Source organism: Equus przewalskii, chromosome 25 (genome assembly GCF_037783145.1).
Source record: "Equus przewalskii isolate Varuska chromosome 25, EquPr2, whole genome shotgun sequence".
Classification (NCBI taxonomy): domain Eukaryota; kingdom Metazoa; phylum Chordata; class Mammalia; order Perissodactyla; family Equidae; genus Equus; species Equus przewalskii.
In genome coordinates this window covers 21,289,571-21,577,928 of record NC_091855.1, presented here as the reverse complement: position 1 = coordinate 21,577,928, position 288,358 = coordinate 21,289,571, and the positions used below count along the sequence as shown (strand labels likewise).

Sequence of the window (288,358 nt, the reverse complement as noted above, 5' to 3'; positions counted from 1 at the left end):
TATTAAATCTCTCTGGTGTTCAGTTGACGTCTCCCTGCCCTTTGTGATCATCAGTCTCAAGGAGGGCCTTCAAACAGACATCTGGAGTTGTTTCTATGTATAGTTCCTTTATCTTTGATACTCTGCCCTTCAAATTCCAGCTACCTCAGCCTCCTTCAAATCCAATTCCAGTTTCCTCAATTCATCAAGATTCTTTTTCTCTGCTTAGGTTCTCCCCCTTTGAACTGTGGTCTGGAAAATACCTCCAGGCAGAAAACCAGACTGATTGTATCCTTTCTCCGTTCTGTGATACCTGTTATCTAAAGTCTGCAATCAGCTGTTTTCATATGTTTTTTAGTTTTTTAGCTGTTTTGAGCAAAGGACAAGTTGTATATAAGTAACTTCATTGTGGTCATTAAGGTAAATGAGCCTGCCTTTGCCATCTGCAAAATGGGTTTAATGATCTCAGAGAGTTGTTGTGAAGCTTAGGACGCCCTCTATGAAGAATCACAACATGAATGCTCCTTGTCTAACCTCCTAACTTCCTAAAGCTGTCCCCGTTCAGCTCTGCATCATTTTCAGCTTCACCTCTTGAAGGACTGGAAGTGAGAGACTGGCAATGTGGCAGAAATCACTGTAGTTTTCACGAGGACTCATGAAGACCGTAGCTTGAGGATATGATGCAGAGATGTCTGTCCAGCTTCTTCAGGGCCCACACCGCATTAGTTGACGAGAGACTGCATGGCCCCTCTGTCTACTCTCTCTGTATTTCCAGTTACTGCTAAAGGAGCTGAAAAGGAGAGATGCGAAGAAAGGCACTGCTTCTCATGAAGTGCCATGTTATCATCCATGCCAGAAACAGAAGTGTAGGTACCATCAGTTCATAGTCCTTGCTACTTCAGGGGCCTAGTCTATCCAGAAGACCCTCTTGGATCACTGGCAGCCCCCAAGACAGTATTGCTGTATAGGATATGTTCTGGAGCACAGGTCTAGTGCCTTCCTTCCCTCATAGTGCCTGACTCAAGTAAACGCTTAGAAAATGCATAGTGAATTATTTTCTACATCTCTCCCACAGCTCTTACTCTTGTGGAGTAATTCTTGCCTACTTTATCTTAAAGATGACTGTGTTCTAAAACTTTCTCCCAAATTATAGCCTTCTATAGATAGCATGGAAACTTCTCCACAGTTGGTGGGGAAGGGAAACCAGCATCAACACATGTTGAAGAGCCTGTGGAAGGATAGGGGAGAGGAAAGGAGCTGATGAAGTTTTCAGTGACTTCAGTAGTGTCAAGTTACGACATGTGACTAGGTGTTGCAGGCTGGTTTAACAGGTAGAAATAGGAACCAAGAGGAGAAGTGGTCCTGTTGCCATGGCTCATGATGCTCTCCACTTTTCCTGCACAGTGCTTCTCAGTGAATTTGCACAGTGTAATTGTAGCAGGATGGCATTCTCTACCTCTTTCACCGTCTTCATCCCGACCCATCCTCACCTGCCAGGATTAGTAGCAGAAAGTCTTTTCTTTATTGTAGCTGCTTCATACTGAAGACTAAAAGGAGAATTCATCTCCTTCTGTGAGGATCCACCTTGTCCTCCCAGAATGGAACCGGGAACTCCAGTGGGACGTGATGAGGTGAGGTGCGTAAGAGAAGAGAACAACAACACAAGCCAGGAAGAAGAGACCCCCAGGGGCCCGTCCAGGGCAGAGTTTGTGTGCGAGGAAAGGCAAGCTAGTGGAAATGTTTCGTAGCATCCTCTGGGTCCCGCGTGTGCTTGGGGTTGGCTAAATCAGTAGTTCTTGGCCCTGAGTATACATTAATTCACCTGGATTGCTTTTATTACATACGGATGCCCTTCTAGATATTCCAGTTTATTTGGTCTTGGATGGAACCTCAGCATCAATAGTTTATAAAGCACCTCAGGCCATGTAGCCACTGCTGAGAACCACTGCTCTAAATGGTAATGTGGTTTTCTTTTTGTCACTGTGGGTTCTGAAAATCAGCCACAACTGAACCCTAGTGACAAAATGTGGTTTCATGTGTGGAGCAGAGCGACTGGCAAATCAAGAATGAGTGGAAAGAAGGCATCTTTATGGCTGATCCTCCTTCAAGGACCTGATGCTCCTGGGTTTGCATTCTTACCAAGAGCTTAGCGTAAGGGGACCGGGTTGAAGTCTCAGCTTTTTCATGTGTCAGCTGTGTAGCCTGGTGAAGTCGTTGAATCTCTCAGGCCATATTTTCAGCATCAGACAGAGGATCATCGCAAATGTCTAGCCCAGTAAGTGAGAGTGTGCGTGGATCCTGGAGCCAGGTTGTTATGTCACTTACAAGCCATGTTACTCGGTAAGTCCCTTAACCACTCTGAGACTAGGTTTTCTCAGCTGTAAAATGAGGATAATAAAACTCGTAGCATGGTTATGAGGATTTCGTAGATTACTACAGATAAAGCACTTAGAATAAGAACCGACACATAGCAAATGTTAGCCCATCAGCCGCAATTCCCCTAATTCCTGCTAGAATTGCCTGGGTATGTCTCCCTCCCTCCATGCCCCAACACGCTCAAATAAAGAGCATTTCCTTGCTCTGCGCTCCAATCTTTTATTTGCCCAATTGTTCAAATAGGTAATAAATGTATGTTTATAAACAAAAATTTATGGATATGGAAATATTTGCTCAGTTGGCCTCGGAAGATCACATATGCTCGGAATATTGGTCTTTTTGCCTTGATAGTGGAGGTGCTGAATTAACAGCCTGCCAGCGGAGGCCTGAGTGCTGCCGATCCTGGAGGCGTTTTGTAGCTGTCCACCCCCAACACACATACCTTTTCATTTCCACTCTCATGGACGTGAAGCTGGAGAGGGTTCCAGTGGGGAAGAAAGCAGGGCTTACCTAAAAGATATGAGGGAGTTTGCTCTGGGAGCTCCGATGAACCCCGTGTTATAAAGGATGAGTACACAAAGGACAGAGAAGGGCGTTGTCATAGGATCCGTTGCATTTGACTTCTCTGCAAACTCCCTCCATTCTTCTGGTAAGAGCCCCCTGATTGTTCTCCGGGAAACCTCCCCTCCCTACCCCAGCTCCAGTGGAAGGAGAGGAGAATGACTTGCAAGTGGTACTGAGCACATTTCATCTTGCCAATCCAACCGACCAAGGTGACTGGGTCAAGGGTGGACACGTGACTTGAGTTCATCCAAGAGACTCATTTTTGTTTGGTTTGGTTTGGTTCGTAGGAACCTCTAAAAAAAAGAGCCTCTCTTGTCTTGTGCTCTGAATGTTATCTCCGTTAGTCCTCATAGCAATTTTGTGTTGCGTGATTATCCCAATTACATGGATTGTTGGTGTGAGATTTTTGTGTCTTTGAGGGTGGCTTTTGCATGAAGGAAAGAGTTAGGTTTTAACCATTAATGTGCAATAAACTAAAATTGTACAATAAAAACCTCAATTCCTTCATAGGCTTTTTCCCCCCATTTTTTAAATTGTGAAAAACACATAGCATAAAATTTACCGTCTTAACCATTTTTAAGCATACAGTTCATCAATATTAAGTATATTCGCGTTGTTGTAAACAGATCTCCAGACTTTCTCATCTTGCAAATCTGAAACTCTGCACCCATTAAACAACTCCCTTTTTCTCCTGCTCCCAGGCCCTGGTAACCACCAATCTACTTTCTGTTTTTTATGAATTTGACTACTCTAGATACCTCATATAAGTAGAATCATATAATTTTTGTCTTTTCTTGCGACTTGCTTCTTTCACTTAACATAATGTATTCAAGGTTCATGCATGTTGTAGCATGTGACAGGATTTCTTTGCATGTCTCTAAGATCAGCTTACATATCTCATTATTCTATTTATATCAGTTTACAAACTTTGTTATTCTTATTTTAGCAATCATTTTAAGAGGCACTTGAATTCTATTTTGCCCCATTTAAAAACCTAGTTCACTGGGGCTGGCCCCGTGGCCGAGTGGTTAACTTCGCGCGCTTCGCTGCAGGCGGCCCAGTGTTTCGTTGGTTCGAATCCTGGGCGCGGACATGGCACTGCTCATCAGACCACGCTGAGGCAGCGTCCCACATGGCACAACTAGAAGAACCCACAACGAAGAATATACAACTATGTACTGGGGGGCTTTGGGGAGAAAATGGAAAAAATAAAAAATCTTAAAAAAAAAAAATACAAAACCTAGTTCACTAAATACTTTCAAGTATTTCAATCTATATTTAGAGATGTAATATATTTTATTTCCTTCTTAAGTACTTCAATTTCCTGCCTCAACAAACAAAACCTTCCCAAGGACTCAAATAATCCTCAGAAATCTGTGAAATTAAATTAATAAGGTGAGAATGAAGTTCTCTTAAATGTTCCAACACTGTACGAAGTAGAGTCCCAAGTATTAAACCAATTACATAATTATACATTGTAAATTGGAGTTGAAAGTTGTCACTCTAAAGGCCAGAATCCCTTAAACTTTGCGAGTAGATAGAATATCAAATTTTTACAGATTCCTCAATGCAAAAATATTAAAATATAGTTTTGATTTCTTGAAATGTTTCTCTACTTAATCGTAAATTTTCCTGGAGTTGGATGGTGCATGTCCCTTGGGAAGCAATGACATCCCATTAGCTGAGGTTACTGATGACCAAGATTTTGCCAGGATTCTACCTGGATTCTGGTCCATGCCCCTTTTGGGATGCACTAAATCTTATTATGGTTGCTATAATGTCACAGCCTCCACAACCCAAGGGAATCGTGGTGAAGTCTGCTACCAGCGTATCCACACTGCATCCATTCCAGAAGGCCAGCAACTCCCAATTAGGAGTTACACGATTTGCATCTTCCTTTTTTTTTTCTTCTTTCAAGTTTCATATACGTCTTCTTTTTTAGGTAAGAACTTAATGAAAATCTGCATCTTTTTTATATCCTTCATATCTTTTTAATATTCATATAACTCTTACGTATGGTAATATAATATTAGATTGAAGTTTGGGTATTTTGGATTTCTCACTTGGTTTTGTCTGCTTTGCAGTTACGTTACATGAGGGCATTGCACTAACACAGATAAAGAAATTGAGGCACAGAAAGCTTAAATGAACTCCTCTACGTCTCTCTATGAATCTGGGACACGGTCAAGATTTGGTCTGTGCTTTAAGATGCTAGTGGTCTCTCTACTGCCACGTGGCAAATGACATAAGTTAAGCATCACAAGTTAGACTAGAGAGTTTATATAACTCCTTTTAAAATAACTGCTCCTCTATCAGTCAACCAGCAAATATTCATCAGGCTGGTGCTATGAGCTAGGCTCCTGCCACGGTAGAGCTTATAGCTTGGAGGAAACTCAGGCTTGCCCTTGGCAGAGAGTAGGGAAGGGCACCCTGGGGAGTCATAGCGAGGTGACTTAACCCACTCTGAGGGGTCAAGAGGGCTTCTCAGAGTGGACCTGAAGGAGGGTCATAATTCACTAAGCCAAAGTGTGGGGGTCAAAAGCATTGCCGGAATGGGGGCAGGGGGAGGTCTGTGGAAGCTTTGTTCTCAATGACTCTTTTCTGGTTTTTAGGTGATATGTTGATGTGACACTTAAGATCATGACGAAGACGTATTAGAAGAAAGAGCATGAAAACCAAAAACATAGGGAGAAGCTAGTCAAATGGTGAGACCTTTTTAACGTGCTCATTGCTGAAGACGGGCCAGGTCCTAGTGCCCCAGAACTCCAGCCTCAGGTTGACGCTCCCAGATGTTCAAATGTTGAAACTCATCTCCTGCCTCTGGTTGGCAGATAGAGAAAGATTTTGCTACAGAGGAAGAGCGAAATGGGCGTCCCTTCCTCCCTCCCTCCCTTCCTCCCTTCCTGTTTCCTTCCTTCCTTTTATCTTTCCTTCCTTCCTTCCTTCCCTCCTCCCTTCTTTCCTCCCTTCCATTCTTTGTCCTTCCTCTCTCTTTGGCATCACCTTTCTTGAGCTCCTACCAAGTGCCAGGCGCTCTGCTAGGGGCTAGGTTACAATGACGAGCTGAGATAAAAGTGATCCTTGTCCACCAGGAGCCATGGCCGGCCTTGATAAGCTGCAAATGATTCCAGTGCAAGGGCTTTTTGTTTGTTTTGTTATTGTTTTATTGCGTACTCTCCTAGTGAACTTAAATATCCATAAAACTTGAACTCATTTCCCACCTGAAATGTGATTCTTTGACCTCAAATACTCCTTAAGAAGTTTCTTCTTATAAAGTTCCCGTGTATCATACCTTCAGATTTTAAGGCCTCATTCATCAGATAGATAAACACACACACAAGAGCATGCATGTGTATTAAAAAGGCCACTGCATGGAAAATAAATGAGGAAGAAATGTCAAGAGAGCCTTATCACTTGGGGTATCTTAGTATCTTTGGAGAGAATCCCAAGCACTGACTGCAGACAGATAAGGGAGGAGAGAAGCAATGATAAATAGAAACGTTGTATGTTTTACTCTGTATAAAGCTGGGTGTTGAGTGTGGACTACAACAGTTTCTAGAGTGGAATTCGTTTATTCCATATACAAGCCCTCCCCACCCTGACACGTGTGTACACGCGTGTACCCAGCATTGCGTGTGGCTGTCCTTGGTCCCTGGCGCGCACATTGCCAGGCCTGTTGGCATGCAGCCTGCTGCCGATGTGGGCAGCATGTGCTATCTTCCGAGCCCATCCATATGCATGCGTGTCTGCATCCCAGCAGCGGTCGGCATCATTCATTTCCAAAACCAGCATGCATTCATTTTCATAACTTTTTGTTCCATTACAATATTAATGGGACTATCAATGGGAAAGGACAAGAGAAGCATTTTTAATGTTTATCTGACAGTTGCAAATTTCAGTTGAGGTTGTTTACTGGGATCTGATTGTTGGCAGAGAGGAGCCGCAGAGGCGGCAAGATTAATGGGATCACAGGAAGAGGAGATGTATTTATGGGCCTTCTGAACACCATCTAAGAGTAATAAAAAGTCCTGTCGCACCCTTCCCCAAGTGAGACTTAAGAAGTTTTAAACGCTGAGAAATGAGGGATTGTTTTAATTAACTTCCATCTAATCCAGGTGGCCTGTTCGAAGTGAATCATGTTGCATTTATGTCTCAGCCTATTAAGAATTAGATAGCCCTCTCCTCTCCCCGACTTCTCCTCCCTTCCTCTCTTTTTCTGCCCCCCATTCCCCCACCCCCTTCTGGCCCTGGATTGCTGTCACTCTGGTTTGTCATATTTTTTCCCTCTTTCTTAAACTCCCTTATAATCTTAAGAGAGAAGGGCTGGCAGAGACTTCGACCAGGAGGACAGGAGAGAGGAGGAGAGGATGCTAGAGGTTGCTAGGGGAACAGAGGTGGGTACTCAGCCTTGGACTGGAAAGAGGGGCTTCATGCTTCCCGCTGAGCTTGTCTCTCTGCTCCTGGCTGCTTAGGTCTGAAGCAACAAGGCAATGAGCCCCAAGATGCCCCAAGAACCTTGAGAAAGTAACTTCCATGCGACAAAAGGATTGAGATGCATAGGAAGACCCCTGCCTGAGCCTCCCAGCTGTGGGAAGAGACCCTCCCAGGAACAGGCGCCGGGGACCCTACCTTCTTCCAGAACCTTCTGTGACTGCCTGCCTGGCTGAGCTCTCCTTCTTCCCAGGGTCCTCAGTGGAATTGCCAGTTGAAATACAGAACATCCAGTTATATTTGAATTTCACGTAAACAACGAATAGTTTTTTTCATATGAGTATATCCCAAATATCTTGTGGAACATACTTACACGATGTTTATCTGAAATTCAGATTTAACTGGTGTCCTGTATTTTCGTTTGCTAAGTTTGGCAACCCTCTCAGGGAGAGAATCCCCACCCAGTGGAGCTGTTACGATCCCAGATTCTGGCACAGCATCGCCTACATTCAGAATTGAATTGCCAGCTATTTTCCCTCTCTGACCTCAGTTTTTTCATCTATTAAATGGAGACGGCAACATCACCTATTTCTAAGAATATGATGTGGATTAAATTAAATTAAATGAAGTGCACCAAATGTTTAGAACAGGGGTTGGCAACTTTTTATGTGAAGGGCTGGATCGTAAATATTTTAGGCTTTGCAGCCCCAGCCATCTCTATTGTAGCTACTCAGCTCTGCCAGTGGAGTGGGAAAGCAGCCACAGACGATACGTCAACAAATGACAGTGGCGGTGTTCCAATAAAGCTGGAGTTACAAAAGGAGGCGGTGGGCCCCACTGGCCCAGGGGCTGAAGTTGGCTGAGGCATATAGGAAATGTCTTGGCATATAGGAAATGCTTCTGAAGTGCTAACCATTGTTATTATGCATAGTTCTGAGTTTCCTGGCCGGGGTTGCTAAGTAGCATGAAGCCAGTGTCCCCAAAAATCTCTCCTTGCCTCTTACTAGCCTGCTTACTGATGCCTGAAATTCCACAGTTAGAGATTCAGTTTTTCGGTCAAATAGCTCTGGAAGAAGTCACTCCTTAGGCCTCGCTCCTTAGTGTGAGGGCTCTTACCAGCACTGATCTGCGTTTAGAGAGCACTTAGACTCTGCCAGCCCTGGGCAAGCAGGTGACGTTCTGTGTCACTTATCCTCACACTCACTTACGGAGGAAAGCGCTGGTATTATCCACATCGTATACCTAGCGAGCGGAAAATTGAGAGTGTGAGCAATTTGTCCTGCGCCACACAGCCAGCCAGGGCCAAAGCGGGACTCTGGCTCCTGCCTACAGGTCCTGGGCTGCAGCACAGCATGTCAGAGCCCGGCAGGGCCGGAACTGCCTCAGTTTACCAATCTGGACACGAACACTCATCATTTCCCAGGTCTGGGCTGAGATGGCTCGAGGGGGACAAACCTGAGGTTGGCAGGAAGGGATGAGAAAGATGAGGCCGGAGGAAGAAAATGGGCCTACAAATGGGGATAGAAAAATTGGAGGAAAATATTCAGAGAAGTCAGTTTTGCCCAGAACTGTGCCACCTCCCAGCCTCTGTCCTTGAGGTGAACGGCACCCACAGCGATGCTCTCATCCCTTCCCTTCCAGCCTCTAGGCACTGTCTGGAGGGCCTGGGCCCAGCAGACGGGCCACTGCCAGGTGTTTCTCAAGTCTACACCACTGGACTGGAGCACACGTATCCAGGTGTTATGCTTTCTCCTGCTCAGCCCTCCCCAAAGCACACGTGTCTAAAATTAAATGCACATGTGAGACAGGGAAAATAAACTGATGGTGCAGGTGTGTAAAAGACAGCTACGAGCTGACCACTCCCCCAGCCCCGCCTCCCACGCCAGGTCTGACTCTGCCCAAGAAGAAGCCCTGGTGTCACGGAGGACGCGGGCTCCAAAGTCAGACCCGCTGCAGTGCCCAAATGGGCTCTCTCTGCCTCGGGTTCTTCCTTTGTAAACAGAGGTGCGAATAGATAATTCTGGAACTATCGGACGTTTTAGATGAGAGATGTGCAGCCCAACTCTACCGCGGAGCACAGAGCCGGGGCTTTGGGGCTGAATCCTTGCCCTTCCCTCTCTTGCTATAGATGCTGGCAGGGCAATGACTTTGCACGAGGCATCTCCAAGCTTGCCGGCCAGATGCCCGAGTGCACCCCCACCCAGCAACCCAGTAGAACAGGGAAAGAGGAGTCGAAAATCTCCTGGGTGGTTCTCCCCTTTATGACTAACTGGCTGTGTGGGCATAAGCCAGTCACTGAGCTCGTGTCACAGCCTTTTCATCTATCAAATGGTTAACTGGAATATGTTCTCGTCTTACAAGGACCCTCTAGAGTGGTTATGGAGATTCCAACAAGAACAGAGCAGGGTGAGAGAGCAGGTTCTGGAGTCAGACCACGAGGTCACGGGCAGCTCCCCCGCCACCCACACTGTGTGCCTCAACAGCCTCCTCTGTGAAATGTGAACTCTCAGACCGTGGTGAGGGTGATGCGTGCAAAGGGCTGAGCCCGGTGTCTAAGAGTAAACGCTCACTGTACGTTAGCCATCATCATCGTTCCACTCATTCAGTAACTGCGTGTTCAGCACTGACCACATGCCAGGCGTCGGGCTGTGTCTATGGTTGTGAACAAAGCCGAGTTTGTATCCTGGAGAGGTCCCCTGTGTGGTGGCTCTCAGCTCTGCCACCTTCTCTCCATCCCAGCCACACCAGCTGCCCCTGCCGGCCCTGGTTGCAGTTTCTGTGCCTCCATCCTTCCCTACTCAGCTCCACCCTGTATTCGATGGCAAGGATTACCTTCCTCAAGACCCAGCCCCCTCTCTCGATATACTGCTTAGCAGACCGGAACCCTTGGAATCAAACTCCTGCTCAGGAGTGAGGGGCCCTCAGTCAGGGAGGTTCCTATTTTCTGAACACGGCACCGCTCCCATGATGGCAAACCTTCTTCATACGCTAATGTCAACAAGGAGACCCACATCCTGCTTTTCCTACAGGCTGCCTGCGTCCGCGGCGCTTCACAGACCTCTCTTGATAACCATCCCTCCACGTCCCCTCAAACCCTGCCGCCTCCAACAGGCTCTTCTCTGCCCAGTTGCTGATGTCAAGGCCAGAGTTCTGGTTTTGGCCAACATCCATCTCAGATGAGAACAGATGGGGGCATGCTGACCTCTCCTTACATTTCTGTACATTCAAAGTCATGCAAACAGGCATGCAGTTAGGTTGAGAATCAAACTATCAGCCTAGGTGTAAACAAAGAATTTGCTAAATATGTGTGTGGAGCATTTAGCCCTAATATATGTAGGATCGAAAAGTCTAGAGCTACAAGGGACATTAAGGGTAGCCTTTGTCCATTCGGTTCACTTGACAAATGAGGGAATTGGGGCCCAGGGAAATAAGAATACTGTCTATAGTGCCCATAGTCATGAGCCCAGGACTTCTTCCAACTTCCCGACCTGCAGTCCCTGTACACAGCTCCACTCCCCGTCCCCACCCTACTCCTACATACAAGCAGAGCACAATATGTTTGTCACTCGTTGGTGTTTTGACTGGTCACTTGTCCTGCCTCGTCAGTAGATGGTAACATGAGCTGGAGCAGGGCTGGACTGTCCCCAGGCACCTGGCTCAGGGATTTCCAGAGGGCAGGTGGTTACTGGTCCTCTGACTGACGTATAGACGGGCTGGAGGGCCTGTAGGATGAGGGTCATTTCCAAACCCCAGAGCCCTGCCTCTCAGCTGGAAATGAACCACAGTGTCCACTCGGTGTTTGATGTGGGTCCATTAAACTATTTCAATAAGCTAAGGAAGGGTGGATGTTTCCTAGGAAAGCAAAATAGGTCAAACTGGGCCACTTTCTTCGACAAACTTTGGGATAAGGAATAACATTTATAATGCGAGCTTTTGTGTGTAATGTTCCCTTCGTTTTCATTAGAAATTTTTTTCTTATGAAATATTTCATACCTATAAAAGTGTTTGAAGAAGAATAAAATGAACACCTATGTACCCATCTTAGGAAACAGAATCACTGTTATCTTTGAAACTCCCACTGTGTGTGAAATTCCCCATGCCATCTGAGCCCCCACTCTTAGTCCGTTCAGGCTAAACAAAATACCATAGGCTGGGTGGCTTATAAGCAATAGAAATTTATTTCTCACAGTTCTGGAGGCTGGAAGTCCAAGATCAAGGTGTCGGCAGATTCCATGTCTGGCGACAGCCTGTTTCCTGGCTCTCTGTGTCCTCACATAGCGGAAGGGGTGAGGGGTCACTCTGGGGTCCCTTTTATAAGGACACTAATCCCATTCAGGAGAGCCCTGTCCTCGTGACCTAATCACCTCCCAAAGGCCTCACCTCCTAATACCGTCACCATGGGGGTTAGGATTTTCGGGGGATGCAGACATTCAGTCCACAGCACCCACCTTGTGGAAGCTTGTTAATCATTCTTTGCCTTTATTTTCAGTTTTACCCACATAAAATGGGTCTGCATCCCAGAGCAATTTATCATTTAGTTGTGCACGTTTTTGAACTTTATATAAATAGAATTATATTCAATGTATTCTTCCCCAATTTGCTGTTTTCGCTCGACATTAGGCTTTTGAGTTTTATCCATGTCAATGTGTGTGGCTACTGTTCACCCGGTTTTCCATTGTGTGATTATCCCAACAGTATTTATCCATGTTGCGATAGGTGGACATTTGCATTGTTTCCCATGTTTGCTGTTCTGGTCCATGTCGCCATGAAGGTTCTTATACCCGCATCTCTGGGCCCATGTGCAATTTTCTTTCCAGTGGTACCAAGAGCAGAATGCGGGGTGGCAGAGTGTGCGTGTGGTCAGCCTCGTAGTTATCTCTGAATGGCTTCTCCAGAGTGGTTGTACCAATCACACACCCACGAGCATCAGCGTCCTCAGAAGACTCGATGTTGTCAGACTTAAGTTTTTGCCAATTTAGTGAATGTGAAATAGTATCTCCTTATGGTTATAATTTGCATTTTGCTGATTACAAATGATTTAAGTTTTTTTTCTCTTATGCTTGGGGACTGTTGTTTCTTTCCTTTAGTGTGTGCCTGCTTTTTACATCCTTTGCCCAATTGTTTATTGGGTTGGTTGTCTTTGTTTTCTCCTGTCGATTCATATGGCTTCTTTATGTATTCTGGATATGAATTCTCTATTCGTTACTTGTGCCACAAGTATCTTCTAGTTTGTGGCTTATCTTTTCTTTCTCACTCTGGTATTTTTTTGCTGAACAAAAGACCTTGATTTTCATTGTAGGCAAATATAACCAACACTTCCTATATGGTTTTCTCTCCTGTGTCTTCAGAAATCATTCCCTACATTGGGGGCATGCAGATATTCTCTCACTTCCTCTACTTTCTTCACTCGGGATGCCATCTTCTTATAGAAAGACGAGGCCCCAACCAGTGGGTCCTCTCCCACCTCACGCTGACCGTACCTCCTCACAGCTCTTTCTGTCCTCCATCGTAGCCATTAGTTCCTTGCATTCACCCCACTGGGCCATAAGCTGGGACCTTCTGTCATGAGTTCCAACTTTGCAACTCTTGCAATGCCTGGCACACAGTAGTCTCTCTTCCCTGTGACTTCTTCATTTCTTTCCTTCTTACAACCTCTTTTTTTTTTTTTTTTTTTTGACTCTGCAGCAATGGGTTCTCAGCCATACCTGCACACCTTGCCAGGCCCCTCCCCCAGGCTTTCTGAGTTAATCATTCTGGGAGGAGCCCTGGCAATAACGTGTTTTGAAAAGCTCTTCAGGAGATCTCGCGTGCTGTCAGGGCTGGGAACCACTGCTTCATAGTTTTGTGAAGAAGGCAGGCTCTAGGAGCATCTGCCCTCTGTGAAACAGACCCACTTCCCACTCTCATCTGGCCTCTTCCTCAGCCCCAGTTCCAAGCCAGGAATGAATGCTGGAACACTGAACCGCAGGCCTGAAAGTCCTAATAAGGTGGCCTGCCCAGAGCTCACCCAGTTGCCACCCATCAAGGCCGCCATATTGGTGGTATCAGTTGCCACTCATGGGAAATGGACGAATGGGAGGGTAGAAGGAGTCTTGGAAGGGGCGAGAGGATATACGCACCATCTGCGAGAAAGGCAGAGGAATAGACGGAGGAGAAAAGAAGCACATTTTGGAAAGCGCCGACGTTTTGACAGGAATCTGCCTCCTTCTGCCCTCCCTTTCCCATCTGTTTTGGAGAAATGTAAATGCGCCCGTGTTCCCAGGTGACTGGCCGGCGGGTAGCCTCTTTGGAATTCTGCGAACTGGCCATCTGTCGTCCTGTAATAAATGATAGCTATAAAAGAAAGCGATTATGGCGCCGATAGGGGGAGAGGCATTTGTTTATATTCTTATAATATGTATCAGATTGAATAGAAATTATCACTTAAAATTGACAAATGGAGAGCAGGGTTCCTTGAAGAGGGAGTCAGGGACACAGCAGCAGTGATGGGACCATAGGCAAACTTTATTTGGCCATGTGTCAGGGACCAGCTCAGCCCCAGGGGCTCCCCGAATTTACGAGGCCCCCCCGCCGAGGGTGGGGACCCAGCTTCCAACCTTGTCTGGAGGTCTTGGGTGTGCATTTGGTGAATGTGACTTGGCTGGCGCATAGGAGGGTCACTCGTCCCCTCCTGCTATGGAAGGAGCAGTGGTGTCTCTTTGAGATCAGCACAGAGCTAGGTCTGGCTCCTCTGTCCCTGTGGGGCTCCTTGACCTTGTGACTCCTATGTGTGCCTCCCAACAGATGACCACCTCCCTATTTGCTTTTTCCTCTTCCAGCCACGCTTTTCCAGCCTCTGGCGGGAAGCCTGCCAGCTGGGTCTCCAACTTTGCAACTTTGCCTTTCTCTTCTCGCCTCCTTGGCCCTCAGCTCGCCTTGTTTCCTTGGAGGTTCCTGGGGGCTCCCTTCCCTAACGTGTGACCTCACAATTCTGGGGCAGCTGGTTGTCTCCTGCTTCCCAGCCCAGCCTAAGGAGTGGCCAGAGAGAAGCAAAAGGCTTGCGTGGCTCGGCTGTGTCCCCATCTCCTCCCACTCACATACCCGGGCTAAAACTTCTAGTCTCTTCAGTTCTAAAATGGGGTATTTTTCCAGGTTCTGGAATAATACAATCTGATGCTTAAAGAGTGCCAACCACTTTTTCATACCCTATAGGATATAGTCAAGGAAGGTTTTATTCCGCCCATCTTCCCGCTGGGATAATCGAGCATCAGAGAGGAAGTTACATGGCCAAGGTCACATGTTACGTAGTTCAGAGGGACCCACTATTCATTCCTTGCAATAGCCTTTTGCTCCCGATTAATGCCTATAAGGCAATCGGAAAGCTTATTTTAGTTTTCAAATGCTCTTCACATTCTCCCCTCTTTTTTGATAATTTGACTGATTTGTACATATTTACATAAACATAAAAATATATTTATATATTAAGCATATGTTTATATATTAAATATATTTACATATATAATACTCATCTCCAGTCTTGGTTAATGTCACTCCAATCACTTTGGTCGTCTCAGTTCAGTTTTAGCAGAGTCAGTAGGAGGGGCTCATGGGGACAGTTTCTCTGCAGCCTTTATACCTGACCATCAGTTTGTACGGCAGTAACATCCTTCACTCACTTTTACTTTCCTGGAACAGCTTCAATTTGTTATCTATTTAAAAAAATTGAGGGGGCACAAAACATTGCTGTTGGAAAGTCTGATGACAGTTTGGTTTTCTTTCCCTTATAAGTGACTTGGCCTTTCGAGGGCATTGACGGCAACCCTTTGTCCTCACTCTGGTTTAAGGGAAATGTGTGTTCCTGGGCTGTTAGGAAGGGGGCACAGGCAGGTCAGCCTAGCTTTCTGCTCAAAACCTCGCTCGTTGTTTTGTTGAAGTGATCAAAAACAAGACCCCTTCTTTCTGAGACCTCTGCTTCCCTCCTCCGCGTTCACCTCCAGCGCAGTCCAACAGAACTCTCTACGAGGATGGAAATGGTCTGTCTGCACTGTCCAATACCGTAGCCGTACAATGGAAGCCACTAGCCACGTGTGGCTATAAGAATTTGGAATGTGACGAATGCAATGCAAGAATTAAATATTAAAATTTAATTTTAATTAGCTTAAATGTCAAAAGCCATATGTGGTAGTGGCCTCCACATTGGACAGTGCAGAATTGTCGATCTTCTCTCTCCTTTGCCCCTGCTGTCCCAGTCCTCCTCAGTTCGAAGTCCAACCAGTAGTCCTTCCCTTGAGGGGGCTTCTGTCCTCAAAGGGAGCCCTTGTTTGTTAGTTTCAACGGTGTCAGGTCTGGAGTGCTCCAGGTGCCCTCCCCTGGGAGTCGGGGCCAGCCGCCATCACTCCCAGCTTCATTGCCCTTTCCCCTTGGCCTGTCACGCCTTCCAGGCAGCACCTGCAGTGCTTTGGAAAGCCTCTAGTTCTCACGGCCATCAGAGAGGGTCGGCCTAGTCTCTGGCACAGTTGCTGAAACCACGCAGGCCTCATTGTTACTGGGGGGCTTGTCCCCCCCCATTCACATTTTGGGGCTCGTGGGATTTCTCCTAAGTGATTTGCTGTAGATGTTGCCTATGGATTTTTTGTTTTTCTATTTTGTTCCTCCATTATTTCCCTGGGAGGGTTCAGGGAGATTCCAACCCATGCTGACAGCAGTGCCATCATTCCGTTTTTATTTTGAAGACCTTGCCATGCGTGTATCTCAGAAGTACAGCCATTCTTGTGGATTTTCTGGTGCCTAAGTCCCAGCAAGAAAAGCTACATGCAGGGAAGTGCTTGGTACGTGGGAAGCAGTTAAAAAATACGTGCTTAAATGAACAAACGCTCTTAATAACATTGGGTCAACTTTAGACACTTGAGTAGATCCTAATAATATAGCACAAATTCTGGGACTCTGAGCAAAATCGGCAGAAATGGACCCTTTGTGCAGTGATAATTTAGTGGTCAGGACTGGGTGGCCTTGGTGACTTGGAAGCAAGGCAAGGGGGCTGACTCTGGCTAGCTCTGTGCTGCCCTTGGGCCTCCTGCTTGCAGGCCAACAAGCAGAAGAGCATTGATCCCCAGCAAGCTGAATAAGGGACCTGCAGCAATAGGAGAGAGGAGGGAATTTAGCATTGAGTACTGGAGGAAAGTGGAAGATATGATTTAGAGTGAATTATTCTGTGCATGACACAGCAAAGGTATTGTGGGCTGAATAAAGGAAGGACTAAATGAGTGAATGGAAGACTTGGGTAGCATCTCTTCGCAAGGAGGCCAACCTTGAATGTGCTGGACGTGGCTCTGGCCACCCGGGCTGCCTTTCTCAGGTTGCTCTCCTGTGTAGAAACGGCCTCACTCACGGGGCTCTTCTGGGTGTGGACATCCCCCCTCCTGCCCAATCCTATACATCTGAAGAAGTTTGGTCTACAGCTTCATCCTGAGCCTACTTGGGTTTGATCTCTCCTTGGCGCTCTCTGCAGAGATGATACCATCTTTGTTTTGCTTCCACCTGAGAAGCTCTTTATACCAAAGGCCCCAGGTTCCGTGAGGGTGGGGTTCCTCCTCTTCCCTTAGCTCCACCCAGCTCCTGAGTGAAGGTTCCCACTAGAGCATCAGATACTTGTTCTGCATTTGCAAACACCTCGACTCATTGTCCACTAAGAAATGCACTTACGAGGAAGTGTGCTCAAGTACCGCAGGTCCGCAGACCGCATGTGGGAGCGGGAGCCCCACAGTCTCCACGCACACTCACAGGAGCCCCGAACCTCCTGACCTGACCTCTGGAGGCCTTCCTGCTGCCCTCCACCTCCAGGCTTGCCTCTCCTTGCCCCTCGGCCACAGGCCCCGGCTCGTCACTAGGAAACCTCGGTGCTCTGTTCTTTCTAGCCTGGTGTCCTTCAAACACGCCAACACATGCAGCTACTCCTCAGCACGCCCTTGCAGGAGTCTTAGCAGAGGAAACCCTCTTGGTGCCTCTCCTGGACCCCTGCCTTTTCCTCTCCTCCATTTCCAAGAGCTGGGATTGGGGAAGCCGTGTGGGAAGCAGCCCACCTCTGTTCCCCTGAAAAGAAAATAGCCCTTCCTCATTTCCTGCAAGAGGGGCCACTATCCAACACAAGGACCAGAACAGGTGGAGCCAAGAGCGCTTGACCTCGCTCCGGGCTACGCTGGCAAGGCAGCACATATGGCATCGCGATTGTGAGATGTCCCAGACATGGAGCTCCTGCTGGGCATGGACTCAAAGGAGAACTGTAGAGATCTAGAGATGAGAGTCCTCCCAGGGCCCTCCTTCAGCCCCATTGCAACCCGACGGTGGCCATGTGAGGCTTCCTGAAGGGTTACTGTGTGGGCCAGGAACTCTTGTAATAACCTCAGGAGCAGGAATCGAGCCACGCAGATGGGTGACGTCAACATCTGCCCGTGTCACCTCATGCTGATAAACTGTCCTGTTTCTGGTGTCTTGTGGGGGCTTCCCTCCCTTCCTGACAACAGGGTTTTGATGTCCAGGAGCTTGCATCCTGCACTGGCTTCTAGAAGGCTTGGTTCTCATTGCTTTGTTGAGGACAACAATAAGACAACCAACCCCAACTTGGACTCACAGACAATGTAGTCCAGAGGACATGTTGGGGCACCTCTGAGGTTTCTTGGTGTCTCTCAAACATGCCCCCAATGCACCCCACCTTCCACGCGTCACCCATTTTGGATGTAGCACGTATAAATTTCTCTCATTCTGTGCCAGCTAGGATTAGTTTGGCAGCAATTAACAAAAAGTTGAAGCTACAGTAGTTTAAACAAGTTACGGGTTCATTTTTCTCTGAGGTAAAGGGCTCACAGAGATAGGGGGTCCTGGGCTGGTTTGGCAGCCCCACGACGTGGTCAGTGTCCCTCATTCCTTTACCTTTCTGCTCCACCACCCTTACTGTGCGGCTGCCATCCTTAAGGGGACCTATGGGTGCAAAATGGCTGCTGCAGCTCAGGCCCTCATCCTCACCTTTCTGGCATGAAAAAGGGGAAAGAAGATGAGCTTGCCAGAAGAGAAAGTCCCTTTTAAAGAGATTTCCTGGAAGTCCCACACAATGACTTCCTCTGACTTCTCATGGGCTGCCTCAACTTCAAGGGAGGCTGGGAAATGCCGTGTTTCAGCTGGGCACCCTGCCATCCTCAACAATATAGGGGTTTTGTTAGTAAAGAGTTATCTAAGGACATCTCCCCCTTATTGAGCATGTATTTGATGCTGGTTCTAAGTGCTTTACATGCATGGCCTCATTGAACCCTCACAACAACTCCATAAGGTGGAAACTATCATTACCCTTATTTTCCACAAGAGGAAACTGAGGCATGAGGATTTAAGTAATTTTCTCAAATGGCAGAGCCAGGATTTGGGCCCAGGTAGTCTGGCTCTGGAGCCAGAGCCCTTAACCTCTAGGCAAGGCCCCACCTCAAGGAGGCAGGGGAGGCGGCCCCGTTCTGCAGGGACGGCTGTTGCCACCATAAGGTCAGAGAGAGCCCACTGCGGGTGTCTGATCATGGGGCATCCCCAGTGCTGCCAGCACCAACTTTGTCTAGACTCAGGCTGTTCCCCACTTGGGCCCCTCGGCCCCAGCCGGTCAGTCTGACCCTGCTTCATTGGAGGTGCCCAGGACCCTGCTCTCCGACCCCCATCTCCCCGGTCTCAATCTGCGAGTCACGGCCTGCGGCTGTGGCAGAAGAGCTTGGCCTTTGGGGTCAGAGGCCGAGTTCAGAGCTGACCTTTGAGACCCGGGCTAGTTGCCCCACCTCTCAGCCTCGCTGGCCTCCTTCTCCCGTGCCCAGTCTTGTTGATGATTCCTGCGGCCCTACCCTGTCCCCTCCTGTCCTTCCTGTCCGTCTTCCTATTGTTCTGTTTTCCCCCTTTTCCATTCTTCCTCTCTATTTTTCTCAAACAGCATCCCTTAATCCTTTCTTTAAAATCAAAGAAACACGACTTTTCAGCCAGGGCTGTTTTATACACTCTCACTGTCCTGTTCCTTCCTTCCCCACCTGTCTCCTCCCTCTCTCTGCCCTCATTACCCTCAGGGATGCTGCCTCCCGCCCCGCCTGGCACACAGCCACCCCCTGAGCTCACGGAGGCCAAGCCAGGACCATAGACATAATGGAGCTGGCACGGCCCCCTCCCCAGGGCTCACCTGCATGGCAGTCACTCACCCGGCAGCCACGCACTGTGGCTAACAGGCCGTGTCCCCGGCTCCCTTCACGGTGCTTGGGGGCACAGCCCAGAGAGAAGGGGGCTCTGGCTTTCCTTGGAGGGAGCTGTGCCTTCCACGCTCCCTCCACAGCTCCTCCTGCCCGCTCCAGGCTCGCTGCAGCTTGAAAGAGTTTTGGACCCAAAAGGGTCTCTCTCCTTCACTCAGCAAACACTAGTTAATTAACAAGAATAATCAATAGTACCAAATAAAGAGCTCGCGAGGCTGGCTTGCGGGGTGGAGACGGCATTTGGGGAGTGGAGGGCTGCGCTTCTGTGATGGGGGTGCTGGAGGCCCCGTGCTGGGTCTGCTGTCCTCCCCCTGCACCTCCCCCGCCCCAGGCTGTGATTGCTGTGTAAATGTGAGTCGCTCTGCTACTAAACAAACTTACGGCGTTTATCTCATTCATCCTCAGAGCAACCGCTTCGCTGATGAGGCGGGGTCCACAGCAGTGAGCCGCGCTCCCGCCACAAGGCTGCCCTGATTTGTGAAGACGATCTGCTTGTCCCCGCAGGACCAGGGAAGAGAGAAGTGGCCGCCAGCCACGCGCAGGACGGCGCCCGGCTCCAGCTCTGCTATGTGAAGCTGTGTGCCCTTGTGTGGCGGACATTACAGCCTGGGTGCCCAAAGTCCCCTCTGTCTTGCCTGCCTCCCTCTACACAGGCTGGAAAGCCACCGACCCACTTTCCCAGTGTCTTTTGCAGCTAGAGATGGCCCTGTAACTCAGGTGCTACCAGTACATGCAGAGAGAAGTTTGTAGAAAGCTCCAAGGAAGGATTAAAAGGATTAAAGGGGAGAGTTTTTCTGCCTATCCTCTTACTTCCTGTTTGACGTGGTAGTATGAGGATATAATGTTGGGACCTGTGGCAGCCATCTTGTGAGCATGAGGTGGCAAGCTTAAGGACCAACACCAACATATCAGAGGACATCAGGAGTCTGAGTCATAGAGCTCTGCCCCCAACCCCAACTCCCACCTACAGACATCTTATTATGGGAGGAAAACAAACCTCTATTTGTTTAAGTTGTCATGAGCAGAATACTGCCTCCCCACCCCAAAGATGTTCATGTCTTATTCCCCAGAACCTGTGAATATGTTAGGTTATATGGCAATGGGGAATAAAGGTAGCAGATGCAATTAAGCTTGCTAATCAGCTGACTTTAAAAAAGGGAGATTATTGGGACTGGCCCCGTGGCATAGTGGTTAAGTTCGCATGCTCCACTTCGGCAGCCCAGGATTTGCAGGTCTGGATCCTGAGCACAGACCTAGCACTGCTCATAAAACCACACTGTGGCAGCATCCAACATAAAATGGAGGAAGATTGGCACAGATGTTAGCTCAGCAATAATCTTCCTCAAGAAAAAACAAGAAGATTGGCAACAGATATAGCTCATGGCCAATCTTCCTCACACGCACAAAAAGGAGGGAGATTATCTTGAATTATCTGGGTAGCCCCAATGTAATAGTATTAGTCAGGATTCCTCAGAGAATCAGAACCATATAGGATATTTATAAGGATGAATTGGCTTACAGGATTGTGGGGGCTGGCAAGTCTGAAATGTATAGAGTAGGCAAGCAGGCTGGAAATTCAGGGAAGAAGAGACGTTGCAGTCTGGACTCTGGAATCTGCAGGCTGGAAATTCAGGCAGGTCCCATGTCACAGTCTGGAGGCAGAACTGCTGCTTCTTTGGGAAATCCCACATCTTTGCTCTTAAGGCCTTCAACTGATTGGACGAGGCCCACCCACATTATGGAGGGTAATCTGCTTTACTCAAAGGCTACTGAGTCAAATGTTAATCACATCTAAAAAACACCTTCACAGCAACATTTAGACTGGTGTTTCACCAAAGAACTGGACGTATTCGCCTCGCCAAGCTGACGCCTAAAATGAACCATCACAGTAATCACGAGGTTCCTCAAACTGTGAAGAGGGAGGCAGAAGAAGGCATGACACAGTGACTCCGTGTGATAAAGCCTGGCCTGGCCATTGCTGGCTTTGAGGATGGAAGGGGCCACCAGCCTTCATGAGGAACGTGCCAAGGATGTGGCAGCCTCTGGAAGCGGAAAAAGGCACGGAAATGGGTTTTCCTCTAGAGAGCAATGTGGCCTGGCTGACACCTTCATTTTAGCCTCCTAAGACCCACTTGGGGCCTCTGACCTCTGGCGCTGTAAGAGGATGCATATGTGCTGTTTCGAGCCACTAAGCTTTTGCTGGTTTGTCAAGCAGCAGTGGGCTGGTTCAGCCACTGGTGGGTCAGGTTCTTTGAGATACGTGCAGCCAAAGGCACATCTGACACTCACGTGGGAAGTCACTTCACCCGCTGGCCGTCCGGCTCACCTCGTGGTGGTGGGCAGGGAGGCCAGTGGCAGACGGCCGCACTGTGGGCGTGGTCCAGTCCTGCCCGTCTTGGGTTCTACCCCACTCCGGGGAGGCCTCTCACTCCATTGCCAAGTTCCTCCTCTGAGGCCCGTACAGCTGGCACTCCAGGACGCTGGCCCTCTCTGCTGGCTGCTGCCTTTGGGCCTCCCCAGCCACATGCTAAGCTCTTCAAGGAAAAGGGCCATGTCTTCCCTTTTCCTTGTATCTTCCCACAGCACCCACTCATGAATCAGCTTTTCCAGCCTTCTCCTAGTACCAGCTGCATGGCCTCGGACAAGTTACTTAACCTCTCTGAGCCTTGGGCTATTTGTCTATAAAAAGCAGATAATAAAAGTACCTACTTCATAGGCTTATTCCAAGGCACAAATGAGATAGTGAGCATCGAGTGTTTAGCACCGTATCCGACATACAGCACATGCCCAGTAAATGCCAGCTACTGTGGGTGGCGGTATTATTATTCACCACAATAAACATATTGAATAGGTGTTACTCTCACCATTTTGCTGTTGAGAAAACAGATGCTCGAAGAGGTCAGTGAACTTGTCTGAGATTACGGAGCTTGGGGGGCATGGTTAGACTGGGAACCCAAATCTGTCTGGTTAAATCAAAGGAAATAACACACGTAAAGTGCCGAGAACAGTGCCTGGCACAGAACAGGCTCTCAGGAAATGGGAATTGTCATTGTTGTTATTTCTACTACACTGATGTGCGTCTGTTTATTCCATCGACATTTATTGAGTGCCAGCGCCGTATGTGTCAGCTCCTGGACCAAGCAAGAAGCACACAGTTCATCTGTCGCCCTGTGCTCAAATCCCCCTCCAGCCACCTGATGCTCAATTAATTGCAACAGTGCAGCCTATCCACAGAGGTAGGAATGGGGTGCAGAGCGCAGGGCTTCCCGCTCTCTTCCTCCATTGTAACTTATCCGGGCCCCTTTTCATCCCTGGCAAGGGCCTTTCCGTTTCCCACCTCCCGGCCTTGCTCGCCACATCCCCACCCCCCTCGGCCCCCACTCCCACTTCTCCCTTCGGAGATCCCATCCACCCTTCAAAACCCAAGTCAGCTCCACCGCTGAGCACAAGGGCTTCCTGGACAGCCCTACTGATCTTCCCTTGACCAGCCCAGGCTGCCGGACCCGGGCTGATGAGCTACATATTTGACACCCAGCGTGCCATGGGCACTGGTGGGTCAGGAGGCACCCCAGGTATAAGCAACCATAAGGCTCCCAGGGGCTCCTGAAGAGCAACCCTTGGAGGCCACTCAAATGGCACTTGCGTTGGCTTGTTGTCCTTGCTGCCCTTTCTCTGAGACTAAATCGTGGGCTTGTTTGAATTTCTCACAGCACCTGGCCTAGTGCCTTTACCACGTGTATCTATTAGGAACACTTTTTGATGCAAATAACAAAAAAACAACTATCAGTGTTTTAGACAAATAGAGGATTCTTTTCCCCCAAAACAAGGAGTCTGGGAGTAGAGGACTCTAGGGGTGGTTTGGTGACTCAGCAGCATCAGGACCAGCATCTCTGCACATCTCTTGGCTTTTCCCTCATGTTCAAAAAACAGCTGCCACGGCTCCAGACAGAAGGAAAGGACGAGTGTTCCCGGCAGCACCTGTTCCTTCCATCTGGCTCGTTCCTTAAATCTTATTGGCCACCGTGGTGTCACATGACCATCCTTAGCTGCAGAATTGGTTAGGTATCTAAGCATTTCCTCTTTCAGCCTCTGAGGTGGAGGCAGGCTGGGCGTGGAGGGGTGGGGATGGGCATGGTATTAGATAGTCAGCCAGCAGCATCCGGTACACCATACCAGAGTGAACGAACCAATGAATGAATCCAAGAGAGGGCTCCCGCCTCCACGAGTCTGGGGTAGAAAGGAAGCCAGGCATCTGGTTTTCAGAGCCCTGTGTGGTCACGGTCCTTTCTGATGAGTTTGCTCCCACCCTTCCCTCGGGCCCTCTTCCCTCCTGCCTCCACCTGGGCCCCTTGCGGGCTCCCGTCGATTGTGGACCCCAGTACAGCTCTCCATGGCCGGAAGACACGGGCAGGGGGGTCTGTCCCTCCTGCCGGCCCCTGCCCCCATCCTGTCCATACAAGATTGATAATGAAACCAATACCTTTCACCAGCGTAATTTTCATATTTAATGAGCGTGACTCAAAAACTATTACATTAATTAGTCAAATCCCACAAACCGTTAATGGTGCACGCGGTAATTAATATCGTATTCAATTTAAAAATGACCTGTTTCGGGGGCCTCTCCCAGGTTAGGGGTGTGGGGGGCTGGGGGTGTTTGCAGACTTGCTGGCAGAAAGCCCTGTGGTCGCGGCTGCTCCTTCTTTTCCTTTTTCTTTTCCCAGCGCTTTGTGGAGGCTCAGGGAGGAGGTGCTGAGAACGCGGTGCTCCTCGGGGTCCTCCCCCGCGGCCGCCTGCCGGCTCCTTCCCCGGGCTTCGCTGCTCTCCCCGGCGGCCCCTCCGCCTCCGCCAAGCCGACAGCCTCCTTGCTATGATTTATGGGAGGGCCTGGCACAGGGCTCACAGACTGGAAAATTTCCAGTTTACACAAGAATTCCCTGAAAAATGAGCTTGGTTAATTTATTTCTTTCATTAACGAGTTCGAACTGTGAGATAATCTTTCTGAGCGTCCCCGTGCCCACCCTGCACCGTTCACCCCTCCTGACACGCAGCGCCCTCCCTCCGCTCCGGCCCACGCAGGGCCCCAGAAGGGCCGAGTGTCTGGGGGGGATCTTCGCCCATTGGCCCATCCTCTGGGACCCGGGACCTGTGGCCAATCAGGGCTCCCCTTGCCTCCCACCTTGTCCGTGACCAGGATTGATGCTGGGGCTGAATCAAGGCGTCCCCTTGGCTTCCTGCTGGCTCAATGGCCTACAGAGGGCACAGCGCCCGAGGCCCTAGGCGCCAGCGGCCAAGGGTTTAAGTCAAAGTTGTCCTGGACCAGGAATTTAAGAGCAAAGTGTGGGGAGAGGACCGGCGTGCAGGACACAACTGGAGGGTGAGGCCTAAGACCAGGCCCACCCTCACCTTGTGGGCTCCGACAAGAGGGTATGGGGGGCCCCCAACTATGGCTCTCCCACTTCTCTCCCCACTGGCACTCCAGCCGCCATCCCAAGCTTTGACCCCCTGTGCCACACAGCTGCCTCCTGACCATCCATCGGGCTTGGGTGAGCATGTTGGTGGTTCAAGCCCGCTCCCAAGGGTGGACCTGGCAGGAGGTCTGCATGGACCCCGGAAACCACTCCTGCCAAGTGGACGGGGAATTCAGAGGATGCAGAATATGGTCTACCAGGGGCACAGCCTTGGCTCCAGGACTCCTTGTCCCATGAGGAGGAGCACAGCTAGAGAAGAGTGACAGTGGGGAGGCAGAGACCCCGTCCCCTGGGTGTAAGAGCAGATCTCATGAGATTATGGGGGAAACATAATTTGAAATCAGAGGGACTGGGTGAAGCCGAGGAGGCAGCACAGTATGTGGGTAGAGTATCTGGGCTTTGAAGCAGGACCACCTGCTTGGAATCCCGACACTGCCACTTTCCGGCTGTGCAACTGTGGGCAAGTTACTAAACCTCTCTGGTCTCCATGTCTTGGTTTTAGGATGAGGATATATACCATTTCTTCATAGGACTGTTGAGAGTTAGATAACCCATGTAATGCACAGAGCCTGCTCTCTGACACCTACTAGGGATTCAGTGAGTAGAAGTGATTCTTATTGTATTAAAGGCAGCATTATCAGGAGACCTAGTGACAGTGCTTTGGGAACATCCAGCCTTGTGGTTGATATTGCAGACTCGGGAGGCACCTGCCTCTACCCCTTCCTTGCTGTGGGATTGCAGGCAAACCACCCACGCTTCCTGTGCCTTGGTTTCCTCATTTGCAAAATAGAGATGACAAGAAGCACCTCATAGGGCGTTAGGCAAATTGAGCAGAGTAATGCCTGTTGAGGGTTTAGCACACGGCGAGCACTCAGACAGAGTCAGTGATTATATCATCTGCGAGGCTTCTATTACCCATCTCAATAGTTGGGACTCATTGTTATCATCGTCCTCCTAACACCGCTCCTTATGGGGTGGGTGTGTCGTGTACACCAATCCCCAGGGATCTTTCTCAAGTGAGTTTCTGACTCAGCAGCTCTGAGGAGGGGTCTGAGCTTCTTCGTCTCCATCCAGCTCCCAGGGGATGCTGATGCTGCTGGGCCACGGACCACACTTTGAGTAGCAGGGCATCATTCGACCTACATAACTGATGTGGAAATGGAATTTCCCCGGCTGACTGAGACTAAATGACAGGATTAGGATTCGAACGAGGGCATGTTGGCTCCAGGGGACCCTGAGGAAACCTGTTATTATTTGTCAATAAATAAAAACTTGACGGCGCTCCAGGTCACTCCCGAGGGCCTAGCCGTGCTTGCCCTTGTTTCAGCTGTTGGTGACACAGTGGAGGCCCCAGGCCTCGGACAGAGCCCCAATCCAGCCCCGCGGATGCAGCTGAGTCCTGGGAACCGTGAGCTAACAGGCATTAGTGCTCCCCACTTTATGTGCATGATCTCATGGATCCTATTTGCCTCTTCTCTCTTTGCCTCGGTTGCCCCTCTGTAAAATGGGTATGATGACAGTGCTTCTGTCTTAGGATCGTGTGAGGATGAATTGAGCACTTTCAAGCAAAGCACTTAGAACAGGGCTCCCTGCGAGGGACAACGTGGCACAGAGATTGGGCACATGTCCTCTGGAACGAGAGGGCCTGGGTTCAAATGCTGGGTATGCCATTTATTCGCTGTGTGACCTCTGACAATTCAAGTTAGTTCCTGTGTGCCTCGGTCTCCCATCTGTAAAAAGGCAATGATAACAGTTGTGAGGATTAAATCTCGTAGAATAGATCTTATTCAAATGAAATGCTATTTAAGTCGTATAATTATCATTCACCTTCATAAGAAACCTCCGAAATAGTTACTGCTGTCTCACCTGAGTTAGTGAAGTAGAAACTGAGGCTCAGAAATTGAAGTTTCTCGAAAGCCCAGGGTCACGGCATGAATGCAGATCTGGGATGTGAAAGCAGGCCTTCTGACTTTAAGCCACTCCTGCCGGCAAAGCTGTTTTTACTCCGAAGCTCCTTGAGTATTTGGGAGCACAGCTTGCATATTTTGGGAGGAAAGGGTCCGAGAGGAATTCTTCCTTCTTCTCCGTGCAGCAGAGGTGGCTCCAGCACGCGGGTGTCCAGGGCAGACTGTGTCAGCAGTGCCCACAGCAGGAGGGGGCCTCTGGTGTAGGATGTGTTGGCAATAGCAGTGATGGAAGCTCCTGGGGCAGGAAGGGTGCGGGGTGCTCTGGGAGGCCTGAGTGGTGCCCGCACCCAAGCCAGCCTCTGTAAAGGTGGGATCTGGCAAAGGCAGAACGTTGGTGGCTGTCCCCATGTAGCATCCTCCCAGCAGCCACGGGGCAATGGTGTTAAGGGTGAGTGCTCCCAGAGGTACCTGGGCTGACCCCAGCCGAGGAGGCAGAAAGGGGTTGCCACCTGCTGGCTTCAGGGTTTGTTAATGGACCACAGGACACATGGGTTGGGAACTCCCAGAAACCACCAGGATGGACTTTGGCCAATAATTGGTGGAGAAGAGAGCCAGAGAAGGACTGTTCCTTGCTGTTTATGCTACTGTATTTTCATCTCCAGATCCTGGGGATGGGAGGGAGAGGGTCTCTGAACACCCCAGCTGGCTGTGACTTCCTGGAGGACAGGAGTCATGCTTAATCATTTCTGTGCTCCCCCCAGGAAGGACCACACTGTCTTACAGTTTATGTGGCTTCTCTTTTTGTTGAATAAATTAATCTAAACCAGTGTACGTAAGTGCTATGGACTGAATGTCTGTGTCCCCTCCAAATTTACAGTATTAGGAGGCGGGGCCTTTGGGAGGTAATTCGGTTTAGATGAGGTCATGAGCGTGGAGTCCCCGTGGCTGGATTACGACCCTTGTAAGAAGAGGAGGAGACCAGAGCTGTCTCTCTCTGCCGTGTGAGGATACAGCAAGAAGGCAGCTGTGTACAAGCCAGGAAGAGGGCCCTCATCAGAACCCAGACTAGCACTCTGACCTTGGACTTCCAGCCTCCAGAACCGTGAGAAATAAACATCTGACACTTAGGCTCCCAGTCTCTGGTATTTGTTCTCGCCGCCTGAGCAGACTAAGACAGAAAGGGAGAGGCAAAGGCTGAAATGCTCCTGTGCAAAGATGGCTAACGCCCAGGCAGGGACCTCAACAGGGCACCCAGCAGAGGAAGCGAGAGGACAGGGGTGGTTAGGGGGCTGTGGTTGGCATTAACCCTCTCAGTCCTGCAACCCCACGCCTCTCCTCTACCAAATATTTTCCTGCTTCCTTTACCACTCTAAAATGAAATCCACAAATCGTATAACCTACCCAAGTGCCTAATTTAAAAATAATAAGTTATTATAAGGAAGAAATCAAATAAAAGTAATTTCTTTAAAAAACAATGTGACTTTTGGACCGGCCTGGTGGTGCATCGGTTAAGTTCTCACATTCTGCTTCAGTCACCAGAGGTTCACCTGTTCAGATCCCAGGTGTGGACATGGCACCGCTCATCAAGCCCTGCTGTGGCAGGCGTCCCACATAGGAAGTAGAGGAAGATGGGCACAGATGTTGGCTCAGGGCCAGTCTTCCTCAGCAAAAAAAGAGGAGAATTGGCAGCAGATGTTAGCTCAGGGCTAATATTCCTCAAAAAAAAAAAAAAGCGACTTCAAGTGTAATACATACAAAAAGTAAAATACAAGTTATGTCTAACAAAACCATTTGTATTTAATCTATTAAGGTGCAACGACACCAGATGACGTAAAGGAAGAGAGAGTTGGTGAAATCGGAGTAAGGTCTGCAGTCTACGTAATTGTATTGTGCCCATTGATTTTCTGATTTTGATAATGAACCACAGTTAGGTAAGATGTCTGCAATGGGGGCAGCTGGGTGAGGGTGCATGGCACCTCTCTGTACCTTGTACCTCTGTGGCTTCTTGTGAGTCTGTAATTGTTTCAAAACAGGAGTTAAAAGTTTTAAAAGGGAGCTGGAAGCTTGCACCTATTTGTAGATTCACTGTGAATTCAACAGCTACAAACACAGACGGACACATGCCGCCAGATGAGCCAAAGACTATGTGGTGTCCCCGTTTAGAGATTCCATTTTCTGAGACCGTGAACAATTCTTGGCAAGGTCCTGAACCTGAGACAGTCCAGTTTCGCCTTGATTTACGAGACTTGAATTGCTGGAAAATGTGGCGATATTAAAACTTTGCAGAAAGTTGCTTTGTGTCCATATGTAAAAAAGCGTTAGGTGCAGACTCAGATCACGCAAATCGGGTTTCGCACGGCCGTGAATGTCCAGTGGACTGTCCGAAATTCATGCGGGACAGGATACGATCTTTGTTGTGCAGGATTATCCTGTGTGCTTTTGGAAGCCTGTCTTCCCGACGTGCCCACTAACTGCCAAAGGGGAAACCCAGTCGTTGGCGTAGGCAGCCCCGCCCCCTCACACACTATGAGCCATTATCATGAGCTGGGCTCCTAACCCTGGGGGGAGGGGCGATTCATTTAATACTGATTGTCTTGAATTTGGACCTATAAGGCCAGGCTCCCCTTGTCCCTACCACTCCAGGAAATGGCTTGCATCCCCTCTCCCAGCATGTCCTTCCTCAGCTCTGTATTCCTTTAGCCTGGTCCATGTCAGCATCATCCTTGTGAACGAGCCTTCTGAAGCCAGAAGCCGGAGCTGAATTCCTGGATACAGCTGCACTCCTGAGGGAGGACCCATCCTCTTAGATGAGAGAGAGAGATGAGGCCTGTCCACAATCCCAAAGACCGTCCCCACCATGCAGCCTAGTCCCTGCCTGAGCCCAGGTCCTGCCCACATTGCTGCTCTCCAGTCAGCTCTCTGGAAGTTGGAACCTGGGTAGGCGCTCGTGCCATCCTACCCCTCACGTGCTAATACATCCTCAGAGAATGAACTGCCCACTCAGCCTTCACATTTTCTTGCCAATAACGGGAAAGCATGGAGCTGAGGAAGGAAGGAGACCTTTGGCAAAACTGGTCTCAAACAGAACCAAAAATGCTTATTAGCTGTGCAACTCTGAGCAAGTCACTTAACCTCTCTGAATCTTTATGTATTCAAATTATGTAAGGATCATACGAACGAGCTGTGTAAACTATAAAAAGTTATACTAATATGATAAATTGCTATCATGTTTATTGGTATTTGAGTCAGTCCCATGATCCACTTAAATATGCCAATGAATAAAAGAGCAGTGATGGGAGCACAGAACACACTCCTCGTCAAATCCATCATCTAGCCCAGGGGCTGACAAACTACGGGCTGTGGGAAAACCTGGCCCACAGCCTGCTCTTGTAAATAAAGTTTTATCGAAACAGCCACGCTTGTTCAGTCACACACCGTCTCGGGCTATTTTTGTGCTACAATGGTAGAGTTGAGCTGTTGGGACAGAGAGCGGATGGCCTGCAAAGCCCAAAATATTTTTTATCTGATCCTTTACAGAAAAAGCTTGCCAACCACTGGCCTATACAGTCAACAGAAAGATCTGTCTAAAGGGCACAACCATGTCCCTACCCACCCCTTCAATGGTTCCCGTTGGGGACAGAGTAAAATCTTTCACTTGGAAGGCAGGGCCCCTGCGGCCAGGCTTCGGCGCACCCAGCCGGCCCCACCCTTCTTCTCCAAACCTCACACGGTAGGAAACCAAGCTTCTCTCTTGCAGTTCCCTTGTTTAATGCTGTGTCTCACCCCACGTCCTTGGCAAGGACACGAGGCTGGCTTGGGATGGTTCTGGCACGTTGAGGCCCGAATGCTGTTCCCAGCTCACACTGGGATCTCTTAGTCCTATCTCTGGAGGCCTCAGCCCGTCTGTCCTTGACACAGGGATTTGGCACGCTCCCCTCTGCCTGGGAAGGCCCTGAAGGAGTGAGCATCACTCAGGAACCTGGCTCCGCCTGTCACCCAGGAAGTAGCAATGAGTAGCCACTATTATTATTTATCACCACCTGTGGGTCGTGCCAAGGCCCAGAACCTCTGACTTTCATGAGGCCCTGAGGGTTCAAGGGGAGGAGACTTCCCTCCCCCTCCCATCCACCGGCTGCTCCATCCTTCCTCTCCACTCTGGGAGATGGCAGGGATTTTCCAAGGCAGGTAACACTGTCATTTCAAGTGCTCTGGAATCACTTCTTAGGTACACAGACACTTAATAGAATTTTCTGAGAAAGAGGTTGAGTCCACAGTCACTCTACCTCCTGCTGGCTTGAGCGTAATTGCTGCTAATAGAGGTAATTACTGTGTGACCTGCGTTCTGGTTTCAGAGCAAACAGTCACACGTGCTGTGTGCTCTTGGGGGGATGTGAAGAGTGTCACTGTTGCGCCCAATTGTGCCCGCGTCTGCGCTGCTCGAGAAGACCTAACGAGCCAACCAACTGCAGGGCCACTGAATCTCTGACTGGGGAGGGACGTCGGGGTCCGTGGTAAGCAGACAACGGCCCCCAAAGATGTTCCTAATCTGCTGACCTGGGAGTATGTCACATTACACGGCAAAGGAATTAAAGTTGCAGGTGGAAATGCAAGTTGCTGATCAGCTGACCTTAATATAGGAAGATTCTCCTAGATTATCTGGATGGGCCCCATATAATCACAAGCGTCCTTAACGGTGGAAGAGGGTGGCAGATGAGGAGGTAGGACCGATGTGATGGGAGAAGGACTCAACCCACTAGTGCTGGCTTTGAAGACAGAGGAGGGAGACCACGTGCCAAGGAAAGGGGCGGCCTCTAGAAGCGGAAAAGGCAGAGGAACTGTTTCTTCCCTGAGCCTCCAGAAGGAACCCAGCCCTGCTGACACCTGGATTTTAGTCCAGTGAGATTCCTGTAGGATTTCTAACCTCCAGAACTGTCAAATCATGCATGTGTGTTGTTTTAAGCCACTAAATGTGTAGTAGTTTTTTTCAGCCGCCATAGAGAACAAATGCAGGTCCCTCATCTGTTCCAGCTTCTTATCTGCCACAGAAGCCTATCTGCAGCGAACTTCATCTCCGGTCATCCAGCCTCTGCTCTAGAGTTTCTGGTCACCAGGAGCTCCCTCCCGAGGATGTAGCCTGTCAGATACTGGTCAGCTATCATCGTTGGAAAAGGCTTCCTCTGGGGGCTCAAAAATCTGTCTCCCATGACTCTCAGCTTCTCCTTGGGAAATACCCTCCCTAGCTCTCCAATCCTCTAGGCTGACAAAGCGTTCCATCCCTGTCCACACCTCTGGCCACAGCGATGGTTCAGGATGGCACATGACTCAAGCCAGGAAAACGGGAACCAATGAGACCCCATTCTTGGATTTTGGTGGTGGACGACCACTGAGAAGGAGGCACTCTTCTCATGGGAGACCCAGGAATCTGAATTTTGAACAAGTGCCCCAGCTTACTGCATTGCATGTGCCACTGGTCGCACTTCGAGAAACTCTGTGTGGGTGTTGTTTATCTGGAATCTCAATCCGAACCCCTAACGTGGACTCAAAACCAGTCCTGAAGGTGGCTTTTAAGTCAAGATCTTATGATTATTTGAAAAGATCTGAAGCTACCTCAGAATAAACAGTGGGTAGTTTTGTTAAATATAAAAATATATAGTTAAATTAAAAATAATATGGAGTCACCCCAAGTTTTTCCAGTTTATTCTCTCACTTGAGGTCTTGTCAACTTGCTAGTCAGGCTCTCTCTCTCCGTCTCTGTCTCTCTCCATACCTTTCTCTTCGCTTCTCATGCAGACACCCCAGTTACGGAGAACAAAGTGGGGCACAGTCCAAAGAGCCCTCTCTTGCTCCCCCCGGCCCCCAGCCTCAGAACTACTGACGGTCTCATTGTTCCCATGGATGATCAGGGCCAAGCTGCTCTTGGCAGCCCCTCCAGGGGACAGGCACCTTGTCGTCACTGGGAAGCAATTAGGCCTTTGGACGTTCCCCAGGGTTCCATGCCTTTTGAAGTGGGCCCTCTCTGCCCTTTGGATGGAGGCCCAGTCCAGGTGTCAGCCATTCTCTCTCCTGCTCTGAAGGGCAAATAGGAAGTTGCCGCCAGAGGCTCGAGCAGTGTCTGTGGTTTGGGGCCCCCCTGTGATCTCCTGGGACCCCTAGCTGGGAGTTAGCAGGCCTGCCCAGGGCCCACACAGTTGGTCCTCAGAAATAGTTGTTGAATAAATGAACGGACGAGAACACAGAGAGAGGGAGGAAAAGGAGAAGAGGAGATGGAAAAGGGGTAAAGATCGAGAGAGAGACAGGTCTCTTTCTCATCGTTTCCCTTCCTACCTTTGGGAGAGAGGGAGTAAGATTTGGGGAAGTCTTTTATTCCATGTAATTTATTCCACACAATAACCACTGTAAATGTCCACTTGGAATACAAGCACAGTAACCACAGTAACTGTCCTTTCAACTTCCACTTGGCTAGAATAAACAGCTACTTTAACAAACTTCCTATCAAAACTACATTGCACGCACAATAACTAAAAGGTAGAAACAACTCAAATGTCCATCAATGAATGATGGATAAACAAAACATGGTACATCCACACGATGGAATATTATTTAGCCCTAAAAAGGAGTGAAGTGCTGATATATGTTACAACGTGGATGAACCACAAAATACTAAGTGAAAGAAGCCAGACACAAAAGGTCACCTACTGTGTGAAACACCCAGAATAGGCAAATCCATAGAGACAGAAAGCAGATTAGTGGCAGGCAGGGGAGTGGGGGTGGGGAGCAATGACAAGTGACTTCTTAATGGTATGGGGTCTCCTTTGGGAGTGATGAATATATTTGGAACTAGATAGATGGGATGGCTGCACAACATTGTGAATGTACTAAATGCCACCGAATTGTATACTTTCAATAGTTTTATGTTATGTGAATTTCACCTGAATTTTGTAAAAAAATTACATTGCATGATACACTAATCTCATCACAGTGCCATTTGGCAGGCTCTCTGCACCCATCCTTCATCGGTGAGGACTTTTACAGTCTCGAGGGCTGGCTTTGCAATTTGGGGTTATCCCCATCCGCACCGCACTTGACTTGCCCTCTGCTTCTCACCTGGCCTTAAGGTATTGCTGGAATTCTGCTTCCTGGGTTTTCCCTCATTAGGGCTTTCTCCTCCAGGTTCTCTCTAGTTCCTTCAGCGGCCGTCTCCTTCTCCTTGAGCTGGTCCCCATCCAGCACAGTTGCATATGAAGCCAAGGGGTTCAGGGGTTAGTCACCAATTCTGCGCATCTGGGGTTTTGGTGACATCCGCAGCTAGGAATGGCTGGCATTGTATTTGTTCTTGATTTCCCTGTCTGGCTCTCTATCATCGAATTCTACTTCAAGTGTGGGCCGTGGACGCTGCATCACTGGGTTCTCGTACCGTGGCTCATTTCCCACTCTAAGTACTCGGAACTCTCCTAAAAGAGCCCACCGCCCTGCCTCCGCGGCTCCCAGCCCCGGGTCTCTCAGACACAGCCTCCGCCTTTGTCTCTGGACTCTGTGAACTCCTTTTCCTGCACTCCGGCCCCTCCTCCTGCCTTCCGACAGGGCAGATGTGTGCTGCGCAAGTGTGCCTAGATGGGCAGGCGGGTGGGGGCTCCTGAGCATGCGCACGAGCTCCTCTGCAAGCCTTCGCGCGCAGCTGTGTGGGAGGGTTTGGTGACCTTGCTGCCTGGGGCAGGAGAGTGTGGTGTGGTCTGGAGGACTCTCCTCTCCTGACTCCAGAGATGCGGCGTCTGTCCCTAGGGCTGATGTGAAATACAAGCTTGTCTGATTTCAAAACACATGCTTTTCCATCACTGTACCTCTCTGTGGTAAGTTGAATCGTGTCCCCTAAAAAGATACATTGAAGTCCTAACCCCTGAACCTGAAAATGTGACTTTTTTTTTTTTACAGATGTAAACAAGTTAAGATGAGGTCATTAGGGTGGGACCTAAGTCCAATATGACTGATGTCCTTATAGAAGAGGGAAATGTGGACACAGACGCAGAGAGACGGCCATGAGAAGAGGGAGGCAGAGATTGGAGTTAGACCACGGCCAGCCAAGGACCGCCTGGGGCTCCTGGAAGCTGGGAGAGGCCGGAAGGACCCTCCCCCTGGGCCTCGGAAGCCCGGGGACGCTAATACCCTCCTCCACAATACACTTCCGCAAAGAGAAGTAATAGACATATTTTGAAACGGAAAAGCTCTCCACACACGTGAGAATGTGTTTTTAATTGCTTCACAGAGTTGTTGAGGATCAGGAAGTTTCCCTGTGAAAAAAAGTCGTTTGTTAAGTGTTAAGCACCCATCACATATATTATTATGAAACAATCATTCCAATTCTGATCACCTTGCCTCTCTTTTTCCTTGCACTCACATCTGATAATTTCTTAACTATTTACATTGCTCTTTCTGTCAGTTCCGGGCTCCTTTCTTCCCCTTTGTACCTCGCAAACACGCAGAAGCAGTGGTCCCTGACAGCCCAGTTAGGGACCCGGGATGGGTTAACCCACCTCCGAGGCGTGCCGCGCACAGTTAACTTTCCCGCGGGCGGCTGGGAACCCCTGTCTCCCCCCGGGGTGTGCGTGTGCACTCACGCGAGCCCCCGAAGCATAGGGAGAGAATCCAGTGATATTTCACACAAATGAGAAATGTTATTCTGCAGATTAAAGCCTCGCCGAGCCTGGTTTTGTCTTTATTTATGCTTTTCCATTTCCCTCCGCGCTGACATGGGTGCCCACGCCAGGGAGCACCGAAGGACGTAATTGGCGCAGTGAAGGATTGTTGAGCGGCCCGGACGCTCCCTCGCAGGGCTACCCCCGCCTATCCCCCATCTGTCACCATCTAATGTGACAAAGTTTTTATCGGGCGTTGAGGCACAGGAGATTAAAAGTAAATACTGCAATCAGGAGGCAGCTGGGGAGAAAATGCAACGCATTTCACAGTAAGCTGCACAGCTCATCAGGGTAGCCTTGTGGCTCCATGAGGCCAGAGTGTGGGGGATGGAGAACTCCAGGTGGGGGTGGCGGGCGAGGCAAGCTGGGGGGAACCCAGGCCCAGGCAGCTGCACTTTCACACTTTGGTCAGTAATAATAAAATAATAGCAGCCGCCATATATCAAATGCCTACGATGTGCCAGGCATTTAGACCAGGTAGGTGGTTTGGTCCTTTTCCAACGTAATCCTCAGGATGATCATGTAACGTTGGAGTAAGTCCTCCCTGAAAAGAACCCGAAGGCCGGAGAGGTTAAGGAACATGCTCAAGGTCACGCTGCTGCTCCCATCCCTTCCTGCCCCCTTCTTCAGTGAGCAAGTATTGGAGTTGGGGTTTGCAAGATAAGGAGAAATTTGGTTTTGTTGCATCTTTGTTACGATGTTGCACTAAACCACAAGCTTCCACCCCTAATTAGTTAATTCAATCATGTATTTTTTCGTTTAGAATGTAAAGCTCTATGTTCTGTTTTTTCCCATTCGGTATCTTACCATTTAGAACATTGTCTGGCACATAGTAGGTGCTCCGTAGATATTTGTGGAATAACAATGAATGAACTTTATCAGGTACTATAAATTTAAATATGTTTTTCTGACTTTACTATTTCCAAAATCAAAGTACAACTTACAATAGATAAATACATTTTATAGATTGCTTTATTAAAAAAAACTTTTATTGAATTGATGATGTGTGTTACAATTGATGGCATCTTAGAATTGAGGGAATATGGTATTAAGCCTCTAATAGAATGGGATACAGCACAGGTACATATTGATAAATGATAAGGAGCTTAGGAAATGTGGAAATGAGGATAAATTAATAATCACTGAATAGTCATAACTAATACTACTTATTGAGTGCTTATTTTACACCAGTTATACATTTTCTCTAATTCTCAAATAATCCCACAGGAAGATAATGGGACTTTTTAAGTCATTTTAAACATACATATATTATGATCTCCATCCTGTGGTCTTTATCTTTAGTAACAGTTTTATTGCCATATAATTCACATGCCATAAAATTCACCCTTTTAAAGAGTACAGTTCAGTAGATTTTAGTATATTCACAGAGTTGTGCCTATAATCTTTTTATCTGAATTTCTTAGGATCTGACCTTATTGTCTCTTATTTGTCCAGCTTTCGCTCATGGTGGATTATTTCCTCATGCATTTTGTAATTTTGGATTGTGAGCTCATCTTCAGTGAGGCTTTATGTGTGGAAATCCTGTATCAATTGGATGGAAGATGTGTCCTTCCAGAGGGGGATCTGACCCATGGGGTCCAGTGAGGGCATTGGTAGCCCCTCTGCCTGGGCCTCAGTGTCCTCCCCATGAAGTGGAGCAGCCTGCTATCTGGTTATTGAAGGTGCCCCAAAGACCATAAGGCCCTGTGCAGACGTACATATGTTTGCATTGTTGTTGGCAGGACCAACAGCACCCACACACTGGGGCACAAGCTCCCGGAGGGCGTGAGTTTATCCTCCTTTGCTCACTGCTGCTCCTCCTGATCCAGATCAGTGCCAGCCGTGGAGGGTGCTCAATGACTAGCTGTCCGAGGATTTCGGCATCTCCTGGGGATTAGGACATGAACGTCTTTGGAGTGCCATTATTCAGCCACAGGAGGGATCTTATAAATAATCTTTTCTAGATTTGTAAGATTATAGAAAAAGAAACAGAGGGCCAAAGAGGTCTCCTGCATACAGCCTCATGCCCTTTCTATCCTACTTACCACCCCCAATTGCTTAAGTGCTCAAGGTAGACTAGCAGATGAGTAACTGGAGTTCACCTGAGGCACCATCTTGAAAGAGGTGAGAGGTGTGTGGAGCCTGAAGGAGAGGGAGGGCAAGGCTTGGTGGGGGCGGAGCTCTAGCAAGAGGAGCAGTCGGCAGATGTCCATTCGCTCAGGAGTTCCTAATAGTCCTAGAGCCAGATACCTAAGCCAAGGATGGAAGCAGTGACAGTTCTCTTCAATTTGCAAGCATTTATTGAGTGCCTATGGTGTACCACGTGTTGTGCTGAGCTCAGCACCAAGAGGAGTAAGATTCACCACTCACCTAGAGGAGAGACTCACAGAAGGGGTATATTATACGATGGAAAAGAGGCACAAGCTTTGGCCTGAAGTTGAATCCAGTTCTTCTACTTACTAGCTATATGACTCTGGGAAAATGAATCTCTAGGACAATTTCTTCATTCATGAAATACTAATTGCCATTATTTCCCTACATTACATAATGAGCATCAAAAAATCTGCTTTAAATTTTCCCTACTCCTGGAACCAGCACCTAATTGTGTGACTTTGAAACGGACAGGCTTCCTGAATCTCAGTTGACTTACATTCGTAATGGGGGTAACAGTGCCCATTTGGGAGTCTAAAGGAATGCATGCTCGGTGCTTTTATGCTCAGCTCTGGACACTTTTGCAAGAGCCCAGGAGGAGACTGTAGGCCCCAGAGGCAAGTGGGCCCCGGGGCGCTCCCAGGCCCTGCCCGGCTGCCTCAAGGGTGAAGAGGAGCATCCATTGTGTGAACCCATTCGTGCCCCTGGCACCCGTGTTGGAGAGTTCTGCCTTGGAAGGTTGTCGGGAGGACTGAATGACATGATCTGGGCGGTGTTTCTCAACCGCCACACTGCTGACGTTTTAGGCTGGAGGATTCTTTCTTGTGTGTATTGTTCTGTCCTTTGTAGAATGTTAGCAGCCTCTCTGGCCTCTACCCACTAGAGACCAGTAGCAACTCCCACCTGTGACCACTAAAAATGTTTTTGGACATTGCCAAATGTCCTCTGGGGGACAAAGTCATCCCTGTGGTTATTGAAGGGGCTCCAAAGACCATAAGGCCCTGTGCAGACGTACATGCGTACGGGATAGCACATATGTACTTATGTACTGGGAAAGCACTCTGCAAGCCTAAATGTGTAAGATCCCATTCTTGTAGAGCATTATTATTATTATATCGCCAAATGCTGACAATACGCTACCTTTGAGGCAGTGTATGTCCGTTTTAACCAGAGCCCTGTGGAGACGATCTGAGATCCAGGTTAAAGGGGAATTTTGAGAAAGCCTAGCAAACGGGCGAGGAAGGGGCTTTGAACAGGAGGAAGGGGCTTTGAACAGCGTGGCGGCGCTTCGTACGCTGTCCGCACAGCCTGCCTCGCCTGCTCCTGAGTCTCACCCCTGCAGGCTGGGCTGGAAGAGGCAAGAGAGCCCGTTCCAGTCTCAGCTGCCTCTCCACCTGCTGGGTGACCCCAGGCAGGCCACTCTCCTCTCTGGACCTCTGTTTCCTCACTAGACGGAATCGGAGGTCCTTCAATATGTCCGTCAGCTCTGACCATCAAAATGGCCATGGGTGGGGGCGCGAGAGCCTCCAGCAGGGGCCGGGAAGATGGCCTACCTCTCTGGGGCAGCCACAACCAGGTGGGATTTTGAGCCAAGGCGGTGGGTCCACCTGGATAAAGAGTTACCAAATTAAAGGTCAATGGTGGCCCATACACCAGGGGCAGAAAACATGGCCTTTCCAGACTTGGTGATAAAAAATGGCTGCTTAAAACCAAAAGAGACCATGCCTACTTCTACTCCCTAAGGAGGAAATAATAATTCAAACCTTTCTTTCTCTAGCTAAGACCTGACAGAGAGGGAGAGAGAAAGACAGAGAGGTCCAAACACCTGCTGTGTTTTCTGTTGCTGAAGGACGAATCCTCTGGCGATGGTCTCTGCAGAGCGGGGCAGGGCGCTTTCGAGGGGCAGGGGAGCCCAGAGCAGAGGGCAATGCAGGGCCTGGATTGTTCTACACTATAAAGCGAGGAAGCAGAGTTTCTGGGAGAATGCAGAGGAAAGACAGACCGGAGAAGAAGGCTTCAGAGTGTCTCAAGGCTGCGAGTTGCTGCTGTGACCAATACAGTTCCTCCAAACTTTCAACAATGTTTGCTACACACACCAATGCCTGTGTCCCTGATGGTTGTTGGCTGTTTCGTGCCAGGGCGGATGGTAACCAGATGGAGTCATCTGGAACAAGGTCAGCCCGCGTATCAGGTTCTTAGGGCTGCCGTAACAAAATGCCACAAGCTGGTGGCTTAAACCACAGAAATGTATTCTCTCACAGTTCTGGAGGCTGGAGGTCCAAGATCAAGGTGTCAGCGGGGCCATGCTCTTTCTGCAGGCTCCAGGGAAAAGCCTTTCCTTGCCTCTTCCCAGCTTCTGGTGACTACCGGCAGCCCTTGGCTAGTAGATGCATCACTCCAGCCTCTGCTTCCGTTCTTGTAGGGCCCTCTTCCCTGTGTGTCTGTCTCTGTGTGTCCTCTCCTCTCCTTATGAGGACAACAGCGATATTGGATACCCCCTAATCCAGTATGACCTCGTCTTAACTAATTACATCCGGAAAGACCCTATTTCCAAATGAAGTCACATTCTGAGGTGCCAGGTGGACGTGCATTTTTGGGAGACACTATTTGATCCAGTACACCAAGTGAGAGGCACTAGGATCCATAAACAGAATCCTGGGGAGCGGAAGGACCCGGTGCTCTCCCTCCCCCAGCCCCCACCCCTACATCCCACACATGCAGGATGTGGCTTTGCATCTGTGCAGTGGGCGCTGGAGCAAGCGAGGCAGACCCAGCGCTCTGTTCAAATGGCTGCTGTAACTAAGTTCCATGGCCTTCCCTCCAAGGGTCCTGCTGGTCCCAGGCAAAGCATCTGCTTGTCCTGGGTGTGTATTAATAGTGGGGATTTGCTGTCTGTGGCCTCAGCCCTTGGCTTCCATTCCCCTTCTTTGAGTAAATGGCACTCAGGTTCCCTTTTGGGGACCCATCTCCCATACTCTTAGGCTATGTAGGGCCCCATCCAAGACTTCAGAGCCTGGTCAATCAGCATTCAATGTCCCTGGGTCCAAAAGGTTGGTTCAGAATGGCCATGTGTTCCAAATTAATGCAATCAGAGTGATTCACAGAAGTGGTAGAGGAAGGGAGAATTCTTTCTACTGGTTTTGAACTTGCAAAGCTATGGACTGGACCTCTGCCACCAATTCTGCCATTGTGAGGTCAGAACTTCTTCAAGAATGGAACTACTATAGAAAAAGTGGAATCAAGAGATGAACAGAGAGAAATTGGGTTCTGATGGTATCAATAGCTCCTAGATCAAACTGTGCCTGAAGCTCTACTACTGGCCTTTTTAGTTACCTGAGCCATTAAATCCACCACCACTCCTCCCCTTACTTTGCTTGAGCCAGTTTGAGTCGCATTTTCTATCACTAGTATGAAAAAGAAAAAGGATATTAATCACAATTCACTTAGAATGGATCCACCAGACTCATCATCTGGATCTTATAATTTATCTAGTAGGAATATGTTTCTTTCCATTTATCTTTGCTACAGTCCTGATTAAGAGGTGGATGGCATGCCCCTGGCAGCCCCACTGCAGCACCCCGGCAGAGTAGACAGTCCCACATGCCTTAGAAGTGCAGCCCAGCTGCATCCTGCCTTCGTCGGCAGGTGTCTGTTGAGTGCCTCTCCGGGTGCTTAGATTAGGGGGTGGCAGTGGAGGTAGAACAGACAGCAATGGGGGGTGAATATCTGGGAGATTCAAAAGCCAATGGAACTTGGTGTTGACTGGCCGTCAATGATGTGAGAAAGGAGATGTCAGGCCAAATCCTAGGCTTCGAGCTTGAGAAATGGAATGGCTGCCATGGCCCGGGAAGGGAAGCATTGAAGATGACCAGGTTTGTGGGGAGGAGGGGAGATGGTGAGTTTGGTTTTAACCGTGTGTAGAGTCTTGTGCCTTCACAATGTCCAAGTGGGCATTCCGGGTAGGGAGCTGGACCCACAACACTGGGGCTTTGCAGGAGAGGCTGGGCTAGAGTTATCTGAGTGGAGGCCACTTGCCTGCAGTGGCGGCTGAGGCTGTGGGTGCAGGCGAGTGGCTGAAGGAGACGGTACAGAGTGAGAAATAGAAGGCCCTGGATGGAGGCATGAGGAGCATCAGTGGTCTGGGAGCACAGCAGGAGGAGGAGCTCTCAGCAGAGCCGTCCCCTACCCTGCTCCACCGGATGCCAGAGCCTGGCCCTGAGCCACCGCTGCCCTGACTTGTGAACTTGGCTCTCTGGTCTTGTTCATCTGAAACAAGCTTCTTGCAGAAGGGGACTGGGTGTGTCTGTGCACCACTGAGGAAAAGGCTGCTGGTGCGGCACACTCCCTCTGTACTCACCTCCCCTCTGCACTCGCACGCTCTCTGCCCTCACTCCTCCCCTCTGCACCCCCTCCGCACTCACCCTGCAGGTCCCCACTGCAGCACCCGTGACTCTGAGGACTTGATGGTCTGGGGAAGCACGCTCGGCCTGCACAAGGATTAGGCCACAAGTACCAGGGAGCTCAGGCCCCTGCAAGCAGCCCTCAACCCTCACTGATGATCGCTGGGCGCTGAGGGTGAATACCCCGGCTCCTCTGCCTCCAGTCGGGGCAGGACAGCTCTGAGACCGGGTGTCCACACTCTCTCCGAGTCCCAGCATGACGGAGGCCTGGGCCCCTGTGGTGGTGACTTGCTCCTCGCCCTCCTGCATTGCCCACCTTCCCTTCCCAGCTTGACTCCAGCACTCTGCTGCTGGGGCTTCCTGGCCTCCTGCCCCTCCAAACCGCCTCACTCACATTCCATCTCAGGCTCTGCTTGTGGGGGCAGGGGGTGGGAGTCCAGCCTGAGGGCCCAGAATGGTGCCTGGCTCATAGCCAGATACGGACTGTTTGAAAGAGTTAGTGACTTCAGGCATCGGCGCTCTCTGCTCAAAGAGGCAGCCGGGTGGTGAACTTCGGTCGGAATGAGAACCCTTGATCCTGTCACTTATCCACCCAACCTGTGGACGCACACTCAGAGACTCTGCCGTGGTCACCACCCCGTCCCTCCCCTGGTCGAGGAAGTCAACTGAGGAATCCAGGTCCCCACAGCCCAGTGGAACGCCTGGGCACCAGGCAAGTAGCACGGGGTGGGGCCGGAGGAGCAGGGCTCTCGTGTTCTTGCCAGTGGCCTGCGGGCCCCTCCCCAGGGACCCACGTCCACAGGGGCCTCATCCTCTTCCAGGGCCTCCCAGGATCTGAGCAGCCCTGGCAGCATGATCTTCCAGTTGTTTCTGTGCTAACCAACCGGAGCTAATCAGCCGAGAGTGTGTGTGATTGTGCGCCTGAGGCTGGCGTGCAGGTGTGTGCGTGTTTAGATTCTGTGTGCGTGTGTGTGTGTATGTGTGTTCCTGTACTCACGCGTTTTTGCTTCTGTGTGTATTTGTGTGTGTGTGCTGGCTGCTGTCATTATGCAGCTAATGGAAATACTGCCACGGATCGCAACTCTCAATTAGCTCCCGGGGCGATCGCTGTGACAGCCAGTTACCGAATAGCGAGGCCTAAAGGAATGAATTAATTTGTAGTACACGGCAGTTAGAGTCACCGGGTTAGCAAGGGACTCGACAGCTGGAGGCCCTGATTAGAGGAGCTGGGACCATTGGGCACCAGCAGGGACCTGCCTCCCCTGTGGGCCTGACCTGGGAGGGGATCAGAGGAACATCGGGGACCTTCGCTAAGCTCAGGACGTGCAGCCCATCAACCACTCTCTAGGGCTGCACACCCGCCCCCGGGGAGGAGGGCCCTGGGGGGCACACAGCCAGACCGGAGGCCCAGGGTGCCAGGAGCTGGGGGAGGCTGCTGAGTCCTGGTTCTCTCTCCCTGCAAACAGGACCTCCTGTTGGCTCGTTTTAGCTCGAGTGGGTCCACCTCTCTTCCACAGGTGGTCCTTCCCCGTCAGCTAGGTGAAGCCCTCCAGCACCAGGGAAGGACAGAGCCCCTAAACTCCCTACATGCGTTCGCTAAGATTCTTTCTCTATTTTTAATTGAGGTGAAATTCACATAACGTACAATTGACCATTTTAAGGTATACAATCTAGTGGCACTTAGTGCATTCGCGATGTTGTGCAACCCCCGTCTCTCTCCAGTTTCAAACCTTTTTCATCAGCCCAGAACACCTCGTACCCTTTAAGTAGTCTTTCCTCAGCCTCCCCTTCCTCCAGCCCCTGGCAACCGCTAATCTACTTTCCGATTCTATGGATTTGCCTCTTCTGGATATTTCATGTAAATGGAATCATACAATATGTGACCTTTGATGTCTGGCTTCTTTGCCTTAGCATAATGTTTTCAAGGCTTATCCAAGCAGTCTCACAGAGGGAGTGATCCAGAAACCAAGAGTACAAGAGACAAGATGAGAGTCCAGCAGACGCTACGCCCCCTCCAGTCCTCTGTGCCCTTTCCCTGTTCAACGCTGTCCCCTCGACTCTCCTTCTCCATTGTACTTCCCCAACCCTCTATCTTCCCAAACTTTCACCTCCCTCCCCCCAACTCCTTCCAACCCTCCACCATCCCTACTGTCCCCTACTTTTTGACCAAGGATGTTCACACCTCCAGAGCTAAAGAAAATCTGCAGAGGACTGTGGGAAGTGCCACACACACACGACCCCCTGAGACACTTGTCTTTACTTGCGATGCACTCTGCCATTTTCCATTCTATTCCCTTTCATTAAAAAAGGTGTGGATCAACCACCCTCAATTGATTTCATGGTCCACATGGGGGTTGTGATCCACAGTTTGGAAAACACCGGTAATCCAAAGCAGAGCCCACCCTCAGAGACCCCAAGGGCTTGGCTCAGCAGAGCAGGACGTACGCCCTCTGCAAGGCCCTGATGGCCTCCAAGGCTTCTTTAATGCCGACTCACCATGCATTTGTCCATGAGCTAAGTTGTCTGTCCAGCCTGTCCGAGCGGCAGGTACCAAGTGCAGGATGACCCTCCCTGCTGTGTGCACAGGCTCCCGTGGCCGTGCAGTCGGAAGTAAATGACTTCAGGCTCCATGGGAAGCCCGGGGTTTGGTATTTGTGATGGGTTTTGATGTGTCAGCTTGGCCAGGCTGTAGTCCCCAGTTACTCAATCACACACTAACCTGGGTGTTTCTGTGAAGATATTCTGTAGGCGTGATTAAAGGCCATCAGTTGACTTTGAGGAAGATTAGCCTGAAGATCCAGGTGAGCCGATTCCATCAGTCAAAAGGTCGCAAAAGGAGAGCTGAGGGTCCTGTAAGGAGGAGGAAATTCTGCCTGCGGACGGGAGCTCTAGCCCACGCCCAGGAGTCCCCGCTGGCCCTTCCTGCTGGCCTCTCCCTGTGCCTCTTTCTCTCCCTCTCCCCTCCCCTCCTCTCTCTTTCTGCCTCTCTAGTTGAATGCTGGCTGATACAGCATCACAGCCAGAAGCCATGATCTATGACAAGGGAGACCTCTCCACGTCTGAGCTGGGAAATTAAAAGACCTGGGTGATGTTGGTAAAAGACTCTCAGAAATGTTGGGTTCAAGTATTCAAGTAGGGGCTGTGGTTGCTGGGGGCCCCAAGTCAGGGAGAGCTAGGAGAGAGGTTGGGTCCAGTCCTAGAACACCGTTCTGCGCTCTGACCACCCAGTGCACCCATCTCTGCAGCGGAGGCTTCATCGAAGGGCTGGGGACCAGGCTGGCCAGGCAGGAAAGAAAGATGCCGGGAGTTTCTGTTTCCTCTGTCTACACCTTCTGGCTTTGAAAGGAAGACAAAGTCCAGTGCCTTATATTCAAGAATCTTCCTTGAATCTTCCCCCCGCCCCCCCCACTATTGGGCCTTGGGAACAATTATAATCTCTCATTATGTAAAATAATTGCTAACAACCAGAAAACATTCGCAGTGGGCTGGGCACATCGCTAATATTTTTTTGGCACATTATCTCATCTTCAACAAGCCTGTAAAGTAGGTTCTGTTGTTATCATTCCCATTTCACAGATGGAGAAGCCGAGGCTTATAGACATTACGCATGCATGGAGCCCGCAGTCACATGACTAATAAGTAGGAAAACTTGAACCCAGGTTTGTGAGACTCCAGAACCTATGTTCTCCACCTCTACAGTGTGCTCCTTCGCACATTACAGAAGTCTTTTATGTCCACCTCGGTAGATCCAGGGACCTGCAGACAGAGCCAGGCTGGCCTTGTCGTATACTACCCAGGCACACAGCCCCGGCAAATATTTAGCTATCACTGTTATCGTTATTATCACAATTATGGAGTGAAATTTTTAAAGGAACATAGAATTCTAGACCAAGGAAAAGACATCCTTCACCAACAGAGTCCTGGGTGAGAAGATGGGAAAACTGAATTTGTTTCTTGTCACCACCTATGTATGATATGAGTTTGTCACTGTTTTTCTGCTTTCAGAGGACATGCCTGTGGCTTTCTTCTCTCATCTATGTCTTCGTGGAGAAGCATCATCTCTGTGCAGAATCCAGAGCTCTGGCAGTTTAAAGTGTCCCATATTGGTAACAAAATACAAGGAGGCATTGGCCATGCCATCAACACTGCTCCCTCATTCCCTCGGGAAGACGGAAACTGCTGTAGAGGCCAGACAGCAGGCTGGCTGTGCCGCCCAGGAGGCACCACTGACCCGGAGGAGGTATGGCTGTCCTCTGAGCATCTCGCAGAGCAGAAGGAAGGGGTCTGTTCCAGCCCCCAAAGAGAATGAAAACATCCCTCACCCCCATCGTCTTCAGGTTTTACTTTCTCCTCTCCCTCTTTCGTTACACCAGTTAACTTCTTTAAGGAGCAGGTTTCACCTGATACCTCCATTCCCTGCTTCTGGTCTGGCTTCCTCTCTCCTGCTCTGTTGAACCAGATTCTAAGGCATCAGAGAGAACACAGTCACCATATCCAAAAGCTGTACCCAGTTTCTCAGCAGCGCTCACGCCTGTTGGCCACCCCCTGCCCATTCTTTGCAACACTTGTCCCCGTAGGTCTCCACGACGTTGCCCCTCCTGGCTCGCCTCCTCCTTTCCTAATCACTCAGGTCTCCTCCCTGGGCTCCTCTCTCTCCTCCTGCCCCCTGGATGAACAGAGGCTGAGAACCCAGACCAATAAGAAGAGCTAATCAGGGGCCGCCCCATGGCCAAGTAGTTAAGTTCACGCGCTCCGCTTCAGCAACCCAGGGTTTCGCCGGTTCGGATCCTGGGCACGGACATGGCACCGCTCATCAGGCCATGTTGAGGCGGTGTCCCACATGCCACAACTAGAAGGACCTACAACTAAAATATACAACTATGCGCTTGGGGGGTTTGGGGAGTAAAAGCGAAAAAAAAAAAAAGAAAGAAACTCAGTGCCTATCAATTCTGGTTCCCACATGCAACTATCTGGAAAGGCCTTCCTTCTCACATGGGGGATAGCCTGTGAAGTCAACATGTAAAGCAAAAGTCACACACAGTCAGACTTACCCTGGAAAGTCTCTTGAAAGTTGCCGTGTTGGAGACTGATATGCAATTTCTCGCTAAGTCCAGCACAGCCAGTTTTACCAGCCTCTATAAATTCGTGCTGAGCATTTCGACAACGTATCCATGCAAGGTGCACGCAGCTACTGTAGGCAGTACCAGCCCCGAGACCAGTAGGCTCAAATCAGCAGTGTAACCAACTCCAATTCTGAAACCAAATCACATATGGGCTGGCAGTGTTTACAGGGAATAAATGATTAAAAACCCTAGAATAGCATTCCCCAGAAGCTCTCTCATTTGGAAAATTGCAAAAGGAAATTGAAGAGAAGTGGGAAATATTTTGCCAACATGAAAGCTAGGATAAAACCTCTTAAACATATGTTGAAAGAGATTTATGTTTTATTTCTATATCCTTGTAAATTATCTCAAATATTAGTGAGTGTAATAAACACCATCTAACTATGAGTGATTAAAATACCGATTTGAAGGACCGTTCCAAATATGTCTGAAATGCTATGCTGTGATTAACACAGCAATGCGACACTATTTCATACCCATTGGATTGCCAAAATATAAGTTGGATTACACCAAGCGATGACCAGGATATGGGGAGCTGAGGATGCGTAAATATTGCTGGTGGGAGTAAAGTTGATAAACCCACTTTGAAGAGCGATTTGGCAGTGACTAGCAAAGGGGAGATGTGCTCACTCAACCACACGGCAATGCTGCTTTTGCTTAGATACTGTAGAGCAGGGATTCTCAAAGTGGGATCCCAGACCCCTAGGGATTTTTTGAGGCACTTCCAGGGGTCCTACAAGGTCAAAACTGTTTTCAGAATGATACTAAGATGTTATTTGCCTTTTCCACTATGTTGACATTTGCAGTGATGGTGTAAAAGCAATGGCGGATGGGACTGCTGGTACCTTGGCACAAATCAAGGTGGTGGCCCCAAATGGTACCAGTCGTCATTTTATTCTGCCCTGCCATGCACTTTGTAGGGAGAAAAACAGTTTTACTGAAGAATATTGTTGAGGGAGCAGTAAAATTTTTAATTTTTAAAAATCTTGACCCCCAGAGTCCCTGTCTTTTTACTGTTCTGTGTAACGAAATAGGAATTGCACATAAACTCATTCTGCTGAATACCCTGTGCAATTATCTCCAGAGAAAGCACATATGAGACTTACTTGAAAGATGAACCAGCCAGTTTTTTCATGAAACGTTGTTTTCCTTGAGAGAACAACAGGCAGACTATGGTTATTTGGGTTTGGATATTTGGCAGATATTTTCTCAAAAATGAAGTACGCCTGTCCCATCAAGGAAAAAAACTGATAATATTTGGTGCCAATGATAAAATCTGAACTTTCAAATTTTAGGAAACATATCTGCCTCCGTGAATGTGACAGCTTCCTAATACCTAAGGACTTTTCTGATAAAAATCAGAGGTGATATTAACGCATGCAAATTTTTGTTATTGTATCATGAAGTGTGCTAACATCTGGAAGATCTAAAGGAGTTAGTGAACCAGTATTTCCCAAGTGATCAATGTGTGATGTTACAAAAGTCCTGAGTAGAAGATCCCTTCAAAGTACAAGCTAGACCAATGCATTTTAATGTAAGAATACAAAATGTTCACTGATATGGTTTCAGATTTCATATTGCAACTGATCTTTGAGAAGCTACCACCTGTTGAGTTTTGATGTATTACCAAACAATATCCACAATTATCTGAAAATTATTCCCCCCTTTTCCAACTGTGTATCTCTTAAGGCCAAGTTTTCTTCATAGACTTCAACCAAAACAATATAGCATAAAAGACACTAAAGAAGTTTGTAAAACTGAAAAAGAAAGTTACTTGACTTACTATATTTATTTTGGAAAACAGTTCTTTTCCATAGAAATATGTTATTTGTAGTAACGTATGGATATGTTAGTTTTTAATTAATTAATAAATAATTGTTTAAAAAATTCTAGGTTTTGATTTCTAAACTCATAACTATGATACCCATTGATAGATACAACCCCATAAACAAAAGTCCTTTGGGGTCCTCATAATTATTAAGAATGCAAAGGAGTCCTGAGACCAAAAAGTTGGAGAAGTGCTGCCCTAGAAGGCAAACCCTCCCACAAATGCATAAGGAAATCTGTATAAGAAAGTTCGTGCAGTGTTGTTTGAAGTAGTGGAAAAATTGGAAAGAAGCCAACTATCTTTTAGTGGGAGAATGGATTAAAAAAACTGTAGTTCAGTGATATAATGTCATATTAATAGCAGTTGAAATGAGTGAATTAAATCCGTATATATAAACACGGACAAGTTAAAAAAAACCTCAAGGTTTGAGTCAGCCCTGATGTCTAGTTAAGTTTGGCGTGTTCTGCTGCAGTGGCTGGGGTTCGATTCCCAGGTGCGGAACCACACCACTCGTCTGTCAGTAGCCATGCCGTGGTGGCTGCTCACATAGAAGAACCAGAAGGACTTACACCCAGAATAAAGAACTATGTACTGGGGCTTTGGGGAGGAAAAAAGAGAGAGAGAGAGAGGAAGATTGACAATAGATGTTAGCTCAGGGCAAACCTTTCTGAGCAAAAAAAAAAAAAAAAAAAAATTCACAAGGTTTAAGAAGCAAGTTGCAAAACACTCTCTAGCAAAGCAATTTGATACTATTTACATAATTTTTAGTTACAAGGCAAAATTATTTAGGGAGACATATATGTAGTAAATGTATTAAAAACACGCATGGGGGGCCAGCTGTTGGTATAGTGGTGAAGTTTGTGCCACTTGGGCAGCCTGGGGTTTGCCAGTTCGGATCCTGGGCACAGACCTAGCTCTGCTTGCCAGGCCGTGCTGAGGCAGCGTCCCACTTATAAAGAAAAAGGTAGAGGAAGATATGCACGGATATTAGCTCAGGGCTAATCTTCCTCAAAAAGAAAAACATGCATGGGGATGGTTTACATTACCTTCAAGATAGAGACTTCTTTGAGTAAAAGTAAGAGAGAAAAAGAAAAAAGAGCAAGTCTTATTCTATATCTGTAACATTACAGCATTTCTTAAAAACCGAAAGTTCTAAAGTAAGTAAGTTAACATAAGGTATATAGGAATTTGTTTGTATTGTTTTCTATAATTTTCTTATGTTTCCAATATTTTGTAAGTGAAAACAAAAATTCTTTCTTCATTTCAAGAAATGATTTATTTTGAAATAGAGGCATATGGTTATTTTGTTCAATGAGGATCAGTTGTTCCCCTCTCCGACTAAATCAATGTTGAATGTGTACTGAAGAATATCACCGTAGCCTGTGTTAATTCTTACTCTGCCTGGGGAGCCTTTACGCCTTTGTCTAGCCTAGTGATTGGGAAGTAGAATGTCTAGGGAGAGATTTCACTTTCTCTGTATTGTTTTAATTTATTACGACAATAATGCTTTGTCAGGAAAAAAATTAAATACATTTCCATTGTGAAATAGCACAAAAAGTTATGTCCTTTTGTTTTCACTTTTCCTTTTTTGTGTGTGTGTGAGGAAGATTGGCCCTGAGCTAACATCTGTTGCCAATCTTCCTCTTTGTGCTTGAGGAAGATTGTCGCTGAGGTAACATCTGTACCAGTCTTCCTCTATTTTCTGTGGGATGCTGCCATAGCATGGCTTGATGAGCCGTGTGTATGTCTGCGCCTGGGATCGGAACCTGTGAACCCCAGGCTGTAGAAGTGGAGCACATGAACTTAACCACTGTGCCACTGGGCCAGCCCTGTTTTCACTTTTAAAAATAATGTTGAGACCGTGCTCTTTATCCCACTGAATAAACTCATTTTTCTCATTTAACCTTTAATCATTTTTCTATGTCATTAGTTAATCCACAATATTGCTGTTTTCATGGCTGCCTAATATTCCACCTTACAAAGTGCCATAAGTTTTGAAAAATCATTCTCATATTTTTAATCATGTTGGCTGCTTCCAGTTTTTTGCCATTGTAAACAATATTGTGATGAATCCCTTTGTATATAATCTTCATCTTGATTTTTGATTATGAAGCAGTTCAGAACATACCACTCCAAAATATGTCACTCTGACATATTGACTATTTTGAGTTAAAGACACTTGAAAAATAGCCAGTACAAGAAAAACACTCCGGGCTTCCTTCTTTTTCTTTAAAGCTGGAGATGAAATCCCCATGTGAAAGATGTCTTCCCTATGCCAAAAGGAAAGTGTCTTCTTATCAAGGACAAAAAGTTGAAACCAAGAGAATTCTATACACACAGACCTTGTTAAAATAATTCTCATCTTCCTTTAGCCTCCCCACACAGCTGAGTCACTTTTCCACAAACGCCTCTTTGTTCAAACTAATATAAAAGCAAGTAGGTTTTGCCATTTCTTTGGGTCCTCATTTCTTATGAAGTCTCCCATGTCACATAAAACATGTATTAAAAAAATGTGTATGCTTTTCTCCTGTTGAACTGTCTTATGTCAATTTAATTCTCAGGCCCAGCCAAAAGAACCCTAGAGGGTAGAGGCAAAGTTTGCCTCCCCTGCAATGATTTCCTGAAACCCTAGCTGTGTTGCTTCCCTTGGGCAAATTAGCCTTTCTGAGCCCCAGGCAGGATTGGAATGGTTCCTAAGCAAGGGTGTTTTTGTCCCCCTGTGGACATTTGGCAATGTCTGGAGACATTTCGAGTTGTCACAAGTGGAGGAGGCAGAGATTGCTGCAGGCATCTGGCGGGTAGAGACCAAGGATGCTGCTGAGCATCCTACATCCACAGGACAGCCCCACGACAGAGAAACCCTGGAACAGAATGATCACTAATGTCCCTCCCCGTCCTAAAATTATTGGGGACTTCTGGAAGGACTCATTGTCTGGATAGGGCTGGAGGAGGGGTCCCCACCCCACACTGGGAGCCCTTGAGGAGGACAGCCAGAGCACAGGGGGTGTTTCCAAACTGCTCTGACGTCGCCAGTCACTGGGCGCTTGTTAAACCTCACTCTCCCTGGAGAGCCGGCTCTGTAGGTTCAGGGCGGGGCCCAGGAGTCTGCGCCTTTAACAAGTGCCCCAGGTGAGTCTAATGAAACCCGGCTTAGAGCAGCGCCTGCCCCCCCATGCCTGACCATCAGAATCCCCCGGGGGGCTTTCTAAGCAGGGTTTGGGGTGGGGTCCAGGAATCTGGGTGGTTTTGTTGTTTGTTTTAAGCTCCAAACGTGTTTCTGGTGAAACCAGCTTACAAGTTCACATAAGCTTTGGGGGATATCTGCGGGAGTTACCTGGGCACTCATTCATTCATTCCTTCATTCATTAGTATCCATGGTGCCAGAAGGAAAGAGATGCTCAGACACAGGGTCTGCCTTCAAGGACTTAAAATCTAATAAGGAAGCCAGATTCATTAGCAACTCAACAATTCAGCCGCCTGTGACAAAGGCAGGAACAAAATTCTTTGAGAGTACAGGGGAAGGAGGGACCTGCTGTGCCTGAGGGCTTCATGGAGGAGGCTGACTTTTGAAGTGGGTCTTAAAGGAGGAGAAGGGAACTGGAGGGAGGAAACCCTGCGTTCCTGACTGCAGAAAAGGTAGAAGGAGGTGCCTCGGCAGAGAGAAGAAGAGGAGGCAGGACCAAAAAGGAAGCGAGGGAACTTGACCCCTCTTGAGTCCGCGTTCGACGCAGCTGTGTTTTCAAGCAAATCTGAAACCGGGCAACACAAACGAGAAGAAGGAAGTCTCGCCTGTCCAAAATTTGAAATAATGCAGATCCTGCTTTACGTCTATTCCTGTGGGAAAACTAGTCTTGGATTTTGTTAGTCTCAAATTAGCAGAGGTTTTTGGGAATGCGTTCCTCACCTAAAAACTGGCCTGCCCGGAATTGAGCACCTGCTGCATGCACCTACCCGTGCCCTGGGTTCCAGAGACACAGAAGGCCCAGCCCCACCCTGGAGGAGCTCAGAGCCAGGTGCATCTCCCCTGTCCCCCTCCCCACTCTGTGCAACCTTTGATCTGAGTCCGGCCCCTGCAAGGGAAGCTGCGAGGAGACTAGAGACAGAGGCGGGCTGGGGCCAGGTGGGGAGAGCGGTGGATTGCCCAGGGAACTACATTGGCGTTTTTGAGAGGCCCCCAGGTCAGAGAACACACCGGGGCCAGGGATGGGAGTGGCCTGCCGCTGGAAACCACAGAGGTTCCTCCCCTCCCTACCCCTGTTCTTGTCCTTTGAGCACAACTCTTGGTTGCCTAACTCAGTCAATCAATATTTGTCGAGCATCTACTATGGGTTGAGCACTGTCCTATGCACAGGGCCATATCAGTAACAAAATAGACCAAGATTTTGCCCCGTGGAGCTCCCATTCTTGTAGGAGGAGACAGATCATAAGAAAAATCCACAGGCAATTTACACAAGGTAGCAGGAGGTGATTAGCACACTGGGGGACAATATAGCATAGAAGGAGACAGTGCAGGCCGGATAGGTGTGTGTATATCTGCCTGCTCAAGTGCAGAAATTTTAAAAGGTTGGCCTCACTGAGAATATGGCATTTGAGAGTGTCTTCGAAATCTCATGTAACTGTCTCAGGTCACGTTTACACGTGGGGGTTGGCAAGAGTGAGGATTTTGCCAGCAAGATTATAAACTCCTCTAGGGGCTAAAACTATCTTGCTTGTCTCTAACATTGCCCCAGCACAGAGTCGGGCCCCTCATGGGTGTTCAAAACTACTTTCTGGATGAATGAATGAGAAAGAAATGAATAAATAAACAAAAGTGGAATGAATGAATGAAAAGGAAAGAGTCCTGCCATCCTGCAGTCTTGAGATCCGCCGTCTAGTCCAGATGTTGTAGAATCTTTGCTGCCCTGGCCGGCCAGCCAGAGACGCTCCCTCTTCTGGAGGGAAGAAAGGAAGGATGTGTTTTGGGAAGGGGAAAGCCCACGGCGGGTGGGGAAGGGTGGGGCTGAGCAGGGAGGGGGGCTCGGATGGGGTGGAGTGAGGTGGAGGGGGTTGGAGAGGAGACAGAAGAGCAAGAAGAACAGGAGGGGAGAAAACAAAAGATCAATAAGAACAGGGGGGAGGTGACAGCAGCCAGCCCGGGAGCGCTCCTCCCCTGATTAGAATTCATGAACTCCCCTCTTCCATTAAGTCTTTATATGACACCTGGCCTTTAATGCAAAGCTGGCTGCGAACATTAAAAATTAAAAGCTGAAGGTAGGCTGCATCCATCTCTGATCGCGCGGCTCCCCTCCTATCTGAGGTCTGCACAGAGCTATTACACATTGATAAATTATTTGGGGTAATAGCCGAGATATTACATTGTTTCTGAGTGAAGGTAAAATCTCTCCCTGACACGGGCATTTATCAGGAGTGCCTTTCATCCTATTTATTATGGCCAGGTGAGCACAGGGCTGTGCCCGGCCGGCCAGCTTGGGTCTTGGGCTCGGCTCCCGTCTCCTCCCCCACCTCCCCTCTCTCTCCTTCTGTCATTCCCTTTTGATGGGTTTGTGACAAGTTAATTATTAAATAAAGGTTGCAATTCACCTTAAAGAGGGCAGGGGATCCTGGGGAAGAGGGAAATTTGGTTATTGAACAATCACAGCCTGGGTTCCTGACCTCACCTTGGTCCCGCCTGGTAAACCTGAACTGACTCTGCCATCCCCATCCCCATCCTGCCCATGGTCACACGGGAGGAAATGCTATAGCTAGTGCCCCAGCTCCAACTTGCCACAGCCCCATGCCCTCGCCACCCATTCCGCAATCAGAGGTGCTGAATGTTTGTTCTGCAAAGGGACGGAGGGCTTGAGGTCTTTACCATGTAGCCCCCTCTCAACAACACACACTCGGGAGGTGCAACTTGAGTCTGCTCTGGAAGCCACTGTGTCCTGCTGCCGAGGTCCCAAACTGGTAATACTGTCTCCTCCTGCCCTTTCTTCTCCTTTTCCAGCCTCCACGCCCTCACCCCAAACTCCTTGATAGTGTCCTCTGTGCTGACAGTTCAGGGAAAAGACAGCCTGGAATTTGGACTTGATTGTAGGCAAGTCACTGAAACTTTCTGAGTCTCGATTTCCTCAACTGTAATAATAATAATGCCAACCTCTTGGGGTCGCTGTTATAAAGGGTCACATCGGGGCTGGCTGGGCATCAGTGCAGCGCCTCGTGGTGGCGTGTGTGAGGGTGTGGACTGACACGCATGCATGGATGCGATGCCGTGGAGAATAACAGCCCAGTATCGGCTGTTTGGTTTGGGGTACTCCAGGGTCGTCTACCTACAACTCCTTTTGGAAGAAGCATTTCCTTCCAGAAATGTTCACCCAGTACCTTCTGTTTTCCAGGCTAAGTGCTGACTAGACGATAATGAACATAACAGCCCTGTTTCTGCTGTCCAGCTGCTCACATCTAGAGGAATTGGCTGCCTGTCCCCAGAGGGGAGAAGCAAGTGCTCTGGATGGTTTTTGTCCCCAAGGGTAGGTCAGCCCACTGGCCTTCCAGCCCTGGGCCTGAGTCAGCTCCAACTCCCATCAAGGGCTTGGCACATGATCAGTGCTCAATAACGATCTTTGTCATGAGCAAATGGATGACTGAAGTGGCGAACGTTGAGTTGCAGGTGGACAGGTGTAAGCTTGCTGAGTCCCACTGGGCTTTGCTTTCTAGGAAACAAAGGCTGCCAGCTCAGCCCCGGGGGACTGCTCATCTCCAAGCCCCAGGCGGGTAAGATGACCTCCAGCAAAAAGGAAATTGTCCATTGTCACTGGATGTAAGCTGGGCACTGAAGTCCCCACTATTGCGGACAGAGCCAGAGTGACCGTCCTTTTTCCGGAATTTCTGCCTAATGACCAGCCGTCCGTGGAACCCCACAACCAGCAGGAGGAGGAGGGGAGGGTCACCCCAGGGCAAACACTCCCTCTGGGCCCAGCTTCCCACTCAGCATGCAGGGCAGGTGGGTGCTGGTGGAGGCCCAGGTTGGGGTGTATGGCTGCCATCATGCTCCACAAGCCTGGCCACCACCTCTCTAGTCTCCACCTCTCTAGCCAGCCCTCTTGAACTTTGGGGGGACCATCGGACTGCCCCTCAGTTTTGGCTTCAGCCCTGCGTGCTTCTTTCCAGTCTTCCGATTCCATTCTCTGCCAAACAGGACCAGCCCAACCCCGCCCTGCGCCCAACCGTGCTTCTCAGAGCCCAGGAAGGACACTGGGACCTTGACGATGGATGAACGTGGGCATCTCCCAGAGGGCTGCACCTGATTGGCTATGCTGATGATTCAGTTGTCGGGCTGAACCAGCGCCTTCTTGATGGGCGTTTTCCTATTAGGAGAAGCACGAATCTAAAATGGTGATTCTCAGCCACTGCTGTGCTGTTCTCTCTTCTTCCCTGTGCAATTCTGACCCGCCCTGCTGGCTGGACTGAGAGTCACCGCTGTTTACTGCTGGGAGGGGGTCTCATTCGACAAGTGTGATGAGGCAGAACAAAGGCTGAGATGCTGCTCCAAAAAGTTGACTGTGTAAGCCCAAATGAAAGGGAAAGCCTTCTGAGATTAGCTCAATGATGGAGTGACGATAAATAACAATAATAATAACGTTAATAGCTAGCATGGAGAATTCGCGCTGTGCCAGGCACTGTGATAAGCATTTAGTCTCCAGTCTCTGATTTCATCCTCATAAAAACCCAGGAAGTTGCTTTTCCAGAGGCTCAGAGAGGTCAGCAGTGAAGGGCGGAAATGGGATTTGACCCTGAGCCTGACTGGAGACGCGAGTTCTTCACCCTACACGGGGAAGGATCCTCATGACTAGCCACTCCGTCTCTGTTTCTACAAGAGGAAACTTTCTTTCTTTGTTCCCCAGGGAGGAAAACCCATTGCCTGGAATCAGTGGCAGAGCCGGGACTGGATTCTAAGTGTCCCGATTCTAAATCCAAAGCTTTTCCTTCCTGCACCACGCTGTTCCCTAGGAACACTCCTTCCTGCTCCGCATGCCTCCAAGGCCGAGGAAGGCCACAAAGGCAGAGAGGGAACCCAGAGCCAGGAGAGCTGGGGTCTGGATTTGAAACAGAAGTGGGCAGAACCAGGGGTCTACTGAGGCAGGAAAGATCCCAAGAGGCCTGAGATGGAACCACCAAAGGAATACAAGAAAGGTGCCAGCAACAGCACAGGCAAAGATGCAAGGAGTGGCAAGGCCCAGGGGCGAGAAGGAGGTGAGTGACCTGATTACTAACAGGAGGAAAAATAGAACCAGCAAATTGGAGGGATGGGTGGCAATGACAAGAAGTGAGGAGCTGGGGCCTCTGCGTTGCGCGACCTGCTTGGGCGTACGCGGCACTGACCGAGAGTCACCGGGGTACGCTTGGCTGGCTTCTTGGTTTGGAGTTTATAGTCGGGGAAAAAAAAAGATGCCAAGAGCATCTTAGAAGTTTTTTTGGAGCATGAGGTAAATATTTTCCCTTTGTTATTTTCACAAGTAGCTATTATAAATATTTAAAATATTTAACTTGTTTTAATCACGTTTCTTGTCAGAGTTGTTTTTTTTAATGGAAATTTGTGTTGAGACTGGAGCACCCGGGAGCTTGAACTTTGGAGGGTTGTATTTTTAATCAAGAAAAAGAAAAATTAAATAATAAAAGAACACGATATGGATGCACCTACGTTTGTGCCTAGAACTGCTCCCTTTCTATACAAGATCAATTTAAAGCTGATATTTCAAAATGTTGGTAAGGAGGGGTGCACGGGATAGAACTTGGTTAATCTTGAATTTACCTCTCATTAGGGCTTGCCAGCATCCTCGGAGCTTTTCCATCTCCATGAGGGTGCTACACCCGCATAGGGAAGTGAATTCTCTACTTCACACCTTTAGGGATGGGTAGACAGGCCTGGAGAGTGACTTCCCACCTCAGCTCAGCAAAGGCATTGCAATCATTCAGGATGCACCAGCAGGCCAGTCTTGCCGCTAAAGTCTTGGCTGATCTTTGCCATATTTCAAGCGGCTGCCTTTGAGACTTGGCTATTTAATGTTGCTGTGAGGGTTGGGGTGGGGGGCGGTGAGGAGGAGGGGTGACGAGTTTCTACAAACCCAGTGCCTCTGCACCCAGAACCTGGTAAGGGGGCAGTGGTCAGAAGGAAACAGAGGGAGAGAAAGATATCAAGTGTAGTAATCAGAATGAAAAATGGAGCCGCGGTTACTTTAAACAAGAGCTAATTCATCACCAGAGCGAGTGGATAAGTAGCTGAGTTTCAGGCGTTCAGTAAGTTCCCCGTTCTGCTCCAAAAATTATTCCACCCCTGTCTGCATGCTCCCATAAATCATCCCTTCTTCACATCAGCTCCGATTACCAATTACTCCTGCCTGGAGCATGCTTTCCCTGCCCAACACCAGCTGATGGGGCCTTGCCTTTTAATTTTACAAACGCCTCTTTTCCCACTTTTCTTTCTTCCCTATCCTCCAGTCTCTAGCCTCCCCCAGCCTTCCAGTTGCTGGCACTGTCCTGTCTCTCTCCATGTCATCTCTTACTTGCACAAAACCCCTCCCCCTCCCCAGGCCCGGGCCAGCCTGGCCATCTGCAGGGGTCCCTCGGGAAGCAGAAGGAAAAGCCGCCTTCAGCGGTAGTGGCCCCAGAAGGCCTGGGGAAGGTGTGAGAAGGTGTATGTCTGATCCCTGAGGAACCTGTCCCCACAGGCCTCCAGCCCAGCTGCTTCGTGGTCTGCAGACCTGGGTGGTGTTTGGGTCGAGGGTTCTGACAATCTGTTGGAAAGGGCTATGGATTGTCCCTAAGAGGAGAGCTTCACATCCCCCTGGCACCTGGCTGGATGACAATGGTCACTGTCAATATTTACCACGATATTTATTGGCTGCTGGCAGCATTTGATGCACGGAGGGAGGGAGTCTCTACCAGGCTCGAAGAAGCCCTGCCTGCCGGGCCAGCTTCTGCTCCTGACACGGAATCGTCAAAGCTGTGCGTCCCGAACGTTTAGTTAGACTCTGCCACTTTCACCATTTTAGCCACATTTCAGTACCACAGGTCCCATATTTTCTTTAAGTCAACTTTAAATTCGTTTACCTTTCGAAACTTAACTTTGTCCTAAGCAAAAATTCATCAACTCACATCTTTGAAGTGATGGTTATATTTTTGCCAATACCTAGAAAAGTAAATGCTTAGCTCCTACACCAGTGAACTCAGCTTTATGCCAGGCAGGACCGGTCGTGTGCGTTCCACACTTCGGTTAAAGCGTCTCCCTCTCCTGGAGGCTCAGAGACGTGATGCGACCGCTGACCTGGGACCAAGACACGGAAGTCAGAGAAGTCTGGACCTCCGTGAACTTCGCTGCCCGTTCCAGCCCTGTCTCTGGAGACTGGATCAGGAGGTGTGGAGTACAGCCCAGGCCCAGAAGTCTGGAGCTAGACAAGTACCCCTTGGGGTCTCTGACCCTACAATAGAAATGCTGGTCTAGGCTGTACGTCAAACCTCATTTGCTTTGTGCCCTTGGGAAAATCGCTTATGTCTCCATCTCCTACTGGCTTAAACTGGGACAACGCTAGCTGCCCTTCTCACCTCATGGAGGTCAGAGAAGGTGCAATTTTGACAAGCTAAGTACAGAGATGCATTTTGAAAGGTGCTCCGCTCTGTCCAGGTGGGACAAGGAGGCGTGGTTTGCCTCCTTCAGCAACTGCACGGGGACAAGGATCTAGTCCCGCCCGCTCGTGGGCTTTTGCATGCTGGCCTTGCATCACCACTGGTCATCTGTTTTGACTCAATTTGAAAACTACAGATTGCTGTAGGTTTGAGAACCCCAGAAGTGGATTCCAAGCCAGTTTCATGATGGTCATTTAAATACAATTGTGCGTGGGGTCTGGAGATATAAAAAGTCACCCAGAAGCCCAGGCTGGGGATTAGGGTGCTGCAAGCAAAGTACGGAGGGAGCAACATTTAAGGAAGCACTTACTCTCAGGGGCAGACCCTGCTCTTGCATAATCCTGCGGATGAGGGCCTCCTTAAATGCTGGCCCTGGCTGGCCTGCATGCCTCCCCAGGCCTGACTCTGCAGAAGCCTCAGCGTGGCTGGATCTAAATGCTTGTGAGGCAGGTGAAGTCGAGAGAAAGAACCAAGAGTTAGCTGCACACCCAAAGGGAAGGGCACTATGCCAGGAGTATCCACATGTCACTTCCTCTAGTCTCACAGGACCGCAGTGGAGCCACCGTTAATGTCATTTTACACCTGAGGACGTCAAGGCTTAGCGAGTTAAGGAAACTGCCCATAAGAGGAAAGAAAGCAAGGGCCAGCTCTGGTGCCCTAGTGGTTAAGTTTGGCACGCTCTGCTTCAGCAGCCCGGGTTCAGTTCTTGGGTGCAGACCTACACAGCTTTGTTAGCAGCCATGCTGTGTGGCAGCCCACATAGTAAAAAATAGAGGAAGATTGGCACAGATGTTAGCTCAGGGCGAATCTTCTTCAGGGGAAAAAAAAAGAAACGAAGGAACTGGTAGATCTGGAATTTGAACTCAGGACTACCAATGTTCTTTTGGCTTCAATATTGACTTTTCTTTTTCTTGCTGAGTTTAGTTAAAATAGAATTGATTCCACCTCACCAATGAAGCCAATGAGACCCAGAGTTGTCATGTTTTCTTTTTTTTTTTTTTCCTGAGGAAGACTGGCCCTGAGCTAACATCTGTGCCAATCTTCCTCCACTTTATATGTGGGTCACTGCCACAGTGTGGCTGACGAGTGGTGTGGGTCCACGCCCGAGATCTGAATCTACACACCTGGGCTGCCGAAGCAGAGCATGCCGATCTAAACCACTACATCATGTTTTCTATGCATCTAATAATTTATCCTTTGAAAATCACTCATGGCCAAAAAGGATCTTAGATGACTCACGTTCATTTAGAGCTCTCACCCACACATCAAACATGACGGAGTAGGTATAGAGTCAGACGCAGCAGAGAATCGCAAAGCTTGTTTTTGGGGATCTTAGAAACCAGTGGAGAGACAAAATTAGCTAGTGGTAAGAAATGAGAGTGAGGTAAGTAAAGAAAGGAGTGTCTCATATATAATCAAGGGGAGAGAGACTTATACCAGGAAACTTAAGCAAAAGATGGTTGTCAAAACCTCACAGAATTTAGCCCTGAGCTTCCCTGGTAGATATATTAGCTGCTATTAACCAATAAAAAGCAGCCCTGCTAATCAGATGAGAGAAGCTTTCTCTACACTAAACTGTAAGTATAATTCACTGCTGAGCATCTTTACACAGGGGCACTGACAGCAGCAGAGCCAAGAATAATAATATAGAAGTAATAATAACAATAATGGCTACCATTTATTGAGCAGGCACTTTCAAACGTTACTTGATCTAATCCTTACAGCTCTTCCACGATGCAAGGATTATTATGACCCTCCCTTTTCAGAGTGAGAAACTGAGACATCAAGTAACGTGACCACCATCCTACAGTCAGAAGTGGCAGATCTGGGGCCAGCCCAGTGGCGCAGCGGTTAAGTGCACACGTTCCGCTTCGGCGGCCCGGGGTTCGCCAGTTCGGATCCTGGGTGTGGACATGGCACCGCTTGGTGCGCCATGCTGTGGTAGGCGTCCCACGTATAAAGTAGAGGAAGATGGGCACGGATGTTAGCTCAGGGCCAGTCTTCCTCAGCAAAAAGAGGAGGATTGGCAGCAGATGTTAGCTCAAGGCTAATCTTCCTCAAGAAAAAAAAAAGGAAGAAGTGGCAGATCTGATTGAGAGCAGGTTTTTCCAAAGTAGCCTGTATCCCTCGGTGGCTCCATCTTTAAGACCAAAGCTGCTGGCCACAGGATGACAATCACCTCTTACTGCTGAAGGGATATTTTAAATAAGTGACACAGACATTCAGGTTAATTGACTATTTTGCCCCCTGCCCTTTCACTCCATCATCAACCTGGTTGATCCTAGGCTGAATTTCCTAATGCCTCCTCTTTGATTAAAGTCCTCTCTTGCCACATGTATGGGATCCGTACAGAGCTCCAGCAAGGGAGGAGGGACTCAGCAGGCAGAGACACCGAGTCTGCGGGTGCCAAGGAGCGTCGGCATGGCTGGGTGAGACTTGAGTGAGGCTGTCTAGAGTGGCGGTTCTCAAAGTGTGGTCCAGCAGCCACACCTGGAAACTTATTATCTACTAAGTAATGATCTAATAATTACCAAATAAGGTAATTCTCCATCTCAGACCTACTGAATTAGAAACCCAAAATGAGCCCAGCAATTTGAGGTTTAACCAACCCCGCAGGTGATTCTGATGTAGGCCGAAGCTGGAGAACGACTGGTTTAAGTCTGTAGCTCTCATCTGTGGCCGCACACTGACATCACCTGGGAAGCTTCGCGACCCTCCCTCTGCGCCGTCCCCCATGCCTGGGTCTCCCGCAGAGATTCTGCGTGAATGGCCCTGGGACATGGCCTTGGCATCACGATTTTGTTCAGGTCCCCAGAAGATTCCAGAGTGCGGCCAAGGTTGAGAAGCCCTGGCTTAGAGTGAGAGGACTCTAGACTTCACTCTGGCTCGGTGCCCCTGAATGACGGGGTGTGTGGGCTCCCATGGGCTCGAGAGCTCAAAATTGTCACTTTGCCCTGGAATTCTTCTCAGTTTGAAGTCTGAGAATTAAGGCACCGGGAGCTGGAGGTAGTGTGCTATCAGGAAAAGAAACCAGACTTGGAAAGTCATGGAGCCTCATTCAAACCCTACATCCGCCGCTGATGAGCTGTGCGGCCTCTCCCAGCCTCAGTTTCTGACCTGTAAAATGGGACTGAACACCCGCTTCTACTGCTGCTGCTGAAGCACCAAGGACAGTGACTGGTGGTGGGCAATAACTTAGACTGAAGACATAGTTTTTAAAAAATGGAAAATGGGGGCCAGCCTGGTGGCACAGCAGTTAAGTTTACATGTTCTGCTTCCACAGCCCGGGGTTCTCTGGTTCGGATCCTGGATGTGCACCTACGTACCACTTGTCAAGCCATGCTGTGTTAGGCGTCCTGCATATAAAGTAGAGGAAGATGGGCATGGATGTTAGCTCAGGGCCAGTCTTCCTCAGCAAAAAAAAAAAAAAAAAAAAAAAGGAAGCTGGGCAGCAGATTTTAGCTCAGAGCTAATACTCCTTAGAAAAAAAGAAAACTTGCCAAAGGGAATCATGAATTTAGGGGGTTCCACTCTGACCCACAAAGTCAGGGAAATGGAGAAAACTAATCGAATGGTAATGAAGGCAGCCTTGCTCCTGTCCTGTGGTGGTAGAAGAGTTTAGATGAGAAGGGGTCCCCTGGAAGCTAAACTCACTCACTGGTGTGGTCCGGGATTAGGACAAAGCCAAGAAACAAGCAGTGTATAAAAGTGTACGCCTCGCAGAAAGAGGAGGATCCAGCAAAGAGGGACCACTGGGATGTCCCCGCTGGGGACGGGGATCCCAGGGGAAGGGAGCCCGGGTCTGTCTGCATCCTGAGACTCAGGAAGAGGGTGGTCAGCACCAGGAAGACATGATGACCGGGAAGGGGACCCCATAACTACCAAACTAGGGTTCTCCACCAGGCTACAGCCTGGCGGTGGGGATGAGACAAGACCTTAGTCCAGTGGAGTGGGGAGGCGGGCCGAGGCCCTGTGCCCTTGTGAGCACTCACAGTACAGGAATGCAATGTGTAAGCTCCGTTCAGTTTGCCGACCACTCTCATTAGGTTAGTTCTGGGTGAAGAGACACTTTCTTCACAGGCTGACCTTGAGCCTGGCTCAGCCCTGCTCTTACCTGCCCCCTCTCTCCTTTCCCTGGGAGTCCGGGGCTTCACCTCCCAGCTGGTGTTAGACTGAGGATCCAACTTTTCCCTCTTCTCTTTTTTTTTCTTTGAGGAAGATTAGTCCTGAGCTAACTGCTGCCAATCCTCCCCCTTTTTTTTTTGCTGAGGAAGACTGGCCCTGAGCTAACATCCATGCCCATCTTTCTCTACTTTATACGTGGGACGCCTGCCACAGCATGGCTTGCCAAGCAGTGCCATGTCCGCACCCAGGATCCAAACCAGCGAACTCCGGGCTGCCAAAGCAGAACGTGAGCACTTAACCGCTGTGCCACAGGGCCGGCCCTCTTTTCCTCTTCTTTAACACAACTGCTGCCTCTGTGAAGGGGTTCAGCCTCTCACGCCTAAAGTGTTCCATATCCAACAGCATCCTCAGCTTCCCCATCAGGGCTGGGGCCACTTAGCTGTGCCTTGGGCTCTGGGACCAAGATTGTCCTTGGGCAGGGCCAAGGTCAGGAGCCCACAGCTCAGATGGTGGGCTGCCACACAACAGACCATCCTGCTGCCCGCTGGCCCTCACCTGGGCTTCTGGCTCCGGGCGCCCCCTCCCCTCATCAGCCTTGGAAGTCACGCTCCAGCCCCCAAACTTCTCAGCCCCCGCCATGCTCTTTCCTGTCTATGGCTTTGTTCAGAGGTCACACCCAGATGCCACGCCTCCCCTCCTTGTTCGCTACTTCCTTCCCCTTCTTCCAGTCTATTCCCGCCCATTTTAAAGAGTCTGCTCAAACTTCACCTCCACCAGGAAGTTTTCCTGACTCCTCCACATTGGGCTAGGTCCTTGGTGTTTCCCAAAATTCCTTGCAAAACTTATCATAGTGTGTGGATCCTAATTGCCAAGTGAGTCATTACGCTTCATCGGAGTTGGTGAAAATTATTCCGAAACTGGCAGGTGTCAGCGCTGGCTGGGCAAGGAGGGAGGTGCCGGGTCTTGGGTGATCTGGGGGAGAGTTGTTCTCCCTCAGAGATGGGAGACCAAACAAAAACGGGGCAGGAAAGCCACAGAGGTCCCGTTGGCTCAGGGCGTGCCACAGCCACGGGGATTCAGGAGGCTGAGCCCTTCACACGGTGCCGCTCACACTCAGGGCAGTGGGACCTGGGGGCAGAAACAGGCCACTGACGGTTTCCAAGGGCTTGGAAGTGGGAGGGAACTATTCAGTGACCCTTGCTCACACACCCTCTTGCCCTCTTCCTTCCATTCCCATTTCCGACATCCAAATCCAGGCTCTCAGGTTTTCTTGAATGGTTTGTTCGATAGCTTCCATGAGTTCACTCCCTGTTAGATCTTTATGAGTTCACCACAGCCTGGTTCTGTTTTATTAGCTTTACACATACTGACTCACTTAATCCTTAGAAAACCCTTATGAGGGAGGTACTGTTGTTGCGTCCATTTCATAAATGAGGAAACTGAGGCAAAGAGAGATGGCGTGACCTCCCCAGGATTTCAAAGCTGGGTATAGCAGAGATTCAAGTTCAGACTGTCTGGCTTTGGAGCTTAATTTTTACCCACTCTACTAAAACTCCTTCGACCAGCCTTTCATTTCACCCAGAGGCGCCTCCCGCAGCGTGCTTGGAATAGGGTGTGGTGGACACTAACCATTGTCCACCTGGTATCTAGTCTCCATTTCTTCCCGCCTAATAGAACCCTGATTTCATTTAGGACTGCGACTTGTCTCATTAAAATACTCATTTCCCCAGACTCCTTTGCAGCTACAGTGGTCATGTGACCTGGTTCTGAGAAATAAACTACAGGATAGGGCTTCCAGGGAGACTATGTCTACCCAGGAAGATGTCCAGCAAAACTAAAGGGCAGGAGTCACCTGCCACAAGCCTTTCTCCCTTGCTCTTCCTTCATTCTTTCTGCCTGAACCATGGTAGAGACATCTGGAGGCACAGCAGCCATCTTGTAACCATGAGGACGAAAGTCACATGCTCAGGGAGTGAGAAAGAGCCTGGGTTTATGACTTCCTTGAGTTGCTGCAGTAGCTCTGGACTACCCACCTCTGGATCTCTTGTTCCAAGAGGAAAATAAGCCCTAATTGGTTAAGCAACTGCATTTGGGCCTCTGTTACATGTAGCCAAATGTCATACCTAATAAAAAAAAGGGGATCCTGCATCCTTAAAGGCTTGCCTTTAGGTCAGTCCTAATGGTTCACCATCACTACCAGCAGTGTCCTCAAACTTGAGCGTGCATCAGAATCACCTGGAGGGCTTATAAAAACACGATTTCTGGATCCACCCCCAGAGCTTCCGACTCAGTAAGACTGGCGTGGGGCCTGAGAAACTGCATTTACAGTCTAACAAGCTCCTAGGCGATGCTGATGCTGCTTGTGCAGGGACCACACTTTGAGAAACACTGCCCAGAGCGTGCGGCGCAAACTACCACTTCAGGGCCAGTGGCACGGCGACCCCAATAGCTGTTCCAGCCCTGCCCCTGACTCCCCACCTCCCTGTCCCCCAGCACCCTATTCTCCAGCCACGCCAGGCTGGAGAATTCCCCGGATACTACACACACGCGCCCGCCTCTGAGCCTTTGCCCAGGCCGGTCCCGCCTCTCGCACTGCCCTTTCTTCCAGTTCTCCTGCAACCCAAACCCCACGTGCCCTTTACAGCTCAGCCATCTTCTCCACAACACGTTCTCCAACTCATCCCAAGAATGGAATGTTCTTTCCACTGAGTCCCGCAGCTCTCTGCTTCCATCTGTTCTAGCATTTCCTTCATCCTGCCTGGAATTATAGGCGGTTGTTGGCTTGGCTGTCCCCTACCAGGGCAAGAGTTCCATGGCGGTGGGTGGGAGAGACCAAGCAATAGTGTTCAACACTGTAACCATCCCCTCTTCAACCTGCTCAATGCTGCAAACATTGAAGCTGCTCAGAAAATGATGACTCATCTGAGAACATTTAGATGGAAAAAAAAGTCTCTCTCAAAAAGCATAGTTAGTGTTTACTAGGCATAGCTAATGTTTTCTAAGTGCTTGCTATGCGCCAGGACCTGGTCTGTTTACCGGGTCTCACGGAGCCCGACCATGAGGTTCCACTGTCCTCCTTCTGCAGACGAGGAAACTACGACACAGGGCGTTGCAGTAGCATCGTGCAACTAAGAAGTGGCAGAGGCAGGATTTGAACCTGAGCCCGTGCATTCACCCAGGCATTTACCTGCCTCTCCAGGGCAGACTCCAGGCCTGTCAGGGCAGGGACAAAGAAATATGAGCGAGAAAGGCGATCCATTCCCAAATGACTAGGAGGTGAGGGAAATTAATCAGGGTCCCTAAGTGGCCGAGAAATGAACAACCTATTAAAACCTGTCTTTAATAAGAAAAATAAAGTTAGGAAATGGGTGCAATTAGTAAGTCATAATAAAGAACAGGTAAAGGGTCACTTAGAAAAATTAAACGCAGGGGAGCTTCATAAATCAGGGGGTCCTGTGGCACGCAAACGGAAAGGTCTGGCCAGAATTAGCTAATGAACTTAAGGAAGTCTTGACATCTACTTTCAAAAAGTGAGGGTGAACCACAGGAGACGGCGGAGAGAGGAAAACGTGCGCCCGGACTTGAAAAACAGGAAGAAAACCGATTCCAGCAATTTCCCCCCAGGGAAGCCATAAGTTCCGTTTGTAGGCAAGCCATAGAACAAATTTTATGATTAAAAATTTACGATAAATTTTATGGGTAGAAAATCCAGTAAGCAGCTGGAGGGCAACAGAGGCCTGAGCCATAAACTGAGCTGGCAGGTTTACTCAGAAGTCATGCCGGGAAACCATAACGCTTTTTAATTCTAACTAATTTGTGATATTAGTGGGAAGAGGGTCCCCTGAAGATTTAGGGCTTTTTGATTCTTAGAAAAAGCCTTGGACTCAGTGTCTCATGAAATCTGACTGGAGAATTAATTTAAATTGGCAAGGACAGGGACTGTCTCAGGGAAGGGGCTTGGCTGAGAGGCCATAAACAAAGGTGTGCTGGATGGGAGTCACAAACTGGAGGGGCGACGGGGCGGCCCCGGCCACGGCAGGCAGAGGTGACTCGAGCAGGAGCCGGTGCCCGATCACGCTGACAGCGTCTGTGAAGGTGAGGTTAATGGCTGATCAATTAAATCTGCGTGTACCATTTAGCCAGGGTGATATAAACAGGGGAGGGTAGGAAACCCGAGAGACGTAAAAAGGACAGAATTCTCTCCAGGAAACTGTGTGTGCTGTGCAGCAGACGCTGAGACCTGAAGAATCAAGGTCCACCTGGTGGGAGAAACCTGAGTCCAGGTGAGTGTCTAGCAAGATATCCAAGGGATGGGGACACACACACAGGTGGTCAAAGCTGGAAAAGGGCGCAAGTAACCAAAAACTGGCCTTGAACAACAAAGAAACTTATCTTACGTGTAGGCATTACAGAAGTAGGGTTAGCTTCAGGCTCAGATTGATCAGGGCTCTGGCTTAGTTTCTTTGGCACTTGTTGGCTCTGCCCTCTCCCACATGTTACTGTTGGCCTCGGGCTGGCTTTCCTCAACATTGCAAATGGTTCTAGTCGGGTGAAGGATGGCTCCCAAAAAGATATGTCCATGCTCCAGAAACTGTGAATATGACTTTATTTGGAAAAAGGGTCTTTTCAGACGTAATCAAGTTAAGGGTCTCAAGATGAGATCCTCCTGGGTTGGCCGAGTGGGCCCTAAATCCAATGACGTGTCCTTAGACAGAAGCAGAGGAGACGCGGGCGCAGAGAAGAAGGCCCTGTGAGGGCAGAGACTGGAGTGACACGGTGCAAACCGAGGAATGCCTGGAGCCGCCGGGAGCCGGGAGAGGCAGGAAAGATTCTCGCCACAAACCTTTGGAGGGAGCACAACCCTGCCAACGCCTGGATTTTGGACTTCTGGCCTCCGAACTGTCAGAGAACAAGTTTCTGTTCCTTGAAGGCAGCGATTTGTGGTATTTGTTCCAGAAGTCTCAGGAAATGCAGACGATGCTGGGGAGCCGTGTGCCTCCTTGCTCCTGGCAGACTGGCTCTGTGTCGCTCTTGCTGAGGGGGAAGGAGTGACGTTCCCATAAGCCCCTCACGAGCCCCTCTCCCCACCACACCGGCTGACGTCAGCCCACCCTCCTGTCCCCAAGCCTGCCAGGGGCAAGGGGGCTGAAAGCGTCTCCATGCCTCCACTTGTCACCTGGTGGCACCCGCAGACCACCCCTGCCGCCCCTCTAGACGGCGGAGCCTCACGACCTGTGTCCCCTGAGGGGCAGGGGCAGAGACCCCCAGCCTCCCTGATGAGGCCGCAGGGTGAGGGAGAGAGAGCCGTCTCCTGAGTGCCACTGAGAGCTGCGGGCTGCTGATCATGGACCTGCCTGCCTGAGACGGAGCGGAAGGTCCCCGGAGTCACCGGGAAGGATGGGCGGAACTTTGACAGGACGACACGCGAGAGAGTCCCGGCGGGCAGGGCTGCAGAGCGGGGGACACGGGGGCTGCGAACGAGGACACGAGTGCCAGGAAGGAAGGAGAGAGGGCCTGGCTGGGGAGGGGCAGCGGCTCCCCAGGACGGACTTCGGATGTGGGGAAGGGAATGCCGGTGACAAGGAAAGTTTAGGAAGCTGTCGCCAAAATCCAAGTCAGAGTGACGAGGACCTGACCCGAAGAGGGGCAGCGAAAAGAAGGGTGGTCGTAGCAGGAGCAGCAGTGATAATAGTAATAGTAATGGCAGTAGCAGTAGTAATAGTAATAGCTGTGGCAGTCGCAATACAATAGTAGTAGTAGTAGTAATAATGGTAGTAGTAGTAATAGCAATACTGATAGTAGCAGTAATAGTAGTACTAGCAATAGCAGTAATAGCAGTACCAGCAGCAATAGGAATAGTAGTAATAGCAATGGTAGTAGCAGTAGCAGTAATAGTAGTAAGAGCAGCAGCAGCAGTAGTAATAATGGTAGTAGTAGCAGTGGTAGTAACAGTAGTAATAACAGCAATGATAGTAGTAATAGCTACCATTTATTGCAGCCTCGTCCTGGGCTGGGGACTGTGCGGGGTGCCCTAGCTTCATATCCTAGAGGAGCGGAGGGTAGGGCTAAGGTGGAGGCGGCCAATGCGGTCACATGGCTGAGCACCGAACAAGGCAGGCCCGGGGCCCTGGTCCAGAGTGCCTCCACGTCACCTCACTGCCTCAGAGGAGAGGTGCCCTGAGTGCTGGTGAGCATGTTCCCCAGGCTGGTGACCTACAGGGAGGAGGCACGCCTGCGGAGGCAGCCAGCCCGGGGCCGCAGGCTCACAGCGCAGGCAGGTCCGCCTTCCTTAGTTCTGCTTGGAGATGGTCCGCCCAGAAGTGACGAGGAAGAGTGGGCTGCTCCCTCAGGGGCCTGGTGGGCCCATCACAGATTTTGTGCACTGGGCCTCCTTGGAAGAAGGAAACCTGGGGAGACGGCACAAAAACCTCTTGGGCATCCTTCAAAGAGCGTCGCTTCCCCGGGTGGGAACGTAGCTCCAGTGAGGCACGAAGTCGTAAGCAACCAGGGGCTTTACTGGCTCCCGTCCTTGAAAGGCCCATGAGTAAGCGTGGCTGCAGGCTGGCCCGGGACCTGGATGCTTTCGGGATGTCAGCATCCCTTCCTCCCACCCTCTCTCAGCCTTCCTGGCTTAGGCTTTCTCCACGTGGTGGTGAGGCTGACCCAGTAGCTCCAGGCCTTTATGGTCTTGGCAGCCCAGTGGTTTCGGCCAAAGTCCCCGGGATGAGCCTCATGGGCACAGCTTGGGTCAGGCGCCCACCTCAGGGCCTGGAGGTGGGGTCAGCTCCACCTAAGGTGCACTAACTAAGAGTGGCGCCGAGGTGGTCTCTCGGTGGGGTTCCCCTAAAGACAGACCCTGAGACAAGCGTTTGAGTGAAGGAATTTATTTGGTCCCAGAAAGCATCATGGGGGACATGGGGAAGTGAGACAGGGAAGGGAAGAATAGAGGGCGCATTAACGAGCAGGTTACATTGTGAGCAACCGAGGCTCCAGTCCACCGGGACTGAACAGAGATTGCAGAGAAGAGAGACTGGGAGACCGTGCAGGAGCAGCCTTGCACTGGTTCCACCCGAGGCTGCGGAACTGGGGCCTTTATGCACCAATGCACAGCTTATCTCTGGCTGAGGACTGCTCCTGGGGACATGAACTCCCCGGCATGTCTCACGTCCTCCGTGCGCGTGGGCTGAGCATGCTGCTGTGTCCAGAGAGAGCCCTCCGGCAGGGCTCACAGTCAGACGTCACCAGTGCGACTGCGAGTGCTGAGGGGCGGTGGGCAGGCCACTGACACCCTCTGCTGTAGATGGTCCCCAAGGCAAAATAAGAGGCTATTACCAAAAGCAGGGGACAGGAACGCAGGGCTGGCTTAGAGTCCTGCTGTGCCGTGAGTCCTGTCCCCAGCTCAGGGCAGCTTCCTCTCAACAGGCTCTTGGAGGTGGGGGAGCAGCCGGCCGTCGTCTTCTGTCTGATGACCTCCGCCGAACTAAAGGGGTCTCACGACTCAGGTCAGCTATTGGGTCAGGTGTGTTTTGAGGTCTCCTCCCCTGAGAAGGGGAGCACGGAGGCAGCCTGTTTGCACTGGGGACTGCCAGTTTTATTGCTGGGATCACCCTGCCTAACTCTACTCACCCTCCTGAATCTTGCTTGGCCAATTTTCTTTCAGGGCAGAAGAATCTCACTATTTTATTGGATCGTCACAATAACCTGCATGAGGTAGGTACTATTTTATCTCTGTCCTAGAGTTAAAGATATAGAAGCACAGAGAGGTTAATTAACTTCCCCAAGGTCACACAGCTATTAAATAGAAAAGTCAGGTTTCAAACCCACATCTGTGAATCTGATTCCAGAAGCCATGCTCCGAACTACTGCTAACCAGTAGTAGCAAAGAGAAGAGTGTCTGTAATTCCCTTGGTGGCCTTCAGTGATCTGCTGATGAGCAATCAGGACATGAGCTGCCTCACTTAGACCCCTAACTATTGGCTGCTCTGATCCTGCCCTTCTGTGGATTGCTACAAGGCCCCCAGGAGAGTAGGAGCTCCAAGGTTCCTGAGTTTTGTTAGTGGGAGAAGAGATGGAAGAGTTTCCCAAAACGCTCCAAGTTGGATGACCCAGAGATAGTGGTGATGCCATGTGGGGAGAGGCAAATGCAGAAAGGGGAAGCCAGTGGCGAGGAAAGCAAATTTCCCTCAAATTCTCAGTTTGCCCGAGGCTGGCTGTGCCTGGCACCTCCCTTCCTGGGCACCCTCCCCAGCCCCCCAGCCTCCCATCAGGATGCAGCATCACGATGGGCTGTTTTTAATCCTTGCGAGATCTCTTTTATTTTTTTCCCCCTTTGCTGGGCTTCCTGGGCTGTAATTTTTCCCTCTGTGTCATCCATCACAGACACAACGTCGCTTGTGCAAATTAAAATGCACCTCAGAATAATAAAAAAGGGGCCTTCTTTCCCCCCCCCTCCTTTTCCTTCCCAGCAGCAACTCCTCAGCACAAAACATTTGTCTCTGGGCAAGAGCAGGAGCATTAACCGTGTGTGTGCCATCGCCAGGCCCAGACAGTCCCTGCAGCCACGTGCAGCCAGTGATCGGGACCAGGGGCAGCTGGAGAAGGGCAGAGAAATGAGCCCGGTTCCCTCAGCTTCACTGTGCGCCCATCATGTGCCAGGTGCTGTTCATACATTGCCTCTTTAGTCCTCACTATAACCCAATAGGGTGAGAACTATTAGTGTCTTCATTTTACAAATGCAGAAACCAAGGAAGGTGAAGTGACTTGCCCACTTAGTTGGTGCCAGAGCGGGTATTTGAACATTGTCTGACTCCAAAGTCCGTACTCTATTCTTGCTACTCAAAGTATGGTCCACGGACTAGTAGCATCATGGGTATCACTTGGGAGCTTGTTAGAAACACAGAATCTAAGGTCCTATCCCAAACCTACCAAGTCAGCATCTTCATTTCAACAAGACACCAGGTGATTGACATGCATAGTCCCACAACTCTGATGTCCCTGCCCTGACCTGCCGAGAAAGAGCTCTTTCTGGGATGGCTCAGGAGCTCCAGTGGACTCAGCTCAAGCCTCTCCTCGTCCATGAAGCTGCCGCAGATGGATCTGACCAGATCTCTGTGCCTGGGCCTGTTTCCATCCCAGCAAGGGTAACAGGTACTGCGCTTATTTACCACGTGCCTGCTCCACCTCTCAGGGTTGGCTCCTTGAGACTGGACTTGTGCCTTGTTTTGTTTTGTTTTGTCCCTATGGTGCCAGTTCATATCCGGCACCTAACCAGAAGGCTAACAGTGAGCCTTGCTGGGCCTGTATGTTAGTGCTCCCAAAAACACACACACAACCACACTCAATTTTTACCAATTATAAAAGTTATACAGTAAGACTTCTGCTTCTGGGAAGATGGAATAAACATACTTTCCCCTATTACTTCTACTAACTGTAACTAGAAACCCAGGCTATTACATACAAAACAATCATAAAAAGACTCTGAAAGGTGGAGAGAAGAAAGGAAGACCAGTTAGGGATGTTGAGACCCAAATGATGACATGGTGGTGAGTTCTCCGTGTTTTCTTTTTGCCTCGTATACCCCAGACTTGAAGCTGAAGAAGCTGACAACCTGGAAACATCAATAGGCAGAGGTTTTTAAAAGCCTAAATAAAGCCTACTCTCTCCAGCCAAAGGATCAGGAAAGGCAAGCCTAGCAGAGCAGAAAGCTTTTATGTTATCACTGCTCAACTCCTGCCGAATGCCATAGAAAACACTGAGGCCACACCCCCTCCCCCAGCAGCAAAGACCAAGGTGGGGGTGGGGGGGGGCCTCGACTTCCACCCTTGCCAGGTTGTATGAGGCCCCTTAACTCCTCCACCACTCTGTGGTGTCAGTGGAGGCCACACAAAGAGCAGAAATGAGGCCCTTCCACCCCTCCCAGCAAGGGAGGTGTCTGTGGACACCTAATGGGGAGTCAGGGCTCCTACTCCCACCCCAGAGTGACAAGAAGCACTGTCTTCTATGCCCTCTGGCAGCGCAAGGCTGCACCCCCTCACCACCACCAGAGTAGTGTCAGAAAAAAGTAGCTAAAAGAGGAGGCTTGAATAAGATCCAGAGTTTCATAATATAACATCCACAATGTCCAGATTTCAATAACAAGTTATCAGACCAAGATCCAGGAAGATCTCAAACTAAATAGAAAAAAACAGCCAATAGATGCCAACACCAAGATGACAGAAATGTGAGAATTAGCTGACAAAGATTTTAAGGCAGCTATCGTAAAAATGCTGCAACAAGCGACAAGCATGCTTGGAACAAATGAAAAAAAGAAAGTCTCAGAAAAGTAATAGAAGACATAAAGAAAAACAAAATGGAATTTTTAGAAATGAAAAGACAATAACTGAAATTTTTTTAAAAATTCAACAGATGAGCTCAGTAGCTGAATGGAGAGGACAGAAGAATCAGTAAACTTGAAAATGGAACAACGATAGACTTTAGAAAAGAACAGAGTCTCAAGGATCTTTGAACTATAACAAAAGAGCTAACCTTTGATTGATCAGAGTTCTAGAAGGAGAGAAGAAGGAGGGTGGGGCTGAGAAAGTACACAAAGAAATAATGCCAAAAACTCCACAAATTTGGCTAAAGACAAAAACTTGCGGATTCAAAAGTTGAGTAAGCCACACATGGGATAAATCTAAAGAAATTCGCTTCAGCACACAACATAGTCAAACTTTAGAAAACTAAAGACAAAGAAAAAACCTTGAAAGAAACAATAGAGAAATGACACCTTACTTGTAGGAGAAAAACTATTTAAATGACAGCAATTTTCTAATCAGAAACCGTGGGGCCGAAAGGAGCTGTCACAACAGTTTTCAAGTGCTCAAAGAAAAGAGCCATCAACCAAGAATCCTATATCCAGCAAAAAATATCCTTCAGGAATAAAGGGGGAAATCAAGACATTCTAAGATGAATGAAAATTGAGATAACTTGTTGCCATTAAACCTAAACTAAGGGAAGTTGTCTAAACAGAAAGAATAAAAGAAGGAACTTTGAGCACTAGGAAGAAAGAAGGAATACAGTAAGCAAAAATTTTGGAAAATACAATAGACTTTCCTTTTCCTCTTGGGTTTTCTAAATTATGTTTGATAGTTAATTATAACACTATCTGATGTGGCTCTAAATGTGTGTGGAAGAAATACTTAGGACAATTATATAACAAACAGAGGAGGGTAAAGGAATATAAAGGCAGGTGAAGTTTCTGTGCTTCACTTGAACTGATAAAGTGATGACACCTGCAGACTGTAATAAGTTGTGTACATGTAACATAATACCGAGGGCAACCACTAGCAAAGCTATACAGAGAAATGCACTCAAAAAAACCATCGACGAATAAAAAGGAAATTCTAAAAAATGTTCAAGTAACCCAGAGGGAGTTGGGAAAGAGAAAATAGATCACACAGAAAACAAAGCCGTAATATATCAATACGAACATTAAATGCAAATGGCCTAAAGACACTACGTGAAAGAGAGTGGATGAAAGAACACGACCCGACTGTCTTAGTCAGCTCAGGCTCCTACAACAAAACACTGTAAATTGAGTGGCTTGAGTAAGCGAAGTTTATTTCTCACAGTCCTAGAAGCTGGAAGGCTGAGATCAGGGTGCCAGCATGGTTGAATTTTAATGGAAACCCTCTTCTGGGTTGCAGACATTATCCTCTCATAGTGGAAAGAGAACTAGCCAGCTCTCTGGCTGCTTCTTATAAGGGCCCTAATCCCATTCATAAGGGCTCCATCCTCTGACCTAATTACCGCCCACATGCCCCCCCTCCAAATACCCTCACACTGAGGTTAGCGTTTTGGCATATGAATTTGGTGGCAGAGATACAAACATTAAGTCCCCGACACGAGCTATATGCTATCTACAAGACATTCAGTTTATATATAACAATATAGGTAATTTGAAAATAAAAGGATGGAAAAGACGTGCCTTGCAAATACTAATTTGGAGAAAAAAGAAGTGTCTATATTGATATCAGAGAAAGTAAATTTCAGAGCAAATAAAATTACCTGAGACAAAGAGATGCATTACATAACGATAAAAGGGTCACTCGACCAAGAAGACATAGCAATCCTAAATATGTATGCAACAAACAACAGAGCAGGAAAATATATAAAGCAAAAGCTGATAAAACTGAAAGGAGTAATAGGGAAATCCATAATTATGGTTAGAGACTTTAATACCCTTCCCTTAACAATTGATAGAACTAAACAGAAAACCAGTGAGGGTACAAAAGAATTCAACAACACCATAAACCAAACAAATCTAATCAAAATTTATAGAATATTCCACTCCAGAAAGCAGAATACACATTCTTTTCAAGGGCACGTGGAATATATACAAGACAGATTATGTCCTGAGCCATAAAAAAATCTCAACAAATTGAAAAGAGTTGGAATCATTCAGAGTATGTAATCTGACCAAAATGGAATCAAACTAGAAATCAATAACAGAAATATAACAGGAAAATCTCCAACTATTTGGAAACTAAACAATACATTTCTACATAATCCATAGGTCAAAGAGGAAAGTCTCAAGGGAAATAAAATAAATCAAGCTGAATGAAAATGAAAGTACAGCATACTAAAATTCGTGGTTTTGTAGCTAAAGCCATCCTAAGAGAGACATTTACAGCATTAATTTTTATATCAGCAAAGAGGGAAAGTCCTAAATCAATAATCTAAGCTCCCACCTCAAGATCTTAGAAAACTAAGATAAAAATAAATGCAAAGCAAGCAGAAGGAAGGAAATAAGAAAGATAAGAACAGAAATCAGTGAAATTAGAAACAGAAAAAAAATTAAATGGGAAAAAAGCTAGTTCTTTGAAAATATTGATAAAATTGACAAACCTCTAGCAGGACTGACAAAGAAAAAAGAGAAAATGTGAATTATCAATATCAGAAATGAAACAAGATGAAATGAATGCAGTCTTCAAAAAACACCAACTACTAAAACTCCCCCAATATTAAATAGGTAATTTGAATAGTCCTACCACTTTTGAGGAAATTCCATTTGTAATTTAAAACTTTGAAAATAGAACTCTCCTGGCCCAGGTAATTTCACTGGAGAATTCTACCAAATGTCTAGAAAAGAATTAGCACCAATTCTACAGTAATCAAAACTGTGTGGAACTGGCAGACAGATAGACACATAGATCAATAGAACAGAATTTTAAAAACCCAGAAATAGAGCTCCCACAAACAAGTCCAACCTTAATTCCCCTTTCTTATGTAACCTAATATGTTCCAGGCTCCAGGAGTTAGGACCTGGACATCTTTGGGAGGCCGTTATTCTGTCTACCACAAATACATCTAAAGAAAAAAAGTTTAAAAATAAGAACAAAGAATGTAAGAGTGTAGAGAACAACTTAAGTAGATGGAAATAAAACAAATGGAACTTGTGGAAATGGGAAACATGATAATTAAACTTAAAGTCTCAGTGGAAGGATTAAACAGAAGATTAGACACAACTAAAGAGAAAAATACCAATAATGTGAAAGAAAGATTCAAACATTTTCCAGAGTTTAGTTCAAAGAGATAAAGACATGGAAAATATGAAAGCCATGTTAAAGAGGCTTTCATAAAGGGTAGGTTAGAGTAAGAAGGTCAAAGATAGGCCTTACTGCCAATAAATACATGAAAACATGTTCAACATCACTAGTCATGAGGGAAATGCAAATCAAAACCACACTAAGATACCACCTTATGCCTGTTAAAATGGCTATAATCACTAAGTCTAAAAATAACAAATGTTGGAGAGGTTGTGGAGAAAAAGGAACCCTCATACACTGCTGGTGGGAATGCACACTGGTGCAGCCACTGTGGAAAACAGTATGGAGATTCCTCAAAAAGCTAAAAATAGAAATACCATACGACCCAGCTATCCCACTACTGGGTATCTACCCAAAAAACTTGAAATCAACAATCCAAAGTAACATTGCACCCCTATGTTCACTGAAGCACTATTCACAATAGTCAAGACATGGAAGCAACCCAAGTGCCCATCGACTGATGACTGGGTGAAGAAGATGTGGTATATATATATACAATGGAATACTACTCTGCCATAAAAAAGACAAATTCATCCCATTTGCAACAACATGGATGGACCTAGAGGGAATTATTCTAAGTGAAATAAGCCAGACTGAGAAAGAAAAACACCTGTGATTTCACTCATATGTGGAATATGAACAAACACATGGACACAGAAAACAACTCAGTGGTTACCAGGGGAAGCGGGGTCAGGGGGTGGGCACAGGGGTGAAGGGGAGCACTTATGTGGTGACAGACAAGAAATAACGTACAACTGAAATTTCACAATGATGCAAACTATTATGAACTCAAATTGAAAAAAAAAAGATAGGCCTAACTGGAGTCCCAAAAGAAGAGAAGGAGAATGGAGGAGAGCCAACGTTTGAAGAGATAGTGCCTGAGGGTTTCCCAGAGTTGTTGAAAGACATCCGGGACGTCTGACAAACTCTAAGCATGAAAAATTAAAAGAAATTCATTCCAAATACTTCACAGTAAAATTGCAAAACATCAAAGAAAAAGAGATTTTTTTTAAACAGCCAGAGAGAAAAGACGGATCACTTACAAAAGAACGGCAATTGGATAATGGCTCATTATCAGCAGCAGTGACGGGAACTGGAAGCTAGTCATGATGTTACCTTCGACGTGCAAGCTAAAATCTATGCTCAGTGAAACTGTTCTTTAATATCTAAAGTTAAGTTCTACATTTTCACATGAATAAAGACTGAGTTTACCTCTAATTAATATTTTATGAAGCGCCTACTGTGTGCTAGGCATTCTATAGGAACTGTCAGTCTGGTGAGGTAAGCATGATTCTCATTTTGTATATGGGAAAACTCAGGCTCAACAAGGCTAAGAGACTTGCCCAGATCCTTCTGATTCAACGAGACGCATCTTTGGTTGACAGTGGCTCTTCCAGAATCCTTCTAATTCAGGGCTGGATTCAGGATGGGCATTTTGAAGACAGGAAGCTACTGTTTGGGGACAGAGAGCTTCAACCCCCCAGATCTCAAGAGTTTACCACTTACGCCCAGCAAATCTGGGCGAGTCTGTATACACAAGTGGTCAGGGCTTGGGAGGAAGAGCTTTCTACGCCCGGTGATGTCCTGTGTGATGCCGTAAAGGAAGGGTTCTGGGAAAAGCAGTCCAGTTCCATCCTCCTTCTCTCTTTTCTCTCCTCTGCTTTGCCCTCTCATACCCACCTTGCAGATCCAATGTTCTCCAGCTTGGACGGTCCTTCCATGACAGTCATAATATCGTTTACCCTGTACAGTTGCCATGAAAACTAAGTGAGCGAATGTCCAGGAGAGCACAGCCAGTGTGTACACCCCGTCAGGGTCCCTCTCCTCCTCTCTGTCCCGCCCCATTTCCATCAGCAACATCTGATGCCATGCTCTGGAACTGGCACTGAGAACTCAGCGACAAAATTGCCAGAACGGGATGACCATCATGGTCATTACCCAGCCAACATCCTTGATCCCCAGTGGAAGGAATGAAGTCAAGCAAAAGATCACAAGAAGCTTTTCTTCAGGAGAAGCCGAAAAAGGAGGTGGGAGGGTGGAGGGGAAGAGAAGTGGAAATCACCATTATTCTTAATCATTACATGGCGTATTAGAATAATATGATTATTCAGTGGTATTCTAATTAGGCTTAATGAAGAGTAATGGGTGTGAGAGAAGGCCTGGGACGTATACAGCTTTATGTGGTGTATGTACCCCCAGGCAGGGAAGCACCAGGACCCCACATCAGGACCCCAGGGCTCAGAGGCTAGAACGAGATGTTACCTGGGCCAGCTGTTGTCCACCCGTAACTCCTGACCCATGTGGCTGGTAGGACTGGTATCTGGGAACCATGTTTACTCAGGGTGAAGAACAGTCTTTAGCAGGGGACGGGTGGGGACTGGCAGAGGGACATTCTGTAAGCTGTGGGTGGTATGGACTCTCACTGTGGAAGGCAAGCTGGTAGGTGGCACAGATGTGATACTGTGTGAGGTGTGACCCCCCCCTCCCCCTGTGGGGTGTGTATTCCTACTCATATAGGATGTCAACTCACAGGATGAAGTCAACAGTCTACACAGTGGCAGACAAGGCCTTTTATGACCTGGCCTCTGCCTACCTCACCACCATCATCTTTTACCAGTTGCACTCCATACTCTACATGCCAGCCATATTTTATTCTTCCCTGAAAGCATCTTGCCTCTGGGCCTTTGCACATACCATTCCCTCTGCTTGAAATGCCCTTCCCTTTCTTCTTCTGTCTCACTCCTCAGTCCTCAGAATCCACTCAAGCCATCATCAGCTTAAGAAGCCAGCCCAGGCTTCTCCGTCTGGGTCTTACATTCCCATAGTGCCTGCAATGATTTATCACAGCACTTACAATGATGGGTCCCCATTGTTTGCTTATTTGTCCACCTGCCACATAAGTCCTTAAGGTCTTTGAAGGCAGGGGCCTCTTCCTAAGCAAAATATCTGTAGATCATATAATTGGATATGTTAGTGATATTTTCTCGACCACACATCAAAATAAAACAAAACAAAATTTAAAAAATGTTCAAGTGCCACCAGAAAAAATCTTTACAACTTCACCTTGAGAAACACTGTCCTATAAAGAGGAGACTAGACAAGCCCAAAATTGTGTGCTTTTCAGGTCTGCTCCCTAGATGGCCAGATGGTCTCCTTCACCATTTTTATACTCAAACCCTTTTAGCAAAGATGAAGCCCCTGACCTCAGGTCTTGCTCAAGTTCTTTTCTTTCCAGCTCCCCAAAGTTGCAGACACCCAACAGTACACTTGTTCAGGGCTTCTTGTGGGCAAGGCCCCCTCTATAAGGCCATGGAGGGCACCAGGGGTCTGCTTCCTTGCTGACCTGTTAATGCCATGGGACAGTGTTGTGTCAAGGGCAGTTGCTAAGGTTGTGTGAAAGGCTGACTTACCTGGCCCTGCCTGCTGGGTTGGGGGGGCATCCTTCAGCTCACAGGTGTACCCGTGTCTGGGCACGGGCATGGAGGAATTCACTTGGTGTGAAATGCTAAGAATCATTGACATATATGCCATGCTTTCAGGGGGCCTCGGAGTTTTCTCGAAATTCTCCAAGGGATCCCTGACTGCTGGACACATGCCTTTTTCTCTCAGGAAGCAGGCAGCAAAGCTCAGCAAGGCCACCCCCTGTTTCTCTATTCAAAGTCTCCCCAGCAGGGAGGCAGCTGCATTGACAAGCCGACCCTTGTCATCTACACTCGCTTTCTTATACTGGATCCAGGATTCTAACAAAATATCATCAGTCATTGATTGCAAGCATCAGACATTGACCCTGGAGAAAACAGGAATCTATGAGAGCAACCCTGGAGAGTTTGCAGAACTAAGAAGGAGATGAACAATCTGAACTCAGGAAGGACAGGAAGCCAGCAGCTGGGTAGCTGGAGCCACAGCAGGTCCCTCAGGGGGCTGCCATCCTGTGGCCCCGTCCCAGAGTCTGATTGGCCAAGCTCAGCTCCTGGCCCTTGTTGGGGAGGCAGTATGATTGACGGCCCCACCAGGACCATGTGGAAAGGGAGCGGAGAAGTGGGTGCTATTGTCATAAAGACAGAAAAGGGATGCTGCGCTTGAGAGAAACCACAGATGTCCACTGCTGAGTGGCACAACGAATAGCAGAATGAGAAAATCGGAAGGCAACTTAGAGTTCATCTACTCAACCCAGCAAGTTAGGGATTAGGAAATCAAGACCCAGAGAGGTTAAGTAATTTGTTTAGGGTCCCTGGCTCTTCTTGGCAAAACTGAGCCCCAACTCCAGGCCAGTTCCCAGACTCTCAGGGCAGGGCTTCCTCCAGTTCACATTCCATCTGTGGACAAAGGGAAAAATCCGCTACAGCTAAGTCTCTGGGATCTTCTCACCCCTCCCAGCTGCACTTCAGTTTGCCTGTTCTTAGAGCATCTTTACTTTGGTATTTCAGGGCTCCGCGAAAGAGTCTGGGACAAAAACTCTGCCACGTAAATGGAAGCCAACACCATCTGGTTGACCCCAGGCATGGAAGGGACCAGTAGGGTCCCATGAGACCACGACTGCCCCAGGAAGGGGACAACGAGGAGGACAGCTGGCTCGGTTGACCTCCCTCCCTCTCCCCAACCCCAGGATACCCATCTCCCCCCGGTTTCAGAAGACGTCACCCCAAGGAAGATGAATTGGGCTGTTGATTCCGAGCAGAAGGGGACTGAGAGTCGATGCCTCTTCTGAAAGCAAGGCACTGCCTGGTGCCCACGTCTTGGAACGTGCTGGCTTCATCGCTCTGACAGCATGAAAGATGTTTGGTTTTGTTCCCAGCGCTGTTATCATTTATCATCCTCTTGTAAAAGCTGGCACCCTCCGCCTGTTCCCCCTTCCTTCTCGCCCTCTCCCACCCCCACCTCCAGTCCCACCACCCCATTCCACTGCTCCTCCTGCCACTGAGGGCAGTCCTCTCGTACTTACCCTGGAGGAAACTTTCCAGCATTGGTCCTCAGAAGCTCGAGAGATACCCCAACTGGATTCAACTCCTAAACATTTGCTGAGCAATTCCTCTGGGGGAAGCAATGTGCTTGGGGCTCTGGCTGGTTAAATGTAAGTAAGACAAGTCCCTGACTTCAAACACCTTGTGTTCCAGCAAGAAAATAACTGTGAAGTCCCGGGTAGCAAAACACACGCATGTGCAGAGTGAGGGAGAAGAAGCACACGTTTAGAAAGTCTGGGAAAGGCAACACTGACGGCCTTTCAAAGAGCAGAGGCAGCTGGATGGAGAACGGTGGAGGACAGCAGGCATGGATAAAGAGTGTGGGGAAGGAGACAGGAGAACGCCAAATATCTTCAGAAAAAAAGTGGCTGAGAACGCAAAGAAAGAAGTGAAGTGATAGCTGGAAGAGGAGTGATCGTATCGGAGCTGGTTTGAAGATGGAGGAGGAGGAGCCAGTGGAATGGGCAAGGTTGAAGGTACAAGGGAGAGGAAACAATTGATGTAGCAAAGGCCCAAAAGGGGCTGTTGAGGCAAGGTAAGACAGGGGGAAGGACCGGCTGTGGAGGGAAGTCAGGACACATCCTGTTTCAAGAACAAAGAACAGGAAGAAATTGGTGTGTGACCATGGGGAAACTTGGTGATACAAGGAAGCTGTGTTCACTCCATCTTCTTAGTGTATCAAGAGATGAGATCAGCTGCTAAAGGATGGGATTAGTATGAGACCTTACGAATACTGGAAGTTGGAATCTCCACTGAGGATAAAATAAAAATGTAAATTAAAATATAAAATAAAAATTCCGAGAAATAAAAGAGCTGTCTAACATTAAGACCCTGCTGAGATTCAATCTCACCCCAGGGCCTTTGCATATACTGTTTCTTCTTTTTAGAACATACTGCCACCCACTCTTTGCATAATTAGCATTTTCTCATCTCTCAGATCTTGGCTTAAATGTCATCTCTTCAAGAGTGGCCCTCACCAGTACTCCCATCTAAAGGAGGTTCCCTTCCCATGCCATGCTTCTCCATCTCAGCTCCTTGCTTCCTTTCTAGCACTCACACTTGTAATGACTTTATTAGAAGCTACTGCTGCTTTTTTAAAAAATCTGCCTAACTCAACTAGAGGGTAAGCCTCAGGGGAGCAGAGACAATACCCATCTTGCTTTCTACTGTATCCTCAGTGTCTAACCATGTGTCAGACACATAGCAGGAGCTCAAGAAATACTTGATGAGTACAGGTATGAACACTGAAGAACGTGTGTTTGCAGTGGAGCTAAGAGCCAGGCTGAGCAGTTTTCCCCTGGGTCGAGGACTGCAGACAGAGGCTAAGATGCACTTGGGTGTGCAAGAAGTTTATTGGCGGTGGGCGGTAGGAGGTAACCTGTGAAACATAAAGTGGAGGAAGCAAAATTGTTGCATGTGGTCCAGAAGGGAGGAGCAGGATGGGGGCAGAAATGAAAGGAAGGCAGAGGTGGGCCCAATGTATGACCTCGTGTGCAAAGAGTGGGATGGATTGTCCAGGGTGTACGGTTGCCAGATTTAGCAAATAAAAATACAGCACACCAGTTAAATTTGAATTTCAGATAAACGACAAATACTCCCATGCAATATCTGGGACATGCTTATACTAAAAAATTATCCCTTGTTTATCTGAGATTCAAATTTAACTGGGCATCTTGGATTTTATCTGGAAATCCTACCGGGATGATCCATTTTTGTCCCTGAAGGTGTACCACACCAGGCAGAAGGCTAAGGTAGGTGACTGAGTGAGATGTCACACGGCAGGCTTGGCTTTAAGAGCCCCACCCACCCCCAACCAGGCATTCCATTTCCCCAGTTTCTCCGGGGCAGAGGGTTAGGCAAAGGCATCCTCCCCGCTTCCCTGAAAGGGTCTAATTCACTGTCCCTGAGCCAGGCAGCTCCTGTTTAGAGCTCCCTCCTTCCATCAGCTGAAGCAGCATCCTGCATCCCACATCCCGCATCCCACAGCAGCCACCCTGGGGCTGGGGTGCAGGTGGCCGAGCTCGCCCCTACCGCTGGGCTCAGATGTGGACCCACCGACCTAGCCCCTGCTCCGGGCTGAGCTCCCTCCCCTACAGCCCTGTGCAAGCCCCTCTCCCGGGTGGCGAGTGTCACCTGCCCCTGCGCTGCTCCCTTGGCCTGCCATCGCCACACGCCCTCGGCTAGGGGATCTGAGTGACTTACAGGGGCTCCTCATCCCCAGGGTCGGCATTTGCATAGGGTGATGGATGCTGGGATGTCATCTAAACACATCTGCACTTTGCATTTTAAACAAAGCAATTTCCAGAAGAAGCTGGGGAAGCTTTGTCTCCTTCCAGGAACATTTCCTCGGAGTCAAATTCTCTTTCCTTTTGGCCAGCACTTTCCATGTCTGTCCCAAAACCCTCTCCTCTACAGGCCTCTTGCTAACCCCACCCCCATGGTACTGACCCCAGTGTGGAGCAGGGGGTTGCACGCACCATAAGATGAAGAAGATGTGGGTCCCTGGCCAGGACCAGGGATCACCCAGCCCCCTCCTCTGCGCCTGACACTGGTCCCTCCTCCCCATGCCCACCCGCAGGACCTGTGACTTGGAGAGTGGCCTTAGCCAGAGCCAGCCACCTGTGAGACATGGTTTGAGGGACACGCATACCTACCCAGACTCCCTGTCCACCTCCATCTCCCACAGTGCAGGCCAAGGGCTGTCCCCTAAGGTCCCCCGTGTTTTGTCTGGGGACATAGGATTCCTTCTGTCTAAGCTCTGACCTCTGATGGCATACAGCCGAGAGTCTTTCGCTTAATCAGTCTAAGCATCTTCCCCCAGGGACCTTCAGGATGATGACAGAAATGTCACCATATTACTGGCACATAAGGTTAGGCTGAATTTCTTTTTCTCCAAAGACAAGCCGGAACGAGTAAGGTATGAAGTCCCTGGAATTCTCCCCCCAGTAATGTGGTCTGAAGGCCAGCAGCTTGGTCACCCCAGCTCAGTTGCTTATAAGGAACATGACTTTGGGTAAAGCCACTTAACCCCCAACCTGGCAGAGCACCCCCCTCCAGAGGCCCCATCGCCACAGCGGACATCAGTGGCACGGCACGTAGGAAGGCTCCGACAACGCTTGTCGTGTCCCCTCCCTCCCTTCCTTCCTGTCCAGCTGGAAATAAGAGTGAGCTGACCTGGATGGGCTGCAAGCCGTCCCTGGCAGGGGACATTTGCAGCTCAGGGTGGCTCCTGTGAGACCACGTGGTTCCTTGTGGTGGGAGGAGGTGGGGAGGGGAGGGGACACTTGAGTGACTACGATGCACCCGGCCCTTAAGTGACTCGTCTGAAATACAGCAAGGCGGTTACGAGAAGAGACTGTAATTGAACTCGTACAGATCTGGATTCAGATCTGGGCTCTGTGAACTTAAGTAAGTTGGTTAACCTTTCTGAGCTTTAGTCTCCCCTAGAATGAAGGCAGCAGCATTTACGTCAAACACTCATTGTGGAGAATTAATGGGATAATATGTGTAAAGTGTCTGGGATACCGTAGTCCCCCCTTATCTGTGGTTTCACTGTCTGCGATTTCAGTTACCTGGGGTCAGCTGTGGTCTGAAAATATTAAACGGAAAATTCCAGAAATAAACAGTTCATAAGTTTTAAATTTTGTGCCGTTCTGAGTAGCGTGATGAAATCTTGCACCGTCCTGCTCCATCCCGCCCAGGACGCGAGTCATCCCTTTGTCCAGCTCCAGGCTGGACACACTACCTGCCCATCAGTCACTTAGTAGCCGGTTATCAGATCGGCTGTTGTGGTATCACAGTGCTTGTGTCCAAGTCACCCTTATTTTACTCAATAATGACCCCAAAGCACCAGAGTGGTGATGCTGGCCATTTGCATATGCCCAAGAGAAGCCATAAAGTGCTTCTTTTAAGTGCAAAGGTGAAAGTTCTCGACTGAATAAGAAAAGAAATCATATGCTGAGGTTGTCAAGATCTATGGTAACTTTTAGTACAGTGTACAATTGTTCTATTTTATTAGTAGTTATTGTTTTAGTCTCTTACTGTGCCTAATTCACAAATTAAACTTTATCATAGGTGTGTAGATATAGGAAAAAACACAGTACATATAGGGTTGGTATTATCCATGGCCTCAGGCATCCACTGGGGGTCTTGGAACATATCCTCCGCGGATATGGGGGGACTCCTGTAGAGCTGGCATCCCACTAATGTAACCTGATAGCATCACAGCATTCATAGCCTCATTCATAGCATCCTTACAGGGTGGATCAGCTCCATTGTGCAGATGGAAAGGGAGGGGCCTGGCTGTGGCCACACTGCCAGTAATGGCAGAGCAGGGACTTTGGAGCCTAGGTCATTCTGAATCCAAAGCTCGTGCTTCACCCCAGGAGCCAGTCCATGGAAGGCAGAAAGCTTGACCCACTGTCTCCAGGCGGGAGAGAGAGAGCTGACCATGTCCCTCCCCTGCTTAAAATCCTACCAGGGTTTCCTCTCTGTCCTGGGATAGAGAGCAATGTCCTCAACATGGCTGACCAAGCCCTGTGCCATCTGCCCCTGGTTTCCAGCCCCCTCTTCTCTTCCTTCCCTCTGCCACCAACCAGCCCATCAGATGGTCTTCTTCTAGTTTCTTGCAAAGCCTGGAGCACATCAGCCTCTCTCTCTCTCTGTCTCTCCTCTCTCTCCTTCAACAGCTCTCTCTCCTCCCGAAACGCTCTCCCCCAGCCTCACCTGGTGACCTCCACCCCTCCAGGTCTCAGCCTCCCCTTGCTCCCCAACGATGGTTTCCTCGGACAACCCTGCCCCGTCTAAAGGCCAGGTTCGTGTCCCTATGACACAGGTTGCTAAAGTCTCCCGTATAAGATGCCCTCATAAGCTGCTAGCTCCAGGTCTCTCTCCTCTGCTGATTCAGGAGCCCCCACCGCATCCCCAAATCTAGCCCCGGGCCAGGCGATGAATGAATGAGTCCAAAGCTGGGCAAAGTGACACAGTCAGTCAGGAAAAAGAAGGGCTAACTGAGGAAAAGGGAGCACACCCTGGATCAGAAAAGACCTGCCTTTCGGGGTGTTTGCTGAAATAAGACTGAAAATGACTGCCCGCCTTTGAGCCTGAAGCTGGGTCCCCAGAAGGGCACGTCCTGGTCCTGGGGCGCTGGAGCGCATGCGTCAAAGCCTCGGAGCAGGTAAGGGTGGCGTTCTGGGGTTCCAGGGGGTGTCTGTTCTCTGGGGGCGAAGGGAATTTGCAAGGGAGGAAAATGAACTGTGTGAGGTGGTGAGGTTTCCAGCCTTCTGCCTCTGCCTCCACCCCTCGTAAGAAGAGATGTCACCTACTGAATCAGCTTCTAGCTCTTTTTAGCTTGTGCAGAAAAGTGGTGAGAAGCTCGAGGCTGAGCTGCTCTGGATGGCAGAGAGCTGGCATCTAGTGGGTGGCAGAGGAGGGAATGTTACTGGACTGTTGTTTGGAAGTGACTGGCTGGCCATTGAACATGGCACTGAGGTTTTATTTGGGACATGTATTTAATGAGGGGCCTTGAAAACGGGCCCAGGGTGGAAGTGCGGTCCCTGTGGCTGGTGGGTCATTCTCGAGTCCTCCTGGGCCAGCTGAGGAGTCTGGCTGGCACCCCTCATTCATGGCAGCCCTGTCTTAGCCTTGCTCCTAGCTTGATCGTGGGGCCTTGTCATGTCAGTCTGGGGGGAGGAGGCTCTGCCTGTCCGTATTCTCCCCTGGGGTGGTGGCGAGAGACTCCAGTACACAGGCGAGGGCCCCAGAGCCTTGGCTTCGCCTTGTAACAGCTATGATCCAGAGGGATCTTCGCACAGATGGGCTGGGCTTTTCAGCTGACAGTGGAGGGATGTCTGCAGAAGTGAGACCAATTTCCCGGAAAAAAAAAAAAAGTAGTAAAAAGAGTCTCTAAAGACTCCTGTGCAGGAGAAGGCTGGCTTCTGACCATCAGCCACTGGAGTTTGAAGGGCTAAGCCGTCCCAGGCTAGGGAAGGAAGGAATAAGAGGAAACCCCCAGATGGAGCAGAAAGGTGGGGACAATCATGGGCGAGGGCCACTTGGGGCAAGGGAGGAGGAGGAGGAGTCACCTTCGTTCTCAGCACCCTTACACGGGGAGCCCAGAGGGGTCCCCACTTCCTGCAGACATGAAGCCACAGGAGCTGCCTTGCTTCCCCAAACCGAAAGTTTACATATGAAAGGAAACTGGGTCCTGCCCTGATGGCCCCATGGCAGGGAGGCTGGGGGCGGAGCACTCTCCCCTGGCTAGGGGGTCTGCACAGGAACTGTTCATGGAGAGCATGGAATGCTGGCCCCAGACAGATGGGTCGGGGACAGAGCGAGACCAGGCAAGGCGGGGGTGGCATCAAGGAGTGGGAAGAGCTTGGTAATATGAGTTGACACCCCCGAATTCTGTTCCCTGGAATCCTGGGTGTTTTTTCCTTGATAATGCCCGGAACATGTGTAAATCAGGATTTCTCAGCCTCAGGACTGCTGACATTTTGGGTCAAATAGTCGCTTGTTGTGCGGACTGTCCTGTGCACTGCTGGACGTTTAGCAGCCTCCCTGGCCTCCACCCACTAGATGCCAGTAGCATCCCCCAGTGTGACAACAAAAGATGTCTCCAGACATGGCCAGGTGTACCCTTGGGGGCAAAGTCACCCCCCTGAGAGAACTGTTAGTCCAAATCAAGTCAAGAAGTTGTGCACATCCCGGCCCAGCACACGCTCCAGCACCCCACGTTTTTCGAGAGTCAAGGGTGAGGTTATAGTTTACGCTCATTTCTCTCAGCTGTCCACTAATGATATCAAAGGTGATCTCTAAGCCCTTTCTGCTCCCCAAATCTGTGTTTCTAAGATGAATTTTACTTTACTGCCTTTGAGGCTAGGGAGAGGGCACTGGAGGGGGGTGGCTGGGTGGGAGGAGGAATTCGCAGCTGGTAAAGATGGTCAGTGCTGACACCTGTTGTGGAGGGTCGCTCATTCCGTTCCCCAGCCAGCTGACCCTGTGGCCTGCTGTCTTCTCGGCGGCTCCCCCGGACGTTCAACGGCATCTCGAACTTGCCGTGGGTGGTTCTCCCACCTGGCCCCCAGACTTGCCTTCTCTGAGTCTTTCCACTTCAGTGATGACAGCTCTGCTCTTCTTTTGCTGGGGCCAAAATCTTCGAAATCATGCGTCTCCTCTCTTTCTCTCACATTCCACATCAGCAAACCCTGGCGGCTCGAAACTAGACCCAGGACCCAAGTGCTCCTTAACACCTGCTCTCCTTCGACTCTGGTCCAAGCCACGATCACCTCACCTGCGGTCTCCTAGCTGGTCTTCCTGCTTCCACCCTCGACCTCCTACAGCCTGTTATCAACACAGCAGCCAAAGGCTCCTGTTGAAACATATGATCATGTCACTCCTTTACTCAAAATCTCCCACTTAGAGTGAAAGTCATACTTAGTATGGCCACGTGTCCCCTACATGATGTGCCCCACTCCCCCTTGTCTCACCCATTCCACTTCAGCCACACTTGCCTGCTTAATGTTCTCTGAACATACTAGCCGTTCTCCTACCTCAGGGCCTTTGCATAGGTTGGTCCCTCTGGAGAGCTTTTCCACCAGACGCCCCACGTGACCTTCACTTTCTTTGGCTTACTGTTCAATGTAACATTCCCATTGAAGCTGCTCTGATGGCTCCTTTTAAGATTATATCCCACCCCACATTTCTGATCCCCCATACCTTGCTTTTCTTCCCCTCACAGAATTTATCATATTCTAACAAACTATATAACTTGGTTTTGATTGTGCTTATTGTCTCTCTTCCTCCCACCAGACTGTGTGCTCCACAGAGATGGAGACTGTGCTAGTTCTGTTTGCTGATCTAGTCGCCGTGCCCAAAGCAGTGCTGGCACAGGGCAGACCCTCAATAAATATTTGTTGAATGAATGAATGACCCTTAGCTGTATTTTCCCCTTTCTTTGCAGCTTCAGTTCTCTTGCTAACACAAAGGGGAGAATATTTAGAGAACAATTAAAGTGAGACGGACATATAGATGAAGGTTAAGCCTCTGAATAAATGAGCTATTAGCTTGTCTGATCATAATTATCTATACCAAAGGAAGAAGTATTACAAAAAATCCTAAAATACAGATAGTCCAATAAATATTTCTATTTTGATTGTGTCCTATCATGTTATGGTGGACTCTTTCCTAATTTTTTTCTTAAGGTAGCAGCATGAATACCAGCTGTGTGTGGGTGTGGGCGTGAGTGCGTGGGTGTGAGTGTGTGGGTGTGTCAGTGTGAGTGTGTGGGTGTGTCAGTGTGAGTGTGTGGGTGTGTGTGTGGGTACACACAGGAACACACGAACCAGATGCAGTGAAGGGAACTGGAAAATTACCTAAAAATAATCCACAAACAGTACTTTCACTCCCTCAAATACTTAATACATTCCACGCAGGAGACTTGCTAGGTACTGAGTTCAAAACTGCCATGCAGATCCTATCATCCAAGAGTCCAGGAAACTTACAAACAGCTCACTGAAAGTTGACCAGACCCTGAGCTGTCCCAACATGTGGGTCCCATGGGCATCGTGGTTGGCTGGTTGTCGCCTAGACTTCCAACTCCACCTTTCTTGTGTAGCAACCAGGCTGTTGAGTGAGACTGGTCCCACCCCAAGCTGGTCAGTGTTTCACTTAGAAAAGCCACTGGGGTTCAGAATGAAGCTCAGACATTTTCCGTGGTTGTAGGAAGAGATTTTCTCTCCCCCCTCATGATGTGAAATAAAAAAGTAGCAGTCTTCTTGCTACCAAGAAAGAGGCTGGTTCGAGGACAAAGCAAACAGACAGAAGAGAGCACAACTGAGAGAATCAGAGAAGCAGAGCCATAGCCTTACTGACTTTGTGAACCTCTGGATCAGACCCCACCTGATGCCTGCCCCGCCTCTGGACTTCACATATATCCAAGGCAATAAATCCAGCAAGTCAATATAAGCCGGGATTCTTTTACTTGCAACAAAAGGCATCCTGATACAGTGCCCTTTGATTTCTTTCCGGGCCTCCCCTCTGCTTCTCACTGTTCCTGAGTGTGTCCTGGTACATGTGAGGTCTCTCTGCTGTCAGTGTTGCATGCACGCGTACACAGATACATTTCAAAATCCTAAGGCAACGAATTGGTTTTGGTTCACATACATCTGATGTTCCATTTCTCTGACATTAGAGTACCTCGCCCTTAATTTTAAAAGTATAAAAAGCAGTAGAGGGGCTTCTCGGACCTGTACCCTACTGCTCAAGGTTTATTCCTGAGTTCTGCTACTGAACCCACTTTTTAATGCCCACTTGAATCCCCTGAGAGCTCTGAGGCTGAGCCAGGTCTCCCGACGGCCTCTCCTAGCATCAGCCTGAGACCGGAGGGCAGGGCCGTCCAGGGGCCAGCCAGCCGGAAAGATAACGTGTGAAGAGACTCTCCAGGACGCTGTTCCTTATTTATTAGATTCCAGATTCACGGGACCAGGACGGAAGAATCCTAGGGTGATTTACACCGAGGTATTTGGGGGAACACATACAGAGGCAGAAATACGTACAGGTGGATGAGGCAATGAGGGCCTGCCGCTTTAAAAAATATATACATCTTAAGAAGCCATTCCAGCCATATTATCATTATTAGAAAATAAAACAATCTTTCCACACAGTGCTTTTCTTTGGTGCTGTTCCGTGGGCATGGGCCCGTCTTCCTGTCACAAGTTTGTCACCTCTTCCCCATCACCTCCCCGCCATCTTCTCCATCTGCTCAGGGGGAGGGGAGAGTCTGGAGGAAGGGACCCAGGCCAGGCTGCGGATTCTGCCTCCTCTAAGGCCCTGCCATGGCCTCCCAGCCAACACCCTGATCTGCTCTTGGGAGCTTCCTGCTTGGTTCTTAAATTTGTGACCTCAGAAACGAAGTCTCCTGTGTGCAAAGACTAGGAGCCACTGTTCAGGTTCACGTGCGACAGAACCACTCCATAAGCTTTGGAAAGAGTGGGGACACAGGGACCAGACAAAACCCAGCCAATACCACCTTCTCCGTGGTTGGATTTGTACATTTTATTTCTTGGTTCATTTCAATGACCTGTATCATGAGAGTACAAGCAAGAAGGGCTATTTCCTCTTTACAGATTTTCCGGGAACAGCAGACTTGGGGTAAACGTGAGTTCCGCTCTGTTGGGGGGCAGGGTGCCCTAAACTCTCCTCACTCCACCAGCCCACCTAAGTCAGGGCCGTCCTCTTCCCAGGGAGTCCTGAGCTGGCTAGGCCCCCAACTAAGAAGCAGGAACTGAGAAGGTCAACTCTTTCTCTGAACGTTGACGGACCCATCAAGTACAAACCGGGGCCTGGCCTTTCCATCGCACGGACCTCCCCTTGTCCCTGGGACATTTCCTGGTGCCACTGGAACTGTTTAAGCATAAAAGCAGCCCCAGCGTCCACCTCACTGGCACCCAGCCATCACGACCACCGCCCCTTCTCCTGCTCGAAACAGGCTCTGACGCCAGGACGGCAGCAGAAGCCCTGGATCCGGCGAGGGAAAGCTACCCTGTGTGCAGAACAACACCCGCCCAACCTAGGCACACGGCTGGCCGGAGATGCTCCTCCCAGAGAAGACGGACTGCACATGCAGGTGCACACAGGCCCTGCCCTGGCTGGCGGCTCGGGCCCTCCTGCCTGAGCAGGAAGTGACGCTGCAGAGAATGGGGTGCGGGGGCGATGCGATGCCGCCCTCTGCCCCACCCCCTCAAGCACAGGGCACAGCGAGACTCTTGGGGACGTTCGCAGCGCAGACCCCACGTTCTCTCCCAGGGAAGTCTCTCCAACTCAGACCTTGGGGCACAGGCCCTAATGTTAGGTTAGGTTAGACTTGGGTTTTGGCCTCAGTGCCTGATGCTGAGGAGGTGCTTGTGCCTGCGCCCAGATCCTGCAAGGGGAGCTGGGGAGGAAGCATCCCGGATAAGGTCGTAATTCCAATGCTGACATCAAGCGTCAAGTGACTGTGGCCTCCGATCTCCCACAGGCAAAAGGGAGGGGAGAGGAGCACCCCCCCACTCGTCTTGAGGGCCCTGGGAACCCTGGACATCTTCTGTGTGAGGACATCGGAAAACCCCTACAGAGCTGCTGGGTTGTGGCCAACCCTCCTGCCTGGGGGACCTCGCCTGTCCTGGAAGGGAAGTTCAGGAGGAGTGGTGGGGGGAGGGGGGGAGGCGGAGAGGCAGCGAGGCAGCACCAGCAGCAACTGCTTCCCTCGGAAAAGCCTCGAGCCTGTGGAACAGGGCACCCGGCCTCCTGGTGTGCTGGTCCAGGCCACGGGAGGCTGGGTTAGAATGGGTGTGGATTCCCCAGAAAAGTGTCCCAGGTGGGGTTGCCCTGATCCCTGCTTTAGAAGGTAGCTGCTGGGGGGGGGGGGCACTTTCCATCACATTTGATGCCCCTTCACTCTCGAGATCCCTAAGCAGCCCTCAGCCAACCTGTGTGCACCATTGGGGGTATTGAGGGCTGCCCGCCGAGTGGGTTATCATGGACTTCGTGGCCACTCACACAAGTCAGGTGGCCAACTGTCCCTATTTGCCTGGGACAGAGGGGTTTTCTGGGACACGGGACTTTCAGCACTAAAACCAGGAAAGTCCTGGGCAAACCAGGGTGGTTGGTCATCCTACAGAGCAGCCAGGAGGCCTGAGGGGGTCCAGTCAGAGCTGGGCGCTCGCAGTGTGCCTCCACACTCCTTAGTCCAAGGGTGGCAGGAACAACCCCTCCTGTGGCCCCCATTCGCCCAGCCCTTGGGAAGGCAGGGGCGAGGCTGTCTTGCTGTCCACTGCGCCTGGAGGCCACCCAGGATCAGGCAGGCTGGCGACCTCCACTGAGCTCCCTATCCTCAGGGTACCCCTGCCTGCTGACCTCTGCTTCTGGGTCTTTCTTTGCTCAGCAAAGGTTGGTGTGGGCCTCTCCCCATCCTGCCCCGACCCCCCGGGGGACTGTCAGTGGAGAATCAGAGCGCCCAGGGGCCCTCGGATGGGGCCGGCCCCCCCCCCCCCCCCCCCCCCCCCCCCCCCCGCCACCTCCCGCACATCCACCACTTCCCACAGGCCCATGAGCTCTGGACTTGCCCTGAAGGGTGACGGGGAGGGAGACGCGAGCAGAAGGAGGAGCTCCGGGGAGTGTTGTCAGGACCCTGCTCTTCTCCGAGCCAGCCCTGAAGTCATCTTGGCTGGCTGAACCCACTGTCTGAGTGAGCTCTGAGGTAGGGGCAGGAAGTAGCACAGGGGACTCCTGGGGGACTCGGCAGGCACTGTGCAGTGGTGATGAGCAGGTGGAGGTGCGCTGAGGGGCGGGGCGCCCAGGAAAACGTGTGAGTGCTGGCGGCTACTCTTCTGATGGTGAGTCCTGGCTGGGAGCTGAGTGTGTGCAGAGCTGAGCGGAAAGATGGAGGAAGGGAGCCCGTCTGGACTGTGGAACATGTAGGGCCTCTTGAGGGGCCCCAAAGAACCTCAGAGGAGGTAGGGAAGAAAGCGCCTGCCCCCTGGGACAGGAAAACCTCCAGGTGGCACCCAACGTGAGTGTGCCAGAATCCTGGGCACTGAGCACTGCCCACCCAGGCCCTCGGTGGGGGAGGGCAGGGTGGGGTGGGGTCAGGAAACGGACACGCTGCCTGTTGGTGGTTTGGTGGGAAAGGGGCACTTCCTCAGTGGTCTCCCGTCTCGGGGAGTCAGCCCTAGCCGGGCTTCCGCACTGCCCATGAGAAGGAAAAACATACCAAAGAAAAAGCCAGTTACAGGTGAGCCCACGCCCTGCCCTCCCCTCCCGGTACCCGCCCCATGGCACCCAGGACTCCGCACACAGCTGGGGGGCGAGAAACCCCTTCCTCTGGGACCGCTCGTGGCCATGATACAGGGCTTGAAGGTTGAGGCTGGTGGCTGTGGAGGTCTCTGCGTCAGTCCGTCCGTTTGTGTGTCCGTCCGCGGGCAGGAGCCGGTACGCGTGCCGGGCCATCAGACCTTGGCCTCCAGCATCTCCAGGAAGAGTTTGTGCATGGGCACCTTGCCCTGCAGTTTGACGCTGTAGAAGTGCTGCACGGCCTTGGCGGCCGTCTGCCGCAGCAGGGGCAGCGTCAGCAGCAGCTTGCCCGTCCTCCGCGGCTCCTCGTGGCGCTGGCTCAGCTCGTAGTCCTGCAGCGCCTCGTGCAGCAGGTCCTGCAGCTTCTGGACTGCCTCCAGATCCTCGATGTACATGGAATCTGTGGGCACAGGGTGAGCATCAGCGCACGTGGCTGGAGAGCGCTGCCCTGGGGCGTGGGGGCCACCCCTGGCCCTTGGGTCTCTGCTTTGGAGCCTTGCAAATCTTTACTTTACAAAAAGGGAAACCGAGGCTCAGAGAGGTTAAGCTGCCAGTCTGAGGTCACAGAGGCCAATGACAGAGCTGGGGCTCTGACCCAGGGAGAAAGCTGTATCTCTGGAGGACACTTTTGAGAAACCACCAAGAGGTGGCAGCGGAGACCTGAAGGGCTTGAACATGAGCAGACCTGTCATTGTCCTGAAGGTGCCCGGTGGACTCGAGCCAGACAGGTGGAGTTGGAATCCTGCATCCCTCACTTGCTAGCTGTGTGACTTTAGGCAAGTTATCTAACTTCTCTGTGCTTCATTTTCCTCACTTGTGAAATGAGATAATAGCCATACTTTACCTCTGCACATCCCCTGCTTCCTACAGGCCCACAAGCTCTGGACCTGCCCTGAAGGGTGTGAAGGGGAGGGAGAAGCAAGCAGAAGGAGGGGATCTGGGGAGTGTTGTCCGGTAAAGGGCTTAATACAAGTAAAGGGCTTAAAACCGTCCTTGTCTCAAAGTGCCCAGCTAGTGGTATCATCACCACCACCACCATCATCATCACCATCATCATCACCCCCACCACCACCATCATCACAATCATCACCACCTTCATCACCATCATCTTCACCATCATCATCACCATCATCACCATCACCATCAACATCATCATGATCATCATCACCGTCGTCATCACCATCATAATCATCATCATCAGCACCATCACCACTACTACCATTGCTGCTGCTACTGCCAGGCACCAGCTCAAGTCTTCAGCACCATCTCTAACCTTACAAAGTGCTGGTTCCAGAACAGAGACACAGGCAAAGGGGCTGAGCTCTGTGTCTGGGTGCCCTGTGGTGGAAGGCGTAGGAGGGACTGAAAGCACGTGGCTGGAGGCATGGGGTACAGGGATGGAAGATGCCGTTGGGAGTTCTCTAACATCCTGGGGAGGGCTTTGGACTCGGGCCCGGAATGGGGGATTCAAACAAAATTTATCTAAGTCCCAGCAGGGCAGGGAGGCACCCGCCGACAGCTGGGTGATAGTTGAGTCTGAGCCTAAGCAAAGGGAATCTTCTGAAACCTACTTCCTGGCTTCGGGGTAAATAACCAGGCTTCTTCCGATGATCCTCAAAGACCCTTGCCACCGTCCTGAAGTGCGGCGCCCCATGCCCGCGAACACGGGTGGGTAAGGGTGTGTGTGAGCAAGTGCGCCGATGCTCTGGGTGGGTTGCCAAGGAAGGCTGGGCGGGCTTCCTGAATTCCTCCAATGAGCAGGGCAGTTCCTTAGCATGCTGGGCTGGTTTAGATGCCGGACTGCAAGGGTAGCTGCACCCGCTGGCTGACCCCAGTGCCTCCCTCGGACCCCCTGGACCCACACTCAGCCCATGCCTCCACGGGTCCTGCCTCTTTCTCACGGGAGGACAGCAGTAGAATGAGGTAGATAAGCGTCTGGAGACTTAAATGCTATGTGACTTTGGCCAAGTGACTTAGGTTCTCTGAGATTTCCTCGTCAGTAAAATGGAGCAAATAAGAGCGCATACCTCCCAGAGGGGTGGTGGGAGTTAAATGAAATAGCACATTACCAGGCACTTTGTAAGCATCTAATAAATGTTCCTATTATCATTATTGTGAGGACTCAGACTGCGGGCAAGCGTCCTTGCAGGGCTGGGCTGTTACTGGCCCCATACTCAAGACCCTTCCACATTTTTCTCTTCCTCGTTTCCAAGGCAGTGAGGACTCCCTCTTTGCCAGTTAGAGAGGAAGGATGGCTCCTTTCCTAGCCCCTCTGCTGTTTACAGAGTATGCACCCAAGATGCACTGGTGCCTGTAAGGCTGGGACCCGGCCATCCGGACTCCCTGCCTCCTGCCGGCTTCCTCTCCCCATCCCCCCACCCTCCCCAAGGAGGCCAAAATTGGCAGCTGCCTTCGACCAAAAATGAAATAAAATAACATTGCAAGATTAATTTCTTTGCAATCCATCAGTGAGTCTGTATCGATGGCATTGATAAACTGTTAATTACAAAATCAATGGCTATAAATTTTCTCTGCTGTCAGCGAGCCCTGGAGATGGCGGGACTCAGGGTGAAAGGCAGCCCGCAGGCTCCCGCGGGGCCGTGGTCTGCGGCCACAGCCTGTCCCTGATGGACTTCACTCTTCTGCCCAAAGTCAGTCCCCTGAGCCATGGCTGACGGGTCTTGTCTTGTGCACTCAACCTCAGCAGGAGCACCCACAGTGGAACCTTGGGGCTGCCACCAGGACCGCTCCATGATCTCCTGGCCCCTGTCTCCTCCAGCCAACTGTCTGTCTGGGTGACTTTCCCACCTTGCTGTGAGGGACAAGTCACTCTCTTACAACCTTCATGGTTCCCTACACTGACCTTATTACAACCCAATCTCTTCATAGCCCTGGAACCTCTGGTCTGACCCTAACCTGCTTTTCTACCCTAATCCCTGAACAGCCCTGTTCTTTCCCCACGTCCTGCCTGAAGCTACTTGTCCACTATGCAGCCAGGACCTTGAGCGTCACACATTCATCCTTCTCCACCTCAAGCTTCCTGTGCCTGCACATAAGCTGCAGGATGGCCTGGTAGATGCCACCCGAGCAAAAAGTCTGGGTTCCTAAAACTTCATCTCACATGACAAAGTGTCTCCTCAGGCAAAGCTTGATGCCAGCTGCGGCTCCCGAGGGGCTCATGTTATGATATGTCGATCCTCAGGTGGTGCGTGTGTGCGTGCATATGTGTGTGAGCATGCATTTGTGTACGTGTCTGTATGTATGCATGCGCCTGTGTACACGTGTCTGTGCATGCACGTGTCTGTGCATGTCTGTGTGCAGGTCTGTATGTGTTGAGAGCAAGGTGTGAGATGCCAGCCGAGCTAAACAGCCATCTGAAAGCCCTTGCAGCTTGGTGTGGAGGGGTGGGGTGGAGGCGACAGTTGAGTGGCCTCCCCTCTCTTCACTCTCCTCCCCAGCATGGGCCAGCTTGATCTCTAGGTTTGGTCTGAAGTGGTCGAGAGAGTCCACAATGGAGGACATGCCCTCCACCACCTTGCTGGGTCTCGCTGTGCTCACCTGTCTGCTGTCCCCGTGTTCCCCCTCCTCGTCTGCCCACCCAAGCTCCCAGCCCCTCTGCAGTGGCTGGCAAAGATGCTGCCCTCTGAACAGGTGGGCACAGGGGACTCTCAGGGTGGGGAAAGCAGTCTGCGTGACATGCAATGATGGAGACCTGTCATTACGCATTTGTCAAAACCTATAGAACCGTACAACACACAGAGTAAACCCTGATGGAAACTATGGACTTTTGTTAATAATAATGTATCAATATTGGCTCATTCGCTGTAACAAATTACCACACTAATGCAAGATGTTAATAACAGGGAAAACTGTATGCGGGGGTGGGGGCGGGGGTGGGACAGTATATGGAACTTGGACTATCTGCTCAATTATTCTGTCAATCTAAATTGTGCTTTTAAAAAGCCAACAGCGCCAGCATTCTCCAACAAAGAATACATTACACTTTTGGAATCTTCAGCTGTAAATGGTCTCTATAGAAGCACGTAAAATTTTAATTATTGTTTTGCATCAGTTTATTAATAAAAAGGATCTGAACTAAAAAAAAGTGCTTCTTTCTCTGTACAGATCTTCCTCGACTTATGATGGGGTTGTGTCCCTTAAACCCATTGTCAGTTGAAAATATTGTAAGTCGAAAATGCATTTAATACACCTAACCTACCGAACATCAACTTAGCCGAGCCTACCTTAAATGTGCTCAGGACACCTACGTTAGCCGAAATTGGGCAAAATTATCTAACACAGAGCCTATCGGTTGTTCACCCTTGTGATCACGTGGCTGATGGGGAGCTGCGGCTCGCCGCCACTGCCCAGCATCATCAGAGAGTATCGTACAGCCTATCGCTAGCCCAGGAAAAGACCAGAATTCAAAGGATGGTTTCTACTGAATGCATATCACTTTCACACCATTGTAAAGCCAAAAAACCGTAAGTTGAACCATGGTAAGTCGGGGACTGCCTGTATTATGTTAGGTTCCCCAGGAGCAGAGCCTGAGGCAAGGGTTTGGGTGGATTTATAGAGGGTGTGCTTTCAGGAGAAAGGGAGAGAGACGCAGGATAGAGCGACGGTGGGAACAAGCAAGGCAAGGATGCAGCCTTGGCGCAGAGCTCTGATCCCACCTTGCCAGGAGTCCAGCCTTGTGTTCCTCTGTGTGGATCCACCACTGGCTGAAGGTGCCAAGGTACATACCCCTCTGGGCAAGGCAGGTGAGGGTAGGTCTCTGGTGGAGAGGGCAGCTGTGAGCTGTTAGCTGCAAAGCTCAGCAGCTGGAGTATGGGTGCACTAACCCAGTAAAGCGGGTCTGAGTGGGGCATGAACAGCATCCCTTGCATTCTCTGTGAAGCCATTTGTTAGGGGGACCTACTGTCCTGGTTTGCCAGGGACTGAGGTTTCCAGGGACACAGGACTTTCAGTCAAAGCGTGACAGTATCAAGCAAACTGGCTGGTTACCCTGTTTGTGCCGTCTCCATCCGGTAACCAGCTCTTCCCTTCCATTTGCTGATAACACTTTGTTTCCTCTAATAATAATGCTAATAGTTGATATTTATGGAACATTTCCTCTAGGCCAGGCACTGGGCTAAGTCCTTTATCTTCATTCAATCATTTAATACAAAAGCATCTGGAGGAGGTACTCAGATATCCCCACTTTACGCACAAAGACAGAGCGAAGGAAGGTGGCCAACCTGCCCAGGGTCAGAGCTGAAATTTGCACGTGGGTCCATCTGACCCAGACTTGCGCAGTGAGCCCTACCACAGGCCGTCCCATGGCAGAATTATGTGTGTGTGTGCTGACACTCTCTTTAGGACAGGGATCCTGCCCCTCTCCTTCTGCGTTCCCACCCCTCACCCCGGCACCCAGCACGGCACCCTGCACAGGGTGGACGCCCTCTAAGCGTGGACACAGTTTACATTCAAGCTCCCTCATTCGTATCACCAGGGCCAGCCCCTCTCCCCAGACAATCCGGCCAGAAGTTGGTGGGACTACAGAAATGGAGCGAGGCCTCCTTTTCAACGTCAGACTCAGCCACTCAGTTGGGAAGGTTTTCTCTCTTGTGCCTGAGCAATTTGATTGAGAGATTCAAGGAGTGGGCATAAGCTTGGGTCAATTCTGGAATCAGAGGATGTTGGTTTGAGTCCTAGTCTGTGTGACCCTGAGCAATTTGCTTCACCTTTCCAAGCCTCAGTTTCCACATCTGTAAAATGGGGTTAAAATAATAAGAACTTTGCTCGTAGGGTTGTTTGTAAGGATTCCATAAGTTCATAGCTAATTTATTTAACAAGATGAGCAATTAATATGTGCCACGCATGTTGTAAGCATAAGATAATTAGATATAAACACATCCCTTCCATAGTCTTGTGGGGTAGAGACTGTGCATTGTTCCCATTTTGCTGACGGAGAACTGAGGCCCAGATGAAGCAATTCACCCAAGTGGCAGAAGCAGGATTTGACTCAGCCCCTGGCTCTAGAATCTGTGTCCTTAGCCAGTGTGCTGGTCTAGATATCGGGGCTCAGCACAGCCCCCTACAAATCAAGGGTTAGGGAATACTTGACCACTGCTGGCCAACACCACCATCTTTTTAACTCCAGGCCGCTCCTTATACAACCTTGGTGACAACAAGCTCCATCACGTTCATACCATCCCTGCCCCTTGCAGTGGCCCCGCTCTCAGGCCCCAGAGCTGTGCCCCCCGACCTGCCAAGAGCTCTCGAAGCTCCGCACACCTGCCCTCACCTGAGTTGGCCAGGGCCAGTGCCTTGAGCGTCACAAACTCCTCCTTCTCCACCTTGAGCTTCTTGTACCTGCGTACCAGCTGCAGGATGGCCCGGTAGAGCTCCAGCAGGCCGGCCAGGCGGGAGTGCTCCTCGTCCATGATGTAGTCCTCAGCATACACCAGCTTGTCGTCATAGGGCAGCGAACGGTACACGATGCCCAGGATGAGGATCTCCATCCAGGCACTCTGCAGCAGGCTCATCTGGTCCCCCAGGGAGAGGTTCGAGAAGCCTGCGGGCAAGAGGGGGCAGGAGGGCAGCGAGGGTCAGGGGGCTAGGCCAGGAGCCTCCCTGGGTCTGGCTGGAGGGCGGTGGGGGGGTTCCCAGGCATCTCCAGATCCTGCCCCTCCCTCCGTACCCGCCGGACTCATTGTCCCTCCGTTGGTGGAAGAGGCAGACATGGAATTCACAAGAGCTCAGTCAGTGTTGACAGCCGTTGTTGTTATTGTTGTTAGTTCTACAGTATTTTTCAAATGTCTGGAGAGGCTTTTTGATTAATTAAATGCATTTGTAATTCAAGGAGTTATTGAGCTCCTCGTAGAATCAGGAGGTGGCGGTACAGGGTCCCCTCCAACCTGGGTCCCCTGCATCCAGGCACCCCTCCTCTGCTCAAAGCAGGGGAGGTTTCGTGGTTTTAAAGTGACTCCTGAACCAGAGTCTCAGCTGCAGCCCAGAGACCCAGGGGCCCGACCAGGAACAAGGACTCAGCTGTTCCCGGCCTCAGAAGGCCCCAGTGAGTGCAGCCTGGGGCTGCTGAGAGCTCAAGAGCCCCCCAGGTCAGGGGAGCAGCCTGTCCTCCCAGGGGTCAGACCCCTGCTTCTGGCCTCCACTCTACCTAACGATGACCCAGCTGTCCTATATCCTGTGAGCTTGGAATCATGGGAGTCTCCCCTCCCTGCTAGCAAGGAAGCTGACTCCAGAGTGGAAGACGGCTGGGGGTGGGGACAGCTCCAGAACTGTGACACTGTCATGTCCAGTGTGCTCTGGAGATTGCCTGCTCTTGAATCCTGACTCCCACTTACTAGCCGTAGGCTGACCTTGTGAAAACTGTGCAGCTTCACCAAACCTCAGCTTCCTCATCTATGAAATGGGTACATTAGTCATGCCTGCCTCAGAGAGTCGCCCTGAGGTCTAAACGAGACAATGATTATACAACATACAACGCATCTGTGGAGCTCTTACCATTATTATTAACAATGAGATGAAAGTCTTCGTCTGCAAAATGAGAATAATATACTGGAATTGCATTATATATGCACTTAATTTAGGCAAAGTCAATTACTATCTTGATTTGAGAAAGAAGGAAAAAAAGAAGGAATGAAGGTAAAAAGAAAGGGAGGGAGGAAGACAGCTGATTTTCAAATGTCTTGGTCACTAAACACAAGGCGGTAACTTCAAGGAGAAACTCAGTGATGGGTTCCAACACTGACCGCACCAGATTTACTAAAGGGAGGAAAAGTACCCACAAAGCGATTTGCACCACATGTCATGGGCAACTGAAATTAAGGGGTCTCCGGAGGTAATTTTGCTTATGTGGGACCCTTTACTTCATTAGCTGACCTAGAACCTAATCGTGCGGGATGCAGCAACCTGATGTGGGTGCTGGGAAGGTGAAGAGATGCGCGTGCAAAGTACTTAGGACTACTCCTCAAACACAGTCGGTGCTCAGCAAACCTGAGCTGGGGGTGGTGACAGTTGTAGCTGCTGTTACTATTATGGTTGTTGTTAGTGGCACGTTACTGGCATGATTCTTCCTATGCTACTGGGCTGGAAGCCTGGGGTGGGCCCGAGCTTCTGGACTGGCCCATCGCTCCATATTTCCATAGAGTCTATCTCACCCTCATTCGCTGTCCTGTCTCTAAAGTCCCCTGTCCCTCACTGTTTTCCAACCAGAGCATGAATGTTCAACATAGGGGGCACTGCTGGGACTGAAGCCCCCTTCACTCGGCAGGCCACGCTTTCCCCGTGAGTACCCACTCAGCCTGATCATCATGGTTCCCAGGCCCCATCTGTACAACCCAGACCTTGGACCACCACCTGGCTGCTGGCCTCCATGGGTGACTGACAGAAGAGCTGGAGTGATTACACCGACTGACCCGGGGCAAGCCCGGATGGACATGCCTTCTCAGGGGAGAGGCTGTGGCACAGAGGGGTCAGGTGCACGTGGGTTGTTACCCGGACCCAGTGTGGGAGAGGGTGTGTGGCTGCCTGTGGTGGCGAGGAGAGCCAGGAGGTAATAAAAGATAGATAGAAATGGACATCCAATTTCCCTTATCGGGCCTCTGAGCAGGAGAGGCCTTGGGCGACATTAATTAACAGATACCAATCAGCCAGCACATGAGGGTGTGTATGTCGGAAGGTGGGGGACTGCATGGGGGCGTCTGAAAGCAGACAGACTGGTAGGGAAGATGCAGGAGGTGGATGGGGCAAAATTAATAGACAATGGAATTTGAAGGTGGCAGAGAGGGCAAGGTAAGAGCTAGGCTTCGGGGAATGAAGGAGAGAAGACCTGTGTGAGGCTAATCATGCAGGGATGGCCACTAGAAGGAGAGAAGCTGCTTCTGCCCCTTCATTCATTCCACAGATATTTACTGAGCACCAATAAGTGCCAGGCCCTGTGCTAGGCACTGGGGACAGAATGGCGAGCTCAAATCAGAACTGGTTCCTGCCTTCAGGAGCTCACGGTCAAGAGGGAAAGATGCACCCCAAGTACCACTTGTCACCATGACATCACGGCAGGAGACAAGGATACAGTGACTTAAAGAGAGCTTTGTGCCACCATCAGAGGATGCACCTGTGAGGCCTGTGTCCACACCTCTCTGCCAGGCTGATCTGAGTAGTGGACTCAGCCTGACTAATCTCTTCCTCTTCGAGCATCTTCAAAAGGAGGTGGAAAGAGCTTTGAAAACCCAGACGTACACCCAGAGCGCTGGATGGCGTATGTAGGCGGCTTCGTTTTGCACAAGGAAGGGGGGAAATATTTGATATTTTCTAATACTTGAAAAAAGTGCAACTATTTTCTAATATTTGAAAATAGAAACCCTAGAAGGAAAAATGAGAAATAAAAACTGCTACCTCTAGGAGGACGGTGGGGGGAGGGGATAAGGAGGTGAGACATCTGTGTAAGCATTTGTGTCTCGTTTTGGCTTTTGAATCTGTCCATGTGTAAGGTGTCCAAAAATAAAGTCAAATCAAGCACAAAACAAAAGGCATGCTCCCTTCAACCTAGCGATGCCACCACCAGGAATTTCTCCTAGAAAGAAAAGTATGCATAAATACACAAAGATAAATGTGAAAAGAGCGTTTGTTAGATCTGTTTGTAATGACCCAAAGCAGGAAACAGCCTAAATGTAACTAATCTAGTACACGTCCTTATTATATAAATGTAATAAATGTAATTATTGGTTAAATGAATGGCACATTAGAAGCCAAAGAAAGAAAGAGGTAGAATTGTTTGTGTGGATGTAGAAAGACACCAAGAGCGTAAGCAGGGAAGGAACCATTAAGAACACAGACACCAGAGCCAGACTGTTGGAATCCTAGCTCTACTGACCACTGGCTGTGTGTGACCCCGGGCAAGTCCAGTCTCTGTGCCTCAGCTTCCTCATCTGTGAAATGGGAATAATAATATTACATCCCTCTTGGAGTTTGTTTGGATTAAATGAGGTAAGGTGTGGAGCACCCAGAACACTGCTGAGCACATGGTAAGTGCCACTATTTTATACAATCAAATGAAATAAGCAGAGCATCCAGCAGGGTTGCAGTATGATCCCACGGCAGGAGGGGAGAAGCATGCGCACACGCACACACGCAGGCGCAGTGGCTGTAAAAGCACAGGAAATTCCCAGAAGGGTGCGTAAGAAAGGGATTTGGAACTCATCATTTCCATGCCTCTGTTACATCAATGTCTTTACCAGAAGCACACATTTGCTTTTATTTCAACCCAAACGGGCTGAAGTACTCTTCCCCGCCCTGCAGCTCGGTCTCCCTCATGAGGTAATCGGTGATTCTGCGACAGAGGGGGCTGCGGGGAGAGGCTGGGGGTGGCCCGTGCCCCTGGAGTTCGGCCCCTCTCTCCCCAGGTCTCCCACCTCGACCTCCGCTGCCCTGGAAAGTTGCTTTATCTGCACTGAGTGATCTAATAACACTCAGGCTCTTCCCAAGCCCCCATCCCCCAGTGATTTGACAGCACAAGCTCCTGGAATTTAAAAAAAAAAAAAAAAAAAAAGTGCACATAATTTGTGGCAAGTGGAGTTCATAATCTGTTAATTTATTATCGTTTCTGTCGACCTGGAGGGCCATTAGCAGAGGTAATAAAGGGAGATGTAATTATAGGATCTGAGGCCACTCCAGACACAGCTGCTGTCACTCGGCAGCCCATATTTCATCGGCCGCTGGCGTTCTTCTCTCCCCAGCGTGAGGCAGACGGTGGCTACCTGGGAGCAGGGCTGCTGAGGGACCGTGCGTGAAGAGGCCTCTGAGGGGGGCCCCTGCAGAAGCCAAGCACATGTCAGCCTGGGCTGGGCAGGGCCAGCAGTGACTCACATGGGGTGGCCGGAGAAGGCTCTCTTGGCCAGGGCAGCCTGGAGTGGAAGGACAACGGGCTAATAACACCTGGAGGCTGCAGCTCGTCAAGTGGTACCCACTGCCTGGGAAAGCCTGCTGCCTCTTGTTCTAGTCTCTCGCTCATGGGAAACAAGAGGTGGCCACTCCAAAGACGTGGGCTTGTCCTGTGGGCCGCCCAATCCTTGGAAAATCAGCTCAAGGTAAAAACCTGCATTTGGGGAAGGGCAACTTCAGATGACTCAAACCAAAGAGTGGCTGCTATTCTGAGCAAACCACAGTCAGCCCCAAGGTCCCCATGGAACTCACCCTGTGAAAGCGTGTGTTCAAAAATGCAAGCAAAAGGGAGGCGGGTGCTGGGAATGACTTTGTGCTCAAATGACCCTTCCTTCTGGCTAAGCTGGTCGCTCACTGCCCACAGGAATGCGTCAGGTTCTGTGTGACAGCATGCGACTTGTGTTCACAGCATCTCACGCCCTTCTGGACTCTTCCTCCATGGCCACTGCTCATCAATCCTGAAGGCCTAACTCAGGTTCTGCTCTCTCCCCTGGCAGCCGTGGCATCCTTCCTGCTTCTGAACTCCGTCCTGTGGTTCTTCTCACTGCATTCTAAGTATGCGCCTCATCGCATATGAAAAACAGGAGGTGGGAAATGGGTGGGCAGAGATGAAACAAGACTGGCCGTGGGTGTAGCTGTTGAAGCAGGGTAATGGCTACATAGGGGTTCAAGATACTATTTGGTCTACCTTTGTTTGAAAAATTCTATGATGGGGCCGGCCCCGTGGCCAAGTGGGTTAAGTTCGCGTGCTCCACTTCGGCAGCCCAGGGTTTCGCCGGTTCAGATCCTGGGCGTGGACATCCCACATGCCACAACTAGAAGGACCCACAACTAAAATATACACAACTATGTACCGGGGGCGCTTTGGGAAGAAAAAGGAAAAATTAAATCTTTAAAAAAATTCCAAGAAAAAGTTTTGTTTTTTTAATCATCCACCTTATTCCCAACAGGGATCCTTGGGGCAGAAATTAATCTAATTCTTTCTATCATCCACAACTCATAGGAAGACAGCTTACACACAATGAATGCTCAATAAATGCACGCAAAGGCAAGTATGAAGTGCTGTCTGTGTGCCAGGCTCTGGATCAGAGGCTAGAGGATGCTAAGCCATGCGGTGTGGTTTCCTATGGTTAAGGGCAGCAGCTCGGGCTCCTCCTCAGAGCTCTAACTTGAGCTGTGTTGAGGAGTCAGTCCTTCTGCCTGTCCAGGAACCAGGGTGGACAGGAGCTGACACAAGTCCCAGGGTCGGGCCCTGGCTGGCATCCCTCTACTCAACCTGCTCTCTCCCGAAGGGCTGGTGAGCAGGTCTTCAGACGAGTTTTCCATCTAATCTGAGATGGGATTGACTTGATTAGTTTAAATATATCAGACACTTGATGTGTCATCGCCCTTAACATGCAGTGGCAGGAGACTTTATTAATTAATTTTACCTTAAACACTAGAAGGTCAGGCCCAAATAATTCAGCATGCAGATTTATGCAAAATAGGCAAATTAGCATTTGAGACAGACAAATGAGCCCCTATGTTTATTTTATTTTTTAATCAAAAAGAATTCAGCTTTGGACAAGGAAAAATGATGATGTGAAAGGAGGTTTTTACTACTATTAGCAACAATGACAACCATGGTCACAGCCATCCACCATTTATCAAATACCTACTTTGTGTCACGGCTAGGTTAAGTGTGTTGTACCTCCTAGCATCGCAGTGAGGGGGGGGTCTATTATGATTCCCATTTCACAGGCGAGGACACTGAAGCTCAGAAAAATGAAATGTCTTGAACAAGGCCAGTAAGGACAGAGCCGGGACCAGAGCGCAGGTGCGCCTGAACCCAAATGTGCCCTTAACAGCCATCCACTCTTCCCACTGCCCTTTTGGTTGGGCACAGATGAGAGAGGGAGCGGGGAGGTGGGAACACATGGAGAAAAATGGGTGCAGGGGAGACAGTGCCCCCTGGTTCTACACCCGCTCAAAGGTATCAAGGGGATGGGGTGGTAGGAGAAGGAAGCAGTGACCCAGGGGACCGCCAGGAGCCACTCCTGAGCCACTGCGGGGATGCAGTCGATCCTCCGGGATGAGGAGCGTGTGATGGGAGTGGGGGCAGAGTGTGAGGGGCAGGACGAGCTGTACCCGATTTGGCCCTGGGTTACTGGAGCAATCCAGGCTGAGGTGTCTTAAGCAGTGGCCTGACCCCACATCTGTGCTGAACCAGCACCGGGCAGATTCAAAAACTACTGAGTGTGTAATCCTGAGAGGCTGAGCTCCTTAGGAAGGGCGCTCTGCCAGATCCCCAGGGAGCCCATCCCTGAGCAAAATGCCGGGGCCACCGGAGTCCCGGCAGAAGGCATTCCAGGCTTCCTGCCAGCTGAGTGACACCAGCACCACCTCCAAGCCCTTGTCCTGGGAAGGTTCCTTCTGCAGTTGTGCACACAATGTCTTATATAAGCACTTTCTGACTCATCCCAATCAACTGGGGGCCTCGGCATCTAAAGTCCAGGACATCTTTTGCCATACAACCACGCATGCTGTATTTATCTCTCAGAGCTGGTGAGAAACACAAAAGGATCTGCAGACGGGAAGATAAACTGCCCCAGGTCACGGAGCCAGTAAGAATCTGAGTCCATGGCGGATCACTGGCAGAGGAGAGCAGGATGTCTCTACCACACTATGAGCCAAGCTGTCAGCCTGGAAGGAATAAACTGCACAGGCTTTAGAAAGCTCCCAACATGTGTGTAATGCAGAACATGTGGGTATCGGTGTCTACAAAAATAAAACTAAAAATCAGCTCCCACCGTTTATCCAGAACAAGAGAAGCTGAAAGAGGGGCTGGGGGCCCCATGCAAGGAAGAGAAGTCCATATGGCCAGCAACCCGTTGATTACACATACTCTCCACGCTGGAAATGATCTTCAAGTCACACGATGCAGATGAAGAGCCAGGCCTGCCTTAAGATCAGGCAAGTGGCAACAGTGAGCACGCAACTGATGGTAGCACATGCCAAAAGCTGCACACGCATGCTCACATTTCATCCTCACGTCAAAGCCCACGAAGGAGTCACTGCTGTGACTCCCTGTTTGCAGAGAGGCCAGGTGACCTGCCCAGGGTTACACAGCTAGTAAACTGCAGACCCAGAGCTTGAATCCCAACCTGCTTCCGAGCCCATGCTCTTAACCGCTCCACTCCCCCTGCCTCTAATAGGAAGCAAGAGAGCCTGTCCCTCTTCTGCATCATTTCCCAGCATATTTCCAATAAGGTCTACAAGAAAACCCTACTCTTTGGCCTTTAAGAGTTCAAAGAACTTGCTCTTGGAATACGACCTGTTGTAGATGCAATCACAGCCCTGCAGAATGAGAACCGGTTCTGAAGAGCCCCCAGCAGTTCAGGAACATTACAGGACCTTCCAAACACCTGCTCTCCTCCAATCCCACAAGGAGAGAAAAGGAGCCCAGAGAAAAACAGGCTTGCCAAGATTCCACAGGGTTCCTGGGTCCCACAGCATCGGAAGCCGGCCGCGGGAAGAGTGGCTGAGAGGCCCTGGCTGCACTCTCCCCCTAGTCCCACGTGACTCACCTGGGATGTGCTTGGCCCAGCCAATGATGACCACGAGCTCCCTGTCTGCCAGGTCACACAGAGTGGTCAGGGCCTTGATGTCCCCCTCGGGCATGCCAGGGGGAGGCATAGCGTAGAGCTTGTCTGGCTCAGCCACCAGCAGGTACGACACGATCTTGGTCACTGCAAAGACCAAAGGGGGAATGTAAATGCCTGGGAACAGAGGAAAGGGGCCAGGATGGAGCCTGGGAGGGCTCAGGATGAAAAGTCAGGTTCTGAGGAGCCCCAGGAAGGTCAAACATGGCTGTCATCATCTCCCCACCCTTTCTGACTCCACAAAGTTGCTGGCCGTAGTGATTTGGGCTGTTGAGAAACATCCCTCTAAGGGAAGTTGCCTGGTGAATTCTCCCCAGAGGAACCTGCTTCGGGTGGGAGGTGAGGGGGGGGTGTGTTCTGGATGCTGGAGCCCATGCCTTCCTAGGCCCATGCTTCATTTGATCCACATTCTGCGACATCTCATACAGAAAGGCCTTCTGAATGAAGCATCATTCTGCAGTATCTGACACCAATGCCAGGCACTGAAGTCACCTCCCCAAATCCACACTGTCCCCATAACCCAGTGGTGGGAAGATGGCATTTCCCCCAAAGGACGCCAGATGTCCTGGGTACAAATGCTGGCAAAAGGGCACAGACCGCCCTGGCACTCACATGGCTTTTTAGCAGGTGGGGAAATCTGCAAGCTCAGGTAGGGGCTGCTCTCCGAGTCCAGCCGTCGCTTGTATTTCTGGCGGCCTCCACGCACTCTGTCGAGACGCACTCCTGTTGGAGGGGAAAGAGAGACATCACCAGGGTGGCAGCACTGACTTTGGAATTTAAACACTGGCTAAGACCTTCAGGGCCACGCCCAGGTGGCCTTTGACAGCTGCCTCATTACCAGCCTCAGGCCAAGTGGTTGGACAATCCTAAAACGATTGTCTAACAGCAATGGCCTATCCCAGCTGCCCCAGGCCTGGTCTGGCCTCTAATGATTCAGCATCCTCCTGATTCAGCCTCCTCCTGAAATCCATCCCAAGCAACCTTTAGCCTCTAAGTCTTTCTGTCTCCAAAATGGAAAGCACAACCAAAGTACTCCAAGTGTTTGGGAAAGAAGACCCATTATTTTAGATCTGCTATGAAACCAGCGAGGTGAGTTAGTTCACCCAAGAGAAGACAGGAATCTGCCATTAGCAGGCACCAAAGAAGAGCTAAAACAAGGATTTTTAGGCTTTTCACATAAGCGTGGCGGATGGTGCTTGTTACAAATGTCAATTTCTGGATCCCGCCTTCAGAGATTCCAGGATGGAATTCTGGAGTACATCTTCCACACAAAGTCCCCGAGGGATGGGGATGCAGGTGGTCGAGCCACACCTACATCAATGCCTAGAAGTATTTTTTTTTTTTTGAGGAAGATTAGCCCTGAGCTAACTGCCGCGAATCCTCCTCTTTTTACTGAGTAAGACTGGCCCTGAGCTAACATCCATGCCCATCTTCCTCTACTTTATATGTGGGACGCCTGCCACAGCATGGCTTTTGCCAAGTGGTGCCATGTCTGCGCCCGGGATCTGAACCAGCGAATCCCGGGCCACCGAAGCAGAACGTGTGAATTTAACCGCTGCACCACCAGGCCAGCCCCTAGAAGTATCTTGATAGCAGGTGCAAAAGCAGTGGTGGCCACTCCACACTGACATCCATTTCCAGGAGTGAGACCCTATCCTGGAGAGATCCATTATTGTCTCTGGGTCCATACTGCCTTTAAGAAACGGCCCCCCTACACCCTGTTCCTGCTGTCTAGACAGACACGTGGATACCATTTGACACCCCCACCAGCTGGCAGGGTGGGCAGGACCTCAAACAGGCTCTCATCCAAAGGCATGCAAGCTCAGACAGACCACCGACATGTACAGTCTGAGCTGAAGAGATGGAGGGGACCCATCCAGTGAGCTCCAAAGTATGAACTGCACAGAGAGCAGAGCGGCTCTCCTTTCCTTACCATGAAATGGGCCTCGACTAAAACAGTGAAAAAGTCAGAGACAGAGCCAGTCCTGAGAGGAGGAAAGCTCACGGTGACAGCCTCCGCCTCTGAGGCGATGGGCCATGCTCAGCTTCCTGTTCCTCTCCCCAAAGGTCCACAGTGTCACCCTCACCCACAGCCCCAGTCAGCGATCTTCAGGGCCCTGCGGGGCACTTTTCCTCTGGCTCTTCTTCCTGCCCATCCTGTGCTTCTTCCATCCTCCCAGGAGGAGATGGTGACAAGCCAGTCCTATCAGTCCAGCCCTTTCTTGGAGAGAGGCAAGAGGAACACAGGAATACAGTCCTGCATCGCTTAACGATGGGGCAACGTTCTGAGAAATGCGATTTCGCCCTTGTGCCAACATTGTAGAGTGTACTTACACAAACCTAGATGGTAAAGCCTACTACACGCCTAGGCTGTATGGTACTAATCTTATAGGACCACGATCGTCTATGTGGTCCTTGTCTATGAAGGTCTTTGTTGACCAAAAGGTTGAAAAGTCCAGTCATCAGGGGAGTGGCTATAATTGTAACTTACAGGAAAGAGGATGGATTTAGACTCCATTCATGCAGGTGATTTTCTGGCTGTTTCTTAGTTAGGATGTACAGCTACTAACTTTAAGTCTGGGACAAGAAAGGAAGTTTCCTAAGGCAATGAGAGTAATTGAAAGTAAAATGACTTTGTTTACTGAATGGGCAAGGAACGTCCCTTTAAATGCTAATTGCCCTCGGGACTGAGGAATCTGGGATGACGCCATCCCCACGTGCTTCCAGTTAAGGGCTCAAACCACATCCTCCTCCCGGAGGGCAAGGAGGATGCTGTGAGCATACCAAACACAGCAGACTGCCCGGGGGGGACTGTCTCTTTGGGGCCAGTCATGGCTCAGCACTTTCATCAGCAGTGTCCTTTTTACCCACAACTTGGCGCTTTTGTACTTGACACTGAACATGGCTGTAATGGACTTTTTTTTCAAGGAGCGGGTCCACCCAGCATCCTACCCCTGCTTCCTATCTAAAGGCAATTCTCCTATTGTGGGTCATCTTGTTGGGGGCCTGTGTCCACCCCCTACTATGGATATCCAAGTGGTCCAGTTCCTCCTCCTCTCCAGCCTTTGGAGGTCAAAGTATGGACTGGTGACACAGGCACAGCCAATTGGAGGCTGTGATCAAATGGCACAAAGACAGAGAGAGGGTGAGGACTGGTCAGGGCAGCAGCAATGCCCTGAGCAGCACGGGCGTGGGCAGCCCTGGGCCAGACTCTCCTGGTTACTGCATCTCCTGTGCCCGGGCTCTCAGCACTTCCCCTCGTCCTTGTCTGGCTTCTAAGTGTGGTCCTTGAGCCTCCTGATAGGCTTGTAATAAACTCCCCTTCTGCCTCGAGGGTTGGGATGGCTTGCAGCTGGCCACATCTGTAGTTGGGTTCTCCGAGAGCAGACCCGAGACAAGCACGTGTGTGCAGGCAGTTTATTGGGGAGGTGATCTCAGGAAGAAAGCCAACAACGAGTGTATTCCTGAGTGGGTTACTCCTGTGGGCAACCGAGCTCCAACATCACTGAGGACCCTGGGGCACAGTGCAGAACACAGCTCAGCTCCCCCTGCTGTGGAAGAGGGCCTTGGGGCATTGACCACCTCTCCTAGCAGTCACTGGCATCTCAGAGGTCCGGGCTGAGCAGACTCTGGTGGCCAGAGAAAGCCCTGGGCAGGGTTGCAGTCACAAGATGGCAGGTCAGCACCCACGTGATAGAGTGCTGAGTAAACATAGGTGGGGCACCAACAGCTGCCTTCCTTCTCAAGGGGTGGTCCACGGGCAGCAGCATCAGCATCATCTGGGAGCTTGTTAAGCATGCAAGAATCCCAGGTCTGCTCCCCCCGACTCCCTTCTCTCCTCCATCAGAGTCAGCATTTTAACAAGGCGATTGATGTGCACAGGAGTTTGAGAAGAGCTGCACTACAGCATCGCAGCAGAAGGAGCTGTCCAGTCGCCTTCCACCAGAACCCTGGACCTTGAAGGGGACAGCCGAATCCCGTCCAACACAAGACCTACATGTGCTGGTAGGACTTCAGCTCACATTTACCCCCTCACTCCTCCCACCCCTCATGCTTCCTCCCCTGAAGGTTTTTGGGAAAAGCTCCCTGTTTAGAAGAGTTTTGCTGACCCCATCCAGTGACACAGCCACAAAGCAGCTCACCCCTGCCTACTGCACCCGGGCTCAGCCAAGCTCCTCCAAGCTCTGCCTCCCCTTGGAAAGCTGGCAAGACCATGAGTGAAAACACCAAGCTTCATTCCTCAAGGACGGGAGGGCCCCCCATTTCCTGAACACCTACTATGTGCCAGGGTCTGACGTGGAGTCCGGGATCAGCCCATTCCCCACTCCATTGACTTTCTCTCCTCTAGTCTCATGAGCTCTCCCCTCCCACCCAGCCTGCCTGACCCCAGACAGCAGTCAACAGTGGTGGGAACTATTCCACCAAAAGTTTAAAAAGGCGCCCATCCCTTAGCAAGGTAAGGAAGCAGGCAGTTGTCACCTCTGTTGCTGCCTCCATATGGAATGTTCTCAGTCCTAATACAGGGCCTGGCCCTTAGTGGGTGTTCAAGAAAGTCTTGATGCGTACCGGAAGGGATGTGCCTCCTCCCGCCTCCCATCCAGGCCGGGGGGCTTCTTCCAGGGCTCCAGCACACGGGGCTTCCCCTACCGACCCGGCGCCCCTCCGGCCAGGGGCTGCTCACGGTCGTCCTCCAGGGTCTGTCATGGCACCCAAGGCACAGTGGGTGCTTAGAAAATGGGAGCCATCACTGTCTGCATCATCAACATCATCTTTCTCACGCTTCCCCAGCTCTGTGCACAACTCTCTGGTAAATCACGCTAATAATGATAATGACAGCCTCCTTTATGGGGGACTTCCTGCACATGTTGTTCCGCTTAATCCACAGCATATAAGGCAAGTGCTCTTATCCCCATTTTACAAACAAGAAAATCTGAGACTTGGAGGTTTGGTAATTTGTCCAGTAAAAGAGCCAGTATCCGAGCTCTTTGCCATTTCAGAGTATGGCCTCCAAGACACAGCAGGACACATTCTCCTCTAAATTTTCTCCTCCAGATCCTTACAGCAGAATGGTCAATGGCACCAATCAATAAGTGTGTCAATTATCAGGTTGCAAAAAAAAAAAAAACTAGCCTGTTGGGTTTGATTATGCACAAATGGACACCTGGTGTGAGGTGTGTCTGCTCTCCTTGCTTCGCGTCTGTTTTTCCAAGTCCCACGCCAGGCACTGGCTCAAACCACTCCAGCCCAGAGACCCGGTGAGCAAGGTCCCAGGCCTGTCTGCCCCTCGTGGGCCATGCAGTCTTGGCCAAGTTGGCTCTCATGGCCTTGGTTTCATCTTCAGATACAGGGAAGGAGGCAATGGGGACACCAACTCTGCTCACCACATATGGCTTTTGTGACAAGCAAATGACATAACAGTGAGAAAATGCTCGGTAAGTTGGAAAGTGGTTCCAGCTGGCCGGGCGAGGCTGTCACTCCGGCCGCTCCGTGGCTGGTCCAAGCCTGCTCCATGCGTCAGCATTCCCCCAGCACCTCACACACCACCTCATCTTGATTGCCTTTCTTCCCATAAGTTCATCAGCTCAGTGGGCCCAAGTCGGCTCCATTTCCTGAGCTCTCCTTCCCCCAACAATGTCCCACGGTCTGGCTTCGCTAATGAGCATTTAGGGTAGAGGGGGCCTGTGGCACAGACCTGTGCTTCCCAACCCAGGGACCCCCTTCTCCTCGGCTGGGGTTGTGGCAGATGGGCCATCACCTAAGCGAACTGACCTTATCCCTCATGCTCACACTATCCCCAGAGGCACTTCATGTCCTGGATGCTCCCTTGAAGGCCCAGCTCAGTATTACCTCTGCAGAGAAGTCCTTCCAGACTCCCCCTGGCCATGCCTTCCTGGGCTTCCTTTGCTCATCTCTATTACAGCAACCACGGTCCAAACAACTCCTCACAAGACATCGCACGCCCATCTCCCTGGGGGACTAGGGGCACCTCCCAGGCAAGGGCTTTCATTCATCTTTGCAGCCCCTGCCCAGCACCCTGCCCATGGTAGGCAGACAAGTTTTTGAGTAAAATGATGTGCCCAGTTCAAATGAAGCAGGAAACGAAAGAATCTCAGGGTCTGGTTCCCAGCTTCCATTTGTCCCTCCAGCCTCTAGAAATTCACCCCCTCTAAGCCATCCATTCCTCATGAAAGTTTCCCCTTGTATTGAGCTAAATTCTGTCTCCTACCCTCCTACCCTAGGATCACTTCCTACCCTCCAGCCCATCCAGCAAGACTACCCCCACCCCTCCCACCGCAAGACAGCACTTCATGAACTTGAACATCCTTGGGCACCTTCCTTCCATGGCCAGGCACCCGTTATTTTCTATATTTATACAGTGTTTCCAAGCCAGTCACCTCCCTGCCTTCTAGGCATTTGTCTTTATTAATGTGATCTGCTCTGAACTGGGAAGGGCCAGCTCCTCAAGGGCAGAGACAGTGGACAGAGTTCTAAATTCCTCTGCACTCTTCCTAAACAGATTTTGGTTAAATATGTTTATACTTATTATCTGCCAATGTGTTTTTATATTTTCTTGAGTACACTGCTCACAATTTTAGTCAACAAGAAGAAGCCCCTCCCCAAGAGATAAGGGTATGCACTGGCTTCTCTCCTCAGCCTTCTGGCAAGATGCTGTATCAGGAACCCTTTAGAAGTGGATCACCCAGTTCTACGGGTTGGGTCTGGCAGACATTATTGGTGGTCTACCCAATCTTCATTCCATTCTTTCTCTTCTATGCTAAGAGAACCCAGATTTTGTTCATGGAGACAATGTGCCCTAGCCAGCCCCAGAGATCCTGTCCCCACTGTCACCGTTCCCCTGGTAGTTAGGGCTGGTCATGTGACCTGATTCTGGCCAGAGGGATGTAAGGGGAAGTCCAGGGTGGGGGCTTCTGGGAATGGTTTTGCTTTTTTGATAAAAGGGACAGATATTTTTGGTGCAGCTCTTTTTGTCTTTCTCCTGCCCTGACCTGGAAGGTGAAGCCTGGAGCTGTGGCAACCACCTTGCAAACATGAGGCAGCCATGTGAGGACACCAAAGAACGTGAGGGAAGGAAGACAGAAAGCGCCTGAGCCCTGGACGCCGCGGCTAAGAAGCCCAGCAACGGCCCATCTCCAGCCTTCTCGGGAGGCGGCAGTCAAGCTCCTTGATCCATGCCGAAGCCACTAGCAGGGAAGTGCTCTGTCACTTGCCACAGAAAGCCATTTTCACTGATACAATGGGCAATGGTTTTTTAAATTAGGATGCTTAAGTCTTACAAACACCAAATGGGAAAAAAAAAAGGAGACGAAGTGGAAATGAGAGTTGCATTATGATGTTCTCATACTAACAGAATATTTAAAAAGCAGACTCAGGAAGCACATTAAAATACTAATCAATTTACAATTACTATCTGGGATTATTAGATTTTATCACCTTATTGATACTTTCTGAATTTAAAAAAGCATTAATAATTCTCGTTTGTAAAATGTTTTGTTGTTAGTGCCGTCAAGTTGATCCCGTGTACAGCAGAGTGGAACCCTGCCCAGGCTTTTTGCATCATCCTCTCACTTTCCAGGCACTGTACAGACAGTGTTCTGCTGCTATTCATAGGGTTTTCAGGGCCGAGTTTTTGGGAAGTGGGCAGCCAAGTTCTTCTTCCCAGTCTGTCCTAGTCTGGAAGCTCCGCCGAGACCTGTCCCCCATGGGTGACCCTGCTGGTATTTGAAATATTGGTGGCATAGCTTTCAGCATCACAGCAACATGCAGCCACCACAGTATGACAACCGACAGACAGGGGTGTGGTTCCCTGATGGGGAAACGAACCCAGGCCGTGGCAGTGAGAGCAACGAATCTTAACCATTAGACCACAAATGTAAATGGTATCAGATCTTCAAACACTGTAATAAATACATATCCTTTTTTTCTTTTGGTCATTCTTTTATTTTTAAAACTTTTTTTTAAGTCTTTATTTTCTTTTTTCTTTTTTTTTGAGGAAGATTAGCCCTAAGCTAACATCTGCTGCCAATCCTCCTCTTTTTGCTGAGGAATCCTGGCCCTGAGCTAACATCCATGGCCATCTTCCTCTACTTTATATGTGGGACGCCTGCCACAACAAGGCTTGACAAGCGGTGCCATGTCTGCACCCAGGATCCGAATCAGCGAACCCCAGGCCACCGAATTGGAACGTGTGAACTTAACCTGCTGCACCACTGGGATGGCCCCCTACATCCTTTGTTTTAACCACTGTTTAATCCCTTAACATGTGCGGGCCAAAGTGGAGGTATTCATAAGAGTGCCATGAACACAAAAAGATTGATAATCACTGGAATCCATGTACCTATGCAGACTGAGCCCTTTCGTTGAGCCCAGAGCTGGATAAGGAGCTGTCCCTGTTCTTGGCCAACATGATAATCCCCCTAAACCTTGTAGACACAAGTATAAGCAGAAGTGCATGTCTCCTGACAGGCTGCGGTGGTGGGCTGAGCCCTGCTCTAAGCATTGTATGGGTATTATTTCACCTTATAGGATTCCAACAACCCTACAAGGGAGCTTCTGTTGTTTCCCCATCTGACAGATGGGGAGAGTGAGGCTGGGAGAAGTTAAGTCACTCGCCAAGGCCACACAGGGAGGAGTGCGTTCTGACTCCAGAGCCCAGCTCCCCACCATTGTGGATCCTGTGTCTCTCAAAGGGCCAAGAGTCTGCCTGGTAGAAAGAAAGCAGAGATAAGGGCCAGGGCCATGCCGCACACTTCTGGGTGCACCACTCACTAGAATTCCGTCTGAATGGTGCCCCAGGAGTTGTGCCTCACAGCGCATCCTGTGTGGCCTTAGCTGAGAAAAGCCTCTCTCACCACTGGTGGGAGCACCTGCCAGGTGCCGGTTGAGAACCACACGTGTGTGACCTGCCGAAGGCCTCTGTGTTGTCAGAGCCAGCTACACCTCCATGTAAGCAGCTTCTGTGCTGGTGGGTGGGCTGGCTGGCCCTAGCTGGCTTCTCCAGTTCCATACTCTACTCTGTTATTTTTTTTTAATTGAGGTCATATTGGCTTATAACACTGTGCAAATTTCAGGTGCACATTATTATATTTCAGCTTCTGTATAGACTGCATCATGCTCACCACCAATAGTGTAGTTTTGCCCCATCCCATACATACGTGCCCCTTTATCCCTTTTGCCCTCCCCCTCTCTCTTCCCCTCCAGTAACCACCAATCTGTTCTCCTTATCTACGTGCGTGTTTATCTTCCACATATGAGTGAATTCATATGGTATTTGTCTTTCTCTGACTTATTCCGCTTAGCATAATACCCTCGAGGTCCATTCATGTTGTCACAAATGGCACCATTTCGTCTTTTTTATGGCTGAGTAGTATTCCATTGTATGTATATATACCACATCTTCTTTATCCATTCATCCACTGAGGAGCACTTGGGTTGCTTACACCACTGTGAGAAAATCTTTGCAAAACATACACCTGAGAAGAGGTTAATTTACAAAATATATAAAGAATTCATACAACTCAACAACAAAAAAGTGAACAACCCGATCAAAAAATGGGCAGAGGATATGAACAGACATTTTTCCAAAGAAGATATACAGATGGCCAACAGGCACATGAGAACATGTTCAACCTCACTAATTATTAGGGAAATGCAAATCAAAACCACAATGAGATATCACCTCACACCTGTCAGAATGGCTATAATTAACAAGACAAGAAAGGACAAGTGTTGGAGAGGATGCGGGCAAAAGGGAACCCTCATACACTGCTGGCGGGAATGCAAACTGGTGCAGCCACTATAGAAAAGAGTATGGAGATGTCTCAAAAAATTAAAAATAGGGATACCATATGATCTAGCTATTCCACTGCTGTGTATTTATCCAAAGAACTTGAAATCAACAATTCAAAGAGACCCATGCACCCCTATGTTCATTGTAGCATTATTTACAATAGCCAAGACATGGAAGCAACCCACACTCTACTCTTTTTTTTTTTTTGAGGAAGATTAGCCCTGAGCTAACTACTGCCAATCCTCCTCTTTTTGCTGAGGAAGACTGGCCCTGAGCTAACATCCGTGCCCATCTTCCTCTCCTTTATATGTGGGACGCCTACCACAGCACGGCTTTTGCCAAGTGGTGCCATGTCCACACCCGGGATCTGAACCAGCAAACCCCAGGCTGCCGAGAACGCACACTCTACTCTTACCTGCCCTGCTGCAGCACCCGGAATCTCTTGTCTTCCGGCTTCCAGCTAGGTCTGCTGCCCGGAGGCACTGCAGAAGACCAGAGAGCAGGGCAGCTGGGATATATATTCCTGAGTCACTTCCCTCCCTTCCTGCTGGGCCACAGTGTGGCTGAGACTTTGACCTCTGAGTACAGCCACGGTTCTCATTGGCTTCCTGGAGCAATTCACACCGGTGTCTTCAGGTTGGGGTTGTTAAAGGTTCCCCACTGTTGCTAGTCCCAGGGCTGCGTCACCACCTCTGGCGGGTTCGCTGGACCCCACCCACCCCTCTGTAAATATACTTCCTTCATGAAATCCTCTTTGGTGACCCTGTGAGGGGACATTTGTTTTGCCCAGCCCTGACCAAGAAGGCAGGAGGATGAGAACCCTCGAAAGGAACAGGGGGAGAGGCAATGTGAACAGAGGGAGGGACCGGGTCTCTGCTGAGATGCTCCCTCACAATGTCGGGATGCGAACGCCCGGGGGCCTCCCTGGCTGTGCCTTGCTACCTCGCCTGGAGACTATGTGAGTTCTGAGGGGCAGCAACGCCAGGCCCATAGAGGTCTGTGCCTCTAAAGCAGAAGAAAGAAGCATTAGCCTCAGGGTCAGACCCGACTCTACCCCTGACTACCTTGACCTTGACCTCTGTGTGCCTCTGTAAAATGGGGACAATAATAGTGGGGACCTCAGAGGACTGTGGTGAGGGTTAGATAAGTTAATGCATGCAAACCACGTCAAATGCCGTGGACGGTACACAGTAAGCGCTCAGTAAACGTTAGCTAATATTACTGTTACTAAAGATACTTCGCCCTTGAAACTCTTCTGTGTCTTGACTGCATCACAGTAAATATGCCGGCTGTGATACTGTACGGTAGTTTCACAGGATGTTACCATTGGGAGAAACTGGGTAAAGGGCCCATGGCATCACTGTGTATTATTTCTTACAACTACATGTGAATCTACAATTATCTCAAAATAAAAACGATAATTTTAAACAAATTTGAACTACTTGTGGGAATGTAAAATGGTGCAGCCATTGTGGGAAAACGGCTTGGTGGTTCCTCAAAAAGCGAAACAGAATTATCATGAGAGCCAGCAATTCCACTCCTAGGTATCACTCAAAACAACGGAAATCAGGAACCCAAACAGATCCTTGTTCACCAATGTTCACGGCAGCACTATTCACAACAGCCAGCAGGTGGAAGGAACCCAAGTGCCCATCGACAGATGAATGGATAAACAAAACGCAGTCTTACACATACAATGGAATACTATTCAGTCATAAAAAAACTGAATGAAGTTCTGATGCTATGACATCAGAAAACTTTATGCTAAGCAAAATAAGCCTGACACAAAAGGAGAGATGTTGTATGATTTCACTTAGAAGAGATATCTATAACAGAGAGAAAGCAGAGTGGAAGTTACCAGAGGCTGGCGGGAGGGAGAATGGGGGTTATTGTTTAGTGAGTACAGGCTTCTATTTGGGATGATAAAAAGTTTTGGAAATAGTAGTGATAATTGCAAAACATTGTGACTGTGCTTAATGCTACTAAATTGGACACTTAAAAATGGTTTTAAAATGGCAAATTGTGTTATATATATTTTGCCACAAATAAAAAAAATTAATAAGGTAATATGCCTAAAACCATTGAATTGTATATTTTAAATGGGTGAATTTTCTCTCAATAAAGCTGTTAAAGATTTTTTTAAAATACTTCACCTTTTTCAGGTTAGTGGAATTAAATAATATAAAATGTGTGAAACATAGCCAAGTGCTTAGTCCACAGCAGGCACTCAACAGTAATTGCTTTCCTTTTTTCTGCCTACTGATGGTAGCAGGGTCTGCCCTGAACTGCCAGTTTTCTCCATGGGAAGAAAGAAAAACACATCATTTTACTTATAACTAACATGGCTCAAATGCATTAAACAAGAACTCTCAAGAAACTATGGTTCAGAGAGGCTAAATATGCGCCTGGGGCCACACAGCTCCAACACAGGCACTCTCTTGAATATGCCCACAGGGTGGAGCGGCTGCCTCAGTCTAACCCAGGGACACAGGTGCTGCCCTCGGCTGCAGCTGTACCGCCCCCAACCCCCGCCACACTCATCACTGGGCAGCTGTCCCTGTATCTGTGTGTCTAACCCCATTTCCCAGCTCAGGGCACAGGAAATAGCAAAGAAACTGCAGATGCCACTCGGGCAGAAACTCCTTGGGAGGAGGGGAGCGGGGCTCCCCAGACCTCTGGAGCCCATGCCCCATCCGCTGACCTCTCCAACCCACTGCAGGCACGGCCGAGCATCCAGAGCCGGCGGCTGCCACCGCCTGGATCAGATGTCCGCTTGCTGACTTGATAAGATCAGGCTTCTGACTTTTTTCTTAATGGAAGGAAAGTAATTCGTGCTTCCCTCCACCTCCCTCCTTTCTTCTCGTTTTCCCTCCCTCAGCTGGACGAGATCCCAGGCTTTCAGAAGTAAAAATAACCGGGTGAGCCGGGGCGGCAGTGGCAGGGGGCAGCTTAAATTTCTTTCTTTTATACCCAGGCTCTAAAAATAACGGGGTGAAGCTCCGAGAAGCGTGGCCCTGCACCTGGCCCGGAGCCTGTCCCAGGCACTACCCCGTCACGTTTCTCTGCCCAGAGGAGAGGCTCTGACGAGGCCCCTGAGCTGGCGTCCTTCTCCCGCCTCCCCTGCAGAGCAGGTGTCCCCGGCTAAGGGTAGACTCTCTCCGGACACTGCCAAGTTTTCATAGTCAAGACTCTTCTCTTCCTCTTACCCAGAAATCCCACTCGCCTCCCCGCAATTCAACGTCCTTGGTTTATTAATGATGTAAACAGCTTCACGGGCACAATGCTTCCCAGTTTACAAAGCTATTTCTGTATCTCATTTGATCTTCAGAACAATGTTGAGGGAGGGAGAATACAGGATTATTATTTTCCCATGTGAACAGTGAGGCTCAGAAAGGTCAGTTGACTTACTCAGGGTCACACAGCCAGGACATGTCAAAGGGCAGATGTGAACGTTCATCTCCAAGTCCTGTCTCCTTTGCCCTGAACTTGAGAGCCCCGGTCCTGTACGATCAGCAGAACTCCCTGGAAAGCCCTTGAGCTACACAGACCTTGAGGACTTACCCCTAGAGGTTCTGAGTCAGTAGGTCTGGGGTGATGTCTAGGAATGGATGATTTTTCAAAGCTCCTCCAATGACTGATTACCGGGCAGGTGTGGGAGGCACGGCACTAAACCCATTGTATTCACTACTTTGATCTGACCAGCGTTTTTCCTGGGGCCTTGGGGGTTGATCCTCCGCCTTTAAGTTCCTAAACTATAGCTGACTCACCTCCAGAAAGGGGAGAAAACCACCCAAAAGGTAATGTGGGCACCCTGAGCTCCGGAGGGCCCAGAGGCTGTGTGTTGTGGGGCATACCCATGGGTGCCCAGCCCAGCAGAATGCCCTAAGCACTCGTCCACGTCCCCTGCACATGCAGGGTTTCCTTCAGCCACCTGTCCTTGCAGGGGTTTCCAGGTGACAGGTGAGCTCACCTTGCTGCCTCGGCCAGGATGGCCATTAAGGCTGCGTCTGACGCTGGTGCCATATCTTAATGGTGAAGCGGGCCTCACGCCTGACTCACCAAAAGCCGAGAGAGCTGTGTGCTGGATGACCACACCTGCCACCTAATGTTTCTGGGTTTGCGCCCTCTGCTCCAGGGTGGCAAAGTAGCATGGAGGGCCGAGCTCCTGGCCTCTGTCTATTAAAGACGTGTCCAACTCGCGCTGCTCTCTCCTCTCGACCTTCTCACCAGGGCACCACGTCCCAAGGACACTTCCGCAAGCCGGAACCATCCGTGCATTCCCAGCTGCCAAGAAGTCTCTCAAATGGAACACCGACAGGGAAAAGCTACTGTAGCCTGCCCTCCCCTTCCATCCCCTTCCTCTTTTTTCCCCTTTGAGGAAGGACTAAGGCTTTGCTACTAGCCAAGCCATCTCCACTGAGTTGGAATGGGCTTCTGAGAAGGAATTCTTGTACAACCAAGGAGACTAGATTCCACCCAGCTCTATTAGTTACTAGCTGTGTGGCCCTTGGGCAAATCACTTAAAACTCAGTTGCACCAGATCGGGCATGGCAAACAGCTGTCAGCTGTGCCCATGCCTTCCATTTCCTAGTCTGTGGCAGACACTGCTAATCAATCACATCACGCTGCCTACTGATCCCAGGCACTGCATAAGAAGCCCCTCAATCATCCACTCTGGCAGCCACTCGTCACCCTAGAGCTGACAGTCCACCTAAAAGCAATTTGCCTTCCTGGAGCCTGGATGGTTCCTAAGGTCCTTTCTAGCTCTAAAAGAGCGATTCTGCAACGACAGGTCGTAATCTGGCTTCAGGAACCTCTTAAGTGGGCTTCAGGGGTTCTGTGAAGCTCCTAAAACTGTCTGCCAAATTGTATGTGTAGGCACTTATGTATGTTTCATGATGGAGTTTCACTGGATTTCCAAAAGAATTTGTCAGTCCCTAAATCAAGAGCAGCTGTGTTAGAGGCTGTCGGCGTGAACAAGTACACATACAAACAAATGAATATATAAGATCATTTCAGACGGGGAGAAGTTCAAAGAGGAAGTCAACAAGCGGATACGATAGAAAGTAACGAAGTGGGAAGAGACGCCTTTCTGAGATGACATTTAAGTTGAGGCCGGAAGGACGAGGAGCCAGCCAGGGGGAGAGCATTCTAGGAAGAAGGAGCAGCCTGCGGATCCTAAGGTGGGAAGGAGTCTGTCATGCTTGAGGATCAAAAGAAAGCCCGGTGAGGCTGGAGCAGAGTGAGTAGGAGCGAGGGGGCAGGAGAGAAACGAGACGGTCCTGAAGAGGTAGGGCGGGGCTAGATCACGCAGGGTTCTGAAGACCAGAGATAGTGTTTAGATTTTGTTCTAAGTGCAATGGAAAGCCACTAAACAATGTGACACAAAGCCATAGAATCATATTAGTGTTTTTAAAAAATCATTCTGGCTACTATGGGAATTGGATTAAATAGGACCAAGAGTGGAATCACAAGTCCAGTTGGGAAATCGTTGTGATGGTCCAGGAAAAAGTGGGTGCCTCCCTGGACCAAGGTCATGGCCACGGAGATGAAGACAAGTAGGAGGATCTGAAATCCACTTTGCACACGGACTCAGGAAGAGTCCAGGATGACTTCTAGGTTTTGCTTGGGCACCGGGTAAAGAGGGGTGCCATTCCTGAGGGGGGAAAGACTGGGAGTGGTGGAGAGAAGGATGGGACAAACCTAGAGTTCCTTTCTAAACGTGTTGAATCTGTGATGCCTCATAAAGGACCCAAGCGGAGATGCCAGTAGGGCAGCCAGATGTTGGTGTCTAGAATGCAGGGAAGGAGCTGGAAGTGGAAGTCTAAGATTGAGAGTCATCTGGAACTAGGCTGGGATCCAGTGAGATCACCTCCAGGGTGTAGGTGAAGAAGAGGGCCCAGTTCCAAGTCCCAAATGACGCCAAAATGTAAAGACCAGGAAGGGGCGGGGTTTGCAAACTCCGTACTTTCCGTACTAAGTTAGTACTTGCCATACTAAGAGGCACAGTAAGAGAGAGAAGGAGAAAACTAGGCAGACAGGGTGTCAGAGAAGGCGAGAGAAAGGGTTGTACAAGGAGGGTTGGCCAACTGGTCGGAATACTGGAGAAGGACTGAGAAAGCAAAGAGAAAAGTACCATGTTTGGAAACTCAGGGGCTGTGGAAGGCAGGTTCAGGGGTGCGGTCAGGAGAGGGTGGGGTCGGGAGAGGGTGTGGCTGGGAGCGGGTGTGGTCTGGAGGGGGTGTGGTTGGGAATAAGTGTGGTTGGGAATGGGTGTAGTCGGGAGAGGGGGTGGCCGGAGTGGGTGTAGTCAGAAGTCCAGGGAGAGTGGAGCAGACTGAAGGTGATGAGCTCATCATACTCAAAAATCACCTCCAGCGGGATCAAAGAAAGACCTAATGGGTTAGGCAGATCAGGAAAACATCTTTACAAGAGTAGGTTAAGGAAAGATTTTTTTTCTTAATGATATAAAAGTGCAAACCATAAAGGAAAAGATTGCCAAATTCAATTTATTAAAATTACTAATTTCTGATCATCGAAGGACTCCATAAAGAGAAGAAAGTCACAAATGGGGAGATTTTTACAACACCAACAACTGAAAAGTGACAAAATGACCAGAATATATAAAGATTTCAACAACCAATGATAAAAAAATGAAGTAGAAAAACAGGGAAAAGGCTTGGATAAGTGCCTCACAGAAAAGGAATCCCAAGAGGCTAATAAACATATAAGCATGCTTATCTCGTGGAGAACATACATATTAAGCAATAATAAGACACCATTTTACACACACTAGCAAAAGTTTAAAAGTGTTGGTGAGGCTATGGAGCAACCAGAACATCTGAAGGCAAGTGATAAGCCAGTACATCCAAATCAAAAACAGTTTCATATCATCTTATAAAGCTGACGATGCACATACCTGGCACTTCCACTCCCAGGCCTGTAAGTCCTTACACAGGTGCACCAGGAATCTTGTGCACAGCACTATTTTGTAACAGCAAAAACCCAGGAGCCCAAATGTTCATCGGCAGTAGAAAGGATAAATAAACTCTACTAAACTCATGCAATGATACTATACAGCAAGAGTTTGCAATCTCAGGTCTGTGGGCCAAACCCAGCCCTCTGCCTGTTTTATCAGAACACAGCCCTGTACATTCACTCCCATATTGTCTCTAGCATGGCAGAGGGAAGTAGCTGCAACAGAGACCTGATGGCTTGCAAAGCCTAAAATATTTACTATCTGGCTTTCTCCTGCTATAGAGAAATAAAAATTAATGAATTACAGCACCATGCAACAAGTATTCATCTTAGAAATACTGACTAGAATAATCAAGATGCAGAAGAATACGTATGGTACAATCTCATTTAAAACTAAACAATCATCCTATCATTAGAGATACAAACGTGATAAAACTATAAAGAAAGGCAAAGGAAAAATAATGCAAAAGCAGGAAAATGGTTACCTCTGAGGGTAATGAAAATGGAAACCTCAAAAAAAAAAACCAGAGGGAACCTCAAAAGTAAGGATAATCTTCTTTTTCTTACATTGGATGGGAGGTAGCAGTATTCTTCATACTTTCCATACATTTTTCGCAAATAAGAATGCTTGTCCTCTAAAATACATCATTCTGTTCTTACATACCAACAGAGTTTTAGCTGGACACATGGCATCCCAGCTAAAGACTACAGTTTCCAGGGGCTGGCCCCGTGGCCGAGTGGTTAAGTTCGCGCGCTCCGCTGCAGGCGGCCCAGTGTTTCGTTGGTTCGAATCCTGGGTGCGGACATGGCACTGCTCATCAAACCACGCTGAGGCAGCGTCCCATATGCCACAACTAGAAGGACCCACAACGAAGAATATACAACTATGTACTGGGGGGCTTTGGGGAGAAAAAGGAAAAAATAAAATCTTTAAAAAAAAAAAAAAAAAAAAAAGACTACAGTTTCCAGACTTCCTTGCAGAGAGGTGTGGCCATGTGACTAGGTTCCACCAATGGGCTGTAAGTGGAAGGAACATGTGCCACTTCTGGGTCCTGCCCTTCAAGTGATCTTCCTTCTGGATGTCTTGGAGATGGAGAGGACTGGGTCCACAAATGGAAGCCACTTGCTAGGGATGGCAAAGCTGCCAACCAGTCTTGGATCACCTTTGACCTTTGGACTGTTACATGAGAGACGAGAGAGACAACTAAACTTCTATCTAAGCTTCTGTTTTTTTGTTTTAAGAGGGGAGAAGGGAGTCTTTTTTATAGAAGCTTAGCTTTAGCCTAACTAATATACTGTAAATATTTTTCTGGATCTACTTAATGTTTACTTTTTAAGGAAGTTTTTTTAAAAAGTGGAGGTGGAGTGCTCGCTTCGGCAGCACATATACTAGAATTGGAACGATACAGAGAAGATTAGCATGGCCCCTGCGCAAGGATGCCACGCAAGTTCGTGAAGCGTTCCATATTTCTGCAGTTCACCTAAAGGATCATACATGATGATCAAGCGGGATTCATACCAGGGACACAGGGATGGTGCAACACCCGCAAATCAGTCAACATGATACACCGCATCAACAAACTGAGGAATGCAAACCACATGATCATCTCAATAGATGCAGAGAAAGCATTTGACAAGATCCAACAGCCATTTATGATAAAAACTCTGAACAAAATGGGGATAGAAGGGAACTACCTCAACATAATAAAGGCCATATATGACAAACCCACAGCCAACATCATACTCAATGGGCAAAAACTGAGCACCATCCCCCTGAGAACAGGAACAAGACAAGGATGCCCTCTAGCACCACTCTTATTTAACATAGTACTGGAGGTCCTGGCCAGAGCAACGGGGCAAGAAGAAGGAATAAAAGGAATCCAAATAGGGAGGGAAGAAGTGAAACTCTCACTGTTTGTAGACGACATGATCTTACATATAGAAAACCCCAAAGGATCCATTGGAAAACTTTTAGAAGTAATCAACAACTACAGCAAAGTTGCAGGGTACAAAATCAATTTACATAAATCAGTAGCATTTCTATAATAACGAACTAACAGAAAAAGAACTCAAGAACACAATACCATTCACAATCACAACAAAAAGAATAAAATACCTCGGGGTGAATTTAACTAAGGAAGTGAAAGACCTATACAATGAAAGCTACAAGGCTTTTCTGAAAGAAATGGGTGACGACATAAAGAGATAGAAAGACATTCCATGCACATGGATTGGAAGAATAAACATAGTTAAAATGTCCGTTCTACCTAAAGATCTACAGATTCAATGCCATCCCAATCAGAATCCCAATGACATTCTTTACAGAAATAGAACAAAGAATCCTAAAATTCATATGGGGCAACAAAAGACCCCGAATTGCTAAAGCAATCCTGAGAAAAAAGAACAAAGCTGGAGGCATCACAATCCCTGACTTCAAAACATACTACAAAGCTACAGTAATCAAAACAGCATGGTACTGGTACAAAAACAGGTGCACAGATCAATGGAACAGAATTGAAAGCCCAGAAGTAAAACCACACATCTACGGACAGCTAATCTTCGACAAAGGAGCTGAGGGCATACAATGGAGAAAAGAAAGTCTTTTCAACAAATGGTGCTGGGAAAACTGGACAGCCACGTGCAAAAGATTGAAAATTGACCGTTCTTTTTCACCATTCACCAAAATCAACTCAAAATGGATCAAAGACCTAAAGGTGAGACCTGAAACCATAAGGCTTCTAGAAGAAAAGGTAGGCAGTACACTCTTTGACATCAGTATTAAAAGGATCTTTTCGCACACCATGTCTTCTCAGACAAGGGAAACAATAGAAAGAATAAACAAATGGGACTTCATCAGACTAAAGAGCTTCTTCAAGGCAAAGGAAAACAGGATTGAAACAAAAAGACAACCCACTAACTGGGAAAAAATATTTGTAAGTCATACATCTGACAAAGGCTTAATATCCATAATATATAAAGAACTCAAACAACTCAACAATAAAAAATCAAACAACCTGATCGAAAAATGGGCAGGAGACATGAACAGACATTTCTCCAAAGAAGATATACGGATGGCCAATAGGCACATGAAAACATGTTCATCATCGCTGATCATCAGGGAAATGCAAATCAAAACTACACTAAGATGTCACCTTACACCTGTTAGAATGGCAAAAATAACCAAAACAAATAGTAACAAATGTTGGAGAGGTTGTGGAGAAAAAGGAACCCTCATACACTGCTGGTGGGAATGCAAATTGATGCAGCCACTATGGAAAACAGTATGGAGATTCCTCAAAAAATTAAAAATAGAATTACCATACGATCCAGCTATCCCACTACTGGGTATCTATCCAAAGAACTTGAAGTCAGCAATTCTAAAAGTCCCATGCACCCCAATGTTCATTGTGCATTATTTACAATAGCCAAGATGCGGAAGCAACTTAAGTGCCCATCAACAGATGAATGGATAAAGAAGATGTGGTATATATATACAATGGAATACTACTCACCCATAAAAAAGGACAAAATCATCCCATTTGCAACAACATGGATGGACCTTGGGGGAATTATGTTAAGTGAAATAAGCCAGATAGAGAAGGATAATCTGTGTATGACTCCACTCATATGAGGAATTTAAACATGTGGACAAAGAGAACAGATTAGTGGCTACCAGGAGGAAGGGGGGGGTGGGGGGTGGGCAGAAAGGGTGAAGGGGTGCACCTTCAACACGACTGACAGACAATAATGTACAACTGAAATTTCACAAGATTGTAACCTATCAACGCAATAAAAATTAAATTAAAAAAAAAGTGGAGGTGGATATAGCACGAGGTGTCAACTCTGGGGAGGTTTTGTGAGAAAGGGAGCAGGGTAAGGGAGCAGTGGCTGGATGGAGGTGAAGGATCAAAATACAGCTGTGGCTTTTTCTAACTTAATTTCGTTTTTATAATGGGAGAACAAAAGTATCTGCGCTGATGAAAATGATCCAGCAGTGAGGAGGAGTTTGATGATGCTGGAAGCGGAGAGGATACTACGGGAGTGAAGTCCTGATAAAGAATCGGACAGAGGTTCAGAGCACAAGTGGGCAGACTGGCTCTGGATAGAAGCAGAAATATCTCTAACAGGAGTGAAGGCAGAAAGCAAGCAAAATAGGTTTGTGGATTCAATAGCAGGTGGTAAGAAATTCCTCACTGTTTCTATTTTCTCAAGAAAATGTGAAGCAAGGTCATCAGCCAAGGAGTGGGGAGAGAGGCTATGGGAGGTTCAAAACTGCCTTCTGGACCACAGAAGAAAACCAATTTTATAACACGATGAGTCTATCTCAAATCAATGACCAACGTCCTACTCTGTGGTGCAACCCTAGGGGCTTTTCCTGAAGAGTCGAGAACAAGATGAAAATGGCCACGATTGTTACTTCCATTTTACAGAGGAGGAAAGGGAGGTTTAAAGAGGTTTAATAAATTGCCCAAGGAGCTGATAAATGGGGACACGGGGTCTGTATGACCACTGAACCCGTCATCCAGCGTCTGACACATCAAAAGCCCCGTATGAACAGTAATAAGGACTCAGCACAGACAAGAGCATCTCCTATGACTTCATTCAATCGACACTTCCCCAACCAGAGGTCATCAGGTCATCGTCCCTGAGTGGCCCAGACGCTTCAGACCACATGGGAAGATCTTGTGAGCCATCAGACATGTGTGCATGCGTGCATATAGAATGGAAAGTGCTTCGGGGGGGATACAAACATACATCAGCGCTCTCGGGCTCTAGTTCAAAACTATTCTCTGAAGTGCTGGAGAGTTGGTTAATTTCAGAACACTAATGTATTTTGGAAGAGAAAGAGAATTTTTCAAGGCAAGTCATCTCTCATCCTCTTTTTTTCATTCACAGGGCCAGAAAACTGGTATTTCTGGCATGGGCTATACAGCAGAATACTCTATAAATACAAAGCCATTAAATTCCAGGCAGTGGGAACCTGATCGGGGCCTCCTTTTAATTTCCTGACATGAGCTGGCCACTAACCCAATTACCCAGAATCCCCGGAGGAGCCCTCCGCCTCCCCAACAAGCACAAAGAGAGGGAGAGCATATTGCACGGACGTCAGGCCCGGCTTTCACTGAAATCAAATATCTTTTAGAAAACACTTGGGGAAGACAGGCAGGCAAAGGGCTGAGGGGAGAAGGAAATGGAGTGGGACAGGAGGCTGGTGGCTCGAGGGAGGGGAAGTAAGGTGAGGAGAAGGTGAAGTTTGCAGGGACAAGCTGTCTAAGGAGTTGCTGCAACCCCAGAGCTGTACTAAAGACTTGGGGGGCCCCCGTGAAATGCAGCAAGTGGTTTTCCAGGCTCTGCTGGCTTACAGGCTGTCAAGCCAACCCTAGCCAGGCTGTGAAGCCCGGCTGTGAGGGCAGAGCTTCCCCACTGTCCTCTCATCCTGACTTTAGACCCCAGGCAGGGGCCAGCCCAAGACAGACACCACCTCTAAGATTCCCACCAGCAAGTCCAGGAGGAAAATCAGGGCAGCCGGACACCAGTCTGTCTCCCCTAACACAATGGGCGGGCGGGCTGCTGAAAGTTGAATCCTATAGTATTTTAAGCACACCCAGAAAGCAGACATCTTAAAGCAACCTCACAGTGGATTTCACCAAGGAGCTGTCCCGTCTGGTCCCCAGCTTGACCTGCTGCTGGAGGGCAGGTTTCCAGACCCCTGCTCTACAGATAGAGATGTGGGGGCCCAGGAGCGGAAGTGAGAAATGATACACACAGCACTAACACCTCAGAGCCAGGAGGAGGACGCAGGCACCAACTCCTAGCCCAGTGCAGGTTTGGTATTCAATTTTTTATAAAGAGAATAATCACTTTTCTCCCCTGAAAATGCAGATTTTCATACACTGGATTTGCTTGAAGTGACACAGACCCTTGGACATCACCCACATTCCACAGTTGATGATTCCAGAGTCAACAGCAGCCTCAAGGCAGGAGCTGAGCCGAAGGACCACACATCTGGCCTTTTCCCCAGCAGCTGCTGGGACCCCCAAATGATGTGGCGGTCTCTCAGGTTATTTTACTTAAGAAAAGAGAAACTGTAAGGGCGTCCAGAGCTGCTGGAGAGAGGAGGGGAAACAGCGTTCAGATGTGTGGGTGAGATGGGAGGAAGGGGGAGCCAGCATGCACATTCTCCTCTGCCCAGCCCCCTGCCCCCTGTAAGACCCAGGACCCAGCCCCTCACTCCCCCAGGCCTGAGGCCCACCCACCGTGGAACCTTAAAGATGGGTTCTTTAAAGATAAGCCCCCAGGAAGGCTGGAGTTTGCCTTTGAGAATTAGAGGGAAGACAAAGGGAGCATGCGCTGGTCCAGGGGGGCCCGGGCTTCTGCATATGTGGGGGAGGACCCCAAACAGCAGGAGTCAGGGGCAGTTGCCAAGAGCCCTGCCTGGCAGGGACCCACACTCCTCCTCAGGGGGCCGCTCCCCGTGGAGCTCAGATCCTAGGATCTTGCCAAGGCTCTGTACTGCGGGGACAGAAATGAAATGGAGGCGCTTGGCTTTGTCCACACTCAGGAGCCTTTGTGTCATCTTTTCCCCTTTGGATTTAGAACTGCCAGCACTGGGGGTGGGGGTGGGGGAGAGTGTTCTGGTGACAGCCCCTTCCTCCTCCAGGCTGGGCCCAGGAAGTTTACACCTCAGCACATCTGCCTGGCTCCTGTGAACAGCCTTGGACACCCCAGCTGCCACCCTAGTTAGGCTACACAGAGGACATCCTGTAGCCTATGTCCCATCCTGCGTCCTGAGCCAACCACAGAGCTATTCACAGCAGGGAGTGGTCAAGGTTGGGGCTCACCCTGCACATCCTCCCCACCTGAGGCAGCGTTTCTCTCAGGCCCGCATCCCCCAGCATCCCCGACCATCATCCTGGGATACAGCATCCATTTCACTTCTCTTAAACGGTTGACTGGGTACCTGAGCTGCTGCTGCCAATTGTGCAATTGGCCACCCACTTCCTTGCCATCAGTGTATCCCCTTCATCATTCCCCCTTTCTGGGGGGCCACTAGGAAGTACCCCCACTCTCTTCCCAACAGTGGGTAGTCCCTAAGGAGACTGTTCAGTGTTGCAAGATAGTCCGGGGTTTCGAGTGGCGGTCCCCACGTTTTCCCCATCTCTCTCTCTCTCTTCCCTGCTCTCTAGCTCAGTCCTGGGGGGCAGGGGGACAGCCTGGGGTTGGAAGCCTCCCCCATCCCTGACCTATGCCATGGGGGGCAGACACAGCGTGGAGCACAGGGAAGCTCCAGGCTCTGGGCCCAGCTCCCCTCAAACCAGCGTGTGACTGAGGGTGGACAGCCATCTTGCCTAGCCCCCGCAGGACTCAATTTTGTCATCCCCAAAATTCAGGAGAATATTGATAACAATCAGCTTCCTTCTGCTCTAAGTTCCTCAGATGCTGTAAAGTAAGAAAAGAGGCCACACGCTCCAACCAGGAAAGCCCGTTGGACAGCTGGCCCCTAGTGTGATGGGGGTCTCCCATCCAGCTTCCCAGAACAACGTGGCAGCCCCCGCCCTCACAGACCAAGAGCAAGGAGTCTCTCCAAGGCTTACACTCCCTCAGGATGGTTCCGCCACGGAGGGGCAGTCAAGAGGCCAGCGCTGAACATGCTTCTGAGGGCCTTCGTTCCTCAGCTTCCTCGCTGGGAACCCCAGGACGCTCGGAAGGAGTGGAAAGAGCCTGGTGTGGGAGTCAGGGGACCCGGTTCAGTTTGGGTCACACCCTACAGAGGTGTAGACCAAAACTGTGAAGACTCAAAATGACCAACACAGTCTTTCAGCAGGTCCAAGTACAGCCCATTTTTAATCTAGAAAGAGGGCTTTTCTCCTGTTGATCCCCCAGAGAAGCAGCTGGCGTGTGTTTAAGAGCTGAGTGGCCGGGGCTGGCCCCATGGCGGAGTGGTTAAGTTCGTGCGCTCCGCTGCAGCGGCCCAGGGTTTCGCCGGTTCGGATCCTGGGCGCGGACGTGGCACCGCTTGTCAGGCCATGCTGAGGGGGCATCTCACATGCCACAACTGGAGGTACCCACAGCTAAAAATATACAACTATGTACCGGGGGGCTTTGGGGAGAAAAAGGAAAAATAAAATCTTTGAAAAAAAAAAAAAAGAGCTGAGTGGCCTTCTCCATCTCAAAGGGGTGAAATGAAGCGACTAAGGAGAAATGCAGTTTAGAGGCCAACGTGCTGTGTGGACACAGGGGTAGTTGAGGAACCATTTCAACAGCTTCCGTTTCAGAGGAGCAGGCGCCTGGCTGAGGGGAGGTGAAGACGGGGAACCTGGGAGGGACAACGGAGGGAGGGGAGCCACAAAACGCCAACGTCCAAGTCCCAAGTCATCCTACTGACAGAGCATCTTAAATTTGGGCCCCCTTCCCCAGTGTGCGCACAGAGAGGGGGAGGGGCGGAGGGCCTGGGGCTCCTAAAGGCTGGGCTGGGCTTCCAGAAACCCCCTCCCAGCGAGGGACTGCATTCCAGTCCTGCCCCTTCCTGTTCTCTCCCGGCCCCTCCCCATCATCAGGTGATCCCATCATCAGCACACACCTCTCTTCCTGCCTCCTCCCACTTCTGGAAGGATCCCAGGGCCCAGAATCATAAAAGCTGATCTGTAAGAATTTCCACTGGCTCCCCTTGAAAGCTGGAGAAACACACACACAGACATACACACACACTACCCACATCCCCCAAAATGGTACCCAACGAGGGTCATCAACCTGAGCAGATCAACAGGAAAGGTGACGAAGAGGACATGGAGAGCAGGGCTGCCCTAATGATGAGAACCACATGTCACTTTAAATTTTTTGTAGCCACACCAAAGAAGGTAAAGAGAAGCATATGATATTAATGTCATAGTATGTTTTGTTTAACCCAATGTATCCAGAATATTACCATCTCAACATGCAATCGTTTTTTAAAAATTATTACTACCCTATTTTACACTCCTTTTTATCATCCTAGTAAAGTCTTCAACATCCAGCGTATATTTTACACTCAGAATGCATGGCTTGTGCTGCCGTGTGGGACGGCACAGCTCTGGAGGAGAAAGAGAGACCAAGGCAGAGAAAGGAAAGGGAAGGGAGAGGGCAGGGGGCGGGGGACAGGGGAGGGGAGACATCTGCCAGGTGACAGCCACGTCCTGTCCACCTGCGGAAAGCAGAGGCTGTCCTTCGCAGGTGAGGGGTACATTCCGTGTCTCCCTGGGCCTTGGCGTCTCCGCTCCTTGCACCCCACGCTCCATGGGGCGCTCCATGGGAGGTAATACAGCATGGCACACCGACCCTCCCAGGGTGGAGCAGGAGCTAGGCCCAAAGGAGGACCTTCTCCAGAGTGCCAAGCCAGCTTTCTAGGGCCCAAGCAGACCAGGGTCTTAACCTGGGATGCACGGAGGGACTTACGGGTCTGCGGGCCCTGAGGAACCCTGTGCACGTGCGCCGCCCCAAGGAGAAGGCCCACAGCTGGCAGGTGTTCTCCCAAGGGTCTGACACTCGCAAAGAGAAGAGTCTCACCAGGACCCGGGCCTTGGCTGAGCCTCGGCGCGGGCGTGCGGGACCTCTTACCTTCCTTCAGCATCCCCACTTTGAGGCATTTCATGAAGCGGCAGGCCTGGCAGGACTTGCGCCTCCGTTTCGTGATCTCACACTCGTTGGTGGCCGGGCAGCTGTACTCGATGTTCCCTGTAACCAGACACAGACAGGGTTGCCAGGTGCCATCCAGGGGCCCCCACCCACCGGCCAAAGGCTGGATGGGGATTAACCGGGTAGAGCTACTATTCCCCCCACCCCGAGGCTCCCATCGGCAGTGGGTCTCAAAGGAGGTGTTCCAGGTACTTGTCAAAATGTTCCCAGCTCTCTTAAAAACAGAGATCGCAGTTCCAGAGGTCTGGGTGGGCTAGGCAGCCATGGCTTTGAAACCACCACTGCGCTGGGACATCGGAACTCACTGAGCTGGCATTTTATCCCAGGGGAGAACAGGACCTGTGCTGACCGGAACATCAGGGCAGACCATTGGCCCCTCTGCCCTCCAGCCCGGGGCCCCCAGCTTGATGGAAAACCCTGTTGGAAGCTCTGAGCCCACAAAGACCACAAGACCACAAGGGCCTGGATTCCACATCCCGCTGCAGAGGCCCAGGCCACCCAGCTCGGCTGACTGAGGAAATCCCTTTCCTCTCACTGAGTCTGTTTCCTCATCTGCAAACCAGTGTGATATCTACTAGGTGAGTGAAGGATTAAGCAAAATCGTGTATGTAAAATTGCTTTAAAAACTGTAGAGGGGCTGGCCCCATGGCCAAGTGGTTAAGTTCACGCGCTCCGCTGCAGGGGGCCCAGTGTTTCATTGGTTCGAATCCTGGGCGTAGACATGGCACTGCTCGTCAAACCACGCTGAAGCAGCATCCCTCATGCCACAACTAGAAGGACACACAATGAAGAATATACAACTATGTACCAGGGGGCTTTGGGGAGAAAAAGGAAAAATAAAATACAGGGCTGGCCCCGTGGCCGAGTGGTTAAGTTCGCACGCTCCGCTGCAGGCGGCCCAGTGTTTCGTTGGTTCGAATCCTGGGCGCGGACATGGCACTGCTCATCAAACCATGCTGAGGCGGCGTCCCACATGCCACAACTAGAAGGACCCACAACGAAGAATATACAACTATGTACTGGGGGGCTTTGGGGAGAAAAAGGAAAAAAAAAACAAAACTGTAAAGCGTTGTTCAAACTGAGTGGGTGGTTTTACAGCACAGTTCATTACTGCAGAGGGAACTTGTGATTAATTTTCCATGTCACCCCTTAAATGGGTTGTCATAAGGGCTACTGTGAACCTGACCCCATGCTCCCAGTAGGCTGTGGACCCCATGAAGTCAAGAACATGCGCTGTTCACCACTCCATGAAAGAAACTTGTTGAAAGAACAGTCTGCTGAATCCTCATAGCAACCCCGTGAAGTAGGTGCTGATTCTATCCCCATTTTACAGATGAGAAACCTGAGGTTTACAGAGTGGTTCTGTGCAACGTAACGATATGGGTCTTACTTAGGTAGAACCAACCTTCAAATGCTCTGGGGAGGCCACTCTCCCTTGTAAGTGCCTCCTCCTGGAGGGCTGACAGTGTGGTCAGGAGAGGCTGTGGCTGCCTTCCTAACAGAGGGACATTGCACCTGTCCTGCATGCTCTTACCTGTCTGCACTCATTTCACACAGATGCGCTGTGCACCTGTCACATGAGAAAGAAAAGGCAATCGGAAGGTACAAATGCAAGCCAGCGGACCCCGGTGCTGTCTTGTTATATTGTGTCTCCTGGTCCCCATTCCAAGGTCTGCCCAAGCCTGTGGTTTTCAGAGAACAGACTCTCAGAACTAGTGCAAACCTTGCATCCCCACCCCCAGCCAGACACACCCTTCCTGAGGGAGCAGAGAAGTCATGCTGAGAATGCTGCCTGCCGGGGAACCTGAGGCAGGCGTGCTGTTGGGCCACCTCACCGAGCAAGGATGCTGCCTGGCACAGAGCAGACTCTGAAAAGCTGTCCTCAGCCTGGTACGTCCTCAGCCCGGGGTTTGAAAGGACTGTTCCAGGCCTGCCTGTCTGAACCCTCCACACGTCACTGCATCCACTTCAGCAGCAATAACAGCCACCTTTACTGTGTATCTACCACGTGCACCACCTGCATCAGCTCCCTCGGTCCTCATGACGACCCTCTGAGGAAGGCCCACCAGTGCCCATCGCACAGACCGAGACACTGACACTCGGGAGCCAAAGCGAGCTACCCGGGGCCACCCAGAGCCCTGCACCACCCCTGCCCCCACAAGAAGCCTGGGGAAATCAGACAGGCCCCTGTCGCTGACCCAACAGCTGAGGTGGTCTGGGGGAAGGCGGGGGTGGGGGGGGTGGGGGGGGCTGTCCTCCGGTGTCCTTGTGCCTCAGCCTCCCCAGGTGGCCTATGGAAGCCATTCACTAGAGGATTTTCTGAAGCGTAAACCACATTCCAGCACTGACAAAGTGCTTCGAAGTGACAGAATTATTGAACCCTAATTCCGAGGTGCCTAAGTGTCGTGAACACTCACAGAGCACTCACAAGAGCTCACTGAGTATCCCTCTCCCCATTCTGTACCAGTGAGGAAACTGAGGCTCACAGAAGCCGACTTCCCTGGGGCACTTTAGAGATCTCTCTCTCAAGTCCAGCAGTCCCATTTCCTGCAGGGAGGGGGCTGGAGGTCATCCTCTGTGCCGGAGGATGGGAGAGGACAGGAAGGGAAGGTGTCAAGACTCTCTGTGCCTCCACCCCTTATCCAACCCTAACCATTTCTCAGGTCACTCTGGCTGCTGTGGCTTCTTGGGAACAATTTCAGTATTCACACAAGCATGGCAAAATTAAAAAGACAGAAAGGAGGAAAACACATACCTAAACGAATTCATACGAGTTTGTCCTGCCTTAGAAGGCTCTGAAGAATCTGGGTCCTGCCCCCACCCCACCCTACCCTTCTCTCTCTAGCCTCAACATCCCCCTGGCTCTCCATAATTATCAGTTCCTGGAACGCCACATCTCCTAGGCTTCTGGGCCTTGGAACAAGCCCACTCGGCTCCCTCCGCCTCCTCGCCTGGCCGTCCTCCACCTCCAGGTCCCACTCAGGCAGGTGCTCCTTCTCCTCCCATGGCCTGTGCTGTGACTGTCTGTCGCCTCCCCCTAGACTGGCTCCGCTCTGCGGTCCCAGTTCCTGGCACAGGAGGTGCTCAGCACACACCAAGAGCTAACACCGAGGAGTGCTTATTAGGAAGCAGCTAGAGTTCTGCTTTTCATATAGTGAACCTTTCATTTTCCCAACAACCCTGGAGGTAAACATCTTTCTCTCCATCTTAGAGATGAGAAAGGTGAGCAGAGTCCAGGATGAGGCAGAGCAAGGACTTGAAATCAGGCGGTCTGGCTGGAGTCTCCGCTCTGACCCACCGTGCCCACTGCAGGCCTGCGTTCACCCGGCATGGTAGCTGGCGCCAGGTGAGTTACCACCACTTGCACGCTGCTAATTCTCCCCGTTCACCGGTGTCAGCTGCACGGCCAGCCTGTCATCCCTTGAAGAAGGATGATCCCAGGCTTTTGCAGGGTTGTTGCTCCAGCAGAAGGGTCAAGACGTGTCTGTTGATTTGGCACTGGTGCTCTCCCAGGACAAGAGGACTGAGCGTTAACAACCAGAACTCAAGCGATGTTCTTGACCTTTGTGTGTGTGTGTGTGTGTGTGTGTGTGAGAGAGAGAGAGAGAGATGGAGCAAGAGTTCTAATTTTATTTATTTATTTTTGTTCCTTTCAATTTGTTTTATGGCCCCAGCGGCTAGCTGCCAGCAAAGCCAGGCTGGTGGCCTTGTAATTTCTGTAAGTGCCTCCTCGATAAAGTGATGAGATTAATTCATCAGAATTCCTGTGGTCTCTTGAGGGCAGTCTAGGGGCGCTCAGGAGTAGGGAGGGGCATCTGCAGTATGCACGTACACAGACATACACACACACGCACACACTGCCAGCTGAAGTGTGGCAGGTTCGAGGGGAGCTCTTATAGGACGGGGACATGGCCAACAGCTAGCATAAACTCAGGGTTCTAAGCTGGGAGTGTTCTAACCCGCTCAGTATAGACATATGCAGACTCTACTCAGGCAAGCCACCTATCCCCTCTGGGCTCCAGTTTCCTCATCTGCAAAATGGGCACAGTACGCTCTCATCTCATAAAGTGCAGCTTCCAGGACACAAAGCTCATAAAGGGCTTGGTGAAGTGCATGCACGGGAGAGCAATGGGCAAGGCTGCTATGCTCACCCTTACATCCAGAGAGGGCTGCCAGGGTGATACAGCCAGAGACTCCGAGAGAAGTCTCTTCTAGGTGTCAGACCTGAGGCTAGCCACCCAATCTGACATTTAAGCACATTAACGTCAGCCTCCCCAAGACAGACCTCAGAGCTCACGCTGCATGTGCCTGTGGGAGGAAGGCAAGAATCCCTGAACCTGACCTGGATTCTGTGTGGCCTCCAGATGGAGAGGAAATCCCCACCATCAACTCTCTTTGATCCTGTGCCCCAGGAAAAGGGAACCCCAGGGGCGTCCCCATCAGCTGTCCTTGAGCAGCTGCAGGGAGCGGCAGTCCCCTCTCGGGGCTCAGGGAGGTGCAGAGCTTAGATAAATGGCTCCCGGGAATGCACGGGCGCAGAGGCCGCTGGCTAACATCAGAGCCTGAATGGCCATTTTAAGCCGCTGGTGTGAAAAGGCTAGGCTGGAAGTCACTTGGTTCCACACCCTTATTTCTCCCTCTCCTGGAGGACAGAGCCTACCCCTTTCATCTCTGCGTGGTCCACTGTCCTCAGCCTTCCGCCCGTCCCGCCTCCTTTACCCACTCGCTGGATGATTTCATTCCTGCCACTGGCTTCAGCTAAGGTGTCACTGGCAAGGATGGGCAGCAAGATGCATGGCTTGTGCCTAACACCCTGAGATCCGTCTGCCTGCTGCCTAGTTCCACCTGGCAGTCCCGTGGGTTCCTCACACTGAAGCCATCCCCAGGCAGCCTGCTCCTCGCACTGTGTCCTTGTCTCAGTGAAGGGGCCACTCGCCACCCCGGCGCTGAGGTCAGAAACTGCGGTGGCATCCGGGATTCTTGCCTCTCCTTTACTTTGCAGGTCCTTTCCGTCCTGCGGCCCTGACACGTCCTCGCTCCTTCCCCTCTGCCACAGTGAGTTCCCACACTCACCAGCTCTCGCCTCCCCTCTAATGCGCTCGCCTCTCTCGTCTCCATTTCCCTTTCCGATCAATCGATCCCCCACCGCCCGTGGAAGGACGTTTCCTGTGCAAAATCCCTTGATGGACAGAAGAAGGGAGAAAGTAGAAACCAAAGTAGCCAGAGAGGGGGCTCCGGACGAGAAATAAGCCATTTGTACTGCAGAACCTCAGACAGCCTCAGGCAATGATGACTTGAGATACCACAGAGGATGGAGTGGGGTATGGGCTGCACATGGGGGAATTTGCTGAAAGTCTGCATTTAAGGGGAACTTAGCTGCTGTTCCACCCAACCTGGGCGGCCACCCAGGATCTCCCCACAACCTGCACAAGAGAAGCCATCTTAATCTCTGGAGAATATACTCAAGTGAAGCTCTGGGCTCAGGGACCCCGGCTCAGCTGAGGGCAGACGGGAAGCTGGGGCTGAAAAGCTGACTGAATATTGCATACTGAACAGTGAGACCACCCAGCCCAGCCCCAAGCCCACTCCTAGAATTCCGGCAGCCAGATGCTCACTCCACCCATCTACACCCCCTCAACCTTCACCCCTGGTACCTGAAGATAAGAATTCATAGGATTCCTCTCTGGAAGAACGAACGGCATCAGAGAAAAGACCACAGATAAAGATAAGCCAAGGGAACGCTCCTTTTATGCTTTTTATCCCTGTTTGCACTTAGCACAGCTAAAGATTACCAAGACGTTTATGAAAAGCCTTCAAAATGCAAGTCCAAAATAAATGGGGAAAAAGCGTGTGGGAGGAGACCAGGACAGGGCAGGAAGCAGAAATAAGCCTCCTAGAGCAATAATCTGTGTGCCGTTAAGAAGAAAAAAATACTGCAGTCACGAAACAAGAACAGCATGCAATAAAAAGAACACATAAAATGGAGCACATAGAAGTTACAAATACGAAAGCCACAAAAAAATTCGAAAGAGTCACCTAAGGAGCTACTCTAGAATAGAACAAAAATCAAAGATATGGACAATGGGCTAGAAAAGATGTAAGAATTAGAGGCCTGATCCTGGAATCTCAATATCCAACCAGGAGGAGTTTTCGAAAGAGAATACAATCACTGGAGAGGAAGCTACCACGAAGGGAGGGAGGAGACAAGGGACGAAAATTTCTAAGACCCGAAGCATGTGAGTTTCCAGACCAGAAAGGCCTGCGGAGAGCCCAGAAGAAAGAATGAAGACCTGGACAAGACTACAGAAATGGAGACGAATGAGTGGCGGCCAGGGGTCGGGGAGCGGGGAGAGAGGGAGGCAACGTGGCTACAGAAGGGCCAGGAATCCACGTCACGGGACTGTTGTGTGTCTTGACTGTGGCGGGGTCACAGGACTCTACAGAGGGACAAAACTGCATAGAACTGAACACACACACCACACACAGTGAGCGTGTACAACTGGTGAAATCCAAACAGGGTGGCTGGATCGTATCTACGCCGTTTTCCGGGTGTGATACTGTGCTAAGGTTATACGGGACGTTACCATCGGGGGTAACGGGGTGAAAGGTATATGGGATCTCTCTGCATTATTTCTTACAGCTGCATGGGAATCTACAAGATCTCAAAAATATAAAAATAATAATAAAAGACCTACAACACACAACCAATGTTTATCATAAAATCTCAATCACGGAGGACAAGGAAAAGATCCCAAAAACTTTCACGGAGAGTAAAAAAGTCAAATACAAAGGATCAAGAATAAGTGTGGCCACCACATCTCTAACTACAAGGGAAAAAAAACTCTTAGGTGCGCCCATGTGCGCACACACACACAACTGGGGCACATACTCTCTGCTTTTCTTCTACTTTGCACCCATCATCCGACTTCATTCATTTCTCTTGTCTATCGTCTGCTCTGTCCACTGCTGTTTCCTCAGCACCTAGGACTGTGTCTGGAAAAGAGTGAGGCCTCAATACATGTTTTCCAAATAAATCAATAAAACTTGACGGCAGCACTAGAAGCTGGAAGACAAAAGGAGCAATGGGGCCCCAACTTCCAGAGGAGATCGTTTTCAGACAGAATTTTACACCAAGTCAAGGTATGGATCTTAAGTGTGGGCTGAAGGATTGGTAAAGGCATTTCCACACATCCAAGGCATCGACATTTTCCCTCTCCTGTGCTTTCCAGCATGTGCTTCCTCCAAAAAGGGAGGGACCAAAAAGAGGAAGAGGTAGGATGCAGAGAACAGGGGTTCCAGCCCAGAAGAAAAGTCAAGGACACGTCAAGGAGGAACTGGCAGTAAGCAAGTAGATTTAACCAAAAATTGTGATCTAACCATATTTGGACAACGGGAAGACGGGAAATGTATGCGTGTGTGTTGAGATGGGGTGGGCAATTGGAACTAACTCATCTTTCATAACAGGAAGTCCAGAAGTAATGTCAATATTGCTCAGTCAGTAAATATGGCTGTAAAAACCATATTAGTAACTAAGAAGATAAATGCTAGAACAAAGATTTCCTTAAATGGTTAACTCTGGATCACGGAGAGAGGGGAGAGAGTGGGTGGGGCCAGGGATGCTATTTTTCCCTGTAAGATTTACACTTCTACTTTTTAAACTATGTGCACACATTACTTTGATAAAAGTTAAAAATTAACTTAAAATTTAAATTTAAGAAATCACCCAACTGCGCCTGTGAAAAGAATGAAATCTAACCTCCAGAGCAAAGCCTACCAGGCCCTTTATGATCTGGCCACCTCTGACCAGTCCACCCTAATCTCCCCCCACCTTGGCCCCCAGTTTGTAGGCTCCAAGAAACTACATGGTGCCTCCCAGCCCTCTCATACCTTTCTCTGCCTGGAACTCCTCCTGGAAAACTCTCCCACAACCTTGGAGCCTCAGCTCTCAGATGACCTTCTCCGTGACACCCTCTTCCCTTCTGTCCCAAGCAGGCTTACATGCTGCTTTCTGTTTGCCCCCACCACCCATCTCCTGACACTTAACTAGTTTAGCGTTTCATAATCGGGATTTTGCACAGCATCCTCCCTTCTGCACTGTGTGCTTATTGGGAAGAGAGGTTATTAGGTCTTTCGTTTTTGCATCTCAAGTATAGTGCCTGGCCCCTGGAAATATCTGTAATCAAAGCAATGAATCAGAAACAAGAATCCCCACCTAGAGAATCTAGAATTCAACAGTGACCTCGGGTAGTCAAATGCACTGCCTCCAGTGGCTCCTCCCAATCCTGGTCCTTCCTGAAGCAGCAGGCACTGAGCACCACCTCTTGAAACCCACTCCTCTGTTCGATTTCATCTCATCTTCCTTCTCTTTGCAAGAATTCTTCCAATGCCTCTGACCACATTGAATCGAGATTTTCCACAGAATCGTCCCCTCTGCTAATGAGGGAGCTGATGATGCTATGTTTCTTACGAGCATCCACGGTTGTCTCAGGGGGTTCCTTCCAGGCCATTGGCCCCTTTCTGCAAGTTTTAATGTGCACATCAGGGCAGTGACAACCACATACAGCCGTCACCTAGTGGACAGTAACTGCACACAGCCAAATTCAGAGATGTCACACGGGGAAAACGACCAAATCCAGTACTTCTCAGTCTCCTTTCAAGGCTCTTACTTCTCTTCCTTTCACCAAGGTCCCTCCTCCTGACCCCAGCCCTTTCCCCTCGCCTTCTGAACAGCTGTCCAGGAACAAGCTCGCCTGGAGAGCAGGGTAAATCAGACCGCTGGGCCTGGGCCCCCAGAACCTCTTATTCAGCAGGTCTGGGCCAGGGCGGAAACGTGCATTTGTAACAAGCTCCCAGGCGAAGCCTGTTCTGTCTTGTCCGGGGACCACACTTTGAGAACCACGGTCCTAGAAGACCTCCTTAGACCCAAAACCCCACCCAGATTCCACTCTTGGGCTCTAGGCCCCGATTTCCAACTCTCCAGGGTAAATCCTGTGAACTGATGGAACTCAACATGTCCCAAACTTTATCCACTATCCCAACCCATACCTCCCCCAACCCCTTCACACCAGAAAACTCTTCTTTCCAGGTTTCTTTCCCCCAGTGGCCCCATCACCTCCCTAGTAGCCTAAATTAGAAATCTAAGAGTCAAGCTCATAATCCAGTCACTATTCTTTTCATAGTGAATCCACTTTCAAGTTTCTCAAGCCAAACCACTCCTTTTAACCCTCTGCCCCGTCCTGCTTTCGACGCCTCTAAATGGACCATTAACTAGATCTCCTACGTGGACCTCCCGCCCCCATCTTCCTTCTCACTGCCAGAATTATCTTGCTAAAAGGAGATCTGATTAATGCCCTACTCAAAAACCTTCAATGGGGGGCTGGCCCCGTGGCCGAGTGGTTAAGTTCGCGTGCTCCGCTGCAGGCGGCCCAGTGTTTCATTGGTTCGAATCCTGGGCGCGGACATGGCGCTGCTCATCAGACCACGCTGAGGCAGCGTCCCACATGCCACAACTAGAAGGACCCACAACGAAGAATACACAACTATGTACCGGGGGGCTTTGGGGAGAAAAAGGAAAAAATAAAATCTTTAAAACAAACAAACAAACAAACAAAAACCTTCAATGGCTTCCTGTTGCCAAGCATAAATAACCAAAACAATGACTATTTCTCTAATGGCTATCCTATGCCAGGCGCCAACGTAAAGACTTCACGTGCATGTGGCATTTAACTTCTGCACTAACATTCTAGGAGCAGGAACTCTTTACTAGTCTCCTTAATCCCATTTTATTGACAAGCCCAGAGAAACTAAGTAACTTGCCCAAGTTGACACAACTAAGAAATTGTAAGGTGGGGATTCTAAGCCCAGTGAAACAGCCCTCAAATCTTAAAATATGACTCTATTTTACTCTCCCTCACACAGCCTAGGAAGCCCTGATGTCCAGCCCCGCTCTGCTTGTCCAGCCCCTCCCCCCTCTGAGCCCCTGCTTCCCTCGGCAGAGCAGTCAGCCCCTCTGGGCCCGCTCCTGCCATTCTTTCTGCCAGCACAGTCACTTGCACCGCTGCTTAAGGCCCCTCTCTGGGAAGTCAGCCCGCCCTGGCTGGGCTCTCAGACTTGCATGTTGGCTGTCTCTCTGAAACGAGGAATTGTGACTTGTGCTTCCTCTCATTCCCAGTTTGAGGGTTTAACTGACTCTTTTTATACAGATGAGGAAACTGAGGCCAGAGGACCAAAGTGCCCCCCCAAGGGCAACTGGCTGGTGAGTGGCAAGGCTGGGTTAGCACCGGGCTCCGATGCCCACTCACTCCTGGCTTTGTCTCTGCACCCTCTTCGTCTTGTGTATCCTGGGATCCCGGGCCTCATTCTCCAGGACAAAAGGCCTGGAGGTGGCCCAAGGCAGGATAACCCATCAAGCATCGCCCTGCCCCTCTCATTGGGGAGCTTCCTTCCAAGCCGGCATCTGGGCCCCAGGTGAACAGAGGAAGCCCTGTGCCAGGGCCTCTTTCTCGTTTCCTCCTCCTCATCTTAAGTCACATACCCAGGAGCTGTCGAGGGGCCTCCCAGGACCTGCCAAGTTGGCCACGTGCCCTGGGAAGGTAGAGAGGGGTCCAGGTAACTTTACCCTGCACACAGCCCCTGATGGCCATGCATCTTGTGTTCGTGTGCTGTCAATGGTTAAGTGTGGCACTCACCACAGCCTTGAACTTCATGAATCTCTCCAGCCCTCACTCACACCAGCCACACTGGCCCTCCCCCTGGTCCTGAAGTACATCTGCTGTTTCCTGGAATACTGGCCCCAGGACCCTTTCACGTGCTTCACCTCACTTCAAAAGTCCTCTTCCTAGCACGGCCATCCCTAATGCTCTGTGTAAATCAGACTCTTCTCTCGATCACCTTGGGTCTCGTCATTGGTTTCTCTCTTTCACAGCACTTGTCTCAGTCTGTCATTATGAGTCCTTATTTGTTACCATATTTACTCTCTGCTTCCCCTCTAGAAGACAGGCCCACCACGGTAGAGGCCATTGCTCCATCCTCAGTTCCCAGCACAAGGGTTGGGACTCAGTAAACATTCACCAAAGAAGTGAACAACTGCTTCCCAAGGTCCAGTGTGAGGCAAGAGTTTTCCCCAAACACTGTCCTTTAGAAAAGAGGGAGTGGCTTAATATCTGAGTGTTTGTGGGGTCTCATATTAGGAGTACTGTGTCAATCACTTTATACTGAACAACTACTACTGGGAAGACCCACTGCTCTGAGAAGACCTCAATCCATGCTAGTCGCCTGACCGAACCGCTAACAAAGAGGGTAAAGAAATTTAACACAAATTTCCTTATTCCTGGGAATGTGACCTCAGCATTACAAATGTTGAGTATCAAAAGGCGTATAGTACCTGCTCCGTTGTGGAAATCATGATTGTAAATGGACTCAAATAAAAAAGAACTGTCCTAATGGTCTAAGAACCATACTTTTGGCTCAAAATAAAAGTTTTAGGGTGAGCTGCACATACATACTCATAAAATCTCAAGGAGCTGAGACAGAAGGGAAGACAGTGTGCTCTAAAACACTGTTAAATGACTCATGGGGCCAGCCCGGTGGCACAGCAGTTAAGTTCGCACACTCCACTTCGGCAGCCCCGGGTTCGCCGGTTCAGATCCCGGGTGTGGACATGGCACCGCTTGGCAAAAGCCATGCTGTGGCAGGCGTCCCACATATAAAGTAAAGGAAGATGGGCACGGATGTTAGCTCAGGGCCAGTCTTCCTCAGCAAAAAGAGGAGGATTGGCAGCAGATGTTAGCTCCGGGCTAATCTTCCTCAAAAAAAAAAAAAAGACTCAGAAGGTGGCCTGAGAGCAGGCTGAGACACTTTTATCAAAGATTCAAGTGAAAAATTAGATAAACCTTGCTTCACAAAATGTGACTACAAAAAGTTTTTTTTAAAAAAATACATTGTTTTACACAATGTGACTTAAAATATGCAAGTATAACTAAAATTCACTTCTTGTTATAAGTAGACATTTGACTGTTTTATCTAGATCCCTAAAAGTTTACATATGCAAACTGGCCAAACTTCCTTGGTTTGTCCTCATTAGGAAAATGGGGGACCCCTTTGGGGATCGCCTGCTATTCAGACACATTGAGAACCTCCTACGTGCCGGGTGCTGTGGGAGGATGTGGCATTTGGCAAAAATCAAGATAAATGTGACACTGTTCCTTAGGAGCTTAAAATCATCTCGGGGAACCAGACAAGTAACAGCAAGAACCATACAGTGTGGTAACTGTTGTTGTTGTGCTGGGAGGAGATTCACACGAGCATCCAGGAGGGGCGCTATCTATGTCATGAGAAGAGTAAGTCGGAGAAGGCTTCCTGGAGGAAATGGCAGCTAACTTGAGACCTAATAGATAAAAATAGGGACTGGAGGTTGGGAGGGAGAGCAAAGAGAAGACTAGGTGCAAAGTCTAGATATTGAAAGCAAGCGACAGGGCCTGGGGAGTGGAAAACAGAGCAGTCAGGCTGCCCTGCAGCCTGCAAGGGAGAGTAGCACGAGATGAGGCTGCAAGGTCAAGGTGGGGCCATCCCAGAGGACAGCCTCAGCCACACTCTGGAGCTTTGATTTTACCGACAAGCAAGATAGAAGAGTGACATGTTCTGATGTGTGTTCAGGAAGGTCTCTCTGGCAGCTCTGAAGAAAACAGACTGGGAAGAGGTGAGCCAGCAGCCAAGAGACCAGAGTAAAAGTGACTGTCGTCAGTGGTCAGCGGTGGCCTGGACTTAAGAAGGGGGAATGGAGAAGCCGTTGGGTCAAGAGATATGAATGGGGGAGACGAAGAGGATGTGGCTGCTGGGATGCTGGTTTGGGATGGGGGGCAGGAAGCAGAGCTAAGGATAAGACCCATTTCTGGCTTGAGCACTGGAGGAGTGACGCAGGCACTGACTTGAGAATACAAGGAGAAACATTTGATGGCAGGGACACAGCTCCTGGTTAGGACTTGTTGCATTTGGGGTGCTTCTGGGACATCCAAGTGTAAATATCCATTAGGTGTTACAGGCACTGGAGAGCTCACGGGAGAGGCTGAGGACAAGAGCTATGGAATTGGCTGAATCATCCTGGCTCCGGAGGCAACTGAGCCAAGGGCAGGAGAAGATACTGGGCACATAAGGTGGGTCAAGAACTGAGAAGAGGAAGAGAAAGGGGGACCTGGAAGCTGAAGGTTGAAAGGATATGGGTGGTTTTTTAAAGATTGGAGATACTGCAAGTATTTAAATGCTGATAGAAGGAAGCCAACTGTGGAAAGTGAGGAGATAAAAGAGAGGAGATAACGGGTAGGAGGGTCTTTGGGAGGTGGGGAAGAGATGGAGCCAATGCCTGAGCAGAGCTGAGCCTGGGTAGGGGACATCTCTTCCGGCAGGAGTGGGAAGCAATGAATAACTGCACAGGCCACGAACGAAAAAGACTGCAGACTTGGGGGAGAGTGGGTAGGACTGGCGGCAACAAGTGAGGGAGTTCCCCTCTGACGCTTCTCCATCCTCAATGGAACAGGAGGCGGGGTCACTGCTGAGAATGAAACATGGTCACAGGGTCAAGGTTTAGGGGTACAACTTGGAAAAGTCCCCCAGGTGGCTCCCCCAAAGGCCACCTCTTTCCTGGTACTCATTACAAAGGTTTTCATTACTGTGGGGTCAGTATCACAGTCCACAATCCGGCCCTCAGCCCTATCATCCAGAAGCCTGACTCTGCCAGCCACAGAAAAGGGGTCCATCTCTCAGAGGCAGACTCACATTGCCCAAACTCAGGAACCTGATGTATAAGCCCAAGGATGCCAGCACACTCAAGTACAAGGAGAAACTGATCTGCCTGACCAGTAAGTTCACTCCAAGCAGAAAACCTACAGGGGAACCAGACCATAAGCAGAAAGACGTTAATCGGATCAATTGAATGTTTCGTCACGTCAGGCTGTGCCCAGGCTGACTCTCCTTTCTTAGGAGTGGTGCCTTTGTGAAGACTGCCTTCTTTTCCTAGGCCTCCAGGGCTGGCCAATCCTCTTCCACGGGCACCTTTTTTCCTTCAGATCTGCCAGTAAATTCAATCAGGGTGGGGGTTATCTCCTTTACCATGGAGCCACTCTGTCCCTTCTGGAAGATGCCTTTTTGTCCATCTCTGAGCCCATCTATTCTGGGTGAGTGTCATAATCCCCAGCTCCAACAACACACTTGCTTTCTTAACATAGACTCGGGCAGGCAAAGTCGTAATAAACACACATGCACTACTGAGGGTTGACTTTAAGCCCGATGAGGGCAGGGGAGTTGCATCTGCCTTGTGCAATACTATCGTGCAGGGAAGTGCCAATTTTTTCTGCAAAGGGCCAGAAAAATGTCAATGTCTTAGGTTTTGTGGCCAGAAGGTCTCTGTCACAACTACTCAACCAAGGCACCAAAGGAGACACAAACAAGAGTAAAGGAACGGGTGGGGCTGAGCTCCAGCACAACCTGATTTACAAAAGCAAGAGGCCGGCCTGCAGGATGTACTTTGCCCGCATCTCCCAGCTCTTCCCTCGTGGCCCTGGCCGTCCTGCAGTGCTAGCCACAGCACAGCCAAGCACTCAGGGAGCACTCAGGAAGTATCTGTAGAGAAGGGCTGGCCGTCTGAGGGCTTTCTCCCTACGTCAGTCATGACATCTCTGTTTCTGCAAGATGTCTTCCCACATTGGCGGAACCACTGACTTGAGGAGACTGAAGTGACAGGAGGAGGGAGGCGGGTGTGAGCTACAGGATTTTCAGAGCTTTCCAAGCATTTCCGTGGATTTGTGAAGGGAGCCTTCTATGACGAAAGGCTCCCAGTCCAAGTTACTGGACTTTTCAAAAACGGCCTGAATATCCTCATTACTTGGGTGGGTGCTGAGGACACTGTGCCCTGATGGGGAGCCTGGGGCTGCGCCGGCAGACTGTGCTCGAAGCTTCTTGAGGGCGGTTACCGGTCTCCTCTCCTACGTCCCCTGCAATTCCTTCCTCGGAGTGGGGGCTCAGTAAACGCTCACTCACTTCTCAGCCAATCTCTGTGGTTGTCCAGTCATCGTTCGTTCTTTTCCTCTTTATACCTTTCCTATGTTTTCCAAATTTTCTACAACTATTATGTTCAGAAGCAACAAAATCAAAATCTTCGTTAGAACAAAGCCAAAGACTTAATAAAATAACCAAAGCAACCCAATCAGGTTTAGAGTGTACTTTTCCCTCTTCTAGATAGAAACCTCTGATTATAAATGTGAAACACCTCTTGTGAGAAAGAGACCAGAGCAGGTCAGCTCTCATTGCTCTAAGTGCTGCTGTTTTCCTTCGACTTCTAGGGAGAGATCATTATCCCGTCTGTGGGAGCAAATAATAAGACTATTTACAAATCCTTTCAGTGGACCTGATTGCCCAGGCCATTCTCGGCACCCCGGCCTCAGCTGAGGGTGCAGTGGGGTTTCTGAGTCTCTGCTTTCTCAGCCTCTGCTTTCAGAAAATGGGACCCAGAACTCTCCAGCTCACTTAAGAACAATATGGAGAGAAGAAAATGTCATTGTCTCCTAAAAAGCAATTTTTCAAAAACTCATCTCGAAGAGTCTCCAAGAATGGCAACCTCACCAAGACCACTTCCCAATTTGGGAAGAAAAACGCTGCTGTTTCAGTAACTTAAATTGGTTTGAGTATCTCTTGTGTATTTGTCAAATATCCCGTGGTATTGGTTGGATAGAAAACTGGAGTTTTGCAACCCTGGCTGAGTCAGGAGACTCAGAGTCACTAAGCAGTGTTTTTCAAACCGATTCCAGGCCCCAGACTTGGGGGCGTGAAGCCGGCAGGGCCCCGGGTGCATCCATTCCCTGGGCTGGAGGGCAGCACAGCACCTGACGCAAAGGGACTCAATGAACAGTTGCTGAAAGAAGCTGGTATCACGGCCCCTTTGGGGGAAGATACAGGGAACTGGGGTCTGGAGTTTTAGGAAAACTTACTTTTTCCTGTTTTCCTCTTTGCGCTATTTGAGTTTTTACCTTTTTATTTTAAAGGGTTCATTTAGAAAACAAATATTAGTTATAACTAAAATAGCTTAAAATGATTTAAATCCTGTTAAGTCAAAATAATAATTACTCTGTTTTATTCAAGTATAGTTACAAAAGCTTGCTCTGTAAGATAAAGCAAAATGTGTGTCTGCTGTCTCAGTAATACGTCTTAAGTGATACTGCAAAAGTGAAAGGAATAATTGCAAACATTAGTTAGCACTGACTAAGTGCCAGGCAACATGCTAAGTGCTTCATATATGTTAACTCACTTAATCCTCTTTTCACAGCTCTGTGTGCCGTAGGAATGACGTCATCTCACTTTACTGATGAGGAAACCAAAGCACGGAGAGAAACTGAGGCAGTGCGCCCAAGGGCATGCAGCTGTAAGGTTGTGTGTGGAGCCACCTGACCCAGGAGCCGGGTGGTTAGTCTCAACTAACAGACAGAATTGGAAACACAGCCAATCCTAATGCCCTCGATTGGTTTAATAAATAAATTGTCACAAGAAATTTAAACCAATATTTGAATAATATTTGAATGGTTATTCAGTTTTTCAGTTGAATGAATAAACTGAAAATCATCCTAGGGAAGCTCAGCCTGACTCCTCCTAAAAGGAAACGGGGGGCAGGAAGGGAGGACACCCTCGGGACAGCGGGGCAGGGTCCTGGACGAGGGACCCAGGCCAGGGACAGGACAGGGCTCTGGTTTTCTGAGTCTGGTTTGCAGTTTCTGTCCCAGTGGGATAGCATCAGCTCATCTCAGTTACCTGCATGAGCAGCGATTTGTGTCTATCTTAGCACCACCACCTGGAACAACGGCTGGTGCTTAGTAGGTACTCAACAGATACCTGGCTGAATGAACGAAGCGAGTGCTCTACCCCCGTCTGTTGTTCTGTGTGCAGAGCCGTTCCTCCTGTGCCATGAACTTGACAACAAGCCTTTGAGGGTGGACCCATCCTGATCCCCATTTTCCCTGGAGTGACTTTACAGAGGGCACCCCTCAGGGCTCTTGAGCACCTTCGTCAGAATCATTCACTCCAGCACCCATTGAAAGAAACAGCCACCCCCATGGCCAGGGGGACATGACTCAGTTGATATGCAGATGCACTGAAAAAGCCCCAGAAGACAGGCCACAGAGGGATCAGACAGGGTGGGTGGTCAGGGGGATCTTTCCCTTGCTCTGTCTGCCGACTCTTGCAATGAAGAAAAGATGCATGTTTCACTCGTGCAATTAAAAAAGATCAAAACCAAGTGAGGGACCCTTTATATTGCAAGAGGTCTGGAATTGCAAGGCAAACTAATGCTATTTTTTTTCCCCCAAAAGATCAGCTTTTTAGGGCCACACAATTGAGACTGTTCCCCAGACCAGTGAGAGGCACGGTGTGGTGAGGTATTGCTGTGAGTTTCCCGGGGCCCCGTAGAGGAGCGCATGCCACCCCAACAACAGTGCTGGACGAAATCCTTATTCAGAATCCCAGAAAGAGAAACCCCGAGAGACAGAAAAGGGAGCCGATGGAACCTCTGCTCAGCGGCGCCCAGACCCGGCCTAGTAGCTGGCAGGAATCACCCGGTTCCTGCTGGACCCGCGGGCCAGGCGCCCCCCACCCACACCCCAGCCTGGCCCGGCCTTGTGGCCACGCACCTTGGATGGTCCTCTTAAAGAAGGCCTTGCAGGCCTCGCAGGAGGCCACACCGTAGTGGTAGCCAGAGGCAATGTCCCCACACACGAGGCACAGGCGCTTGGGGATGGCGTTAAGCATGTACTCGCACTTGATGGCCGAGTCCTCCATGATGCCACTGGCACAGTCCTCGTAGCTCTTGCGGCACGGGGTGCCTCCCAGCCCAGCGCCTGCAAACATGGGCGGCGAGTCCAGACCGTTGGCGTGGGCACCCAGGGCCAGGCCGAAGCCACCGCTGGCGTCGGATGAGCCACTGGGGCTGTGGTGGCTGAGGGCGTCGATGCCCGAGGACGGGCTGGACGGCTCCGTCTTGATGAAGGACCCGCAGCTGGAGCTCAGGTGCCGGTCGTCTGCAGACATTCTGTTCAGCAGCCTGTGGACACAGAGCGCGGGAAGTCAGCTCCGAGGAGGGCGCGGTGGGTGTGACACTGTCCCAGGAATTAGCTTTGGGCTCCGGGCACCCAATGGGTGGGGCAGCTGGGGAGGGGTTTAGCTCAGGCTAAGGCGTTGATGAGATAAAATGCTGGCTGAGAATGTCAATTGGTCAAGAACCGGCTCAGCCCAGAGCAAATTTCTGGCATCACCCCCCAGAACTTTCTGAGTTCTCAAAGAAGGAGCTATGTGTGCTCAATAAACTTCAGATTAGGCTCCCCAGCGCTCTGCAAATTGCTGGCTTGAGGGTGACAAAAAGTGCTAACAAATCAGCCAAAATATTGGGCCAATCTTCCCGCACAACAGTGAGACATGCTGCCTAAAAGTGAAAGTCCGGGTATGTCAGACCCTGGACCAGACACCCTCAGTACAATGACCTGATAACCCACTTCACCTGGCCTGACTGGGCCATCAGGTAAGTCCAAGCTTGACATTTCCCCTGAGCACCGTCATCATTGAGATTGAGAACAGAGATGCCAAGGCAACCAGTCAGGGCAAGAGGCAGGGCTTGTGGCAAAGGCCCCAGCCAAACTGGCTGCCCTCTGGGTTTTGCCTCTGGCCCAGCGCACGTGTAGCGGGTGGCTCCAGGCCCCCTCTCTCATTTCCCTTCCTAGCCCCTGAGCAGGTGGCTTGTGCCCAGCCCTTCCCCTTTAAGAGGCTGTGCCTCCATCAGGCAGCATGGGGGAGCTCTCCAACCCCGACTCTGTGCATCTTCCAGCTGCTTCTTGACCTTAAGTTTCAACCTTTAAGTCTCCCTGCCTCACCCCCAAGTCGAGGGAGCATTACCGACATGGCAGGATCACTACGAAAAGTCACAAAATGTTTCCCGGAATGAAAGCCCCTCCTCCCAGAAGCATGCTGGGTGGGTGAGAAGACAGGCAAGATGTGAGCCTCTCACAGCCCAGCCCCCAGGATGGAGGGGCCGCTCTCCGCATGGGCAAGAGCTCACATGAGACAAAAGTGTGGTTCTGTGAAGCCCAGCTGCAGCCCACACTCAAGACCTCTGGAGCCAGCCAGGACCTGAGCCACGAGGGTGGGTCGGGGTCCTTCTGTTCCTGGCCTGGCCTGGCCATGTGGAGGTAAAGAGGAGGCCAAGGCTTCTGCAGGAGGAGCAGGGGAAAGGAAAGGGAAAGGTCCTGGAGAATGCAAAGAGCTGGAGAGGCTGGCAGCACAGCCCCATTGGTGGAAAGATGGCTCCGCCCTGGGAGGGAGGGCCTCAGTGCTGGAGGGCCCATGGGGGGCAGGGGGGGAGCGGCCACAGTCCCACCTCCAACGACCCCCAGAGGTAGCTCCTGTTTTGTGAGCAGCCCACTGAGGAAAGGACTGGTCACCACCTGGGGAAAGGACCACCTTATCACACCCACAAAGCCCACCCTGACGCTACCACCTTGGCACCACCAGCACCCCGGAATACTGAATGCAATCGTATGACGGGGAGGGGCGTCCACGGCCCCTGGCCCCAGTAATGATCTTCTAGTTAGTACACCTCCCAAGGGGCTGGCCCATCCATCTACATGAACGCGACCAGACACAGGGAAATCATCGCCCCACAGACAGGTCTAATCAGAAGCTGAGAGCTGCTTCCGATAAAAAGATAAAAGATACATACAAGGCTCCTACTCTCAAGAAGTTTATCATCCACTGGAATGGAGCGTTTGAAGATAGAGGCTCCTGGTCTCCGGTTCCAATCTGAATGTTCCCGAGTCCTCTGAGACGCATCTCCTACGTGCCCCAAGTTTCCCTTATGTCGGCAGAGGGCACTCCAGTTGAGGGGCTCCTCTGGGCCCGTTTATATCTCTGGCAGGTGCCCCATCAGCTCCCTGGGCTCTGCATGGCCACCTGCCTCCCTCCATCCACCAGCGGGTCCCTGGTGTGTCCTCAGGAAATGACATCAGCCTAGCAGGTCATATTCCAGACGGAGAATCTGCCTGAGCAGGCACAACGGGCCTTTGGGTTACCTCCCAGAACGCCCTGCACAGCAGGCGGGAGCTGCCCAGGTGCTCTTTCAGTTGTCAGCCTCTCCTGCTCACTGCTCAGGCTCTGCAGTTCACAGGGACATCCCCAGGCCCCCTGTGACAAACCCTGCTGGGACAGACAGCCCCCAGACCTCAGTCCTCCAACTCCACCCCTCCCCCAAGCTCATGAGAGCTGGAGATTTCAAGAGATACGCTTGATGTAAACAGCAATTATAGCAACTCCCATTTCGTGAGTATGTCTTATACGCCACCCGCTTCAGATTGGTCCCTTGGACGGACAAGAACCACGTGCCCCGAGGGAAGGAGACAGGGAGCCCGCAGCCCCTCCCGGGGGGCAGTAGGCCACAATTTTCCCTCGGCCTCATGGCTCAGCCAACCCTGAAGGACAGCCAGGGCGGGCCACGGTTTCGTCCCCTAAGCTGTGGTTTCCCCTCCTGCCCTCCCCTCCATTCAGAAGAGCACAAAGTATCCTGCCATGGGCTCTGCAGCCCACACGCACCCTGTCCAGATCCCGCCTCCAGGCCTCGGTGGGTCCGAGACTCCAGGGCTGAGAGGAAGCAAACTGGACGCTGACCCCAGTCAGAATGTGCACACACAGCCGGCCACTCGTTCAGTGCCTGAGGCCCACTGGGGGAGTCCAGCGACTTCATTCCAGCAGCCTTCTCCTATCTGTGACCATTATTTTGACCCCACTAGAATGTCTTTTCCAGGGAGAGCCAACATGTATTTCAGGCACCTACTATGTGTCAAGTGCTGGCCAGATAACGGGACGTGACCAGCACAGCCCCGGATCTCAGGAAGCTCAGCCTCTCACGGAAAGGACAGAAACTTAACAAACACAGGTGTGCAGAGCACCAGAAAAGCCAGGGGGCCCGTGAGCTGAGGGGGGCTCCCTGCCGAGCCTGCTGGTCTTGCCTCATTCGTCCATCACTCGCTCATCCATATTTACAGACTGAGTGAAGAACCCCGGGGCCCAGCTTCTTTTCTGTGTTCAAAATCCCTTCCAGACTCTTCTGCCTGGTTTTTCCGCTCTCCAGGGCTGCCTGGCTGCCCCTCTGCTTCAGAGGCTGAACCAGACTAGTGGCCATTCACCAGCCCAGCACGTCGGACACCTTCTTTTGTACCATCATATTTAACCCTCACAACCTGTCTGCCAGACACTGCTATACCCACTTTCCAGAAGAGAGGAGCCAGAGCTCAGAGCTTCTCCCAGGTCACCTGAGTGCCAGGAGAAGCTGGGGTGCTGACCCGCACTGTCTGGCTGCCCAGGGCCAAGTCCTGTGCTCCAGAGGACTCTGCCTCCCCGATACCAGGCCTCAAAAAGAGCTGCCCCGGGCAGGGGCCCCAGGTTCACAGCCCTTAAAAAACGCAGAGCAGAGCTCCTAAGCCCTGGACCCTCCTGGCTGTCATATCTTGACCTATAGTGTGAGAGTCGAGAACTCTCTGGGGGCACAGAACAGGGCAGGGGAAAGAAAGTTGCTAGAGAGACAGGACCCTCCAAGAAAGCTGCCTCCCCTCTGTCCGTCTGTCCTTGACCTCCAGCTCATTCTTCATTCATCCAAAAGCAAAATTTATAGGAAAGACAGATGGACAGAAGTCCAGGAAGAGGACAGAGAAGAATTGGCCAGAAGAGTTGGAAGAGAATAAAAAGAGAGCCTGTTGTGGAAATGCAATGAGGAGGTGGTGGGAGCAGGTCACACACACCTACAAGGTCCGAGGAAGTCCGAAGGGCCACTGACCACTGCAGAGAGCGGTCAGGAGGGGGCTGGGGACTTCAAGGCATGGTGGGGACGGAAGCCACGCTGTGATGGCTGGAGGAAGTAGAAACGCAGATAATTCTTTCAAGAAGTTTGGCTGCAAAGGGCAGAGGAAGGGGTGAGGCTGGGGGCCTCCTGAACACCTTCAGGCAGCGCCATCCACTTGAACTTGGGGGGGCTGGGGGTGGAGAAGGAACATTTTGTTGTTATTGTCAGTGATTCTCGGTTTCTTTGATGAGGAGGCAGGGTGTGAAGAATGGAAGGAATTTAAGGTATTTAAAAATTATGGAATCCATACCATTTCCAGTTTGCCCTGGGCAAACCTGATCCCATCTACTGACCCAGGACAATTACTCATCCCCGTCTCTCCCCGAGTAGACAGTGAATGAAACGCTGATGGTGAAGGGTAAGTCCAGACAGAGTGAATGAAGATACAGAAGGGAAATGTCAGCTTTTCTCGAATTCCAGGTCGGCCTCATCAGTCAGCTGAGGTGCTTATTGAACAGCTAACCAACCTCCTGGACCTGACCCCACCCCAGTCCTAATCTGACCACGCACCTCTGCATGTGGGGCCAAGAAATCTGCATTTTTGGTCTGCCTGGCTTGTTTTTGGCACCCCAGTTGTGATTCCTAGGGGCACCACGTTGGAGTCCCACTGGAATAACTGCTGCCTCAGGGGACCTGGGAGGCGTGTGACAGGAATCTGGAATGTGGGAAGAGACATTAGCTGAAGCAGCCAGCAGGAGGCAGAGAGAAGGCTGCCGTGGAGAGGGGAAGTTGGAGGTGGCAGAGCGGGGAGTTGAGAGGTCTCCCACCCCCTCACCCCCATCCAGCCTCTACTCACTCCGTGAGGTGGGAGGCGCAGGGGTGAAGGCTGACGGTGGGAGGTCTAGGAAAAGGAAGAAAGTTTGCAACGGCAACTGCAGAGGAGGAAAGAGAAATCAGGGGCCAAAGGTTGACCAGGCCCCTTAACTCAGTCTGCAGGAGCACCAAGGCAGGGGGAGCCCAGCCCCCTGAAGCAGCCCCCTTACATCTGGGTGTCCCAAGCTGGTCACTACTGCTATTTGGGGCAGGTAACTCTTCTTTGTGGGGCTGTGCTGTGCATTGCAGGATGTTCTGGAGCATCCCTGGCCTCTACCCACTAGATACCAACAGCATCCTTCCTCCAAGACAAAAACCTTCTCCAGACATTACCAAATGTTCCCCAGGGGGGCAAAATCGCCCCCCATTGAGAACCAGACTTAGATGTACAAGGGAAGAGGGTGGGCCAGGGGCACAGAAGCTGAGGGTTGGACAAAGGAAAAGTGTAGTTTTGGGATAGAGGGGAATGATGTCAGAAAGGGCGGAACTGGGAGAAAAGGGCGAGTCCAAGAGTGTGGTAGTTTCCAGGGAGTGGAGGCTGCAGGACAGGAGATTGGTCAGGGAAGATTTCAGAGGTGGAGCCAAGGCCCAGGAGGATGCGGCCACGGGATGGGTGGCCAAGACCATGTGCAGGAGGAGCGCAGCCTCGGGAGGAAGGGAGAGGTGGCTGACACTTGTGCTCTGGGGAGGAGGGAGTCCTGTCGAGTCCATCATCTGTGGTTGGCTGGGACTCAGTTCCCAAGTGGGTTGATGACTATTGACTTTATGGGGAGGGGACAGATGCCCCATCTAAGCAGCCTTTGAAAGAGCAGTAGTCAGTGGTCGAAGCCCCTTGAGGCATCATTTTCCCTTTGATCCATCTCACAACAGGAACACAGCCAGAGCTGCCCTGGCCTCAATTTCACCGCCATCTGATTAGACAGGGCCTTCCTCCCGCCCCCACCCGGCCCTGGCCCTGGCTCTTGTAGCATCCAGTGGGGGGCCCTGTACCCCAGAGTGGCCTGACCTCCAGGGATGCCTGAGCTTACTGGGGGGGCGGTCTCTGCCTCTGCTGGACATCGCCCTGCTGGACAACGAAGTGGGTTGAAGATATTCCTAATTCAGAGACCAACAGAATCTTGGAAGTTCTGAATGAAACCCAAACTATTGAGCGATTTTGCCCCAAAACCCAAAAGAAATTCCAGGATATCAGCAAGAGCCATCATAAATTTTTAAGCTAGGGCTCCACGAATCTGTCCCCCTCAAGGTGGCCCGCTGGCGGGCAGGCAGCAGGGGAGAAGCTTCTGGAGAAACAGAAGCTCCTGGAGAAACAGAAGCTCCTGGAGGGAAGCGGGTGGACTGGCCTGATTAGCCCAGGGTCCGGCTTGCTTTCTTCTACTGGGTAGAGTCCACCCCACCACACCAAGAACCTGGGTCACATGCCGGGGCCACCCCTGGAAGAGCAGAAACAAGCAGCTGAGTCACTTGACCTTATGAGCCTGACTCTGGTGTCACACAAGTCAGTTCTACCACACCCGTAGCTGTTGACTCTGAGTAAACAGGTCACCCTCTTTGGGCCTCAGGGTCCTCATCTGTACAATGGGCGCAATCACCACACCTCTCTCATAGGGCTGTTCTGGCGAGCATGAGCCGGCGCAGGCAAAACCTTCAGAACGTGCCAGCGCCCAGCACACACTCGTCGGACACTGGCTGCTGTTGCAATTCTCCAGGAAACCCTTCCAGAAAATTCAGCAGCTGGCAGCCTGTGGTTAAACCCAGCTAAGCTCCTCCCTCAACCAAGTCCCCAGATCTAGAATTGAGGATAATTCCACAAGAAACTTGGCATTACCAGGAGGGAGAGTGGTTGGTTAGGCAAATTAAGAGGATAAATAAGGCTGAGACGAGAATCCACTCTACAGAAGAAAAATGGTTTCTGAACACCTGAGAGATTGTCACGTACATTTCTGTAATTAATCTGCTAACCAGGCGCCAGCGGAGCTGTTCATTAGAGCAGACCCACAGACCCGCCAGCAAGGCTTTATTTGTTACTACAGCCCCTCAGGTACCTGAAAGAAACACAGCTAAAGTCCCTTTAAAAATACTGTTAAAGGATGCAGAAGGAGCCTTTAATAGGGAGGCAGGATGAGGAAGACCAGGCAACTGGATGTGAATGACTGTCAAGGTCTCAGTGATCCTGCTGCGACATGGAGTCATGGGCACTTATCACATGGGAGGGAGGGAGAAAGGAAGAAAAGAAGGGAGGGAGGGAGGAAAAAAAGGTAGAGAGGGAGGGAGGGAAGACCAGTGATGAGAAGTGTTATGAACCAAAGATGATGATTAATCCAATTCTGTGCATCTCAGTTCCATTAATTATATTTTTTTCCTTAAACTCAGATATTTCATTAATTCAGATTGACCTTCCCCCTGAGTAGTCTGAATCGTCTATTTTAATAAATGGTGTTTTACTATTCCTGTGTGATTGAAATCTTGCATATGTGCATTTTCCAACAGTAGATCCACTTCTCTGGACAGACACCCCAGCACAGCTGGAGCCAGCGCATCATAAGTCCCCAGAGATCTCCTGCCTCCCCTGTGACTTTCAGAGGAGAAATGAAGCCCCGAGGAGCTGCGACTCGCTCACAGTTACCAACGAGAGAGCCTGGCTGACTGGGGGTTTAGAGACACAGAGAGCTGGTGACCTGCCCAAGAGAGTGAGCTGACTCGGGCAGCAGCCCACCCACCACCCTCCATGGCCACGTTGTTACCCCAGCTCCATTCTTGTGGTGGGTCAATTTTATCTGGTCTGTTCGGAACATTTTCCTAACATTCTCTCTCTTCCTCCCCTTGGAGGCCCCTCTGGGACCCAGGACTTCCAAATGACCAGGTAGCAAACCGGCTTCAGAGAGCGCCTGCCTTCCCCTGTGCGCGGAAGCTCAGGTAAAAATCTGTAATTAAGCATCTTGTCCTTCAAAAGATTAGTCAAAACCAGGCTGATCCCGGACAACTGATCGAAATCTCGTTCCACACAAATTACGGCATGGAAAATAATGATGAGTAATTAGTGCCTTTCAATCGGGGCTTTTTATCCATGATTTTCCAGGCTGCATCCATCATAATGAGAAGAGAGAGGCTCTGTCAAAGCAGGAGGAGACAACTGGATGTGGCGTGGCTGCCCTGGGACAGTTGGGAGGGGCCGGTCCAGGGGCAAAGCCTGGGGACCCGGCCCACAGGGGACGGCCGCTGCTGGCTCACACTGTGGCTTTGTGCAAATTAGAAAAAGGGGCCCCTCTGGGGAGACCAATTTGAAACTTCAGCCCTCAGCTCCGTCCTCAGTCCAGTGCCCTCATGTAGGACCCAAAGGTACCCAGCAGCTCTGACATTAGCCCTGGGCTCTGACCACTCCAAAGGGGTGTGTTGGGAGGAAGGACAGCATCACAAATTCAGAATATGCCCCAAATACACCTCTAGCGTTCTTTCTTTCAACAGCTATTGGAGATCTGACATCTGTGAATTTATCTTAACTCTTCTTGAATCTGTTATTTTCACCCTGTATGAAGCATGATCCGGCACAAACATCCCACCAACTGTCACTGAACAGATTCAGCAGTTTCTAGACGGCATTCAATCCCCACAGTGGCCGTGGGGCTGGGCCACAGAACTTAGTGGCTGGAGCTGGACTGCCTGAGTTTGAATCCCAGTTCTGTCCTTTACAGGGTAATTAACCTTTCTGTGCCTCAGTTTCCTCATCTGTAAAGTGAGGATGACAATCATAGTATTTGTCTCATAGGGCGGTCTTGAGGATTAGCGAGTTAATACAGAAAAGAGCTTAGAACAGTGCCTGGCCTACAGTAAGTCCCCGATAAATAAATCTTAGCACTTGCTACTAGCACCACTTCTTGGTAATAAGGAGAGGGCTTCATTTACAGTCTCTAAAAAGTTAAATCTCACAGCAAGTGAGATGCCTTACTCCCTCTCTCCTCCCATCATTCACCCATCCACGCATCTGCCGGTCCACACATTATGATCATCATGCATTTGCGTGCCCGCGCTGTGTGCTGGAACTTGCACCGAGAAAGTCCCTTTTCAGGCAAAGGGCCTCCTTATTCAGGCATGACTAGAACCAACCATTAGAACTACCGAGGCTCTCTCCTGGGAGCTGACACCGACTCCAGCATTCTCTCTCTCTTACTCGTGTGCACACATGGAGCTCCCACAGGAACTGCCACGTTCTTACAGACCTCCCACCCCCTGGCCCAGCGGACCGAGCCAGGGGTGTGCACCTGACCCGGGCTGGGCCAATGAGTCTCTCCCGTGAGATCTGTGGCGTCAGGGCTGCCTCTCCAGGGACAGAAGCAGGAAGATGGACAGCTCAGGCATGAGCAAGGTCATACTTGGCACCAACGTGCAGCGAGGGAGAAGAATATCGAAGCTGGCAGCAGAGAAGGGTGCCGGCCAGGGGCAGAGTCCTGGGAGCCTGAGTCGCTGTCAGCAGCTGCTTGTGAGCCGGGTAGCACCTCTGCTCAAGCAGACGAGCAGGGCCTGATTCCCTGACACCATAGCTCACACAAGGTGGGGGGTGTCTGACGTTTAACCAAAAGAGCAATTCACAGGCCATCTCATTCCTTTATCCACCCCTCATTCATCCCATTACTATTCCTTGAATATTTACTGTGTGCCAGACACTATTCTAGCACTGGGAGGGACTGGGGCACAAGGTGGACAGGTTCCTGCCCTCAAGGAGGGAAAATACCATATTTCATCGACTCTAAGTTACACCATTTTTTCACATTTCATCATCTCGGCAATCAGAATGCATCTCGAATTCATAGCATGTCATAGTTTAATTTAATTAGCGGTTCTAAAAATAATGGTGTCTTTAACAACAGATGATGTCATAGGTGCAATGCAATCTGATAAATAAGTATAGCTGAGACAGCTATGAGTTCACCAAAAGCAATTTCATTTTATTCCTAGACACGAGGAAAATGACATTTCCCAGTCTCCCTTGTGGTTAGCGGTGACCATGGGATGGGGTCCTGGCCAATGGAACTTGGGCAAAGGGATATAAGCCACTCCCCTATCTGGCTCATAAAAATCTCCCACGGCGCTCCCCCCTGCCCCCCGTCCCACCCTCTCTCTGTCTTCCCCCAACTGCAGGCTGCATGGATCCAGGCGGAGGCTCCAGAGGACCCAGGAAGGGGCCCCAGGGAGGAACCACAAATTAGAAGGAGCTGGGACCTGAATACCCTCATGAAAGGCTGCCTGCCGAACACGCCAGCAAGATGTCCTGTGGGCGAGATAGAAACCTGCGTTGTGTTAAGCCGCTGAAGCCCTGGGGTTGTATGTCACAACAGCTAGCGTTACCCACCCTCACTAATGCAATCAGTAAACAACCAAATAGTATAAATGCAGTGAGTGAGGAGTGCTGCGAAGAAAGAGCAGGGGAAAGGGACGGACGGCAGGCTGGGGCCGGGCTGCAGAGGGTGGCCAGAGGAGCCTTCTCTAGGAGCTGGTATTTCCGCAGAGGCCTGAAGAAAGAGAGGGAGGCTGGCACGCAGGGGAAGCGCCGTGCTTGAGGAAGAGCAGGGAACCCCCTCCCAGCCTGGGGTGCTCAGGCCAGGGCAGGACCTGGAAGGCCTCTGGTCCGTCCCTGGCTGCCTGCAGGGACCCCAGTGACAGCACATCACCAGTACAGGAGCGGGGTGCTTCCATCTCTAGACCACTCAGCTTGTTTAAAAATAAAGTTCTTTGTCAAGAGCCAAAATATTTCTTCTCTCTGGAGTTCCCAGTTATGGTTACACAGCTCTGTCCCTCAGGAGCTGCAGAACAAGTCTACCCGCCTCCATAGGCCAGCCATCGAGATCGCTGAAGGCAGCTTCCTGCTCCCTGCTGAGCCCTCCCCTGGCCAGGAGCAGCATCCTCTGGACCTAGAGTGGCTCCTCCTCACACTCTGCCCTCCTCCAAAAATAATCTATGTGCTCTGTCTGCTCCTTGTAAAGGGGAGCATCCGAACTGAGCACAGCCCTCCAGGCTGAGTTCTCACTAGAGCAGAGCAGAGCAGTACTGACACCTCCATCATCCTACACACTATACTTCTCTTGATGCAACCCAAAGTGGAATCAGTGTTTAAGGCGCTTGGCTCACACTGCTGCCTTCCACTCTGCTCCTCTGTGGTCACACATCCGAGTCTCTTTTGCGTGTGCTGTGCTGGGCCTCACTGCCACTTCGCCGAGTGTGTTCGTGCAGGACAGTGTGCAGACCCAGTGAGGGGGATGCTTCCTTCCACTGCCTGGTCATGGCACTGGCCCTTTCTATGTGGCCTTATGCACGGCAGGGATGACACAGGAAGCTTGAGGCTCCCAGCATCCATTTCTCTTCTTGACTCAATTTTTCAGTCTTTGTGCTAAGGGGCAGCCTGGGCAGATGACAAAGAGACATCTTAACTCAGGTGGACAGATGGGGACCTGGTACCGCAACTAACTGAGGACGCGCTTCTGACGTCTGTAATGATGATGACAGTGCTCACGTACCAAGGGCTTGCTCTATGCTGGGCACGAGACTATACGCATTACATCATTGATTCCTTGCAACAACCCTTTAAATGTAGGTGCGATCATGTTCCCCATTTTGCAGATAAGGAAGGTGAGGCCCAGAGGGGTTAAGTATCTTGGCAGGAGTCACACAGCCAGAAAGTGCTGGAATGAGTTATAAAGCAAAGGAACTTAAGTCGCAGCACCACTCTGCTCAGAGCAGCCAGGGGCTTCGGCAGCACTCCCAGTAAAGCAGGACTCCTTACTGCAGCTCGGACGGCCCCTGGGACCTGGCCCTGCCACCTCTGTCGTGCTGTCCCCTGCCCACTCTCCCCGGGGTCACTCCGTGCCAGCCACACTGGTCTCCTGACTGTTTCTGAGTGACACCATCGTGCTCCCACCCCGGGGCCTCTGTAGGTGAGGGCGGGGCCGTGCCTGCTTTCTTTCCTGCTGTTCTGCAGTGCAGAGGACACTTCCAGGACACAGCAAGTGCTCAGGAAATACCGGCTGAGGGAACAAACAAAGGGGGGAGGTCTGAGAGTTGGGTGGGATGTGAGTCCCCAAGGCCTGCGCCCTCTTAGGATGTGACAGTCGCAGGCCTGAGCCACAGGACAGGACCAGAGTCAGAGCAGGGGACCCAGCCAGCGCCGTGGGAGCAGAGCCCAGAGACCCGAGTCCCACAGGCCCCACTGTAGGGACCCGAGGACCCTCGCCACCAGTTTCCATCGAATTCTGCTAATCCTGGTCTAAAGACTTTACGAAAGATGTATGGATTTTTCTCACTTTCCGTGTTGTTTGGTTTTTTTTAAAGCACCCAAAACCACAAAATGTGTTTGGAAGCAACTGAGAGAGGCTAGAATCTGAGACCACTTTTTAGGAAATCTGGTTTCGAAATGTTAAGAAAGATAGTTTAACACAAAAATCAATGTACTTGCTGAAAACCTGTGGGAAGCGAGTTTGGAAAAAGCTTGCCTTGATTTCAGAGCCAGAACCCTGACGCTGCAGCTGTGTCAGTGCACACGGTCCACCGCTACTCCCGCCCTCGAGGGAGGGAACAGAACAGAGCCCAGATCGCCTGGTGTGAATCCTGGCTTTGTCACCTCCTCTGAAAAGCCCATGCCATAGTATTGGCTTCTAGGTGTACTGGGTAGCAGGCCCTGGCTCAGTAACACTCTCCACGACTCGGTTGCCTCATCTGTGAAATGGGTAATATAAAGACAACAAACCATATAGGATTTTTCTGAAGAGTTAATGACACAACAAATGTGAAGCATGTTCCTCAGCGCCTGCACATGGTAAGTGCTCAATAAATGGGAGCTGTTACTATGATTCCTCAGCCGTCCTGGGTGCAGGTCATTCCAGCCACAGCAAGGAGGGTCTGACAGTTTGGGTCTCAATTGTCTCCTCTATAAACTGGATATGGAAGAAAATGAGGAAAGGAGTGTACACTTTGGAAAGAGGAATCATAGGTGGGGGCTTGCTCCCAGGCCCCTGGGCCCTCCCCTAACCTGGGCTGCGGGACGGGGGGCGGCGAGGCTGGACTGGCCAGGCCTGCCCTTGGAAATGCTGTCATTCTCAGGCTGACTTCTCCAGATGGGGCATTTTGACTATTGATCTGATAAATAAACAGCCTGCTGGCTCGATCAAAATGTTATTTTGCATTTCAATTACTGCTCACTAAGGCAACCTTCATCCCGCCAAGATGCTGCTGGCAATGACAGCAGCCCTGCCACCGGCTCCCAAGGTGGAGCCACCCTCTGCCAGCACCAAACAGGATCACTGCCTCCCTCCTTGGGAAGTCAGAGCAGGGCTAGGGAAGACAGCTGCTCCTGTGGAGGGGCCGGAGGAGGACAAGGAGAGGAAACATCCTTCCTGGTGGAGAAGCAACTGCCGTCAGGTTGCAGTCGTGCCAGGTGGCTGCAGGTGTGCCAGACTGGGGCACACCCAACCTAGCCAGTGGCCCCCTGGGATGTCAGGGTCAGCCCTCAGCATCCCGGCGGCTTTGTTGGGTGGCCTCGGGCACATGGCTATACTTCCCTGCATCTCAGCTGCTGCATCGGTAAACTGCATCCAAGAAAAACTACCCTACTTGGCTGGGTTGTTGTAAGGACACTAAGAGAAAACAGATGCAGAAGCCCCTTGGAGCAAACAAAGGCATTAATGCTGCTGGATTATTTAATGGCATAATAACAACAAATTTCCTTCCTTGTTAAGCACTTACCATGTGCAAAGTGCTTGACGCATATAAGTGGGCTTATATAAACTCTGGGGTTTTAGTCCCGTTTTACAGATGGGAAACCCATCAAGGTGCACAGAGGAGCCGCAGGGGCCACACAGCTTCCATAGTGTGTTGAAGGATAAAGTCTTGAACTCTAACCCATCCCGACACCCACGTCTGGGGATTCAGCCACTCTGGGGTTCCTCCCCACGAAGATCAAGGACTGTCTCTGGAAAAGTGTAGTGGCTCCAAATGGTTACTTCTGCCCCCTCCTGGCCAGACTGGCCTTTAAAGGCGGCAGAACAGAACCGGCCTCTGTCCTCCTCGTGGTGGCTCCAGACTGGGAGGAGGGGCAGAGGTCGCTGACAGTCAGAGGAGGATGGCAGGTACCAAAGACCAAATGCGTCTGCCTCCCCACAATTCCTATGTTGAAACCCAACCCCGAATGTGGTGGTATTAAGAGGTGGGGCCTTTCCGAGGCGACGAGGCCATGAGGGTAGGGCCCTCAGGACTGGGATTAGTGTCCTTATAAAATAGATCCAGAGTTCCCTCGCCCCTTCTGCCCCGTGAGGACACAGTGAGAAGATGCCATCTATGAGCGAGGAAATGGGCCCTCACCGGACACCACATCTGCCAGCACCTTGATCTTAGACTTCCAGCCTTCAGCACCGGGAGAAACAAATTTCTGTTGTTATGATTTCCCAGTCTACGGTTTTTGTTATGGCAGCCCGAATGGACTAAAGACAGTGGGCCTGAAGAAACTCTTCTCTGGATCACCCAAGTACGGGGACCCGTGTCCCAAGGCCAGTCACCAGGACCAAAGGACGAGGGGCTGGTGACTACTGAGCTGCTCAGTGAGACACCAGGCTGTTCAGAGACCTGACAACCTGGGCATGCCTCGGTGACGGGGACATGCAGAAGACATGTCACTTAGATTCCGAAGAACTGCCAGGGCCACATCGTCCATGTGCAGAGCAATGCAGAGGCGGGGGAGGCTTGACTGTAAGAGTTCAAAGTGGATGGAAAGGGAACCCCCAACGTCAAGGGAACAGCAGCCACAGGCCCCAGGGGCCTCTTCTTAGAAAGGGATGTCCCCTCCTCCAGCCTCTGTGCGCCTAAATTCTGGCCTTTTGGCCTAAGTGCCAAAATTGCTTTGTCCTTTGTCCTCAAAGTGCATGCACACACACACACACACACACACACACACCCTCCCAGCTCCCCTGTCGAGGATGGAACTGCAATTCTGTAGTTTACATTTCAGGTTTTTAAAAAGAGAAGAAACAGTACAACTATTTCTGAGTTCTTAAGCCTGGTAGAAAGAGCCCAGTGACTAACTGATTTGGCTTCTGACCCAGCCCCCAGGCTGTGTGCCCTTGAGACAGTCACTTGCCCTGTCTGGTCTCAGTCATTCTACTTCCCTCTCTAGAAAATGGAGACAGCCCTCAACCGCTGGAGAGGCCTGCAGACCCATGAAACAGGAGGTGACACCGGGGGGCCCTCTGGAAGGAAGCTGGATCACTGGCCCTGAGACTCACCTGGGAAGCCGGATGCCAGTCACGAGCTTTTTGCTCATGCTAGTTTCACAGGTAACTCAAGGGTTAAAAATGAAATCATCTACAGAGGGTAAAATCCACATTACAAAATGAAACGCTCCCTGTAACACAATGGCCCGAGATCAATATGACGTGTAAAGACAGGATCCATAACTCTCCAGGCTCCCGCCCTGACGTGCTGGCCTAGCTAAGCACCAGTCCTCCTGTCCCACACGATAGACCCTCTCCAGCCCAGGATCGGGGGGGCAGGGCTGCTCCCATCCACCCCAGAGCTGCCTGCCCCCTCCACCGGCCGGCTCAGGCCAGGCCCACTGGGTGGAGCACCAAACCCAGGCTCTGCCAGTCCAGGTTCAAGTGTCGGCTCCACGCCTCCCCTCCTCCAGGACCTTGAGCAGGTTCCCGACCTTCTCTGAGCTGTCTCTGCATCGATAAACCAGGGATAACCCATCTTACCCCCTCAAAGAGCCACCATGAGGATCAAATTAGGATACTATTTTAAAAGCTTTGCAAAGTGTCACCTTCATGCAACGCTGTCACACCCTCCCCAGCATCCTCACCGGCTTTTCACAATCCTGGCTCCAGGAGAAGAAGCGAACGAGGTCTTCGGGTGGTCAGTCCCACCAGGCGCCCACCCACAAACGAAGCCTGAATTGACGGGCACTGACACGTCCATCCCAGTCAACCCTCACCAGGCCCCCGGCAGACGTGGTCTCCTCCACTGCAACGGTGGAGAACCTAAGGATGGAAGGTTTCCCTGTTCAACGTCACTTCGTGGGCCGGAGGCAGAGCCAGGATTGGAACCCAGGCCCCTCGGACTCCTGAGTTCCAAGCTTGACCTGAACATTTCACAGCCTCTCAATATCTCGATTCCAAACAGAAATAGGAAGTTTAAAAATGCAAAAGCAAAATACCTGGCTGGCATGCCTCAAAACTGTCAGGGTCACAAAAACTCAAGGAAGCCTGAGGAACTGTCACAGGCCCGAGGAGAGCGAGGGGAGAGGACAACTAAATGCAGCGTGGGAGTGTGGACCAGATCCTGGGAGACAGAAAGGACGTCAGGGGAAAACGGACGAGACCTGAATGCAGCCCGGGTTCAGTAACAGTAAAGGACCCACGTCGGCTTCTTCACTGTGACACACGCACCGCGGTCGTGGAAGAAGTGAGCCAGAGGGAGAACCGGACAGGCGCACTCTGCACTGCTCTGCAATTCTTCTGGAAAGGCAAAACTACGCTACTAAAAATCTTTTTACAAACTGGAAAAAAACACACAAGCTCCAACTTTGCCTCTCGAGGAGCAAGCGAGGAGCCACACGTCCTTAGGAGGCGTCTCCATCCCACCACCGGCATCTCCTTCATCACAGCCAGAGGCCTCCCGACGAGCCTGGCCCTTGGTCAGGTCCGCTGCTTTGCACACACAGGTCCGCTCCTGGAGTGCCTTCTCCCCTCCCCACCAGAAATCACATCGCGGCCTCACTGGTCCAGAGCCACCCAGAGGATCCAACACTCCTGTCGACTGAGCCTGAGACCGTTCATCAGGAGCAAAAAGCCCCACGCTTGAAATGTGACCTGTAGCATTCACTTCAAACACACACATGTGCATACACACGCAAACACCGCTGAAACAACCTCCATGTTGCTAAGTGATGCCACATCCACTGGGTTGAACTGTGGACTTTTGAAACAATGAGACTTGGAAGACAACAGAGAAATGTTTTGGAAATAAAATCCAGTACCTACCATGGTCTGAAAACCCTCCGTGGCCAGCCCTGACTACCTTTCCAACTTCACTTCCACCCCTCTCCCCATGTTCCAGCTACTGCCGGCCTCCCTGCTTTTCCTCAAATATGCCAACGACGTTACCGCCTCAGGGCCTTTGCACTGGCTACAAAGATACACAATAAAAAAAGGGTATGTATGAGAAATAATATGCAAAAATAAAAAGAGAAGTGATATCTGGGGAAATTAGCTGAACTTTCTTTTTTACCTTTTTCAAATTATTTAATACTGTAACACGGTCTGAAACTGTATAAAGAGGACACACTTTGATATTGTTCGGACCTCATTTCAACATCTACCTCTCTTCCTCACTTGCTGTATGACTTTAGGCAAGCCACTTAGCCTCTCTGAGCTTCAGGTATTCCATTTGTAAAACTGCTATCGCATTTCCTTATTCAGAGGATTGCCATGAGGATTCAAGAGAAAGCGCTTAGTACAGGGCTTGGCACGTGGGGGGCCTCCATCAAGGTCACCCCTCTCCCTCACAGTCTATGGTTTTGTTTTTTGTTGTTTGTTTTCGTTCTGGACTGAACCAAAACGTCACCTCCCCACAACTTTCCAGAGTTAGGGACTCCCTCTGAAACCCTGCTCAACTTAGAACACACATAAGTCAGAGATGCTGGGCTTGCTGCCTGTCAGCCCCCTGCCCCCGCCACTACTCCCACAAGGCAGGGTGCTTGCCCTGCTCACATCTGGACCCCACCACACCCAGCTGAGTGCTGGGCACAGAGCAGGCTCTCGGGGCTGCTGAAGGAATGAACGGTTCGCAGGCCAAGGCTGGGGGTGGGGGCGCTGGGATGCAGAGTTTTAGGGTGAAAAGAGATCAAAAGGTCCACCTGAGTTCCACCTCCTTTTTCCAGAGGAAGAACCTCAGGTTCAGAGAGGGTAAGGAACTCACGCCAGGTCACTCAGCCAGTCCAGGCCAGGTGCCTGGCTCCCAGCCCATCAGGCCAGCCACTGCACCTCTGGGGCCGGAGCCCAGGGGAGGGCTGAGCCCTGGAGCCCGGCAGTCAGCCCCGGGCCTCACTGGGGGAAGGCACGGTGTGGGGGAGGAGAGGGTTACAGAGTACCTCCTTCCAACCGGTGATTGTGCTAATCAATCAACTCAATTAAATCCAGAATGCTTAAAAGAAGGAATAAACAAAAACAGCAGCAGAAAGTAATGACTAATAATCAAGCAAAATTGGATTATTTCTGTGCTGACTGGTTGGGGCGTGTGGGAAGTGGGAAAGTTCACTCGAGTGAGGGCAGAGAGAGAAACAGCAAGCTCAGCGACCTGGGGACGCTGGGGGCCGGGGGACGACCCACAGGGGCAGAACCCCAGGGCCCCTGGTCATAAAATCCCCCAGCAAGCGCAGAACGATGTCCAGGCAGCGTTTTAAGCACGGCACACGCATTAACTCACTTCGTCCTCACAGCAACCCTGAGAGGTCAGAATTGTTACGATCCCATTTCACAGATGGGGAAACTGAGGGGCAGAATAATTTGGGCAACCGCCAAGGTAAATCCAAGATTTATTCGGACTCCTGTGGTCTAACACCAGAGTTTTGCCTTTAAGGATGTGCTTCCCGGGGGCTGAGGGGCTCTAGGAGATAAAGCACATTTACCTCCTACAAAAGGCAGTTACTACTCGTTTATTGATTCAATTTCATTTACCACACATTTACTGAGTCAAACGTCACAGGGACCTTGCCCTAAGCTCAGCAGCTCATGGCAGATACAGGCAAGTGAGCAATGACGTTAAGTGTCCAAACGTGTTATGATGGACTCATACCAGCATGTTCACGGGACCCCTGAAGCAGAGAGAAGGGGTGTTTAACCCTACTTAGGGCAAAGAGGTCAGGGAAGGCTTCCTGGAGGAGTCGCCGTCTTAGGTTCTCTTAAAGGACAAGTAAGGTGTCAGCCAGGCCAATAAGGGGAGCGGGTGCGGAATGGCCTTCTAGGCAGCAGGACCAGCAGAGGTGGGAGGCACACTACACATCTGGGGAAGTGAAGGTACCTTGGGATGTCGGGGACAGGGGTGTGTGGCAGGGGGCGGGCCCAGGAAGATGGCAGGTGGGGGCACAGCAGGAGATCCGGATGGAGAGGTGGGGAGAGGTGGGCAGCAGCCAGTCCTGGAAAATCCCTGGGTGCTAAATTAAGTGGTTTGGACACTGGAACCTCTGCCGGGCTGGCTGCGTCGCACCCCACCCCATGCAGTGCGTGTCTGCCCACTGCCGCGCGAAGGCCCTGCGGTCGAGCCGTGCCTTAGATCTGCAGGGCAGCGGTCACACACCGCGGGGGTCGGGGTCGCCCCCCCCACCCCCCGCCCCGGACCTATAACGTCGCGGCTGGGCAGCGCCCAGCTTCTCACTCTCATCGACAAGGAAACTGAGGCTCCGAGAGGTAAAATGACACTTAGAACTCGGGCCTTCTGCTTCACGCCCTGTCCCCTTTTTTCTCCCATCACCCTTTCTCTGCAGTACAAATGCCTTAGCAAAGCCAGCTATTTAAAGGAACCCCGCAGCTAATCCTTGTATAAACGGAAAATCTTTAAGCAAAGCTAATAATCGCCTTGTAATCTAGCAGTTACATAATTCTGGATTTTACAGTACAGCATCGCTCAAGGCTGAGGGATTCTGGTCCCTACAAAACCTCCCTAGTGGGGAGAGGATGGGGTGGATAGAGAGCCGGTGACAAGGTGGAGCATGTAGGGGAAGGGGTGGGCAGTGGCCAGGAGCACGTGGAAGTCATGGGTAGGAGGCAAACGGGGGAAGGAGGTTTGGGGTCCGCAGCCCATGGGTTCCTGCAGCCCCGCGCAGGAGCCAGAGCCTGGGGGCTTCCAGCAGAGGTCGCGAGTGGGGGTGGGGTACTTGGGGATGGGGAGAGGCAGTGGGAAAAAGAAAAAGGCTGGGCCTTCTGGCCTCCACAAGACTGCAGCCACATCAGCCAGGTTGTTCCACGTCTTCCAAATGCCAAGGGACAAGAGAGGGAGGGAGCTCCAGTCCTCAGATGGGAAGCTGAGGTCCTGGAGAGCATGACGTCAGGAAGTCCATCCCTCACCCACTGGCACCCCCCAGTCCCTGCAAACAGCCCGGACTGCAATTGGTTCCCCTGTTCTCCCCTATGTGACTATTACCCTTTGAGGCCTGGGTCCATGGCCTGTATTATTTTGTGCCCCTAGCACACAGCAGAGTGCCAAGTAAACAGCAGGTGCTGAATAAATGTGTTGAGTGGGAATTAAAATCGGTTCGCTTTACAGAAATTAAATTCAGAACGCAGATAAAAGAGAACAAGACCTTGATTGAAAACTGGTAAAGGGAAGGGAACAAAAACGGGAAATCACATTTATTGGGCGTCTCGTATGCCTGGCATCACACCATTTCTAGCTAAAACAATTTTATTATGTAAATAGAATTCTTTTAAATAATATTAGATATTAAATAATAGTATGATAATATAAGAACAATACTATTCTTAGATTCTGGTTGATGTTAACTAGCAGCGTGGATGAGTAATGTATTAAAGTTTATGTAGCTACTAATTCTAATAATTGCTAATATTTACAGAGCTTGCCATGTGCCAGGTGCCATGCCATCATATCATTCAGACCCCCCGAGAACTTTATGAGGTCGGTACTGTTATTATCTGTGATGGAGCTGGGCACCGACCCTAGGTTCTGACACCACACTTACTTCGCAGCATGTACCGCCACTCGCTCCCCCCCACTCCCCCCAGCCCCCGTCCCCTGTACACAAGTGCCCGATATAGAATTGGGCAGAACGAGGCCGCCCACAAGATCCCAATAACGCAGACAAGGGCTGAGTCAACCCACTCCCATGAAGAGCTGTTGAACTGAAGGAGGCTCTCACAAAGATGCACTTGGAAGTTTCCAGCCCGTTTGGAGGATGCTTGGGTATAAGTGGACAAAATGATGGCACAGGAGGGGACCCAAGAAAAAAAGAGTAGGAGAAGTAAAAGTCCAAGGGCCTCGCATTTAGCTTTGAGCCACCCCTTCTCTTTTCAGGAAGAGCACATGATTCCATGGAAAGACCCCAGGATTTAAAGGCAGACCCTTGACAGTTTCAATCTGGCCCTGCCACCCGCCAACTGGCACTTCACCCAGCTCAGCATCAATTTCTCCATCTGGAAAATGGGACACCCAGGCTTCCCTTGCAGGTTTCTTGGCGGGATTAAGAAAGCTGTGCAGGTGCATTGAAAATTGATGAAAAGATACGAGATTCACAGAAAACTTGGTACAGGGGTTACTTTGGGGAGGCTGTCCAGGGGACCACGGATCAGAGGAGAAAGAATAACATACCAGTCATTGCCTCTACTCTCGTACTGGTTTGACTTTTTTACTATACATGTGAATATTATTTTTTAAAAGACAAAAATGAAAAAAGTACACAGAGAGGGCTGGTTTGCTTCCTTCTCCTGGACTGGGTAAAACCATCCAAAATGCACATCCTTGGAAACCTCTGGTACAGCCGACACCCAGGACCTGCGCAGAAGCATCTCCTCCTTCCTTTCCTCAGCCTTCCCACGGGCTCCCTGCCCCATCCCCCCAAAACCTTCTCCCCAAAGGAGCCCCCTCAGCTTGTTTGGCTAATGTATTCGCAAACCAAATTAGGGGCCCTGGCTCCCAGGGAGGTCCCCAAGCCACTTGCTGGATGCAGGGAATTAGATATCATCTAATGCTCAAATCCGATTAGGTCCCACCCCCACCCACCACCCCCATGCAAAAGCCCACTTTCTAATCAGTTTTACAGAGGGCCCTCCGCAGATCTACACTAATGGTATTGAGCTGAGATCTTTAGAGCAAGTCTGCAGAGATAAAATGTACATACTGTACGAAGGAGGAAGGCTGTCGCCAGGGTGTCCTTCCCGTCACAGAGAGAGGACTAGGGGCTCAGGGGGGTGTCCACTGCAGACAGATGCCAGCCCTACTCCAGGAACACCAGCCTCACCTTCTCCTCCTTCCAAACTAAACCGCATCCCAACTCCTTCCTCTTAAGCTTCCTTGTCCTTTAACCTTTCCCCACTAGAGGCCCAGTAAGTGATCCAGTGCCTGGTCCCTGATCCCTTCTCCCCTAATTCTTGGTCCCCTTGACAGCCTCCCCAGAGTAGCCACTATTGCCAAGTTTTCTGTGAATCCTGTCATCTTTTCACAGGTTTCCCAAGTGCATTCATGCACAGCTTTCTGAATCCCTCCAAGAAACCTGCATGGGAAGCCTGGGTGTCCCATTTTCCAGATGGAGCAATTGAGGCCGAGATGGGTGAAGTGCCACTCGGTGAGTGGTTTAACACCTGGCTCTGCCACTTCCTGCCTGCACGGCCTGGAGCCCTGAGTTGGCGTCCCTGGGCCTCAGGCTATGCAACTGTAAAATGGGAGTGATAGCAATAGGAGCCCTCTCAAAGGGTTGAAGAGATGATGTCTGGAGCAGGCTTAGAACTTAGCCTGATTAGAGCTGGGTGCTCCATAAAACTTAGTTCTTCCTTCTCTTCTCTGCACTGCCACTCACACCAAATTTCTCGTCACTCCCAAATATTTTCTGACTTTCACATCGTTTACTCGGAAGGCCATTCGATCTTCCTTCATGAAGAAGCCTTCCCTGGGGAGTTTCTCCCTTTCCTCCTTGCTCCCCGCACCTGCTCATTGCACAGAGATGTACTGAGTGCACACTATGGGCCAGCACTGTGCATCCAGGGGGGCTCGTTGCACTCTAAAGTCCCTGTGCTTTGGAGCATCATTTATCAGTTAAGTTCCTTGAGGACCGGGGCCGTCTTATTCATCTTTGTGTCCTCACAGAAGGTGCCTAATAAATGCTGGTGGAATGAACAAAAGAACGAATCAGTGAATAGGGCCAGATGACCCGAGGCAACTGTGAGCCTGGTTTTTTGCATTCTTTTTAGGCCAAGTCCTAATGGCCCCTCAAACCTGCCTCGTGACTCAGGGGTCCCGAGTCTGCTCTGCAGATGTGAGTGAGTGCAGCCTGAGCCCGTCTCACAGATTGCTGGTGCATATGTGACTGGCATGCCGTGTGCTGCTTGGTGTCTGTCAGAGGGCTGGGCAGCCAGGACCTGCAGTCCAGGGTCAACAGTCACCCACCCAGGGGCTGCAATAAGGAATGCACAGGCCACCCGGCATGAGCAGATGAGGCTGGGAGGATCCGTCCTGCTGTGGGGAAGCAGCGAACAGGCCGCCTCCATCCATACTGGGCTCGCTGGCTTCTGGCTGCTCAGCCTCCAGTGCCAGCACCTCTGTGCCCCGTTCCAAGGTCAGCAGGCAGTCATGTGGTGGCCCTGCTCTCCTGGAAGCACCCAGACCCACTCCTGCAAGATGGCACAGCCCGTATCAATGCTCAGCCACAAAGGCTGCAGGCTGAGTGTGAACCGGGCCGTGTAGCCGGCTGGCCCTGCAGGATGGACGTGTGCACTGAGCAGCCTGTGTGACCGGCAGCTCCCAAATCCTCTGATGTAAAAAAAAGAAATAGGAACACTAGACTCCAGTGCCAAAGGCTGCCCAAACCAGAGTCAAGGTGGCAGCTCTGCCCGATGCAGTCTCTTGGGCCCTCAAGCACAGACAAGGCAGCCCCTGATCCCCATCCCTCCACCAGCTTCGGAACCATGGGCTCCAGGGTCACACCGCATTCCAGCCTGAGACAGCCCACAGGCTCTAGGTTCCCATCTTGATCTGCAAAATGGAGCGAAAGTTACAACTGGTTCTCCATGAGGGCTTCTCCCAGGGTGTGTGGTACCAGCAGCATCAGTATCACCCACAGGGTTTGTTAAACTCAGATGCCTAGGTTCTGCCCCAGACCCAGAATCTCTGCCCCAGAATCAGAATCTCTGGCTTCAACCTGCACTTTAACATGCTCTCCAGGTGACTCTCGCCAAGACAGGAGTTTGAGCACTGCTGTTCTGTGAGCCACGTAGTGAACACCTGAGACCCTGTTGCAAACAGAAAATGTGTTCTGAGCCCTGTGGCCACGGGCACATGAGTTTATAATTTGAAGAGTGCATCCCTTCTCACCTGATTCTTCCAACAGCCACTGGAGGCAGGCAGGGCAAAGATTCATTCATTTGCTTATTGATGGAGCCAACAGTTATTTACTGTGTGTCGTCACTAGATGCCAGACACTGTTCCAGGTGCTGGAGACGCTGCCGGGGACAGAACACAATCCTGCCCTCAGCAAAAGCATCCAGACAGACCACATGCAAGTAAGCAAACTATGACCTGCCCGAGGACACTCCCTACTCCCTTGTCATCTTTTATTGTCTTCATAGCATCAGTGGCTTCTTAACACCATGTCATATGTTAGAGAGGGATGTGGCGCCATTTTCACTAAGATGACATTTGAGTAGATTGACAGGGAGGAAGCTAACCTGGTATACGGAGAGATAGAGGAGAGGCAGCCAGGCAACAGGAACAAGGTTCAAAAGCCCTTTTACAGATTAAGTTAACTAAACTTCAGAGAAGAATCCAGAAGCCAGCCCCGACTCCCAGCCCCAGCCCTGCCCCCCGACATCAGAGACTGCTGCTTCTCCACCCTGTAACTCCCCAGGGCTGGAACTGGGTTGTTTTGTCCACTCCGCTCTATATACACAGAGCCTCTCGCCTGTGAATTTTTCAAAGACCTTTACATGTTTGAAATATGAAAAAATTATTAATCCCCAAATATGAAAAGGAAGAAATGCAAAATCAAAAAAAAAGTAATGCTTCATTAAATGTCCACAAAGCATAACATGTCAACTTGCTTTGTTAACAGTGTATTCATAACATTTCATCACATCTGAAAGTAACTGGTGGTTAGATTTTCTTAGGAAGAATTTCTGAGTTGGAATGATGATTTCCAAGAAATCAGAGCCTATTTTAAATTCAATGAGTTATTTGCATCCAAAAATTTCCACATAATTTTTAATCCTTCCAAATAATTTTTACAATAAAAATTATATTAGTGAGGCATTTAATATGTATGCCATGATATGGATTTGTGAAGATCTTAACATGGCCTTGGCTGGGAGAGTGCATGGCTCTGTGCTAAGACATGACAGCAGCACCACGGGCAACGGCTCCACACCAGGCGTAGCGCCCAGTGCCCCAGGACCAGGGCTCCTGCAGCTTGGGCACAGCCACTGCTGTGGACAGAGTGAGGGGCTGCTGAGCAAGGGGTCGTCTGTAAGGCAGGGCACAGTCATTCTGTCCCACGCCACCTGCACGCCCAGAAGGGAGGGCCAGCCCCTGCAGAGGCCAATCTGTCCATCACAGGGGAAGGGCCATGCCTCCTGGGTCACTGCTCTCCTAGGCAGGTGATAAGCACAGGGTGGAATACGATGCCCACCAAAGGGCGTGGCTGCGCTTGAGCACAGGAGAGAGGAAATCAGCGAGGGGTCCCTGCCGACTGAGGGAGGCTGGGACAGGTAACTGCAGCTTCATGAGGGGCTCTACTGAAGGGGTGCAGTTCATATGAAGGGATAAATTTCAGGGCGTTTACTCAAAGATCATACCAGTAGTCAGTCCATTCATTCATTTATTCATTCACAATATTTACTGGGTCCTTCAATGTTCTGGACACTTCTGGCAGTGAAAATAAGGTCCTTGATCTCAGGCAGCTTTTATTGCAGTGGGAGAGACGGATGATTAACAAGGACATAATATAATGTAACGTCACACAACATAACAATATGTAAGTATAATGTAACGTAGGTAGTTTATAAGCACTGTGCGGGGCAGGAATACATTTACATGTGGTATGCATGGACACACACATGCAGACACAACGCTCGCAGGCACCTCTGTGGCACAGTTAAGGCCCAAGGGGAGCACTGGCTGAAGACACACAGTCGCACGCATGTGCACACACACACTACTCTTCCTGTATGGAACACCCTCATGCGAAATAGGCTGCAGCAACCTTGCTCACTTAGCAGACAGGAAAACAGCACGCCAGATATTTGAGAGCACGCAGACTTGTCCAAATCACGGCAATTAGTGGACCAGAAGTCCTGCTCTCGACTGGCAGGGTCTTGCTGCCTGTTACCCCCTCCGCCCGGCTGGCGCTCTCAGGGATCACCTCCGGGGACAGCGGGCCGTTCGTGCACCAATGAAACATGCCTGAGTAGAGTCTGTCTGTCACCAGCGAGGGGGACGATGGCCCAGGACTTTCAGAGCTGATGTTCTGCCTTCCCCTCTGGAACGTGAGCACATTTTATAAACACACAGTCTCTTCCCAGCTGGCATTATGCTTCCTCCCATTCCCTCATCTCTCTGATTTTCCCTTCTGCCATCCAAAGGCATCTTGTCAGCTAAGGGCTTTCAGAGAAACTGTTTTATTTTAAACTGCATGCCTGGTGAGGCCTCTGCTTCCTTTGCTCCTAAAGGTTTCCCAGTCACACAGCGGGAATCCGGTGGTTTCGTGGTCAAGGGCATGGTTCTGGAGCACACAGGCCTGGGTTCAAATCCTGCTTCCCACTTGCTAGAAAGTCACGGAAACTCTGTGCCTATATCTTTACCTGTCAACTGAGATACCAGCCAGCCCTGGTGGTCTAGTGGTTAAGATCTGGTTCTCTCACCACCACGGCTCGTGTTTGTTTCCTGATTGGGGAACCACACCGCCTGTCTGTCTGCTGTCACACTGTGGTGGCTGCGAGTCGCTGTGATGCTGAAAGCTCTGCCACCGGTATTTTGAATATCAGCAGGGCCACCCATGGTGGACAGTTTTCAGCGGAGCTTCCAGACTAAGATAGGCTAGGAAGAAGGACCTGGCCACCCACTTCCGAAAAAATTGGCCCTGAAAACCCTATGAACAGCAGCGGAGCGTTGTCTGATAGAGTGTCAGAAGGTGAGAGGATGGTGCAAAAAGACCAGACAGGGTTCTGCTCTGCTGTCCACAGGGTCACTAGGAGTCAGAATCCACTCGACACCACTAACAAAACAACAAAAAATGAGACACCAGTCCCTAACTCCAAGGGTGATTGGAAAGATCACATGCGATCATGCATATAAAGCCCTTAGCACTGAGCAAGCACCCAGTAAATGCCCCTAATTAAGAACTTTCAGAGTTCTCTCGCGCGTGCCTCTACTTTTGGGTGCAGTCTGAGCAGGACAGTGTGTGGAAGCTTCAACACGCCCAACAGCCCCGGCCACGGACAGGCCACCTTCTCGTAGCCGACGTGGCCCAGCAGAGAGCAGGGAGGAGATGCCCAAGAAGCCAAAATCAAGTCTCTGCCAGGATGCAGCTTATGGCAGAGGCTTTTCTGAGGACCAGTCGTGTCTAATGTGATGTCTCCAGGGCAGTGTTTCCCAACGTATGGGCCACAGAATCCAGTTCCACGGGATTTTAACAGACATCTTGCCCCTTCCCCACATCCCCCCCGTACTCACAAAAAAGTACCACTGTCAAATAAGTAAGGAACAAGTCAAATAGGTTTCTTTACTGCAGAACTTCTCAGAACTTTTAATAACTAACATGCACTGGAAGGTCCAAGACAGGGTTACAGTATACTGTCTCCCGAAGTCATCGTAATGGTTAATTTTACATATCAACTTGACTGGGCCACGATGTGTCCAGACCTTTGGCCAAACATTGTTCTGGCTGTTCCTGTGAGGGTGTTTCCGGATGAGATTAACATTTAAATTGGTAGACTGAACAAAGCAGATTGCTCTCCCTAATGTGGGTGGGCCTCATCCAATCAGTTGAGGGCCTGAATAAAACAAAAAGGGCAACCCTTTCTCAAGTAAGACAGAATTCCTCCTGCCTGAGTGCCTTCAAACTGGGACGTCAGCTTGTTCCTGCTTTCGGACTCAAACTGAAACATCAGCTCTTCCCGGGTCTCAAGCCTGCCGGCCTTTGGACTGGAACTGCACCATCGGCTCTCCTGGGTCTCAGGCCTTTGGACCTGCTGACTCACCCTGCAGGTCATGAGACTTGTTAGCATCGGTAATTGCATGAGCCAAGTCCTTAAAATCTCTTTCTATGTGTGTGTGTGTATCCTATTTGTTCTGTTTCTCTGGAGAACCCTGCCTAATACAATCACAGAAACCTTTCTCCCCTGGAGAGCATCATGAGGTCCTTAAAGTCCACGAATGCTTCAGGGATGCTGCCACTGAGGGTGAGAAGCTAAGAGGGCTGTAGGCCTCTGCTCCCACCAACTGCCCAGGAAATGGAGACCCCCCCCCCCAGCCTAAACCCCAGGTGCTCTCTCAAGTAACGTATCCTGTGGTCCCCACCGACCAGGGTCTCTTTAACCTGAAGTCTTCCAAATGGAAAAGACTGGAATGAGGATTCAGAAGGCCTACTCTTTCACGAATGGCAATTCCTTGTCTGTTTCCAATTTGACTTTTTGGTTCCCTTCTCCGTTGCCACAAGGAGCTTAGGACTTTTCTTGGCTCTCTCCTCCTCTGTGAGTCTCTGGGGCTGTGCCGGCCTCAGCAATGGCCAGGCCCTGAACTGCAGTCACCACAAAGGGTAACCGGAGCCTTGCGCCGTCCTTCTCAGACATCACCCGGCTGGCGACTCCCTGTGGGAGGCCAGAGCTCAGGGCGGAATCCAGGGAGGGTGAGACCATGCTCTCTGAGGTGCTCTGCAAAAGCAGACAATTCTCTCTCTGAAACATCAACTCAGCTGCCCTCTGAACAGCACAGAGAGCAGAACTCCATGGAGGAAGAGAACCCTGGGTGGACGGAGCCCCTCCTTGAAGGACAGCAGGTGGGGACACTTGTTTCCCGTGCCTGCACTTCCTGTCCTCAGGCTCCCTACAGAGCCTGTGGCCCAGCTTGAGGACACCTGGGTTCTGGGTTCTAGACCAAATGGTTCTCCATCTTTCAATTGCAGAGGATAAACCCCACTCTACCCCACCACCACTAAACTTGGGAACGAATACAAGGTTGACTATTTTGTCAAGTACGAACATTAAAGACAAAAGAAGCACCTAGTATAACCATCATTTCATAAAAGAAAAGCTACGTTAACACCCGAAATGAGGAAGGCTGTAATCTCAGAACAGGGGACCATCTTCCACCAGAAGAGAGCACTTCTGGAAGGCTCCCCGTGAGCTCTACTCTCCTCACTTTGTTCTAATCTCTAACAGTCTTCAGACCAGCATCTGAGGCCCACCTGCCGCTATTCAGAGTTTTCCGGCCCCCTGCTTCACCTCTCTCTCCAGATTATTCTCTTGGCTTGCTCTTTTCTTACTCAAAACTTCTAAAGCCAGCCCTGACGGCCTAGTGGTTAAGGTTCGGTACCCTCACCCCTTTGGCAGCCCAGGTTCGGTTCCGGGTCATGGAACCACACTGCCCGTCTGTCAGTAGCCATGCTGTGGTGGCGGCTCATATAGAAGAACTAGAAGGACTTACAACTAGGATATACAACTTTGAACTGGGGCTTTGGGGAGAAGAAAAAAAAAAAGGAAGATTGGCAACAGATGTTAGCTCAGAGCGAATCCTTCCCTGCAAATTAAAAAAACGAAAAACCAAACTTCTAATCTCCACCTTTCCCAGGATGGTTTCTCCAGAAGTTTTCCAAGAAGCAAAGTGCCAGGGCATGGCCCTACAAGAAAAGGGGAATTAAGTGCCCACTTCCAGGGCTCCCACTGCCAGGCTAATTCTCAAAAGCAAATGATGTACCCGGGGTTGGGAGGGGGGTGTGGGTCCTCCTTCCCTTTTGCCTCCAGCTACACTCCAGCTCATCTGGCCCTCATGGCCAAAGCAGCGTGGGCTCTGCTGGGTAATTTGCAGGTTTGGCTGGTAACATGAGACAGTTATAGGCACCTTGCTGGGCCGTTACTAATTCTGCACGGAACAGAGACCAAGCCTGACCCGTGGCTGCCATAGTTACCCAAGTTCCCTGGATACCTACAGGAGCTCCCACCAAGCTTGCTGCATGAAGCAGCGGCAGCCGGTCAGGAGCAGCGGGGTGTGACTGTGAAGTCAGGAGCCCAATTGTGACTGGCCAATATTTAGATACCCTGGTGAGTGCTGTCCCCTTCGACGTGGTCACCTTGGGCATCTCTTCCCAGTGATGCTGTGTCTGGTCAAAGCATTGTGGAACTCCTCTTGGGAACTAACGTTTGAGCCAGATTATCTGAGAAATAGAGTCACATCCTCGTTTTTCTTTGTAATCAAAAATCGCTTTGCTCAGCATTGTCACCCAGCTAATTCCCTCCGCTTACCTCCAAACGACCTTGGCTGCATTAAAAATTAAACCCATCCCCAGAGGAGGAAGATTCGCCCCCAGCGAGCACATTCAGAGACGATGATGGAGCGGACGGAGGCCCTGCTGAAACACGCCTCCCAGGGAGGCAGATCTCACTGCTGTTGGGGACTGACTTCGCCTGAGCCTCACAGGTCCCCAGTGAGCTGCGCTGCTTTATCCCCATTACGCAGGTGAGAAAACGGAGGCTCGAAGGCTCAATGACTTGTCTAAGATCACAGATCCACCAACGGGTTACACTAGGACCTCAGACTCCACCACAGGGAGCTTCCTGTTGGATCAGTCCAAAGCACTCCATCTGTTTAAGTAAAGATGTGTGCACCGATTTAAAAAAATCCACCAGCCAGCCAACAAACCACCCAGCCTCCTCCCCTTGCACACAGCCGCGTGGCCATGTCCTCCCAGATGATCAGCATCTCCTGTTTGGACTCATTTGCAAAGAAGGCAGACTGGAGCCAGGAGACACAGAGGGGCCTGGTGGGTAACTTCGGTCCCCAGCTTACTGACTCCAACATGGCACTCTGTGGCCTGAGGGTCTCCATACGGAAAAGGAGATTAGAATAATCCCTAACCCACCCATGCAAGTGCATCCTTTCTGTTCCCCCTCCAGCCCCTCAACAAAACAGCAGAGGCTGAACTGGATATGATGGTGGTGGCAAGATGGAGATGGGGAGTCAGGCTGGCCGCGAGGAGAGACCGACTGCACTGTGACCAGCTGGACCACCTTGGGTAGCTGGCGCCTGGAAAGGCTGACCCTGAATGAGAGGCCCGACAGCGACCAATCCCCCAGCCCGATGGAAGCTCCTCGCTGCCTAGGGTAGCGCCTCTGAGAGCCCTCTGCTCAGATCCCTCCCCTGCGGCCCCAGCCTCCTCCACCCACTGCACCTGCCAAGATGGGAAGCAGCAGAACAGAGGCCACCCAGTTTCTTGACTGCCTCTGAATGATGGAGTAAACAATGGCAAAAGGAGAACCGAACAGTTTCTAACAAACAGATGGAAAGATACAGGGGAACTATTTTCCAGGAGTGTCCAGCAGAGACACACCACAAAGACACACCGCCTCTAGGCAGATCAGGGTTCAAATCTGAGCTTTGCCTTTTATTAGCTCTGTGACTCTGGGGATGTTACTCAACCTCTCTGAGCCCCCACCTTCTCATCCATAAAATGAGGGAACTATATGTGCCTACTTTGCAGTACAGTTGAGATTCAAAGACAAAAAAAAAAATAGGTAACAGCATGCAGTGCTGTGCCTGGCAGAGAGTAAACACGTGGACATGTGTCAGCTCTTAGGGTTATTGAACCAATTTTCCAACAAGTGCAAGCTGGCTCTGGAGGCACTGCCCCACATTGGAAAGGTCAGAAGTACAAACATGAGATGATGTTCAATGCAGGCTCGCCCAGGCCCCCCATCTGCTCCCCAGTGAAATGAGATGCAGGGTTTATTCCAAAGGGGCAGTGTGCACAACAGAGAGCTCTACCCACCCCCCCCCCCCGATGTTGTATGCTCTGTAACATTCCAAACAAGTCCTCTTTCTACTTACATATGTCTAGCGATGGAGGACTCACTGCTCAGAAAGTAGCCCACATCTGAGAACTAAACATCTACGCTAATCAAAGACCCTCTTCACTGCGCAAAACTCCTTTACCGCAAATAAATTCTCTTTCGGAGTTACTCTGAAGTCAGCGACCTCCACCTTCTAAAGGAAAACGTGGATCTGAGACTAAAACTGAGATTCCTAGGGCCAAGGTCAAACTCTACACATTTGCTGACACCCGGATGGCGTACCTGGCACTCTGGCTATTTCGTGTGGGAAGAGTCAGACTGCGGGGAAGGAAATGCAGAGCTGGCAGCACCAGGCGGTTCTGCGGCCCGGCCCGGCCCAGTGGGACTGGCCAGCCGGTGCAGTGACCAGGGCCTCGCCCTTCCGGCCGTCCCGTGGCACCCTCTGCAAGCCCCTCCTGAGGCATCCCCAGGATAGGGAGGCCCCAGGCCCCACAGGCAGCCTCTGGAGGCGTGTGTCTACCTGTGACCTTGAATCCGAAGGCCCTGCCAAAGGAATAACAATGAGAAATGTCACCAGACACAGCTCTCTTTGATGTGTCCCGACCCGGGGAGTTGGTGTCAGAAGACACACAGAAAAGCCAGATGGTATTTTCCAGGGTCATGGTTCACCATGGAGAGAAGCCCAGGGCCCCTTTCATGTCCTTTCCCGCATCAGTCCGTGCCAGGGCGGCTGGGGTGGGGGGACGAGACGCCGCTGAGCCACAAGATTAATGGTCTCCTAGGCAGGGGGCAGCCGCCCACTCATCTAGTCACGATCCTCGAGCGACTCCCTCAGCGTGGCTCTGTGAGGCGTGAAGTATAGAAAGGATCTGGTGGAGGGGCCAGCCCTTGCCAACCCAGCTAGGGCCCAGCTGCCTGGTCCACCATCAGCGACACCACTGGGAGCCCAGCCTGAGAGCTAACCCCCAACCCGGGTTTGCCTTTGTGGCTGCTGCTGGTAGCGGTACCACTGGGCTTGCTGAGGATGCAGGGGACAAGGGGGAGCAGGCGGTGGGGAGCCGGGGCAAGGACAGAACCCCGTTTCTGGAAGTCCATCCGTCCAGAGCACTGGCTTCCAAGTTTGAAGAAGGGCTCTCTTATTTTGATGTCTTTCTTAAAAGAGTTTGTTCGCTCGCATGCTCTGACTTCCTTAGCTTTTCAATTCAAATTGTTTTCCTTACAGAATACATACAGACAACCAAAAGGGTGAAGTCAAAAGGAAAAATTGCTCCCAGTTCCAGGATTCCCGAGCAGATTCCCCAGAGGTAACTCAAAGGACAGCTTTTTGTGTCTCCTTCCAGAAGTTTCCAAAGCACATGCCCCACATTTGGAACTTTAAAAACCATAAATGTGACTTTACTATATATTCTGTTCAGTCACCTGCTTTTTTCCACTTAACTCCATGTGTATTTGGTGTCAGTCCATAGGGACCTATGTGGCCTCTTTTTGTACCAAAACATTTCTTGATCCTCCTATCATAATCTTGGTACGTTTATTCTTCTTTATCTGGAAAAATGCATAATAAACTCAGTAATACTTTAAATTCAGTAATACTTTAAAATGAGCTTGCACTTTTCCTTTTAATGACCACAGCAATGTTTACAGAGAATGCTTGGGGCACAGCTGACTCTGTGGGTCCTGACAATGCCCCTGTGCAAGCATTTTACAAGCATTATTGTATTAAATCTTCCCACAACCCCTAATGGAAAGATTATTATTCTCACTTTTCAGATGAGGCCAGTGTGGCCCAGGGAGGTTACGTGACTTTCCCAAGGCTACACAGCAAGGGAGGCCCCGAGTTGCCTGGTGAATTCAGACCTGTCTGACGCCTGAGCTCCCACCCTCTCCATCACACCACCCAGGAGGTGTTTATTCCCACCTGTCCATCTAGTGTGAGTCACGAGTCAGGAAAAGGCTCTCTCTCCTTCCTCCACAGAGCCCTTCTCTAGCCTCGTCCGCTCAGCCAGCCATGTTTATATAGACGGCAATATTGCCAGAACCTGACAGTGACCTCAGATCAGGGATGACCTGTAAGGCGCCCACCTTGGACATGGGCTGCAGGAGCCAGGAGGCTGCCTGGAAGTACCCATAGGCTTGGCAGCAAGGCAATGCATTCTTATTTTCCTGCTAGCCATGGGGCAAGGCACCAGGAAGGGCAATGTGAGCCAGACAGAGGACATGGTCCCTACTGTCATGTAGCGAGTATCTCCCATCTTCTCCTCCACAGGCCCACTGCGGGAGGAGCTCCTGACTGTGTCTCCACTTTGGTCACCAAGATCAGAGAACAGCCTAAAGAGATGGCCCAGAGAGAGAAGCGTGGAGGGGGCCACAGGCCTGCATCAGGGGACGGCTGGCCAAGGAACCGTAGGAAGATGAGGCCACCTTGCCCGGGACGATCAGCTCATCTTTCATCCTACCAGTCTCCAGCTATGGAAGCCCTCTTAATTCTTTGATTTTTAAAAATCAGAATTGTCCATGTCAGTCTGTCCAGCCCTCCTCGGTTCTCTGCCTGGCCTGGGGCGGGCGCACAGTGTGACAGTGGGCCGGAGTTGGTGGTCTGCATTACTCAGCCCCGAGGCTCACAGTTCAAGTGCTCATGACCAGGAGGCCACGGAGGCCCTTACTGGCGCTGAGGGCAGAGAGAATTTACATCCAGAAGGACAGGCAGTGCATCACAAAGTGCTGGGGGCCATCAAGAGGCTGTGCGTGGGCTTTGTGCTGCACATGAGCTGCAGGACGGTAGACCAGGTCCTCATCCTCTCAGGGCCTCAGTTTCCCCACCTGTAAAATGAGGGCTTAGGCGCCAATGAGTCTCTTGGGTCTTCCCCCAACCGCACATTCTGCCTTCTCCCTCTGGGAAGCAGGAAGTCCCACATTGCAGCCATGCAGGGCGCTCAGGGGTTCCCAGGGGTGAGCCTTTAGAACAGAAGGTACAAGAAGAGGGAGGCAAGAGGTGTGCGTGGCCACAGGTAGCACTGTGCACAGCACCTGGCTCATAGTAGGCATGCAGCAGATGTTAGCAATTCTTACTGTCATGAGCAGCAGGAAGAGAAAAGCACAGTCAAACAGCCCAACATGACAGAGGCAGAAATGCAGGGCTAGGAAGAAAGCATGACAGAGTAACAGAACAGAGCTGCAGAATGGGAGAGAAACGGTGTCAGCCCAGAGTGGCCAAGTCTGCCTGTCATGGGCACAACCTCCGGCTTCACGGGAATGGCCAGGAGCTGAAATTACTGCATAGACCAGAATCCAAAGCGCTCTCTGTGGGAAGACTGCTGCTATGGAGCCCCCTTGCCTGAGCCCACCTGTCCCCCCGGAGAGGCCTCGGATTCCGATTGTGCAGGCACCTGCTGCCGGCCCAGGCCCTGCTGGGAAACACTGCACACTCACCACAAGCAGCTGCCCACAGCTGCTACGCCCTCGACATGGGCACTGCCCAGGGGACCCACCTCCCGGCCTGACCACTGCTCCCCTACAGACATGGCTTGGCTGCCACGGATCCCTAATTTCTGGGAATGCTCTGATGCTAGGTAACGTTTTTCTTTGCGATACAGATCTCTCATGCAACATCTAGATGTCGTAAAATGTAAAACTTTTTAGGTAAATACATTTACAGACCCAAAAAAATGATCCACTGCCAGACCACCTGAAACTATGTTTATTACTCTTACCACTGGAAGGTACCTGGCCGGGTAAAGACTTAGGGGATTGTGAGAGGTGGAGGAGGGGCGAGCGAGACTGATGGCCACAACCACAGTTGGGGCCGCTAATGGAGCCAAGTTGGGGGCACTTCCCAGGGCGAGGAGAGCCTTTCTGCTGAGGGTGTCTGTCCCTGGGGAGGGCAGGGCAGGTCCCCTACTGTTGCCGCAAGTCAAGAGTACAGGGTCTCCTCCTGGGGCTGCTCTGCTGGTCAGGTATAGTCAGGGGGGCTCGGGATAGAGAGGGAGATAAACTCCACACCCAGGCCTGGTAGATCCTGGCCCCCGCACACACAGATCGAAGCAGGCCTCCCTCTCTGCGGGGCTGGATGGCCACACGCAGGGAACTGGCCTCCGGCACATCCCTGCCCCACAGACCTGCCCGGAGACGCTCCAAGGTGCCGACCACAGGCCTCAAGTTCGGCTGAAACACGCTGACCCCTCTCAAGCCACTGTTCTCCACCAAGGCCAATGCCGTCCAGGGCAGCCGAGCCAGGGAGCCCCGAGGGACGGCCTGTCCTTCACCGTCCTCTTTCCCTCTCGGCAAGGGAGGCGCCTCCCTCAGCCGCGCACAGACAGTCATCGACATCCACACTTCCTGACGCGCTGACCTCTGCACAGCTGTCCCGGGACGAGGACCTGGCGGCAGCCTCGTGCGCCACATGCGCTTCCCAGGTGCTGTGTGCGCCCTCCCTGAGCCCAGGGGCAGCTCAGAGGTCCAGCTGGAGGCCACGTTAACGTGCAGGGAAAAACGTCGGGAGGGTCGGTCTGAATCCTCGGGGATCCGTGAGAGGAGCGGGGTTCTTGAGGCCCCCGGCATTCTGAGCTATTGCACGCAGACTTGGGTTTGCATCCTGGCTCTTGGGCAAGTCCCTCAACCCCTCTGGACCTCAGGTTCCTCCGCTGTAAAACGGGGACAGGACCCCGACTCAGGCATTACTGTAAAGATGGAGAGACCAGCCTGCAAGCATCCAGTCAAGCGCTATCTCAGCAGTTCCCTCCCTTCCAGCAGGGCCCCTCCAAGTTGCTGAGGCCCTAAGAGCCCAGGGACCATGTGACTCCCTCCCTCCAGCGTGCCCCTGCCGGCCAGGGCCCCGGCTTACCCACCCCCGCACACCCCCTGGCCCCTAGAGTCTGGGAACACAGGGCCCCAGCATGTGTCCGCTCCCTGGGCATCCTGAATTATCTGCAGCAGCAAGAGCAGGGCCTGGCTGCCCCTCCGGCTCCGTGCCTGCTGGGAGCTGTGGGGACCTACTCAGAACTGCAGCTGAGCAGAACAGAAAGCCTTCCGAAGAGCTGTCAAGCTCTAAATTCAGGCTGCAGGCACGGTGCTGGGTAGACAGAAACACAGTGGCCTTTAGAGAACCAGGGCACATGTTAGTCAGGGGGCCTGCTCCCAGTGCAGGAGTCGGGGCCTGGGACTCCCCAGCCCCCTCTAGACCCTGAACCCCTTGGATACGCAGCCCTTCTCCTCCCTGCCAAGTATGCCTTGGTGTGAATTAGAAAAACTAGGCTCAGATCTCACCTACCCACTCTACTAGGCACTCTTGGTCAGTGAACAACGTGTACAACTGTAAAAGTAGCTTACCAGCATTTCAGCCCAATGCCCAAATTTTCTCAAAATATATCCAAGCTTTCACTTCATATGTACTGAAGGCTCCTCCATGCCTGGCCGTGTGCTGCAGATTCACAAATGAATCAGACCCACGCCCTTGAGGGGCTCAGGATGGAGAGACAACTCTCATATAGAGGTGGGAAGGAGGGTTTAATTCTCAAGGCTGCCGTCTCCTTGGCAAGGGCATTTCTCTACAGACCAGGGATTCAAAGAATGAAATGAGACCCCAGCGATGAGATGCACCTTCAGGCCTGGGAAGCTGTGCAGACCTAGCCATTCCCTGGTGGCTGGAGGCTTGCTGTTCACTTACCACTGCAAGTGGGCTGCACTGGCCTAGGAGTTACGTAACTGAGTCCCTGTGCCGCGCGGGGCTTCCTGAGCCAAAGGTCTGAACCTGAAGCAACTCCCAGGTGACCACAGGTGCACAGGCCTCCTTGGGGAGCCAGTTGGCCGGGGCCTGGGGAACTGCCACAGAGGCAGCTAGCAGAGCCCGAGCCACTCTGGCCTCTCCTGGGCTCTGCAGACCAGATCCCCTCAACGTCCCACTTTCCTGCGGCATCGCGAGCAACTGCAGCACAGCCAGTGCAGCCCCAGCTCCAGCTGTTCACAGCATGTGCGCTGACTCCGAACAGTCCAGAACATTCCCCCAACTCCCACAGCCAGAGGGCCTGCTTTCACGGGCATGGCTGCACTCCCCAGCACTCCCCGGGAGAGGAGCTGCCCCCTCGCGTGGTCTTGGGGACCCGGCGCAGCCACCCACAGAGCCCCCTTGACCCTGAAGCTTGGCTGCTTTCAGCATCGGCTCCGTTTCTCTCCTGACCTCACGGGCGCCTGCCTCGCCTGGTCAGCCATGTTGGCCGCTGCCGTGGTCCCAGTTCCTCCCAGGCCTGGGGCACAGTCCTCTCCACCAGGGCCCTTCCCCTTGGAAAACGAGTGCTCTCTGTTTCCTGCTTTTAGCTACTCCAGTTAAAGCCCAGGGGCCAGGGGCCAGCAGGGAAAAGCAACAACCTGACACTCCAGGCGTAAAACTCACATGCCCCTACCTGGGGAGGTCATCTGAAAGGATGGAATTCGGACAGGGATGCGCCTGCGCGCATGGAGCAGTGAGGAAGAAATACTAAAAAGAGCCAATATTTATTGAGCACTTACTGTCTACCAGTCTCTGTTTTAAGTACTTCATGTTTATCAGTTTTTAATCTTTACAGCAATGCAATGAGGGGCGTCACTGCAGATAAGAAATCTGAGGCACAGAGACAGTAAGTCACTTATCCGGGGTCACACAGTGGGGACAGGAAGCAGCCAGGCAGTGGTGTGGTGGTAACTGTTCAACAACTGGCTGGGGGCGGGTCCTGATCTGCAGCATTTGCCGATTCCCATGATGTAAATACTCCAACCGTCACCAGTTTCAAGCTACGAACGAGACATCACTGAGCACAGAGCTGGGAAAAGATGGACAGTCACAAACTGTCACACAGAATTTCAACCGTGCGGACATATTAGAGGGAAATTTACTTCAGGAACATAAAGGTAATAAGATCTTAGGAAGTGATGAGTTTTGAGGACTTAATACCTTTGTTTTTAATACAATGTATTTAATTGTAAGTTTAGAGAATTTCATTTTTCATAATGGTGGTGTTTAACAATCAGCTCTCAAAATTCCTGAAAATTTATCGATCGGCTCTCCCAAGCCAGTTTGAGCTGGTTCCAGCACACCACTGGGGCCAGGATTTAGACTCAGTCTGGAGCCAGCGAGTTTCCTCCAACACTACACATACTGCCCCGAGAAGGGCACGGGTGCCCGGGTAGCCGGCCATCTCTGCCCCCACTGATGAGTGACGCAACAAACCAGCCCCTTCCATGGCTCCCCTCTCCCTCTTATGGCCCCTGGAGTCCCCTTCGCCCACTTCCAATCTCCCCAAGTTAGCTCCACCAGCATTTATTAAACATCTACTCCGTACCAGGCACTGTCTTAGGCACTGAGGACACAGACATGAGCTTACACTGTAGGGGCTCAGGATCTAGTGGGAGAAGATAAGCATATATTCAAATCCAACAGATTACAACCAGTCAGGGGTCCGGGACTGCAGCTGCGAGAGAGAGAGAGATTAATTCCCCCCGGGGAGGGGTCACGGATGGCTTTACCCACAGTGGGAAACATGAGTGGGGTTTTAAAGGATAAATAGAAGTTCGCCAGGCAGACTAGGGGTTGCAGGGTAAGCAACAGCAGGAACAGGAAAGACTAGATCTGAGATGTATATTTAGGTCAAAGTTGTGCAGACCAAGGAGGGGACTGGACAATGAAGAGAAAAGGAAGGAGGGAAGACACGCTCCATATCTTGGCTGGGGGCCCTGTGTCAAGGGAGGGGGAGGTACGGGAGACATGGGAGAAGCGGGTTTGGAGGGCGAGGCTGCGGCCCTGTTTTGCATGTGCTGGCGTGAGGTAGCCCTGGGAATCCAAGTGGACCCTGAGATTCCGACTAGGAGTCCTTGGAGAGCAGCGATGAGAGCACAGGGGCAGGGCATGCGAGGGGCAACAATGCAGGCTGCAAAGAGAGGCATTCAGCCTCAAAGTGCGTCTAGGACAGATTCCCAGGAAGGAAGGACAGGGGTCAGACCCTCGGGGGCCCCTGGAGGTTGGCTGTGGCCTTGGAGGATAAGGTTAGAGCCACCACAAGTTCATTTCTCCAGTGTCCCCTGTGCCAGTGACCCAGGCGGAGGGGGACAGAGGCCCAACTCAGTGTGCCACCTCTCCCATCCGCCTTTTCAGGAACAAGACAGGGGGCCCAACTTCCCCTTCCACCTCCGCCCCAAACTTGACCTGTGTGTCTGACCCATGCAGCTAAGAAGGGGTGTTCTGAAAGCTGGGATTAGAAAGCTGAAATTCTAGACGCAGGAGTGACAGACAACATGGAAGTGAGCGGTGCAGGCACGCAGCCAGACAGCCCCTGAGCAGATCCCGGCTTGTGCCAGCTGTGTGACCTCGGGCAAGTGACCTAACATCCCTGTACCTCGGTTTCTTTACCTGTGACACGGGGAGGATAATAGAACCTACTTCCCAGGGTGGTTGTGAGGAAGCAATGAATTAACACCTGAAATGTTCTCAGGGCAAAGCCCGGCATACAGTAAGTGCTCAATAAATGTCAATGACTGCTATTATTACAGTTGCCCACCTCTGACCCTATGGTTTATTTTTAGCTCTCTCATCTCCCCCAAAACTTTTCCTCCAGCAAACCCTAAAGTGATCCCCGGGGAGTTAGGTGTCTTGGGGAAGAGAATCTGAACACAGGTATGGGGCTCTGAAAACGGTGCTGGCTGCGTTGCTCCTGCATTCCCAGCAGCTGGGCGGCTTTTCTCAGACTGAATGAGGCCTGAGCACCTTCCGGCCTCTCTGCAGGTCAGGCAAGCCACTGCGGCACTGAGCACGGTGTGTGTGCATGTGTGTGCGCACGTGTATGTATGTGTGTGTTGGGAGGAGGCTGGCACACCACACTAGGAGGCAGCTGCAGTGCTAAAGAGCATGGAGCACGAAAGGCAGTTCCAAAACCAGAGCTGCTTGCTGAAGTCGAACGGGAGTGCTCCCCACTCCAGGACCCCGAGTTTCCGAAGGCTTGCCAAACACTGGGATCCTCACCCTCCTTCCCACCTTCTGAAGGCTCCGTGGTGGGACCGGCACCCGAGAGGTGCAGTGCCATCGAGGGCCTGTAGGGGGCTCTAGAGCTCTTCCATTTCCCACACTCTGGGCTGTGAGGGGACCTCGCTTAAAACAATGGTTGTGTTTACCCGGGCTGGGAGACTATGCTGCTCTGAGAGGTGAGCGAAGAAAAGCTGGGGTTCGCTGGTCCCCCGCTGGTGAGCCCCAGTTCTTCCATGCTCCTAACTGGCTGTTTCAGGTTCAGCCCCGTGTCCTCCCTACTCCACCACTGAACATGATTTGGGCGGTTTCCCCCACAGCCTCCTAGGGGACGCCTCCAAGGAGTCAGCCTCCTGCCCTTGTGTAGGAAGGCAGGGAGAGGCGCTGTTTTGGCTTCCAAGGTGCAGCACGGGTAGCTTCCGGTTACTGGGGTCTCAGGTTCCAGCAGTCCAGCCCCTCAACCTGCTTGTCAGGGAAACATCATGCAGAGACAGGTACCGGAAGAGACTCCGCTTACCCTGTTCTCCCTAAGGCAAAACTCAGTGCTCTGGGTGCTATGTTACGAGACCTCATTAAGCAGGTTTATTTACCTAATTGCAACTCCATCAATCTATCTGGATCACGGAAATCACTTGTACCCAACTTTCAAGGACATCGCCAACCTAACGGGTTAATAGGGGCAAAAAGTTAAAGACAGTCATTTAAAAAACAACTTGAAAAAACTAAACACATCGTCACTCTCTTGGGCTTCATCAAAAGCAGAAAAAATAAAGGAAATGTGTGTTTCTTAATCAGACCAGTTTAAGAAAAACACCAACAGATAGAGTGGCCAGATTTAGCAATTACTGCATGGGACATACTTATACTAAAAAAATTATTTGTTGTTTATCTAAAATTCAAATAATGGGGTGTCCTCTATTTTATTGAGCAACTCTACCCACGGTCGGAGGATCTAGGGATCCATTCAAAGGAAATTTCCTATTCTAATTCCTTCTCTGATCCCCTTGTGTTACATATGGAAACCCAAGCCACGTTGATCACAGTAAATGAAGTAATCAGTTCAAGCACCCCAATCTCACTGCTGAGGATTCTCATTGTGAGGCTGTCAAAGGAAGGAAAACTAACTTCCAACAGATAACATCAAAGAATGACTAAGAACACAGAACATTCAGTGTACACCCACTCTGTGCCTGGCACTTGTGAATTACTTCCGTTGAATCTTCACAACAACCCTGGGAGGTAGGTACTATTAGTGGAAACCAAAAAATGTATCTGTAAGTCTCATTTCTGTGGTTCTTGCAAAGGCATGTAAATTTCTGGTCAATTACTTCCCGGAGGCAGAAAGGGGAGGAAACCCAAGGACTCTATCCCATCCACAAACCAGCTTATTCATAATGCAATGCCAGGTCTGTTGCTATTTGGTTATGTGCCACTTACACGGGAAACTGTCTTAATTTCAGTGAATTATCACTGGCCTGGGGTGTGGGATTGTGGGAGAGAAGTGGGTGGGACACCCACAACAGTCTTCAGTAAATTGGCCTTACAACTGAGGAAGATGCGTTACACCTCAGGATAATAAACAGCTCATTTGCTGTGAATAAAGGCACGCTCAAGCCACCTGGAATACTCGGTGACAATGACACGCAGATTCCAAATGTTCTCTGTAAGAAAAAACACCCTTTCTCCTAATCCTTCTTAAACTCAACAAGACTGATTGGTTTTTATTATTCATGAATTAATTTTTTACTCCGGGTCCAACAAGGGAATTGAAGCTATAATGTTTCTCACCGATTGAGGGGAAAAAGCTGATCTCGACCCGAGCGGCACAGCCAGACTCTTGCTGGGGTTCCCCGGGGGTTGGATGTTTTGTTGTTAAATCAGTTAATAATCAATTATCCAAAGGTTTGGTTTTTTTTTTTTTTTCTTTTTTGGAGGAAGAAAAATTGAGTAAGAACACAAGTAAGAATATTAACATAGAAAAAAATGCAGCCAGCCACGGGAGCCCGGTATATGAGGTGCCTCCTATTATATTAGGCTGGGGTATTAGGCTGCCTCCTTTTTCCAAGGCACATGTACAGAAAAAAAGGAATGAGAGAGAAAATAACAAAGGCAGAGCCGATTTCAAAAGTAATGCACAGATGAGCAGAGTCTGCAGATGAGCAGGTCCAGGTCTGGGAGTCGGCATGAAGAGTCAGAAGAGGGGTCACAGGATGCAGAGGGGTCAGCTCCCTGTGCCCTCCCTCTAATCTCTGCCCCCAGAGGGCAGGCTGAAGTACCCAGGAGCAGCGGACACCAGCCTCGGGGAAGCTGAACAGCCGAGAAGGCAGCCAGGGGTGGCCAGGTGACTTTGCTTCTGTCTTCACACAGCTCTTTTCCCAGCTATTCACACGCGCCAAGTCCTAACCCCTCTTGTCCTCTGTCTGCCTTTGGTCTGCAAACCTCTCCTGAGATCGCGGCCAGAGAAACCAAGGAACAAGAGGGGCCCAAGAGGCTGATGGGCATGAGCCTCAGAAGCTGGTGGCACTGGGGTCAGACCTGACACAGCATCCTTTACAAGAAACATTTCTCCCCTCCGAGTTCACAGGCAACACACCCAGCATTTCTCAGGGGGTCCATGTGGCTGACACCATATTCTCCTCTACCCGTCTGTTCGTATTTCAGAAACCAGGCAGTTTTAGCTCCTGGATGAATTCGGACATGCAGACCTGAAGCCTTTGCACATTTACGTTTGCAGGAAAACCTGTTCAGTGGCAAGACACAGCAACCCTCATCCAGTTACCATGAGAAAACTGGTTATGAGAATTGCTTTGCGCTTTTAGGAAAGAAAAAGCTGTAAGCTGTTATGACCGCTATAATTATTACAACATCGCGTGATTGCTATTATATCTGTAAAAGCGGTGTACTTTCTGCCAAAGCTTGTTAGCTTGACTGCTTAGGTAGACAATGTCAACACACCCAAGAGACACATGACAAAGACGGAGACTAAGAGGAAAAGGATAAATACTGCGCTCTGCATGCCTGCTGAAGGCATGTTTTACCATCAAAAGGGAATGTTTTCTCCTGATCGATCAGGAAGGCCAAAACAAAAGCACAGACCAGCTCATTTCCTCTGCCTCACCAAGATCCCAAACTAGAGCTTACAGCGCTCGCAAGTGAGATGAGAAGAGAGAGAGAGAAATTGGTTTTGAATAAAGTTTAGTGCTTCCTGATGCCCTCACCCACACCTCCAGTCCCTATCACCTTGTTCCTCGGGGAATAGGCACAACCAACCTGGAATGTGCCTACAAACAGGAGGTCTGTCTCTTCCTTGTCATCTCCACCGAAACATGTGAACAGGCCATTGAAGTGGATCAAAGTATTGATGGCTGGAGCAGAACAGCGTGGCCAGTAACAGGCACTCTACTTTGGGACTTCATCCAACTAATCGTGCTCATCCCCTAGAAACAGCTCGAACACACCCACACACTCACACACATGCATATACACATGTACGCACGCTCAGGTAGACACACACAGACCCACATACCCTACACTCTTTCCTCCAAAACATATAAAATCAGAGAGAGAGAGAGAAAAGGACAAGGTCAAACTAGGGCATGCTGGAATGAAAATAGAGAAAAAAAATAAGTGAAGACAAAGGAAAATGTTAAATTGTAAGACAGAGAAATCTCAACTAAAACATCACCCTTTATACCCCCCTATGCTCCCCCTACAGCATTCCCTCACCACTGTATTTCCTTGTCCTTTGCCCTTCGGAAACCAAGAACATGAAAAGGCCGGTGATGCTCAAAAACCTTTTTCCGTGTATCTTTTTAAAAAATATAAACCAGGTAAAAATACCAAAAACATAAATCTTTGTAAAAATAATTTTAAAAATTAATAAGAAAACAACAAAAAAAATAATTGATAAATTCAAGTTAATTCAAGCAATTAAAAAAAAAAGAGCCAAGTTAAAATAACAGTATTCCCAGTTTTGAAAGTCAGAGTCTCCTGGATAGAAAGCTTGACGCTAATGGGGCCCTTCACATTCATGCAATTTTAAACGCAGCGTCTCAGTAAACACCGACGGTCAGGCGTGGGGCTGACAGCGGCTGTAATTGGCAGGAGAGGACCCTGATATAGTTTTAAATGAAAATTGATCACATTTGAAACCAGAAGATAAAAACAAAAGCTTGTCGGACTTTGTTTAACTGCCTTTTGACCTCTGGATGAAATGACATTGAGAAATAAAATAACATTATCCAGAAAACCATTCCCAGAAAAGGTTCAATGCCGAGGATGCTGGATGACACTACTGGATAGAATATTTTCAAGTCCTAAGGAACAGAGGAGAGAAATTTAAAAAGAGAGAGAGAAGAAGAAGAAGAAGAAGAAAAACTTCTTTGGGACTCCATGCATAGGTTGAGCAGAGCAAAATGAAGATTGTGTTTCTAACCTCCAGGACAACTTCTGTTTTGGGTTTATTTTAAATCAAGCTCATCCACCTCTGAATTAAAGACCTTTAGCCAATAGATTCTTTTTACACCTTGTCCGATTCCATGCTGAAAGTCCCATGGGCAGATTAACGAGTATGATTTTCCCTGACTTAAGAAAACATTTGACCCTTTAAGCTATAGACTGTCAATGGCTGTATCCAGGGAGAGAAGAAGTCGGGAACCCGCGACAGAATTGCCCAAAGGCTCCTTTTGAGAGGGGCCATCTGTTACCCCAGAGAAGGGCAGGACTGCCTTCTCACCCTTTCTGGGGTCTGCCTAACCCTGCCCAGGCCAGAAAACTGAAGAGAGGCTCTTAAGAAAGACTGAACTCCTCCAGCTAGCTGCAGGGACAGCCAGCGCTCGGGTCCCTCTGTGTTCCCTTTCACACCATGGAAAAACCCCAAGGTTTGGCAGCCCCCACTGGAATGTGGCCACGGCCTGACCTCAGCCCAGGCAAGGGGTAAGCAGGCAGCAGGGGCTGTGTTTAAATAGCAGAGCCCATTGCCCCCTGTTACTCCCGTCTTAAAGGGGAACGCCACAGTAACACACTCTCAAACGTGTGCACACAGCCCCTCCACGGTGGAACCTCTCCGAGGAACGGATGCGGCGTCTCATGTTTCGGGATTCAGAGATATCCCCTACCACAGAGGCATTAACAGCAACAGGAAAGGGCTTGCCGCTCCGTTAAGCCATTGCTTATAAATAAAGGTGCTGTTAAGATCCTTTCTATTCTAGTCCTGATCAGTACAGAAAGGTGCTCTAGACAGGGAGACAAGTACACTCACGGGGGGGAAAAAAAGACCCTGCAGCTCCATGTTTCCCCAATTGTGTGGTTTCTCGGTGTCTTTTGTTGGGTGGTTTGTTGGGGGTCTCTGCTCCCAGAGACAAATCAAGCCCGTGCTCTCCTATGGCCGACCTCTCCACACGTCCAGAGTGGGACCGCCCACAGCTGCCCAGCTCTGTGGAACACTCCCGCAGAAGCCAGGAGCCAGCAAGCACTCATTTCCCCTGCCCACTGAGCCCCAGGAGCACTCACAGGAAGTCATGATGGGTCCCCTTTAGAGCCCTGCTTTCTCCAACAAGGCCCCGGGAGCCACAGATCAGCATGCACCTAAGGTCTTCCCATCAAGTCCTTCCAGAGTGGCCAGGAAAGTGAGGGAGGAAATGCCCCAGAGCAGCCTTCCCCACGGGGTCACACTGTGACAAGAGGCAAGGGTCACTTGTCCGGTGGCCTAGGGAAGAAATCCCCCAACTCCTGACCTCTCCCAGTCATTGCCCTGACATCCCCTAGGAGGAAGGAGTCTGGCTCTGCCACCCGTTATGCATGACAGCCCTGCCCTTATCAGTGGAAGGTCAGCAGCCTCAGCAGAGGCAGAGGGCAGGCTGGCCCAGTGAGGGTTAATCTGGCCGGCCAGCCATCACAGGGGTCACAGTGATGTACAGAGAAGTTGAGCATCGCAGTCCCCCAGAGCTGGTCTGCTAATTACATTTGCAATTATAAACACCGCAACCTCCCTCCACAGGGACCAGGCCATACCAGCTGATGGGGCAACCAGCATGTAATCCCACCCCAGGCCACCCCAGCCAAACCAGGGGACACTGGAGCCAGCGGAAGCATATGGGTCCCTCCTCCAAGGAATGCCCACGCCTAGGGTGGTTCCCCGGAGGTCTGCAGGCAGTGGGAGTGAGAAAGGGGAACCTTATCAGAGACGTAGCGCAGTGGGGGGTCACCAGTACTTACAGTGTCAAAAAGATCTTTGATTTATCCCTAGAAATCAGCGAATGGCCTCAAGGGCAAACAGGTAGGATGTGGGCTCAGATTTGTCTGGTTCCAGTCCAGACTTGAGCTGTGCCCTTCGCTGCTTCCTGGCATGGTCTGTGGACCCTCCATTCGAAGCCCCCTTCCGGGCCCATGCACCCTCTAGGAACTCCAGGAGCTGCGAAGGACATCAGACGTTGAGAACTCAAGCCCTGCTGCAGTCTCCCACGGGAACAGTCAGTCAAGAGCCACCAGACTCTAAGACAGAAGCTCCCAGCGGAGCTGTGAGGAGTTCTGGCTAATTCTGGGCAGAACTCTTGGTCCAGCTGGAAGAGCATCTGGAGGGCCTCTGTCTCAGGGAGGGAGGGACAGGGCCGATGACGGCGGCAGGGTGGGAAGGCAGTGGCAGGGGTTCTTCAGGGTGTGGGCTGGGCCTTACTTTGAAGGAGTGGATTATGGTCTAAATATCTGCTCTTCCTTTCCCTTAAATGAGAACCACAAATAATTTTAAGCACCTGGGAAGACAAGTTGTAGAGAAGGGCACTGCAGAACCACGTCAAGAGCATCCTGTCTCTCATCTGTCTTCTGAATTCTCGCTCCTTTGGAATCCTGCTCCTTCACACAGTCGACTCAGTTGCCCGCCTGCAATGCACACGCCTTCTGGATGGCTCTCTCTCTCCCACGCACACCCTTCCTTTGGCCTGCTAGACTCGTCTAGATCTTCCCACTTCCAAGCGCTCAAAGGAAACAAGGCATTTTGCAGTGGATGGAAAAAGGAGACAAACTTTCCCAATGACTTTAGATTAGCTTTAAAAACCATTTGGCAAAATACCCAATTATCAGGAACACAAATCAAGCACACAGGACAAAGTTACAAGGGTCCCTGCGCTGGGGCCAGAGCACTCTGAGAAGGCAGGGTTGTGACATGAAATGCCTGTCACTGCCACTTCCCTCGCAGCACTTTCCCCGAAAGTCCCCTCTGTCCCTAGTCTCTCGGACTAAATGGAATATTTATTGATCACTCCAAATCAATAGAAGGAAAAGGTTTCTGTTTGGTGGGCCTGGTTGTTTCTTCATATGTTTTTTTAGGAAACATCTTTTCCTATGTCCTACTTATTGGTAAAATAGAGGATTGTTTATAAAATGAAGGGAGTTGGGGAAATAATAAGCTCCAAGAGGAAATTTCCAGTTGATGTCAGGATCTCACTGAGCCGGAAAGGGCCTTGGCCAGGACCAGGGCTCTCCACATTGACCCACTGTTTCCTCCTAGCTCATCGCTCTCGGGCCTGAACAAGTCCACCCTCCTATCGCTCCAGCCTCTTCCACGCGGCCCACACCTCCAGAAGAGTGGCAGGCACATAAAGCTTTATTTCCTAGAGCCCCTCCCTTGGAAAACCAAGACTAATGTCCTCGCTCTGATTTATTTTTAAATGTACCATTAAAAATTAATTTCCCCCTTTGTTTTCTCTGGGTCACCGATTCTGAATTACCATGTGGCATTTTTTCCTACGTGTCAACCCACATTTTACCTTCAGGACAGTTTGTTCTTTGTTTCTTTAACAACAGCGAAGTGGTCATCAGACAAGCCCCCCCAGCTCCCCAGGTTTTGTACTGAGGGTCTCCAGACGGTTCTGGGTACGGACACATTTGTACACAGGCACACGCAGGCCAGCACTCTCCCTCCCACTCTGGCTGATTATATATGTACATAAAATATTGATTAGAGATGGTAATGGAGTCACCTACAGAATTGGCTACGGGAAAATGAAAATGAAGGAGAGAAAGGTAGGAAGGTAGGAGTGTGTGTGTGTGTGTTAATTTCTCACCTGGGAAAGTGAGAATAACACGAGAGGCTTAGAACATGCTCTCTGTATGTTGGCAGGTGAGAAGTCAGGCTGGAAAGTGCTTTCTCGCTGAACTATGGGCCCTGTGCCCTCGGGTTTTCTCCAGTCCAGGAATGTCGACTAAGCCACATGGGTAGAAACTGTGCACACTAAACCACTCGTGTGTTATGTTCCACAAGAAACATCAGCACTGTAATGAACAGATTCATCCTCCTATCCTTCCAACAAACCAAAGAATTCAGTCCTGCTTGTTACTTTGCCACCAATGGCTCTAAAGCTACTTGTCATGAAGCCCCAGGGCTGAGGTCAGAAAGATGCCTCCCCCAAGACACCAGCCTCTGACCTCCACAAGCTCGTCTTTGGAAATTCTGTGCACCTGGACCACAGCAGATGCAAACTCTCACCGGGAAGCACACATCTGTATACGAGGCCAGCTCACCCAGGCTCGGGGCTGCTGCCCAGCAGGTCCTTGGATTTGAGAAATAGCATCTCACCGGGATCGTTAGCTCCCCAGTGCAGTTAGCGGGTATATTTCTGGCTTCTCCTGTGCCCCATGGACGGAGAAGCTAATTCTTTACAAAGAAACCAGGAAGAGGAAGGAATCCAAACTACTGTCAGGCTTATATTACATAGTAAATGATTCCCCCTTCAAACAGTCCCCACCCCCCGGGCCTGGGCTCCCTCATTCCCCTCTACTGCTTCCCTAACATCCTCTCTTTGCCCATATTTCTCCTCAAACTCAAGCCAGGGTTGCCGTCAACTGGATGAATTACCCAGCTGCTAAATCCTCCATCTCTCCTTGCTTTCCTGGTCAACATAATCAAAGGATGTACTTCCCCTCACGAATTTTCATATTTATTGACTATGATTTGAGCCAGGGACAAATACATAGATATTTCGAGCTCAACTAAAGAAGTCACCTCTGAAGAGAGAGAGCCTAAATAATTTAAATATCCAATATTTGTCATACTTGGTAATTTTATGTGAGGAAATGCCCCACAAGCATCAAACATTGTTCACAGCCTCACTTACCCAGCCCGGAGGTTTCTCTGGCGGCTCCCACTCCCGCTTTAGGAGGGAGCACCGTATGGCACGGCCCCACCCCCACCCCCACCAGCCATACAAGCGGGGATCAGTGTAACCTTTAAAGAGAATGAGAAGCCACTTTTAGAGTTGATGGAAATCTGAATCCATTATAATTAAGGATTCCCCTCATCTCCCAACCCAATCGCTTTCTTTCGACACTCCTGGCTAAATTCTGGTGACACTTAAAGGACCCTGTGCCCAGGGAAATCCTAAAACTAGAACCAAAAAGGTCAGCGTGGAGGCTGGGACAGTCCGGTCATCGACAGGAAACGCTGCTGTGAAGTTGTCTCCTCTCTCTGCGCGTGGTCTCCCCAGGATGGAGGTAGTCTGCGCAGCGAGGGGGGCGGTGAGGCACACTTCCTGGAACCCCACATTATCCCGAGCATCTATTTTAGAGATGTCGTGGTTCTTGGGAGGGGGTTACAAAAATGAAAGGATGGTGGAGCGAGCACTGACTTTGGTAGTTTAGTTTGCTTCAGAAGAAAAGAGAAGGAAGAAGAGGACTAAGTTAAGCAGGTCCGCGAGAACCTAGAGTTCTCATTTTATTATTATTTTAAGCTTTCCAAGGGGCCACTGCGCGCGCCCACACCCCGACGCCAGGATGCCAGCCCGGAGCGCGGCAGGACACGGAGCGCCCAAGGGGAGACCCGGGCAGGTACCCGGGCAGGTGGGGCGACGACCGCGGAGAGCCCTGGGAGGGAAACCCCGGGTGGCCAGAGCAGGACCCAGGAGAGCCCGGGCTGGACGCGCGGGGCAGCCGCTCGCCGTTCGGGGGATCAGTGCTCACTTTCCCACTCTGCGCGCTCGGCGCGCTGGCCAAGCCCGGGACCCCCGGGTTCCCGGGAATCCGGTCGCGCAGCCCGGCCCACCGCCCAGGCCCACGCCCCTCAGACAACCCCAGGTTCCCGGGAGGCGAGCGCAAAGACGCCCCGGGGCACGAAAATTGCGTCCGTCTGTTCCGCCGGACGCAGCGTCCCTCAAACCGGCGAACCAACTTTGCCTGCGCCGCAACGCCCGGCCGGCTGTCCCTACTCCTGGCGGGATGCGGGCTCCCCTCGCAGGGCATGCGGGGCGCAGTGCGTCCCGGGCCGCGCCGCTCGCACCCCTGGGCGCCTCGGGTCCACTACGCCGCGTGCGCGCCCTCGGGGCGCCCCACTGGGACCGCGGGGCAGGCAGCGCTGGCCGCCTGCAGTTTCCGAACCCGCGCCGCCCGTCCGATTTCGCTGCCTTGCCAACATCATATTTGGTCCCCAGTATGGAAGTTAAAATATTAAAGTCCAAGGGCCCGCGCGGAGGCTTTCTCGGACGGGACAGGGCATCTTTGCGATGTTCCCGCACCTGTTCTGGGCTGGCTCCTCCCCATTCCACAGAAACTCAAATATTTTCTCGCCACCGGGGAGATCATAAAGGAAGAGTGAATGAGACAGTGCTGCTCTTACCTAAAAGTAAGGGTTTGTAAAAGGGGTGCGGGAAAAGTTAGAGCGGGTTTACCCCCGAGAAGGAGACCCAGGAAGTGTACGACTTCCCCCCTCCGACGTCCCCCAAGTGCCCCCGGCGTCCCTGCCACTTCAAGAATGCCTAGAAGAATAACTGCGACACCCAGGACACAGACAGCCGGACAGGCAGAAGGACAGACCGACCGACCGAGAGCCAGAGCACCTACTGGTTGTGGTAGCCGAGGGGGTCCGGGATGCAGAGTTCTGACACGTCCATCAGTCCCGTTTTAGCATTCCCAGTTGGTGGAGAAAGGCGGCGGGGAAATCACGCGGAAGAGCGAGTGAAGGGCACAGGCGAGGTGCGAGTCCGGGCAGGGGCACAGTGAGCGGGAGCGGGCAGAGTGGGAGGACGCGCCGTGGCGGGGCGAGAGGGAGGCAGAGAGCCGCGCGCGCACAGCCCGGCGCTCCCACTCGGGCACACACTCCGAGCGGCAGAGGGGATGGGAAGCCGTGGAGGAGGCTCCGGCACCAGAGACTTGGAGCCCACTAACCCTACTGTAGCTTTAAGGCTGGGAGACTGATGTATGGTTTGGCTCCTATTGGCTATCTCTCAGGGGCTGGACTTAAAGTGACAGAATCGAGCTGGGGTGGGGGGAGGGGGGTAAGCCAGAGAGACTTCAATGGAAGCAGACGCTCAGGCGAGGTCCCCACCTCCTGAGGAGTAGGAGGACTGGGGTGTAAAGCCTCAAGCCTGCTTTCTCGCCATTAAAGAAAAAAAATGTGTCCACCTGGCTGGTGGGACTCGGGGGTTGAAAGATGTGCCGCTTACATACCCCCCCCACCCCCCCCCACCCCCCCCCCCCCCCCCCCCGCCCCTACCTCCCATCCCATCTTTTAACAGCAGGCCTAGCAAACTCACCTTTCAGCCTTTTGGGAGGATCTGTTTTACAAATTAAAAATGAGTCACATTTCTCCACTCTCACACCAGGGAGAAGAGCCCAGCTCCTTAGAAATTCAGAGCCTCAAATGCTGTTTGGTGCTCAAAAGTGCAAAGGATCAGGTCGGTAGGTGAGGCACAGTCAGAGAGCAGGAGAGGAACAGATTCCCCTCCCAGCTCTCATCACCTGGGCCAGCCTGTTCTAAATCTCGTATGGCCAGACGCAGGGCATGTGTCTATAAAATGCTCTCTAGATGCCTAAAATGATGCTCTCTTCATTGGCAACTCTCAGAAATGTACCCAGGACACAGACACAAGCCAATAAATTCCTGTCTGCTTAGGAAAATACAATCGTGGTTAAAACAACCAACTTACCTGCCACATCCACTTTGAGGCCCACAAGTAGACACTTCAAAATACACACCTGAATCCCCAGCTACGAACACACCTGCATCCCTGTGTGCTGCTCCCTCCATGAACCCAAATATTGCGAGCTGCCGATGGACCAAAATAAGCTATAAGTCAAGCCCCAATCCTTCTTCTGGGACTTGTCAGCTTTTGAGATGTGCCAGCCACGGGGATAATAATCAATTTGATGATTCCAATGAGTGTGGGGAGGGGATAGGTATAGAATTATTTAAAGGGGGAAAGCGCTCAGGAGACACCAGCACCTTATTCTCCTATATTCAACAGAAGACAATGAGCAGGAGGCGGAAGACATAATTTTATCATGCTGGCAGTGTTCAGGCACTTCAGAAATAAAGGCAGGGAGGGGTGTGAGAACCCCCAGGAGGGGCCAGTGGCTCAGGAGGGGCTGGCGAGTGGGCAGCAGGACCACAGACGACACTTGACTTGGATAAATGTAAGCGCGTGCAGGCTGGGAACCAGAGCTGAGATTTTTCATACGTGCTGAAGTGGAGGAACGCGTGAATTCTCCGGGCGCGGGGCTCAGGCAGGCATCTCACAGGGAGATGGATGAAGACGTCCGCTCTGTCAGCAGAACCCCCAGCAGCCCCGGATTTTGTTTTTAATCACAGAGGTACTTGGTTGCGTTAGAGATGGAAAGAGGGGTACAGAAAGACTTTGCTTAACCATGACCTCTACGCGACCACCATCTCGCCAAGACCTCAGTGACCGGTTTCTCTGCGTCCCTTCTGGCCCCCTGAAATGCCTTCTCCAAGCACGTAGCTACCCGGGCGCACTTGGTAAAATGCACATCCAGTGTCCTCTTGTCACAACTAGGAAAGAAGCCCCAGTCCTTCCCATGGCCCACAAGGAAGGCCCCACACGACAGCCTCCTGTGCGGCCTTCTGTACCCCTCCTCAGATCATGCCATGCTTCCCTCAGCGCTTACACCTGCTACCTAGAACACCCCACCTTCTGGACCGCACCAGAACCTTCTGCTATGCACTTTTTTTCAAGTAATGTAATAATTTGCAATGATATACATAGTGGTATGAGGACTAGCCACCCCCCAGATTGTAAGCTCTAAGAGGGTAGAGGTGCGTTTGGTTTTTTTCGTCGGAGAATCCCCATTGCTTAACAGTGCCTGACACATAGCAGTTGCTTGATGAAGATTTTGTTGAAGGAATTGTTAAAGCGGAGCCGTTTGGGGCAGAGTGCCAGAGCTTGCTGAGACACAGGATGGCTACCCGGGAAGGGGGTCGGGTCCTGACAGGTTGTATGGCATCAGCTGGCTCCATGCTCTGTGTGGGTGACCATTTTTAAGTGGAGACAGAGCACACTTGGTGGAGCATGAAAAGAAAGACAACTTCACAGCCCAGCAGTGGATGCAAAGCCACTGGGGGCAAGTGAGGGGAAACAGGGGGTCCGTGTGGGTTAAAAAGCTAGGCTAGTGCCCGCACACAATCACTGTCTGCCTCCAAGGCTCAGGGAGAAAGGTCACTGAGGGCCTCGCCTCTGGGCACTAGCTGATTGTCCTCCAGGGCAGGAATGAGGTCCTTGAGACCCCGTCCTCCTTAGACTGGCCTCCGTCACCATCCTGTCCAGCCTCCTCTCACACAGCCCTGGGCCAGAGCTCTCCTCTCCTCTCCCTCCCTGGCACGCAGGAGCCTGCAGACTCTGCTGGAGGGGAGATGAAGGCCCACCAGCCAGGACACCCTGGGGACCTGATCCAGCCCGGTGGGCCCAGGCTTTTCCTGTGCTTCTCCAGACAGACGTGGCCAGTCACACGCTATTCATGGGACCAGCCTTTCTCTGTCCTCAGCCAGCTCCTTCCCAAAGCCGAGTTCAGGTTCCACACCTCTGGCTGGAGAGGCGTCATTGTAGGAGCGTGCAGGGGACTCTGGGATCTGGTCCTGACTACTCCATGTGACCTTGCCAAAGTCATCTCTTCTCCAGAAAACAAAGATGGTGCAGGCTTAGAGAGGGTAGGCGGGGCCCTTGGGTTCCTTCAAGCTTGAAATTCACTCACTCAATCATTATTTCATGCTTCCGCCGCTCTCCTAGAGCAGGTGCTAGTTGCAATCCACCCCTAGCAAAAAGCTCTAAGCCACCCCTTCACTATCCTGTGTCCCAATACTGGCGCCCCCAGATGGGCAAGCCAGCCCAAAGGACGTGGGACAAAAGGAATTAGACACAGTAATTGTGGAGGGTGTAAGGGGACAGCAGTTCACATTGTTCTGGTGACAAACTTCTTTAAATAAATATTTATTAAATTCACAGAAACTTACAGCCAGGAAGGGCTCAGGAAATCATTTAGAACTAGCATCAGATTTTACAAATATGGAAATTTGTACATTTCTCTGTGTGTTGAAGTGACCTACCCAAGGTCACACAGCAAATAACTGGCAAAGCGTGCCATCTGTGGTCTCTGGATTTCTACTCATCCAGCTGCTAAATCTTTGTACACAAGTCTCTCCACTTTCCCTCCACCCTCCTCCCCCGAGTTCAAGCTCTTTGCTGAGGAATGTGAAGCCAAACAAGAGGAGTGCCATTGGCAACACACTTCGCCTGGTGGATGATGGGGACCCAGGCTTCTGTGTCTCACATGGTTTCCTGGGAGAAAAAAGAAGCACTGATGGGTGGACACCAATTTCATGACCTGTCGTCCTGCCATGAAGAATGCTCCAGGTGGCAGGTAAGTAGGAAAACATACCCAGACACAGCCTGGCTCACTCTCTTCCCCAAACCTGTGTTTCCCTAGGTACAAAAAGTACCAAGTGTGTGGTGGATAGCTGAACACAGGTCCACACTGACCACCCCTCTTTCCCATCTCAGTCTGTCTAAGTCCTTAGTGTGGGCTGTCCCAATGCCAGCACCTGGATCTCGAAGGGCACCCGAGTGTCCTTGCCATGGTCTATGCAGCTGACCCCCAGCCCAGCAGCCCTTGCCGCAGGTCTGGTGAAAATCTCTGCCCTTAACAGAGCCTGGTCTTGGTGTGCATCTTCCCTCTCTTGAGGCAGCCTCCCCTGACACCAGTCATTTCTGCACACGTAAGGCGGCAGCAAGCAGTGTCTCTTGGTTCTTGAGTCCCCTCCCTGTGGCACACTGCTCTTGGCCCAACAATAAGAGAAGGCTTTCAAGCCAAGCAACTCAGCAGGAGGTGGTGGACTCAGCGTGGACCCAGGAGAACAGAGGACTTGATGGCTTCATCACTAAAAGATAAGACCCAACGGGAATTTTTGGAGAGTCTGCCCCATGCTCCCTAAGTCCGCTGAATGTGGGACATAAATTGTTTGGTTATGCCATCCCGGTCCCTCACCCTTACCACCTTCCCTGAACCCAAGTTTCCAGGTGAAAATGATGCCTTGGGAAACACACAAGGTGTGCAGCCACTTCTTACCACCAGCCCAAGAAGGAGAAGACGCCTCCGTGGACCTGTCGGAGTCACAGTCCAAGCTCGTTTCTGTTCCACCCCAGAGCGAGGGCCGGGGGAGGCAAGTCCAGGAAGTGCCTGCATTGACCATCCATGGTGACTAAGGTGGGCCTGGCCTAGACAGCGAGCCTAACCTGCGCATCTCTGGGGACAGTGCTGATCAGGCCAGGGCTCCTTGGACTCCTGACCAGGGAAAATGTCCCTGTCCACACACCCCTGTGGGCCCACTCTCTTCTCACATGCTTGAATTCGGGGTGTGGAGTTATATCCCTGAGTGGTGGTCAGCAGGCTGTCAGCCCATTGGCTGGCACATGTCCCAAGGATCATAATTAACTGATAACGCTAATACAATGTGAGTTTGTGCTCCCATAATAGTCTCCTGCTGACAGATAAATGCTGCGGAAACATGATGGCTTTTCCTGAAGCTGTAATGGCCCATTATTGGGGCAAGAAGGCCCACGTACTGTTAGCACCGCCTCCATGACACCAAAGATAAAATATGAAGGGGACATCTTGTGTGGATAAATGCTCGGGTTCCCTCCCACCACCACCATCCATTGCATTATCAGAAATTCCTACCAGGGGTCTTGGAATAACTTCCAGATATTTCAAAGCTCCAGTTTTTGTTTTTGAGCCTCAAGATCCCATTCTCACCAACACAGCTGAATAGTATATTAAAGTTCTCTGTTTACCAAAAGGATTCCTTCTTCCTGCAGGCCCCAGGCAACATGGCGACCGTGTGAGCAGCTTGGGGGATCAGCAGGAAGGTGAGCTATGTCTCTCCATGGAAACAAAGATCTTTTTTCCCTCCTAATCACCAGGAGACCAGGAACACATCAGAACTATAATAGCTTTGTCCCCTGCCAAATTTCTGGGGGAAAAGAAAGGAGGAGGAAGAGTACAAAGAGAAGAGGTGGGAGGAGGAGAGAGAGGAAGAGAAAAGAATATGACTTGCTGGTACCTGGTACCTAAGAGGCTCGGAACAACTAGCTCTTGACTGAAGGAATGCTCTGTCTTATTAAATATTTTCCATTCCAGTGGATTGTGGGGTTTTTCCCCTCATGACAAAGAAATTTGACCTTATTTTCATCTGTGTCACATATTAATTTATCATCCAATTTCTTGTGACTTTATATCAATTTAAGCCTAAAACACAGTTGGTTTCAAATAGTAGTGCAAACATTTGATTCTAGGGTCTCATCGTTGGTAAAAGGAAAACTTCTCTTTGGTTGATGATGGTTTTAGCTGCAAAATTCTTATGGTCAGCACTAGCTACAAAAAGAATTAACAATTTTCTCTGCAAGCTCACCATTATGTTGCCATGCACATTTTTATTCTCAAGGATAATTATTTTAGAAATTTTATAGATAATTATTTTAGAAAAACCATAAAAATACCGGAAACTTTTGGAAAATCAATTCTAAAGTACAACACACATGTAAACTGTTGTTATTGAGAACAAAGAAAGATGTTGGCCGAGCCTGTCTCCCTAGCATTAATGACGTAAAATTCAAAACTGGAAACTTTCAAACATGTTTTCATTTCCTAATGGCTCAATGAAGGTCGAACTTCTTATTTCATTATTTTTCAGAATAAAACGTGTTTTATTTTTGTTCTAATAAAATGTTATATGGAAAGGGAAAAACAGCAAATGCTTTTCGGCTTTAGGGAAAATCCAATGTAAGTTTTGTAAAGTGCTACAGCTATATAAAACATGATTAAGATGATGGCTTTGGACTGTGTTCTCACACGAGAAAAGCTCTGGCCAACTGCTACCTTCGCAAATGTATATTGTAATGAACCAGTCCCATTGGTGAACCCCGCACTGCTCTGAACTATGTCACTATGAATGGGTCAGTGCCAATGCCAGATGAAGGCTCGAGCTTTGTAGCAGGGCCATCTCTAACATCTTTTTTCTCCACAAACAATTGAAAACATGAAGCTTCAGTAGAATTCCTGACTTAGAAGGGTTTGCCTTTCCTAGAAGGACAAGACAAGGCAGGAAGTGCAACTGCAGAAGAACCAAAGAGTTTAGAGAAATGAGTAAAGAGCAGTCAACGATACAAGATTTAATATGGATAAACACTGGTAATACACTTGTCAGCAATGACCCTAGAATGAGCCGGACCGTAGGAGAGCTGGTGGGAGAGCAGCGATGCAGAGAGACATCTGGGGTCAGAACAGATAGCACATTAAGCATGAGCCTCCAGCTCAATGGCATGATAAACACTGCTTTGGGGTAATTCTACAAAACCCAGCCGAGCAAGGAGCAGCAATAATTCCTCTTTACTCTCCTTTACTAAAGGCACAGATGGAATTTTATGCTCAGCCCTGAGGGACTTGCTTCGAAAGCAAACTGGAAGGGTAATGTGGAAACGACTTGAAGAGAGGTGGAGAAGGTGTCGAAGGCCTCCTGAAGGGTGTCTGAGCCCCACAAGGAGAAGGAAATGTGGGACAAAGTGGGATGGGAAGTCCCTATGCAGAGAAGGACAAATACCTGGGTCCGGTCACCACGTCACACACACACTGTCGATGATGTCTCAGGTCCCTTTGACTGCCTCCTTTTTTCCCTCTCTTGGTCAGCTCCCTGCTCAGACCTTCATTTTCAGTGCATGAGATCTGGCTTACTGAGAGGCCCAGATGAGGCACCCCAGAAGTTCACGTGGGTAGCTCCCCAAATTCCTCCTTTTTTCTGCCCTCTATGCATTTTTTTCCTGGTGTGATTTCTTGTTCTAAGCCTTCCAGAAAAGACATGCATGCCAAGCAACCTGCTAGGTCTCACTGAGGCTGGATGGGAAGTGGTGGCCAGCACAGCAGCACATCATGTCACATTGCTTGGCATCTGTCCTCACATCAATTCCCTGTTTTTATCACCCTCAATTCCCTGGTCTTACACCTCGCACATGAAGTGTCAGCATTTTAATGTTTGCCTCAGGCTCTGTTTTCTGGGGGGACCAGGGCTAGGATAAAGACTGAATCAGCAAGTGGCTCACAGCCACGGACTTTCTCTCGATTTAAACAATTTTATTATTTACTACCCCCTTTCTTCGTTAGCGACAGGGAGCATAGAGTACAATGACTAATGGGTTACTATGGGCAGTCACTGCCCAAGTTATAGACTCAGTGTTTTACAAAGGCCCACAGGGACCCTGCCCTACCCATCCACTCACCCAGACACTCTGGTTCTGGTTCAGCTGCCAAGATGTTCAGGTCAATGGTGTCATCTGAAGCCAACCAACAGGACCATCTAGCCCAATATCCCTTCTCCACTCTCCTTTCTGCCTTCTCCCTCCACACTCAGAAGGCAAAGTATATACTGTGTTCTCACTTTTCCCTGGTCTTCTCCATACTGAGCTAAGCTACTTCCTTGTGACCATCTTTTCCCTGCAAACACACCGAGCCAACAATAACTCTAAGTTGCTTTCGGCTTCAAGTGCCAGGAGAGTCCAGTGGCTTCAGGAGGAGCAGTCTCTGATCTCACACGGCAGACAATCCAGGGGAGGGAGTTTCATCTTTTTTGGTCTGTCATGCTTAGCATACTGGCTGTCACCTTCAGCTTGTCCCCCCAGGGTTGAAGGATGGTCCTTGTGACCTAGGCATCACTTCCTCACCCAGTGTGTCAAATTCGGGAAGGGTCTGTACGTATATGTGTGTTCATGTTGGGGGACATATCACTCCTTATGTCTCTAGTTTATCTTTCATTTGTTTGCTTTGATTTGATTTTAGTCCAGAGGAAAATCCTTCCTGGGAGTTCCCCCTCCCCACTCCAGAAGACTTATCCTCATATCTTATTGGCCAGAATCCAGTCACATGCTCACCCCAAACCAGTCTCTGTCAAAGGAGAAGTGGATCGCCATGATTGTTTTAAAAGAGGTTTACTCCCTGAAGCTGGGGGAGAGGCTCACTTTTCCTGACTACATTAATGTTCAGTGACAAACCCACTTCTGTTAGAGGAGGAAGTGAGAATGGCTGTTGGGTTAGCGGTCAACAGTGTCTGCCACACCTGGTGGTGTACCATTGGCGTGGCGGTAGCGACAGCCCATCATGAATGCAAGCAATAAGAGGGTCATCGTCTGTACAGACATAGAAACAATAATAAAACTAAAAGTTGGACTTTTTGTTATCATCTTGCTCCAGCAAGTCAAAATAATGTCAGTGATAAAATATCCTCCTCAAGAAAATCTCTTGTCAGTCTAAGTTCTAAACAATTATTGCAACTGCTGTTGAGTTTTAATAATATAAGCTTCAACTCAGCATGTTCTTGTTACCTGTTCTTTAAAACAAATTACATTCCACGTGGAAGTTATAGCATCAGTGACACACATACAAACTTAGCTACATTTAGCTGCACGGGTGTTTCAAGAATAAATTCATAATGGTGCAGAATCGTTCAAACTTGCTCACGGCACAGTTTGTGTTCTTGGCCCCTGGTCCTGTATATCGTCATGTTCAAATGGTAGATTCAAAATAAACAATGATGGCACAGTGATTCTAGAGACAGAGAAAGAACTTGAGGTACTTCCACCTTGTTATTCTATGTGACCACTTTGAGTCTTTATTTGCATTTAAAATTTTTAAAACAGTGAAATAGAGCAGAACTGTGAGCTGTGAAACTTGGAAGTTCAAATATTAGTTCCTACATGATAAATTTTACTGAATTTGAATAATATCTTTAACATAGAAATTTATTCTTTGTTTTGAAGTGTTTATGGTTTGTTTTTACATTAATCAACACTCAGGAAAATAATGATTATTATTAATTGTCATGATTATTATTAGGTATAATTTTGTCATGCAGAGGAGGGCAGATCCAGGTGTCAAATATTCGAGGTCTACTCACCATCCCTTTTACTCAGTTATTCTTTGTCTCATCCTCCCCCCCCCCCCAACAAGCTGGGCTAGTGGTCCTGAGAAACAGAAAAAGGCAAATGTCCACATCTCCTTAGGATATTTTTAAGGGAATTCATCTCGAACCGATCAGTAGTAACCATCCCTGAGCCCTAAAATTGTCCAGAAATCCCCTCCGCATCTTCATCATCTCTCCGTCTACTCCATCTTCCTCTAATTGATTATTCCCACCTTCTATCAAATACCAGCAATATGGACAGAAACTCTATTCCTTATTCATTATTTGGTTGATTCTCTGTTTTGGTCCATCATTCATATTGCAGCATTTCATTTTATCCCCTTTTTTCTTTGTTCATTGAAGAACGCCAATTCTAGTATGACCCCAGACTCAGTGACTGGGAGGTGGAGAGGGCTGGTGGGGGAGTGCTATTTACTGAGCACCTACTCTGCGCTGGGTGCTTGGCATTGTTCTACCTGTTAGCCCTAACACAGGGTAATCAAGCCCCCTTGCCATCTGAGGTGGGTATCATCACTCTTATTTCATCTATTGAGGAGAAAATTAAAGCTCTGAGACTAAGTGGCTCAAGACCAGAAGACAATGAGATTTTAACCCAATTCTAGCTCGCTCCAAAACCTGTGCTCTCTGTCCATTCCACCATGTCACTTTAATGGAGTCCACATCAACGCAGCATCCTGTGACTAAGAAGAGGCTTTTGTGGGCTAGCCTGGGAACTAAGCATAATAGATAACTGGGAAAACATGTGCTTAATCCAATTAACTGATTTATAAGAGGACTTTAGGAATATACCTTCTGGGAAGTCAGTATGGGCCAGACCTATCACCACCGTCCACGTAGTCAAGAAGACATGTTCATTCCTAACAGAGAAGTTCTTTCAAATCAGAACAAGGTATGCTCTCAGCAGGGAAGGGAGAAAATGAGAGAAGGAGTGAAACATTGGAGAAGAAACCAAGTGATTTTATGGAATGACGCCAAAGGGTAAATTTTAACTTTCTCTGACTTGGAGACGGTGACGGGCAGCCGGGAGGAGGAGGAGGAGGTGAAAAGGAAGACAATCTGCTGCCGAGCAAGCTTCCCCATTAGGGCCAATTTGCTTGGTTGGAGCAAGTTCAAATGGACGGCAATTCTGAAACCAGCTGGATGTGCTTGAATGGTTTCTGCAAACACACCCAAGAAATTAGGAGGTCCCCTCTGGAGGGAGAATAAATTCCCTAATATAACAAGGAAGGCTCGTTTCCTCAAATTCCTTCCTCTTCCAGTTTGAAAGGCCTCCACGAGGTGGTTTATTTCCCTGTTTCTTCCAACATCAACCAACGCACACTTCCTTTACTTCCTTGGATCCTAGCTGACCTGGCCATTCCATCAAGGAGTCTCAGTGCTTGCCCCAGTATCAAAGGATGGGCCAAGGCTGGGTCTTCACCGAGACTCAACTGCTTAACAACTCTTCAATTACAGCCAATCGGCTGGTCCAAAGGAGACAGGCTTTCCCAAAGGAGGAATGATTTTTGCCTATGAGATCGCAAAAGCATCATTTTAAAGCAATGGTTTTCAGACTTAAAAAAGAGCCTCAAAGAGTCTTTTTTCAGATGGAACTGTACATAGAACTCTGTCATATAAAACAGCAAAAAAGTAATTTCCATTTTAGGCAAGTGGGTCCCACTCTCGGTCCTTCACTCTCACCCCCAGGAAGTCCAGGAACCACCTCTACAGAGCCCCTAGCCCCCTGGACCATGCTCTGAAAATCAAAATGGTATCTCTAAAGTCAGTGTTCTTCTTTTTTTTTTTTTTTTTTTTTTAGGAAGATTAGCCCTGAGCTAACATCTGCTGCCAATCCTCCTCTTTTTACTGAGGAAGACTGGCCCTGAGCTCACATCTGTGCCTATCTTCCTCTACTTTATATCTGGGGCGCCTACCACACCATGGCTTGCCAAGCGGTGCCATGTCTGCACCCGGGATCCAAACCAGCGACCCAGGGCCACCCAAGTGGAACTGCACCACCAGGCAGGCCCTAAAGTCAGTGATCTTTAAATAGCATCGAATCAACCAACCAACCAACCAATGAATAAATAGACTAAGAAGCATTGCTACTACGAATCAGACCCACACCTAGAACGACATCCCCTTTGGAGGTCCTGGGGCCATGTTAGAGGTGGCCACAGCTAAAAGGTAGCAACCTGCCCAAACATCCTTGCTTTTCATATCAGTGTCCTTGGCCATTCAGGATGAGGCCAACCCCATTTCAGTGGCTGGCCTCGCAGCACACTTGTGAGCGAGGACCAAACTCGTCACCATTAGTGTGGTTTAGTGGTTCTCAACCAGCATCATGATGGACAAATGGATTTCTATCAGGTACGAAGTCAGTTACTAGGAACGTTAATATTGGTAAAGTACCAAAATTTGCAAGCACAATACTCTTTCTTATTTAGTACTTAATACCATCAAATAGTACTTAATGTCACTTTCATTCACTTGAATGGGATGTGTTTTTTGAGTGGGAGCAAGGGGGTAAATCGAGATATAGCTACTCCTTTGTGAATAACAAGGAACACTCCATGTCCTAGTGGGAGAGCATCTCCAGGTAAATGTCTCCTGTCATATGTGTCTGGGGGAAGCAGTTGAAAAGCACTAAGAGAGTAAAGAAGAGCACTGCCTTTGGAGTCTGGCAGACCTGAGCTCAAATCCTCCCTCTGCCCTTCATAGCTCTGTGATCCTGGGACAACACGTAACCACCCCGCCTCCCACAGCTCACGTCCATGTTTCTTTCCTTAGTCTTTAAAATGGTTTGTTGTATGGTAGTGTGTATAAAGCTCTTTTCACAGTACCTGGCACATAGTAGGTGGTCAACAGACACTGGTTCCACCCTGTCCTTTCCTGAATGGAGGTCTTTACCTCAACTCTGGGGAGGGGAAGGCTGCCTTTCACAATGATCTTCTCCCCTGTAACATATCTTTTGTTCACATTAAATTCGGCCCTTCGGAGTAGAGTCATCAGCCAGTGGCTAACCTTATTCACTGTGACAGCCCATGAGTCCTATTCACAGTCTTTCTTCTCCACCGCATTGCTGCTCCAGATCCTCCAGGGTCTGGAGATGGGAGGATCTGGATAAGCATCTTCCCAGCTGTGATTAGAGCACAGCTCTCAGCACCTCGCCACCCTCTGCCCACCTGGCCAGGAGCTCTCCAACCACATAACCCGAGTGTTGAATGCCTGGCCCATCCTGGTGAGCCGTAGACTCTCGTGCAACATCAGGGTCAAGGCCACACAGTCACCACCTCCCATCAGAGATGCCCTTGGGTCTGCATTGAGTCTTCTTTGTGATTCAAACATGGAATCTCATGCCAACCTAACACCCACTGGGATCTGAGTCTTTCAACAGGGGTAAAAAGAACCACCATTCCTGTAGCCTCTGAGGCTTACTCCATCCTTGGAATCCTCCTTTCTCCTACATATCTGTTAATAACACCAGATGTTTCCCAGGCAACCTTCAGAAGTGTGCATATTACCCCATCTCTTATTCTTGGAGGAAGAGTTATCAATATGGAAAAATCCAAACACTGGCCAGTTCTTCTCCAAAGGACCTTTTGAGGTAATGGAGAGACCAGGGTTATTTAATCTTACACAGCTGAACTCAGCTCACCTCAGTGCTGTGGCAGAGAGAGAGCCATCTACCTTGAGGGCCCCCTCCCATCTCACCCTCCCATCTCAAGGGACATCGCAATGCAGCCACCTTGAATGGCATCAGACAACAGCCCAGGCAGAGAGGCGTGTGAGCCCCTGACCCCACCTGTCTGGTTACTGGGCAGCCAAGTCATCTGGGATGTGCTGGGACGGTCTCCAATATAGAATGGTCTCAATGTAATGAAACACAGGGATGGCTTCTCAAATGTGTTCTTTCACGATTCCGTGACCAGGAATGTGAGAGAGCCCCTTGTCCAACGTCTGCAGGAGGAAGCAGGTGGCAGCACCTCGAGCAGGGCGGAGGCCCTGTGTGTATAAGATGCCTTGCCCTTTCAAGGCCCTTCCTGGATATTGTCTCAAGGCTTTTGTTAGGTCATAATCAGAGGCAGAACAGTTCCTCCCATCTGGCAAGGGGGAAATAAACAAAGTCAATCCACCCTCTATGTGACACTCCTGGGTCCCTTTTTGGTGAGGGGGAGGGTTGCAAAATGAAAAGATATTGAAGATTAATAGCATGTCCTTGGAGTTCAGGATGGAACAACCCAGAAATGTAGGCAGATGCTTACAGATGTGAGGCCAGGGGGACAGAACAATAGTGCATCCCTCTTATCTGTTAGGTTTGTTATACTCCATGCCAGCGACTGCAGTGAGCCCCATGATACAGCGGTCTGCGAGGCAGCAGACCTGGTGAGGTGCCCCAGCTAATGTAAAAATGGATGCTAAAGAGAAGGGGAGGCTTTCACGTCCCCTCCCCACATTGCCACCTCTGCCCACCTGAAATGAAGGAAGAGTTGCTAATCTGATTGATCAGTGCCAGGACATTCTCTGGGCCACGCTCTACTAGTGGCAGGACCACTCCATGTTAAAGGTTTGCACATCTATCCAAGGCTCTCTTTTGCCCACTTGATCTTCAGGGCTTCCAGCCTCCTCCACGCAAAGCTGGCTTGTTCCTGCTCTCCCCCTCTCTTTTTCCAGTTCCTCTGTCTGCAGATGAGCAGGCCAGGGTCTGCTCCAGAGACCCATGTGTCTTAGAGTCCGTGGGGAGGGAGGAGGGAGCAGGAGTGAAAGCAAGCATCTACAGGAGAAAATCCGATGGTACCAATAGGAGGTACGTGACAATCAAGATGTGCTGCAAGTGACAGGATGGCCACCCTTACACACCAGCTGGACAGAGAGCAGAGCAACATGACAGTGCAACAGGGATGCAGGCTGCCAGCAATGCACTCCCAACCTGCCATTCTCGCCCAGAGAAAGGAGGCAGAGCAGCCATTCCTGCCCAGAGGTGGAATGGAGCTGAGTCCTAACACTCAGAGCATTTCAGCAGCATTCTCAGGAGACTACAAACTTGACCCTGGCCACCTGAATTTAACCACTTTTTTTGGTCTTTTTTTATTATGTCCCTTGTAGAAAAGTCTAAGGAGAGGTGATGTCCTGATGGCCCTGGGTCCAGCCGCACCGGAGGACAGGATCTGCAGGTGAGTGAGCCCTTGGGGCTTCTGCTTCTTTTTTTTTTTTTTAAAGATTTTTTATTTTTCCTTTTTCTCCCCAAAGCCCCCCGGTACATAGTTGTATATTCTTCGTTGTGGGTCCTTCTAGTTGTGGCATGTGGGACGCTGCCTCAGCGTGGTTTGATGAGCAGTGCCATGTCCGCGCCCAGGATTCAAACCAACGAAACACTGGGCCGCCTGCAGCGGAGTGCACGAACTTAACCACTTGGCCACGGGGCCAGCCCTGGGCTTCTGCTTCTGTGAGTTGCATTCTTTCACTCCTGAGTCCCGGCAAATACAGCCCATGTTACCTTGCTTCCCGGTTCCCCCCACGTTGTTTCCTCCTCCCCCCTCTCATGCTTACTTTCCCCAAAGCCTACCTCCTCTACATGCCTTCCCACAGAAACCCAGCCTCTCCCTGGTCTGCCCGTGCACACAGCCCTGGCATCCCTCCTTCCCTGGCCACTTCTGCAGGTGGTTCCAAGAGGGCGTGACTGTGGGCCCCAGGGCCACAGGCTCCACCTGGGCTCCCACCCTGACTCCTCCATGTATAAGCTCTGGGGCTCTGGGGGGCTACTCAACACTCTGGGCCACGGGGATCATGACGGTCCTGACTTCAGAGGGTGGTTCTGAGGATGCACTGAGACAGGGTGGATAAAGCTCTTGGCACAGTGCCTGACCTGGAGTAACTGCTCAATACCTGTTCATTGTTTTCTCACCCCTAAAAAGGCACTCACTTGTGTTCAAAGATACAACACCAAGAGTTTTCATTCGTACGTTCCCCAGGCTTGAATGATTTTCCCTCTGTGTCCCTTTCACACCTGGCAACACCAATACCAGCTTCGGCTGGAGATTCTGGAAGGCATCAATGGAGCCAGTCAAAATCAATTCATTCTGTGCAGAGCAGAGGGCCAGAGGGCTGGATGCACTTACCCTTGGATGATGGAACTGTTACCGTCAACACCAGCTTTGGTTTCTCAGAAGGAAGAATATGCTTTGAGATTCATCAGCAGTGGCCCTCCCCCCGCCACTCCCCCCTACCCCCCACACTTGGGATTCCAGAGGGCTCTTTTAGGGCAGTGATTCTCAAAGTGGGTTCCACAGACTGGCAGCATGGGCATCACCTGGGAACTTGGTAGAAATGCAAATTCTCAGGCCCACCCCGGACCTGGGTGGGGCCCAGCCATCTGTACTTGAACAAGGAGTCAAGTCGTCCAGAAGATCCGGATGCATGCTCAGGTTTGGAAACCGCTAATGTGAGGTTTCACAAATATTAAGTATTATAAGACCTTAAGTCTATCTTCTTGCAGCCCACGTCTTCAGCTGGAAATAATTCCAGAGAAAAGGACTTTTAAAAACAGTCATTACTAATTGTTAATAAGAGGACATTTTAGGGGGGAAACCCCCTTATTGACTGGGCAGACTTCAGTTCACAGTGTGTCCTATTGAGCACAAGGTGTTACTCTTTCTGTTTCTAAAATCACTTTTTCTTCTTTTTCAGCTTTTCATTGAAGTAACATACATAGAGAAAAGTTCACATATCTAAGTGGACATTTCACCGAATTTTCATAAAATGCACATATCTATGGACCCTGCACCTGGATCAAGACACTGAATGCTGCCAGCACCCCAGATGTCCCCGTTCCAGTCGTTATCCCTGCCCCCATTCATTTCTTTTTTTTTAACTGTAGGAGTATTTCAAACAAGGAAAATTATTTGAAAGAAAGAAAGTTACCACCCTAATCCTCTCACTTACACTGAAATTATTCCAGTTTCGCTCACCCGCTTCTGCACATATATTTGATGTAGTTTTGTCCTTTCTGGATACAACGTACTTATGTTCCCTGTTGCTACAGACTCTTCATAAGCACCATTTAAAATGAGCTCCCTTATCCCATCACGTGCAAGTGCTCATTTATTTCACCCTGCCCCCACAGTCAGGCTCTTTCTGACTTTTCACTTCTGCCATGAACCTCACGCTGCCGCCTTCTTCTCTGGAATGATTTCCTTAGAATCAGCTCTCAGAGGTGAAACGACGGAGTCAAAGGTCCTGAACGTTTTATTAGGGCTCTTTATTATTTGCATTGTGTTTTAAAATGCAATCCCACCACATTTTGTTAATACTTTGTGCATTTCTGAGCTCCTCCCACCATCTTCGAATTCTGCATATAGACTCTTCTCTCCCATCCTCCTGCAAACTCAGAAATACACTTGGTAACATTGGGTAGGAGCGGAGAGTGCTAGGCAATTACCCCCCATGAGATGGGCTGCAGCCTGGCAGGGACAGCAGACAGGAGCCCAACTCTCCCCCGGTGGGGGGCGGGGGGTGCTGGGCGGTTCAAGGAGAACGTAAACCTCCCCTGGGGACCCCCATAGGAAGCTCTCAGTGGCCATCAGAAGTTCAACAAAGCCCCTTTCTCTCCTCAGGAGAGACGGAAATCAGGGCGGAGAGGTAGCAGTGAGGGAGCATAAAGTTGGACAAGAGACAGATTGAGTTAAAACCCACGGAAAGAGTCCAGCGCCCAGAGCAATCACAGGCCGTGCACCGACGGGGCTGGACGCTGTGGTTACTTATGCATGTGCTGCTTGTTCTCCAGTCCCAGGGGACTTTCCTCCTCCCCTTGAATGTTGGGCGGCACCAAGAGGGTAGAAGGAGCCGAGTGAGCTCCCAGCTAGGAGGTCTGAGGAGCGAGCCCTCACATGGGGCCATGCAAGATGGGCAGGAAGGCAGAAATCAGGCTGTGGGGTTTAAATTAAAGGTTTGTTCTGTCACCCTGGAGACAGTGTAACAGTGCACAGAGCACAGGTGCCACAGCTGGATGCTCTCAGTTCCCTTATCTGTGAAATGTGGGAAATACAGTACCTAGCTTATACGGTTATTGTGGGGGTTAAATGAGTTAACACGAGAAAACACTCAGACACACACATTCAATAAATCTACCCCTGCACACACAGTGGGAGCAATGCCTTGCCCAGGCGGAGAAAGGGTAAGAGGCATCTGCTCATGCCCTTCACACCATCACGCATGAACACAGCAAGTGCCCAGTGAGAAATCGCGCCCCGCCCCAGCTCCTCCACCCATTCATTCATAGACCCACTTACAGTGAAGGTGGGGAGGGGCTCTGGGGCAGGGCAAGTCAATGACAGCCACGCCTGCAACCCCCACCGCTAGCTCCTCAGGGCTCCAGCTGGACAATGGGGGGATAACCAAGACCCAACCTCCCCTTTGCTGGAGCCCTGAGTCCCCTTGGGTCCCCCAAGGTGGGGTAGGGGTAGCCTGCAGAGGAGAGGGCATCTAAGCCTCTGAACCCCAGTCCCCTGGGCCAAGGGTGGAGGGAAAGAGAACACATGCTCCTGACCATGAGTCATTCTTTTTTTTTTTTTAAAGGGTTTACTTTTACATTTATTTACTTTTCTTTTTTTTTTTTCTGCTTTATCTCCCCAAAACTCCCCTGTACACAGATGTATATCTTAGTTGCACGTCCTTCTAGTTGTGGGATGTGGGACGCTGCCTCACCGTGGCCTGACGAGCGGTGCCATGTCCACGCCAGGGATCCGAACCCTGGGCCGCCGCAACAGAGCGTGCAAACTTAACCACTCGGCCACGGAGCCGGCCCCATGAGTCATTCTTGATCAGAGCGGGAAGTTGGGGGCTGAGCTGGCCTGTGTTGACAGGGAAGATAGGGAACTAAAATCCACTGATTGCCTCCTGGGTGCTGAGCCCTGTGCTAGGTACTCTGATGTACGTAGTCTCATACATGTGGATATATTATCCCCATTTCACAGAGGAGGAAACTGAGGCTCAGATAAGTTAAGCAACTTGCCTCTGCTTGAGCATCTAGTAGTGCCCAGCATTGTGCTGGCCACTGAGAGGGAGGCAGACAGGACCCTTCTCTTCTCCTTAAGAAGCATCCACTATTTCGAGAGAAACAGGATTGGTCCGGGAAATGCCTGCAAGGATCCACGCTGGGCTTGGCTTTACAGGTTGGGAACAACATGGTAGGCAGCAGGGAGTGAGGCAAGGGCTTGGTCACAATGGAGAAGGGGTAGTGAGAACACAGCTGGGCCCTTCACACGTGCACACACAGCACCCGGCCCCCAGCTGCCCTGGAGAGCATCACCCGGCCCCCGTAGCTGTTTCCAAATCCTCCAATCCCCACTTGGGGCTCCATGGCCTCTGGCCCCATGGCCTCTGCTTCAGACAGCAAAGAAGGCTGCCTGGAAAGAAGACACACTAGGGAGGAAGACGTACTCAAGGATGGAGAAGAAAACAAAACGTGATTTCAAATTCTCTCTCCCTGGCCTCTGCAGATAAAGCCCAGGACCTCCCCACACACATCCCTCCCTCCCATCCCGGTGACCTGCACTATGGGTTCTTGCAGGTCAGGCCCTCACCTCACCTTTGTCCCTCACAAGGCTCTGGCTTGTGGAGCTGAGCTCTGAGCCAGGGACTGTGGTAAGAACATCTCCTGTTTGGTTCACTCTGTGGAGTTGGCTGAATCCCTTACCCCAGTGACCTTGGCATTTCCATCTCTGAAACGGGACTAATGTCCTTTTCCTCGCCACTTCAGGGGGCAGAGGTGAGATACGTCCCTGGGAACAGGCTGCTGCTACCTGAGCCTGGCTGCATCCAGTGAGCACCTGCTGTGTGTCTGGAGCGGTGCTGGGGCGGGAGAGCAAAGGCAGATACCACACAGTCCCAGCTGTCAGTGACCCGCAGCCTAGGAGCAGAGGCAAACAACACAGGGGACAGACAGGCACACGGAGAGATGGGGGGTGCAGGTCCTGGGGGCCACAGAAAGGCAGGCAAGAACTCACAGGAGAGTTTGCCAAGTGGATGTCCTGGGGGTGAGGAAGAGCATTCTAGACGGAGAAGTCACGGGGCAGGACCAGCTACACAGAATTCAGTAGGGGGGCTGTAAGATAGTGGTAGTGACGTCAGCTTGGAGCCACAGTGCCAGGATCCAAATCCCCCTCTCTGTGCGATCTTCCACAAGTCCTTAACCTCTCTCAGCCTGTTTCCTCATAGGTTCTACTGTACCTCTAGGTCCTACTGTTGTCAGGACAAAGTGGGTTACACACATAAAGCACTTAGAACAGCGAGGGCACGGGCTGAGCGATAAATAAACATTAGAGACGAAGACGCTGAAATCATGAGGCTGGAATGCCAAAATGGGTCCACACAGCAGCAGACAGGGCGGACCCCTAATCCTCTCGTCTCAGGGGTTAGAAATGGCTGGTGAGTCCAAGGTATATGGAGAGAACCTTAAAACAGGCAAATAGGCAGATATTAGGCCCTTTTAGCTACCCAGTCGGTTTCAACCTCAAACTAAGGGAAAAAGTAGTGGAGTCGGGGAGAGAGAAGAGCCGCTCCTCAGCTCTTCGCCCTCCTTTCGGCCGGAAGCGGCGGGCAGCCCCCGACACCGCCGCGATGCGAGGGTGCGCTCTGCGCTCGCTCTCCCCGCTCCAGGCCGGGTGGGCTCCGGGGCTCTCGGGACGCGGCAGGCGCGCGAGGGAGGCCGCAGAGAGACACAGCTCTTCCTACGGACCCCACGCGGGGAGGAGAGCCAAGGTCAAGGGCGCCTGGGAACGGGAAGCGTCACCGATCCGCGGGACGTGCCCATGGGGTGACCCCGCGCGCGGCGGGAGCGCGGCCGGGCCTCGGCGCCGTCTGTTCCCGGCCGAGCACCAGCAGAGGGCGCGCGGGCTCTCAGAGAGCGGCAGCCGGCGGCGCGGGGCGCGGGGCGCGCGCGCGGGGGCCGGAGCACGGCTGGGGCGCTGGGGACCAGGGAGAGGAGAGAGCCTGCGCTCCCACAAGTCAGCCCAGAACTGGAGGATTCGTTTTCCCGATGATCCAGCTCCGAGCAGTCAGGACAGAGGACTTAGAAAAGTGATACTAACCTAACGAAGCTTACATTATTTCTCACTATGCGCCAGACCCGGTAATGCAGTCCTCACTGCAGCCCCGCGAGATAGATGCTCTTATTGCCCCACTTTACAGTTGGGGAAACTGAGCCTTCAGGCAAGGGCCAAGCTGCGATCTGAACCTTCAGGGACTGGCGCCAGAGCCTGTGCCCTTGGGCGCTCCATGACAGTCTCTCCCTGGTAATCCATTCTCCTTCTGCCCCCTGAGGGTTAATCACATTCTTACTAGCAGATCACCGGTTAAGGCAGCTCACCCTTGCCTGCAGAAAAGCGGGTGCGTAGCTACATTGCTACCCAGCAGGTTGGCATCGTTCCAGCTGTCAAACTCAAAGACCATACCATGGCCTCCAACCCACTGGGATTAAATTAACGTTCATTAAACACTTACTATGTGCCAGCAACTGAGTTAAACGCATTTATGCAGGTTCTCATGCAATCTCTCAATATCGTGTGGATGATGTGTGCTCATTCCTATTTCCATTGTACATTTGGCGAAACAAAGTCGTGGGGGTGGGGGCAGTAATTTTCCTTGGGTCTCACAGTTAAACCCTGACAGCCTCTGGAGCTCCCACCACCATATCCATTCATCCACTCATCCATTCATTCGTTCAGCACCTTTACTGAGCTTTACTGAGCACTTTTTAGGTGCTGGGGACTCAACAATCAACAGGACAGACAAAAACCCTTGCTTTCTTGGAGCTCACATTCCTCGTCAGCTATAGGGAGTCCCCCAGGGACATTAACCCAGTTCTTGTTTCTAGATGGCTTATGAGAAGAGGCCGTGTGTCCCGAACAGAAAGGAACACAAGCTGTTTGCACATGGTGCCATATATGAGATGATATTCCTGACCTTCACCTGGAAAGTAGGGTATGATGGTTATTACGGGTAGAATTGTGTCCCCCCAAATGATATGTGAAATCGTAACCCCCAGGACCTGTGAATGTGACCTCGTTTGGAAATATGGTCTTTGCAGATGGAATCAAGTGAAGAAGAGGTCACACTGGAATAGGGTAGGCTCTATTCCGATATGACTAGAGTTCTTATAAGAACAGAAGGGACAAACACACACTCACGCACAAGGGGAAATGCCGTGCAACAATGGAGGCAGAGATGGAGATGCTGCAGCTGGAAGCCAAGGAGATCCGGGCACTGCCGGCCAGCACCAGAAGCTAAGCAGGAAGGATTCTCCCTGACAGGCGTCAGAGAGAGCATGGTCCTGCCGACGCCTTGATTTCAGATGTCTGGGCTCCAGGACTGTGAGACAAGACATTTCTGTTGTTTTCAGCCACCCAGTATGCGCTAGTTTGTTATGGGTGCCCTAGGAAACTACTGTAATGGTGTTAACTTTAATTTTTTCCCCAAAAATGGGGATGAACGTGGCTTATCCACCCACTGTTTATCTCACCCCATCCCCACAATGGCCCTGCACTGGTACAAAGCTCCCAGGCTGCAGTGGCATGGATCCCGAGCCCGTGGTGACAGCATCGCCGTCCTCTACCTGTCTGAACTAGCCCCCTGGTTCCCAGTCAGGATGACAAAGGTGGATCCAGTTGGCAGAGGCAGGGCAGACAGCAGGCAGGTGCGCCCGGGCCCCCGCACCTCACCTGCCAGCCCCAGCTCTGCCAGCCTCACTCAGCTTTGCCAAAGCCCCATGTCGCCAATGTTTTTCTCGTTGATTCCTGGAGGGGGGAGGGGTGAAGGGAGAGGCAGCATCATGCTAGTCCATCCAGCTGTGTCCAGGTGGCCCACGACGGTGGCAGACAGAGGGCATGAGCCCCATGGGGAGTCACGTATGGCCCAGTCCGTCTCGCTCAACAGTCGCCCCACAAAGTGGCTTGATACAGCTGTCATCGTGTCTGGTTCATCTGAGGGCTCCGGGTTCAGGGAGGCAGAATATCGATTCACTTGGCTTAGGATACTGTGGTTTGGAAATGCACAAAATGCCAAATGTGACAACCGTGGAGTGACCTAGTCCCTCACTGTGAAGCTGCTGATGCACATGGACCGAGTGGCTTCCACTCTCCCTGGAGGGTGGGGCCTCTGCGTGCTCACTTTCACTCTCCTGGGCAGCCTTACAAACCTCTCTGTTCCCCTCCAGCTCACCAAAACTCTTCTGGGCAGACAGGCTTTCACATGCAGATGCCCCGTCTCTCTAGGAAGACAGCAGACTTTGTGAGGGCAGCAGCTGTTCGGAATCGTCCCGTGTCCAGCACAGCGCCTTCCACCATCAAAGGAAGCTGGCACATGGCCCACCGACCCACAGCCCCCACTGGCTTGAGGGAGGACATGCATTAGGGAGAAGGAGAGGTTCCTTCTGGATTGTCCGGCCCAGCTGATGAGGGAGGGAAAGGAACAGAGGCTGCATTTAGACGTCCCATCTGGGACCAGAGACAGCTCTTGGGTGGAACCTCCCCTCAGGGGGAGAAACTCGGAGCAGGTTGGTGGGTGGTAGTAAAGGAGTGGAAGAAGAAAAGAAACATGCAACCTCGTTCACTAAGAGAACGTTGGTCTTCCCCATGAACAGGTGCCGAGAAGTGGGGCGAGAAGGGAAGGGTGGTGTAGAGAACAGCACTGCTCTCGCCGAGTCCGTCTGGTTTGCATTAGACCCACTCCAGTTGCATGGATCCCGCCTTCTCCCCTCCCTCCCTTCCTTCCTTCATTCTCTTTTCACTAATCATTTAACAAACCTTGAAGAAGCACTCTAAGTCAGATATTGTTCCAAGTCTTAGAGATGAAACAGTGAGAAAACAGACAAAAAGTCCAGCTTTTACATAATTTACATTCTGTGAACACATCTTCCCTTTGAACAACTCATTTCTTTCCATTCTTCTTTTACCACCCACTCACCTACTGGCACCTAAGATAAACCCCAAGTGAAGAGACTAAACCTCATTCATTCATCCAATTAAGTGCCTACGATGTGCCAGGCACCATTCTAGGCTTTGGCCATCTTGGGTATCTATCATGAGGTCACCCTACCTGGGTGAATAGCAATCTAAGAGAATGACCCTTCCCCACCAGACCAGTCCATCTCGCTGGGCACAGAGAAGTCACAGGAAACTCTTGATTATTTGTGAGTATTGTCAATTTCCAAAGGAAAGTGGAAACAGCCAATATTAAGCCAAAGGGTTGAGCTAGTTCGGAAGGCCACTGAGGCCTCCATCTCCCTCCTCGTTTCCACCTCCCCCCCAGACCCAGACCACCCCTTTCGTGACCATAGCCCCCTCTGCCCTGCTGGGAGCCCCGCAGACGACAGCCGGAAGCCCTGCCCGCACCGGGCCCCTGTCCTGATAGGAGTCATCTCCTGCTGCAGCAACCCGGTGCTCCGGCCTCCGACTGCCCCCGCCAGCCCTCCTGCCTTAATTAACTCAGCCGGATGCGCTGACTCACTCGTGGGCTCCGTGACCAGCCTGGTCGCAGAGGACACCTCCTCAGACACAATTACATTTGAGGATGAAGCATTTCCTCTGGGCAGAGCACAAGCCGGTGAAAGCTTTTCTGGGGGGAGGGGGGCAGGAAGGGGCCCTGTTTGGAGATGACTCACAGAACAGGTTCGTGGATCCCCAGAGGGCGGGTGCCTCTCACTCAGATGGTCTATGCCCAGTGGGCCTTATTACTCTGGAAGTTTCTCTTCGTGGAGGAAGGAAGAAAACATGTCTACCTTCCCTGACAAAAGAAGCTAATATATGCATCAACCCGGGGCATCGCAGGCCCTGGAAAGGCACCTGTGCTGAGAACTCCTGAAGCTCCAGGTGGCAACCAAAAGCTCCTCCATCCATCACCCGTATTTATTTAACACACTCTATGCACCTGTCAAGACACAGAAGACAGGCGACATGATCCTCCATCCTGGACTTGGGAGAATCAAAGCCACCCAGCTCTGTGACATCTGCATGATACAGGTATCCTCAGTCCCATTTTATGGGTCAGGAAATGGAGGTTCGGAGAAACCAAGCCACCTGCTTTCCCAGGAAGCACACTGCCTTTAAGAATGAAAGCTAGTCAGAAATGATTCTGAGGTCTAGCACAGGTGACTGGCGAACAGCCCAGAAAAAAACGGAAGCCCCAGGCCCCTTTCCCGACTGGCATTTTCAAGACGCACAGAGAGAAAAGTCAGAAATCAGCCTGTTCTGGCTGTGATGAAATCGCATTCTGGTGGGAGAAGTCCTGCTGTCTTTCAGTCCAGCCCCTGGCAAGCCTCGCGGGGCCAGCGGCGGCCAGCCCCAGATACCCACCCCGGGGCTGGGTCCGGCCCTGATCCCCAGGGGAGAAGGTCATCAGTGTTTCCTTTGCTGGGAGCCAGCATCTCTGTTTAAACTGACGCAGAGGAACTTACTTTTTAAGGATGATTTTCCCAGGTCTGTGGCACCTTGAAGTGGCTGTTATTAAGGATACTGGACGAGAGAGATTCACCGGGAAATTCGGCACGTATTCAGTTTAAAACGCACTCCGACACTCTTCTTATGAAGCTGGTCGGGACATACCCATCCACCCATCCAGAGACTTCCTGTCCACTTGCCAGGTGTAGGGGGACCCGTGAACCAGACACACGTGGTGCACACTCTCAGAAGCTCACAGTCCGATGTGCACGCCACAAGTGATAAAGAGACTCTACACACAAAGGCGAAACTCGAATGAGCTCCACCCCTGACCCCCCACCAGCCCTGAGCAACTAGATTAGGGTTTAAGCTCCACCAGGATGACAAATGTCCATCTGAGCGGCCCCTGCATGGGCAAGAGAAAGGCAGGAAGGGGCTGCTGCCTTGGCAGTTGGACTGGTTGGTGGCTCAGTGAGGTGAAGAGCCTCTTTCTGAACTGTTTGCTTGGAGTCCTTGACCAAAGAGTGGGCCTATCAGAGATACCCTGGACCTTAGAGCCAGACAGAACTGGATCTGAGTCCTGGCTCCATTACTTAATAGCTGTGCAATGTGGACAAATTACTCAACCCCTCTGAGCCTTGGGTTCTTTCTGTGTAAAATGGAGCCATACCCAGCTGGAAGAGTTGCTGGGCAGATTAGTAAGCAGCTCAAGACCTATGATACGCCCTCTGTGCCCCTGCAGTAGCATTTAGCATCCACAATAATATCCAATAGTATCTAGCCTTCCATGCTAAGTGCTTCACATGAAGCTCATTTAATTCTCTCTCTCCCTCACCCCAACCCCCCGCACTCTCGCTGTCTCTCTCTCTCACACACATACACACGCACAAACTCATGAATGAACGCTGCTATTACTTCATTTTACAGATGAGGAAACTAAGACTCAGGGAGCACGTAACCAGCCCGGGGTGCATAGGTAGTAAGGGATCTCGCTGGCATTTGAGCCACGTCGCTCTGGCCCCAGAGCCTGTGCACAGTACTAATCTTCCTCGCTGCCCACGTGCATGGGCATAGACTGACGGCAGGCTAGTCTGGGGTCTGGGTTCCTTCTTAAGCCCACAGAGAGTAGCCCCAAGTAGGATGAGGCAAAATAAAGTCTGAATGAACCGATCTCCCTCTAGAGCGAGGCTGCTGCCCAGGCGACCCGACTTCTCGCTTGTTCCAAGGAGACCAGGCCAGGGAGGAAGCGGGGGAGCTGCACATCCTGCTACGTCCCTAGCCCAGTGGTGTCTGGAGAGCCAGCCCAGGCCCGGCTCTGCAGGCAGTGTTTGCACAAGCACGTGCCTGTGCGTGTGTGTTGGGGGTGATGTTATTCACAGCCGCTGGCCAACAGTAAATAAGACAGTGGGGCTTGATTCATGAGGTCTGACAGGAAATCTATAGCATGTGGTGTCTATAATCCGCACGCTACGACGTGGCAAAATGAAAGAACAGCAGTCCAATTATGGAATCCTGGTTGATCCTGGGCACCCTCCTCAGACTCTGCGGGGCCCTGGCTCGGCCTGGCTGGGGACAGCCTGTTGGGAGCAGCCGGGGCACATGCCCCCAGGGCCCGGCCATGTGACTAGAGGCCCCAGGGGCAGCAGCCCCGTGGAGGAGTGTGGGTAGAGCCAGGCTGCCTGGGAAATGGGAGGGCGTGGTGTGGTGGCTGGCATTCCCAGCCAGCTGCCTCAGCCCCCAGCCCCACGGGCATCTGGAAGCCTAGCCTCAGAGGAGTCCCTCCGGTACTCTCCCATCCTCTCTGCCTCTTGGTTTAGAACTCAGGCCCTGGCTGGGAGAGGTCATCCAGGGTCCGGCCGATGAGGTATGTAGAGAAGGCAGGTTCTAGGCAGCTCTCCGGGTTGGGGGTGGTAACCTTCCGGTGAGGGCACATAGCAGTTCCCTATTGGGTACTACGGTGATCAGTGAAGCAGTTTTCCTTCACCTTAAGGGCAGGATGTGCAACTCCTCCATCCTTTAGCCCCGCTAACAGCCCTGACAGTGTACTGGATCCATAGCTGTACCAGCAAAATTCATTTGCACCCGTGAGCGTGACCTTATTTAGAAATACCGTCTTTGCAGAGGTAATCGAGTTCAGATGAGGTCACACTGGATTAGGGTGGGCCCTGAAGTCCTTATCAACAGAGGGGAATTTGGACACAGCACACACCCACAGAGAAGAAGGCCAGTGAAGACAGAGGCAGAGACGGGGAGCGATGCCGCTGTAAGTCCAGGAATGCCAAGGGCTTCCAGCAACCCCCAAGCCAGGTGAGAGGCCGGGACAGACCACTCCCTAGAGCCTTGGAGGGAGCATGGCCCCGCCAGACATCTTGATCGTGGACGTCTAGCCTCCAGAATTATGAAAGAATAAATTTCTGTGGTTTCAACCACCCAGTTTGCGGTAATTTGTTTCAGCTGCCCTAGGAACTAACGCAGACAGTGTCTTGCACACAGTAAATACCTAATCAAACGATGTGTGCAGAGCACCGGAAAGGTCTGAATTCCAGTCGTGGCTCTACCCAGTAGCTGGAGCTCCCTGATTCGGCTCACATCGCCCTACAGCGCCTTCTCTATACGGCAGCCAGAGCAGTGTTTAAAGGCACAAATGTAATAGCAATAGCGAACATTTTGAGCTCATACTATGTGCCAAGCGCTGATCCAGTCCTTTACAAGAATTAAACGGATTTCATCCTCACAACAGCCCTCTGAAGTAGGTTCTGCTACTAATCCCATTTTACAGATGAGGAAACTGAGCCCAGAGAAGTTAGGAAACACACCCAAAGTCACACAGCTAATAAGTAGTACAGGCATTGAAATCCAGGCAGCCTAATTCCAGAATCCATGCTATCACTACTACATTTGCCATCCCCCCCCCCCCATTTAGAATTACCTGATGATTCCACATTGCACTTAGAATAAAACAAAAGCTCCGTACTCTGACTGACAGGTTTTGTCTGCCCTGCCTCTGACCTCACTTGTCTCTCCAGACTCCTTGGTACACGGCTGCAAATTTTATTCCTCCTCCTGTTACAAAACGGAGTCCAATTCGTGTCCCCTTGAATTTGGGCTGGCCCTAGAGACCAGTTTAATCCACAGAATGAGGCAGAAGTGACGATGTGTGATTTCCAAGGCTAGATCAGAGGAAGCCACCCATCGGGGAACATTCGCTCTTGGAACTCAGCCACCATGCTGCGAGGAAGCCCCAGCAGCCCGTGGAGGGGCCCACGTGGAGGGGAACTGAGGCCCCTGGCAGACAGTCCCTGGACTGAGCTCCCAGGCAACAGCTAGCACCACTCGCCAGATATGTGAGTGAGCCATCAACTCCAGCTCCATCCCAGCTTGATGTTCCTGGAGAGGTGACAAACCATCCTCCCCCAGCCCTGCCCTCATTTCAGCTTTGTGAGCATAATTAATGACTTCCGTTGTTTTCAGACACTAAGTTTTGGGAGGGGCTGGTCACACAGGACTCAAATGCAGACTGCCAGGCTTCAGAGGCCCTGCCCTCGAGCACTGTCCCGTGTCATCACTCGCCTACTCAACACCACTCCAGGACTTCACACTGTGCTTGGAATAAACCACCCGCTCCCCACTGTGACTTACACGGTGCTGCCTGGTCTGTCTGTCCAGGTTCTCCTTGGACCGCCCACCCCCTCCCTGGGCTCCACTCCTTTCTGTTCCTCTAACAGGCCTTGACAGTTGCTCCTCCATCTCCCTGGGCTGCTCCTGGCATGACGAGCCATCCTCCCGCCAGGCCTGAGGTCAAGCACTTCTGAGAGTCCTCCCCTGAACCCCGCGTCTAGCAGACCCCTCCGTCTCCCCGGCTGCCTCCTGCCACCACCCGTTTATTTCCCTCATCATCGCTTACTCCACTTTGAAACGATCTCACTCTGTTTACTCGGTCCCTGCCGTCTCCCCACCAGAAGAGAAGCTTCTCGAGAGGAGGACCGTGGCTGTCAAGCTCACGGCTGCAATCCCAGGCCCGGCACTGTGCTCAGCACCGAGCAGGCGTTCAACGAGTATTTTCTCCGTGAATGAATGAATGAGTGAGTGAATGAAGAAACCAGGCAGTTTCTGTTTATCGAGTTCTTACCGTGCCAGGAAACATGCTAAGTGATGACAATCCAACAACGCTGTGCTGTGAACGTGACTATTCCCATTTTACAGATGACAAAATCGAAGCCCCAGTGGACCGAATTCAAACCAGAACTCTTTGGCACCATAGTCCTTGTTCTTAACCTCCCGTGTCCCCTGCACAAGGCTCTTCACTTGCCTCAGTTTCCTCCTCTGGATTAATGGGGTGATCTTATCACCTACCTCTCAGGGTGGTGGGTGACCGGGGAAGAATGCAGGTGGAAGTACTCATAATGTGTGACGTGTCAGGTGAAGGGACTCCTTTCCTGTGACCAGCAGCGTTTCCCTGCCCTTAGAGAGGGCCTGGAGCTCGCAGCCTCGCCCGCAGGCTGGCCTAGGGCTCTCACCAATTTCCCAGCTGACCCCTGCCTTTGTTCCTGCTGTTCCCTCCTCCCTGCTGGAATGCCACCTCTTCTGAAAGGTGTGTGGTCCAGAGAGGCGGGGCAGAAGGGAGCTCACACCTGGGAGGGCTCCCCCGCAGTCTGTCCTGGTGCCCTTCTGGGAACTCACTATGCCACCCAGTGAGCCCTTTCCCGTTCCCTCGCGGGGTCTTGAGTATTCGCTCTCCACTGTGGACATCCTGACGTCTCTAGGGTGAGACTGAGCCTCATCCTTCTGGACACACCCATCACCACCTCCACCACCTGTCTTCCCGTGTCCCAACCAGCCCCGTGTTCTGAACCTCCACCCTGGGGTCCCCAGAAGCCCCAGTCCAGGTCTTCCAGGCAGGAGGCCTCGTGGGGCCTCTCAGGGACACGGTAACTCCTGTCTCCCGGAGCACTGCCCTCCCACACCATTCTCCAGCAGAGTTTTTGCTGTCAGTTTGGAGAAAGGTGAGTCCGGGTTGTCAAAGCGTCTTACGAGGATTCTCATCCAGGGATGTTCTCAGACACCCCCAAGCCTGTGGTGCCCCGTCTCCTTCAGTTTTCAACATTCTCACTTCCCTGAGTGGTTTAAAGAAAACCAAAGGGACCCCCAGAGCTACGTTCAAATTCTGGCTCCAAGACAGTGGGTGAGTGCATTTCCCTCTCTGAGCAAGGATTACGATCGCTGTCCAGCAAGGCTGTTCTGATAACTTTATGATTCACAGAGGACCAGAGCTCAGCCTTTTCTTCTCCACTCTCCCTCAGGAGCCCCAGGATCCACTCCTTCCTGAGACCCTGCAGGCCAGAAGCACTGAAAGCTTTCAAGCCAAGTCTTTCTCTCGAGAAATGCTGGCCCCTTGGGGGACCAGGGAGGGGTCACAGGAACTGGTCACTGGAGGCCGGGTCAAAGGGACGTGAATTTGGAGGTGTCTCTGAAGGAGGTGAGAATGTGGTGATGGGAAGGGGACAGCAGGACAAGGCCCCCAGCCTGAGAGCTGGTGAATGCAAGGCGGAGGGTGTCTAGACAGGGGAGCATCCTGCAGGCTGCTCTTCTCAGAAGCACCAGGGCTCAGGACCCGCGAGGTGGAGCCCAAGCCTGCATGGAGAGAGGAGAAGGGAAAAATCACATGCACAGGAGGGGGCAGCCCGTGGATTGGGGGGCGGTCCGGGGCCACCTGTCTTGATTAACCACTGAGCCGCTTGCTGGGTGCAGGGCTGGGCCGAGTCTGGGTACTTCCCGTGCCCTCTCGCCAGCCCTGGGAAGGAGGGCTGATGGCCCCCATTCTGCTCATGAGGAGACTGAGGCTCAGAGAGAAGAAATTATTACACTCAGTTCCTAACAAGGTGCACACGTTCCAACCTGGGCCCCGTCCCTGAGTGCGTGTCACTTCCATCACCTGCAAGCCAGCGGACCTTGCCCCAAACAGTTTGCCACCCTGCTGCTCTGTGCTGGTTTCCCGCCCCAGACTCTGCCCAGATGAGCTGTCAACCCTGCTGAGCATGAAACTCACCCAGAAAGACAGGAACCTCTGTCTTTAGGTTTTGATCATTGAAACTGTCCCCACTCCCTAAATAAAGTTGTTCACCTGCTGGTCAGGAAGGAGGGAAGGGCAGCAGTGGAAGAGAATGTACACACCTGCACACACCTCCCGTCAATTCACAGCGGCAGCCTCCCACCAGTAGGTATGACCACCCCATGTTAGCAGTGAAGGCAGCTGAGCCCAGAGAGGTTAAGCCACTTGACCAAAGTCACGTAAACTGGTTGACATGGAGCCAAGAAGCCAAGCTATAGGAATCAACTTCCTGGCCCTTTCTACTAGGTCATTAAAAACACTGAGCAAAGAGGAAATTCAGAGCTAAAGAAAAGAAAGAAGTATATGTCAGGAGCCTGGGCCAGGGGGTTGGGGGGCGGATGGGGGATCCTTGCATCTGTCCATCTACTGACCCAGCCACTCTCCATGCCTCACCCCTGCCATCCCTCTGAGGGCTGTTACCTGAGACCACGTCTGCTGCCCCTGGGTGTCAGAGCCAGGGCCATTCCTTCCAGGTTGTCTAGGAAGGATGCTCTCCTTGGGTGACTGGCCAGTCTCCGGGCCCTGCTGTCCTTTCCCTGCCTCCTGGGCGCCCCGCTCTGCCCCGAATTGTTATCTGTCAGTACACAGTAATTAGAGATGTGGCATGCTTGATAAAGATTGCCGCTTGCCCAGGATGGAACTGCCCTCTCGGACGTGTCTAATTAAAGTCCTGATTGATAAGATGCGAAATCCCACCCGGATGGATGTGTGCTGGCCTCTCCCCTCCTCCACGCCCTCCGCCTCTTCATTACGGTGGCGAGGCAGAGAGATATAGAGGACCCCAGGAAATGCTCCTACAAACCAATCAATATGTCCTTTTGTGCTACGTGACGAGGCACGAGGCACAGCCTTTTGAACCTTCCCGGGGCCATGGAGGCGGCCGTGCAGCTGGAGAAGCCCCTTGCCTCGGGCTGGCCAGGCTGGGGGCTGCCGCTCTGCTCCAGCCTAGGTCTGCTCAGGGGAGGTGGGCCAAGCAGCCAGACAGGCCAGATTCTCTCACCCAGCCCCGTTTCTCCATCCAGGGACTTGCAGAATTCCAGAGCTCCTTGCAGAGCACACACATCTCCCCACAGCTGGGCCTGTCTGGACACTGTGTACACCACACATCCTCACGCAGCCTAAAGCTGGGTCGGCACAAATACATACACTTGAGGTGGAGCCCGGGAGCCACATGGAGCTCCCACAAGGTGCAGGTGGAAGGGGGAGAGAGGATGGGACTGACGATGCCCAGCATCTGTGAGCGCTTACCACATGCCAAGGACTTTGCTAAGTGCTCTGGTTATCTCATTTCACCCTCACAACAAATCCTATAGAGTAGGTGCTGTTATCATCCCCACTTTAGAGGAGGGGAAACTGAGGCATAGAGGAGTCAGGTTGCTTGCCCAAGGTCACAGAGCTGCAAGCAGCGTTCGACGCCAGAGTCCATGCCGATACCCAGGATGCTGCAGAGTGGAGGCGAGCAACTGTACCCAATAAACTGGACCATCCCAGAATGCACAGATGTCATTTAAAAGAATTTTTAAGCCCTAGAAAGATACATAATAAATTCATGGTACTTGTCACTGGGGAGGAGAGAGGAATAATGCAACTGGGGGATGGGCACAAAAGAGTCTCTAACTTATCTGAAATGTTCACTCTGTTATTAAAACATGAAACATATATAGCAACATATTCTCAACTGTCAATTTGGGGTGGTAGATACATACTATTTTCTTTAAAAAATATATATTCCTCAAAGGAAAACAAAAATAGTCTATACTCTTCTCTCCCAAAGCAGAGGAGAATGTGTGTTCTTGTAAATACATTGCGATTTCCTTCCCAGCTCTGCCAAGGACAGGCAGCCTGGGGCTGAGATGCGCCCTCTGGCTATGAGAACACGCAGGTACCTGTAAGGAGCCATCACTGACGAGGACAGATGGCTAGGGTTTGGGGTACCCATAGCTCAGCCCAGCCCTCCTGGCAGGCAGAGCTGGTGCAGAGGGCCCCACTGGGGGGAGGCTGGGCAGCAGCCGGCCAGCACTGCCCCCGCCAGCAGCCAGGGCGCCCGGGTGCTCGGTGCGTGCCCAGCCCGGCAGGGGCCAGGACCAGGGCTTGACGGAATGACCCGCTGCTGGACCAGCTAATAAATAGAAGTAATTTGATTAGCTTTCTCGAACTGATGATAAGATCCTGACAAACCCCTTTTAATGCGTTTCTGGAGCAGGATGAAATTGTTTCATTCGGAGAGTAGGGCCCCCCGGGAGGCGCCTTGAAGCTCCTTTAGCGAGAGGTAAAAATATGCCAATCATTAATGAGGGGAGAATTACGAGACTTTAACACAATCAGAAAGAGGAGCCTGAGGCAGCTCGGGAAGAAAACCTGCCCTTAAACCTGAGAGAGAGAGGCGGCTGGAGGCAGGAAGGACGGACAACAGAGGCACAGAAAGCAGCTGCCCTGGGCTCCGCCCAGCAGAACAGTCTTAACCCTGTGGCTTGTGTCCCCATGAAACGCTAGGTCACCCTAGGGACTCCACGCAGGGCGGCCAGCAGGCGATGCGGGGATGGGGTCAGAACGAGGCTGCGTGCATCGAGAGCGTCGCTCCCTCTGAGCGGAAGGCCCCTCAGAGCAACCACCAGCATCGGAAAGTTCCTAGAAAAGTCGGTGACTGACGGAGGCCTCCTTCCTGGGGCAGCTGTGGGAACAAGAGCTGTGGAAAGTCCTTTTCTGGAGCAAAGAGAAAGATCGTTTCCATCGTAAGGAATTCCACATGATGGAGCATCAGCAGATGAAAAATCAGGTCCCCACCCCCACCCCCCACCCCCCCATCACCGTTCCCAAGAAAGTTCTCTGGATTCCGCCCACAGTACCATGGAAGGGGAGAGGAGGATGGGGGTTAAGCGGACCAGTCTTCTTCTAGAACTGTCTTGGCCAACAGGCCCGGGTTGGAAAGAACAAAAACATCGTTCACTGCATGCTCTCTCTACCTGCCAGTGGTTTCCACGAACCCTCTCGCATATCCCGAGCCAACCAGGGCAGCTCAGGGAGACTGCCTCAGTGGGGAAAGTCCTCTGCCTCCACCCGGTTAGAGGCTAACTCTGCCCTCCTCTCTCCCTGGGCAGGAAGCCTCAGCCCCAGCAGAGTCTGGGCCACTGCAAGTGACTTCTGCCTCTCCCTGACACTTGGGTCAGCAGCATCAGAGAGCGTCCATACTTAGAAGTTCACTCTCTCACCGCATCTCCTTCTACATGTCTCCTCATTTGCCCCACCCCAGCTACTGGCCTCCTTGCTGTGCCTTGAATGCACTGGACCTGTTGCTACCTCAGGACCTTTGCACTTGCTGTGTGTTCCCTATGCCTGAAATGCTCTTCTCTGGACTTCTGCAGCCTCTCTCCCTCACCTCCTTCAGGTCTCTGCTCAACTGTAGTGAGGGCTCCCTGGCTCCCTTGCTTTCCTATTTCTCCACAGAACTTACCTATTTAATGTACTAAATGCACTTATTATCTTAGGTTTTGTTTTGTTTTGTTTTGATCTGCCCTCCACCCCTAACACATGAATGTAAGATGCATGAGGGTAGGGACTCTTGCCTGTCTTGTTCACTATTATGTCCCCCACACCCAGAACATGCTAGCATTTATGTTGGATGACTGAAGAGGAATCTTCGTGGCAGACGCCCCTTGTGGACGAGCTGAGTGGGCAGCTCTCCTGCTCCCACTGCTGCCCTGGGCCACCTGGGGAGGAGCACAGGCTGCTGCTGTCGGGCACCTCAGGGGGAAGACCATGGAAAGGAGGGGGCAGGCCCCGGGTAGGAAGTGGGTGGCACAAGGCAAGGAGGGGGAGGAGCAGGGGGCCCAGAGCCCGGGGATGAGGGGCTGAGGAGTTTCGAGGACTCTGAGAGGCAGTCGCAGACTCAAGGGGCCAGGCTGCTCACAGCGCTTTCTGACCGCATCCATCCGAGACCAGACATCTGCCGCCCAGTCTCTACTCACCCAGTAAAGCAACGCTCGGGGAGGCAGCCCGGGGCTGGGGACGGCCGGGGCCAGGGGAGCCCTTGGTCAGGACCTGGTCTTGAGCCCCTGGACCAGCCCCTTCCCATTGCTGGGCCTTGGTTCCCTGGTGGAAACATGAGAGGGGGGCAGAAGACCTCCCAGGGCCCCCCAGCACCGCCATTCCATGATTCCTGGTGGGTGTGGTGCACAGCTTCGCTGCACCCAGCAGTACCTCTCTGTCAACTAAAAGGCAGCAAATTTCTGCAAATGGGGTGAAAATAGGCTTTTCTGACCCATTTTTCACATGATAAGAGGCAGCTGCAGGATGACAGTGTGGTTTAGAACAGAGACACTGGGGCCAGACGGCCTGGACTTATATCCCAGCTCTACCCATTACTTGCTGTGCAACCTCAGACAAGTGACTTAACCTCAGACAAGTGCCTGATTTTCCTCTGATAAAATGGATTGAATAATAGTACCTATTCCATGGGGTTCTCGTGAAGATTAAATAAGATCGTATTACCGGTATGAGCAAAGTGTTTAGCACCTAACACACAACAAGCACCCAATAAATGTTGGCGGTTTCTATTACTAATTTATTACACCTGAGATCAGAGCCAGCAGAATCAGAAAGGGGGCTTCTTGGCAGGAAGTAGGTAAAGGCCCAACCTAGGAACCAGCCTCACAAACATAAAACAAGGGGGAAGAAATCGGCACAGTCAGAGAATTAGCCAACTTAGAACCAACCAGCCAGCAAGCATTTATTGAGCACCTGCTGTGTACAAGACCCAAAGGAGGATATAAAAAGAAGCATGGGGCGCCTAATGGTTTGTTTAATCTTCTCCCCCAACTGTAAACTCTGTGAAGGCGAAGACTGTGTCCATCTTCTTCACCACTGAGCTACAGCGTCCGGCACATAGTAGGTCCTTCATAAATGTTGGAATAAATAGCGTGCACACATTAAAGTGTACTGGCCCCTGTGCCCTACAGCTTCTTTTACACCCCCAACTGCAGGACTTCCTGTGTCGTGAAAAGGTTTATGGGCTGGTTCTTTGCCTTGCCCCCTAGATTGAGCGAGCAGGACAGTGCCTGGCACACACTGGGTGCTCAGAGACTGGGAGGCTGGACGGAGGGACAGTCAGAGGGAGCCGAAGTGCCAAGGGAGGGTGCAGACATGGGTAACGCGGTTTGAAAGGAGACGGGGAGATGGGAGCCGGAGAGGCTCGCTGTGGCTGGGGAGTCAGGGAAGGCTCGCGAGGAGAGGGGATTCAAGCTGGCCCTCAGGGTGTCAGCAAGAGCGAAGGAGAGCATTCCAGGTTGACTCAGTGAAAAGCTGGTCGCCACACAGGATGGGCCAGGACTCAGGAGCCGGCAGAAGGTGATCCCATAGGGAACTAAGGTGCCGCCTCCATCAGAGAGGGGACAGCCAGTGACCAGGTGCCACCAAGGTGAGGTCAGCCCAGGAGGCACCTGGCCAGCTCTGGTGTACCCAACCCCAAGCCTGGCTGGGGCTCAGAGAAAGGACCCCAGGCCTTGGGGGATGGGCAGGTAGAATCCTCCATACCCACAAGGCCCCTCCTCCCCCCCACGGCTCCTTGTCCCCACCATGGATCAGCCGCAGCCCTTGGGGAGATGGCCAAGCCTCTGCTACCCCGGCTTCTACCAGCCCCAGCCGAGGGGCACCCGAGGGTTCCCGTTTCCCCCTATCCCCAGTGCCTCTGGGAGAGTCACAGCCCAGGGATCTCGACTCGCAGGGCACGGGCCACAGACAGACCTTCCCTCCTCGGGGGCGCAGTCTCGGCACCACAACAGAGACTGGCTTACGGGCTGGGAAGCCAGCTCGCCCTCCCCAAAGCAGACCCTTGGGCGGGGGCCAGCCAGCAGGGGCTGCCTTGCCGCAAATGACTCCCTTTGTCATTCTGTTTTGTTATGATTAAAAATGCATGTCGCAGGCGAGGCCCTGGAGTGGAACCCGGTTGAAAATTGAATCATTAATATTCCCCCTCCAGCTGAGGCCGAGCTTCCCAGACGGCGGGCGGCAGGCAGGCAGGCAGGCAACAGTTCTGGAGGCAGAGCAAGATGTGCAGGACTGAGGGGGACCCCAGGTGCCCCCCCCCCCCGCCCGGGGCTCGCACCCCATCCCTCCAGATGGGAACTGGTGGCAGGCAAAGTCACAGCCGCTACAATCTTCTCTCTGGTTTCTCAGGCTCTCTTCACGGAGCTGAGTGGGAAACCAAGCTCCTCTGGACTGGACCTGACGTCGCCACCCTGCTGGCCTCCTCTGCCCCCCCCCCCCCCCCCCCCCCCGCCACCACACCCGGCCCCGCCCCGCCTCCCGGCTCTGCCTTCTGCTCTCTGTTTCCTGCCTGGACTGCTCTGCCTTGGGAGATTTATGATTCTCACTTTTCTAATTCTTCTTATTAATAGCGAACATTTAGATAGCACTGTGCACCTGCCAGGCACTATTTTAGCTCTTTATGTTTATGAGCTTATTTAATTCTCGTAACAGCTCCAAAGGGTTGGTTCTCTTGCTACCCCATTTTACAGATACAGAAACTGAGGCACAGAGTGGTTCAGCAGCTTGCCCAAGGTCACACAGCTAGTTAGCGGCTCCAGAGTTTGTGCTTTCACTCTCTGGACTTGTGCTGTCAAACACAGTAGCCACTAGTCACATGTGCAGCTAGTCTGAATTAAAAAGTGCTGTGAGTGTAAAATAGATACCAGAGTACAAAGATTTAGTACAAGAAAAAGAATGTAAATTATCTCAGGAATAATTTTTTATATTGAGTACATGTTGAAATAACATTTTGACATGTTGGGTTAAATAAAATATATTCTTAAAATTAATTTTACCCATTTCTTTTCTTTCTTTCTTTTTTGGTGAGGAAGATTGGCCCTGAGCTAACATCTGTGCCAATCTTCCTCTATTTTGTATATGGGTTGCTGCCACAGCATGGCTTGATGAGTGGTGTAGGTCTGCACCTGGGATCCCAACCCACAAACCCCAGGCCACTGAAGCAGGGCACAGGACTTAACCACTATGCCATGGGGCTGGTCCCTTACCTGTTTCTTTTGACTTTTTAAAAATGTGCCTACCAGAAAACTTAAAATTACCCTAGTCGCTCCCATTGTGGCTTGCATTATATCTCCACTTGACAGCACTACCCCAGCCGATACAGGTCCTAAAGTAGCTGTCTCCCCATCACTCAGGCTGAAGCTTAAATGTCACCTCCTCAGAGTGGCCTTCTCCGTCCTCAGAGAGAGGCCGCCCCAACCATCCTCGCATTTACTCGTGTAGCATCGGATTCTCCCACTAGGCACATAATAGATGCTTCCTAAACATTTGTTGAAAAGTGGTTGTAGAACAGTCTGTAAATCGGGGTGGGCGGGGGAAGGCTGGCTTTCTGGGTTTCCTGACTCTTTTTTTTATTTTTTGAGGACGATTAGCCCTGAGCTAACTGCTGCCAATCCTCCTCTTTTTGCTGAGGAAGACTGGCCCTGAGCTAACATCCATGCCCATCTTCCTCTAGTTTATACGTGGGATGCCTTCCACAGCATGGCCTGCCAAGCGGTGCTATGTCTGCACCTGGGATCCGAACCAGCAAACCCTGGGCCACCGAAGCGGAACATGTGCACTTAACCGCTGCACAACCGGGCTGGCCCCTTTCCTGACTCTTAAGTGAGCGTGAGAGGCAGGGAGGAGGCCACAACTCCCGAGGAAATGACCACTGAGGGGGCTGGGAGGTGGGCACCCGGCCTCCCCACCTCCGTTCTATGGCCAGTCAGCAGAGCCGGGGATGCACCCCCGCGCCCCTACAGGTGCAGGTCCAGGAACCAGCCGCAGGGCCTCCCCACCCCAACCCACAGACAGGGGCACGGCCTCGGCCTCCAGGTCATTGCAGGGAGCTTCAAGGTAGCCCCTGGACTAGAGGACAGGCTGCTGCATATCCCGCCCCCCGACCCAGCATCCTTCAACCAGAGAACCCTAGAGGGTCAGGTTCAGCCTCCCCCATCCCACTTCACAGATGAGGAGAAAACGAGCGAAAGAAGCAGCAGTGAAGCTCTGCTACCCCCTCCCAGGCCCCCTCGCATCCCCCTCCAGATTCCCGCCCCTTTAGGAGCAGGAACTAGCCAGGAGCCCTCGCTACCCCCTCCCAGGCCCCCTCGCATCCCCCTCCGGATTCCCGCCCCTTTAGGAGCAGGAACTAGCCCAGGAGCCCTCGCTACCAGCCAGCGCTGTGCTCTGCCCCTCACACGTATGCCCTACTGTGAGGAGGGACCCGCTCACCCCCATCTACAGACGAGGACTCCGAGGCACCGAGAGGTGAGTCGGCTGATGGGGCCGGGTCTGATCACAGGTCTTCTGGTTCTGGAGCCCACAGTCCTAACACTGGGGGTTCAGCACTGTGCACTAAGGCTGGGGGAGTGTTCAGAGCTCAGAGACAGGCTGGGAGGAGTCAGGCGAGGGCTGGTCAGTCACCACTCCTCCTGACCTGGGGCAAGTACCACACAGGGTGTGTGTGGGGGGGGACTGGGGGGGTTGAGGTTGCACCTGCCAGGAGGGGGAGGAGTCTGGGAGCCGATCCCTTTCCCTTTGCCTCCTGGAAAGTCCCTGTTCGGGTCCAGGCCATTTCCCTCAAGTCTCAATGGGGCAAGGACTGCTGACCCCGGAAGCCAGGGTTCACCCTAACGCCTGCCCTCCAGGGCCTCAGAGGCCTCTGTGGCAGGGGCTGCTGTTGCTGTTGATTTGGGGCACAGGAGATGAAGACCAAGCCCTCAGCCCGCCAGTCAGGCCCTCCACGGGCCACCTCGCCCTCCGTTCCCAGAATCTCCCATGAGTCCTGGGCACACCCCCACCCATCCCCATCCCACGAGGCCTGCGTCCTTGCACCCCATCCCAGGATTCACCCTGTGTCTTTGCCCACCTCCCTTCCTTCCTCTACCCCTGTATTTCATTTTGGATGGAGGCTCAGCTAGAATTCTGAACCCCACAAAGCCACCTGATGACCCAGCCCACAGCTGCCAGGTAGGGGTTCTCAACCTTCTACTTACGAGGCCCTGCTCACTGGGGGAGAAACGGTTCAGGGCAAGTGCACCGGGACAGAGCAAGGGGGCTACCGGGGCCAGCGGCCACCTCAGCTCCATTTTAGGGGTGCAGGCAGCCTCCTCTGAAATCCCCGCAGACCTGGAGGGCTCTTCGAGTTGTCACCCATATCGTTCTGCCAATAAAAGTTCTTCTGGGCATTCTAACTGCGGACCTCTGCTACTGTGCCCGGGCAGGATGACAGTCAAGGTTCAGGGGTGCATGGGACTCAAGCCCTTGGGAAGAGAGAGGCCTGGCTCCGGGGACCCCACCACACAGCCCGACCCTAAGAATTCTGGGCCTCAGCCCCTCAGGCCCCAGAGGGCAGCTTAGCAAATGCTTCCCAGAGCCCAGAGCCGCCTTCAGAACCCAGGGCTCCTCCTTGCACCGTGGAAAGTCCGGACTCCTTGCCACTCGGGTGGCTGGTGCAGAGGGCCGGCCAGCCGTGTCACTCACCGGAGGAGAAGTGGGTGCAGAGCCAGTCGGCGAGAAGGGGAGCAAGCACGTGCATTGCTCATTCGCTCTTCTGCTTCCCACCCCTTTGCCCCAGACTCTCACCCCGCCCCACCCTCAGCCACACTCGGTGCCTCCCCCCCTCCCCCACCCCACCTCCCCAAGGACAAGCAAAGTTATTACAATAATGAATTAGCCAGCCCGCTTACTGCCGCCACTGGCGAAGACAATTATCCCGCGCACATCCCCAGCCGCTGCTGGCTCCCTCATAAAGGCAGGCTTTTGGGGCCGCTTTGTGCTTTGATTGGAAATGAAGAGATTGCTAATTAGGGAACACCTGCTGGGACCCGGGCTGGCAGGAACAACGGCAGGACGGACTGAGCGGCCATTTAGGTGGGGCCATGTGTGCGTGAGAGTGTGCCCGGTCTGTGTGTCCATGAGGATGGGGGGCAGGCAAGAGGAAGGAAAGAGAGCCAGCGCCGCATGGGCACCCCAGTGATTTAATCCAACTGGCTGTCACCCCCACCTCGCAGTCGTAAACAAAACCCAGACACTTTATGGAGCTTTTCACCTTTTAAAGGATGCTCATATGTTTATGGGTGTCTATAATTCTGCTTGTGTTTGCGTAGGTCAGTGCCTGGCGTGTGATGGGCAGGGTTTGGGCTGCGCACAGCTGTTTCCAGCTGGGCCAGCCTGTGTTGGGGCGCACAGACCTCCGGCTTCCTGCAGAGGGACAGGGATGGGGAACTGGCACACAGAGGTGACCTGCTGGCACTGGGACTGCCTGGTGGCAGTGACAGTCAGGGACATGAGGTCAAAGTGGAATAAAACCTGAGATTGACTAGATTATTTATTCTTGGGCCAGGAACCACTTGCTTCTCCTCCTTCCTTCCTGGGCCCTGGGAAAACAAGTTCACTGGTGGCCCCTTTCCCAGAATGAAAATCCAGTTTTACACTGGAGTTAGTGGGGCATGGTGGCCAACCAGATACCCAATTACTTTTTCCCAAATACCCTAAAATACTGGCTGGGGAGCCCCCTACCTCATTCTCCCACCTCTGGTCCATGCTGAGCACACAGCTCCCGTCACAGCCTGACTTTTTAGTCATTGCTCCCTCTCTGAACTGGATTCACAAAGGCGTACTGAGCAACTATTGTGTGCACTGAGGGTCACACGCACACACACATACACACACACACAGCTCTTTAGGGCATTTCTTTGAATATTTGCAACACCCTTCCTGGCTCAAGAGATCTCAGTCCTGATGGGAAGACAGACACATAACTGTATCTCCAGGTGAGTGGGGCCGGCGCACGGCGTACAGGAGCGGGCCAGGCTGGAGAGATGACTTCTACAAGAGCCATAGGAGGACAGGCTGCTCTGAGAGCGGATAATTCCGCAGAGTCATAAAGGCATCTGTGTGAGCGGGACACAGGAATGCGACCCGTCTGGCCCTTGTTCAGGAAAATAGAGTGTTTCAGCATAGCTGGCACATAGGACTCAAGGGCAGTGAAGGGCAGGAGGGAGGGGAGGGTGGCTGTGGAACATAGGAGATGTGCTGGGGGCTACGCGGGGCCCTGGCATGGAGGAACGGTAGCATTTGCACACATGCACCCTTTTTAAGGCTGCCTGCTGCGCTTGTGCATGGATTGGGGGCTGTCACCCAGAGTCACCCAGAAGATGGTGCTCCTGGATCCTGATTCAGGGGGTTTAAGTGGCCTCTCATCCAGCACACCTCACTCCTGGGCCAACTCGAGATGCTTCCTCTCCCTCCTCCATCTTCTACATTATAAGTGTCTAAAACACAGGAGTGCATTTGCCCATAGAATGGAGCATTAGCTAAAATGCATGAGAAGTATCCCAGCAACCCCTCCATGCACTCCAGGAGGTGAGGCCCCTCCCAGAGTCCTACAGAGCTGGGGAAGGAATATAATGAAAGAACCATATGCTTATTATGGCATGAGCATGGGCTGAGGGTGCTCTGGCCACTGGCCTCAGTGTTTCCACCTACAGAATGCGGAAGAGGCCCTAACTCATTGGGGGTCTCCTGCAGCTTTGATATTCCATAATCCACGAGGCATTGCACAGTGCTGAGATGAAGCGCAAGAAAGTGGTTAAAAGCATAGGTGTTACCAGAAATAAATCCTCGCTTATACGGTCAAATGGTTGTTGACAAGGATGTCAAGACTGTTCAAAAGGGAGAGAACAGTCTTTTCAACAAGCGGTAATGGAAAAACAATATCCATAGGCAAAAGAATGAAGATGGACCCTCACCTAATACCATATACAAAAATTAACTCAAAATGGATCAAAGACCTAATTGTAAGACCTAAAAATACAAAATTTTTAGAAGATAACATAGGGCAGAGATTCATGACACTGGATTTGTCAATGATTTCTTGACTATGACACCAATGGCACAGACAACAAGAAGAAAAAAGAAACAAATTGGACTTTATCAAGATTAAAAACTTCTGTGCATCAAAGGACACCATCAACAGAGTGAAAAGGCAACTATAGAATGAGAGAAACTATTGGAAAATCATACGTCTGATAAAGGATTACTATCCAGAATGTATAGAGAATTCCTACAGCTCAACAACAACAAAACCAAACAACCCAATTTAAAAATGGGCAAAGGACTCGAATAGATATTTCTCCAAAGAAGATATATGAATGGCCAATAAACACATGAAAAGATGTTCAACATCACTGATCATTAGGGAAATGCAAATCAAAACCACAATGAGATACCACCTCACACCCATTAGAAGGCCTACTACCAAAAACCCAGAAAATAACAAGTAGACAGGGATGTGCAGAAATTGGAACCTTTGTGCACTGTTGGTGGAAATGTCATATGGCACAGCCATTTTGGAAAATAGTATGGCGGTTCCTCAAAAGTTTAATAATAGATTAGAAATAATCAACAACTACAGCAAAGTTGCAGGGTACAAAATCAACCTATGAAAATCAGTTGCATTTCTATATACTACTAATGAGCTAGCAGAAAGAGAAGCCAAGAATACAATCCCATTTACAATCTCAACAAAAAGAATAAAATACCTAGGAATAAATTCAACTAAGGAGGTAAAAGACTTATACACTGAAAACTATAAGACATTATTGACAGAAATCTGAGAAGACATAAATAAATGGAAAGATATTCCATGCTCATGGATTGGAAGAATAAACATAGTTAAAATGTCCATACTACCTAAAGCAATGTACAGATTCAGTGCAATCCCAATCAGAATCTGAATGACATTCTTCACAGAAATAGAACAGAGAATCCTAAAATTATATGGAACAAGAAAAGACCCCAAATGCGCCAAAGCAAGACTGAAAAAGAACAAAGCTGGAGGCATCACAATTCCTGACTTCTAAATATCCTACAAAGCTATGGTAACCAAAACAGCATGGTACTGGCACAAAAACAGACATAGAGATCAATGAAACAGAATTAAAAGCCCAGAAATAAAACCACGCATCTATGGACGGTTAATCTTCGACAAAGGAGCCAAGAACATACAATGGAGAAAGGAAACTATCTTCAATATATGGTGTTGGGAAAACTGAACAGCCACATAAAGTAGACCATTCTCTTACGTCATACACAAAAATTAACTCAAAATGGATTAAAGATTTGAATGCAAGACCTGAAACCATAAAACTCCTAGAAGAAAATATAGGCAGTATGCTCTTTGACATTGATCTTAGCAGCATCTTTTTGAATACCATGTCTACTCAGGCAGGGAAACAAGAGAAAAAGTTAACAAATGGGACTACATGAGACTAAAAAGCTTCTGCAAAGCAAAGGGAACCATGAACAAAACAAAACAACAACCCACCAATTGGGAGAAAATATTTGTAAATGATATGTCCAACAAGGGGTTAATTTCCAAAATATGTAAAGAACTCATACAATTCAACAACAAAAAAACCCGATCGAAAAATGGGCAGAGGATGTGAACAGATATTTTTCCAAAGAAGATATACAGAGGGCCAACAGGCAGAGGAAAAGATGTTCAACCTCACTAATTATTAGGGAAATGCAAATCAAAACTACAATGAGATATCACCTTACACCTGTCAGAACGGCTATAATTAGCAAGACAAAAAATAACAAATGTTTCAGAGGATGTGGAGAAAAAGGAACCCTCATGTACTGCTGGTGGGAAGGCAAACTGGTGCAGCCACTATGGAAAACAGTACGGAGATGTCTCAAAAAATTAAAAATAGAACTACCATACGACCCAGCTACCCACTACTGGGTATTTATCCAAAGAACATGAAATCAACAATACAAAGAGATGCATGCACCCCTGTGTTCATTGCAGCATTATTCACAGTAGCCAAGATGTGGAAGCAACCCAAGTGCCCATCGACTGATGACTGGGTAAAGAAGATGTGGTATATATATACAAAGGAATACTACTCAGCCATAGAAAAAGACAAAATTGTCCCATTTGCAACAACATGAATGGACCTTGAAGGTATTATGTTAAGCGAAATAAGCCAGAGAGAGAAAGACAAACGCCATATGATTTCACTCATATGTGGAAGATAAACAAACACATGGATATGGAAAACAGATTAATGGTTACCAGAGGGGAAGGGAGTGGGGAGGTAGGTGAAAGGGGTAAAGAAAGGGGCACATATGTACGGTGACGGATGAAAACTAGACGATGGGTGGTGAGCACAATGTAGTCTACACAGAAACTGATACGTAATAACGTACACCTGAAATTACACAATGTTATAAAGCAAAAAAATTTAAAAATTAAAAAATAAAACAAAATTAATACTAGAACTACCATGTGATCCAGCAATTCCACTTCTGGGTACGTATCCAAAAGAATTAAAAGTGGAGTCTTGAAGAGCTATTTGTATGCCCATGTTCACAGCAGCATTATTCACGATACCTAAAATGTAGAGACAACCCAAGCGTCCATCGGCAGATGAATAGCTAAGCAAGACGTGGTCTACACATACAATGGAAGATTACACAGCCTTACAAAGAAGGAAATCCTGACATACGCTACAGCATGGATAAACCTCGAGGACACTGTGTTAAGTGAAATAAGCCAGCCATAAAAAGACAAACACTGTATGATTCCACTTATATGAGGTACTTAGAGCAGTCAAATTCACAGAAACAGAAAGCAGAATTGCGATTGCCAGGGGCTGGGGGAGGGGGGAGAACGAAGATTTACTGTTTAATGCCCACAGAGTTTCAGGTTTACAAGATGAGAGGAGTTCTGGAGCTGGATGGTGGCGATGACGGCACAACAGTGTGAATGAACTTAATATGGCCGAACTGAACACTTAAAATTGGTTAAGATGATAAATTCTATGTTACGTGTATTTTACCACACACAAAAATGGCAAGCAAAATAAAACAAAAAAACTACAACGTAAGTTGTCAACCGGTTAATTTTAAAAATTCTTTAAGTTTTTGAATATATAAAATATACTTGTTCAAATATGAAAATGTATATAAAACTATATCTAGGGGGCTGGCCCGGTGGTGTAGTGGTTAAGTTTCCATGATCTGCTTCGGCAGCCCGGGATCTGCCCATTCGGATCCTGGGAACAGACCTACACACCGCTTGTCAAGCCATGCTGTGGCGGTGTCCCACAGAGGAGAACTGGAATGACTTACAGCTAGGGTATACAACTATGTACTGGAGCTTTGGGGAGAAAAAAGAAGTATATCTATTAAAAAAAACAAAGCGCATGTGTTAGAGAGAGACCCAGTTCAAATCTCACTGCTGCCCCTCAGCAGCTGTGTGGCCTTGGGGAAATCATTTAACTCCTCTGAGCCTCATCTTTCTCATCTGTGAAATGGGGGAAATTACAGCACCTACTTCCTGGGGTTGCTGAGCAGGAGAAGGAATGACAGGAGGAGAGCACCAAGCATGGCACCTGCCTCATAGTGTGTGCTCAGTAATGGGACTGCCTCCTCCCTCCCTCCTCCTCCTCCCACCCTTCCCCTCCTCCTTCCCCTCCCACCCTCCTCTTCCTCCCCTTCCCCTCCTCCTCCCCATCCCCCTCCTCCTCCTCCTCATCACCACAAGCTGTGTACTTTTCCATGGAGTCAGGTCAGAAAACCCACACCTCGCTTAGTGTCAGTATCCTTTTCACCACAATTTAACAACGTCTCTGTTTTCAGAGCCACCTGTAGGACTTTCCCCTTTGACTCATGTGAGAATAGATATCTTTCAAGGAGTTTTCAGAGCTGCCAGAGAGAAATGGAAAAGCTAGCCAAGCCCCATCCCTACTTGGGGTCCATGGCCCTGGTGGGACAAGCTGGCAGCCACAGATGCCAGAGACACAGGGCCCCTTGGCTGAGAATCCTATGCCAACTGCTGGCACAGGCCAGGCCGAGTGAGCCTCTGGTACTGAAGGACAGTGGGCTCCCTGCCCGGCAGCCGGGATGGGCCCCTGAGAGAGACAGAAACACAAGCCCCCAAGGGGCTGAAGACACAGCTGCGAGGTCATCTAGGCTAGGCCTTGGCTCCCCAAGCCCAGGCCGCTGCCAAAAGCTGGGGATGGGGTCCTGGGGGCTGGGATGCTGCTGGGCCCTGGCGTGGCAGCTCCAGCAGATGGTGGCCTGTGCCCCCTGAGCTCTCCCTACACCCAGGCAGGCACACATGCCTGGCACTGGACACAGCTGCCGGCAGGAAGGTTCCTTCCTCCGCGCTCTATGCACGGCACAGCCAGAGAAGAAGGCGATGTGACCTCTTAAAAGTGGCATGGGTCCTGAAGGTAGAGGAGGAGTGGGGAATCATGCGGCACCAGACACCTCACAAACAAACCTCATTCCTACCCTCTTCCCATGTCCATAACCAAGTTCTGGAGTCAGCGAAGTTTTAGATTAGAGTAATACTGTTACCGTCAGAACGCCCCCTTCCCGGAGGGTTTGTGTCCACGAAAACCCCATGGCACTCACTGTCCAAGAGCTTCCGCACCCAGCCACGAAGAGAGCAGGGCTCCTGGGCCAGCCCCCAGCTCGTGCTTCCTCCTGCCTTGTCTCACTTAATCCTCACAACCACCCCACGGGACTGGATTTCATCATCCTCTTTGCACATTTGAGAAAGCTGAGCATAAAGAGGCAGATGAACCATAAAGCAGATAAGCAGAGGAGCCAGAATTTGAACTCAGATTGCCCTAGTCCAAAGTCAGGACTGTTGCCAACCCGTAGGTTTGGCACTGGGCCACCGGAGTCCTGTATGCTTGTGTAGGTTCCCTCAGCAGAGGGACATTATTGTGCCCTGAAGTTCCTTTTTGGTTTCGACAGAGCACAGAGCGGGTGCTGAGGACAGACTTGTGGGTGGCATTCTGAGAGGGCAGATAAGGAAGTCCTGAGCAGCTGGTACCCAGAGAGTGAACGCATGAATCCATGAGCACAGATGTGAACAGTCGTGTGCTCTGGGTGCACAGACACCTTGTGGGAATCAGCCATGGATGCTGGACATGCACAATGGGGTCCCTTCCTCTTGGGCTTTAGATCCCTAGGGCAGCTTCAGGGAGGAGGTCTCTTAAAATACCATAGAGAAGACGTGGTTTGCAGAGGGCGGGAGGAGCGAGCACAATGGATGTGCATCACGGGTGGATGGAGGAAAGGAGGAGACGAGCAGGACGGAGGAGGTCATGCAGGGAGAAGCAGCAAGCCCTTGGGGACTCAGATGAGGTGGGCAACCTGGACTCATGGGGCCAGCACACCTTCAGGAACCCGACCCCAGTGTTCCCACAATTGGGTACCCGAGCCCTACTGGTTTAGTAAGGAGATAACATGGACTATCGAGGCAACCAGACTTGAGTTCGAAACTCATCTTTACTGTTCTGTAGGTCTGCAGTGCCTGCAGGTAGGCTGATGTGGGAGCCTCTGCTCCTTTAGCTGTAAATTGGAGATACCAAGTCCTTCAGGGTTTGCGGTGGTTATCAATCGTGTGCAGCAACACACAAAGAGCCCGGCCCCGCCCTCTAAGCCTGGTCCTTCACATCCACGTTTCCCTCCTGCACATACTTGCCTTCCTTGCACGCATCCCCAATCCTTTCCCTAGAGGCAGCCAGACAGGCTACAATCAAGTACAAGCATGCAAGTGACCCCTCCCTCCTTGCCCCCTCCCAACTAATTCCAAACTTGAAAAAAAAAAGAACTGATGTTCCTGTATTTTCTCCACGCAGAGCCCAGCACAGGGCCATTTACAATAAATGCTGCTTGGTAACAGGGAATGCCGACAGACCCTTCCCTGGCCTTTGGCTGAAGGCAAATCAAAGGCCAAAAGTCTCTCCCATAGGGAGGCTCTCAGTGCCATCAAAGGGACTGCGAGGGAGGCCACCCTCTGGAGAAGAGGAGGAGGCTATTTCTTCCTCTGCTTCCAACCCCCAGCTGGTGAGAGCATGAAGAGGTGAGTGATGCTCTCTCTGGCTGCCTTTGGTGACCTGAACCAGAGGACAGAGAGGTGTAACGCAGGCTCTGCGCATCGGCATCTTCAGAGCCCCTGACTTCGTAACCTGCCATCTTCAACACGCCGGGTCCCGGTGCTTTATAATGGCTCTTCCCTGGGCTCAGCCTGGAGAGTGAGGGAAGCTCATCATCCAATTCCAGAGTGAGCCACAAGGAGACAGAGAGCCAGAGGCCCACACCAGGACCCTGCCTCATACAGCCCCGCTGCAGTATTCCCTGCTGGGGCCCTGCTCAGATCCCTTTGCCCACCAGTGCCCCCATCCCCAGCTGCTAGGGGCTGCAGCCTTCTCCTGAGAAGTGCCCTTGACCAGTGGAAGCCCCTTTGGTCCAGAAGGGCATGGGAGGTTACTCTCTCACCTTGGGGCAGTTGTCAGCCAATGACTGATTGATATGGGGGTACAACTGGCCACTATCCTTGCCTTGAGGTGGGAAAACTCTGTGGCATCATTTATGCTCCCGAGCTCCCTGTGGGATGGGCTGAAGCTAGACCTCAGCTGAATCCACTTCCCGACTTAGCTCCCACCCCCACCCTCTCTCTCTTCACTCCCCTACAGGTTTCTCCAGACAGCACGCCCTCAATACATGTCCTGCCCAGAATCCCCGTCTTAGGCTCGGCTTCTAGAGACACTGACGGAAGACAGTCTCCTCCCCCACCTCTCAGGAGGCTTCCCCAAACAGCCAGGGTGACAGTGGAACACACAAACTGGGAAAACGCCAAAACCCACCTAGCAGAGACACTTGCATGCCCGTCAGATGAAGAGGCGACGATTAAGCAACAGCCTCACCCAATCTGGGAGAAACACCAGTTCCTGAATCTGCAAAGGCTGCAGGAAGAGGAGAGAACAGGATTGGTCTCTCCCGGTCACTCCAATGTGGAGAATCAGAGCCTGGGTGAAGGCCACGACTCAGAAAGCCAACAGACCGAATACCCCTTCCTATGCAGCCGGGGACCCAGGGGCCCCACCCAGAGCCACCATAGTCACGTCAAACAGGCTCCTGTCCCCCCACAGGAGAACTTTCATAGTCTCCCTACAGAGAGAGAGACGGAGGACTGGAGACGTCAAGAACCTCAGACAAGAGAGCACACAAAGCCCCCGAGCAAAGTCAGTACTTCAGAGACTGAAAAGTTCCCCGCTGCATTGTCCAAGTCACTTCAGTGATCTAACAGGGTTTCAGGGTGACGCTGTGGCTCAGGGAAGAGGGGTGAGGCGTGAAACGTCGGGAGGCACATCAGTGACTATCAAACGTCCACTAGCATTTCATTCAAAGGCCAGGCGAGTGACCCCAGCTGCCCCCCACCCACCGTATTCAGGAGGCAGATTGCAGCTGTGAGGGCCCCTTGAAGGCAAGGAAGCCAGACGCAAGGCAGAAACCCGAGGAACCACGGAAGGTCATGGACAGGGAGATGACAAACGCTTTGTCCCAAACAGTGAGCGCATGCTGGACTCCATCCAAGGTGGGGAGATATCATAACTCTCCTCGGGAATGTGATTAGCATCCCAAGAGCCAAGGTGGGTGGATCAGGAGGAGGCAGTGTCACAGGAGATTGGGCAAGAAGTCTAGCCACCCAAGGCTGCGGCACTGGCGAGAGACCCCTGCTCCCTCACCGCGCTCCCTCAATCAGAAAACCATGCGGTGGATTGTGGATGGCGCAGCCCAACACAGGAGGGAAGGACACACCATACCCCGCAAGAAGTTAGGAGATGCTGGTGGCGGGAGAGGTGATGGAGCAGCAGTGTCGAGTTTATAAAGCAGACGAAGCTCTCAGAAGACAAAGTCGAGAAAGATGACATGTGGGAAGAGCATGGTGGGGGAAAAGACAAAATGGGAAAGCCACCAGGAATGAAAACACTGTCTGCGGGCTGACCGAAGGACGATGTAAAGTCAGAAGTGGGAAAGGCGATGGAGGCACAGGGAAGATGCAGCCACAACACAGCAGGAGGAAACAGGGGGCTGCTTTCTGAAAGAAAGCCCGCACCCCGGTGCTCCCAGAGTCTACCGACTTCAGCCACAGATTAGGTCTACATTTTACCAGCAGGGTTACCAGCTCCTCTGGAGAGGTTTTTAAAACTTGCTTTAGGGGAAGCACAACTGTTAGCATTCGCAAAGGAGAACTCAGCGTGACTCTAAGGGCTCACGTGACGGAAGCATCTGTGTCGTAATATTTACAAGGAGGGACTTGAGGAATAAAAACTAGGGTTGTAGGTTCTCTCATATGGGTCTGTTAAGGGAGATGCCCGACACTTTTCAAAGAAAATAAATAAAACTTTATTTAGTGATAAAAATCACTAAAACTTTGAAAGAGTTGTACCAAGATCAATGTTTATATAAACCATAGCAATGGGTGTTGGTGTGGTTTTTTCTCGGTTGCCTGCTTGCACTCGGCCCCGTCGGATGTTGTGGAAGGTGATGTCAGACCATGCTACTTACTACCGGGGCGACCTTAAGCAAGATCCTTAACCTCAGTGCGTCTGCTCCCTCTTCTGTAAAATGGGAAGAATCATAATACTTGCAGCTTTCAGTCCTTACAAGGATCAATGAAGATAAACTATGTGGAGCTCCCAGCACATAGCAGGCCCTCCACATACATCTCTCTCCTTCTCCACACTCAGAAGAGCGGTTGCAGAGAGGGGACACATCACCAAGTCAACCAGCCAAGCGCTCAACCGCAATGTAAGAAACAGTAAAGAACCATCTCGAGGACAAGTCCTGACTAGGCTCCAGGTGATGGTACAGTGGACATGTGGCGAGATGATTGTCGGGGGGGGCGGGGGGAAGTGGAATCCTTCACACTATGGCGCAAAAGAGAGACACTGAAGAATTTTTACGGCTTTCACTTCGTAATGTGGTTCATCTGCAATGGGGAAACTGCTGGTTAAAGAAAATAGGAAGTTTTAGGGGATGGAGAACAAAGCATGTCCTCAGGCTCAGTATGGAAACGACAGGGACCCAAGACCACCTGCACTGTGAAAGTCCAACTGTAAGAGCCATTCTTCTGGGAGATTTTGGTGGAGGACGAGGAAAGGCCCGAGATCAAGGGTCCAGCGTACAAAGGGACCACTTTATAAGATTCATAAAACGGCAAAGACAGAAGTGGGAAGGGGCACAAGGGATCAATAGGAGTAGAGTTAAGGGCTTATGGGAGGATATTTTAGAAATAAGTTAAGACACAGTAAAAAGAATTGTCACACAGCTATTAATGATCAAATCAAGGCCATTTAGTAAAAAATAAGAAAAAATCTTGACAAGGAAGCACAGAGGGACCCAGAAAATGGATAAGGGATACTTTGTGCTCTGAGGTCTCTTTATTTAGCAAGTCTTCAGATGTAATATTTTTAAATTAATAGAGTATGATGGAGAGAGGGGAAAAAAGAACAGAAACAGATGGTAGAATGGTCATGTAGAGAAGTAGGCAGTTGGTAAATAACATCATTCCGAAAAGTTGTTTTCAGAGGGTTGGTTTTAGGCAGCTCAATCTACATCTTATTGGTAAAAAATTTTTCCAGTTCACACGATGAAGGCACAAATGACCACCCCGACCAGCGAGGGAGGACACAGAGGGTGGAAACTCAAGCCATTAACAAAGCAGCCAGGCCTGCAGTGTTTCTGGAAACAGCCAAGCTGGTACCGAGTTGGAGGGGTTGGCATTCATTTATGCCATTTCTTTTGTTAGTACATCCCCAGGCATGTTGAGTGTCTGTCTTGTCCAGTGACTCTGCTGGGTAATGGGGCCACCAGTCCCTGCCCACAGAGCCTTAATTCTGGAGAGGGAGCCACTACGCAAACAATTGTGATACAAGGTGATCACTGCCTGGCGGGGCAAAGGGGAAATTCAGGGCTGGACCCAGAGAGCACCGGGAGGTCATCTAGTCCATCAAATCCTTTTACAGGTAAAGAAACAGAGGCAGAGAGAAATGAAGTGGCTCTGACAAAGTCCTCAGGCAGTGGCAGAGCTAGGACTAGAATTGGGGGCTTCAGGAATCCAACCGAAACAGTTGCTCAATATACTGCTATAAAAATCGGTTTTATTTCCGTAAGCAGTTTGCTAGTCTCCACAATAGTGTCCCACTACATCAGCAGAGTGTCATATTCCAAGATAGCATTTCTGATATTTTTAGCAAATTGATTCCACAGGTTTCATTATAATGCATTCACTTGTCTCCCCTCTGCCCCCATTCCCCACCTTCAATGATTGGGCAAATTCATCCCCAAAGATAAATGGGGAAAGAAAGCAAGGGAGGAGCCTGAGGAAGCCAAAGCAAACATGTGCACTTGGCAGATGGGTACAGAGCACACTCGAATAAGCACGCACCCCTCCTCTCCTAGAGCTGGTGTTTCTCATTCCCATGCATGTCTATGTCTGATCCCTAGGCGATATATGGCAACTTCTGCATGTCTTAGATCCTCTCTCTAGAATTTTCCTGAGCACCTTCCCTTATCAATGTTGCTGTCTGTCCAGATCCACCAAGACTGCTCAATAGATTGAGTTGGCTCTGCTTAGAAGCTCCTGTCACTAAGGGCAGAGATCTGGGTGAAGCCCAAGACATGCCACCTCCATATTCCTGTTGCCCAACAGTAAAGCCTGCACTGCAGGGACTGACTTCCATCTCATGATCTTGCCCCTGCGCTAACAGCAGTGCTTGGTTCCCACTGGTTTCCAAAGAAGCAACAGCAGATGGGCATCTGAAGGCAGGATTAACTCAAGAGTCATTACACGAGCGTGTTCTCGATTGAGTGCCCCAGAGTAAATAGTAATTACATGTTCCTTCAAAATTACTCTCAGCTCGAGACGGGGAAAGAAGAGAGTCATGGATGGCTGACCACAATACCCTTAATGTGCACACGTGCACACAAATACACAGGCCGGTCACAAGTCTGGATTTGGAATTTTCCCCTAAGAGTGTGATGTCGGGTCTGTAAGTCACTCGAAATATACAGATTGGGCCCCCTTGGAGGCATCAAAAATTGCTCTTACCTAGTCCCATTCTTCTTTCCTTGCTAAGTACTCCCTAAAGATGTGCCATCAAATATGTGGAAAACAAGCAATCCTCTCACTTAGTGACGCTGTACAAGGAGGAGGAATCGACCCTATGCAGAAAACACATTCCAGTGACTCCACGACACTGATGGAACCCGAGACAACCCACTGAAACCATGTGGAACCTTCACGTGGACTTCTGGACTTCAGCAGCCATCTATGCCAGGCTATGGAGAGCAGATTTATGAGAGGTGAAAGCTTGGCCAGATCACCCCAAACTCCAGACAGGCCCTGGGAGGATGCTCCCTTGTCATGGGACATGGAAAGGCAGGGAATCGTGGAGGACCAGGGCATGTCTGTAAACCACCTCTGGAGTAGCACCTCATGCTATATTGTAAGCTGTCCAGGGGGACTTTGGAAAGAACGTAGGGACTTTGAAGCTTTCCTCCCTCTTGGCCTTTTTGGCACAGGGCCCTAGAAAATGATTGCAGCAGCCAAAATGACATCGTCATCATCAACAGCAATGGCTTTGAGAGTTTATTATCTAGCAGGCAGTGCTCAAGGGCCTGTGAGTTGATATCCTTCAATTTTCACAACTCTGCGAGGGAGGTGCTCTCATCATGCCCATTATACAGATGAGGAAACCAAGTGTGGAGTGGAGAGGCTGGGGAACTCGCACAAGGTCACAGCAAGTACAAGGCGGACATGGGTCCAGTATGGTGGCTCTAAAGCCTGCTTAGTCACCACCCAAGCTGCTTCATGGAGATCAGCATGCAGGTGAATAAGCCAGTCTAAAACTGTTGCGATTTCCGTCTTTAAAGGAATGTTTATCCAGTGGTTCCTATTTTAGCTTCATGCCAATCTTGCAAGATGGTGAGAGCACGTTTCAGCCCCCTTTGCTGGGCGAAAACACGATAGTACAGAGAGGTTAAGGACTGGCTGAGGTCGCCCTATTTGGCAACTCTCATCCCAAATCTCAACTATGCGCCTCTCTTCAGAGGCTGCCGAAGGGCCTTGAGCAAACCCTGAGGAGCAGGCGCCCGGGTGCGGGGCTTCGCAGATGTGTAGAGGCCTCGATGCAACTTCGGGGCAGAGCATTGTGAGGCGTAGAGTGTTAGGACCACAGAGGTATGGAACAACGGTCTCAAAAATTAAAAGCAAAACTTAAAATGCAGAGCTTACAGATTTGTTTTTGAACAGTAGGTCTGACCAGTTTTCCACTCACCGCCCAGATGTGCTTATAGACAGGGGAGGCGAGAACAAACGGAGGGCAATGATAGATGATAGGACTATGGAGGATGGCAAAGGCGTGAAGCCGGGGCCCAAGGCCTTGGAGTAACGGGACACAGGCTGGCTGACCCGTGGCGATTGGGCATGTTCGGAGCACAGTGTATCAGGTCCATCATGAACAGTAGTTCTAAAACGTCAGCTTCTGGAGCTGGAGAGCTTAAGAGACCTTGGCCTATCCCTCATTTTACGATCAGGAAACTAAGGCCTTGCGAGTGTGAGCACCTTAATTAGCACTGATTGGGGGGTGGACCCACCTGGCCCCTGCCTCCTCCCATGACACCGGCTGCCCCTCTGTCCACCAGAGCAGCCCAGGGAAGCAGCCCTCAACATCTGGCCTCCCTCTAGTTGACTTTGTTTTTTAACTTTTTACTTTGAAATAATTCTAGATTCTCAAGGAGCTGCAAAGAAAATGTTCAGGGAGGCCCTGTGCACCCCTCGGCCTGCCCCTCCCCAGCGGACTTGTACACACACGAAGTTCCGATACAACCATAGAGAGTGACAGGGCTCTTCCTGAGACTTAGGAGCTAACAACCCATGACATTTCTTTCTCAGATCTTATCCTACCCTCCTCACTGCATGAACCCTAAGACACACACTCACACACACACACACACTCACACACACACACACACAGCCTAATCAGCAATAATTTCACTCCTGAATATTGCTGGAAAGATCACTAAGCCAAGTTAATCAATTGTCTTAGCCAGCCAACAGTCCCCAAGAGATGCCTCGACTTTTCACTGCTACCATTTAACCCTCAGCAGCCTGAGTTTTTATCCCGTCTCCCAAAAGAGAGCAGAAATACTGTTCTGGAAAGAAGCCAGTACCTAAGACGATGTTCCAACCTTGCACCTTTCAAAAGCCTTGTCTGTGCTAATGGAAGCAGACACTCTGGAACACTTCAGAAGGAAGGTCTCCCTCTTATGAGCATCCCCCGGGACCCACATGGTTAAGGCAGGAGGAGAACGAGGGTCCTGCAGAGTGTGAAGCAAGCCAGATTCAGCCCAGAAAGGGGAGAGGCAAGGGCGTGACAAATGAGGGGGAGTGACGGCAGAGACGCCAGTTTAGGAATTAAACTTGACATCAACTTAGACAAAGCTTCTTTACTGAGCAGAATAAAATTCCTGTGAAAGTTTGTGCACATCTAAATAAAAGACACACTTTTGTTTTTTCCTGGACAGAAGAATGTGAAAGCAGGAAGGACAGAGAGGGGAGAAAGGCCACGGCGAGGACCATGAGCTGATGTAGTTAAGGCCGCTGGACATTCACAATTTCAAATCACTCCCCGCTGTGATTAAGGGATTGGAGGTGCCCTCTTGAGAGAGGAGAGTCCGTGCAGCTCACTTTGAGTGCATTTATTGAACACATTTTATGTGCCAGGGCTGGCACTAGGCACTGAGAAGTTCAAAGATGAATAAGAAGGAGGCAAAAAGGGAGGCAGTGACAATTCAAGTGTTTGGTAGGGGCACCTCCAACTCTAGGAGGGGAGCAGAGAGGAGGGAGTGAGCCAAACATGGGGCACTGTGGGAGTGTGGGGGGCACTGTGAGTCACGTTCCCATCCCCTGCTTCAATCAGGACGTGAGTGGCTGATGAGTGGGGAAAGCAAAGAAGGAGGGCTCACTGCCTTGCAGCATAGAGACCCTACACAGACACACGTAAGGGGTGTCAAGGACACCGGGACTGGGGGCATCCACGAGAGGACACCTCCTCAGGAACGCTCGGCTCTTGGATTCACTTGTCAAGTAACATGTTGAGAGAGAGGACAGAGCGGGCACCTGCTGCCCTGAAAACACAACCTGGTTGGCTTCACAGCTGGGACTGGCCTGGCAGCTCTGTGGGTAGAGCCCAAAGCGCTCTCTGAGAGTGTAGGGTGGAGAGGGGTGCAGGGGTGACCCAGAGACCCTAAGAACAAAACTGCTCATGGAACTGTGAGCCAGGGCCAAGAGAGCTGACAAAACTCTGTTTCTAGAGAGCAGAAAGTGCAGCCCTCTTCCCCTGACTTAGGGACGCTGTCCAAAGTCTGGCTCGCATCCTCCGCTTCCTCACAGTGGTTTAAAAGCCCCTAGTTCTCTGGTGGAGGGGTTTCTCAATCTCGATCTCTGATTTCCAAATGGAAGAGCCCATTGGAGGATGAAGCTGGAAGTTTGGCTGATGCAGGACTCTGCTGCCAACATTCAGGACACTGTTGGTGCCTAATCTCCAATGCGATGGTATTAGGAGGTGGGGCTTTGGGAGATGACTAGGGTTAGATGAGCTCTCCAGGGTGGAGCTCCCATGATGGGATTAGCATCCTTATAAGAGGAGGCTAGAACAGAGCTCTTGCTCTCTCCTTCATGTTAAAACACAACGGGAAGGCGACCTTCTGCACACCAAGAAGAGAGTCCTCACTGGAACCTGACCACGGACTTCCAGCCTCCAGATCTGTGAGAAAATAAATTTCTGTTTAAGCTGCGCTGTCTTAACAGCCTGAGCTGACTGAGACATAGCTCCTCAGTGGGAGGCGTAGGAGCCTGTCTTTAGTGGTGCAACATGATGTGTGCAGAAGTCACTGCTCCACACCGAGTAAATAAAAGTGCTAACACCCTGGGCAAAGGGCTAATACTAACATGCATTTCCTCTTCCCAAAAACCCTCTGAGGTAGGTTCTATAATTATCCCTGGTTAGCAGATGGGAAAATTGAGACCTTAAGGAGTTAAGTCGCTCAAATGTCACAGCTGAGGAAAGTTGGTGCCAGGAGAGTTCGAACCCTGGCTGTCTGACTCACAGGACATGCTCTTAACCACAGCTCTGAGCCGTCCACACGACGCACTTGTTACAGCAAGAGGGCAGGAATGATCGACGACGAGCTGGGCTTACGGAGGGGAATGAAAGGTAGTCCCTGCTCTCATGGAGTTCCTGGTCCAGTGCGGGAAACCCATAGAAACAATTACACCACAGAGGATGAATGCAGTTAATGGAAGGAGATGCCAACCCTGAAAGGAAGGCTTCACAGAAAAGCTGATGCAGACGTGTTATAAATGCCACCTCGACACGGGAAGGGCAACTGCAAGAGGACTCATGGGCCACCGAGCAAGAAGTACTAAGAGAAAGAACAGTGCCCAGGTAGGGGGCAAACAGAGAGCCAGAGGTCCCCAGAGACAGAAAGTCGGCTGTCTGGAGCCTTTGCTGACCTCACGCAGCAGGGGAAAGGCCCATGTGAAGGGACTAGAAACTGCTCACTTGGTTGGTGGCAAAGAAAAGGAGAAGTGTCCACAGAGCATTCCGAATCCTCCTGTATCAGGGCTTCCTTCTTTTCCAACCTGGAGAAGGAAACCGCACTCCGGGAGAGCTGGGGCACGTTTTGGCACCCATATGGCTCCGACTTTCCCCTCTCCTCTACTGCACCCCAGAGAATGAGGGGAGAGCGCGGCCAGAACGCCTGTGGAGGACTTAGACTCCTGACCTCAGCTTTGCCTTGACCTTGCCTGACCTTGGCCAAGTTCCTCCTCCCTTTCTCTGGCTGGAGAGCAGGGACTTCTGGACTTGCTTTCTCCTGGGCACAATGAACCAGCTGGGCTTTGAGGTCCTCACAAGCAGAGTGTGGCAGGGGACCCGACAGAGCAAAGGGGGAGAAAGGGACTTGTGAGCCGTGACAGTGCTCTAGCAGGGGAAGCCGGCCCCCAGTACTTCAGAGGCAGGACCGAAGAGGGGGGAGTCCTCTCCTCTAGCTCCACCAGGCAGCAGGGGGAACTCTCCAGCCGCCAGTAAATTGAGCCATACTCCTGTCTCCACGTCCTCACCTCTGGCCTGGAGGAGGAGAATTGATCCGGGGAGTTGAACGCACGTAGCCCCTCCAGGCCCTTGGTGAACAGAGGAGCCCTGTCTGCTCCCGGGGACTTTTTTGCAAACACATCAGCTGACTCTGGCTTCAGAGCTTCTGCCACAGTTTCCATTTTCGCTTTGTGAAATGATTCCCCTCTCTCTCCCCACCTTCCACTTTGCTGAAGTTGTACAGCAGCCAGAAAATGCTGATGGCTTAACTGGTTTAATTTTTTTCCCCAGCAGCCCTGAGGGGTTTTAACTCTTTCCTCCTGCAGAAACCCTACTTTTGGAGTTGAATGTTTAAACTCTCACTGGGAGACTCATAAATATTCGGAGTCACTCTCTCCCTCTCTGTTTGATTAGGAAATGAGCCTTTAACTCAATGTAATCCCCAAGCCATTAACAAAAAAGCCCTCAACAGCTCCACTATTAGAATTCCACTCTTAACCCGCTGAGGATTGAATTAGATTAACATAACTACCCACAATCTGAGTTTATTTTCTGTGCCAGATAGAAATGTGTTTTTCAGGGAAGGCGAGAAGGGGGAGGGAAGGGAGGAGGGAGAGAGCGCGCGGGAGGATAATGAAATGTAAAAATAGAGATAAGAAAAAGATGGACAGATACACTGTAGAATGAAGTGATGGGGAGGAAGAGCTGAGCGTGGTCCTTGGTTTAAAAATCCTGCCAGCTGCCATTTTTTATTTACGGGGTATCTGGAGAGACCTCGGCTATGTAAAACTGTTTGAATGAGGGGGCTGCTTTCCAGGTATTTGCGATTCCTTCTTCCTCAAGATTGATGGTCCTGCACCTGAGGCTGCCGGATTCCAAAGCACCTGCTCATTGGCCCCACTGTCCCCAGTTTGGGAGGAGGCCTGGGCTGGGCTTCCACGTGCTCCAGGGAGGGGGGGCACATAAAACAACTGCGCGTGCACGCAGCAGAGTGCGCATTTACATTCAGAGAAATAAAACCACGACAAGGATGGAATGGGTTAGGTTTTGCAGACGTGAAGTCACAGACAGTCCCGTGACCAATTGCATGTAAGAAATCAGTTTGGAAAAAAAATGAGTTTGATGTTAGCTCAGTCCACATAAAATTAATCGTTACTGAAGCAGAAACTAAGTAATCAGAGGCTGCCTTATGCAAATGCATTGAAGTTTTCCCCAAGTGCATCTCTATAAGCCCAAAGGGGAAAAACCACAACCTGAACTTGAGGGTGAAAGCCAGGCCCTCCATCATTGCCCTGCCAAACGAGCCCCCATCCCACCCAGAGGCATCCACAGGTAGCCAAGGAAAGGAACAGTTCCTGCCTAAATGTTCTAACAAATATTCTTCTCTCTCAACCGTTGCCGCTAATGAGAACACAGGACCAGCTCAGAAATGTGGGGCTGTCTCCCACCGCACTCAATCGTGGGCCAGCAGGCTCCAGCATGCATGCTGAGGAGTGGAGGGAATGCTTTGGTCTTGGATTAAAGGGTTAAAGACAGTCACGCTTTCTCTAAAAAGCAGTTGAAATCTGAAAGTCTTGGGCAAGAAGTTCAGTTTTGCACACAGCTGACGGCTGTGATTTCTGAATGCAATGTCTCAATCACTGGGTTTGCCCAAGCTTTAATTAACAATAACCCACGGCATCTCACTTCAGCATTATTGTGGAAAACCGTAGCAGGATATGTTTATCCAAATAGAGTCCTTAGAATAGAAAAAATGATAATGCTGCATACTTAACATGTACAACTTCTATTTAATTTTTTTCTTGGTTTCTTGGGCTTTATTTTCCATATTAGGTTTTAAATAGTGACATTTCCCCCCATTTTACACCAAACTCCTTAGTCTGAATTTTTCCACCAATGAATGTGGTCTTACTACGTGAATTTGTGAAGTTTGCCTTCTAATTTCTTATTCCTTCCTGATCTCCATGCTCCCCTCCAAGATAATAAATGAGTGGATTAAAGATATAAATAACCTTAAATAAATTACAGTTGAAAATAAAGAATCAGGAGAAGCAATGTTAGAGGCTCATAAAGGTCAAAATAAAAATGAGATCAAATTCCCTCTCTCTATGTGTGTGTGTCCATATTATTTAACTTTCACCAAGTTAGATGTGTTGTTAAAGCTACTTTGTTTTTAATCAAAAATAATCCAGATTCACCTGTTTTGTTTAATGCTTTTAAACTGTTGGAGAGATGATTTCTTTGTTAGGATATTGATTTTCCAAACAAAACAAGAAGTAGTCCCTGGCAATACAGCATATGGCAACCACTGTCTTAGTAAATAGAAACCCAAGTGTTATCAGACTCGTAGAAAGAATGAGATACATTTTAAACGTTGTATATAATATACATTAAGGCTCATTACATTTTTCCCAAAACTTAGGGTTCCTATTCCTTTGTAAATAATGTATAGCACATCTCCCCATGTGAAGGATTTTTAGTTAATACTACACATTATCCAGAAACTAGAGTCCCAAATCTGCCACAGGAAGCCTGGGGGGTGTTGGCCGTGTGGACCACGGGACAAGGTCTGGGGACTGCCATCTCTGGGAGCCACCAATGTGCCCGCGAGCTTGCCCCCTGACTGTCTGGAACAAGCATAGTTTTGACGAGAACAGTGATACTAAGTGTCTTCCTCGGGGGAGGATGCAGAGCAGGCACAGACAGCCTCCACACCTGGCTCGTCCCTTCAGAGACTCTCCGTCCCCAGCCCCCCACCCAAGTTCCCCTTTCAGGATGAAGAAAATACACCACAGGAGCGAGCCAACAGAAGCCTGTAAGGCAAGACAAATCATCACTCTCCTCTGGATTCCTCAAAGCAAACTCGCTCCGTGGAGGGAAAAAGTCATTTTCCTTTGCAGCGCTATAGAAAAGCTGGTTGTTGGGACTGTCATGACTCCCCCGGAACCTGGAAGCTCCCAGGTTGAACCCAAATCCGCCGGGGGCCCTCCATCATCGCCTGTCCTGGGCGAGCTGGGTCTTCCCTCTGTAACCTTCCCGGCTCACCCAATACTGGAGCTGCCAGCAAATGAAAGTTTTCACGCTGGGAGCCATAACCACCCCGCTGAGCCGCGTGTAAACTTTCCCTTGCCCTTTTGATTTACTCACTTTTTCGCAGGGAAAACAAATAAAAATCAAAGGGAACCTACGGATTCCAAATGAGTTTGTGTAACCGTCCCACCCAGCCATCCCGGTGCCTCTGACCTTCCCATGACAGTCTGCGGAAGGCAACATTTTCCTCTCGGTCACACAGGGATGCTTTACTGTTCCGAAAACCAAGATGAAAGAGCAGGCACGAGGAGATATTTTTATCCATTAAAAAAGAGAGAGAGGGAAAGAGAGAAGGGGGGTGTGTAGGAAAAGGACAGGAAGGAACCGGGTAGAGTCTGGGGCGGAGGGAAGGGCGAAGTTGCGTTACTCACATGCTCAGGGCCGGGGAGAGGACGGGGCTGGCGTGGGATGGTCTACCCCTCAGGTGTTTCCAGTGCTGATGACTCGTGGCTCAGCTCCTCCGGCCCCAGCTGACAGTCCCCTGTCTGTGTCTCTTTGTGACTAAGGACACAGTACTCCCAACCTATAAATAGATCCCGACTCCGTGATTGATATAACAGGCAGCTGACAAAAAAAAAAAAAAAAAAAAAAAAAAAATCCCACAACCATAACCAGGTCTTAAACAAAACGGCAAAAAGCTCTAGACTTTCGACTCCACAGGGCCGCATGCAGACTACGCAGCCACCGATGTGCTGTGGAAGGGGGCAAAGAAAAACATACAATAAAAAGGAGGAGGAAGTCGGGGGGAGACCAAAAAAAGGGGGGAAAGCGTGAAAGATAGTTACTTCTCTCGTGGTGGAGCAGTCACTTGGGGTCACGGGAGAGCCGACGAATGATGGTCGCAGAGAGAGCGAGGGGCGGAGCTGGGGCAGGAGGTCCTGACCCGGGGAAGCAGAGGCCCCGGATCCTGAGCCTGTGGCCCTGTCAGGGCCCAAGTCGAAGTCCTGACTTGGGAGCTTTCGTCAGTGCAAGTGCTTTCCACGAAAGTTTCCATTCCTCCTGCCAGGTCAGGGGGAAGGGAGGGAGCAGACAGAGCTTTCCTAGCTCAGGGAACAGGCAGGCTTCTGGGGGGACACGCAGAAGCTCCTGGGGGTGAAGGAGGATGTGCAGGTGAGGGGTAGGACAGAGTCAGGAGACCCCCGTGCCTGGTGAGGCAGGGCCCAGTGGGCCCAGTCCCAACATGTGACAGGCTTTTAAAGGCCAGGGGATAACGGCCCTGACAGAAGAAGTGCCCAAGGTCAAAAGGCCTTGGGGGTGTTGGTGTCTCTGCTTTTTCCAGAAAGATTTCCTCAGAGACCAAATTGTCTGAAAAAGTTTCTGCCTGGGGAAATGAGCCCCATTCTTTGGGATCCTGAAGGGTCTCTAAGGAAAAAAATTTCTGCAAAGTTGGGGCAGCCTCTCTGAGGCAGGCCAGCCCACCTCCGACAGCTGGGGCAAAGTTTCCAGAAGATGGGAGCCTCAGGGAGAAACGACAGCAGTATGGGCTGCCTAACAATGAACCAGGTGAGCTCCTGATCGCCCCGGGGACTCCCATGCCGCCGTGTGGAGACCCACTGGCTTAGATCACACAAGGGTCATCTGCCTTCATGACCTGGTTACTTTGCACGCTGATTTAGGCAAATTTCAGGTGAGGTTCCCCCTCTGGAGGGGTCATGGGACCAGCCCTTTGCTGGTGTGGTAAGGCATAGGTACTTTATAATCCTTGAAACTTCCTGAGCCCCAATTTTTTAAAATGAAGTTGAATTTCCTCTTCGCGTTAGATCTAATCCTTTACTCTTCAGGTTAACATAAACTATGAGGATGGGGCGGGACCCAGCCTGTTGAGGTCAAAGCCTATTTAATATGCAGGACCTCAAACGTTTCCACGAGTAGCCTGCCCTTGGTATACGAGCTCCAAGTGGGGAAAGACCATGTGTTTGTCTTATTCACCATGGCGTCCCCACATGCTGCCATGATGCCTGACACTCAGGAAGACTTTCCTGAACGTATGGATCGAGTGACTGACTGACTGAATGAATGAATGAGTGATTCCTAAGATACCTACCAGTGGAGTCACCCCTCTGGACTAAAACACTCTCTCCAGAAATGTCTGTCTTATGAGAGGGCCCTAGGGAGGCAGAGAAGTGGGAGTGGGACTTTAGGCAGATACAGTCTGACTGACCCATCATTTACCCAGAATTTCCTCTGAGAGCAGATGTGCTCTGGGTCCCAGGCCAGTGTGGCAACCCAGCACTTCCCCTTAATCAGGCCTGGCCATACAGGGAGTTCTTGGTAAGTCTGGTTGCTCAAAAGGCAGATAACCCTGCCGAGAGGCAGGCCTCTCAAGAGATTTCCGTACTGATGACTGGGTATAGCACACATTCACCTCCAGACTCCTTTTTAGGGGAAAACCTTTCTCTTCCGATGCAAACCATGGACTTCCCTTCATTATTTGCATTCTCCTCAAATACTCCAGCTGTGCACATCGGGATTCTTGCGGACCCCTCCCGGATTTCCGGCAGAAACCATGCAGGAGCCTTTATCTCCGTGGTGTGGCCGCAGCCTCTCCTAGAGCATCCCCAGGTCACTAGCACAGGTCTTGTCTGTCCTAAGTGCTCAGTGCATGGGTTGAAACAACCCACTCTTCCCAGAGAGCATCCTCCGTAGAAAGCCTAGTGGGACCTTGGTTTGGGCTTTTTACCTTCAGGCCGGTCTCTGGATCGGTCCACAGTCTCAGTCTCAACTCTCCCAACTGAATTAAGCCTTGGTGTCTGCTCCCTGTAAGTGGCCTTAGGGGAATGTAGGGGTCAGCTGACAACCAGCGGGTACCCATCTGATCCTCCAGGGCTCCCTTGAAAGACTGGTCATCATCATGGGAGACCAGAGGCCTTTGCTTTCAGGAGCTTCCAGGGCCAGGCCCCCTGGGCCTCATGGAGCAGAGGCACACACAGACACACACCCCCAGCAGTTAAAGCACAGACTCTGGACCGAGACTCCCTGGGTTGGAATCTAGCATCTTCCACTTACTATTGGGAAACTAGTGAAATCCCTTAACTTCTCAGTGCTTCAGCTCCCCACCTACAATGTGGAAATTCTAAGGGTCTACCTCCTAAGATTGTCAGGAGGACAAAGTGACTCAAGGCAAAGGGATGCTTAGAACAGAGCCCAGCACATGGAGAGTCCTTAATCAATGCCCCACGTAGCATCACCAGCCTCCTTGTTACATCCTCACTGCAAGCCCATGGGGAGGACTAGATTCCCCTGGATTAGTCCGTTAGGGCCGCCATAGCAGAGAACCAAACACTGGGGGCTTAAAACAACAGAAATTCACCGCCTCACAGTTCTGGAAGCTGGACGTCCAAGATCAGGATGTTGGCAGGGCTGCTTCTGTCTGAGGGAATGAGGGAGAATCTGTTCCAGGGCCCTCTCCCAGCTTTGAGTGGTTTGCTAGGAAACTTTGGCATTCCTTGGCTTGTAGAAGCATCACCCCCTCTCTGCCTTCGTCTTCACATGGCGTTCTCCCTGTGAGTGTGTCTTTGTGTGCAAACTTCCTCTTTTTATAAGGACACAGCTTATTGGATTAGGGCCCACCCTAATGACCTCTTCTTAAGGTGATCATCTACAAAGACCCCATTTCCAAATAAGGTCATATTCACAGGTACTGGGGGTGAGGACTTCAACATCATTTGGGGCAGGGAACACAATTCAACCCGTAACATCTCCTTTTACAGAGGAGGCACCTGCAAGTTCAGGAGGTCTTGCACTCAGCATGAGATGAGCTGAGTGAGAGTCACCAGGGAAAAGACCCGGGCAGAAGGACGGGAGGCCTTGACAGCCCTGCTCTGGGCCTTTGGGGCGCTGGCTCCTGCTCCGCCTCAGTGCCACCAGGCTCCATTTGGCTTGCTCCAGCGTCATTAGTCCTGGCACATCAAGGTGACTTTATACTGTTGACAAGGGCCCCTGAAGGTACAGTCATCCCCACCCCCACCAGCTTATCATCGCATTTACCTTTCGGCATTCCCTAACAGACCGCGACCGGGAGGAGTGGACAGGGACTGGCAGCCCAGGAAGGGCCTGCATTCGTTTTATCTGGAAAGAAAAATCTATCTGCTTGGGAACAGACCAAAATACAACACATCGGTGCAGCTAAGCCATTAATCATCTCCTGCCGGGACACAGGAGACCAGGGGGCGGCCATCATGGGCACCGGCTTTACACACAAGGGCAGGTGGAGCCTGGTTTGCCAGGGAACTGCCAGGCCAGAAGTTTGACACATGCCTGCAACCCCCTCAGGGGATCCTATACCTTCTGAGAGGAGAGGAGGTGCCAGATCAGGGGAATAATGAGACCTGGGGGGGGCCAAGTCAACAAATCGAAGGCCCCCATGACACCTGGCCCATGTTCTCCCATTCCTTTACCCCAAAAGACCCCACCCTGCTGCCCAACCAGCCCGCGTAGCATCCCATAAACACGCTGTCCCTGCTGGGTGCATTCCTAGCTCTCCTGCCTTCCCTCTCTCTCTTACCTAATTTCTATTCATTCTTCACAGTCCAGCTCAAGTATGACGTACCACCTGTCCACTCCCTACCCACAGGGGTCCTGATGGCCGATCTCCCCCACTGCCAACAATACATCTCATCCGGGCCACCTAGCACATCCTATTTTGGTTGAGTTTTGTGCTGTCCTCTCATGTGTATTTGCCTCATGCTACAACAAAACAGTAATAATGGAAACAAGTCACCATGTACTGAGCACCTCCTGTGTGCCGGGGTCTGTGTAAAGCACCTGATCTACACTGCCTTATTGAATCCTTACAACTACCCTAACAGGCACAGATTATTTCTCTCCATTCGGCATCCAGGAAACTGGCACTCAGAGAGGTGAAGTGACTTGCCCAAGGTCGCACAGTGGGTAAGTGGTAGAGTTGGGATCAGGACCCATGTCTGCCTGACTTGAAAGCCTCTGCTCCTAGACATTGCTATGCACACCCCCGACCCCACTATGGCTCTCTGTTCCATGGGATAAACTCCAAGTCCTTCACCTGGCTCCATCCTACACTGTATTTGATAATTCCACTCTGGCCTATATTCCTGGTCACATCTCTCACCATGCCCTGCCACATAGAGCTTTTCCTCTACAACATGGTGTTCTCTTTCATACCTCTTCCTGGAACACACCGTTTGGCCTTCAAAACCCAGCTCCAAGGTCACCTCCTCTGGAAGCCTTTCCCTACTTCAGCCACTCCTTCCTCTGTACACTTACGGGACTGTGTGACACACTCTGCTACAGCACTTATCACAGTATTACAAATATTTGATCATATATGGGTCTCCATCCCTGGGATGTAGTTCCTAGGGGATGAGGACCTGCTTTTTTCATGTTTATATCACCCTCCATCCACGACCAACCAATGCCTATCCCACATCCTGGCATTCATTAGGTGACCAATAAATGTTTATTGAATGAATGAATGAAAGCTAAGAAGTTAGGAAATGTAAAGTAAGAGGGTGAAGAGTGAGGTAAGAGATCAATACAGGATGAGTCAGAAATGGTCCACAAGGCTGCTGGTTGAGAAGGTTGTGCACCACACAACTTCAGGAGGCACCGTTCACGTGGCAGTCCACAAGGATGTCCTAGAACCACACAGCTCTCAACCTGTGCAGGTGTGCGCAGTAGCCCCATAAAAAGAAGAGACTTAGGAAGGCACAGACCCTCTTCTAGCCACTTAATATGAGTTGGAAGGGACCTTGGGAAAAGGGGACATAGATGAGAATTCTAGACGAGGAGCTTGAGCAAGTTTGGCAGACGTTATCGGGTGTCTGCACTACAGTCTTCTCCCACTGCGCTTCCTGGCTGGGTGGGCCCGTCACGTGCTGTAGAGGCTGAAAATGCCACTTGTTTTCCCAGCCTCCCCTACAGTTAGAGAGGTTGCCATGTGTCCCAGTCAGACAACGAGATAATGCAGGAGTCTGTCGGGGAACAAGGGGCAACTGGGCATTATTCTCCTCCATGATAAATAGAGAAAGAGATGGGAAAAGAGCCGCAGAAACCACCTTGCAACTGTAAAGAAAGAAGCTTGGAGGGCCAGCCCGGTGGCATAGTGGTTGAGTTCATGCGCTCTGCTTTGGTGGCCTAGTGTTCACGGGTTCTGATCCCTGGTGTGAACTTAGCACCGTTCATCAAGCCATGCTGAGGTGGCTCCCACATGAAACAGAGGAATATTGGCACAGATGTTAGCCCAGTGACAATCCTCCCCTCCCCCTACCAAAAAAAGAAAAAAGAAAGAAGCTTGGAGAAGAATAGCCAGTATGCAGAGTATGGCAGAGCAGGAGAAGGGAAAGGCATGGGTCCTTGATGGCACCAGTGACCCGCCGAACCAGAACGAACCCACGTCTTGTTTTAGGAGATGATGAGTGTTTTTATTGCTTAAATCACTACCCGTTATTTTTCTGTTACTTACATCCCAAAGCATTCTAACCAATGTATTAGGGGGTGGGGGTCGTGCTAAATATGGCAATGCAAGCTGGGAGCCAGCCCATTGATCTAAACTGGATGTAAATTAGTGGCAAAGCCCTGAGACCTCACAGGTTAGTAGTCTCCAAATGCAAACATTGGTAGAATAATGTCAATGACGTAAATTCAATTTCATATTTTTGGTTATTCCATTTCCCTCTGACTTAAACATGCCAAGTCGGCACTGTCTCCCCTTCGCTGTAATCCAAGCCCCACCCCCCCCCCCCCACCAAAATATTGGTTAGTCTTGGGACTAGAAGAAAGCTCTGCATATTTTTGTAGCACTTTACTAAAGGATTTTCCACTAGTGAAGGAAATCACGGGACAGGGGTGAGGAAACAGCCAGGGGACACATGGCAGCCGCAATGATCACCCTCTTTCTCTGCATGAGTTGGGCTGCGTGAGTGAGTTTCTTGGAGAGCTCCTTCTGCTCCTGAGCACTTACTCTGTGCCCTGTTCTAAGCACTTCGCTTGTGTTAACTCATCCGATCCTCGCAGTAACCCTGTGACGTGGAGAGGCCACTCTCATCCCCATTTTACAGATGAGGAAACCGAGGCAGAGGGAGGTCCTCCAATATTCCCACCTCAAAAGAGGCAGCACTGAGATATGAACCAAGTCAGTCCTGCTCCAGACCTACACTTCCCCACACAACCTGCTCAACCCTGGTGTCAACTCCATCCTGGAAGGAAAAGAAAGGGGCTTTATGTTTATTAACTGTGTCCCTCCAGGAAAACCCTATAACTCTGGGAGGAGCTAGCAGCCCTCCGTCTTGGCTGGACCTCCTACAAGGGTTCTGCCGTCCTTCTGCTGGCGAACTCCAAGATCTGAACTTATCTCGCTGAGCTCCCCTCCCAACACTGACACCCACAGGGTGGCAGTGCGCCGTGGAGTCACCATCGCAGCCATAAGGACTACGTGAGGTTCACTTAATAAATAACCGGGAACTCCATAATCTTCCCCATAGATTGCTTGGTATTTGCCTTCAGTAGATTCAGAAGTAATTAAATCACCATGTGAGCAGCTGGCAGGTTTCAGGAAAAGACTTGAACTAAAGTAAAGTAAAGCCTTACTAATTCAGGCAAAAGCCGGGGGGAGGGGAATGGGGGAAAACCAGGAGGAACTGTGGCTTTCCTTTCAAAAGAAACACATTTTTTACATTTCTAGTACTTACAGTAAATCACACTAAACATTAATAGCAGCCAAATGGAGTTCTTGCTGAGTTTGTGTGAATGAATAAATAAAACTAATTTTAATTAGCATATTCCTTGTATACAAATATCTTCTATTAATACTCTTTTGAGAGCTTGTTGTTTGAAGGTTAAACATTCATTCATTCATCCAAGAAGCATCATGGAAATCATTATCGAGAATGCAGAACGTGCTACTATGTGCTCTGTGCTAGAAGCTGAGGATAAAGAGATGAACAAGATTCAAAGGCGCTTTGGAAGAATCTATATATGCACACAAATAAACTCTGATACAATATGCTAAGACTTATTAGAAACATATAAGAGGGGCCGGCCCGGTGGCGCAGCAGTTAAGCACGCATGTTCTGCTTCGGCGGCCCGGGGTTCACGGGTTCGGATCCTGGGTGCGGACATGGCACCACTTGGCAAGTCATACTGTGGTAGGGGTCCCATATATAAAAAAGTAGAGGAAGATGGGCACGGATGTTAGCTCAGGGCCAGTCCTCCTTGGCAAAAAGAGGAGGATTGGCAGCCATTAGATCAGGGCTAATCTTCCTCAAAAAAAAAAAAAAAGAGAAACATATAAGCAATGTACTGAGTGACTGCAGTCCATGGAACGACTGACTCTTCCTAAGTGGAGGTAAAGGAAGGCTTCACTGGGAAGGTGATATTTGAGCTGGGTTTTGAAGGATGAATAAGAGTCATTCAGGGGCCCAGCGATGACGCTCCAAGGTGGCTATTCATCATTCATATGAGCTGCAGGTCATGTGTCACATTAGAGTAGAAGTTTTCAATTAGATGACTTAATGCAAAAAACAATTTAAATACAGAAACACTTTTAATACAGAAATGTGCAAAAGGTAATAAATACCCACGTACTGGCTACCAAAATGAACTTTACGTCCTTAGCTACAGGTTGTTTTTTTTTAAGAAACAAGATTTTACATCATTAAGACACTGACGCTGCGCATCAGGTGTTCTGTCACCTCCTCCGATGGCCCCTTCTCTCACCACCCTCTCCAGAGCAGACGCTCTTCTCTCCTCTCTCTTGGGGCCTCTGCTGATTTCCCTTAGAGCATCTCCCACTGCTTGAGGTCACTTTGTTGATTCGCCCCCCACTGTAAGGTCATCTCCACAAAAGAGATGCCTGGAATGTCTTATTTACCATGGGCTCCTCTGTGCCTGAAGTATCCTAGGTGCTCAATAAATGTTTGTAGAAGGAAGGAATAAGGGAAGGCGGGGGGCGGGGAGGGTGAGCTTACAGGTGGGTGTGAACTCTTCTGGGAAACAGAAACAGTCTTCAGATGAAGGGAGCTTAGCAGAAGAAGGGACGGCAGTTCGGTTCAGTTCCACAAATACTCTCTGAGCATCTCCAAAGTACAAGGCGCTGTGCGAGGCACAAGACAGGCCCTGCCCCCAAGGATCTTACCCTCAAGGAGTGCCAGATGCTCCTAGGAGCTGCCCCAGGTGGGGTGGTTTGGGGAGTGTCTGGGGATTCAGGAAGTCTAGCCCAGGTCAGGCCCCAAGGCTGGAGACAGGGTGTCAAAGCGTTTGTCAGTCAGCGTGGAGCAGAGGTGGCGAGGCTTGAGACGGGTCTGCAGAGGGACTGCACGTCGTAACCGAGGCGACCCAGCAAGGCGAAAGGGTTACAGGCAAATAAAAGAGGCTGACATTCAGGAAAGGTGAGCAGTTACACATTAAACCACGGAACGGGAGAGGGCCAAGCCTCCCCCGTGGCAGATCCCCAAAGACCTGCCTTTGTGCTCAGCGCAGAAGAAAGCCTCTCCCTTGCCGACATTGTGAACACTCCCCTTCCTGGGACCTCTGGGGGTGAAGCTTTGGTCTGGGGGTGTGAGGGCTGGGTAGCAAGTGACTTAGGAAGAGGAGTCAACCCTGGCCCTTATCCTGACTAACTGCCCTTCCCTGCCCAGCCCACCGACACCATTCGTTGGGCAAATGTTTATTGAACCCTTACTATGAGCCAGTCATTGGGCTAAGGACCAGGGATGCAGAGATGAACAAGCCTTCTTAGGAAGGCAAACATAAAAGGACAAAATATAACACAACCTAATAAATACTAAGGCAGAGGTAGGGCCAAGTGCCTTGGATGCTCAAAGGGCTCAAGTGAAGTTGTCCAAAGAGTTTATAAGCAGGTGGGATATTTGAGCTGGGCTTTGATGCCTGAAGAGGAGTTTGCCAGGCATAGAGGCCACCAAGAGTCATTTTCCAAGTAGACAAACAAAAAGCATAAAAGGTCCCGGCCTGCCAGAGAAGAAGGAGGGGGAAGGGCAAGAATGGCAGGAGCTGGTCCTTGTGCCTAAAGTGCTCAACCTTGCCTAGCAAGCTCCTTACTGTCACTCAGACCTCAGCTTCATGGTCACCTCCTCAGAGAGGACTTCCTTGGCAACCCACCTGTTAGAGTGTAATTTACCTGAAAAAATCCCAGCATGGAAGTGTGATGCTATGCATGTGTGACTTAGGTTTAGCTATAACCCAAGGCTGCTGGCATTGCAATCCAGAATGCCCAGTGCAGACTGAAGGTTGGTAATTAGCAGGAGGCCCATGGTATCTGTGTCTAGATCAATGAGCAACACTTCCCTAAGCAGCACAGTGAATGCCAGAAATGGATTTTTATTGGTAGATAAGAAATGAGTTCTTCTGTGAAATTTTCAGGATCTGTGTGAGAGGGCGCCGTGGGTGCTCCAGCCCCAACCCCTCTGCCCATCTGGGTTCACCTGCTCTGAGGTGGTCAGTGTCCAACAGCTTGGCCACCTCCCACCTCACGCACCTGTGTCTTTTCTCTCTTCTCCCTGACTGTTTTCTCCACCACCACTGGAACTTGCTCTGCTAAAAGCAGGTCCAATCAGGAGAGTTAATGCCCCCAGGGGCAATCTTCAACCGATAGAAGATGGGAGTCATTGGATAAATACCCCAGGCCCCAAGTCCTTTGGTGGAAAGATTGTGAAGTTTGCTCTACCTGGTGTCTCAGAGGGTCACCAGATGGGTTAATGTCCAACTGCTCCTTAGCAAACCCTTTGCTCTCTTTTCTCTCTTCCCTGTTTCATTTTCCCTATTTCTTCACTTATGCTTCCTGAAATCATCTCCCAAATAAAATAGCTGTACACAATGTCTTGTCTTAAGGTCTGCTTATGGGAGAAGCCAAATTAAGACAATAGCTGGGCTAGCTAAAATGTTTTGGAAACATTCTTCCTCCCTTGTACACACAGAGTGTAATAATCCAGTGGGGTCTACAGGCTTTACCCACTGGGAAGACGCTTTAAGCCAAATCGCAAGTGGTCCTATCATCAATCAGCTGTGAATTCTGGAAGATTCTGGTTGCTGGTGGGTTATCAAGGTAGTAAAAATCCTGCTTCTGGAATCTTGGTGTTTGTTGGGGCACTTAAAAGGACAGAGAGCTGGGGCTTCCTCAAGCCTATGGAATAGGTGTATGAAATGTTTTTGTACTTGCCTCCTGGTAGAAGTTAGCTCTTGAATGCCTCTATGAGGGTGTAATTTGATCTGCAGCTGCTTCTAACATGGTTGTGAAATTGTGGCTGGGTAGCTATTACTCATCCTCTTCAAATTTCTTTAGCCACTCCCATTATCAACCAAAAAGAAACTAAAAGTTGCCATTGACCAAATTGGCTGTTTGGTTTACAACATCACCTAAAGTAACCCCCAATTAGCGTTCATGTAATCTTACTTTAATTTCCCAAATGGCACTTACTGGTTTTAAAAAATATTATTCTTTTTATTTATCTGTCCGTTTTCTGTCTCCGTATCCTCTCCAAGCCCCGCTCTTGATGAAAGGTAAGCTCCATGTCTTGTTTATCTCTGTCTCCCCCACCACACACAATAAAGCCTGCTCTCTTTAGTGCTCAGCAAATGCTCTGTTGAAGAGTGATGGCAGGTACAACGGAGGCCAAATAATGGGGGACCTTGTATTCTAAAGAAGGGAGTTTGCACATCACCCTTCAAGCCTGTGATTCTTAGGCTGTGGTGGTCATGGACATCTCTGAGAATCTCAAAAAAGCTCTGAGCCACTGTCTTCCCCAGAAAAAATGCACACCTAATGGTACACGTAATATTTACCTATGATTTCAGGGAATGTATAGACCCCAGGTTCAAAATTCCTGCTTCTAGTCACGTGCAAGCCAGAAAAGGCTTTTAAACAGAAACATGAAAAATCCAGCTTTGTTTTTTAAGATAATTCTAGTGGTCCGATAATGATGGAGGAGAAAAGAGTAGGAGGCAGGGAGACCAGTGGAAAGCCTTGAGATAGGCCAAGAGAAAGAGGGTGGAGATTTTGCAGTGCTAAGGGAAAGGAGAAAATAGAGACCTGGCAGAAACATTTCTGCAATAGAATTTATAAGATTTGATCATTGACTAGTTGGTGGAGGTGAGAGAAGGGGAAGAGGCAAGGTGGCTACAAGAGTTCTGGCCTGAGACCTTGGTGGATGATGACAACCTGAACAAGGCAGAGATGGGTGTGTCCCTCCCTGTAATGAGGGGCAGTTATGGCCTGACATTCAGGGCTGAGTCATAAAGGCAGGCTCTGGTCTCCCCTCAGGCTACCCTGCAGTTCCTGGCAAAAGCCTGAACCAAAGGGCAGGGGTGGGGAGAAGGAACCTGTGTCTTCTCTTTCTGAAGGAGCCGCATTCCCTTGTACTACTTTTCCCTCCCTTTGCCAGATCTTTGTTGGAGGAGCCAAGTCTTTAGTACTGAAAGGTAAGTCAAATATAGAAGTCACAGGATGGAACAGGTGAGAAATCTTAGCCTCTTCTTGGACATCTGTGGCCGACAGCAGTCTGTGGCTCACACCAGGCAGCTCCTGTTGAACTGTCTGTGCTCCTAGCTGAGGCAGCCCCAAGGTGTGCACTGGATCCCAGTCCCTCTCACCCACTCAAGGCCATGGCTTCTGTATTCTCCACTCTTTCTCTTGCAACGTCACTATTCCCCCTCTACTAGACCACTCCAACCAACATAACAGACATGCTATCATTTCTCCAATTTGAAAAAACTCTTTCCAACCTTTCTTCCCAATGCAGCTTCTGCCCCTCTTCTTTGTCCTGCTTATTGAAAATTTCCTTGAAAAAGTTGCCCATCCTTACTGTCCATAATTTCTCTTCTGCTGATCTCTCTTGAATCTATACATAAAAGGCTTTCTTTTCTCCCATGACACCAGAAGGCCCTTATCAGAATCACTGATGGCCTCCACATTCCTAAACCCAGTGGTCAGTTGCCCATCATTATCTAACTGGGCCTCTCTGGGAGACACTTGATACAGCTGGCCACTCCCTCCTGGACATCACATTCTTCTCATTTTCCTGCTACATCTCTGGATGTTCCTTCCTAGTCTCCTTTGCTGTCTTTTCCTCATCTTCTGGATCTCTAAATGTTGGAGGAACCTGGCGATTAGTCCTGGTCTTTACCTCTTTTCTACCTACATCTCTCTTGGAGATAACTTCAGGTCAACTAGAATATACAACTACGTAGGGGGGCCTACGGGGAGAAGAAGAAGAAAAAAAAGATTGCCAACAGATGTTAGCTGAGGTGCCAATCTTAAAAAAAAAAAAAAAACCAAAGAGAAAATCTTAAAACCAACCATAGGAATAAGACACATTACACTCAAAGGAGCGACAATACGTCTGACAGCTGACTTCTTAACATAAATGGTGGAAGCCAGAAGACAAGGAATGACAACTTCAATGTGCTTAAAGAATATAACAGCCAACCTAGGGTACGCAGTGAAAATAAGCTTCAAAACTAAGGCAGAATAAAGACATTTTCAGGCAAACAAAAATAAGTATTTCATTGCAATCAGACCCACAGTAAAATACTAGAGGCAGCTCTTCTCAGGAAGGAGGAAAATAATCCCATATGTAAACATGGAAACGAAAGAAAGAAATTATGAAAAGTGGAGAGGGTATATATGTGGGAAATCTAAAGAGAATGTTGAATATTAAAAAACAACAGAACTACACTAAGATATCATCTTACACCCATTAGAATGGCAAAAATAACCAAAACAAAAAGTAACAAATGTTGGAAAGGTTGTGGAGAAAAAAGAACCCTCATACACTGCTGGTGCGAAGGCAAACTGGTGCAGCCACTATGGAAAACAGTATGGAGATTTCTCAAAAAATTAAAAGTAGAACTACCATATGACCCAGCTATCCCACTACTGGGTATCTACCCAAAGAACTTGAAGTCAGCAATTCCAAAAGTCCCACGCGCGCCTATGTTATTGAAGCATTATTTACAATAGCCAAGATATGGAAGCAACCTACGTGCCCATCAACTGATGATTGGATAAAGAAGATATGGTATATATATGTATATATACACACAATGGACTACTACTCAGCCATAAAAAAGGATAAAATCATCCCAATCACAACAACTTGGATGGACCTTGAGGGAATTATGTTAAGTGAAATCAGCCGGATAGAGAAAGACAATCTCTGTATGACTCCTCTCATACGTGGAAATTAAACATGTAGACAAAGAGAACAGATTAGTGGCTACCAGGGGAAAGGCGGGGTGGCGGGTGCACACAAAGGGTGAAGTGGTGCACCTACAACACGACTGACAAACAATAATGTACAACTGAAATTTCACAAGGTTGTAAACTATCATAATCTCAATAAAAAGTTAAAAAAAAACAACAGATATAACAACAAGCAGACAAAAAAATAAGAAATAGAATACAGAATAAGAATACAGAGGCTCTGCCAACATGATTAAGAAACTTGAACTAATTGACATACTGAACACTTCATCCAACAACTTCAGAATACACATTTTTTAGAAGTGCACATAGAACGTCTCCCAAAATTGACCTTCTGCTAAGCTATAAAAGCAACTCTCAGTAAATTCTAAAAGACTAAAATAAATCAAAGTTTTTCTCTGATCACAGTATAGTTAAGCCAGAAATCAATAACACAAGGATAACTAGATAATCCCCACATATTTAGAAATTAAGTAAAACACTACTAAACAACCAATAAGTAAAAGAAGAAATTGCAATGGAACTTAGAAAGTATTGCTAATTGAGTTAGTATTAAAATGTGGTATATCAAAAGTTATGAGGTGAATTTAAAACCGTGTTTAGAAGAAAACTTATATCCCTAATTGTATAAATTATAAAAGAAGAAAGGCTGAAAGCAAATGACCTAAGCATTCATCTTAGGGTTTTAAAAATAGACAGTGAATTAAGACCTAAGAAAGTAGAAGGAAGAGAATAATAGGGATTACAGTAGAAATTACTTACATAGAAAATAAATATATATAAGAGAAAATCAACAAAGCCAAAAATTGATCCTTGGAAAAGACTAATAGACTGATAAATCCTTAGCAAGATTCACCACCAAAACAAGAGAATGGTACAACAACTTTGTGCTGATATTGTTGAGAATTTAAATTAAATGGACAAATTCCTTAAAAAATAGAAAAAATAGAAAATCTGAATAGTTCTCTTTACAATTACAGAATTTAAATCTATAATTTTCAGGCCCAGATGGCTTCATTGGTAAATGCTTTCAAAGATTTAAGGAAGAAATAAAACACCAATCTTACCCAAACTCTTCCAGAGAATAGAAAGAGAAGGAACACTTGACAACTTGTTATCTGTGGGGAGCAGAATCTGGCCAGCATAATCAAATACAAAATATAATAAGGAAATTACAAAAGAGAAAAGTACAGGCCAGTATCCTTCACAAATGTTATGCAAGAAATCTTAAATGAAATACTAGCCAATCAAACTCAGAATTATATAAAAAGGAAAACACAACACAACTAGGGTTTAGGGTTGTTACAGGAAAGCAAGGTTATTTCAACATCCAAAAATCAATGTAATTCACTATACTTGTGGAATAAAAAAGAGAAAACATATGGTTATTTTAACAGATGCCCCAAAAAACTCACTTGATAAAATTATCTTGTGATATTAAAAAACAAAACCTCTTAGCAAACTAAGAATAAATGAGAACTTCCTTACTTTAAAAAATGAGTATCTATAAAAAGTCTACAAAAAACTTTACACTTAATCATAAATTACTGAAAGCGTTCCTTTCTCTATGAAATTGGAAATGAGACAAACATGACCACTAAAATTACTTCTTTTGAATGTTGTATTGGGGTACTAGTCAGAGTAGTAAGGAAAGAAAAAGAAATATAAGGTGCAAGAATTAGAAATGAGGAAATAAAATTGTCACTATTTGCAGGCAACACGATTGTCTATGTAGAAAATACAAAAAAAAGTACAGATAAACTATTAGAATACGTGAATTTAGCAAAGTCTATTGATACAAGGTCAATACACAAAAACCAATTGGACTTCTACATACTAGAACCAAACATTTAGAAAATATACTTTAAAAAAAGTTATCATTCATAATAGTATTAAAAATCACACAACTAGAAGGATCTGCAACTAAGATATACAACTATGTACAGGGGGTTTGGGAAGATAAAGTAGAAAAAAAAATCATATGCCAAGTGATGTCAGCATCATGGCAGAGTGAGTTGTTCCCTTTGTCTCTCCTCTCTAAGTTACAACTTAAACAGACATTCATTAACCAAAAGAGGATTCCCTACATAACACAACAGGATGCCTGAGAGATCCACATAGCTATACATCTGAAGGTGGGTGGACTGGATCCCTGGAAAACAGTGGAACTAGGTGAGTGGACTCCTTGTGCACCCGGTGGCAGCTATCCAGGACAGGGACCCTCACACAGTGGCAGTGTGACTGTGAGTGGAAGTGAGGGCAGCCTAGCCCACACATGAACACTTTTGGAGTGTTAGCCCAGCCCATGGAAGTACACACCTACTGAGGTGGTCTTGCCTGCAATGAACACTTCCCACTGAGTGGCAGTGGCTCAGCCCACACAAACGTGCTCCACCCACCAAGCACAGCAGCTCAGCCAGACCCACCCATGAACACAGCAGCCCCAGCCCATGTGAAAGGCCCCTCTCGCATAGCACAGCAGCTTAGCTGGACCTGCCTGACAACTGCAGAGGTCCCACCCACGTAAGCACAACTTTCTGGGTGGCTGCGGTCAGCCTGTGTGAATGCACAACAGCCCAAATGGCACAACTACCAGCAGATGGGCAGGGATAAGAAAACAGCTTCTGTGCCCCCAGCAGTGGTGGGTGGAATTGGTGACCTAATACTACCACAAATGCACCAGCAGAGGATCAGTTCATCAAACACCATGAAGAACTACAGGAATACTGCAACAGAAGGAAAATGACAAGTCTCCAGAAACCAATCCTGAAGCCACACAAGATTACAGTCTAAATGACAGAGAATTCAAATAGTTGTTATGAAGAAACTCAAGGAATTACAAAACAACACAGAAAAATAGTTCAATGAGCTCAGGAATAAAATTAATGAATAGAGGGCCAGTCCCCATGGCCTGGTGGCTAAGTTCACACACTCTGCTTCGGGGCCCAGGTTTGGATCCTGGGCGTGGACATGGTACCACTCATCAGGCCATGCTGAGGTGGTGTCCCACATAGCACAACCAGAGGCACTCACAACTAGAATGTACAACAATGTACTGGGGGGCTTTGGGGAGAAGAAGAAGGAAAAAAAAAGAAGATTGGAAACAGATGTTAGCTCAGGTGCCAATCTTAAAAAAAAAAATTATCGAACAGAAGGAATACTTCATCAAAAGACTGAGGCCCTTAAAAAAGCTATACAGAAATTCTGGATATGAAAAACATAATTAATGAGATAAAAGATAATGTAGAAACTATAAAAAATAGAGCAGACCTTATGGAGGACAGAATTAATGAAGTAGAAGATAGAAATATAGAAATTCTTCAGGTGGAGGAGGAGAAAGAACCATGATTTTTTTTAAATTAAGAAATTCTTTGAGAAATATCTGACTCAATTAGGAAAAGTAACATAAGGATTATAGGTATTCCAGGGGGATAAAAAAACAGAGAGCTTGTTCTAAGAAATAATAGCTGAGAACTTCCCAAACCTGGGTGAAGAACTGGACTTACAAGCACATGAAGCCAATAGAACTCCTAATTATGTCAAGGCAAAAAGACCTTCTCCAAGGCATACAATAGTAAAACTGCTGAAGGCTGATGACAAAGAAAAAATATTAAGGACAGCAAGGCAGAAGAAAATAACCTAAAAAGGAACCTCTATTAGGCTATCAACAGATTTCTCAGCAGAAAACTTACAGGCTAGGAAAGAATAGAATGAGGTATTCAAAATACTGAAAGACAAAAACTTTCAGTCAAGAATACTCTATCCACTGAAAGTATCCTTCAGATATGATGGAGAAACAAAAGCTTTCCCGGATAAACAAAAGCTGAGGAGGTTCATTGCCAGTAGACATGCTTTATAAGAAATGATGAAGGGAGCCCTCCTACCTGAAACAAAAAGGCAAAAGTTTACAAAGCTTTGAGCAAGGAGATAAATAGACAGATAAAATCAGAAAATTGTAGCTCTATATCAGAATAGGTTAGCAAAGAATTATAACAAAAAAGATAAAGGGAAGGAAAGCATCAAAAAACTATAAACACTTCAATTTAGTCACACTCAAAACACAAAAAAGGACAATTTGTGACAACCATAAGTTAGAAGGCGAAGAGGAAAGGGATGGAACCTACTTAGGCTAATGGAGATAAGAGGCTATCAGAAAGTGGACTATCTTGGGGGCTAGACTGGTGGTCAAGTGGTTAAGTTCGCACATTCTGCTTTGGCAGCCAGGGGTTCACCAGTTTGGATCCCAGCTGCAGACCTATGCACCACTTGTCAAGCCATGCTGTGGCAGGCATCCCACAGATAAAGTAGATGAAGATGGGCATGGATGTTAGCTCAGGACCAGTCTTCCTCAGCAAAAAGAGGAGGATTGGTGGCAGATGTTAGCTCAGGGCTAATCTTCCTCCAAAAGAAAAAAGAAAAAAAGAAAAGACAATGGACTATCTCATCTATGAGATCTTTTATACAAACCTCATGGTAACAACTAAACAAAAAATCAGAACAGAGCCATTAATTATAAATAAAGAGAAAACCACCAAAGAAAACCACCAAACTGAAGTGGCAGTCAGAAATACAAGGGAAAAGAAACAATGGAAATATAGAACAATTGGAAAACAAGAGATAAAATGTCAGTATCAAGACTTCATATATCAATAATCACTCTAAATGTAAATGGATTGAATTCTCCAATCAAAAGACACAGAGTGGCTGGATGGATTAAAAAACAAGACCCAATAATATGCCACCTCCAGGAAACACATGTCAGCTCTAAAGACAAACATAGGCTTAGAGTGATGAGGGGGAAGACGATACTCCAAACAAATGGCAAGCAAAAGAAAGCAGGTGATGCCATAGTTATATCAGACACAGCAGACTTCAAGATAAAAGAGACAGTGAGAGACAAAGAGGGGCAGTATATAAAGATGAAACGGACATTCCACCAGAGGATATAACACTTATGAATGTATATGCACATAACACAGGAGCACCAAAGCATATAAAGCAACTATTAACAGATCTAAAGGGAGAAATTGACAGCAACACAATAATCGTAGGGGACCTCAACACTCCACTTACCTCAATGGATAGGTTACCCAGACAGACAGTCAACAAGGAAACAGTGGCCTTAAATGCAAGACTAGACCAGATGGACTTAATAGATACATATATAGAACATTCCATCCAAAAACAGCAGAATACACATTCTTCTCAAGTCCACATGGAACATTATCAAAGATAGACCATATTTTGGGAAACAAGGCAAGCCTCAATAAATTTAAGAAGACTTAAATCATGTCAAGCATCCTTTCTGACCACAGTACTATGAAACTAGAAATTAACTACAAGAAAAAAGCTGGGAAAGTCACAAATATGTGGAGACTAAACAACATGCTGCTGAATAACTATGGATCATTGAAGAAATAAAAAAATACTTGGGACAAATGAAAATGAAAATCCAACATACCAACTCTTATGGGATGCAGCAAAAGGAGTACTAAGAGGGAAATTTATAGAAATACAGGCCTACCTAACAAATAAGAAAAATCTATAATAAGTAATCTTAAACTGCACCTAACAGAACTAGAAAAAGAACAAAGTGCAAAGTCAGCAGAAAGAGGGAAATAATAAAAATTAGGGCAGAAATAAATGAAATAGAAACTAAAAAAACAATAGAAAGGATCAATGAAACTAACAGCTGGTTCTTTGAGAAGATAAACAAAATTGACAACCCCTTAGCAAGACTCACTAAGAAAAAGAGAGAGAAGACTCAAATAAATAAAATTAGAAATGAAAGAGGAGAAATTACAATGGATACCACAGAAATAGAAAGGATTACAAGAGAATACTATGAAAAATTATATGTCAATAAATTGGATAACCTAGAAGAAATGGATAAATTCTTAGACTCATACAACCTCCCAAAACTGAATCAAGAAGAAACAGAGAGGGGCTGGCCCTGCGGCCGAGTGGTTAAGTTCGCGTGCTCTGCTGCAGGAGGCCCAGTGTTTCGTTGGTTCGAATCCTGGGCGTGGACATGGCACTGCTCATCAAACCACGCTGAGGCAGCGTCCCACATACCACAACTGGAGGGACCCACAATGAAGAATATACAACTATGTACTGGGGGGTTTTGAGGAGAAAAAGGAAAAAATAAAATCTTTTTTGAAAAAAAAAAAGAAGAAGAAATAGAGAATCTGAGTACACCAATCACAAGTAAAGAGATTGAAACAGTAATCGAAAACACCCAAAAAACAAAAGTCCAGGACCATGTGGCTTCTCCTGAGAATTCTACTAAACATTCAAAGAAGATTTAATACCTATCCTTCTCAAACTATTCCAAAAAACCAAAGAAGACAGGATGCTTCCTAACTCATTCTATGAGGCCAACATTACCCTGATATCAAAACCAGACAAGGACAACACAAAAATGAAAATTACAGGCCAATATTGCTGATGAACATAAATGCAAAAATCCTCAAAAAAAATTAGCAAATTGAA

General features: G+C 50.1%; 1 protein-coding gene and 1 non-coding gene across 3 annotated transcripts; one reads left to right on the top strand and one right to left on the bottom strand.

Moving 5' to 3' along the window:
• Positions 1–91,920: 91,920 nt before the first annotated feature.
• On the bottom strand, positions 91,921–268,617 carry ESRRB (estrogen related receptor beta). 2 transcript variants are annotated; one of them, XM_070594146.1, is made up of 8 exons: positions 268,458–268,617; positions 268,044–268,195; positions 154,025–154,434; positions 136,281–136,397; positions 110,513–110,623; positions 109,826–109,987; positions 101,602–101,871; positions 91,921–95,712 (listed from the first exon to the last, which is right to left on the bottom strand). In XM_070594146.1, coding segments are annotated over exons 2-8 (1,317 nt in total). In that variant the 5' UTR covers positions 268,046–268,195; positions 268,458–268,617; the 3' UTR covers positions 91,921–95,467. The 2 variants fall into 2 exon arrangements, with proteins under 2 accessions (XP_070450247.1, XP_070450246.1); XM_070594145.1 differs by lacking the exons at positions 268,044–268,195; positions 268,458–268,617 and adding an exon at positions 205,651–205,988.
• LOC139079469 (U6 spliceosomal RNA) lies at positions 128,052–128,158 on the top strand. Its single transcript, XR_011533167.1, has one exon. It is a non-coding gene; the product is annotated as a U6 spliceosomal RNA (small nuclear RNA).
• Positions 268,618–288,358: the final 19,741 nt, after the last annotated feature.

What these genes read in the sequence shown, in the direction of transcription:
- ESRRB (XM_070594145.1), bottom strand. Translation starts at nt 205,700, where the DNA reads ATGGACGTGTCAGAACTCTGCATCCCGGACCCCCTCGGCTACCACAAC. An exon ending in CTTTAAGAGGACCATCCAAG is followed by an intron (nt 136,398 to 154,024) that starts GTGCGTGGCCAC and finishes GTCTGGTTACAG; the next exon opens with GGAACATCGAGTACAGCTGC. An exon ending in ACTGGCCCTGGCCAACTCAG is followed by an intron (nt 95,713 to 101,601) that starts GTGAGGGCAGGT and finishes CTGTGCCCACAG; the next exon opens with ATTCCATGTACATCGAGGAT.